This window comes from Pelmatolapia mariae, linkage group LG4 (genome assembly GCF_036321145.2).
Source record: "Pelmatolapia mariae isolate MD_Pm_ZW linkage group LG4, Pm_UMD_F_2, whole genome shotgun sequence".
Lineage (NCBI taxonomy): Eukaryota > Metazoa > Chordata > Actinopteri > Cichliformes > Cichlidae > Pelmatolapia > Pelmatolapia mariae.
The window spans coordinates 10,118,893-10,363,863 of record NC_086230.1 but is presented as its reverse complement, the minus strand read 5'-3'; the positions used below and the strand labels follow the sequence as shown (position 1 = coordinate 10,363,863).

The following is a 244,971-nucleotide window of genomic DNA, read 5'->3' as shown; positions in this document are numbered from 1 at the left end:
CCCCGAGGCTGCATTACTTTAAGTTTATGTAAAGGAAGGTAGCTGCATCACAGTCTCATTTATCGCCCTCCACATGCATGTCACTATCAGCCGTGTCCAGCTTACCTCTACCAATGGCCAGATCGAGCATCAGCCAGCCAAAGTGAATTATCCAGTAGCTGAAGAGATTATGTTGGGAATGTGAGCAGCATGGGCTGAGTCATTAGATGCCCCAAAGACATGCGCTTTTGTTTTTTGTCACTGCAGTTTGTAGCCAGAAGAGAAGAGTTTTTGTGGTCTTCACAACCAAAAGGAACCTTTTTTCATCATTTGTAGTATTTATGACTTTTTAAGAGGCAAGCTTGTATTCAAGCAGAAATAACAGAGCTTTATTTCACGTGAGAATACAAAGTCATCAGTCATCATCATCATGTTCAGGCTTTCACACCTGCTGTTATTCAGACGCAGTTACACAAGAAATGTGAAATGAGAAATTGAGAGAAAGGGTGTGCACGCAAACATGAAACCAAATTATAAATAAATGTGGAATTAAAAACATTACCCATAGCTAACACACACACATATATAGTAGCAATGAGAATGTAAGCTTAACTCTTATGCTGGAGGTAATTGGTTAAAGTAAAACTGACTTTGAGCTCTGACTGAACTGTGGTGCATGCATATGGTCCACATGTGTGCAGTACTGATATACATTATGCATAAAACAAAGAAATTCAGTTTAGCTCTTTTGCAGATATAGGTTAAGATATTTAAAATGCAGATATATTTGAGAAGCAGTGAAGAAGAATGCGGGATGTAGGGAAGAGAAATAACAGGTATAACGTGTAAATAAAGATGGTAAGTAATCATCAAAAGGTAAGTACTGATACAAAAACTGTTAGTAGTAAGTCATAATAAGGACAAGGCACATTTTCTATTTGACATCAGGCTGCGTTAAAACATTCAGTGCCTGGAAATTGTTTCTCAGTATTGGCATTATTTACAATGTAACCTTTTAAACTATAATCAAAAGATAAATTTGTCTCACACTCAACCAAAAAAAACAACAGACAAAGGCAGTGCTGTAGACTTTCAGTGGATAACAATGGCAAAAAGTCATTTTAAACAGTACAGTAAACACAGCACGTTGTTAAAACAACAAGTAAGTTTCTGTTAAGGATTTTGTCATGAAACACGGAGTGAAAATGGATTATCAGCAGATGAATAGAATTGCCTTTCATCGTGAGTCCGTGTCAGTGCCTTTGTGCTACAAACTTAAAGGAAGTTTTTGACACGATTGCATTTTGAATTGAGTCAAAGCTACGAAAAAAAAAAAAAACACTAATTGGCCACAAAATGTAAGGTAGCTTTGAATGTTATGTTGGGAGAAACTTTCTTTTAAAAGAAAAGTTTCTTCTTTATAAAAAGTACAGGTTTTGGTCTCAAAACTTTGGTCATGTTTGTGTGTATCGACATAAGTACATTTGCAACTTCAAGTACACCCAATAAGCTAAATATACACTTCAGTTAACAAAAGCACAGCATGGATTTATGGCATTTTTTCCCCTCCATGCCCATTTGTCGAGTGTACAAAGGCATTTTAAGTGAACACAGCATAAACAAATTGAATTCAAAAAGGGACGACTGTGGCTCTGAGAGGACAGTATGTCATGAGTATTTGTTGTGTTGACTTTCGAAAGGAATACAAGGCTAACGTTTGTTTGACAAAAGGTCAGTCAAGCCTGAGAAGTGAAAGGCCGGCAAATAGTTTGGCACTCCGTTCTCCTGGCGTTAAAACAAACATCCCGTGTAAAATGAATTTGTCTCCTTTGTCGCGCTCACAGATTGAAGTCTTGCTTTTTTCTCGCTGTGTCCCTGTCACCTCTGACCCCTCCGTTGGCCCGTGGCGTTGTGGACTGCTGTGATACACGCTGACAAGTATGTGATCTCATACCACCCATGAACACAGCCAGAAGTGCCAAAGGCTTTGCTGTGGTGCTGCTGGTGGCGTTGGGTGGGTGATTTTTATTTCATTTTACTTATTTGCATTATCGATGTATTGCACTCTGACTCCTCCACCGAGTGCCGCAAATGATCGACTGCTCCTCAAAAGCACCACGCTCCAAGCTCATCCTCAGGCTGTGACAGCATGTTTTCATCTGGGCAAGAGCAGAAAGGTGTTTCCCCCCTTCTGCCTCCCCAGACGCATCCCCCAGTGCCTGCCCACTCCCCCCAGACCAGACCTCGTTCGACTCTGACACCACCAGCGCGACTCTTGCTGCTGCTGCTGCTGCCTCTGCTCCTCTGGTCTGACGTTGGGGCTGAACCTGCACCGGCACGCTCTGGTCTCGTTATCTGTCATGGCCGCGACAGCGTTGTGTAGACAGGCTGTTCCCAGTGTGTGGGGCTGTGCGACTGCGATACGGCTGGGTCAGTGATGGCAGTGTACAAAGGCCTCTGGGAAGGCCCCATGTAAGAAAAGGCGGAGTACAACCCCGGAGCCTGGCTCGAATGGGCGTAGTATGACCCCGAGCCCTGGTGGTCGGCGTATTCTGCAAACTGAGCTCTTGAGGCCAACGAGGGGAAGGCAGAGCTGTAGTGAGGAAGGCTGAGGGGGGTGTAGGTGACGTGGGAACCTGCTGAAGCTGCTTCCACAAAGTGACCCGCAGCACCTCCGGCCTCACTCTTAATCTGGGCTTTGGAGGGATCTGAGCTCAGAGGGGAGCCATGGTGTTGCTGTGGCGGCTGCTGCTGCTGCTGCTTGGAGAGCCAGGCTGCTGAGTGTCCACTGGCCGCTGCCAGAGCTGAGGAGATCCCATAGGCGTACGGAGAGGCCGGAGAAGCTGTTGTGGTTCCTGCAGCCCCCGCACTCGGCCCAACCCCTGGGTGCCCGTTAGGGGGAAGGTACTGATCAAACTCATTGACATCAAACGGCTCCATATTAGCCATCACCTCATGACTCATCTCACCAATGTCCACGTTACCAAAGTCGATATGAGGTTTCCCAGACCCCGGAGCACCTGAGCTTCCTTCTGCTCCCATTGTACCACGAGAAGCCCCGTTCCCGGCTCCCTCCCTCTTACCATCTCCTGCCTTTGCAGACTGAGGCTCGGTCTTGGGAGTAGTGGGAGGTGTTGGAGGACTGTGGCTCTGACCTGTGGAAAAAGAGAAAGCAGTTACAGCTCGTTTGCCCTGCAGATTCACAGACAATTACCTAAGCGTGTGTCATCGTGTTCAGTGGACTCAGGCTTAACAGTGGAGTAGTGGGCGGGAGCCGGCAGCCCACCTGCAGCATAAGGGTGATGCCCATCTGCCAGAGGGGACCCGGCTCCCCCACTGTAGGCCACTTCCAGGTGGGTGCCTTTGTAGTGGTACTGGCTGTAGATGACCTCACCCTCCAAATGGCCTTCAGCCTCGCTTCCTGACCCAGAACCAATCTTCCCATTCTTGCGGCGTCGCGGCTGATACTTGTAGTCAGGGTAGTCCTTTTTGTGCTGCTTCCTCAGCCTCTCTGCCTCCTCAATGAAGGGTCGCTTGTCACTCTCATTAAGAAGCCTCGGGGGGGAAAAATGGTAAATTTGATTGTTTAAGTAACGAAGATCCATAGTCACTTTTTTTCTGTTGAATACAGTACATATTCTACAGGATGGTGCAAAAAAGATCATAGAATAAAAAAGAATAAACCTTTATGACTGGCAATGATTTGCAAATGATTAAAGCCTTAGATTTATTTGAAATGTGTAAAAAGACAGTATGATAAATGCTGAAAGGGTAAAATATTTGGATTTTGAAGAAATCAGTTCATGTTTCACTGTGAACTGATTTAAGGTTGATTAAGAGTTAAAGGAATGAATATGATCCCAGAGTAGGAAGAAGTGATTCCAAATGCCTGTCTTTACTCCTCTGGAATGTTCTTTAACATACAATAATGTTACCACTTTCTGTGTTATAAAAACATTAACAATACTTTTTTTTTGTTTGTGTTTTTTGGTTTGCTTTTTTGGTTTTTTTGGGTTTTTTTTTTTTTGGTTTGTTTGTTTGTTTGGTTGGTTTTTTTTGGGGGGGGGGGGGGGGGCGCATGTTGTCTTTCCCCTTTCTTCAGTTAAAATGTGTTTAAATGATTTGCTAATCCTTCATATCATATTTCTATCAACCCTGCCAGGATGACATTTTCCTTTGTTAGCAGCGATAGTTTCATTTGCTACATCTCCACAGCTGCATCTAATGTCACTCCTGCCAGCGGCTTCTGACTGCCAAACTGTAATGAAATAACACAGGCCAAAGTTGCATCCTGTCTACAACATGGGACTGAGCTCCTACTATTACACCCCTGTACACCCCTGACAGGAGTGGCATGAGAAAACCCTGACCCTCCTCAGCCTCCCTGTTCATCGTGTTTGTGGGTCAATTAACTACTACTGACTGAGCCCAAGGTCAAGTCTTTATCAAATTAATATGATCCCTGCAAGGTAATGCATTTAACCTTTTCTGTCCTTCTTGGTAAGAAATAATGAGTAATCTGAAGAAGTCAGCAACCAAGAAGGAAAGACTCTCCAGTGCCTGCCTGACAGAAGGTTGAAATGAAAGAAGTGCAGGTTTTCTGTAAGCAAATGAAGCAATGAAAGACTCGGAATTTTAGGAAACTGTAAGTTTATTAACTATTTAAAAAAAAGGCTAGATCATTCTTCTTCTTCTTCTTAAACTTTGAATGTACTTTAAATGAACTTTGCCAGGGGGGAACTCCTTCCAGCTAATTTTTCCCAGGAATTAAAACAGTGAATTGAATTAGCCAGGATTCAGAAACATGTGACCAGGGCACACTCACTGCACCAAAAAACAAGAGCTGCTCAACTGGTGAACTGTGGCCTAAAGCGGGAAAGAAGACTGAGCTGCCTCCTAATAGTCTAAAAAAATTTTTTTTTCAGGAAACATATCACAGATAATATCACAAAACAGAGCGAGGCATTTTTTTCAAACACGTTATAACTGTGTTGGTTTTCATGACAAAATAACAAAATAGTGGTTGCGTTAGGCTAAACTAATAGCATTCGACTTTAAGAACATTAAGTGGAGGGTGTGCACTAAATCACACGAGTCAAAGTGGTGAATGTACAGTGGTCTCACTGTGAGCCTGCAGAAGCTTACTGAAGCTGAAATAGAAACGTTAAACACGTTTTGATGTGTTTGAGCTGATATGTTTCAGTTTATTGAGATGATGCCTCTGTAACTATAACTGTAACGTGTGTGTGCGCGCGCTCGTGTGTGTTCATTTTTGATAAAAAGTCTTTAGTGTCTGATTCATTTATTCCTGGAGTAGCTACTTAAGCTGTGACCCTTGAGCGGTGGTGTTCATGTGATTGTTTATTCGGGACATTTTAATCTGTCAAAGCTTAAACGTCTCTTTCTTGTTTGGTGGAACGAGAATTCACCTAAATGTATTATTATTCAATTTACTGTGTGTGTGAGCCAGACGTTTTCGGGATTTTAAAGTGGGCCTTAAGACGGACTACTGCAACCGGCCTGCTCACCTCCAGAGCTTCCCCAGGGTCTTGCTGAGCTCCGCGTTGTGCAGGTGCGGGTGTTGGTCGGCCAGTTTCCTCCGAGCCGCCTGCGCCCACACCATGAAGGCGTTCATTGGCCTCTTCACGTGCTGTTTGTTCTTGCTTCCGCTGCTCACGCGAACGGGCATGGGCACGAGGGTCCAGTCGTAGCACTTGAGCACCTGGCTCACAGCGTCTCGGATTCCCGCGGGGAAGCGGTCATCCTCGTCGTCGGATTTGACGGAGGAGCAACCCGCCGACTCGTCGTCCAGCCCGGCCAGCTGCGGCTGATGCTGCTGTCCGTGGAGAGGCGAGTCCCCAGCACCAGCGGCCCCGGAGGAATGACCCGGTGACAGGGAGCGGCTGTCGTCAGACATCCCTGGGCTGAGCTCAACCTCTGAAAAGCTCTGCTCCTCTCTGGACATCGTCCTTCACACAAGCCTCCAGGCGCGCAGAGGATGTAAAAAGCTGTTCTTAAATGCTCAGCTCTACCTGTCTGGTTCTTGTTTCTGTGTAGCTCTGCAGTTTACGCACGGAGGGTCGGCTGTCTCTCTGGCCTCATCTAAGTTATAATATAAACTGCCAGTCTGTCTCTACTCTCAGCCTCCGTTGCAAAACTCTGTGAGGATTCCACATTAAAGTTCTTTCCATCCGTGTTGTTGGTATCATAGGCGGCTCGATGCGCACCTTGGACCCCAGTTTACCTGCTATTGCGCAACTCTCTCCGCCAAACTCACCCGCTCTTACTTCCCTCCTGACTACAACTTCCTTCTCTCCTCCGTTTATCCCGCGATCGAGATCCAACAGCGAGGACCTGAAACAGCAGAGGGATGAGGAGCATCAGCTTAATAAATCAGAGGTAGAGCGACAGCGGATTTGGGTACGGTTGTGCACGATTTAGCAAAACTTTCTGTTTTTTTCGAACCCAGCATTAAGATGCTAAAAGGCCTGGATCTGAAAGCATTAACTCCACATAAATATTTCTCAACACGATATCACGAAATGTGTAACCATGCCTATATGTGTATATTTGTGGCCCTCTACAGCGCACATCCCCCCTGCAGGTCTGGGCCTCGGCTCCCAAAACAAGCTACTGTTTAAGGTTTTGCAGTTATTGCAAGCTCCCCGGAGAAAATGTGTTGGAATGATAGGAGACCACAGCAGCACAAAAGTCGGATTTATACCGCGTGGTTCTTGAATAAACACATCATGCCGCTGGAAACGTAACCCCCCTTGTGTGTGTGTATGTGTGTGTGTGTGTGTGTATGGGTACTTCTGTAAATTAGACAGCTTGTTAAACAGGGGCAGGTCTAAAGTTGTCCTCGTTTTGTCCATTAAGTCAACAAGTTTGCGTCCGAAACTTCATGGAAAAGAGCAACAAGCAGTCCGATTATTTGTTTTCTATTTAGAAAATCGATCTGGTCGTTTTTTGTTTTTTTTGTTTGTTTGTTTTTTGTTTTTGTTTTTGTTTTTGTTTTTGTTTTTTTTAAAAAGGTTGGCCACTCAACGCCCCGCTTCCCTCACATTTCTTTTTTAATACGTTTACAGTTTTTCGTAATCATGCAGCACACTAAACATGTCCGAATCAGTGTTCTGCATTTCCTGGCGGTTCGTTTGCTGTGCGCAATTATAATTAATTAACCAAATCTATAATTTAACAAACGGCACAGGAGTTCAAATTACATTTGTGAGCGCTGTGACTCTAAATACATGTTTCCAACACCAGCTTTTAATTAGCCTAACATCTAATTGGATGTTAGGAATTGTATTCGTTTCCAGCAGAGCGGCTGGTGCAGCTTCCCCATCTGTCCGAAGCGTATTTTGATGCTCGGTTGCCACCTGGTCTGCAAGGACACTTCGCGGGCTGTCATCGCGTCTCTAAAAGGCTGTGTGCGTAAACTGTCGGGGAAAGCGCATTTACGCGCGCGTCTCTTGTGTTTGTAGTACATGCTGCTTGTTTCATTCTTACGAAACAACGAAAAGGCACCGATGGAGCGTCACCTGACCGAGCGGGGATCATTTCCTTTCGCCACCGAGCAATTGGTTAAGTATGTTTTCTCTTTAGCAGATCAAACCAAGATCAAATCAGTGGAAAAGCCAATAAAAAAAATCAACTGAGCCCATCTACCGATGTGCAGCAGAACAACAGATATGGCTGAATTTATTTGATAACAGCTTAACTGCGTTCGACCCACCCTTTAGATAACGCGTGTTATTACATTACTGAGGATATTTACTGTGGGCTACCGAGTGAACTAATTCTCACCACCGACTTGCCAGAAATCTGGCTTTAATTTGGTTTTGAAAAAATGCGTCTGTTGTTCATAATTTAAAGATTAAAAAGGCTTAAAGTTAAACGACAATGTCTGCTAGATACCGAAATATAACTCAATTGAATAAGAGAGAAAATTGGACTTTTTAATACTGTCATAAATGGCCTTTAGTTCTGTCAGTCTCCTTTGTTGCGCTTGTTGTGCACTTTTCTCTAATTAATGATGAAGTCCTGATGGAAATAAAGGGGGGAAACACTTGAAGACCAAATAAATGATGATGATCGGCACATGAAACTTTAACCACAACACAAATCGTCTGGAAAACTTCCCAGCACTTGTTGAACAGAGGAGAGGTGATATTACTGTAGCCCTACCACATCGTTAACTTTTGGCAGCAGGACTATTCTCACATGGTTTAACAGAATCATTGTGGTGGCTAAAACAACAAACAAAAACAAACAAAACCCCCCATAAATAAATAAACAATGATCCATGTTTATAAAAGGTAAGAGTGCATTATAAGTCTGAGTTTCGGACTCTGACGAGAAGAAATAATCAAACGGCAGAGTGAGAGCAGCCAGCAGCTGTAGAGAGGAAAGAGTTGGAAATGCTAAGCGCCTTACTTCAGTAATGAGGAAAAGGAGGTCGTCGGTTTAGCACGAGAATCCGTGAGTTCCCGTCCGAGTTTCCAAAGTGACGCTCGCTCCCCAGCCCCCTCGCTCGCGCCGCCCGAGTATGAATGCTTGCTCTGTGTGTCTGTACCAGGGCTTAAAGAGCTCCTTGTACGCGCCTGAGAGAAAAAAATGAAAAAGATGCGGAGGAGAGATCTTAAAGGAGCAGCGCACATATACGGGCGCAGACTCTGAGCTCTCTGATTGGCCGGGGACTCTCTCTCTAGCTCCTTAACATCCTCTCCCTCTATCTGCCTATCTATCGCACCATTTATATTTTTTATTACGTTAAACAGAGTAATTTGGTACATGAGCACCCATTTCTAATTATTTTACTTTGGGAGATGCATAGTTTCATCACACCAATAATGATAAGACGATAATGAATATTCTTTATAATGAAATTCAATTATTTTTTATCGCAGGTGAAATTGGGCTATCTGTGTTTGGGTATTAATTTGGCAGGGAAACCAGCTGTATTTTTATTATTATTATTATTATTATTATTATTATTATTATTATTATTATTATTATTATTATTATTATTATCTAAAAAATAATCTTTAATTTACTGTCTGAAACATCTACACTTCACATTGAAACCGTAAAAAGCCTCAATCCTGTACATTGCTTTATTCGGGGAAAAAGAGTGAGAGAAAATTTCCTCTTGTATATAACATAGTGGCTATGGGGAAGGGGTTTTTCATTTTAGAACATGCTCACAGACAGCACTGACAGATCCGAGTCCGGATTATTTACTAAGAGAAGAAATGGGCGTCAGTCTTGGCCTTGTGAGCAGAAAGAGACCCGGTATTTAAACGCGCTCTGCGATGCAGGCCTCAAATAAGTTTGGAAATGGCAGGTTTTACGCACCAGTTGCGCACTTGGTTTAGAAAGAAAGAAATATAGCAATTTTCTCTGACTTTTACTTCCACGCATGGTGTTAGGTAGCTTACGTTTACAAACACAAATTAACCCACAACACAATCAGGCATGTCTTATGAAACGGATATAAAATGGGCACCTTTTTGGCCTATAGTATAAAACGATCCAAACCGCTTAACGTGTTTAATTTTAGCCAGATTGAGTCACAGGTGTGAGCTCCAATCTCAGAGCCCGTGCAGTTTGTGCTGCATCTCGTGTGGATTTCATAATTGCATCAGCGCCTCTAACTGAGAGAGAGCGCGCGTTTCAAACCAAACAGTGCTGGTAAGCAGAAAGGAGAGACGGCGAGGGGACGTAACTGGCCGCACGGATACAAACACCAGCGCTGTTCCTCGCAACAATGACCCCTTGTATCCCCGCCATGCGACACACCGGCCCCCAGTCCAAAAATCACCACTTTTTTTTTCATTATCCATGAATGCTGACTGTGATAAGGGAATCCTAACCACGAGTGCATCTCTGTGTTGCCTCTTTCATTCCCCCAGTTCCCCTCCTTTCTTTGCCCCCTTTGTTTTCTTCTTCTTCTTCTTCTTTTTTCTATCTCAGGTGAATTGTAATCATGTGATCAAAACGAGCACCCTCTTCCCCCTTAAATAAAAAAAAAGAACTGTGGGACAAAAAGCAGTTCTGTGTCTATAAAAAAAAGAAAAGAAAATTGGGGAAAACGCTTGTGTCTCCCCCATCTACCGCCACTCTTTGTCCGAGTCTCAGTCTGTGGCATATAAGGGAAAAAATGCTCCAGGAGCGCCGAGGACACAACCCGGGGAGCTGTGCTGGGACTTCCCGGCTCCTGAAGCTGTAAACCGAGGAACTGAGGAGAGAGACACTCCGGGGATTCCCCCCTCCTGTGCAGCTGAGGATTTGCGGCCCGGCCTCGGGTTGACGTGAGTGCTTTGGCTTGTGTTTGTGAAATGATGCTAATGGGGGAGAAGAGCCCTAAAATATAGCCCCTTTCTCTGCAAGAGCTAAATACTTCTGTGTGAGACCATAAACGTCAATTTATGTAACATGAATATTTCTGGAAGAGAGATGGTTGTGAAAATGCGCTGGTTTCTGAAATTTGCGTCATTTTTTAATGTTTAAACCACAATTTAGATTCTGAAGCAGTAAAGAACAAAAGGGAGGGTAATAATTTTGCTATACACATTTTTTAAAAACTAGTTTGTGTTGGCGTCTTTCTGGGAAAAAATTATACTAGTTATATTTTCTCGTACGAAAATGTTGCCCTTCCAGCCCTTCGGATAGCCTGGTGATGGATGGCTTGACATTATGCGCACTTCGTTTAGAGAGAAATTAAATTAAGCAAAGAAATAGATTAAGCATTCAGAAAAACAAGACATTCATTGTGCGATACACATATGCACCGAGTCTTTCTAAACAGACTGCCTTGGGAGAGTTCACTGTGACGTTTTCATAACCATCATGTATTTACTGTCCAAGGCTTCGTCTTGGAGCCGGTTAATATTTTCTTATTGGAAAATGTCAAAGGTTAAATAATTAAAATAACATTTTAAAATGAAAGAATTATTTGTATCACAATAATTTTAATACTTTATTTGTATTATTTAAATTGTTTTTGTAAGTAATATATTTTATTAAAGTAGTTAAAAAGTAAGTCATATTAGATTTAAAAACTTTATTAGGGCAATTTTTGCTGAATAACATCCTGAAATCTGTTAGAAAAATATTTTAAAAGCTTTTTAGTGAACTGAAACGATTCCCTATATAATGTCGAGATTCTTACACCGAAAACGCCAACACTGTTGTTTCTGGAATGTACATTTCATGATGGCTCATCTTTTATTCTTATTCTTAGGGATGTCGTTTTACTGCATTAAAGCAGTTTCTTGTACTTTCCTGCACTGAAGCAGTCAGTGGGCGATTAATATTTCCCAACATAGACTCAGATATGAATGTACACCCAAACAGGCCCAAATGACACAAAGTCCTTTTGTCATGTGAAGATGTTTTTCGAAGTCAAATTTGGAGATATGAAAACAGACATGAAAACAGCTCTTAGGGTGACAGCTAAAGGTCGGCAGTTAGTGGGTTGGCAGTGTCAAAGGAGAAGTCTCGGTGCAGTCCTGTGACCATGGCAGTGTGTGTGTGTGTGTGTGTGTGTGTGTGTGTGTGTGTGTGTGTGTGTGTGTGTGTGTGTGTGTGTGTGTGTGTGTGTGTGTGTGTTGGTGGGGGCTCATCCCCATCAGAGCTCTAAGACTCAACTTGGCTTTGTACAGCGGTGTTAAACATACTTTAGAGGACAAAGCAAAGCAAATGATAAATGGAGAAAGTACATTTTAGAATTTTTAAAGTAGTAGGAACTAAATTATTAAGCTTTGTTATCACACAGAGATGTTTCATATCATGCTGTGTCTCGTCTTTGGTGTCAGGTTATGTCTATATCTCTATAACCTAGTATATCACTGTGCAGAAATAGCACAAAAGTTAAAATATATAAGGTTTTAAAAAATTATATGAAGACACATTCAAACCTTCAGAATCGTCTATATATCTGCAGTTTTTCATTTCGCAATCAATGAGGTCAATAAAATGTAAAATAATAATAAAGAGACTAATGCTGTCAGTCATATGCATATGAATGCTTATTCATTTTGGTGTAACATTAAAGCTCCCGTTCGAAAACATATCAGGAGAGCAAATACACAATTATACACATTATTATCATATATACATGTGTTTTTTTAATTATTAAATTCGAAATTAAAATTTATTTTGGTGTAACGTTAAAGCTCCCGTTCAAAAACATATCAGGAGAGCAAATACACAATTATACACATTATTATCATATATACAAAAATGACACAATAATCATAGTTCATGCTTAAATATCAATGTTGTGATGATAACCCCACTGAATGAATATGACATAAAACATCCTAAAAGTCATTAAATGTTGATACAAATGAAACTAAAATTTAAATCAAGCCAGATTTACTTACATTCAGAGGTTCATAGGGATATCAAATGTTAGATCATTTTCAATAATAAATAAGTTCACCATATCTATTTTTGGGGATTTGTGTGAACTGAACTGACTTTGCACCAGGTTATTTGCACCAGTTAATAAAGGCTTTATTAGCTGTATTAAGGTAGTCAACTAAAACACAAAGATTACATATTTAACATATTTAAATATTTATTTACGTATTTAAACATCTTTTTTCATGCATGTTACTTGGTGCACTTTTCCTTTATCTAAAACTATATTACTGTTTCTTTTGTTTTCCAAAAGGCTCATTTAAACAAAAAACAATGCAAAAATCTGGTTGTTTAGATTTATTTAACATGTCCTGAGGTCTCTGAAAGATGTTACAGCCACTGTTGGAGAAGAGTAACACACTCAGTAAGTCTCCAGGTCTCCGTGATGCTCAGAACATTGCCTAACCCTAATCACGTTTTCTCTTTATTTTGTGCACCTGTGCAGCAAACAGCAGGTGTTTCAGTATCCCCCTGTTGAAGTAGGTCAGTGAACCTTGCAAAAGGATCCGGTGCAAAGTTAATAGTGCAGTTATTAAGTCATTACAAATGTAATCAGCTCGTTTTTTTTAATATTTTTTTTGACAAATTCACTCAAGTCTGAGTAATAGAGAGTATAATACCAAGATACTGATGGATTCCTCTTTAATTTCCCTAAAGAGGTCAGGGTCAGGCAGATAGTGGCGCAGCTGGAATCGGTAAGGATTCAGAGGCTTTCCCAAGAACTTTGTGGGAGTTTATCCTGATTTCATTATTATTATTCATTCTGCACATTAGATCGTTTCTCCAAATTAAAACTAGCCTGCAGTAATCCCACATCAAAGCCAAACACTGTAAATAATGGAACTTTTACAATTTATGTTTATTTTATAGGAGTGATACATATCAGCGACATCCAATTTATACTATCAAGAGACCTTCAAATAGATAATAAAAAATAATTTAATCTATCATTCTTCCTCATGTTTTCCTTTCATCCATCATTCTTAAATTCCTGCAGCTGTGTTTCGTTTAAATCGTCTCCCTTTGGCCACCAGTGAATCCAATCTTTGTGCCTATACCACCAAAGCGCCTGTTCTCTTTACCAGTTTGTAAGTCTGGGTGGGTTGGGGGGACTTTTACTGCAGCTGGGGAGTGAGGTGGGATGCTGTGTGAGTGTGTTATATGTGGGTACAATGTGTTTACATGAAAGTCTATGTGCTTAAAGTTTGTGTGTGTTTGTGTGTGTTGTTACCTAAATGAATAGGCCATTGTGTGTTCTGCTTCATCTCTCCACGGCCCGCCAAAAGGAAAGACTCTAGTTACTTCAATTGTGTGAGGGGGAACATCTAAAGGAAATTGATATATGGGGGTTGAGGTGGGGGGTGTGGGTCGAAATGCAGTGCTGGTGTTGGAGTGGGTGGGGGTAATGGGCTAAGGGCCCCAGGTGAGATGGAGAGAGGGACCGTTTAGTTATCTGTGGCTGTTCTTTGTTGGGATTCTTTAATCCTCATTCCACTTGTTTGTGAACCAGGACATATTTTAGATTTTCACTTGCAAAAGGCGAGTGGGATCGATGCAGTGGCAGGCCACCACACTGGTCCAAATTCCCACATCTAAACATTTTTTAGGCACAGTCGTGATCCAGCCACTCACTCCTTAAAGCAAGTTCAAACAACAAATGTAATTCAGCTGTCACATGACTCTCAGAGGGGAAATGTTGTGTTAACTGAGGCACAGAAAGTAGCACTCTTCTTATCTAACAGAGTCAGGCTAATGGCGAGAAGCTGCTGTGCAGTAAACTGCACCAACTGCAAAAATGAGAGATATTCAGAGGTGGCCGCATGCTTTACAAACAAATGTCTTCACAGCGATCTGATCATGTTTCACAAAACTACTGCACATGCTGACAAAGTGCATATACAGTTCTATGAAAAACTAAGTGCACCCCAGTAGAGCTTAGAAACACATTTAGCAGCAATAACTTGAAGTAATAAATTTCTGCATGATGTTTGGGCCCACTCTTCTGTACAGGTTGGCAGGTCATTTGTCTACAGCTCTCTAAGGTGCAACTGCAGCTTTTTAATTCGGTTGAGGCCTGGACTTTGACTGGGTCATTGCAACACTTTGACTCTTTTCTTTTTCAGCCATTCTGTTGTAGTATTGCTGCTGTGCTTAGGATCATTCTCCTGTTATGCCAAGTGTTAGCTGTCAGACAGATGGCTGCACATTTGACTCAAGAGTACTTTGTTATACAGAAGAATTTGTAGTTGACTCTGACTGCAAGGTGCTCAGGTCCTGTGGCTGCAAAAAAGCCCAAATCATCATGCCTCCACAGTATGACAGTATAAGAGGGGTTTGTGCTGAAATACTGTTGTCACCAAACATGGTGCTGTGCATTATGGACAAACATTTTGATTGATGCTCTAAGATAGATTTGTTTTGCAGTTGATTGAGCAGGCATCCATTCTCTTCAGATACCAAAAACAGAGACTGGAGAATACTCACAGAGACATGGTAAACATGACAAGAAAAGAAAAAGGAGATCAGAGAGAATGCTACAGGCGTCACTAAAACAGCAGCGTTAAAAACATAATAAATTAACAGATTAACTGTGAAAAAGTATTTGTCCTCTTCCTGATTTCTTATTTTTTTGCATATTTGTCTCACTTACATATTAGACAAAGATAACCCATGAAAATACAAAATGCTGTTTTTGAATGATGATGTTATTAAGGGAAGAATAAAAAGCTATCCAAGTCTATCTGACCATCTGTGCAAAAGTAACTGCCTTTTAAACCTAACAAGAGGTTGTGCCGCCCTTGGCAGCAAGAACTGCAATGAAGTGTTTGTGATAACTGCCAATGACTCTTTCACATCACTGTGGAGGAATTTTGGCCCACTCTTCTTTGCAGAATTGTTGTAATTCAGCCACATTGGCGTGTTTACCAGCATAAACAGGCTATTTAAGATCATGCCAAAACTTCTCAATCAGATTTAAGTACAGACTTTTGACTATGCTACTCCATAACGTTAAACATGTTTCCTTTAAACCATTCAGAGGTGGGCCAGCTGGTGTCTGGATCATTGCCCTGCAGCATAACCTGCTGTGCTTGAACTTTACAGCAGAAACTAATGGATGGGCATTCTCCTTCAGCGTTTTCTGGTACAAAGCAGAATCAACTACAGCAAGTCATCCAGGTCCTGAAGCAGTAAACAGCCCCAGACCATCACACCACCATCACCGTGTTTGACTGTTAGGATGACGTTCTTTTATGAAATATTGTTAGTTTTACACCAGATGTAATGGGACTCAAACTTTCCAAAAAATTCAGCTTTTGCCTCATCTGTCCACAGAATATTTTCCCAGAAGTCTTGGGAATCATCAACATGTTTTTTGGCAAATGTGAGATGAGCCTTTGTGTTCTTGTTGGTCATCAGTTTTCATCTTGGAAATTTCCCATGGATGCCATTTTTGTCCAGTCTCTTTCTTATTGTTGAATCATGAACTCTGGGAAGGGAGGTCTGCAGTTCTTTGGATGCTGTTCTGGGTTATTTTATGACCTCCTGGATGAGTTGTTGGTGCGTTCTTGGACACTTATCACCACAGTTCACTCAAATCCCAAAGCCTAAAAATGGCTTTGTAACCCTTTCCAGACTGATAGATGTGATGTGGTAGATGTGGCCTGGGTGTAACTGGTAAAACTGAGTTCAGCTTTCTAAAAAACAGTTTTAGTCAGGTCAGGTCATGATTTAACAAGAGGACGCAATTACTTTCCTCCCTTAATAAATAAAAATAAATAATGCAAATTTAAACTCTACATTTTATATTTACTAAGATTATCGTTATCTAACATTAAAATCTGATGGATGATCTGAAACATTTAAATTGAACAAACATTCAAAAGCCTAAGAAATCAGGAAAAGGGCAAATGGTGTTTATTACATGAAGGCACCAGGAAATTAAACCCCATCTCAATCTTAATGAACTGGAAACAGGTCAGCAATGTATGGAAGCCCGTTTCCGCCACTAAAAAAACAAAAAAAAAAACAATCCATAACTCAAAATTTCGACTTATTTTCTCGAAATTTTGACTTATTAACTCGAAATTTCGACTTATTAACTCTAAATTTTGAGAAAAGTAACTCAAAATTTAGAGTTAGCGCTGCCAATCAGTAATCTACGTGAATGACGTAATTTCCTTGTTACCCGGAAGCTCAAGCCCTCAACTACAAACGCTACAGCTAAGCTACCAGTATTACATCCAGCCATGAATGCACAGATTGCTGAGTATTTTCAGCGTGGCTTCAAAAATGATGTAATCCTTGTGTTATTAGCTGAATCACATGTCGTTACTATCAGTCAATGTACTCGCGAAAGAGCTAATTTGTTGCGATCCGGTTTTGAGTGGGCGTTACTCTGCACCATATGTTTCCATAACAAGAAAGTGACCTCATTCACGTAGATTACTGATTGGCAGAGCTAACTCGAAATTTCGAGTTGAAATTTCAAGAAAATAACTCGAAAATTTGAGTTATGGATACTTGTTTTTTTTTCAGTGGCAGAAATGGGCTTCCATAGAAATGTGATTGGTTTAAAAAAGACAAAAGCCTCCCAGTCAGGCTGAGTCTTTTGAAAAGATGAGGAGGAGTTCACTCCTCTGGAACACTGTGGGGCAAATAGTTCAACAATTTAAAAATAAGATGAAATTGCAGAAACTAGTCTATGGTACATAATATTAAAAGACTCAAAGAAATCACTGTAAGAAAAGCAGAAAACTGGTTATTGCCATGATAGATTAATTAAACCATCTGTTTATTGACATTAGTTTAACCCCTTATGCAGCTGCATTTTGTTTTTACTAAAATAGGCTGTTAGCTCAGAAGCTTTTACCTCTTCCACTTACAGTAAAACAGTATGCAGCACATAGTGATTCACCAAACAGATGCCTGTATATTAAATGATAAGAAAATATATTTTTACTGTGTACACATTGATTGGAAATAAATGCATTCTGTGGCTGCAGTTTGCTGCATCGCATGATCCTTTTGTATCCACCAAGAGAAGCCCATAAATCCATGGCCTGCTGAGCCCAGCTGCAGCTGTGACTGCAAAAAGAGACACAAAAAGAGGGATGATGCAGAAGGAGTAAGAGAAAGATTAACCTCAATGGTGCCTTGTATCATTTGCATCTGTCTCTTCTGTTAGAAAACCCAGTCATATTATTATGATTTTTTAAAAATATCTACCAGTTTCTGCATATACCAGACAATATAATGTGTATCTACCTATATATACATATATGTGTGTGTTAAATTTTTGAAGGCCCTGTTACACATCCCCACATATACACATGGTAATATCTGGAAACTCCCAAACAACCCATCTCTGTAGGACGAGGGGACACACTTGAAAAATGATAATTGGGCAGAATGAGAGGCGAGGGATGTGGAGATTGAGTCATTTGCAGGAAAATGTAGAAAATGATGTTCAAGAATTCAGCGGGGAACAAGGGTCCCCTTTGTTCGGATGTCTCTGCTGCATTTCTGGCTGGTTGCTGTTTGGGACATCATCGCACAGCAATGATGTTTCTTCCTGAAATGTTCATTTTTTAATGATTCTCTCAGACTGTTTTACCCTTGGTCACCAAACAAAAGTCTTAATAAATAACTTATTTGGCTTGACATTTTAGTGGCTGAGGACAACAACATGCTTTTCAGATACGTGCAAACACAAGTGATGGAAAGTAATGGAGTGTATTTACTCAGTAACTGCAGCGAGTTTGATACTGTAGAATTTACAGTTAATCATTCTGTATAGTTCCGCTCATTCGGCACCATGCAAAAGGTACTTAACGTACCTTTTGCATGTAATCAGACATGTATGTAAATATAGCACATGAGGCAAAAACAAAAAGAGTTTGTATAATTCTAACAAACCTTTGGGTTGATATCTGACATGACCACCTTTATTCCTCAACACACTCTGATCTCTCTTAGGCAGCTTTCTTTAAGCCGTTTTCAGGAATAGTTTTCCAGGTTTCCTTCTCTTTGGTTGTTGGATGTTTTTCATCCATTTTCTGTCACTGCTTTAATAATGTTGAGGTCTGGGCTCTGGGGCCAGTCCATGACTGGTTTCTTTTATTTGTATTGTATTGACAGTGTGTTTGTCATCATTGTCATGCTGGAAAATGAAGCTGTTGCCAATCAGATGGTTGCACGGTGGATCAAAGTCTGATGATATTTTTCTGTGTTCATAATTCAATCAATTTTGACAACATCCCTAACACCACAGGCTGAAATGCAGCCCCAAAGCATGATAGTGCCTCTGCCGTGTTTTACAGATGGCATTTTATATCAATTGAAGATATTCTACTTACCTTAGTTGGTTGTACACATACTAAATAAATGTAAACTGGGAGATTACCTGGTAGCATGTAAAATTAGAGCTAGCACTGATAAACTACAGCCTCTAAAATGATCATAACATTGGATTAACTCCAGTGCAACTCTAATGAAAGGTGGTGTTATTGCAGGACTGGTGCAGCCTGTGTTAGTTATTTTGTACAGAACCCATTCATAGTGTTTTCTAAAAGTGAACACATTCAGAGATTCGCTCATTGATGTCAGGGTTTGATAACGTCCTATTCACCAAACACTGCTCAACATACTCTAGGATATGTTTTGACATTTTATGACAGGTTCACATTTATAGCATCTTTTTTAAGTCATACAGCTTTAGAGGAGGTTCTGTAGGGCGTATGCAATGAAGACGTCGTCACATCTTTATTGTTCAGTGTTCAAACTTTCATATTAGTTGCCTCTTCTTTTCTGATCAGCTGCATTCAAAAGCACTACAGTAAACATGGTAACATTATTTGTGTGATCGTAATGTAATGTTCATGCATCTTAACCGAATCAGTCAGTGAAAGCTCACGGGAAGTGCTTTGAACCATCACTGTGTAGTCCAGCGCTGGGAGAGGGCTGACCTGGGTTTTACTTCTTTTGTGTTTACAGGACATGAGTTGTTTTGATGATAGACAGAAAACCAGAGTCAGGGAGAAGAGGAAGAGGGCTGATGCTTCTTAAGAAGAGATATGGAAAGAAGAAGGATAAAAAAAAAGAAGTCATTTTCCAATCATGAGTTTTTCTCGGAACATTGAATTAAGCAGCGTGAAAGGGTGGGGGCCTCGAGGGTCTGGGGGTGGCTGCTGCAAAGTTGCCTGAATGAAAGAGTCCGTTGTTTAATGCTGGGAGAGGGAGATGAAAGGGGAGAGGGAGATGGCGAGTTTGTCGAGCATCAGTCCCCTCTCCTATCGGCTTCTCACCCTGCAGCCCTCCCTCACTCTGCCCATGTGAGCTAGAGTTCAAACGCAGGGCCCACAGCTGCTCATATATATATATATATACACACACACACACACACACACACATCCATACACTGAAATGCACATACTTGTCCACATGCATGTAAAAAAAAAACCCGCCTAACTTCAACATTTAGGTAGATGTGCAAATTACAATCCTTAGTTTGCTGTGTAAATGTAAATAAAAATAGAATGAAATTATCTTACAGATCATTTAAATCTGCTCAATACGTTAAAAAAAAACACATAGCAAGAAAAATACTGCAATTGCTAAATAAAGAGATAGAGAAACCAAGGGTGGACACATCTAAGCAAAAAGCATCTGGGTCAACTGAAAAAATAATGTCACCGATCGTACATCACTTCATTTGAAACAGACATGATCCTTTAGTGGAAATAACTGTAGAGGCTCAGGAACTTCATTCTTTGTCCACAAATGCAGATTAAAAATGATCCATGCAAAGAAAAAATCCACAAATGCCGGCACCTTTTCTTGGCTTTAGCTGGTTTGTGATGGAGCATTTTTTCATGGCTCACCTCTTTTCACATCTGTGTTTTTATACATCTCAATTTTATTAACTGTCTTTTATCCCGTCTCTGGCCCCACAACTCAAATCCGTCACAGAGGATGGCAGCCTCTCCCTGAGCCTGGTTCTGCCAGAGGTTTCTTCCTGTTAAAAGGGAGTTTTTTCTTCCCACTGTTGCCAAGTGCTTGCTCAGAGGGTCGTCTGATTGTTGGGGTTTCTTTCTGATATTGTAGGGTCTGTATCTTACAATATAAGGTGTCTTGAGGTGACTGCTATTGCAAATTAGAAATATATATAAACTGAATTGAACTGTGTCCTCACCAAACAATATTTCTTTACTGATTTTTTACTGATTTTTTTCACAGTATCCTAAAGTGAAGAGGGAGTTTACAAGCACACAAGCATTTGTGGTGTGCACTAGTGCATTAAGTCTGTATAAGTTTTGAAGGCACCATTAATGCTGAAAAGATGTATGGAAGAAAAAGCATTGCATGTTTCAGCAACCCAATCCCAAACCTTATCCTGTGTGTATTACAGCAGCATGGCTGCAAACTAAGAGCCGAGCTGCTAAAATGGCTCGGTGTCGTCACCCACTGAAAAATATTTGTTCCATTATGAAGTGAAAAATACAACAAAGCTTTCCCTGATCTGCTGATAAGCTGAAAATTGGACATTAAGCAACAATGCGTAAAATGATTCACTTTCAAAACTGTAGCAGATGATCGCCCCAGTCCCCAAATGCCGCCAGAGCGCTGTTAAAAGAAGAGATGATGCATCATGGGTAATCAAACCACTGCCTCAGCTTTTTTTTTTTTTTAATATGCGTTGCTGCCATCAAATTCAAAATGTGCATATAAGAAAATAAACATCAGATTTGTCAGGTTTAAAATTTGAATGCTATTTTTGAAGGCTCAGGAATAAAATACATAAAATAAAACACACCATACAGCAGACATGATGGATATTATTGAACTAGTTATCATTTATTTTATTGTGCAAGCTTGATTTGTTAACATTTTTTAAGTAAATGTTTTGTAGCCACAGTGTTACAAAAGTTTTTGAACTCAAATTGCAAATTCATTTTTGCAAATTAATTATTTCTTAAATTTTCTTTTTCTTTATTTTCTTTCATGGCCGCAGTCTTTCCTACAAAGGTCACTCAAAAACTAAGATCAGTGCATGGTTTTAGTTCGTTTGGTTTGAAGGGTGCACATGAAAAACTGGAACTATTGTGGAGAGCTGCACCAATAAGCTTATAAAGAGATAAAAAATAATAATACTGAGCAGAACTGAGTCCACTCCTCCACAGAGGTGGCCCCACAGGAAAAAATTAATTGACCTCTTCTTTAGATGAAGCTCCCTATTTCCATGATGTTTCTGCAAATATCCCAGCACAGCAGTTAGCCTCAGTACTTGTCTCCTGGCTTGAGTAATGGACATTATTGAAGTTCGGCATCTGTAACTTCATTACTCACAGTATAAAGCATTCAGATGACAAACGACATCAAAGTAATGGTTCGAGTTATCAGGTCCAACAAAGCTGCCCTTGTTGTGTAAACAGTGAGTGACATTTCTCATTGATTCTGTCGCGCTTTTTCAATTTCTTCCGAATCATCTGACATAATGCTGTTTAACTGACATCAGCTCACTGTACACTGAAGACACACTCAACCCTGTGAATGCCACACATATGAGGGATCTGTTGTGGAAATGGATTGTAGACAGTCATTTAAATGTAGCATTCAAAAAAGTAAAGAGAAAATTAAAATGGCCTGTTTCAACCAGTGAAAACCATTAATTTTGCATCCTACAGTAAAGTTAGCAGCAGTGAGACTCAGTTTCTGAATTTGCCTCCCATGACGAGTAAAAGAACCAACACAACAACAAAAATGAGATAAAAAGATATTAAACTGAATTTAGTCCATTTCTTCCACTGATCCAGTACAGGGTTGCAGGAGCCTATCGTCCAGGAATTTATAGCAACATTTAGAATCACTGATTCTAAATGTTGCTATAAATTCAGGTCCAAAAACCTATGGACCTGATTCTGAATCAGGTCCATAGGTTTTTGGATAGTGATTTTTTGGGGTGTGTTTTTGGTACTGCCTCTGCATGGTCCGTAAATCACCTGCGGCAGTGAAGCGTCCCGCCGCCCCATAAGCAGGAGATTTGGCGTAATGGGGTCAGGATCAGCAATATCTGAGGATGCGTAGCCAAGAGGTTTCGCATTAAGGATCCCTTCTACTTCAAGGAGAGCCGTGCAGAGGACTTCTTCCGTCACAATCTGATTCTTCAGGATGACCTGGAGTGCCCCCTTAACCGACCTTATCTCCCGTTCCCATGCTCCCCCAAAATGGGGGGCATGCGGTGGATTACAATGAAAGGTTATCCTCTGCTTTGCCAGCTGTGCCTGAAGAATGGGCGTCATCATAGAGAAAGCTTCCTGTAACTCTCAAGCACCCCCTCGGAAATTAGTGCCCTGATCTGACCATATCTCGAATGGGGTACCCCGTCGCGAGACGAATCTTCGCACAGCCATGAGGAAAGCGTCTGAGTCCAGGCTTGGCAGCAAATCCAGGTGTACACATCGGGTGGTTAAGCAGTTAAAGATTATGCCCCAGCGCTTCTCATGCCTCCGGCCTATCTTGATGGTGTAGGGACCGAAGCAATCAACTCCCGTTGACCAGAAAGCAGGTTTGTGCATCCGGAGTCTCGCTGCCGGCAAATCAGCCATTTTGGTGGGAGCAGGCCTCCCCCGCCATTTCTGGCACTCTGCACATTGTCTTTGATGTCTCCGGATTACTTGTTGCCCTCTAATGATCCAATAAGCGCGCCGTATCTCTGCAAAGACGCGCTCTGGACCAGGGTGCAACAGAATCGTGTCAAAGTGTTGGACAAGGAGCTTAGTTACCGGGTGTTCGGGAGGTAGCACAATAGGGTGTATGGTGTCTGAGTCCAGACCTTCGGCACGTCTCAGGCGTCCTCCAACCCTTATCGGGCCAGTAACCTGATCGTACTCAGGGCAGAGCGAACAAAGTCGACTATTCAGGGCCAGAGTCCGTCCCTTCATCAGAGCTACCACCTCCTCCGGAAAACTGTCATACTGAGCTGACTTCAAAATGGCTATCTCGGCCTCCACACGATCAGGGGCGGTCATTGGAGGAGAAGCCGCCCCATGGCGCGCATAGTAAGTAGCTTCCACAAGCTCCTCCCAAGATGTGAAGTTTCCAGGGTCTGGAGTAGGAGTCTGGGCCACTGTGACAAGCCCACATAACATCCCCTTGCGCAGCTCATCTGTAGTCTCAGCCCTACCAGTAGGTTGGGAGGGCCAGTGTGCCAAACTTTGTTGCAAGAACTCGGGGCCCTGCGCCCAACGGCTGTCTGCCGAAAGACTACAGAGTTCCTTCCCCCTGGTGATGTCATCAGCCGGGTTTTCTGCTGACGTGACATACCTCCACTGATGAGAACTGGTGAGCTCCTGGATTTCAGCAATTCGAGTCCCGACAAAGACCTTGTACCGGCAGGAATCTGACTGCAACCAACTCAGCACGGTAGTAGAGTCAGTCCACAAGATGGTATTCCGCAGGGGTATGGTAAGCTCAGTTTGGAGAGTCTTGGCAAGCTGCGCTCCAGTGAGAGCAGCACTGAGCTCGAGCCGAGGCATGGACAATCTCTTCCGAGGAGCGACTCGGGATCTGGCCAACAGGAATGAAGTGCTGGCATGTCCGTGGCAATCTGTGGTCCTCAGATAAGCTACAGATCCATACGCTTTCTCGGAGGCATCACAGAACACGTGCAGCTCAAAGGTGCAACTCGGAGAGTCTGTAGCAGGTGGCACATAACACCTCGGTAAGGTAATGTTCTGCAGGTACGGCAGCTCCTTTTCCCATTCTGCCCAGGTGGCACGAAGAACACCGGTGATAGGTTCATCCCAGCCCATCTCCTTCTGCCACATCGATTGTACAAGAATCTTCCCTCTAGTGGTATAGGGAATGATAAACCCTAGAGGGTCATAGTGGCTGGCAAGCACCTTGTACACATTGCGAAGAGTTGGTGTTGCGTAGGAGACTGGGCGATGCTTGTACCCCAAGGTATCGGTGGGGCAGTGCCAACGTAACCCAAGCATCGACTCTGGTGGATCAGCTTGGTTAAAGGTCAGCCAGAGCTCACAGCTGTCAGAACGGGCAGCAGTAGGCAGGTGGGACAGCACCTCTGGCACATTACTAGCCCACTGCCGTATCTCAAATCCTCCCCTGGCCAGTAGCTGTCTCATTTGGTCCAGTAGCTGTTTAGCCTGGCAGGGAGTCGGAAGAGACTGCAGACAATTGTCGACATAAAAAGCTGGATGGACGGACTCATACACATCCTCATTCCCCTCACGGTGGTCTCGCACATGCCGCTGTAAAGCGTAAGTGGCACAGCAGGGGCTGCAGGTTGTACCAAATGGTAACACTCGCCATTCATACACATCAGGTGGGCGCTCCGGCTGTCCATCCCTCCACAGAAAGCGAAGCAGAGGCTGATCTTCGGGAAGCAGGCGCACCTGATGAAACATGGCCTTTATGTCACCGCTTATGGCCACAGAATGCTGGCGGAATCGGATTAACACACCAAGGAGTGAGGGGCTAAGCGTGGGGCCTGGCAGCAGGAGGTCATTAAGGGCAGTTTGCTGGTACAGGAAGGAGCAGTTGAAGACTAGGCGGGCTTTGTTGTTGTGATGCACAAGATGGTGTGGAATGTACCAGGATTCAGTGGAACCATGCACCTCCTCCGGAGTCAGCTTTACCACATAGCCTGCCTTCTCCAGCTTTTTGATCTCTTCGTTGTATGTCTGTGCTCTGCTGGGGTCCTTGCGTAGCCGACGCTCATTGGCTCTCAGAAGAGCCATGACAGCCCCTTCAGGTGCCTTCACCTGAGGAAACCCTGTGCGGCGCAGCAAGGGAGTAGCATATCGGTGGACTCCCTCTACCTGTACTCGGACTGTCCTGGATTCAAGAATGTCGATTGCCTGCTGGTCCTCCTTGGACCTGGTAACCTCCTTTTCATTCCTAAAAGGGAGGACGTCAAGCTGCCATAGCCTCTCAACATCTTTGGAGAGCTCTGATGTCTGTGGGATGAATGATGAGTGCAAGCATGCCTGTCCAGCCGCTGGATGTGGAAGACTCTTGGCGGGTCCCTGCAGCGCCCACCCCAGCTCCGTGCAGACTGGTACTGGCCCTCCAGGTGGTCCACGAATCACTGGGCATACCGGAGTGATAAGGTGCGGGTGATCTGATCCAATCAGGATCATAGGTTTCACCTTGCTGAAACCTGTGAGGGGAAGTCGTTGCAGGTGACTGTACTTCCTTTTGAGTGTTTCCACCGGGCAAGATTGCTCTGCCAGAGCCAGTTGTTCTGCTGTGAATGCATTTAGTATTTGATGCCTCACCTTCGGCTTAGCTTTAGTGGACACCTCCAATGATATGCTTCCCCCATGCAGCTGCAGGACATCCTGCCTGATGGTTCGGAGGGCCAGAACCTCGTCTGTTGGGGCTAGGCCGAGGAACTTCACAGCAGCAGGCAATATTATGGTTCTCTCTGAACCATCATCCAGCACAGCATAGGTGTCCATGGTTTTTTTCCCATTGTGGAGTTGAACTCTTACCACCTTCAACATCACTCTCCCAGAGTGACTGGAATGGTCAACATAGATGACACTGGATGCTGTGCACATGGTCAGGATACTGGGGTTCTGCTCTTTAGCCTTGGCGAGGCCATGTAATACAAGGAGGTGTTGCTCACCACAGGTGCTGCAGGGTTTCTTGAGCGTGCAGTTGTCAGCAGAATGGTTCCTGCCACACCTCCAACATTTATTCTTGTCTCTGATCCAGTCCACAACCGCAGCCACATCCAGCCGGGAGAACTCATTACATCCACTCAAGTAATGCTCTGTCCCTTCACAGAAAGGGCAGTAAGGCTTGAAACGTTCTCTTTTCTTCTGCATTGCCACATTCTTGGGACCTGGATGGGCCACAGCAGGTGGTTTGGTGGCCGTGGTTTCAGGGTCCATAATACACAGAGGCCAACTTGGGTTTGGGTTTTGTTTCCAAGTGCCTACTGACTTTCCCCTCCAACCAGGGCTTCTCTGAGGCATACAGCTCCGTGGCCCGTCGGGAGACCTGCATTGCTTGGGTCTTGCGCTCCAACCACTCGGCTAGATCGTAGAGGGTATAAGTGCGATTTGATCCAGGCCGCAGGATCCCTCGGTTAAGGCAGTACTCTGCAAAGTTATCCCGATAACTCAGAGGGAGTTTGGTGAGTAATCGGTCTACGTGGGATCCACAGTGGAGTTCACTCTCTGCCACCCCGTCCATCGTGGTAAGCATCCCCACTAGACTGGCAACTGACAGGGAGAAAGCTTCAAAGGCTTGTGAGTCACCTGGTTTTATGTGTGGTGTGCACAGGATGGCGCTGAGTTCACTCTGTACCAGTTGTCTTGGCTGGCCGTACTTCTGCTCAAGAGCCCTCATTGCACTAGTATATGGAGTTGGGTCATGGATGTAGCGTTTAGCCACTTGGAATGCACTTGGGAACTTCAAGTGATCTAGCAAGATCTGATACTTGTAATCCTCGGACAAGTGCTTGTGAGGCCCAAGAACACTATCCAGTCCTTTCTTCAGTAAGGCAAAGTCACTCTCCTTCCCAGAACTGAAAACAGTGAGCTTGGGCTTAGGGAGGCCATAGGAAGATGCAATCACCATTTCCAACATACTGGGTTCTGAACCCGCGTGGTTTGCTGCTGGGGGCATACCTGGCTGAGGTCTAAGCTACTGTGCAGGTGGCACAGGTTGGAATGAAGCATGTCGAGGCTGTTGAGGCTGAGGGCGAAGTGGTGGGATCCATGGCTGGAACCCCAGAGTGAAGTCCTCCTTTGCAATAGAAGGTTGCATAGTGGCCGGCCGAGCCAATAAGGGAGGGTCTGGTTGAGGTGTCTGCGATGGCCCGGGAGGCCCAGACATCTGTACTGCCTGTGTAGCTACAGCGCTGGCTACAGCAGGTGAAGCAGGAGTCGCTGGATGCACCGGTCTGAGAAGATAGTCAGGGCATGGTGAAGTGAATCTCGGGGCAGACGCTGATCTATCCATCGAGAGCACTGTGGGTGGCCCAACGTGTGCGGTGGAAGTGCCAGGGACTGGGCCTAAAGGAGCTGACATCACACGGACGGGCTCTGTAATTCTCTCCCCTTCCTGAATAGATTTGGGCTCCCTCTCTGTAGGATTTGGTGTGGGGACAGCTGAAGCCATTGGTTCCACCTCTATTAATGTCCCCTTTGGTATCGGAGAGGTGAGCTGCTCAAGTCGCTGCACCCGTTTGTTAAGGTCGCGGGACTCTGCTACAGTCACTTGCAGAGATCGCATCTGATGCTGGATATTAATCAGACAATCCTCCATTCTTCGCCATCTTATCTCCTCCACATCCGGCCTCCTTGTGTAGTGGGAGTCTGACGGTGCCATCATAACCTCCTCTGTTGGATTGGGTGACAGCCTTGGCCCACGGGTATGGTAGGACAACTCATAGTCCTCCAGATGTCCAGGGATTCGATGGATCCTGCTAGGACGGGGACTTCGTGCATCATCCTGATCTCTGGAGGCAGCCATGTCATGCAAGTGCAGCGGATCCGGCTCGAAGGACCACTTTGTACAGAATGGTGTACGTCAGTTTAATGCTGGGGAGTGCTGCAATAGTAACTATCCTCGGTCAGAAGGAGAGGCTGACATCCAGGGATTAGATTGCCACAGGTGGAGTTTATTGGCGGTCAGATGGATGGTACAGGGAGGTATGGCATACAGTAGGAGGATGTGGAGGGGTGATATGGTGTGGTTTCTATGATTAAGAACAGGGCATAGGAAACAGAACAATAATAGAACAGGCATGAATACGGATCAAAGATTAAGAAAACTGGTAACAAATCCCTCCACCACAAATCAGTCTGATATCACTTACGGTTTCACATTTACCGAGGCACTACCCAAAAGGCGCCACAAGAGGGCACTCCAACACAAGAGACGACCCACTTATGATGATGCACCTAAACAGTCAGCCCCCTACTTAGCCACTACGTAATGCAGCGCTGTTACAGTGTACAAATTCACATCAATTGGCAGGTGGACCAGACAAAGCAGGAACAAGCCCAAAACAATCAAATAACTGGGCTGTCATAGCTATCGCTAACTAGCACATATGCTAACGGCCACTAAACCCAATACACACAAGTAGCAGGGTAAACTTCTTGAGCATGGAACATTAACTCACTTTTAATTGACGCACACCATCCCCAACAAATACAGGATGGGCTATTTGCTTCCCTTCCCAGCAGCTCTCTCCTCAATCGCCAGCCCAGGAACGAACGAACACCATCCAGCTCCGAAATCCCATGAATCCCATCACTGCCCAGAGGCTGCTGGGTAATGTAGTTCACCCTAACACAGGCTTTTCTACACATTGTTAACAGAAAACCATAAGAAGTCCGGTTTGCAGTTTGCCACAAGCCATGTGGGGGGACACAGCAAACATGTGGAAGAAGGTGCTCTGGTCAGATGAGACCAAAATGGAACTTTTTGGCCAAAATGCAAAACGCTATGTGTGGCGGAAAACTAACACTGCACATCACTCTGAACACACCATCCCCACTGTCAAATATGGTGGTGGCAGCATCATGCTCTGGGGGTGCTTCTCTTCAGCAGGGACAGGGAAGCTGGTCAGAGTTGATGGGAAGATGGATGGAGCCAAATACAGGGCAATCTTGGAAGAAAACCTCTTGGAGTCTGCAAAAGACTTGAGACTGGGGCGGAGGTTCACCTTCCAGCAGGACAACGACCCTAAACATAAAGCCAGGGCAACAATGGAATGGTTTAAAACAAAACATATGCATGTGTTAGAATGGCCCAGTCAAAGTCCAGATCTAAATCCAATCGACAATCTGTGGCAAGATCTGAAAACTGCTGTTCACAAACGCTGTCCATCTAATCTGACTGAGCTGGAGCTGTTTTGCAAAGAAGAATGGGCAAGAATTTCAGTCTCTAGATGTGCAAAGCTGGTAGAGACATACCCTAAAAGACTGGCAGCTGTAATTGCAGCAAAAGGTGGTTCTACAAAGTATTGACTCAGGGGGCTGAATAATTATGCACACCCCACTTTGCAGCTATTTATTTGTAAAAAATGTTTGGAATCATGTATGATTTTTGTTCCACTTCTCACGTGTACACCACTTTGTATTGGTCTTTCACGTGGAATCCCAATAAAATTGATTCATGTTTGTGGCTGTAATGTGACAAAATGTGGAAAAGTTCAAGGGCGCCGAATACTTTTGCAAGCCACTGTAAGGATTGTGTTTAATAGGCCTAGAATGCGTGGATATCATGAAATGCTGTGTTACTGAAGCCACCTTCAGTTGGTGCTTGTTTGTGGCTCTCCCACCCTTCAGTTTTGTCTTTAATAACAGAACAGCATGCTCTACTGGCATTTAGTGGCTGAGATCCAGTGACTGACTTGGCCAATGAAGAATATCCTATTTCTTTGCCTTGAAAAAAGCTCGGGGTGCTTTTGCAGCACACTTTGGGTCATTGTCAATTTGCACTGCGAAGAGCTGCCCGATCAGTTTTGCAGCATTTGAATGTGAATCTGAGCAGAGAGTACAGCCCTGTACACTTCACAGTTTATCCTGCTGCTTCTGTCAGCGGCCACATCATCAATAAACCAATGGAAACCCTGTTCCATTGGCAGCCATGCATGCCCATGCCATAACTATCTCTGCTATGTTTGACAGATGATCAGATGACAGGTCACGCTATAGATCAGGGTGTTGTAATATTTAAAGAAATTAGGTCACTGCTGAACTGTATATAACCATCATCCTTAACATTACATTAATTATCATTTCATCAAAGCATTTATTGAAGCTGTTGGCATTATGTTATAATTAGTATTACAGGGGTTATCATAATCAAATATTAACATGTTTATTACAGGTGCAGTTATAACTACTTTAAAATGATTGAGTTAATATATATATATCATAACCCATAGCCTGAGTATATTGTTACAGTAAAATAGTAGCTGAGCAAAGGCCTGAATGTATTCAGCTTCTTGTGGTATTTGAGTTTGCTTAGTTACAGGTGACGAAAGGATGTCCAGTCCACGGGGACCTCAAAGGCCTGAGATCTTTACCATATTTGGATGGATGGGGAACTTCTGTGTCTGCAGTTATCTCTTAAAATACATGGATGTTCTCTACATGCAAATTATGTGCTTGTAAACGCATGAGGGGGCGTTACAATACCCTGATGTTATAAAAGCAATCTAGAGTGTATTTTGGGTAGAGATGTACAACTGATGTTTTGCAGTTTGCACCTCTCCACGCTGCGTGCATTCATTAAAATCAATTGTTTGAACGACCTCTTCTGGACCATCATTGTTTTACTCTCGTCCTCAATTTCGAACCCGTAACAGTGTCCTACAGGTTTTAGATGCGTCCTTGATCCAACACAGCTGATTTAAATGCTAAAATTGCCTCCTCAACATGTCTTGAAGTTCCCCAGAGGCCTGGTAATGAACTAATCATCATAATTAAGTTGTGTTGACACAGCATGAGATCTAAAACCTGCAGGACACCGGCCCTTGAGGCCTGGAGTTCCCCACCCCTGCTATAGATCATGAACTGTTGGTCTCAATTAGACGTTTCGTTTCCTGTCATTCTGGTACGATTCAAACCCTTTAAGGCGTTTCTTGATTGTAGACTTTAACAGTGTTACTCCTCCCTCCCTAAGAGTGTTCTTCACATGGTTAGATGCTGTGAAGTTGTTTTTCTTAACCATCATCCTGCACCTCAGTTGTCTTCTATGGTCTTTCAGGCCTTTTGGTGTTGATGAGCTGGTCAGAATGGTAAGAATGAGCTAAATTGTTGTGTTGGCCACTCCTAAAGTTGTTGCTATCTCTCTGATAGGTCTAGTTTGGTTTTTCGATCTAATGGTGACCTCCTTCATTTACATCGACATTTCTTTGGACCTCATATTTAAAAATTTCAGTGACCCTAATGAAAGTTCATAACTTGGAATCCAGCACTTTAAGCAGCGTAATTTATCACTGAATAAAATGAGCGCCTGACCTGATCATGAAACTGTTTGTCAGTCAATTGTTCAGTTATGTTTGAGTCTCTGAAAATGTGGGAACATGTATAAAAATGGCTGTCATTCCTAAACAGTTTAGGCGATACTTTTGTTAAACTTTTGCTAATAATTTATGATCCTGATATAAACAATTAGAGCTTCATTTACAAAATAAACATAATCTTGTCTTGAGTGTGACTTACAGGTAGCGATTGAGACTGAAAAGTGTTTACTAAAGTCATAAATCAAGTAAGAAGTAGGGACATCTTCTCATAGATTTCTATAGAATCAGACAGCTTTGTGTAGCCACATGTGTCGCCCACTTCTGGGCATTAGAAAGAATGCAGATTCCACATTTTCGGACCCGGAAGCTACGTCCATCATACATAATATTATTAAAATGCAAGCCTTACTGAAATGCTGAAATCCAATGGTTAAGATTTTGATTGGATTTTCATGTGTTTAAAAGAAAAAATATATCTTGAAAATGTGTTTGTCATCCTCATTCTTGGAATTCTTAGGCCAAAATAATTTGGGAATCTGGAGTCATACACCCATAATGCATAAAAAGAAATACAGAGGAAGCGCAGGCTAAACTTTTCAGAAGGAGTCGTCAAAGAAGGGCATGTCTGAAGATGAAATTTTCCGTGGCTAAATGTGAGGATAATGTCCTATACAGACTTTAAGAGAGGCTTAATGTTTGAACGATCGAGTGAAAGCGAAACGAATCCAAGCATGGCATAATCAGAAACAGCTGATAAGTAAAAAATAAATAGCACTGAAGGGAAAAAAGAAGAGGATTAGGAATGAAGAGAGAAAATGAGGAAGACGGACACAACAGGAAAGGAGCTTCAACCAGGGTCAGGCAGTGACTCTGAGATCAGTGGGGCTTGGTGCCTTGGGGAAAGATAGAAAACGGAGACAGAGAGGAGCTGGAAGAGTGTAAATCCCAGGAGAAAGATGGAAGAGACCAGAACATGATGGATACTTGCTGGCACACAGAGAAACACACATTTCCCATAATTAGCATGCTAAACGGCAGTTAAATGTCCCACACAAAGGCTTACTGTTGGGCCTCATTTGCTCACTCTGGAGACAATGCACAATGGGAGTCAGTGGGAGCCCCCAAATCACCCTTATAGCCGACGTGGCCCAGCACGGCTTCTCCTGTTTTACCATTCCAACGATTGCACTCATTCACTCACTCACTGACTCGCTAATGAAAAGCCGATAGCCTCGAGGCCCGAGGTTACTGAGCAGCTTGCCCCTTCATCCTCCTGTCCCTCTTTTCATCCCCCCTGACAGAAATGCTTCTCCACTTCTCCTGAGGCTCAGAGGTCGCCTGTTTTTGCTGTCAGGATTCTTGTGCATGGGAAATGCTTTAGACTGACAGACAGAGATGGCATATAATTAAGAAGTCGGCAATATCTGGATGGTGAGAAGACAGGAAAGTTGAGAGAAATTATTTAATCAGAAACCCACAAAATGCATTTTGGATATTAGTATATTAATATCAGCTGTAAGGTCTCACAATTCTTAATGCTGTAAGCAGCCCATCAGTCTGACCCCTTTTATTAAGCACCTATATTTGCAGAAATAACTTATGCACTGAGAAGCTGGATTCCCTTTATAGTTACTCATCAAATGTGTAACGTTAGGAGGTCTGCTCTGTATTTAGACCTGAAAGACACTACACCCTGCTGAATTGCAAATCAGTGGATTAGTTTTACACCATTAAGACTCCAAAAAGGATATATTTATCTCTCTATGTGATTCTAAATTGGCCATAGTCAGTGTGTAGGCTGTAGTCGACCTCTCTCCCAATGCCACCTGGGTCAGGGCTCCGGGATCTTTGACTGTGACTTAAAATCAACTTCCATTGATTGTCCAAATGACATCAACATACCATTGCTTGTTTGTGTCATGTTGGATTTTCTGCATTTTTACATTATCAGAAGCAGTAATTTTGCATAGTTGGATAAGATTCATAGAGAGTTCGCATCTAGACACGCTTGACTAGAAGTGTAAAAGATTGCTGGTACTGTTGTCCATGAAGTTATTAGAAGCCAGTCAGTTTTCTTCCCTCTTTGCACACAATCTTTTCCATCAAACTAGAGTTAGAACGTCACCGATGAAAAAGGTCCAGTCAAGAACAAATTTCTAGTACTTGTCCAGCAGAGGGCGCTGGCTTCCATTGCACAAGAAGTTCCAGTACCTGCATTAATTTTGCAAACTTTCTTGGCTAAATTATCATGAAGTCATCAGATCTGGATAGTGTGGAAGTCTCCGAGACTAGAATATTTCAAAAAGTGTTATGTCTCCATCCTACAATGTTGTTTTGAATTGATCCGATGCCAAAATAGTTTTAAAACAATTTCAAAGCTTTATAAATACATCTGAGAAAACACAGCATATTTATGTTTCCTAAATATGTAAGTGACTGAATTTCTGCAGTTTAATCTTCATTTTGACAGCAGACGAATGCCTTGCTTCCCAAATCAATCCTTATCCCCTCTTTCCTACATACAGGAATAGGTTGTTATTCCTGCACTATTATTATGTTATTTCTGCCACACAAATGAAATATGACAGATTAAAATGAATAAACAGTAAATACTTTTTTATATAAATGAAAATACTATCTAAAAAAAAATACTTTAAGTGTCATCAGTTGAGGTTGTTTCACTGCTTCCTCTCATCCGTCTGTTACTTTTTTGTTCATCACAATGCATGATGGTATAGTGATCCTGGACATTGAACAGAGAACTTCAAGTATAACCTAGGATCATTTCTTTTAGTCACTAAATACTACAGATATTTGAATTGTCAGAGTTCAGGATTGCACAGGTTTATTGATAATAGCTGAAGTCCACTTAGTGAAAGCCCTGCTTTTGTGCATCCCATATTTCTGTCATAGCTTTACGGGATACTTAAGAGAATCCAGCTATCACTAACTCCACCCGTGCTTTGCATACAGAAACAAAATGTGTGCTTTATATGTGTAAATGACCTATTTTGGATAACAAATTGCCCTTAGGGGGCTTCATTTGTCAATCTGTTCCTTTGATTCAAACAAATATGCATTTAAAGATAATGATCAGTCTGGTTTGACGTGCTTGCTTTCATTCCGAGTTTCTGCCGATATTCCTTTGATTCTCTTTTGTCTGTTCAAACCATCCATCTCAGAGGCAAACACAACAGACATGTGACTCTGGATGGATGCACACTTTAGAGCCCTTTGAACATTTATCAGTCACTAGGATTGTGCTTTGTAGCACTGAAAGCTAATCATGTGATATGTACCATGGCCTGCTGTGATTACTGTCATTTGAAAATATAGCTGCTTTTTTTTGGGGGGGGGGGGGGTCAGATATCTTTAATGCAGCAGGAAATGCTGCCGTAAGTTTAAAACGTGTACCTTTTGAATCATTCAAACATAATTTGTGTCTTCTCATCAGTAAAACCTTTAATGAGGTTCATAAAAGTTTTCCTGTTAATAAAAAACAATCCTATAAAAAGAACCTCACATTTCCAGGACATAAGTTTAAAAAAAGACCAAAACCCATCAAAATCTGAGTCACATTTTCTCTCTGTTTATCAAGTGATATGTTATAATGATGATGCCTTCAGCTCTCTGGCACCATTGTGGTGTCCCTTGTGAGATGCCACACCCAGGGCAATGCCCTCTAGTGCAAAAAGGCAGACATTTGAAAAAAACAATCGCCTGCCATATCAAATATCTGAGGCCAAAACTCTTGTTTGTCCAGTGATATATATATATATTTTTTTTATAGTTTTGCCTTTAAGAAAAACAAAATTCTAAATTTAGGTTGCAGTTCCTGAGCCAACTTTAAAACAGCAATACACTTCTCATGTGATGGAAATGGCTGCAGAGGCATCTAGTGGCTGCGGAGAGGAATGGCAAACAGTGCAGAGGAGTTCAGTGCATACACTAGAAAGGAGTGTGTGTGTGTGTGTGTGTGTGTGTGTGTGTGTGTGTGTGTGTGTGTGTGTGTGTGTGTGTGTGTGAGCAGAGAACAGCATTACAGAGATAATTACAGAAATATTTATTTGCAACATCAAAAATTGTACAAGAAAGAATAAAGTGCTTTGTACTTCAGGGTTTTTTTTTGTTTGTTTTTTAAATCTTTTCAGCTTATTTCAGTCTGACAGTAGTTTGCTCAGTGCGTGTTAATCCCCAAGGAAGGAATGGAAAATCATTTGATTTCTACAAAGCAGGAAGACTTTATAGCAAAGGATACAAAACACTTACTTGTTAAGTTAACACCCATTCTTGTCAAGTATTACACAATCCAGAACTGACATTACATAAAGACTTTTATACACTGCCAGTCAAAACCTTTTGAAAAATGTGTTTTCACTTTTTTTTTAAGTTTCAGAGTAACTTAAATTTTTTTTTTTTTTTTGCCCATGTTCATGTCAAAACAATCTGTACACAAGCATAGAAATTTAACAACATTTTAATCAGAATCTGATAACATTTAAATATGGAGACCCAAAACCGACAATGTATATGTCTCAATAAATACATATGAAGTAAAATTTCAGAAAATACACGAACAACCACATTAAAAAAAGTCAGAGTCAGAAGTCCAGAACTCCAATTTTACCTGTTTATTGCATCTCGGTGGCTCACCTGCTTTTCGTCAGATCAGTAACTAAATGAATATGCCACCAAATGTGCCAAATCAGGCACATTTGCATTTAATATGTTAATTTAATTAAATCATTATTCAAGCATTTATATTTTTGGCTGTTTTGGTCCTCCGTATTTTAAGGTGTCATTGTCAAATCAAACTCACACAATTGTAAAATTTGAATTTAAACATGTTAAATATGCATTTCATATGAATGTTTAAGAAAATTATTATGCATACAGTGATTTCAGTCTTTTTTACAAGATGTACTCGGGCAACCAAAACCATTAACACCAAAACTTGCACTGTACTGTCAAAAACATTTATAAATATGAATAAACATGATGATAAACGTGAAACTGATATGCATATCAAAGTGTAAGTTATTTAAAAATCAGTTATGTTTGTATTTTTTATTTTGTCATCCTGCAGTGATGAATGCATTAAACCATAGTAAGTATTTTACTTTGGCTGGCAGTGTATGTTTGTCAGTTGAGTTGCTTTACATATGCTTTGTATAATCCTAGTTATCTGGATTGAGAATTTTGACAATAAAACTAAAACTATTTACTGTTTGTTGCTCAGATGCACATCGTTTCTACATCCAGTCTCTCTCCCACACATTCACATTAATACAAAACAAACACGCCTGCTAACAGTCAGCAAAAAAAAAAAAAAAAAAAAACTCATAAAAGTCTCAATAAACAAAACAAAACAATAAGATAAAATAAAAACCATCAGACTGAATATTGTAGTATCATTAGGTACAGTCTGTATACTGCATGTAAAAGCCACAGGGTAAATATATTATAAATATTTGTTCAGGCCTCAGTCTGAAACTAATTGATGGGAAATATTTGACAATACAATCAGTAAAGTAAATAATGTTTATTTACAGGTATTTTAGTATTTTCCATGATAAACCTTTATCATCTATCATATCATTTGGCTCTCTCAGCGTGCTTTCCCAGTAAATATTGGAAACTTATTTCTCATGTCATCTATCATACAATCATCATGTCGACTTTGTCTGCAACAATTCATAAGACATCAGTAATAATCCCCTCCACCCACATCCAAATACTTATTGCACTTCCTGAGACTGCACAAACAGCCTCCGTCCCTTTGTTTCCTGTTGTGCTTCCTACTATCATAGACACAAGTACTGTACACGGGCCACTGTCATCCAACACCACACCTTTCTTTGGCGAACAGTAACAGAGCAAATGTGTTTTGAAGCCGATTCTCAGTATTGATTCTGTAATCACAGCCTGCAACCTCCACAAGAAACAAACCAAGAAAAAAATCGTCAGAAGGGAGCGATCAAGAAATCTGCACAGTAAAAAAAAATCTGTAAAAATACAGTGAAATGTGCTGGTTTAAAATGAAATAATTTTCCATATGAACTTTTTAAGGATTTTTTCCTGTATTTTTTAATCACACAATAGTTTTACCAGTTACCAAATACGCAAACCTCCATTAAAAATGTAATGGCAGAAAATTACCAGGACATTTTCCCCTTTTTTTTTTTTTTTTACACAATTTCTTTATAGTGTACTCTGCTTTTTAATCATTATGCTAACTTGATAAAGTTATTTTAGTCTTGATACACTAATAAAAATTAAGCATTTTAACAAATCAACTTTAAGCTAAAAACTATGTTTCAAACATTAGATTTTAAATCCAGTGACATCCCTCTAAGTTTATCTTAAGGAAACTTTATCACGTTCTTCAGAAAACATCTTCTGTTACACTTAGTGATTGCACTTAGAATTTTTTTTGCTACTGTACAAAATCAAAAAGTTTATCAATAATGTATGCTAAATAACTTATTATAGGGCAGTTTTAGGAAATATATTTGAATGAACGTTTGTATAGAAGATTCTCTCCTCTAAATTTCAACATTTGCAGCGCACGAATATTTTCCATTTCAATGTACATTTGTAAGTCAAAAATTCTGACTTCTTTCAGCAGTAGAAACAAGCTTCAATACAAATGGGAATATAAAAGACAATGTGGGAAACTATTGCCAGCATGATGACCATGGAAATCCACGAACCGGCTGAAGTTTATCAAGCATAAAACTTGAAGAACTTCAGTTCTTTTCATAAAAAAAGAGAATTCAAATCAGAATTACTATTTCTTTCATAAAATACATTGTTTATGTTCACATAGAAATTAAATTAAGATAAAGAACATTTTAATTATGCAAAATATACATTTCTTAGTCCAAGTTTGTGGGCTTTTCTGCCACTGTGCTTTCCTTTGTCAAATCATAATAAAAGAGCCAAAATCCTGTCAGGAGCCAAAATAAAAAGCCAGACTTATTCTGTACAAAGAACCTTTAACAAAAGCTCTAAGAAATTCCATCACAAAACTATTTAGGAAACATTTCTTACTTTTGAGCCACTGAATGTGAATATAAAATAACACTGGAAAGGCAAAAGGGGTATGGGACATGCAGAAAACAGGTCCAGAAACAGGAGGAGCATGGGAGACCATACCCTCCCTCTTCTCACTGAATCTCTTGCTCGCTCTTATAGGTCACTGGATCAAGAGGAATTGCAGTCTGTAAGATATCAAACTCCATCTGGTTATTGTCCATGTCAAGAACACACATGACATTGTGACTGCCTGAAGTCACAGTCGAGTTGTCGTGGAACATATTTTGGAAGTCAACAGAAACTGAAGTCCTTCTTTCCTCTGACCTCTCCTTCCCTACAATCTGAGAAGAGTCAAATATATCATCCTCTTCCTCCCCACAGCTCAATGCCACCTCGTTCTCATAGCAGAAAGCGCTAAGCGACATGGGGATCAAGTCTTTTGTGGCTCTGCATGCAGACGCAGGAGAAGCAGCGGAAGAAGCCCTGCTCGCAGCTTCATCCAGCTCTTTGGCGCTGAGATGGGGCGTTAACGGCACCTCATATGTCTTGTGAAAGCGTGCGTAGTCTACCTTGTAGCGGTCGCGGTCCTCGTAGATCACAGGCTCAAACCTGTGGCCCCAGAAGATCTCTCTGGAAAGGTAGGAGCTACGGAACTGGGTGGTCATGGCTGTGGCCTCCACCATTCCCTCCAGGATCACAACGACCTCAAAGTCATCTGCCTCCAGATCAGCTCGGCTCAGAGTATACAAGGGGCTGTCTTTGTCTATCTCGTGGACTATAACCAGTGGAGATACTAGAAACAGCCTGTCTGTGCCCTCATCATAGCCCACATTGAGGTCCATCTGCTCTAAAGGGATGAATTCGCCCTCAGCTGTGACATACGAACGTATGAGCTGGGCACGGACGTGAGCCTCCACAATGTGGCTCTTCCGCAGGTTCCCCACCCTCCACATGAGGCACAGCTTGCCATCACGCAGTGCAATGACAGCGTTTTTGGAGAACATGAGGGTCTGGTTCCTCTTCTTTGGCCGAGCCATCTTGGCCATAATGGTGCCAATCATGAAAGAATCAATGATGCAGCCTACTATGGACTGTATCACCACTGTTATCACAGCAACAGGGCACTCCTCGGTAACACAGCGCCATCCGTAACCAATAGTAGTTTGGGTCTCCATGGAGAACAGGAGCGCCCCAATAAACCCCTGAACATGAAGTATGCAGGGCATCCTTTGTGCTGGCTCTCCAGTTGTATGTCCAGATGTGGCTCCGTGCAGACCTCCAGGTGCCAGTCCATCACCCTTCAGTGTAGGGTGCTCTTCAAAGTCCCCATGTGCCAGGGCAACAGTGTAAAAAATTAAACCAAAAAACAGCCAGGAGACAAGAAAGCTGGTGCAGAATACAGCCAACAGGTATCTCCAGCGGATGTCCACACAGGTGGTGAAGATGTCAGCTAGATAGCGCTGCCCCTTTTCTTCCATGTTGGTGAACACAACGTTACATTGTCCATTTTTCTTCACAAACCGGCTCCGTACTTGGTTGGAGCCCCTTGTCAGAACCTTTCCATTGTAGTTGTTCATCACTCCTTGCTCCGTCGTGCTGGGCACGATAGCGGAGGTTCCTGACCTCCTCCTGTCTTCTCCTTCTGAGGTGCAGGCCAAGTGCAGTCTGAATCTGGGTGAACTGTGGCCGTTATGGAGTCCTAAGCTAGAAATCTTTTGCCTTTCTTCTTCTGGTAAAGTATCAGACACAATGCTGTACCTGTCAGGAAAAAAAGGGACTTGGATTAAAAATTGTATTTTTTTTAAATTATTATTCTTAGTTGATTGTGGCGTACTGAGAAAAAACTCTTTTCGTTATCTGTTGCTTCCAATTAGCTTTCTTCTAATTTTTGAAGGGGTGTTGAGAAATAGTTCTCTGGGTTTCTGAAGCTCTTTTCAAAGTTTGTCCTTAGACATTGGCTGCTTTTTTACTCATTCTCAGTCCAATCAGATTAGAAGGTCAGCATCAAGTAACATAAACTATATACTGAACTCAGAGTTACAAATGGTCTACTTAAATTGACCAAACTCCTCTTCACCTGAGTGTATCAGCATCTCCTTTACATAGAGGATTACCTGCTAGGAAGGTGAGTTCAATTTAGCTGCGTGAGAAGGATCGCTGTCATCACAGATTATAGGATTATACGTGACTCAGTGTCAGTCAGACAAATCATTTTGGGATGGACATGCCTGTACTGTGGTGGCACTTCATCATATGTAAATGAGTCTTAACACTCTCTATTAATCATTCATTGACCCACTGACACTTGAGAGCTCTGTTTGAGAGATGCTAAGTTTATGGCGACAATGACAAATGGATGTTATCTGTGTTGTTTTTCTTAGGTGGGGATGTGAGCGGTTGTGGTGCTGGGGGTAAACATCATGCTGATTCGCAAGACACAAAACTGTAAGACAAAATGAAATCTGTAAGAACTGCCTTGGTACATTTAAATCACAACAAGCAGTTAAAGAAGAAAGAAATTAGGTGTTGTGTGTTCAAAACATAAGGTGTCCGACTATTGATTTACACACAGAATGGGGAAAAAAATGAACATAGTGCATAGTACATCAAGGCAACCTCCTTCTTTGCTGTGCGAGACCTGCTGCAGCTACCTGAAGGCGAGAGCTCTTCGTGTGCAGCTAGTCAGGACAGCGTAGGACGGCCTTGGCCTTTTCTAAGGATCTGCTTACTGTAAATATCCCTGAGCTGGTCCTGAGTCACCCTGCCAACCCAAATTAACAAGCCCATTCTCACCGGACGGTTGGACACTTCTAAACCAACCAATGTTCAAATTAAAAAAGGATGAAATTGTTTCAGTGAACGCAACAGTCTTTGATCCTCTACAAATTAGTCAGGAAATAATGAGATGAAGCTGAGAATTCAAAGATAGCTGCCCAAACAGAGCTGATACAGTAATAATGAGATGCTACAATTCCAGCAATACCAAGTAAAATGAGTTCAAAGACCAATGGTCCACATCAGTAAATTCACATCAGGCTGATATTACTGGGCTCACCTGTTGGCTCTACTTGTTCCCATGGCACCAGTGATCACAGGTAGAGGGCCACAGTGGGAGGCCAAACTGTGTCCTACTCCCAAACATCTGGTCTCTTCACAGCAGGTGTTGTTCAGGCCACTGAAGAGACCCCTAGAAGAAACATAAAATTCAACAGAAACTGTCATGTGATGGTTGTTGTCTTGCTTTTTTAAACCAACCTCACCACATTTAATATTTTGCATAATAGCAATGCATGAGTGGAAAATCTGAGGAATAGTAGTGTGTGTATTGTTTGGTTTTGTGAGTTAAAATGTGGTTCCCATGAGGATGCATAAGTGTAACAGACAAAGCAAAAAGAAGTCATCTGAAGTTTTAAAGTCTTCTCACTGACAAAGATATCAACCACAGCCTGGCATCGCACACTGAAGAAGGCAGTATATTTTTTTAATTTAAGGAGAGTTTTCTTTCTTTTTAATTGCAGAAAACGGACTGAAACTGAAAACCTGTGCCTTTTTTTCCCCAAGACATCCCAGGCTCTTTGTCATTTGCTTTGTTATCAAATGCTAATGCTGATAAAATGCACCTCTACTTCTTTACAATTAAAAAAAAAATAGATTTTTTTTTTCTTTTTTTAAAAGTTGTAGCCCACTTGCAATCACATGAAGGCATCTGTGGCCTATGAACTAAAATGAGTTTGACAGATACTTTGGCAAGCTAGCAAAATTACATGTTACAAACCTGATTGCAGCCAGTGTGTTATATTATTACTACGCCCAGACCAAGAGATCAAGGATAGTAGCATGAACTTACCCCTCCAAGACTCACATACCTTACTATGACACAGCTTATTTACATTTTGTGATCACCATTATGCTTTTATTTTCTCAGAAGCTTTTCAGACTTAATGAAATCCAGTCAGACAAGTCATCTGAAATTTTTTTGAACAATGCGTTTACTATTAAACTCTTTCTTTGTATCTATTTAGCACATCTGCAATGTCAGAGAGCTGTTTGTGAGACTATTCGTATCTTATGCGTCTTTAATTGAAAATAAAAGTTTATGCAGTTATTTGTTTAAGACATATGGGGCCCGATCTAAAGGTGCAAGACTGTCTATATCTGTCTATAGTGTAGCTTATATCGATAATATAACACTATATCGGGCATCAAAATCAAATGCATGCGTTGAACTGCTTATTTTTTACATGATTTCTAGTTCAAAATATTGTAAAATAAGAGAATAAATTAGCAAAATGACACTGGCTTTTCTTGAATTTTCAGGTGTCACATGAAACTGTATTTTTGTTTGTCTGTAAGACGGGGTCGGAGGCTTTAATCATTTCTCCTTATCAACCAGAGAGTTCACTGGAAACCACATACACAGAGAAATATCTATAAGTGCTGATTGCAGGGATTCGATTTTTAATAAGTAGCGTGTGTCTGCCTCCACTCAGGCTAACTTCCAGCTAACAGCATGATTTTGCAGACCTCCTAGCTTGTGTCTGTTTTAGTGAGCCAGTAGTGTATAAGCTCTAAGGTTTCCCTTTGAGTGCAAAAGGTTTCTAATCTGTAATGAACAGGAGGGCTGGCAGAGGCAGAGTGCAGGTACCAAAGTGTTGAAGCAGTGATGAGAAACACACAATACAAACCAGTTAATGGTCACCACCTAAAACTGGGGACTTTTTTCTGAAGTCAGTTTCCATAGGAACACATCTCCTCTGGCATTTAGGGGATGGAGGGAAGTGGAGAGAGTCACCAGCTGTGTGTGTGCGTGGAGGGGGGCAGTATACAGTATTAAGTGCTCTTATAAAATGACTCAGAGAGAGAGGGAGGGGTGGAATGAGAGAAAGGGTGCAAGGGCAGGAACACAACAGCTACGTGTGGCTTTAAATATGTTTAAATGGGCGCTAAGAGGTGACACTCAGTGCAGGCTTTTGATCTGCATCACTGAGTGAAAACACAAATGAGGATGAGAGGAGCCCTGCAGAGTTTGGATGTTTTACTTTCGCCTGCCTATTTCCCAAATAATTTCATACTGCACTGAGGGCAATGGAACCACACTGATCACAAAAATATGAATGATAAAATTTACATTTTTAGCATATGTCTGGAAAATAATCCAGATTAAAACGTTATAAGAAGGAAGAGTCTCTGTTAAAGCTTGTGTATGAGTTGTGCAAATATAGGGTATGTTTATGGTTTCATTTTCTCACATATGAGGATTTAGTTCTTCTTTTTTTTTTGCCTTTTTTTAAACATGCAAAATCAAACGTACCTTTTGAATTTAGATTTTTGGTCTAATTACTGTATTGATTTGTAGATTAAAGGTGCCATTATCTGACTAATTCATATTGAAGTAATTTTTGGTTGGAACCCTGCTGTAATTATGAATTGTAGTTTGTATATAGCACATTTTGCACATGCAAATGCAGACATGTTGCTTCGCAACTTGGGGACTTTCTGGCTATTAGAATCAGCAAAGATTAAAAAAAGAGGTAAGTGAGCTGGGTGATAAGAAGGAAATTAGGATGCTCAAGTGTTCATTTCCCCGAAAGCTTTTGATAATGGCCTCTGATGAGATAAACGACATTGTCAGCCACTAAGAAAAGTAATATTTCCAGTGCGAATGCCAGAGCTTTATATCAGATGTCAGACATGCTTTATATCAGATACAGCTTCAGATGAAGCAGTCATGCACAAGGATCTTGATTGCTGGTCATCATACATTGATTGTTGAAAACAGGAAAGTGGCTTTAGTGTCCTTAAAAGACTTTGTGAACAAATGCAAATGACATTGCATATAAATGTTTTCTGCTGAAGACAAAATTAGAAGTAAACTGAAAACTACTCAAATACAGCAAGCTAACCTTCAAACTCTGTATATACAGGAACTATTTTTCAATTGTTGCCTTAAACTATCATTTGTTTTCACTGTCGTGGAATTTGATTATTCAGGTTTTGATCAATAACTTTGATAATCTTATCAAAAAGACTGTTTTTAGTTAAGTCATTCCACTTCTCTTTGCTTCTCTTTCTTCTGTGAAAGCTAATCAATACATACCCTGGTTTCACCTCAGTACCTACAGAGCATCAGCAGTAGCCATGAAGAGAATTATTCCCACGCTATCTTCACATCCCAGACATCCTCCATCTTGGCTTCAATTCAGATTTGTTTGGGTTTTTTTCCTATTTTGTCCTATTTTAATTTTTGCATAACATATTGTATTTTCTGGTTCACGATTCAGGCTGGTTATACAAACTGACCACATGATCATTTTGCAACACATCGGGTTGAAAGTGATGACAAAGTTTTAAAAGCAGTAATGACACTTAGTCACAATTCACATTTACCTTGATCCCGGCTAACTTCTCTTTATTCTCATGAGCAGATAGAGAAAGGTCACTATGGCGACTGCTCATCTGCAGCAGCTCAAGTCTATTGACCATTTAAAGTTAGTTGTCTGATATCTAAGTCATGTCTCTGAACAATGTAGTCAGTTTTTTTTGGAATAAAATGTCTCACTACAGTTTATTCAATTTAACTGACCTAAAGGATTACCAGCGTTTATTAGCCTGACGAGACTAGGTCACAGTGATGTAATTGAGGATAATTAATCAATTTGTCCTTCATACAAAATAAGAAGTTTTATTTTATATTAAAGTCCCTGCACACTGTTGTCCACATGTTTAGCATTTTCTGCAAATGAAAATGTGTTTGCATCATTATGAAGATTGTGTCAGAGGATTCCTTCAACTTCTTCCATCTTTGTGGAGCCATCAGTGGATAATTTGTCCCCTTTTCCTTCACTTTACTCTGCAGATGTGGAAGATACAATGAGGCTGTATCTCTCCTTTTTCTGAAGGCTCCAGAAACAATGATTCCCTTCTGATGAGATTGCATAAAAACATAAGACAGGTGCGTAAGAAGATCAACAGGTGGACAACATCACTGTCTTTGGGCATATTTATACCTGATGATTCTTGATATGTCTTCATGTGATGCATTTAAGCTTCGCCAGGGTTGTAGAGATTTGCAGTGTGTGAATGACTAGTGTGACCTAACCCTACACAGCAGTTTCCATGATGCCCGAGCTTTGAGTACGTCTGACGCAGTGCTTATTCTGGGTTGATCTCTGCGAAACAGTGCGCTGTCCACATGCAAAACTAAAAGCTGCTCTTCATGTTTGTCATCAGAGGTTACCAAAGTTCTAAAATACAAGCAAAGTTATCACATAAATGTATTCAAAGTTCGGTTTATCAAACTGTTTTTCAGCAAGTATTTCTGATACTTAAATATTGACATTTGAACATGAGTTACTCTCACCTTGCGAATGATCAGTTGTTTCCTTTCTTTTGCTTGTACTTTTAGTTCGCTCTCACTTTGCAGGGCAAAGCTCCAACGTCCTTAAGTTCATGAGGTGTGTGACAACTTCTTTAATTCTTCCTTTCTTTGAATAGTTTCCTCTAGTTACTCCTTCATCGCTTATTCATCGTTTCATCCCCACCGTGTCTCTCCTTTAATCCTTTGCTGTCCTCCGCTGCCTCCTTCGCTGATGGTAATCCTGTCTGTGCGCACTCTCCTCTGCTACTGTACTCATACGCCACGGCCTGAAAACGCTGTGTCAATCTCCCCTCTGCTGTGCATGAGGGGAGGGAGGGGGAGGTGGATGAAGAGGAGAGGAGAGGAGAGGAGAGGAGAGGAGAGGAGAGGAGAGGAGAGGAGAGGAGAGAAAAAAGCAAAAGAAAGTAAGAGAGGAAGGAGAGGAAATGACACTAAATGGATATCCACTTGGTGTGCTCTCAGCTTGTGTAGGTGTTGAGTAATGCCTGATGTGCCCATGTAAGCAAGCAGGAACTCATTTGAGTCATGATTTCTGAAGTAACTCTATTCAAGGAACAAAAATGGCAACAGGTGGGAGACAAAAATATGGGGTCTTGGAGATGGAGCAAGTTGCCAACACAGTTTAAAACTGTGCATCACCCTGATGATTACAGGGCTGTTGCCGCAAATTGCACTTTGACGGTAAATGCTTTACATTTACTCCCGAACAGCTGTGCTACAGATGTTTTCCAGCTTGTTGTTAACACCTGACAAAGGTTATAACAACACTGAGCTACGAAAGGCAGAGAATGCTGGATTTAAGCTTTGAAACTTTGTCCATGTTCCTGTGTTTAGTTTAACTTTAACTGTGATAAAGCAGCAGGCTTCCTTTAACATACTGTGGTCATTCCAGAAGGAGTGCAAATTTGTTACCTAAGTGCTGTAAGTGTTGTTTGACCTGAATCTGAGCAGAATGTGTGATTAATCTCTGTAATTGTTATTGAAAATTCTAATTTTTAAATCAAAATTATAATAATAATCATATTTTACTGCAGATTTTTATTTTGATATTCCTGAACTTCCAACTTAATGATGCAGTATGACTGAGCATGTGGTGTGTTCACTATTGGACTGTTATTTCAAAGTAACAATGATCAGCGAGTTAATACAGATACGTCTATACATTTTGTAGCTTTGCCTCTGTACACTATCACAGTGATTGCAGATCAAATAGTCAACACAGACTTTCAGCTTTAATTCAAAGGGTTTAACAAAATGACTGCATTAACTCATTACTAATAATCGCAGTATCTTAGTTGTTCCTAGGACTGCGCTCTTCTGGAAAGAGATCTTGGGTGTTGTTCCTGGGATCTGCTGGAGCCACTCGCCTAGCTTGGGGGTCACTGCACTGAGTGCTCTGATTACCACTGGGGCCACTGTTACATTTACCCTCGACATCTTCTTAAACTCTTCTCTGAGCCCTTGGTACTTCTCCAGCTTCTTGTGTTACCTCTTCCTGATGTTGCTGTCATTCAGTATCGCCACGTTTATCACTACAGCCAACTTCCTTTGTTTGTCTACCACCACTATGTCCGATTGGTTAGCTATCACCATTTTGTCCGTCTGTATGTCCACCCTTGGGGGCATCTCCCATTTTGACCTCGGGACTTCCAGGCCGTACTCGACACAGATGTTCCTGTACACTATGCCAGCCATTCATTATGGCGTTCCATGTATGCCTTGCCTGCTAGCATCTTGCACCCTGCTGTTATGTGCTGGATTGTCTCAGCGGCATCTTTACACAGCCTACACCTGGGGTCTTGCCTGGTGTGATATACCCCAGCCTCTATGGATCTTGTGCTCAGAGCTTGTTCCTGTGCTTCCATAATTAGTGCCTCTGTGCTGTCTTTAAGCCCAGCTTTGTCCAGCCACTGGTTGGATTTCTGGATGTCAGCCACTTCCTCGATCTGCCAGTGATACATACCATGCAGGGCCCTGTCCTTCCATGAAGGTTCCCCTTCTTCCTCCTTTTTCTTGGGTTTCTGCTGCTTGAAGTATTCCCTGCACACACAGTGAGTCGTGGCCATCTTCCTGATGTATTCATGGATGTTCGATGTCTCATCCTGGACTGTGGTTCTAGCACTCATTAGTCCCTGGCCTCCTAACTTCAGCTTAGTGTACAGCCTCAGGGTCCTGGACTATAAACCATCCATGCATGGTCAGGAGCTTCCTTGGCTCCTGATAGAGATAGTGGCTTCTATCTCCTCCTTTGGCCAACTTATTATCCCTGCAGGGTACCTGATCATGGGCAGGGCGTAGGTGTTGATTGCCCGGATCTTGTCCTTTCCATTCAACTGACTCCTCAGGACTTGCCTGATCCTCTTCAGGTACTTGGTAGTTGCAGCTTTCCTAGTGACCTCTTCTTGGTTCCCATTTCCCTTAACAGCACGGTCACTTTGTTGGCCCACCACTGTGGTCCAGACAGGAACAATTTAAAATCACATTTCTATTCACATTTGTACAAATATTAATGATCCTCCAAAAATAAATCCGACTTGCCTTTCTGAAATGTTATGACTTTTTATAACCAGAACTTCAGTTGTTTTGTTTTTTTCTGCTTCTCAGTGAAATTCTCGATGTCTACTCAGCGGAGTGACTCCTAATTTTCTTCAGACGTTCATGATTTCGAAACAGTGAATCATGGTGAATTACAGTCATTATGATTCACTGACTGGACACCATAAATGTCTGTACAAAATTACATTCTTCCTTTTCTCTAGCATGATAATAGGCTATTTATGTTTTTGAGTTGAAAGTCCTAATATTGAACCGACTGTCATGAAATTACAGACAACTACAGGATACTTTGGGATACTTCTGTTTGTGACTACACCTGTAAAACCACTGTTGCTGCAGAGCCTCTGCACCCCTTCAGGAATAAATATAGAGGAGTAAACAGAATATATTTCCTGAAACACAGCAGAGTGGAGTTTCCAAAAATGAAAATGGAAACTAGTATAGTTTCAGTCTGAGGGAAGCAGCAGACCTCAAACTCACCTCAACAGTTTCAACGTACTTTTCAGACCTTCTTTTGACTGATTGCACGATTTAAAAGAAAAATCTCAGGAGACGTTTGCTAGTTTAGCTGCCTTCATCCAGAATCCACATCACTATATCAGATATTAAACTGAGCAAAGCTGTTTCTATGGAAACCTTCTTCCTCCCAGTCCACCTTCACCCTTAGCTCCTCTTTAGGCCCCTCACTCCTCCGTGCTTTTCTCTAAGTCTTGCTCTCCTCCTCTTCTACCTAAATTATAGAGCAGGAGTGGAGTGGAGGGGTGCTTCCTTTCAAAATCTCCTCCTTTGAATACAGATGTGGGTGTTGCATTTGCTCAGATAAGAAACAAGGAGGAGGATGGAGACATGTTGCTATTAGGAGCAGCGACATAGAGATAAACAGAAGCTGGAGTCAAGTTTTCTAAAGTTAATAGACACAGTGAAAACAATGAAACATTTCAAAGGCCAGTCTAAGAGGACAAAGACTAAAACAAAAGAAATCAAAAACAGGAAAAAAGAAAGTCCAATACACATAACATACACAAAAGCTTCACCAAAGGATTATTGCCACACAAGAGCAGGAAAAAGCACCAAGAAACTTGAATGCATTAGCACTAAATGGCAGGCACACATTAACATTCATAATTAGTTTGAATTAGATCACTGTGTAGGTCTGTTCCTTTAAGTATAATGTACTGAAATGGTAATACACACAATATAAATCTAAACCACAAATAAACAAAATAGACTGGTTCAAACAAGGGGTGTCAATCTAACTTTATACAGTATGCTCCAGTTTGGTTAATTTAAGGAGGCCAGACCAGTAAACTGTTACATAATGGCCTACCTTTCTTTTAATGTAAAGGAACACAAGTAAGCATTCACATTTGGTAAGCTCACTATGTACAGCACAAGTGACAAGGAGATAAAAACTGTTTTATTCCATCCATTATAAATATCAGTGGCTTTACAAATACGCTAAACAGCTGTTTATCTTACACTTTATGATCTTTCAATCGTATTTTTTTTTTAACTTTCCATGTGCAGTACTGTACAAAACTCTTGAGCCAAATCTCTTTTTTATATATATTTTGGGAAATAGCTGCAGGCAAAACAGAGTTTGCACAAATTTAACAAGCTTGAAAGTCAATATTTGGTGTGACCACCTTTATTAGCCAACACAGTTTGGACTCTCTTAGGCAGCTTTCTTGTCATTTCTTTAAGAAGTCTTCAGGAATAGTTCTCCGGGTTACTTGAAGGACATTCAATTCTATTCTTTGGATGTTGGCTGCATTTTTTTTTTTTGATTACTACATGATCCCACACTGCATCAATAATTTTGAAGTCCGGGCTCTGGGGAGGCCAATCCATGACTGATGGTGTTCAAGTTTGTGTTTTTCTATCCATGTATGTTTTTACTGCATTGGCAGTCTGTTTGAGATCATTGTCACATTGAAATATAAAGCCACTACCAATTAATGCCAGTGCTAATAAATTTAGCGGTATTTTGTGACAGGATATTGCTTGTTTAAGTGCCTACAATTTAAAGGTTATTTATTGGTTTATAGGGTATTTGCTAAGTTGTCTGTTATGTGTAGACACAACATGGCTTCATCTCTTGAGTTAGGAGCTATTTTACGATTTAACAAACAAAAAAGCATATCTCTAAATTGTCAGATACACGAACTGGAGGTTGAGTGAAAACCAGTGTCCGAAGAAGAACTTTGAAAGACCTTCTGTCTATGTAGCAAAAAAAACATTTAAACATTTAAGACATTAAAATATCTCTGTAAAATCTCTAGCCTTTGGAGGGCCAGTTCTAGTCCACTACCCACATGTTTAACAACTCAACTTTAAACCATTCAGTTGGTCTGATCCTTATAAGGTTTAAATACACTGCTGTAAATATTTTTTTTCCTATATTTCAGATAAAAACAAACCTCTAGTGGACTGCTGAAACTTATATACAGTTAATTTTTAATTTCTAAAGACAATAACAGCCCTTAGTCACAGCTGCTGTCATTTCTACTAGCTGACAGGAGCCATTGTCATGGAGCATTGGTGGTTTTGAACTGGATGCAGTTCTAGTGCAGTAGCTATGTGTGGCGAGAGAAAGAGAGGAGACAGAGGCTTGCAGACAGGATGATCCGACATTCACACCGTCCAGCAGAAGATGACCAGGCAGACAGACTCTCTGGGGCAGACCAGGCTGTGTGTATGTATAAATAGCTATTAATCGGGCCTGGGTGTCAGATTAGTTCCCATAACCTTTTGCTCAGCACACACTTGTTATGGGAGTATGGGTCAGCTCTGTCCAGGGGATGTCCTTTGTGGTACATTTGCTTCTATCATTCAGCCGACGAACGTTCATCAATGTGTTTATAAGACTGGAACTAATGGACTAATATAGCATACATTAAGTTTTCTTTCATTTCTCCTTTAATTTGCTCATTGAGAACTTTTACTTTCTCGTGTTTCAGATTTTTAAATATGTGCGTGCCTCTGCTTGAGGATAACTCTGACAACATAGCATCAGAAAAAGCAACCAGTGCCTCTGTGCTGGATGCTTCAGGGGTATATAAAGAAGCTATGTACTTTTCGTTGGTGTCCGTCGCCCCCTCATTTCTCTGCACCACCACTGATGTACTCTAAGTAGGCTGGAAGCATTTCCTGAGTAATCTAAGCAGCTCTATATCACATGAAAATGAGAGGAGGATGTTGGGTAGCGTGATGTACGCAAGGCCAGAATTCAGCTTCAGTTTGTAGGTTACGGTCAGAGGGAGGAGGTGGAGATTTTGTGGGATCATGTGGGATCAGAAAGACGGGATGGTGAGAAACAGTGTGTCAGTGATTCAGTGATACAGCTTTCCTCAGAATTAGGAGGAAAGGGGGCCAGGGTGAGGAACTGTCAGAAAGCAGTGAACACACAAAGAGGGTGGAGATTATTTTAAAAAACTGATAAGTAAGAGTAAAATGCTTCAGGTCACTTTACAATCTAGTCCGGTTCTTTAGCCAAATTTAAAAAAAAAAGCACAACCATTGCTTCTTGGTGAACAGCCTAAAGCCCGGTGTCAAAGCTGTCGGCTGCCTACTCATCTTCACTTCATGTTCATGAGACATATACTGTTCTGAAGCAGACAGACTCCTCATCTGCAAAAGGATGAACACCGTTGGCACAGACTTAAACAGCCCTGAAGTGCTTTACGCATTTCAGCGTTTCATAAGTTGGTAATTATTTGTTTTGCGTTCCATTGTGTGCCAATCTGAGCTGACATTTAGTTATGAGGCATTAGCCTTTTTCTTTTGTATCTGAATTTCTTTAGAAAACACAAAGAGAAAAACACAGTGCGACTCTAGAAGACCAAAAAATACATTTTTCATGTTTCCAAATTATTTGTTGCCAACTGTGGAACAGAAGTGGGAATCAGAGCTATTTTTCTCCAGGGTACATTTGCTCACTCATTTTTTTATTGTTAAAAAATATCATATAGTAGTTTAGTCATCTTTTTTTTCATCTTGAGTTTCATTGTAAGCTTTTATGGGGTTTTTGTGATAATATTTATGGGGTTTTTGTGCCACGGTTGCCCCTGAGCCGTGGCACATTGGGATTGGGATTGGGAAGCTCATCTGTAACCGGAAGGTTGCCGGTTCGATCCCCCTGCTCTTTCTGTCCTGGTCGTTGTGTCCTTGGGCAAGACACTTTACCCTACCGCCTACTGGTGTTGGCCAGAGGGGCCGATGGCGCGATATGGCAGCCTCGCTTCTGTCAGTCTGCCCCAGGGCGGCTGTGGCTACAACACCAGTGTCTGAATGTGATAGTGAATGAATAGTGGAATTGTAAAGCGCTTTGGGTGCTTAGAAAAGCGCTATATAAATGCAATCCATTATTATTATATCAGTGGTACAGTCATGTGAAAACAAAAGCTTTCACATGACTAAGTGAAAAAAAGTAGGTGAAAAACTACTAAGTGTACACTTGCTGCTTCTATAGGAATTAAGAGGTTAAGCAGCAGCCAGGAGGTGCTAATCAAATCCACTTGATTCACTGATCATCCAAAAGTGGGAGTACCTCTACAAAAGCAGAGGTTTTGGCAGTTTGCTGAGCATTCAGGTGTGTTAACCTGCAACTATGCAACTATCTTTGCAGGAGTGGACACTCAACACAAAGTCAGACAATACAAGGCTCAGAGATGCTGCAGAAACCCATGAGCACCTCGAACTCCACAGCCCTCAGTTAGCATGTTAAATGTTAAAGTTCATCACAATGCAAAACACTAAAAAACGTGCTGCAAGGAGAAAGCTTCTTCTCTCTAAAAAGAACATGTCAGTACAGCTCAGGTTTGCACAGCAGCATCTAAATGAGCCATGAGACTTCTGGAACAATGTCTTTTGGACAGACAACACCGAATTGGAGATGCTTTCCCACAATGAACAGCACCATGTTTAATTAATATCAGCACAGACACCTCAAACCATCAAACACTGTGGTGGTGGTGGTGACAGAGAGGTGTTCATTTGGGCTTGTTTTTCATTCGTAGCATCTGGGCGCCCTGGAGTCATGGAGTTGACCATAAACTTCTCAGAATATGTAATAAATATTGTCTAATGTGAAGCCATCTGTCCAATGCATGTATTTGTACACTAGCTTTTAAATGGGTAAATTATATGATTTATTATTATAGATCCACTGGTGAAGTTAATAAAAGGCAACAAGCAAGATAATGCCGTTTGTTTGGAAAACACATTTCAGACAACCAGGAAATTCATTCAAACAAATTAAAAGGAAAACCATTTTAAATAGCACCATTAAATACATTTAATTATCCTATAGAGAAGGCGTGGCTCATTAATTTTCCCCAAGGAAACACAATTATGGCCTAATTGGAGCATCTACTCTTACCAGCAGCACTTTATAAAGAGACAAAATTAGTCCTGAGCAACTAAACAGTGCCAATTTCTCATTTGGGAATTTTAATTCCCCACCTATGCTTTAGAGCAGGAATATCAGAATGATTTTACAGTGGGCTACATGCAGCCCGGTTTGATCTTAAGTGGGCCAGATCAGCGAAACTCCCTTTCCTGCAAGTGTAAAGAAGTTTAACCAAAACATGAGATATCCTAATATAAGAAATGAAAGCTAAATTTTAACAATGCATCTCAGTTTTTCCCAGTGATAAAGAAATGCTGCTGAACTCACTACCCAAAAGAACAAAAAACAAAAAACAAAATCTCTGGAAAGTTGTACAGTAGATAATGAAAAAAAAAAACATGTACTTTTTCATATAATTGTTTATGTATTACTTAATTAATTACTGTGTTTTAGTATGAATGACCATGAAGGAGGTTATTCGGTAGGAAAAGCTGTAACAGTTAAGTCCAAAATTTGCCCTCCTTCACATTTTCCAAAGCTGGGCACCAGTGTCTGACACTCCTGTTCTCGAGGGACCATTTCCAATAACGAAACACCATATAGATAGGTAGATAAATAGTTTGTCGCCATCTGCTGTGAAATCAGTGCATTGCATGATGTCTTCTGTCAAGTTCGCCATAGAAAGTCAGTCATTACCGGGAACAACCTTCAAAATAAAAATAGTTATGGATAGTAAAAGAGCTAATAATCCCCCAGAAGTCAGTGTGTTGAACTTAGTATTGAAAAGAAAAAAATCAGTAAATGTACTAAAGAGTGTTTTCTACAGTCATTGGGCTAAACTCTCAACGAGCATGCGCTTTAACCAGCACAAGGTTTTACTTTGAAAGTCCTAAGCCGGAAACAGATATATTTAGCTCTATATTGAATCCATGACGGCGAAGAGCTGAGCTATCAGCCACGTCACCTCCTCGGAAGCAGTTTCCCCGTCTGTCCACGGCACACACACACGGATCTGTGAGCGGAATCCACGGAGTCTGTGTCTAGCGTCACGCGCACAGAGAGTGAGCCGTCCGACCGTGACCGCGCAGCTTGTCGCCTCTCTGTCCACGCCAGCACAGCCCCCCTTTTGCGTTTTATGGGTGTGCGAGTGACTGTCTCCTGAGGACGTGTAAGGCCCGTGAGGAGTTGCATTAAGTTTGTTTTGCTGGAGCATAAACACCATGAATATCTTTCGTCTGGCCGGTGACGTGTCACACTTGGTGGCTATCATCATCCTGTTGCTGAAGATATGGAGGTCCAAGTCGTGTGCTGGTAGGTTGACACTAGCAACACAGTGTGGGTGCTGTGCGATCATATCAGTGCATTTGGGCTGTTATGATTTTTCATCCGCGCTAAAGATGTATGCGCGTGGCTGTGGTGTACAACAACAGCTGTGACACAATGAAACTTCTCTTATCTGCTGTGTGCATTAAGGATGGCATTTGCATGACGCTGATTGTCCTGCGCCAGTGGAAGCTACGTGGCAATGATAACAAAGTTAAGAGCAGCCTGCTCGACCAATCATACAGCTTTGTTTAAAGTGAGAGAGCTGCACAGCAGAGTTGCAGAAGAAAGAAGAAAAAAAAGGAAACGTTTAACTTCTCTGTTTCATCCTCTCACTTTTAATTTCTCTCATTTTATTTCCCTTACAGGCATCTCTGGGAAGTCTCAGGTGCTGTTTGCGATTGTCTTCACCACCAGGTATCTCGACCTGTTCACAGTCTACATTTCTGCTTACAACACGGTCATGAAGGTAAGTTTGTAGGTCACACCCACATTTCCCTGTCAGATTACCTTTAAGCTGAATGACCGCTATAAATTAGTCATTCATTTCTTGTACCAGCTGTGATCTCTGTGTGTTCACTAACACGCATATATAGATAGATAGATAGATAGATAGATAGATAATAAACGCAAAGCAGGGCTGTCAGCAAAATAAGCAAAAGCATCTTGTAGTGTTTCACAGTGTTTTCAATTAAGTTCACTTTTCCTGATCAGTGTTTGGCTCCGCCCTCAGGTGGTGTTCCTGGCTTTGTCCTATGCTACGGTGTACTTGATCTACATGCGCTTCAGGAACACGTACGACTCTGAGAACGACACTTTCCGCGTGGAGTTCCTGCTGGTCCCAGTCATCGGGTTGTCCTTCCTGGAGAACTATGCTTTCACCCCAATGGAGGTAAAGGTTTCTGTCAGAAATGTAGAGCCCCCTCTGTTGAAAACTGCTTTTAAAATTAACACGCGCCCCTTTGCCTCCAGATCATGTGGACCTTCTCCATTTTTCTGGAAGCAGTGGCCATAATGCCACAGCTCTTCATGATCACCAAGACCGGCGAGGCGGAGTCCATCACCACCCACTACCTGTTCTTCCTCGGCCTCTACAGAGCCCTCTACATCGCCAACTGGGTGTGGCGCTATCACACAGAGGGCTTCTTCGACCAGATCGCGGTGGTGTCCGGCGTCGTGCAGACCATCTTCTACTGCGATTTCTTCTACCTTTACGTCACAAAAGGTGAGTAAGAACACGATCACTCGCTGGGCCGAGTCTAGGTGTGATCCATTTACGTTGGCAGAACGCCACGCCAGAATTATGTTTGAGTAATCATCCAATATTTGCAGCGTTATTATTAGGTTTATCGGCCTTGCCTGTTTTACTGCACTTTCTGTTCTGCTGATATAAAACAGCATGCAGAAGTAATTTGCAATGAAATCTAGCACACAGCTATGCTCTGTGACTGAAAGAGAGCTTCTGCTCTGATTGTTTTTCCTGTCGAGGGAGGATATGTATCCTTAATGCCAGCTGCTGTAGGTTGCTCTAAAGTGTTTGCTCACCTGCTAAACAAAGGAGTGGGGGAAGCTGAAAAACACTCCCTCACTTTTTCTCACTTTTTTCTTTCTCGTACGCCTTCCTTCAGTGCTTCGGGGAAAAGGAAAGATGACCCTGCCGATGCCAGTTTAAAACGGACCCCTCCACCACAACCCTCCACCCTTCTGTGCCTGCCACGTATCGGCATCTGAAAGTAGATCCTTCAGCTGTATTTGTACTTAATGATATAACTAATGGTCTGTGATTGTAGTTTAGACCATTTTTTCTTTTCTTTTTTTTTGTCTGATCGGTTCCTTGGGTGTAAGTCTGTACGTTTGCAGGAGTTTACATGGTTTTTTTTATTAGTTCATAAGATGCAGGTGCGACACTGGAAGTGTGTCCCTAATATACACAAGGCAAGTGAGCAACAGCAGTACAGAAACAGTATTTGTGCACGCTTGTGGGTTGTTTTTTTTTTTTGGAAGCTGAGGGTGACTGTGACTCTGGAGGTGCTTACATTTACATCCTGAACAATCAAGAGTATTTTGAGCACAAAAATGTAGCTGCAATGTTTTTTTGTACAGCACTCAGGTGGACTACACATAGTTCCCTTTCAGTATAAATCCTTCACATTTCACAAAGTCTTTAAAAATATGGTAGTGTTTGTACATTTGTGCTTCCCGATCTTTTTACGGCGTGTTGTCCTCTTTCACTCTGTGCTGTTAGACACTCCCTGAATAGGTCACTGCGTTGTATGCAAACCATTTCCTTTCCTCACTGCCAGCTGCAATCTGATGAATTCCTTTGTCATCTTTTGTGTGTCAGTGCATTTGTACAGAGGAGAATAAAGGGCTAAAATATGTTGTCACTTGTTATATGAAGCCAAAGACGGATAAGGTAACTGCTGCAATGTTTTAAACAGTTCTTCTTTTTTTAAAATCTTCCTGTGTTGTTACCTTAACCAAATCACGCCATTGTGTCGGGGGTGGAAATGATGGGAAAATTGTTTTTTTTTAATGTATTGTATCTGTGTAGCGAACTAACCTATTTTTGACAAATACAAATGTGTGAAGTCATAATAAGATGAACTGGACTTTTTTTTTGTGTGACTTTATTGTGCCATTAGTTCCTATTTCACAGTATAGTCTAAGAGTGCGTGTGTGGTGCGATTGTGGTGTTGAACAATGGAAACACAATCATAGTTAAGTGATACATCTGTGTAGGTTCTCATTCATCCAGGTCATGGTGGTCTTGGGAGCTTGAGAAAATGGCAGCTGGGCTTTTTTAGGTCTTTGAAGATGTTTCACCTCTTATCCAGGAGGCTTTTTCATTCCTAGAGCAGGTCTCAGGTTATAAACCCCTAGTAGGGATTTGACCCCTTCTCTAGAGAAGCATCTTGGATGAGAAGCGAAACGTCTTCAAAACCTAAAGAAGTCCAGCTGGCCTTACATCAAGTGACTTGTCCTCACCACGCAGGCTTCATTGTGTCCTGTCTCTTTGATTTACCTTTCAGCGCAGTAAAGTTTTTCTGTGTTTGTATAGCACCTTGCTTCCTTCTCTCACGGCCCCTCCCACTGCTTTCGCAGCCGACCTGACAGAGAGCGGAGACGCAGCCAGAGCTGCCACTTTCTCCACCACCTTCGCCTTTTTCACAGCTTTCCCTTTCCCCTTGTCCTTTCCCATGATCCCTGCCCCCTCCGCGGCACCTTTCCCCAGGGCGGTCACCAGCTCGCACCAGAAAAGCCTCTCCGCTCTCTTCCGGGCCTCCTCTTCCTCCCTTCTCCTCTCTTCATCCTCCCACTTCTTTTCCAGTCTTGGCAGCCGCCCCTCTGTGACCTCAGCCTCTGTCTGAATAGACTCCACCACGTGCCCAGCTTCACCCAGAATCCTCTCATGTGCCTCCCTTATGGCACCTTCAGCCTCCTTCAGGATCTCATCGCCATAGCAACCGCCTCCATTCTTAGCCACAATTTGGTCCACCTTCTCCAAAAGTTGCATGACTTGTTGTGAGCATTCATCTGTTTCCTCCTGCCTGCTGTTATCAAAGACGTGATATCCTCCATGGCAGCTGCCGACAAACTCTGACAGCTCCTGGCTCTCCTCTAGAAACTCCTCGATGCGTTTCCCCTTCAGCTGGTCACCACAGGTGAACAGCACCATCGTAAACCTCATTACTCCAGGCCCAAATCTAGCTTTGATCCACTCAAAGGCCTCCCTCTCCTCATGGGTGAACCTGCCAAGCTGCAGTGTCACCAAGAAGGCGTGGGGTCCCGGAGAAGACAATCCAACACACTGTCCCACCTCTGCCATAACCTCCTGAGAAGACAGGTGTGTGTGGAAGAGCCCTGGAGTGTCAATGACGGAGATACTCCGCCTTCCCACTATCCCGCTCTGTTTCTTGCATCGTGTGGTTACAGAACAGGGGGACACGTCCACCAGGAACGTAGACCTTCCCAGGATGGTGTTGCCAGAGGAGCTTCTGCCTGTCCCGGTCCGGCCCAGCAGAACAATCCTCAGAGATTCAGCCTCTGATGTGGGGGCTGATGCTTCACTGACTGCCAAACAGAGAGTCATGTGTGTGTCATAATTACCTTTGACATTAATATAATGCATGCACATCCAGGCAACACATATAATATTAAATCATGTAGGCACATTTACATTTCAAAGGGTAAGTAATTTGACCGTTAACAGCTTGCTAATCCAAAGTAATGCAACACAAGTGTAATGGGCATACCTTCATGTGACGCAGCACTTTCAGATGACGACATCCTGATGGAGAAACTGTAGTGAAGCCTTCAGTATTTTCTGAAAATGATTTTTAAAAAAATGCTGAAATCCTGGAGAGAGAGAGACACTTGCTTTGTCTGAGATACGCTCGTGTTTCTAGATCAATTGACCGCAAAGTGCTTCAGTGCAGCTGCAATCTGTGGTGGAGCAGAGAGGCGCTGCTTGCACACTGCCACCCTGACGCACAGTGTAACCAAACCCACAAAAATGATAACACGAGGGATACCTGTTAGCTTGCAGTGAAAACCGATTGCAGAAATGTGTTATTAACGGAGCTCTTTGACAACACGAGTGAGAAATAATAATTCGATCTTTTAATATAAATTTTATGCTGTTGTTCCAAACTGTGACCACTAGATGGCAGTGAATTCTCACATAATGAACGCATCAACGTCAACTTCACCAAAAAGACAGAAATAATATTTTCGGATATTAACAATCCTAACATAATGAAACTAACAAAAAGAAGATACCTTTACCCAAATGTTTCTTCTGTGTTCACGCTAGTTAAACATTCCCAGCAGAGTTGAGGATAAATCATGAAGAGCAATGGCTGGAGGCTGGATCGGCCTGGCCTAGAGCTGCCTTCAGTTCTTCAGTTCAGGGCTAATGGTGTTTTAAGTTATCCTCACCAGTTTCCAGACCAAAGTCACACTCTTGGCAGACTCCAAACAGTTTTATTAATAATAGAAACATTAAAGAAAAATGTTTAAACTGGGAAAATTAACCATATTAAGAAAAAATCTTAGCTCATTTTGAGTTTGGTGGCAGCAACATGTCTCAAAAAAATTGGGACAGGGCCATGTTCCTTATCATGTAGCATCCCTCTTTCTTTCAGCACTAGTCTGTAAACATCTGGAAAGTGAGGAGACCAGCTGTTTCCCCCTTATTGTCTGATATGTGATTCTAGCTGTTCTGCAGTCCTGGGTCTTCTTTGTCATACGTTTTGTTTCATCTGCATGTTCAGCACCCGGAGTCTTCTTTTACAAAGATGTTATAATAGATGCAGTATGTAGTTTAAGATTGTCAATATGCAAGGCCTTCCCAACAAAACATGTCATCTGGATGGGACCATATGGTGCTTTTACAGATGTGCAAGCTGATGTACCATGATACAATCAGAGACGCAGGCTTTGAACTGAGTGCTGATGACAAGTAGGATGGTCCTTTCTTTTCAGTCCAGATGTGGTAGTCCATGTTCACCAAAAGAAAATTACAATTTTGATTTATCTGACTGCAGAACAGTTTTTTCACTTTGCCTCAGTCTATTTTAGATCTTTGGCCCCAAGAAGACAGCGTTTCTGAATCATGTTCACATATGGCTTCTTCTTTGAATAAAGTAACCTGCATTAGTGGATGCCATGATGAACTATGTTCACAGACAGTGACTTCTGGACACGTCTCTGAGCTCATGCAGTGATTTCGATGACAGAAACATCCCTGTTTCTAATGCAGTCCTGCCTGAGGGCCCAAAGATCACAGAGATCTTCTACTGATTTTCAGCCTTGTCCCTTGAGCAGAGATTTCTCCGGATTCTCTGAAACTTTGATTTTATGTGCTGTTATTATGAGAACATTCAGAGTTTTCACAGTTTTACATTGAGGAACATTATTCTGAAATTATTCGAACCTCTGCCCCCTAAAGATGCTCTTAGATGCGAAATGCTCCTCCAGCTGTTTCTTACAATGACTTCATTTTCCAGTCTTTTGTTGCCTCCGCCCAACTTTTTGCTATGTATTGCTGCCACCAAATTCAAAAGTGCTACACTTTTTTCTGAAAATGCTAAGTTTAAACACTTATATGTGTTTAATAGCATTTCTCCATTTAACTGTGAGTGAAATATGGGCCAGGAAGTTGCAAATCTTTGCATTGTTTTTATTTACATTTTAAACTACTTTTTTGGACATGGAGCTTTGGAAAAGATCTGAAACTCTGAACATTTTGATTTATTTGAAATGGACTGTGCTTATTCACAAACAGCAAAAACAACCTAATTAAGCCAGAGTTAGCCCTGTGGTGTAAAATTTCCTCCCTTGTCTTTTGCCACTTAGAGAAGATAAACCTAAACTGCAGGCCACAGATTGCACAGTAAATACATGATACCAAAACAGTAGCAATGAAGTCATTTAGATGAGCTAATACCAGTAGTTAATACCAACACTGATGCCAGTGTTATTATTTGTAAAGCACACTAAAATTAAAAGCAGCCTATTTATTGAAATGAAAGATATTTCAGTAACTACTGTGAGCCCTGCTGTGATAAACACAACAAACTGCAGATCTGACAAACTGTGCATGAAGAAAAATGGAGTGTGACAGGATAAATAGCTTTGACTGTTTTCACTTTATTTAATATTTCTCTTATTATTCATTATTGCATTGCATCTATGTGCCAGCCAGTTGTAAACAGCATGAATCAAATGCCAAAACTCGCATATTAGCCACAAATTGAACAGTTTTAATAATTTTGACCACTAGATGTCAGTAAACAGCCATCTATGCTCCATCATTTTCAGAAAAAATACCAGTTCACTCTTCTCAGTCTTTCATCTAAAAATGTATCAAGTTAGCAAAGGGGGCCGATTTTCTATTCCCTCTGTATGGTCAGGTCGACCTGATATGACTTTTCACCATCCCAACACTTTTCACCTCCTCACACACACAGACTGAGCATTTAAAGCACAAGATCAATGATGTCCTCTAACTGATGTATGGTGACCAAGTTTCCTCTGATACACATATTAAATACCATAAATGCTTTCCCATTATATTACACAGGGGGAAAAAACTTCTGCTTTGATCCCACCTGTAACTATTCAAAGTTTGTCAGAGCCGGCTCTATCTTAATAAGAATTTGAACATCACGCTGCTGTAGTCCTTTATCTGCTCTTTTAAGACGAATGATTTCGACACATCAGTGGGGGGACATTCTCAGCAGATCGCTCCACTAGATTGTATTGTTAAACCAAATACGGTTCAAAGCTGATGTTTCTACGCCTTCGTTTTATCATAAAGGGATGGGGGTGCGATTAAAATACCAAGCTGCTTATCTCAAGTCAAACTCTGCGCTCCTCTTTGTTTAATTAATAATCTGTGTAAGTGCACCATCTTCCAGCGTCAAATGGGCGCTTGAAGTCATTCCGACTGATTTGAAATTGCATTAAACCATGATGGATTTCCAGCCTTAACAAGTACAGAGTGAGATAGCATGTCAAACAAGCACGAGTGCATTAGCAGCTGTCAGAGTGTGCAGGGGCTTTTGAAATCAGACATGCAGGTATTGATTTTCTCCTAGAAGTGAGGACATGTAGGAGATACAAACGGCCTCTAAATTCAGTTATCTGGATATTTGGGATGTTTAGATCTCATTTCATGAATAGTACATTCATTACTACAGCTCGTTTATGAGGTCGCACGCCGATTCAGCCTCTCAAGGCTGGCTAACCGACTCAAGCATTTGTATTTTATTCCTAACATATTGCACTTCCATAATTGTATTAACTGTGGCAACGCACAATGAAGTTTAATTTGAAAAAGCGTCCCATTAAAATGGCCATATACTGACTTTCGTTGAAAGGCACCGAGCTGAAAGGCAAGTCCATTATATCCTATTGTGTTCTTACATTCTAATATGCTTTCAACGCTCTCGTTCAGTTTGCCTCTCTGTGGTAAATAAACCAGAGAAACCGCCTCGAACCAAACCAAACGCAGCCGTAATTATTCAGTTACACATGCAAGTATGACAGCTTCTCGTAATCTGCCAAGCAAATGCTTCCATTTGACTGAATTGTGGGAATTTAATGGGTTTGTTTACAGCTCCGACAAGCAGTAGCGTGGATGTTTTTGTGCTGTAGTGAGTAATGGTTTTTCAAGTCATAACAGCAACGATATAGCTTAATTTTTCCACCTAACAAGGTTAAATGGACTCGATATTAGAAAAGATAAACTAAAGCCAAAGAAATGTGCAAAAAAAAAAAGGGGGAAGAAATCCACACAGTCTCCTTTTCATTTCCCATATTTTCCATTATCTTGGGTGTGACAAGTGTGCGATATGAGCTTGTATCTGCCTGTCATTTAAAACACTGATTTAAGATCAGGAAACAAGGGGAATGTCTAAGTCACGGGGTCTAGTTTGGATTTTCTGTATGTAAATTCACACTAAAGTCTGAAGGTTCCAGGTGTTTAAGCTGATATCAGGATGGGCTGTTAGAGGGTCTCTCCCATTCCACTTGATTCCTTACTGGAAGACACATCCCCTTACTGGGAAGCTTCTGAGTCTCTGCTTTGTCTTGAGGAACGTCTGTGGAAACAGGCGCACCGCCATCTGCGCCATTCACCGTGCCGTAAGAGGCTGGCGTGTATTGTTCTTGTGACAACTGGCAGCTGCTTCCATCCACTGGGTCTGAATTCCCAAACTCAAAGATGGAGTTTCTTTCACCAATCTCCAGTCCAAAGCTCTCTAGCATGTCCATTACTGATGGTGTGGATGGGCACGAGGGGTTCTCCTCCTCAATGAGACTCAGCGTTGGCAAGATGTCCACCAACTCTGCCATCTCCATCGGCCGGATTACTTCAGTGATGCTGGAAGGGAAGTCCTGTTCTCTGCTGTAGGACTCCTGTGTGTCCAAAGTTGGATAGTCCACTTCCAGCTGTGCAGCAGCAGCAGGCTTCAATCCAGACTCCATTAAAGCACTTGCAGATCCCAAATCTGACTGGCCAGAACTTGCCAAGTCTGCAGGCAACTGAGTGGTGATGTCTACAGGGTACCCTCCCTTCACGACACCCTCCATCAACACCAGCGCAGCCTCTTCAGGGACAGCTGGAACTGAGACCTCAGCGGTGACGATGTTTGGTGGAGTCGCGCTACCCGAATTCTCTGAAAGGGAAGCATGAAGATAAAATAAGGTCGAGAAAGAGAAAGTATTTATCTTTGTTTTAAAGCATCATTTGTTCTACAAATTACACTTAATTCTTGTAACAGCAGTTATTATGACAGAGCAATGGTAACAATTTCCTGTGTTAATGCTGTTTTCCAAATAATCATTCAATTTTCCCTCAAGTGTTTTGACTAGCAGACATATTTTCTGTTTTGCCAAGTATAAATATCCCCAACTGCTTTCTGCTGCTGCTTGATTTCAGATTGATCAAATAAGATTTAAACATATAATTAATCTTATAAATAAAATGATCTGGATCAGGTGACCCTGAATCCTCCCTTAGTTACGTTGCAATCGGTCTAGGCTGCTGGGGCTTCCCGTGATGCTCTGAATTTTTCTTCTTCACTCACATTTTTTCACTCACTATGTGTTTATACACCACTCTACATACAATCATTAGTTATCATCAATCTCTGGCTCTCTTCCACAGCAGGTCTTTGAAGGCAGTTGATCCATCCAGTCATTTGTTTTACATTTAACATGCAACTTTAAAGGCCATTATAGGGGCAGGTCAACAGATTTTAAAATTATGTAAATAAGTAATTAAGTTCATGTTAAATAATATTTTCATGTATTCAGTGCTACATGTGTACACTAGCATGACTGCAGTACCTGTAATGGCTCTCTGTGCTAATCGATGGGGCCATGACAATCGGGCAGCCAGACTCTCCTCTTCCTCACCATCAGGACATGGTGGTGGGTCTCCTCCCATCACCAGGCCTAAAGGCACTGCCCCCACCCACTGCTTGGACCGAACACACTGTAGACAGTCCATAATCCAGCGGGCATCCCTCCAGACCACATCCAGACGCTAATGAAACATGAAAAACAGGCAGTAGAGACAGTAATGCGTTTGTCTCTAATTCACTTTCATTATGAAATCTTTATTAACTAACTTTTTTTAATATAATTAAGTCAACTGAAATGTGGATCTGGCAACAGTGGAAGCAAATATAAACCACATGTCACAAGTTTTCCTGTAAAGAAGTGCACTCTGCTTTTGTTGCTCAGGATCTCACCTGTGAAAGCCCACTGATGTGGTTCAGCCGCTCCCGGGCTTCCTGCACCTCTTTGGTCTCCAGCGCTTCCCGTAGAGCCTGCTGGGCAAGGTGAGTGTCCAGCTCCAGCCTTACCCAGGCCTGACAGTACTGCGAGAGGAAGTCCCGTTCATATGTCCAGAAGTGAACTGGGTGACAAGCCAGAGAGGAGAGGAAAGACAAATGACTTCATCAAAGTTAGGAGGAAAAAGCCACAGAATTTATCCGTGCACTCTACTCTACCTTTAATGAGAGGAGAACAGTGAACTGCATTAGACATTGTGCCTTGGTGTGCTTTCTGCATATCTTTGCAGGGATTTATTTAAGATTTAAAACTGTAGTCTCATTTAGACGGTATGTGTCAGTCTAGCTCGCCGTTTCTGGGTCCCTTTTCTCATCACTGAAACACTCTGCGCTACCATTGTTAAATAGATCCACTGGATATATAGTTTTCCACTTACCCAGCTCAAAGATCTGCAGAGGCATGGTGAGGCCGGCCTCCTTGGTCCCCACCAGAGGCCAGTAACTGGAGCTGAAGTCCTCACTGGGAGGCAGCAGCAGCAGCATTGACAGGTTATCCCCAAACTGAAGCAACTCCCGGGTGTACACGCCGTACTGATACGCCTGTCAGAAACACAATTATTCAAATACAGATGAGAAACAGAAAATCTTTCCGCTGGATCAAGAGCTAGTGCTGATAAAACAACATAAACCGGACAAAGAAAGTCAGTTTAAAAGATTATTTCTCTTCATAATAGTCTGACAGAGAATTTCAGGTGTTTCAGGTGAATATGAGGTGGCTGGAAAGTAGTGTTTACCCTGTAGAGGGGGATATTGAGCTTCGTCAGGAGATGTGTGACTGCTGCTCTCAGAGACCTGACGAATTCCTCCATACTGCTGCTCTCCATCGTGCTCTCGTCCTCAGCGTCCAACAGACTCTGAACACCGCCATTGGCTGCAGTGTAAACATGACTCTGAAGCCACGTCCACTCCTCTCTGCCACACAGTAAAAACACAGTCAACAAAAAGGGCATATTAAGTAAGGAGAGAGGTCCAAAAACAATCCAGTATCACTGCCTGTTGAAGCCCTAACATTTGTATAGACACTGCACTTGTTTGTGCAGATCATTTGAAAGAGTATATCTTTTTCGACAGTTGTTTTCCAGATAACGTTGTAAAAATAGTGAGCTACTGCAATAACCTGATGAACGTCAACATAGTCTATCAAGGGACCGACACATATCACCTGGTCAAGTTACGTTACCTGGTCACGTGCGCGTTGTGCCGAACCCGTGTGTGGCAGAGTAAACTAGGCAACCTCTGAGGCACCAGCACCCTGATCTGTTCCACCGAGCTACACAGTTTCAGGATGCCCACATACAGACCCGGCTGAGCCCACTGGAGGCTGTGCCTGTGAAAGGACAGCTTCTCCTGGAGAACAGAGACAAAGAGATACGGTGCAAAAGAGAGAGAAATGTTAAGATCTGTTAATAGGATGTAAAGCTTATGAGACTTATTTCCCCCTGCCTCATTATGTGTTGTTAGCTAATTCAGTTTGGGCATCCCAAATTAATTTCAGTGCTTTTTCAGGGTTAGCAGCACAGGAGGTAAACTCGTGCCTCAGTAAAACTCAGCGCCCAATGCACTATTGTTGAAAGCCGCTGCTGGGTGCGACTGTTTTCCTCTCCTCACCTTGAGCTGCTCAGAGAGCATGTCCATGGCGGTGGGCTCAGGCAGCAGAGGCGTTCTGCTGCGGTTCTTTTCCAGGCGTGCCAGAGGCATCCAGTGGAGCGGGGGGTCGGGGGGGCTAGAGCAGACAAGCCAGGGAAAAATGAAATGCAACCACATGGAACCACCAAAGAAAAGGTCGATTCATCAAGAATAGCAAAGCCAGTACCCCACCAACAACCAGCTGACAGGCAGTATAACCCAAAGATATTGTACAGCATGACTTCCAAACACGCCCAGCTTGACACCTAATTAGTCTACCACCGACTGCAAGCAAAGGTAATTTTTATTTGTGTGATAGAAGTTTTTTTTCCTGGTAAATTCTGAAACTATGATTTCATGACGTGCCAGATGTTTTCAGCAGGTGAAAAGCCTGGACAGCAGACAGGATAGTTAGGCACTTCTACTATGAAGCCTTGCTGTTATAATAAATGCAGTATGTGGTTTAACCTTTACCCGAAAAAGACATAATCTGGACCAGAGCACACTGCACATTCCTCTAAAACCTATATATATGGTGCAAACTGGCAATTCCATCAGCACTGATGCAAACTAACACCATCAGACATGCAGGCTTTTGATCTGAGAACGGATGGTGCCTCTGCTCTTTAGTCCAGAGGATGTTGTGTCCACGTTCTCCAAAAAAGATTTTTAAATTTCACCTCATCTGACTGCAGAACAGTTTTTTCCGCGTTGTCTCTATTTTAAATGAGCTTTGTGCCAGAGTAGACAGAGGCATTTCAGAATCATTTTCAGATATGGCTTTTTTGCATGATAGAGCTTTAACCTGAATTGTGTGGACGCCAAGTGCGTTGACAGACAGTGATTTATGGAAGTGCTCCTGAGCTTATGCAGTGATTTCCATGACGAATCACATCTGTTTCTCATGCAGTGTTGCCTGAGGGCAGATTTTCAGTCTTGTCCCTTACACACAGAGATTTCTCCATATTCTCTGATAATATACAGAACGTAATATGAGATCATCAAAGTCTTTGCATTTTAATTTCAGAACATTATTCAGATTGTTTTTCATAATTTCCAGATACAGTTTTTTACAGAATGCTGACTACATTCCCATCTTTACTGAGAAACCCTGCCTCTTTAAGATGCTCTTTTTATACCCAGTCGTGTTACTGACCTGTTACTATTTAACCTAATTAATTGCAAAATGTTCCTCCAACCGTTTCTTTTTACTTTCCCACCCCTGTCAAAATGTCTCAGTTTAAACATTAGATATGTTTCCTGTGTCTTCTCACGTATTCAGTATGGGTTTATGGGATTTTCATATTGTTGCCTTCTGCCCTTATTTACATTTTCCAGGGTTCTAACTTTTCCAAATTGTGTTTGCCCAATTAGTTTAAAGCCCTTTTGGTGCTCTCTGCTCTTTTTCTTTGACCTTTTCTTACCTGGGAGTGTTTGAAAATTCCTTCAGAGTGACTAGCAGTACGTTGCCCTGCCGATCCTTCAGGGGTTCATAGTAGATCTGGCCCAGGTCCACTGTTCCCAGAGAAGACTGACATCAGAGAGGTGGACAAGAGAAACCAAGGATTAAAATTTATAAGTGTAGTGGAGATTAATTCAGCCAAACAGGGGTTCTGTGGGCGAAGTTGTGTAGCCAGACAGAGGAAAGCATGGCAAAAATAAGGAAAGGAAGAGGAGGAAGAGATGTAAAGAAGTAATTAAAATAGCAATTAACCCATTTTGGTGCTTCTTATCTTAACAATAAGCTGCTTAACTTCCTACCTGCAGCTGGGAAACAGCTCTTAAAATGTTGTGTCTGTTCTGAAGGAGGGAGGAGGGAGATGAGTGAGCGGAGGAAAGCCCTTGCTGTAGCCAGGGCACTTGCTGCCATGCACAGGACAGCTACAAGAAAAACAGAACACCCAATTTAAGCAGAAAAATCACACTGAGATTCATTTTCTGTAAATATATTTTATATTTATGAATTGTGATAATTCAATTACTTGTACAGTCAACAAGCTTGTAATTGTCAGTACACACATATACGTAACAGTTCACCTTGGCAAGCCAAAGGAAGTCTTGGGTGATGGAGGTGGAGCAGCACTGGATCTCCACCAGTGGGATCTGATCTTCGGCTGTGACCAGGATGTTATCCTTGTGGTAGAACACAGTCGCCAAGTACACCCCCCTGACCGGATCAATTTGAGAAAACGCAGATAACGTCAGAAAAAGTGCACACGCTGCTTTCAATTTCACAAGTCACCGCAGACCGCAAAATTACAAGAAACAATAAAAAGCATTGCCTCCGGAGGAAAAGTTTATAGCTGAAAGAGATCAATTTTGTGGCTTGACAGCAATTTATTTTTTGAATCACCCAGTGGATTTTCAAACACTTATAACTGTCAAAGCAGCTTATAATCCCTCAAGTAAAGCAAAAGCACAGAAGCTGGTTTCATAGACCAACATGACAGTCCAGTAGGAAACATGGTCACTCTTTTTTTTTTAATTACTCAGGGGTCCAAACACAGTCAACTTCTCTCTGTTCACTACCAAAGTTTTCTTCTTTTTTTAACCTTCACTGTGGTTCATATTCATGAACATAATCATGCAGCACAATCTTTTGTACTTTGGTAGCTTCTGATTCTGGTGAGTGTGGTCGGCGGATCGCTTGTGGGAGGATGAAGGATTTATCAGTCACCTGCCACTTGCCACAGTCCAGTGATTACAGCCATCGTTCTGTTCAAAAGACCTCTTTACTAACAGCTACAGTGGCTCTAATGTGACTACTGTTCTCTGCAATAACAGTAAGAGATAAGGCTTTTCAACTTTGCAGCCTATGCTGCTCTAATGGGATTGCATTTAATCCATTACTTGTGATACCCTCAGGGCACAGTGAGATAGGTAAGAGAGACTGAGCGCTACCTCTGTAGGAAACGAACAAACTTGGTGGCGGACTGGAACAGTTGTTTGATGCCTCGAGACACTGACAGACGCTTGCTGGGACTCTGGGGCTTCGAGCTCTCTGTGGAGAGGAGGCGAGGAGGATCAGACTGGATGAAATTCATTTTATCTCCCAAAATACATTCACTGTGCACGCACGACACTTGACTGGGTGAAGGCAGGGAAAAGACTTTTCTCTCTGTATTTAAAGGAGCTGACATCTATGGTGATATAAATGGTGAGAAGTAGAAATAAAATGTTGTCGAGTGTGTACATTAAAGGCTTGTGAAAACACAACAAATAATCTGATTTTCTGACTGTTTGCACACATCTTGAACGGAAAAGACAGCTACTTTGAACACGTTAACCACAACAGATCAGGTCTGTCATAATGGGACACCATTTAAAGAACACCATGCATTCATAATTGAATGCATTTTCTTTAGATATTAAATACTGGCATGGGACAAAATGTAAGAAAGTCCCTGAACAGGTAGAAACAATAAGCCTAACAACCCCTCAGATCCACTGACGGCTCCTTAAACACATCACAAAACTCCTACATGCAAACTACCCCATCAGTATATAAACAAAATTCAGGGGTATATGAAGGTAAAGATGTTTATCTGACAAAACTGACTTCTTGAAATCAATTCTTTTGAGTTCTGGGAGAAAATATGAAAATGTCTATGCTGTCAGGCTAGTAGGGAGCTCTTTCCATTCATTCATAGCGTTAACCTCCTAGGACCTGGCATCCACATATGTGGACACATTTTGGGTTGTCTAGACCAAAATAGTAAATTTTGCTCTACAAGGGCCTGATATCCACTTACGAGGACATTGTACTGCCACTGTTCTATCGAAATTTAAAATGAATGTCCTCATATGTGGATCTCATTTTTCTCAGCAACAAAAATCAGGTTAAAAAAAAAAAAAAAAATCAGGTAATTCTTTGTTTTTACATTCATCAGGTCCCAATCAGCCCAAATAGCAAAGAGAAATTAAAAATGCATGCCATGAAAGAGTTCGGGTCTTAGTGGGTTAAATGAAAAAGCAGATTGTGCAAACAACTTTAAGAACAACTTTGCATTCCCCTTTACTATAATTTCAAGATGTGTTTCAAATTATTTTTAAAACAACATGAACATCTGAATACAAAATGAGATTCTTAAGGCAAGGCTGAAAATACAACACATAAGAATTTCAATAAAAGCAAAATTTTGCACAAGTATAATTACACACACAACGACAACAACATGTGTACTTGGACCCAATGCACCAAAGCATAAAATCACCAGAGGTTTCACGTTACCTATGCAATATCCTCTAAGATGCGACTCCTTGGCATCTTCCAGCAGCTTCCTCACGAGGGCCTCATGATTTCTGAGCTGTGACTTTACACCAGCGCACTCTCTCCAACCTGCACAGGACAGGCAGAGAGAAGCAGATTGTGGCTTTCACTTCTATGCAATTAGGAAAATCAGCTAAGACAGCAAGAAATAATTTGCAAGCGACTCCTGAGTGCCGCTTTTTTTTTTTTAATCTTTTGGTGATTAGGAAGCGACAGCGTCTCCATGAGAGACCGTCTGTATGCTGTGAAAGTTGAAATTGAAGTTGATTCATTGTGACTCGCTCTAATCATGTATGCATTTAAGCTGGGGATCTTTTGCGTGTGTGTGTTTTTAAAGTGAATCTTTATTTATTTATTTAATTTCTGCTCACTTCCATCTCAAGGTTCACAGAATAATTCCTACTGATCTTATACTGGGTCTTAGTGAAGCCCCTCAATCTCAAGGTATTAACAGCAGGCGGATGGGGATTCTGCACCCACCTGTGTGTGTGTGTGAGTGTGCATGTTGACATTATATAGTAACGTATAGAAAGAAACTGCCTGAAGCCTGAGCTTCTGGTTCACAGGGATTTCTTAACACACACTGACCTCATGATTTGAGGCTTTTGTCATGATTGATATGATATACTGTCTACTGTAACAGCATATGTGACAGAAAATAAGGAAAAGCACAACAAATCTCCTTTACGATAAATTGGGCAATCTATTACACTCTGGCTGTGATTGTTTACTGACCAGTGTTTGCTTTGACATCAATATTTTCAGCCTTTATTCCCCATTACAAATCCTTGCTTGGCAGCTCTGGCTTTTGTTAGAAGTAGAAAGTAACAGCAAGTAAGCCCAGCGATAGGGGTGGGTGGCGTGCAAGAAAGATTACGAGCCAAAAATTCGAAGTCAAAGCGGCACGGCTGCAAGGCCCATTGACTCGTGTTGCCGTCTTTAAGTCTCCACGTTTTAATAACTCATTAATCTACAAGCCGCGAGAGGATTGGACTTCTTTCACATCGAGCTTAATGTCAGCTAAGTAATTCTATTACACTGGGACAAAGAGGGAAAGAATGGAGCTCTTTCGAAGCTTCAAAATCCACATTCATCAAAGTTGTGTAGTTCTGCACACTCACTGGAGGGGGCAGCGCTGGCTGGAGTGGAGCACTGAGGCGGGCCCCATCCTTTCACGTTGTAGGCGCTCACTCTCACGAAGTAATGCACTCCCTGTGTTTGGAGAAACAGCAGACCTGCCAAATTATCACCGAGCATTAACCAAGAAGCCATACGGCGCTCTCATTATTAATTCATCTGGTTAAAGTGAGCCTGCTGATAAGTGTACTCTTATGAGAGGTGGTTCAGTGCAGAAGATAGTGATGGAGGAGCAATAAACACAGTGTGTGTGGGTGCAGAGCTGCAGCACGTGTTTTATACCCGTCTGCTTGATTATGTGCCTCTGAGAAATTACAGGTGTCAGTTTCTGTGCGTATCTGCAGCATCTGTGCATTTGCAGCTGTTATCTGTGGTTGTGAATACGTGTGACTGAGGGCGACTTACTGCCGTCAGCCCCTTGATAACGTAGGAGGGGTTCTTGGTCTCTGCAACTTGGGCCGTGCCGAGGATGCGTTTGAAGCTGGCCGAGGTGCTCCATTCGACTGTGAATGCAAAACAATCCCACAGACAGATTATTCTCTGGCTTTGCTCAAAACCCCTCGTGAGGGATAACTTAAGGACGTGAGTGTTTACAGGTTTGGGGACTTGCTGCACCTGGGCTTAATCTATTCTTGGCCGCGAAGCATGACATTTATACGTCTATAAAACCGAGCAGCAAAAACAGCCTAAACTAGATACTGTGTCAGCCAGCTTAAATTACGTTCAAGACTTTGATTAAATTGCACCAGTAAGGTCTATACTCCATTAATTTCCTTATCTATCCATCATGAATTGATCCATTTTCTGCCCCACATCTAACTGACCCTTTTATCTACCCATCCATTCAACCAATCCTCCATGAAAGTCTTCTTGCCTGGTTCTCTCCCTACCTCTGTAGCGGGTGATGAGCCCCACCATGTCCCCCTCTGGCTCTTTGATTGTCACAAACAGAGATGATGTGCTCGTCACCAGGATGGACACATGACTGGGGGAGCCCGGGAGCTCTACGTGGAACATTGAAAAGATAAAAATCATGTTAAAATGAGCACGAGTAAATAACAGAACAAATGCAGACAACCAAAGTACTGCACTGCTGAGTTTTACAGAATATTACACTGCAGTAAACTTGATGACAAAAAACACACACAAATAAACTCCGGAAAATTTATCACATCAAACAGATATCACTGATAACCACTAATATATTTGTCCTCTATCTTAGAAAGACTACATATTTTTTTACACTAGCTCAGCTAAAGTTTTCTTAAATAGGTGATCATGGCAACCACAGACTGATGTCTGACCTCGGCCTATGGTAAAGTCAACTGGTGGCAGGGCACACACTAACAGAAAAGGAGATAGATACAGTAACTGCTATTTTTCTCTTAAACATAAAAGACATTTCTCCACGGCTTTTATTCCCACACTGGTGCTTTTTAGCGCCACAACCAAGCATTTATTCTTTAACCATCTGACTGGGTTTGCCAACAGTTAAAGAAAGGTTAAAAACATGAGCACTGCATTAGCAGCTGGCTACTGAAAAATGATATGCAATCAGTCTGTTCCAGACTGATGTCAACCCTGTAGGGCCAACTGTATCATAGACAGACTTTATTAATCCCACACTGGGGAAATTCACATGTTACAGCAGCACAAGGGCCAACAAGACAAAGTGAATTAAACTGTATTAAAAACAGAAAAATAAATAGATTAGAAAAAAAACTATATGCTTCTACTATCTACAAATGGTTGCTGTATGCAGTAAATACACTTACAAAGTTTGTGTATTTGTGTGCATATTTAATATGCTATTTATTTACATCATCAGTGGGATTCTTTCTCCTGAAAAACCTAAATAAATTGCACAAAAATACCAGATTTTGTGAAAAATGATGCTTGAATAAACACTCCAGTTTCAGAAACTTTGAATTTTGGGGCAATTATTTCATGGCTCAGGCTTTACAGGGTTAAAAATTGTATTCCCTGCGAACTCTGTGTTGTTTCAAGACAATTTTGGAGCTTTTTATTATCACAATTGTACCTTAAAACGCTGCCAGAGTTTGATGATTAAATCTAACTGTGTTTCAGTTTCTTCAGCCTAAGATGTAATCTTGAGTGAAAACATTACCATAAGTAAGTCACAGTCGTCAGACAAAAACACATCCATATTTTATATTTAAAGATGCCATCCGGCTCTCCTACCCAGCGAGATTTACAATAAGAGTGAGTTTAATTTCACTGCACACGAAAACAAGCGCCGGGGCCTCGCTGCCCTTACAATAACGCTGCGATAATAAAACAGTCAGAGAGAGAATTGGCTGTGCTTGAAAGAGAAATGAAACGAGAGCTAAGGAGAGACGTTTATAAAGAGCTGTTAAAGTTGGTACAGCAGGGAACATTGCAATATAAATCTGAAAAAAATAAGACAAAAAAAATTAGCCCAACAGAGAGCCAAGAGGAAAAGGCTTGAGCAGGTGGTGCAGAGGATGGTAAGTTGCCCAATGCGTCGACGCGTGATTCCGAAGTCTTGAAGGTTTTTGCACATGTGAATTTCTACTGAAATCTACAGCTGCGAGGGTTTATTTGATACAGGCAGCCAGTGGAGGGAGTGCAGGGAAGGAGAGGATTTGAAAGGCTGATGACATGGCAGTCTGCTGAATGTTGGATGAGATGAAAGAGGCTAGAGGGAGAGTTTTAGTAAAACTTAAGCAAGATGTTGAGCTGAAAACTTGATCACTGCGGTCTTGTCAGCAGTGGCAGGTGGCTTTGTAGAGTTAAATTGCCAGGAAAGTACTGCGCTGGCTGCAGAAAAAGTTTTATTATGAGAGCAGAAATAAAGAAAGAGGGGGAAAAACGAGCGAGAGTTCACTGAAAACAGAAAGAAAACTGATCTGAGTTTGAGTGCTAAGCAGCGAAACAGTGAAATACCACAAGCTGACCGCTGACCTGTGTTCTGGAAGTTCTCTCTCATCCGATAGTACAGCTGCTGCCGCAGCCTCCAGAGCTGGATGTGCCTCTGAAGATCAGCCTGTGCCTGAGGGCCTGCCCCGGCCTTTTTCGCTAACTCCGTCTTCCTCTCTTCTATCCGTTTATCTGCCAAGGCCACCAGAGCGTCCAACTTGAGTGCCCACTCCGCTGGTCGGCACACTGAGAGGCAGAGGACGAGCACACAAAGCAAGACAAAGGGCATAATCTGAATTAAATAAAGCCGTACAGAATCTGATTTTACACCATTACTTTTGACATTTTACATGAAAAGACTTACAAACAGGGTTGTGTCTGGCTCCTGCCTTTGTCAGTACATGAAGCAGAGGGGAATTGTGGGTAAGGGCAGCCACATCCAGGGGGACCAGCCCCTGTTCACTCACTCTGTTCACTCCTTTCTCCCGGTCCCTCTCCCAGTCCCTCTCTTTCTTCTCTCCTTTCTCCCATACGCCTCCGCCTCCTCCACCGCTGCTGCGGTCTCTGGACAGAAGGCTTTGTACAGCCAGTGTATCCTCATTTTCCACTGCCTCCCACAGGGTCTTGTACTAATGGGGAGCAGGAGAAAGGGTGCAGGGCCACGGGAGGGTAGGCAGGTGGAGGAACGAGATAGAGAAAGAGAAAGAGGGTTAAGAAGGATAGAGAGATTTATTTCCCGCAGTAAAGAGAAGGGAGCGTTAAAAAGGAGAATGATATCAGACACAAATCAAATCATAAACCAAAGGTGCCTCGACTGATGCTTTATACAGGAGCCTCCTGAGACCAGGAAAGTTTGTGAATTGCTCTTATTATTATTATTATTATATGAAGCAGCAGCAGGAGCAGCTCTATATAACAGAGAGTGCTTGAGAGTGATTTCCTTTTCTGAAAGCATTTTTTCCCAGTGTAATGTAATGACCTGTGTAGTGGACGTTAGGGAATTTCTCAATAAAATAAAAGAAGACTGGAAAATATTAATGCTGAACGTCAAGGATTGCGTTTTTTTGTTTTGTTTTAGGTTTTTTTTTTAAAGCAGATGTTAAAACTATAAAATCTTACCTGAACACACAGTGTTTTTGACACATACTCAACAAGCTCAAAAAATATTTGAAAGGGACCTGGGAGATCAAACTATGAGCAACTGCCAGTGTGTGTCAGAGCTGTGAGCCAATCAAGAAAATCAATTAACCAATCCCTAAATAAACTAATCACAAGCTTCAGATAGCTGCCCATGCACTGCGTACATGACAACGCATGCACAGTTCACAGTTCAAAGTAATCAGTCGTTACTATATATTTAGCCTTTGTGCAGCCGCTCGGTTCGTAAATAGAAGGGATGAAGAGCAGACGTTGTGGGCTTCTACGCTCACAGCTAAAGCTGTGTGTCTCTCTTTGTGCCGCCACACAGAGCCAGTAACAGAAAAAGAAATGTGTTTTAAAATACCCAACCAGAGGCTATTTCTGCAAGAGGTTTCCTCCTGTTAAAAGGGAGTTTTTCCTTTCCACTGTCGCCAAGTGTTTGCTCATAGTCGTTTCATTGTTAGGGTATTTTCTGTATTGTTGTTACGTCACAATGTAAAGCACCTTAAAGCACCTGTTGTTGCGATTTGGAGCTATGTAAATAAAATTGAATTGAACTGAATTAAAAAGAGGGTATTTGCAGAGCTTTGGGTTCACAGGGATTACTTACACATATGCTGACCACAACCACGTTTAGTATGTGAATCTACCATTTAATATATGAATAACATATATGACAGAATATATGACAGGAAATAAGGTCAACCGAATAGGTCAGCTTTAAAGCTTAATGCTTTGTCACAGAGGACTGATTTATTTTCTGAAACTAGCTTTGATTTTTTTTTTTTTTTGATCTCTTGCTCCCATAAAATGTGGCTGTCAAACTACAGTAGAAGTCACTTTGACGATGGTGACAGCCTCACACGTGAGACATCTAACAATGAGGCTGCTCGCCTATTGGAATACCCTTGAGAGACACGTGTCCACAGAATGTATTGTCAGGTCTCAGGAGGTTAGTGACACAGAGATAGCGCGTAATGTCAAGTAGAGATCTCATAGTTTTTAACCATAACAGAAACCAAGGCAAATGACATTTCAGTTAACGTGACCAAAGCTCCCTTTCAGAATGACACCTGGATATCTTACAGCATCTGCAGACTTGCTGGGGCGTTTAGGCGCATCCAAGTCGGCGGCAACAGATGACTCTCCACCCCCCCTGAGTCTGAAGGACAGGTTTCTGTAGATGCGTTTGGGCGAGACGGGACCTAGAGAGCGCCGGCGCTGCGGTGGGTTCCTCATGGATACAGACATGACAAGAGAAGAAAGTAAAGGTCTGAAAGAGGACAGGCGAGAGCAGGAGAGGATGTGAGCTACGTGGGAACAGGGGATGGTTGAAGAAAAAGTTGGAGAGATTGTGTGAAAGGCTGGGGGAAAAAAGAGTTTAAGAGTCCAGCTTTAGAGCCAGATAGAGAGGAGAGAGTAGTAAAAGATAAAAGTCAGTGGAAACCTTGATTAAAGAATAAGGTGAGAAATACAAAGAGGGAAACAAAAGAAGAACACACAGTCAGACTTTTTCAACGTTAGAGAAAAAAAATTTCTGCTGACTTGAAGTACTGAGCAAAAGTACTTGTGTTGTGTGGGTGGATAAATGGATAAGAGTTACTATGCCTGTACAGACTAGATGAAAATGCCTCGAAGCATTTATTTTTGTGCCTTGCACTATTCTCCCCTTTGTTCATCTTTTTACCCGCGATTATGTGACACGGGTTTTATTCACTCTGAATGGAGTTTTCCAGCACGCGAGGCAACAGACCCATCAATCTAATTAGTGGAAGAAAGGAAGGCAGGATCGCATGGAAGAGCCAGGATTCTTTCCTGCTAATAAACTCGAATCCGCTCCCATCATCGGCATGAAGATGAAAATCCATCACCACGGCGGTAATGATGGTTCATTATCAATTCCATTGGCTTTGCATCATTACAGTCAGTCACTTTTTTGTGCATGAAAATCTGTCTTGCAGTTTTTTTTACTTTGGGCACCGTCTGAAATTCCCCCTCCTCTTCAGTCAGCAGGTCGTTTTCAGTGCCACTTTCTGTCTATCCTCTCTTTTCACCGCCCTCCAGGTTAAAACTGATCTCAGTGCCATTTCAATTTGCATCACTGTCCAGAGCTTATGATATCAAAAGCATCTTTGTGAAAGTGAGACACTCAGACCCAGGGCTGAGCATTGGTGGCTGTCCTTGTCTGAAAGCAAATACTCCCCTGGTTGGTGCTACCTGAGGACAACACCTGGGGCCTTTGACCACGATGACATCTGAGTTACACGTCACGTCGCACATCACAGCTCGCACAGTGCCTGCACTGTCTATATACGTGGATGCGGGACTATAGGGGTAAAAGCAGCCACTGTTGTTGGTACAGTTTCCCCAGTTTGTTTACTGTGCCTTACATCAGCTGTGGAAAGTGCTGATGAGTCATTTAGAGAGGAGATAAGCCGTAGTGTTTGTTTGCTTTTTTTTCTTCTACTTTTTTCTTGAGTCTGCCTGAAGATAAGGCAAAACAAGAAAAAGTGTTTGCACATGTTCAACCTGCAGTCTAGCAAACAGCGGTTATGTAAGCAGGCTAGAGAGTAAGATGCTCCAGTCTGACCCATAAACAGAAAGTATACAGTACCTTCACTGTGGTTTTATTTCATGTCTCAAACTGGGGGTTTTTTCTTACCTCTCTGTACTGTGGCCAAGAGAGCAGAGTGTGCTGCATATTTTGCAAAAGTCTTTCCGGTTTGTGAGTTTGCTGTGGCTCTATGGAAACATTTGATGACTAACATTTCAGATCCCCCAGGAAGTAATGCAACACATTTGCCTGGGTCTAGATCCTTCAGTCCTTCCACTCCACCAGTCAACCTGGTGGAGTGGAAGGACTTCACAACTAGGGGATCAGACCAGGACACATGAATTTGTACGAATTTGTACGAATGAGACACAAATGAGACACAAAATGACTCATCAGCACTTTCCACAGCTGATGTTTTAAGGGCTGTTGTTAAAACATGACTTCACTTTGTGTCTGCACACTGAAGTTATATGTGCTTCTCTGATTATTCAGCAGCAGGACAAATTAAAATGAACATAAACGATCTTACAGGCTATGTTTCAGAGTAAAAGTTTCAATTGAAAACAGTAACAGAAGGCAAGCCTATTTTGGTCTATTTTGAGAAATTTTATAGGTCTTATTAAAATAAAACTTTAAATATATGTATAAAAAAACTTTGGTACTATATCATATTTAACCAACAGGTGACGCAATGTATGCCACATTATAGCCACAAAAACAGCACAAATGATCAAACATCCAAAGTTTAAGTTCCCGTTTCACCGAGTTAAAAACTGTCTGAGAGTTTTCGGTCTCTTACCGTCACAGAGGACTTTAATGGCTTTAATCGGGCTTTCCTCCGACGCTGCCGCGATGCTTCAACATATTTCACTGTATTTTCATAAATGACTGCCTGCTGATATCTTATAATCCATGGTAGCGGTTTCGGAAAGTTTTCACCTCTGAGTGAGGATGAAGCGCACCTGAGCGCTACAGACGAGCGACAGACCGGCGAGCCTCCCACAGCCGACTCACACGCACATTTTCCCCGTTCCGCCCACTTCCTATCTGCGATCATTTCTCTGAACCAAACTTTTTTTTTCCTTTTTTTTGAGAACATATTTAGAAGCAGTGCTGCGTCATAAAAACACTGCTAGGTTTACACGAAGTGGCCTGTTTGTTTATTTGAATATTTATTTGTAGTAAATGAGTTCAGCAACAATATAATGATCCAGTGCTGTGGTTTAAACACTCTGTTTAGGTTTACCGGGTGGTGAGGTAGCGCAGATCCCTCAGTAGATAATCCTAGCCAGTGTATTGCTGTGAGCAGTCAGTCAATTGATGATGCCAGCCACTACTGAAAATAAAAATAATTTTTTTAAAAAATTGTTACTCTAAAAGTTGTTGCCTCTGTGTAACAGCGTGTTGCAGTGCAAGGAAGCTGGTGATGTGATCAAGCGTGGGCTGAAGATCCTGGACAAATTTATAGAGTTATTTTTTGACTACCACAACACCCCCATTAATGGCTTTCGCAGGGGCAGAGGAAGTGGTTCGAGACAAGGGAAAGAAAGGCCAGGCAACGGTGTGAAAACTGTTTGCACGCTAAGCCCCCCCACTTGTGCTCAGAAAGGAGAAAGGAGTTGTATCCAACCCATTTGTCTTCGCCCTGAACCGGCCCCCTTGCAGTAAATGTGAAGCAGTTGTCAAATACAGTTGACAGATTATGCATCCTGTTTACCTGAGCAGCGAGAAAGGCTCTCCGTCTCTTTGTGTTATATTTGCCTCTCTCAGGGGGGCGAATAAAAAGCCACAGACTGATGGATTTAGCTCCTGTCCTGGCACAAATTTATAAACCGATATCTTGTCTGACTCTTCTCAGTCAACCAGAAGAAACAAAAGCCTCTGACCACTTCCTGCACACACACAGTCCCAGCACAGTAGCTACACTTCGCCTAAAATATGTTTGCTGGAGCGCAGCACATTTGTCAGAGGTTACAGATATTGAACTCCGAGAGGGTTTATCTCTCTGCACACACTTGTGCGCACTCATTTACACCGTCACTGAGAGACAGAAGCGCGGAGTGCTGAGCTGGCCACACGTGTGATGCTTTGATGCGCACTGAACTCTGCTTAAAGAGAAGCAGAGGGAGATTATAAATCGACATGTCGGTAGTAGCTGATACTCGCCCCCACACACCTATCATCACACAGTGGCTCAGTTGCCCAGAGGCTTTTGTTGTCATGGTGATAACCAAATTGTGGCCTTCACAGCTAAATGATACTCAGACACACGTCTCAGCATAACGATCAGCTAAGATATTCCTTGGAGGGTAAATTGGTGTTGATATATAATTGTGAGGCTAATTGTGCATGACTTTTGCTCAAACATACACCATCAGGCTTCCTCTGAATGTTAGAGACTGTTGATTTAATTGGACTTTTAATAGCAGAGCAATACAAAGTACTGAGCTCCACTGTTCATCAGCAAGAAATATGGGACCTAAGCAGCTGTTTCATGTGAATTTATGTTTAAAAAAAACAAAACAAAACAAGCATGAATGTAATGATGAGGCAAGCATTTCCCATAAGTACACGAAATTGAAAAGTTCCAATAACTGCAGCAAAAATGATCATAGCATTTCAGATAATTATCATTATTTGCCAGAACATTATCTTCATGCACTATTGTTCAACACATGGATCTTTCTGGTAAAAAGAGTGAAATGACAACCAGAAAAATTGCTTGTATCTTTGTATCTTATCTTTTTTTTCATACATTTACATTAAGTTATTCATATATAACCAGTTTACAACTATGATCATGTACTTGCACTATTCCAGAGTTGTTTCAGTTGCATTTTTATAATCATACACATTTAAAGATAACAGATAAATCCATTAGCGTCATCTGCAGATATGTGGGTGTGTACAGCTCCAGCTCTTTTTGTGGTTTTTAAATAAGGTAGGTTACCTTTCAACATAACACTTGCTAATATGAGTAAAACCACTCTTAAAGATATTAATATGTTGTCCTGTGTTACCTTTTTGTCAGAATTTGGCCCTTTTTTTGTTTATTTTAAAACCAACACTTAAGGAGGCTTCACAGGGGAATTTAGTTATTTAATAAATATACATCTTAAGTTTTTGTATCATATATTTGTTTATAAATATACATATACATTTTATAGTATCATTATAATATTAAAATGTTTTACATCATAAATGCAGTTTTTATTAGTACAACAGTGTTTGGAATTATTTTGGTAACCTACTGTACTGTAATGTTCAATAAAGTTTGGGGTTTTGACTTTAGCCATCATTTCTGCACAGTTCTCGTCTGATATATATTGTTAGCAAAGGTTAGTTTACGGTTTATTACACATATTTTGTGGTTATTAGAGTTTGTCAATAGCATTTGTTTTAATAGAAATCTTCAAAAACATCTGTTTTTAAGGAAAATCATGGCTAGTTAAGTTATAAATTAACTCTAGCTAGTGCTAACATTATAGTTAGCATGTAGCGCTAGGTAATTTATAACTTAGCTAGCCATAATTTTCCTTAAAAACAGATGTTTTTGAAGGTTTTAATAGAAATCTTCAAAAACATCTGTTTTTAAGGAAAATTATGGCTAGCTATGTCATAAATTAACTTTAGCTAGTGCTAACATTACAGTTAGCATGTAGCGCTAGGTAATACAATAGCTTGCTAGCACTCTTGCTCACCTGCAGTTTTGTATAAAAAGCTGTTGTGGTCTTTCTGTCTGAACAGGCGAAACAAACAGAATGACAAGCAGCGATATAGTTTGCAACAAGATCCACTTCAGACATGACCCAAAGTGGAGTAGGCGCCTTGGGCCTGTGGAGGGAGGCGGGCTGCTGCTCTGTGTGGCCTGCCTCATTGAAATGATTGACGATGAAGACATAGCAGTGAGAAGAAATATATTTATATACATCTCCATGTTGTAGCTGTTTGCTGTGGCTTTACATTCTCTTACACAACCTTTAGGAGGGCTTGGGAAATGTGTATGAAAATTGCATTATGCTGTTAATTTCCCTTGATGCTCAGCTCGAGCTTTATTTACCCTCCTATATCTCTCCTCCTACACGCTTGTCTGTGGGATGCAGTCTGTGAGGAAGTCTTTTGCCTTGTCCAGTGTAAGTGGAGTGCTGAAGTGTTCTCCGGGGGCTTTGAGAGAGCTGCTCCAACAGGACCACAGAGTCTGTCTGCATTTTACAGCCAAACTATTGGGTGAGAAATAGTAACACATGCAGCAGATTAGAAACAGAAGGAATGTCTAGCAAGGGCGATTGTGAAGAGCTGGACTTTCACCTCTCACTTGCTATCTCTCTAAAGGTGCAAACAGTTTTATGCTAGGTAGGCAAAATCAGATTGGAATGCACTTAGAAAACAAGGAGCATCAACAGTACTATTGCAGTGCACAGACCTTCAGTCAGTACTGACAGTCGCTAACCATCACTGGCTGTTTTCTCACTAGCTCGAGCTTGATTGTTTAACATTTGCACTCCTTGAAGCTAATCACCACTGTGTTAGTCCACTGTTGTATTAGTGGTGCAGTCGCATTACAGCTTTTCTGCAAGGTCAGGCTGAACAGAGGGAACAATTGATCTTAGCAATCAACCAGAACAGCACGATACAGAAATATTCACACTACTGAACATAATAGTTTTTGAGTTGATTTCATTAAAAAAAAAAAGATCCACGCTGATAATGCAGTTAACCTTGAGTTTACTACTTTTCCTTTCTTTGGAGAGGTGTGCTTGTCATCGGTAGTGTGATTAAACCATTATACTGATTTGTGACTTTGATGTGATGCAGACATTTGGGCCTTAATTAAGTGCCGTATATCACGCTGTGTTGATTCATGTAACCGATTTTCATTTTTAATGACAGCCACATTAAATCTCATTTCATAGATGGAATCATCAAACTAAGTAGCCATCAAAAAAAAAAATCATTAGCATGGGCTGCAGGCTAGTGGACAGCTTTGCTTTTAACTATGGCAGGGTTTCTGAAATTATTTCTGAAATGTTTGATTTAAAGACACAAGATACCAGCTATTAACAAAAGTATATAACATATAAAACTATCAAGACTTTCATTATTTGTGATTTCTTGTTTGCATTTAAGTTCTAGCGTAAGTTATTTCGACTTCTGTACTGTGAATAATTCTTTGTGTCAACATATCGGATGACATGACAGCAATAATTTTTGAGGATCTTTAAATATGGAATGAGTTAGTCCTTAAGTTTTATGCTGGTTATATGTAAAGTCGCCAGTGCCGTGAAAATCCCAGTGGAGCCAGTAACACTGTTAATATATAGACCTGCATTGTGTTTCATTATCCTCACAACACTAAATTACAGACTCCTCTATTGCAAATGTTACACTGCTATAATTAAACCTCTGTATGTTTTTTTAATGCTAGATCATCCGAGGGTTTTATTGATAACTTCCTCATTGGAGGATTATTAGGTTGCCGCATTAAGTGCTATGTTGAAACCATTTAAGCTCTAATCAAATTAGCACAATAAGAGGATGTGTGGCAAAATGCTAAGCCATAAAAGCTCTGACCAATCTGACAAGACGTTAAAAGAGCTATTAGAGTTCTTGTGGGATTGTCTGCGTGAATTGTGCTTCTCCATCTGAGCATAATCCAATAAAAAATATGCCTTACATTCATCACTACACTGAGTTGGGTTTTTTTAACATGCTTTTAAGATAGTACTTTATCTTGGATGTCCAGCAAAGCTAATGCAAGGTAGAGTACCCTGTACAGTATGATCAAATAGATCTTTATTAGCATGAAGCCCCATCTAATGTCTCTGTAATTTGTATTTTCTGTTTTGTCCTATTTCGTCCTTTTTTTGTATAATGACATTAAATTTCTTCCTCCTGTACTTCTGTGCAGAAGCAAGAGTGCATGTGGTTTTTGAAGTATGCCTTTTAAAATCTGCTCTGTCATATCTTCTCTGTCCCCAGGGATGCTTCAAACTGCAGAGGACCCTGTCACTCTGGAGAAGGTTGACCAAGGTGAAGAGATGCCTCTTTCTGGTTTGGTGATGTATGCTTGTGCGTCTGTGTGTGCTCAGGAAAACACACATACACACTGTACAGACCCGTGCTCACATTGCACTCACGCAAACATAGATGGAGGCCTTCTATGCAGTTGTTTTTGTGAACACATACACACACACACAGTCAGTGTTTTTTTTTTTTTGGAGGATACACATAAGCCTTCTTGCTGATAATGGTCAGTGCTGGTGGCTAAGGCGATCTTTGACTCCACATGGAGGCTTTGACGTCATTCCACGAGTAGATAATCTTTCACTGCTACTTCTTCATAGCTGAAATGCGAATTTCTCTTTGTACTTAATGAGTTTATTTGGGCAGCCAAATGCAGATTATTCTGTATCCTCAATCTTGGCCTTGTGGCAAGGTCTCACTTTCAAACACTCAGATTATCCCATTGCAGCCTTTGAAAAATGCAAAAACTTTTTAGTAAGTCCAAATTAATAAAGTGCAATTCACTTTTATTTTATTTATATAGCACCATATCACAACAGCAGTTGCCTCAAGTTGCAAGGTAAAGAACCTACAATAATACATGAGAAAACCCAAACAATCATATGAACCCCCTATGAGCAAGTGCTTTTGCAACAGTGGGAAGGAAAAACTCCCATTAAACAGGAAGAAACCTCCAGCAGAACCAGAGTCAGGGAGGGGCGGTCATCTGCCGCGACCGGTTGGGGGTGAGCAGATGAAGACAGGACAGAGACATACTGTGAAAGAGAGACAGAGATGAATAATAGCTAATTAAATGCAGGTGTATAAATGCATCATGAGTGAAAAAGGTAACTGAAGAAGAAACTCAGTGCATCATGGGAATCCCCCAGCAGCCTGGACCTACGGCTGCGAATCAAATGACAGAATGATTTTACGGGAGCTGTCTTAAAAAATGCCCAAGGGACTGCTTTTCTGTAACAGTTAGAAGAGTACTTAAAATGTGACACTGCATTTGGTTTCTGCACAGACAGTGTGTAAAGCACACGTTTTGTAAATCATTTGAGTGCTATAAATAATACAGTCATAGTGTGAGGAGGTAAGAAAGAAGGAGAAAGAAAGCCTACAACCTTCACAGAATTGTTCAGCTTAGCAGTTACAGCTTAATGAGAACTTGCGTTGTAACTGAGAGGTAAACCGATGCATTAAACACCCTGAGATGTTGCATCTATTGCAGTTTATTTATTTGGTACACTGCCTTTTTGATATGACAGGGTTTAATATATGTCACTACTGTTTGGATAACGCTTGTATAACACCCAATAATGGAAATATACCACAACTCATAGCCTGTTGCACACCAGTGCACATCCTTTAATGGAAACAGGTTCTACCTGCAAACGTATCATTATGTCTTGCACAGTTTTCAAATTGAACTTGCCCCAAATGTTATGTTTAGTTTGCAGTATGGGACTTTTGCCTTTCCCTTTTGGCAGGGAGAAAAGTAGCACAAACATTCTCCATATGTACTCATGACAATGCTAATCCCTGTTTGTCCATCACTTTTTTTAGACCTTAAAAAAAGTTTCCTTAACCTTCCACCTAACATGATTTTGTTTTCTAGCACTACTTATGCCCTGAGCTCACTCTTCATCATGTGACACATGAACCATGGAGCCACTGGAGCTCCAGGGCGCTAATGTCACATTAGACGACAGCTCTAAAATTTCAGTATGCTGTAAAATAATGGCACATTTATCTGATACTGATTAGCACTGATCGGTAGAAATGTTTGGTAAGGGCTGTAAGAAATTGCAGGAGGTTGCTGACAGTTGCTGTGAAACTAATTGCTAAAGCTACCTTCATACAGACCCAGAGACTGGTCTGTGAACGCTGGCAACTGTATTCTCTGACAGGTAGCAAGTGGTTTGCTGGAGGTTCCTGGCAGTCAGCAGGGTGTAATTGAGGGTGTATAGTGCTGCACCAAAAATCTCCTTGCAGTTCCTTTGGTTGCTAGCAGATTGCTGCAGTTAGCATGTAAGAAGCTGTCTTCTCTGCAGACTTGCACCTTTTGAACTGTGTTGGTTGCAGGCAGCATTAAGGCACAACCTTTACTTTCTCCATTCCCAGCTTGCATTGCACTTCTTCAGGTTTCACTACTGCTCGGAATAAACGGTGACTGCACCGTAATGAGCAACCACACCAATCTGCTGCCAACCATGGCAAAGTTTTCAGTGCACAGCCCTCCCCCCAGTCAAGGAATGCACATTTTTCACTAGCGACTTGTGGTTGTCAGGCTTGTGTGACATGTAACGAAAATTCCTTAACTACCATTATTTAAAGGCACTTCATATTTAAGTAAATTCCTGTTTGAATCATTTAATCGCATACAAATTTCTAAAGCAGTGGTAGAAGATTCTGAAGGATAATTTAAAACTTCAAAAATTATACACCTGGATTTTTCATTAACAATGACTGTTTTGATTTTCTCTGTCTCGTAATTGCAGTGACTGTGCGAAAGTGTGAAACTGCACTTATCTGTGATGTTTATTTAATGAATACACCTCTCTGTTTTTTTTTTTATCTGCCTGTGTAAATGCATACATTTGTGTGTGTGTTTACTTGTGTCAGTGCTGGTTCAGCTACTCCTGGAGCTCCAGAGCGAGCTGTCATTTCGCTTCGTTTTGGATGAGATACACAAACAGGTAAGACAAATAGAGAAACGCTCCTACTCATGTGCACGTGCAGGCAGAAGAACATGCCCAACATCTTAAAAATTTTAATAGCACTTGTGTAACTAGCGTCATACTCTCCCAAGGCTGTTTAGTAAACAGACAGTGTGCTTGTCTCCCTCTTGCTGCTGTTGTGTCACCTCAGGGGGAGACAGTAATGGAGAAGGCTCATTCTGCTGCAGGTGGAAAACAGTATAGCTGTGTATACTGATGATGACAGAAAAATATAACACCAGCCACAGCAGACAAGTCTCATTTATGCTACAAGAACAGAGCTTGATTAGAAGTTTTGACACAAACTGTTAGTGGAAGAATTTTTTTATTTTTATTTATTTTTTTCAGTTTAAACACGCAAGCACTTGGCTCAGATTAACCCTTCTTCTGTGTATCGCTATGTATGGAAGTGGCGTAGCGTTATTATGCTTCGTTTTTCTTGCATCAGATTTGGTAGAGTTGCAGTTGTAGGATTTTTTTGACAGGATCATTAACAACAGTGTTTACTGACCCATTATTAATTCTCCAATTTGCAGTTGTTATTTGGTGGAAATAAAAATGTCAGCTTTTGATAGAGTGTTTCCTACCTCACTCAAAGCTGGTGATGGGGGACAAGGAGGCGAAAATCTCTCGAGTGTCTCTAATCCTCTGAGCCCATGGTCGTGTGTGTTTGGCCTTACTGTTGTGGAGCTCTCGCTGAATGAATTCTGAGATTTTTTATCGAGTGGAAATAAAAAACTTAAGCGGTTAATAACATATATGTAGTAGGATATTTAGGTTGTTGTAGTAGTTTTAAAATATATTTTGGTCATTTTGAAGAATTTTTTTAACCTACCATTAAAATAAAGGTTTAGCTTTAAGACACCTGTGCAAACCGATGTTGTAGAGCTTTATGATCTAATGCATTAAGATTTCCTTTATATTACTGTGTGTGTGTGTGTGTAAGTTTACTGATGATTTTTGTGTGTGTTCTCTTTCTAGCTTAGTGAGCAGCTCAGTGTGAAGCATTTCCTGCCTACATTCAGCTTCTTGGGTAACCTAATAAAAGCTGCTCCTACTGTGTCCCAGAGCCTTGTGACTCATTATGGTGAGACCCTGGAAATGACACTCAGTGAGACCTCAGAGTAATACAGGGACACGTAGCCCCTAGTAGTAGTAGTCTGTTTTCATCCTTGTTTATATTTTCTTTACAGTCCATTATCAAGAAAGGTACATCAGTAAGCTCGTCTCTCAACATGAGCATGAACTTTATCTCGTCATGTGGCAAGTGATAAACAGTTCTTGGAAATGTTGTAAGCAACGCATAATTTTTCCCCTTTGTTTTTACCAGCACTGGACACGGGTGGAAAGGTGATGCGTGGACTTATTTACAAAGTTCATGCTTCATGAATTCCTCTCATTGAGATTTATAATCCGGAGCTAAATACTTTTTAAACTGTAAACATACTGCTGTGTAGCAGGCCACAGCCACTGACCCCGTTGTATAGCAAACACATTCATTTGCCTTTCGGGGAATGTATAGAGTATCTGCAAAAAATTGATGACGTGCGTTGATTCAGGTCAGTTTTTAAAAATGCAGTTGAGACAGGATCGGTCAGGTTTCAGGTGGCTTACTGTGCAGTCTCTATGTCACTCTTCACTGTGGCACTGGAGAGGCAGAAACTGAATTAAAAATTTATTATTTTCAGGGGCTAAGATCCAAGAATGTGTTTGAAATGTAGAGTTCACCTGAAATGGAAGAGGAAGATATGAAGGAATACATAATTTTCCTGATCTCTTTTGTCTTAGAGAGACATATCTACATTTCAGTCACCGTAGCATATATTGATCTTCTTAAACTGTATCCAAGATGCATGGAAAGCATTGTCTGCAATGGATTGGCGACATGTCCAGGACGCTCTATACCAGCTCAGACAGGCTACAGCCTCCTGAGTCCCCTAGTTGGATAAGAAAATTGGCTGATGGAAATAGCTGTACTATGTCCACTTTTGAAACCAGCTTTCTCATGCTGTGCCCTATTCCACCTCCTCTGCCTCTAAGAAATTAGAAAAAAATCACACAACTCTATCTTCCATATCCTTTCCCCTGAACTCTCTCAATTCAATCTCTCTAGCTGTTATGACCTTTTCAATTGCTCTCCAGCTGCACCGAGATAACCAACCTTAAAATTCCATCTGCATAGCCAATCCCATACCAGCACCTGCTGAAAGTAAAATAGCAAAAATTACAAATACTGCAAATGTTCATCCGAACCTTTTCCCTGAATCTCCCCGTCTATATAAGTGTATTTATCTAGGTACAAAGCTGTAGTATAGCAAGCTGAAAAGATACTCCTCCCCCAACGCACAGTTGTTGATTTAATCTCTTTTACAACCACCTGTATGATATCTTTGTACTCCCCAAATCATTTTTCCACAGTGCTTATTAGGCTTTGTCAATCAGCTTTGTGTTCGTGTGTGCATTGTACTGTGTTTGTGTCACGCCTGACTGCTTGTCTTTACGATCGAGCGCGAATGTGATCCTTATGCCAAAAAGGCAGCCACCGTAGTTATTTTATTATGCTATGTGTGTCCACCTCTCATGTATTTTCATGAGTTTTTCAAGCTCCCTCCAGCAGCTGCAGGTAGTGGTGAGTTGTTACGATGTTGATGCAAGATGTGGGCTGCCACTATTGACTGTGTGTGCCTGTCTGTGGCCTGTCACTCAGCAAGTCTCTGTGGGGCTGTTTGGACTAACGACAACAGCACGGCAATGACAACACATGCCCAGAGCACCCAGGAGATTTCCCTCTGTCTCTGACTCACTGGCTGCCTGTCTTTCTGACTGATTAACCCCTCTTTTTGTCCTCACTCGTTTACTTTTCTCTTCCAGAATTTTCTCTTCGATTTCTGTATTGCTGATACTGATTGAGGAGCGGATACAGATAAAACAGGGAAGATGAAACAGATAAGAAAAGTGGAAGGCAAACAGAGATAACAAGAGGGATGAAAGAAGGAAAGGACAATAGTGCAAGTTAAAAATGTTTTTCACAAGCTGATATGTAAAATATCAGCCATCTAAAATTAAACAGTTAAATGGCAAGTTTCATCATTTCTTTAGCTAGACTTTGAATCATCTCAGCATTCAGCATTTCTGCTTTGTTTTTCTTGCAAGCACTTTTTTATGCAAAGACTTTTCATAAGACATTTTTTTAGAAAGTGCTTGCAAAAATACAGAGAGACTAAAATGTTTTTTAATAGACCAAGAAAGAGGAAGCAGGGTGAAGCAACAAGTGCAAAGCGATGGTTAAATACTCTCGAAAGCGGATCAGAAGATGAACAGAGAGGTAGTTCAAAGCATCAGAGTAGGGCAGCAAAACACTAAGCAAGGTAAACAGAAATCAACTTTTGCTCTTTTCTTTAAGGAAAGCACAAGAAGACCTTTTTGTCTGTTTGCCGTGCCTCCCCCCGTGTTTGTGTTTCTTTCTCATTGAGTGGCATTAAACAGCAGCACGTCGTTTTATTTCTCATCTGTTCTTTTGCAGCTCATATTTTGTTCCCTACACTTTTTTTATCCTCTGTCTGTGGAGGAGTTACCACCCCCTCTACCTCTTTTCCCTTCTTCTCCCCCACCCCCACCGCTTCTCTCTTTATGCTTTGCTGTCATCTTGGCCGCCTCATATATTTCGGTTTAATCAAACATGTCTGGGAGCTTCTTCTGCATCACATGGGTTTTGATCTGCTCCAGAGAGCAGCTGGCTTGGATTTGGCTCTCCTGCTCTGTCATCTCTGTCTCTTTCTCTCCATGTTCGACACTCGCTGAGTCCCGTGTTGCTTTGTGCTCTTATCCGCTGTGCAACTATTCTCATTGTCGCTGTTTTAGACATATTTGACTCTTTCAGCTCTCTTTAGCCACTTCTGTCTCCTGCCTGTGTCTCGCTTGCCATCGGGTATACTGGTGTGTTCACACTAAATCCTTTATTTTTTGCCCTTTTATTTACATTGATATATAAATGAGAAAATCATTAGTAATTAAGTTCTCCTAGCAACAAACTAATGTTAGGGTTCAAATTATTTTGTGAAAATAATTATAAAAGTACTCGTGTCTTTATATTTTTATGCTCCAATCTACGCCTACATAGTTTTTAATCTAGTCTGCTCACACTCTCATCTGCCGTTTAACTCCGCTCTCTCCCGCAATTGCCAATCTTCAATCCTTTCATCTTCAAGGCAATTTTCCCTCCGACGCTGGGTCCACCGTTGTCTGTCATAGCTAAAGTTGAAACTCTCCACCTTGTTCCCAGCAGTTTGCACTTTTTCCATTTTGTAATCTCACTGTCCTTTTGTGGTGTCTGTTGAGCTTCTTTCACAGTAATACAATTACTTCACCTCTGGGCATCTTTCTCTTATTTTCCTGCATTTCTGTACATACTCGCAGACGTCTTTCTGGGTAATTGAAATGTACAATATCTTGAAATGTCACATGATGTTGCAATTATACGTCTATTTATGCACTTATCAGCAGCTTTATTAGGTACACCTCGATAGTACTGAGTACTTGGACCCCCTTTTGCTTCCAAAACGTCCTTAAATCTTCATAGATTCAACAATGTCCTTGAAACATAACTCAGAGATTTGGTTCTTACTGACGTGATAGCATCACACAGCTGCTGTGGATTTGTTGGTCCACATCTGTGATGTTAATGACCTGTTCCACCACATCCCAAAGGTGCTCCATTGGATTAAGATCTGGTGACTGTGGGGCCATTTGAGTACAGTGATCTCATTCTCATGTTCAAGAAACCGGTTTGAGATGATCTGTATCTCTTTATGAGATATTGTCTAATCCTGCTCTAAGCAGCCATTAGAAGATGTTACATGGAGGTCATAAATGAATAGACAGTACAGCAACAATACTCAGGGACGCTGTGGTGTTTAAATGAGGCTCACTTGGTACTTAAGGGCCTAAAGTGTGCCAAGAAAATATCCTCCATCCTCCACCACTGCCTGCCTGAGCCCATGAGAGAAGGTAAACAACATGATTTTATGTTGTTTATGCCAAATTCTGACCCAACATGTAAATGTTGCAGCCAATATTCGCCCAATTTTCTGTTGTCCAGTTTTGGTGAGTCACTATAAATTTTAAGCTCAGTTTCTTGGTCTTAGCTGACAGGAGTGGCACCCGGTGTGGTCTTCTGCTGCTGTAACCCATCTGCTTCAAGGTTCAACATGTTGTGAATTCAGAGATGATTTTCTGCATACCTTGGCTGGAACGTGGTTATTTGAGTTCCTGTTGTCTTCCTATCAGCTCAAAGCTTTCTTGTTATTCTAAATGCATTGAGTTTCTGCTCTCCAATTAGATAATGGTGTTAACAAGCAATTAAACAGGTGTACCTAATAAAGTAGCTGCTTCACAACAACATATAGACACTTAACAACTATACCACATGATTATGCCTGTGTCTTACGTGTGCTCTAACTACTTACCTGTTTCCATTTCTCTCCACCAGTGCCCCTGTTAGACCGCCTGTGCTCAGCGCTGCTTTTCCCAGACGAAGCACTGAAGGGTGCAGTGGTGTATGTGTGGCTCCAACTGCTTGGAGCTCCTGGGGGCTCAGCAGCCCAGTCCTTGCCTTCTGCTGTTAGGGACAGAGTGTGTAATGTGTTGCTGAAAACATTAGCCAATGCCAGCTCCCCACAGCTCCTCAGATATTGTGTCGGTGAGAAAAATATTTTGGTTGAATACATTTTATGAGTTTTGTTTTTTGGGGTGTTTTTTTTTTTTTTTTTACAAATCCTTTTATAACATAGTATATTTCACAAGATGGATAAACTAATGTCGATGAAATTTGATACAGCATGTTGAGAAAATGAGAATTGATGATCATAAAGTAATCTCAAGGCATTCAGTTTCAGATTTTTAAAAGTATAATTGACTACATCAGTAGCTGCTTAAATGAAAAATTGCATATATTTGCGTTTTTGAAGTGCAAATTAAACTGATACCTAACTAGAGTGAAATTGGTTTTCTACCATCTAAAAGTCTGATCGTGTAGATTTTTGTTATTCAAGCCTTAGAAACAAGGATCTTGGTGAGAGTAAAAGAGAACGGTTGTGAATTTGTAGCAATGTATGAAACAAAATTTCACTCCCTGCTGGCTGAGAGAAGACGGCTGAGGACTTATTTGAATGGCAATGTGGTCATTTGACATCTGCCTTTCGAACTGGAAAAAAAAATGTAATTTAAGAAATTTCCCTTACTTTGTGAGGCTTAATAATAACAAAAAGGAGTTGTTTTCTTCCCTAAATCCCCCAAATCTCCTTAAGAGCGAAGCTAGATGGAGAAAGAGGGAGGATTATGTGGAGATGAAAGAGTCCTGCTATCTGGAGGAGCTTTGACTTATAAGGACAATAAGCTTGCAGTGTGCGCTTTAGTGATAACCAGAACTGAGGTCTACATTAGGTACAGACATTTACGAAAAATAAGACAGAGTCATTATCTCCCAGAAATTTAAAGTTGGAATGTATGCCACTGTAATAACTTGGGAGAAAAATGTGTTGCACAGCAGGTTTGAAATAGAGGTTGGTTTGCAATTGCAAAGTAAACATGGCTGAACTGTTGTTATTAGTTTAATACCAGCAAGCTTACCTATGATAGCAGCAACATGATGGAAGAAGCAGGAGGTATTATTAATTTTCTTTAGCATTTGGAAATGGCTACAATATATAAGTAAGATTATTATATTTTAATAATGTTGCACTTTGGGAAGTTGCATTTTTGCATTTTTATGATTACAAATCGGTGCTGAGTCTGAAGAAATCCCTCACCGTGAGAACTTTTATTATTATAGGAGGTGTTTAATATTTATAAATGATTATCTAATATAAAACTTCCCTTTGTGATATTTGAAATAGCCCAGTTTATTATCAAATTAATGGTGGAGATTTTCAATGGTGACACTGACGCTGTAGGTAATATTTGTGCACCTTTTATTTTAAATTAAAGGAAAAAAAAACCAGACAAAACATGAATGTATTTATAAGCACATGCATGTGTAGATCTCAGCCATGTTTAGGCCTTTGTATAAACTTTGCATCGTGTTTAAAACTTCTGATCTGTGTCATTAGTATCTGTAACAGCTTGTCTTTCATCTGTTAGGCCTGCTGTCACAGCTTGTGCATCTGGCTGATGCTGTGTCAGTTCTGATGAACAGCCTGAGCTGTCAGGTCATGTGCGATGAGAACGAGGACATCCTCGCCAACAACAGCCAGAGCCTCAGCCAAAACCAAGACCAACAGCCCCCTGACCACTGCCTTCTGCCTCTCATACTGAAAAAGGTCTCTGTCCAAACATCCTGCTCTCATCCCCAAGACCTGCATTCTGGCTCTGACGATAATCATAACAAGAAGTTCTAATCCTGGATTATTGTGCCTTTGAATAGGGATTCAGTGGGGTTTTACCCTGGACAAATATTTGTGGTTCATGTCTGGGAAATCATTGTGTAGTTTACATCTCGTTAGATTTTCTCAGTGATGACTCACATTACAGAAGAGCTAATGACGTTGGGAGGTTTTATGGAGGGCTCTGTTCTCTAATGTGTTGCTTCTAAATGAAACTCTTAACTAAATAATCAACGCTGTGACGTCAGACCAGCACTGTTTTGGGATTGGTTGTCGGTGAAACGACTACACCCTCAGCCGTATATAATCTGCACCTAATCCATTTCTGTGTGGAATTTACAAAAGTATAAATCCCCCCTCGGTACACGAGTCAATATGTTGTAGCTCCAGACTAACATATTCAAACGAAAACAAGAAGCACTCCGCCAAGGCACTTCACTCTGAGGCCTGAATTTACTTTTAGGGGAATAGTATTATATTATTTATTTATTCATTTCTTTTCTTTGTTCTTTTTAAACCTACTTTATGAAGTTTTTAGTGCGGTAAGAATCAGATAAAGGTAGCATGACAGATGTTTACTTTGATTACGCAAACATTATGTAGGAGTAGGTAATGGATGATAAGTACTGATTTGTAAATAAATGAACATGAATAATTTGAGCTTATTATATAAGATTATACTACAGTATATTTCTAGCTATCTAGGCAGCTTGTTCTCTTTCTCTTGACAGTATTTAACACATTCTAGGGTCAACTTGAATGAAAGAGGGTCAAAGGTGACATGTTATTTAGATACAAACTGTACACCAATATCATTGCCTGATTGGTGCCAATGCAAACAGGCAGCATAATTTTAAGCAGAGTTTTAAAGAGAAAGTTTGACCTTAAAGAAGAGGTCAGAGGTCAAACAAACATAATATTTAGAATACCAAAATATACCTCCCTGTATATCGACAATGGCACCAAGAAACATAAATAAATCTGTATAGCATTATTATCTCTTTGAACTTCAGATCAGTCTCTTGGCCTTGAAGGAGAGGTCAAAGGTTAAATGTGACACGATACTTTAAAACTTTAAATGGTGTTTTCTGTATGTTGATAAAGTTTTAAGGCTGTTTGTCAGTTTGCAGCCAATAAATCATTACGTTTACCTTGAAAACCTTGGTGGATGTAAGCCAAATTTGAATGGATTGTTAACATGACCCCACTCGACACCCCTAGAAACTTTTAATAGAATTCATTGAAAACTTTTTGAGCTTTACAGACTCAGAGAATAAACATGCACACACACACACGCACACAAATGCTGCCAAGAACATGACCTTCTTGGCAGAGGTAACTAACACACTAAACTGCAATGCCACACAGTGCATGGAAGATGGGAGCCAGTTGTTGCTTCAGTCTATCATGAGCCGTTGGTAGAATCGAAGAAACATTTATAGTGTAAACACTGTAATACTATGGAAGTCTTGCACACTGTTTGATTAACACGCATCTTTATTTAAGTCAAGGATTCTAAAAAAAAAACCCCATAAATTGTGTCTTTCAGTTGCTTCTGAGTGGCGATGAGAACTTGCAGGTGACCAGTGCAAAGTGTATTGCATCTGTTCTCGTTCATTCCCCCAGTCAGTACAGTGCTCCCTTCATCAACGCTGACGTACCTGGTAACACGCACGCACAGGCACACAAACACAGTCGCTGCGATGAGTTAATGCCTTCTTTGAATTGTTCTATTAATGATTTCCTCTGTGTTCCCTTTGGATCCTTCTCTTTGTCCAGAGCCCTGTTATTATGTTATCTGCCGCTTTGTATTTCTTATGCTGTTTGTCTGCGATTATTATTGTCATTACTTTTAATGAGGCTTTGGCTAACATTGTCATAATTTTTGCCGTACTGTTTTACGTGGCCCTGTTATATTTTTCCTTGTTACATACCTGTATATGTACTGTTACAATGATCTATCTGTATAATGTCAGCAGCCCCTGCTCAGACCTTTTATTGTTCAAGGGGGAGCCAATCAGAAGAAAGAGGGAAGTAAAACCAACTTGTTTCAGACAGAAGATGTGCTAATGGGCTACAAAAAGACCCGATGGAATAATCTAAATAAATATTATTTTGAACTTTGAATCATGTGAAGCTTCTCTAGTAGGGTCCAAGAATAAAAATATGGAGCTGGGAATGAGCATAATAGGTCCCCTTTAATGTGCAAGAAAACATTGCCCTACTTTCAGAAGAGTGTTGTAGTAATTCTTCCCTGTCCTCTCTTTTTCTTTCAATTTTGTTTAAAAGAACAAAACAAAGTTTTAAAGTTGTCTTTTTGTCACTGTTTTCAAAGAGTTTCTGTTTGACCGTCTGGCCTGTAGTAGCAACGAGGTGCTGCTGTGGTCTGCCTACAGCTGCTTGCTGCTACTAACTGAGGAGCCCCTCTTTTTCTCCCAGTGTCACTCCGTTTACGGTGAGAACACAGGCTGTAGGAGCACGACCACTTTATCTCTCTGTGTGAATGCAAAGACAAAATATGTCACTACTGCAGAGGCTCCGGTTGCGAATGGCATAAACAAGGTAAGATGGAAGCATTTGTTTCTGAAATGTTTTGGCTTCACTTTTGTGCAGCTGTCTCTACATCCATCTTTTAAATCTATGGGCGAGAGAGCCGAGACAGCAGATCAGAAACCATTCCTGAGTGAATTACGACGATGCCATCTCTGTTTTTTGTCTTCAGCCCTGGGTTTCGTTGTATATCGGTTAACATATCTGAAAATAGCTGCTGCTGGATAATTGATGGAAAGACAGGTCCTTGACAGCTTAGATGGAATGACGCTGCACTCTGTAATTTTTCTGACAGCGACTGGAAATTTTAATAAACCCTCCAAAGTGGAAGTTTCTCGACATCTGCATCTGCTCCATCTGCTCCCAGTCGCATTAAAATTGAAATGAGACCAATAGAATTTGCTACTGTATTCTGGGTTATTTCATCTAGACAGCTGGTGCTTTTGTAATATAACAAGAATCAGGCAAAATGGCCAAATATTAGGAAAATGGTTACAGAAGCGAGCAGTAATTGCTGATTGGGAAACAAATGTCACAATATTGCATTTCTTAGCATTGTTCAGACACATGCATGTGTATGTGTCACTCTGTGTGTGTGTGTGTGTTTGTATGCCTTTGATGTGAGCCATTACAATGGATTATGCATGTGAGGCCCCACAGTAATTGCAGCACTTCAGCACCACCCCAGAGAAATAGTTTGAGAAACACTTGCTATGCAGACTTAATTTACCAGTACACAGGATATCTGCTCTAACCACTCCTTGTTGCTGTTAGGTTCTTGCTCTAGGTCAGTATGAACACAGGCAGCAGACTCTGTGTAGCAGTAAATTAGAAAGATGTACCGCTGTCACTGTTTGTTTAACATGCAAGGCTGCGAGTGCTGTTGTGTGTGCATCCTTTGTGATACATTTATGAGCATGTCACTCATTTTAATATGCGAACTTGCTGTAGGCTGTAGTCTCTCAACAACTCTTAAGAACTTTGGCACCGAGCAAGGTTAGAGAGTGTTTTTTTGTTGTTGTTTTTGTGTCTGCTCATTTGAGAGTTTGAGTATTTCTTTGAAGCAGTAAGCATGTTTGTGTTGCAAGCTAGGTATGGAGTCCTTGGTGCGCAGTCTGAAGGAGTCTTTGCAGCTGACCAACCTGGAAGTGCCAAAACAAGGGTTGCTGCTCCTCAGAGAAATACTGGAGAGGTGAGATGGATATTTATTTTCTTCAGTTACTCTATTTATTGACTAGCTCCATAGTGTAGTAGTTAACACATTTGGCTAACAAAACGAAACAAAAAGGTCACCAGGAGGGCAAACAAATCTCTGGGAGGCATGCCTCAAATGGGGCATTGGCATGACAAATCTGTGGCAAATCAAATATGCAGATCCATCTGCTACGACAACCCCTGGCAAATAAGGGAGCAACTGAAGAAGAAGAAATGATAATCACTGGGATCTCAAAGTAAATAGATTAATATTTAAAATGTTATTATACTGGAGAAACAGTTTACAATATGGCTCCCTCAGAAAATACGCTGGTGATTTGCCAAATGATATTAATGTACTATATTGCCAAAAGTATTCACTCACCCATCCAAATCATTGAATTCAGGTGTTCCAATCACTTTCATGTGTATAAAATCAAAATCATGATAGCCCAGTCGTGAAACTTCCTCGTTACTAAATAATCCACAGTCAGCTGTTAGTGGTATTATAACAAGGGGGAAGCAATTGGGATCGACAGCAGCACAGCTCGGAAGTGATAGGACATTTAAAATCACAGAGTGGGGTCGGGTCATTTAGGCAGACCTCCAAACTTGCCTTGGCCTTCAGATTAGCTCAAGAACAGTGCAGAGAGAGCTTCATGGAACGGCTTTCCATGGCTGAGCAGCGCAATGCTTTAGGTCAGATGCAGTGGTATAAAGCACGCACTGGACTCTAGAGCACTGGAGATGTGTTTTAAGGAGTGATGAAGCACACTTCTCCATTTGGTAATCCGATGGACAAGACCAGGTTTGTTAGGAGAACGGTACTTATCTGACTGCATTGTGCCAAGTGTAAAGTTTGGTGGAGGGGGAATTATGGTGTGGGGTTGTTTTTCAGGAGTTTGGCTCGGTGCCTTAGTACCATTGAAAGGAACTCTTAATGCTTCAACATACCAGGACATACTCGCAACTTTGTGGGAACAGTTTGGGGATGGCCCCTTCCTGTTCCAACATGACTGTGCACCAGTGTAAAAAGCAAGGTCTACAAAGACATGAGCGTGTTCAGTGTGGAAGTACTTGACTGTCATGCACAGAGTCTTAATCTCAACCTGATGTAACACCTTTGTGATTAAGTAGAGCTGAGCCAGGGCTTCTCGTCCAACATCATTGTTTAATCTCACAAATGCAATTCTGAAAGAATAATCAAAAATTTCCATAAACGTTGAAAAGACTTCCTAGAAGAGTTGAAGCTGTTATAGCTGCAAATGGTAGGACGGCATCACATGTTTGTAAAGGAAGACGAGCAAATACTTTTGGCAATATAGTGTTCAAATGTTTGTTAAACCACTGATTCAATACCCAATACTTATATACGTTTGTAAAATGTTTCTTGTGGCTAGATATGCGTGTGTTTTGTAACGTTTTTAAAAGTTATTCCATTATTATAAAACCATCAGCACATCTGTCTGTTTGCGGTAAGTTGTGGTTGTAAAGTTTAGATAGTGTATGTCATTTCACCAAAACCACACAGCCAATTATGCTGAAGATGTTTTACTCCACCACACATTTGCTCGTTTACTGAACATCGCGCGCAGCTCCATCTGCTCCGACAAGGAGAAGCTACCTCCTGTAAAACATGTTAAATACGGTGGACTGGCAACTTTAATTAGATTTGAATTAACTGTCTGCTGTCTCGGAGATGAAAATATATCCCAAGCCAGTAAAAACAGGAGTCTTGTTTCTGCAAGGTTGACATAATTTTAATGGAACGTTTCCCCTGTCACATGGCAGTGATACAGAGGATAAGAGATTTTATAATCTTAGGGGGAAATTTGTCCTTTACGCTGAGTAGAAGTGTAAAAAGTAGCACGGCCGGTGCTCTTAAAGTGCTGAACAAGCTAAAGTGTGTGTGTGCACCTGTGTGTCTGTGTGTGTTGTCTGGGTGTATACTTTTATATCTATCTTTATGAAAAACAGTTTGAGTTTGAGACCCAAAATTTTAGGAGGTTGAGGACATTCTAGTAAGCACCTTTTTTTTTTAGACTAGGTTTAGGTTAATGTTACGGGTAAGGCTTTGAGTAAAGCATTGAATTGTAATGGTAAAGCTATAAAAGCTATATTTTTATATAGAATCACCCGACATGACTCAGTTATTATTAAGGTCGGGGTTCAGGTTGGATCGTCCACAGCGAATAAAAATCAATACAGTACTCTAACAAGACTAACAAGAACCATTATCACACATGCTCTGCAGGCTTGAACTTTTCCAGACAGCAACCAGCTGAGGTACAAATCTCTCCCTTAGTCTGCTTTCAACCCTCTAGCCCCCCAATACAAAGTTAGTTTGATTACAGATTGTGCCATTGTGCACATAATGTAACTAATAGCACAGTTAGGAAGTTTAATTAGATTTGAATATAGTGCCTGCTGTCTCGGTGCATTCACTGCTAAGTGTAAGTGAGTGTGCTGCCTCCTGCACGCAGCTACCTCGCTTAAATGACGCAAGGGTGGTACGACAATTGTGATATTTAAAAATGAATGTTTTTTTGTGTTAATCATGAAATGAAAATTTGATATCCTGACAGCCCTAGTTTCCTGTAGAGCACAGACCAATCCCTGCTGTTTGCTGTCGAGAAAGTAAAATTCTGGAAAATGCTTGTTTTCTTTGTTCTTTTTGATATTTGTGGCTCTTTTTATGATTGAAGGCTTTTGGAGCTGATTACCACTTTGTGTGTTTGTGTACACTTCAGTGTGCATGCATGTGTTATTTAGGATGTTCTGTGTAACTAATGTTGTGGCAACAGTGAGCCAGTGCACAGCTGTGATGCTGCAGCTTGAAGATGTACTCTGGTGATCTTTCTAAGGCCGATAGGTCAGCACTATTTGTTTATTGTGTGTGCCTGCCCTTAAAGAGAGTCTGTGTGAGTGAGGGAGGCAGGGACTCAGCAAACAGTCACTGCTGCTATTGGCACAGCAGGACAAAGAATTATAGATAAGGTCAGGCAAAAAGAAAAGTAGACGGTCAGCTTTTTCATGGTTTCTTATTGACTTTCATGTCAAAAATTTCCTATCAGTGAAAAATTCCTTGATTTCTTTTAGCACAGTTCTCTGCAGCTTTCAGATCCACTGTGATGTGTCATTTTTAAATGTCTTCCTTTTTCATTCTTTGCTTCAAGAAGCAAACCCTATTAGGTTTCCTGGTAATGCTTTACATGTCTGTTTGTGTGCATGTGCAGACAACCTGCAAGTGTGCGTCTGTTCCCCAGTGGCGCAGGGTTTGTGGCAGTTTCAGAGGTCCTGGTTGGTGGAGTCTCCTCCTCCTGCCTGCTGGTAGCCACACAGGCAGCCAGCGTTACCTCTGCCTTGTTCAGGTACACACAAACATGTATGCTGCAAATATGTAAAAGAGTTACTTCTTGCCAAAGGGTGGTTGTGCAACTACATCCTGAGGAAACAGGCAACCTTTTAGAGTCTTTTAAAGCAAATTCTCTGTATAATTTTTTCTGACCTCTTAGTGATAAAGTGACAAAACAGACAGAAACATTGCCTAAGACCTTTATGCACACAGTAAACACATTGACAGCAGACATGTACAACAACACAGCATGACACAAAAAAGTAAAAACATACTTACACACTTAATTGATCATTTGATCTGTTTTAACTTCTGTGTAGGTCACACATGCGTGTACATACGGAACTACTTGATATCCACACCATGCCCTTCTGCATCGCTTGCTTGTTCTTCCCTGCACCATCCACCTACTCCACCTCTGATTATATCAAGTGTTTACTTTTGTATTTGAATTCTTTAGACTCGACCACCAGTCCAGACCAGTCCAGTACGAGGCAATAATCAAGTTGATAGAGGCCATCACCAACAGATTTGTCAACCTAACGCTGCCCTCCCCCGCTCATCTGCGAAGCTCTGTGAGATTTTGTTTTATCTGCAAATGGAAAAATACGGTCACATGATACAAAGACTGCAAAGAGATCTGTCTCGTCTGTCAATCTGTGCCAGGTTTTACAGTGAGTGGTCACCACCACCCCACCACCCTCTGTGGTTATCAGTGCTTTTAAAAGTCACACTGACACACAGAGCTCTCTTTGATGCCGTTTTTTTGTCTGTCACTGCTGTTTTTTAAAGAGTCCTGATTCCTGCCTGAAAATGAACATTGTTGCAACAATGGTATTTAATGTGACTATCAACAAGTTTGCATGCATTCATATTCCAGCTGAAACATTAAAAGTAACAACCAGAGATATACAAGTGAGTGGGTGATTCTTGTATAACAGAGGGGTCTGTTTTTATGAAGAGGTTCCATTATTTTAGATAGTACTTGTAAAGGATGATGGCTTTCTGTTTGATGTGACTGGATTTCCTGACTTTTGCATCATTTCTTCTCTCTTTTCTGCACTCCCTTTTTAACATCTCCCTCTGTTAATTTTCAGGGGAGAATGAAGAGGTCAGATCCCAGCAGCCAGGCTTTGAGGTCTGAAAGATTTCTGCTCCAGGCCCTGGTCTGTTTTCAGTCTGCCTGCAGGTCAGAACGTTGTTAAGTCAGTGGCATCACTGAATAAACGCATTTACAAAGTTTTATGGGTTTCTTACAGTATGTCTGTCAGATTTTCTCATATGGATGAAAAAAGTGTTGTTTGAAAAAGTATAAGACCAAATCAATAACTGTCGTAGAAGTCATTGAATTACATCTTTTCTGTTAAACTGCAGATGGAAGAGCTTAATGAAATCCTTGGTATGAGTGTTTACAGATATATTTTTTGCATCTGTCTCTGTGTATTTTTTATAGGTGGGTTATTGTGTGTGTTTGATATCTGTTCAAGGTTGGCTGAGGAGTGTGCATCAGACCCTGTTTTGAAGGAGAACACATTTACAGCTCCATACAAGCACAGCGGTGCTCAGGACTCTCTAGAGTCTCTGTGTCAATGCCTGCTCCGCTGCTGTGACGCTGTCTGGATACCCACTGTTATAGTGAGAGCTGAAAACCATCACACACACACGTACACATACACATTCACACGTACACCCAGATGTACATTAATCATCTTCTCATCTTAACCCTGTGTCTCTCTTTCATAGTCGTAACCAAACACTTGAGGAAATGATCAATTGCCGGCTCCTGTTTTCTGAGAAATAGGTCATGCTGATTATAATTCACCGTCTGGCGGCTCCTCTAAATGACTATATTAATAAGCACAGCCACACAGCCTCTGTCTACATTAGCTTTGCGTACACATGGACACGCGTGCCTATTGATCAGTGCCTCTGCTGTAGTGTTCGTAATTGTTTTTATGTTATATTTCGTTGGTTCTCTTCAGGCTAAAAAAATCAATCACACGGGAAAAAATTGTTTACAGTTTGTGGTTTGTTTTTGTCTGTAAATTCCTATGTGTGTAGAGGATGTGTGAGCGTGCACCCAGTGCCCCCATACTGCAGAACTTCTACTCTATCCTATCTTCCCAGTTCATCCTGCTTCCAACTCTCATGCCTGCTTTTGCAAATAAACTCGGTGAGTTCTGAATAAACTCAAAACAGCAGTGGGTGTTTCATGATAGGAAATGATATGATAGAATGATGCACGGTATCATTCTTTTTTTGTCTGTGGTAATGCATAGTCATGAATAAGAACGTTTTCACAGGACTGTATGCAGTACTTTGAAATACTAAGTACACTCATAGCTGCTTCCATTTGAATTATAAGCAGCAACTAGCTGATGCTAATCAACTGAGCTTTATTAACTGATCACCAGCAAGTCCAAGTATCTATATAAAAGCAGAGCTTTTGCCAGTTTGCTGGGCTGGAACATTCAGGTATGAATGGCACAATCTTCCCGGCAGTGGATATCTGAGCAATTTTGCCTGAGGTCAAACTGTGCAACGCTCAAGAGCTTGCAAATAAAACCAAGAGCCACATCTCAGGCTCTACAAAAAAACCAAAATAGCATATCAGCACGAACACCTCACACTTAATGTGAAGCACGGTGGTGGAGGGGTGATGATTTAGGTTTGTTTTGCAGCCACAGGACCTGAGCACATTGCAGATACTGAGTCAAAAATGAACTCCTGTGTATGTCAAAGTAGTCTAGTGTCAAATGTGTCAAAGTTTGTCTGAAACAACAGATGACTGCATGTTGTCTAGGCTGCAAGGTTGTGTGTTGCAGCAGCTATAAGAATTATTCCTAAACTGTTGTTCTTGTAATGGTTTATTGTATTGATAACAAATGGTATATAGGACAGATTATTCACAAATTATAAAGCTGTTAGCAGAGAAATGTAAGTTACTTTGGTATATTTAAAAAACACATTGTTATTGACACGGACACAATAAAATATTTTACTATGTATGCTACTGTAAGATCACCAAAAGACTTGTTCTAAATTATAAAGCTACTTTCCTGGATTATAAAGATTATAAAGAATGGTCCTTTAATGAAAACTTCCTAGTATAGCCAATAATATACTTTATATTAGATTTGTGGGGGGTTTTAATGCTCACAGAAAAGGGTTTCACTTCAGGTTTTCTACACATTTAGATTTTAGCTTTATTATACCGGTAATACGATAATCTGTTGATTTATGAACACTTTGATCCTGGCCAAAGTGAATTTACAGATGTTAACTGATAATGTAAACAAAGCATTTTGACAATTAAACAAACAATTTTTGATTGACACACAAGTGAACAGGAACTACAGTGGTTTACCACAAAGTTCAGTGGAGCAGTTCATGTGAATGTCTTCACCTTGCTGTGCACATAGACTTTATATAAAAGCTTCCACATCTGAAAAGGGAGACCAGTGCGAATATTAGATATGCCTGCATTCTTTCTAATCACCAGCAGGAGGTGACTGCTCTAGTTGGAAAGTGTTTTTTAATACATAGTGGCGTTCATTTTGTAATGAATATGGTCAATATTGGAGTCAAAAAGTACAATGAAGAAGATTTCGCCCTTGCTTACCACATCCATGTCCAAAAAAACACCGTGATGGTCAACAACGTCAGCTTGATGCTTTAAAAATGGCTGGCAATACAGTGGCTACAGCCATCTTTTACATACAGTTTATGGCTTTACAGTGCAATGGGAAAGCACACTTAATTTTCACACCATGGCAGCACTAACTACACCACAATGTAAATACCATATTTGTTTGTCTGGAGGCTGATAGAACTCATTTACAGTGTAGTGAGATTCATGATATCAGTAGCTGAAATGGCTTGTAGAGCCCTCACAGCTCATGTTTCTAAATTAGCCGCTCCTTTGAGTCTTGTTATCGTTGGCTCTGCAGATATCATGGGTGGTATTGCTAGAAACATACAGCCAGCCCACATCACCACGAGTCTTGAGGCCTCCGTGTGTCTGATCTTCACAGGAATACAAAATACAAACTAAATATATTTCCAAACAAGCCTGTTCGTTTAATCCAAGTTGGCCAATTAAACACTTTGCTTAAATGTTGTTTAAAGTCTTAAATTGTTTTACTAAATGAAATAAGCAGAAACAGAAGCAGTTTCATCACAAAGCTTTATTCCCAGCTAATCATATAAAAAGAAATTAAGCTCATTTTATTTCATCATCACCAACATATTGTGTTCACCACCGAGCCACTGAACCTTTGATATGGTTAGATAACGTTTACAAAATGAAAATAGGGCTTTTGCACTGTTTGATGCCAGAAACAGTAATATCAACAGTTTATTCTACATTTATCAAAAGTGAGGCTAAATGCCTTAATTAAATTTGATATCGCTGTAGTGGGAAAACTATGCAGACTCTTAAAAATTGGCTGTCAGCACGATGAGACTCAGTAATTGACAGAGAACTTGTTGCCTCTGGCGTCCAGACAAGCCAATGTGGTGACATTATAAACAAACCTAAGCTCGGTATTTGTCCTGGAAGCGCTTATCAAAGCAGAGCAGTTTCCTGCAGATGTGGCATAGGTCCACATGGACAAAGAAGAAAGCAATTTAGTTCCCTTATGGGATTAAAACATCTCTCTAATAAGTCTGAGGTGCTTTCTCTCACTGAAGCACTGGAACGGCCAAGATATTAAGTACAGCTTTACATTATAGCCTTTTTTTCCTTTACTGAAGGCAAATTTGTCATAAGTCTTCAGTGATTCATTAAATTAAATTTAAAAGTTATTTTGTGTTGCTTGGAAACTAAGATAAAAAAAAATACAAAGGTTTGGGGATCATGAACTGATGGCACCTGTCTTTTACCAGCGCTTTTTCATCCCGGTGTTTCATAAAATGCATTTTTTTTAGAGCCAGCTTGTGTCTAAACGTTTCACATGAGGTCTCCGTGGCTCGCTGGTGTGAGACCTGCAGCATCTGTGTTAGAAAGCTGAATGTGTTTTTCACTTTGTTTTGCTTTTTAAACTCACTGATTCCCTTCATTTTTACTCACTGTCACTAGTTACATTTAGGCACTGAAAACTACTTAGGCAGGGCTGAGAGAAAATTGTGTGCGAGTGGAAAAAAAATGTCGCTTTAAAACAGTAATCCTGCATGTTGGAAAATGACCAGTTATAACCTGTCAGTCACACATTATACCTAAAAGAAACCTTTTTTTGTCAGGACTCCCTGCAGTCCTGTGAAAAACCACCCCGTGATTCAGAAGCTTGTAGAACTTGCAGCAATATCTTGAAATGTTTTTCTGTGACTTTATCAGTGTCTCGCATCAGTGTGGTTCTCTCTTCTTTAGACCATTGCTTCAGTTCATGCAGGTTTGTGGGCATTTGCTTATGCACAGCTCCCTTCCAACCGCAGGATTTCAGTCTGATTGAGGTCTGGATTTGACATTCTGCTGCAGACTCTGCTGTGCGTGGGATCATTGTCCTGTTGCGTGACTCACTTTTGGCCAAACTTTAGATGTCAGCCCGACAGACAGAGAACTTCAGATTTTGAATCTAGAATAATTTGGTATACAGAGGAGCTGATGGTCGACTCAATGGTCCCATGGTTACAAACAAACCCAAATGATCACCCTTCCACTGTGCTTGATAGTGTTGGTATGAGGTGTTGTCATTGTAGCTGAAGTCTTGTTCTTTGTTCAGATCAGTCTTTGCAAAACCTTTCCAAACAAGTCATACTTGTTCAGTCTTTTTCTAATTGTTCTGTAATAAACTGTAACATTTAAGATGGTAACAGAGGCCTGTAGAATCTGAGATGTATTACCAACACTTGATCCTAATCAGCTACTACTACTATGATAGGGTGGACATAGCAGTAAGGTGACATGACTTTAAATATAACACATGAGATGTTTTGAAAAAACTTTTTTTGACAGCCTAGAAATAAAAAGGAGCTGCTATTGCTCTTGCTCTTCCTTTTTCTCATCATTTAAATTAATTGCTCAACTCGTCATTACAACACTGAGCTTTGGGTCGGTGTTTTCCTTAGAATTAGGCTGAAGATTAAAGCGTGCGCTTTCTGCAGAAGCCATTTGAATACTTTTTTTGTGTGTTTACACTAACTGTCACGTTTTTGTTAGTGGCTTTGATGTACCTCAGTGTTTGCATTATATAAATAGTGTTTTTGCTATCATCCTCATCTTCTTCCTCATTTCTCACTGTGTCATAGTTTGTTTATTCTGCTCTTCACCTCTTCTTCCCTCCAGCGTCCTCTGGTTTCTACAGACTGGCTGTGGAACACAAAGGCCTCCTCTGTGCAGGAAACAGGTACATTGTAAGAGGATAACCTGAGGACACACACACACAGAGACACACACGACAATTAAAACTGCAGCGGCGCACGCGTGTTTCTGTACGCTGTGTGTATCCAGCCGCGGTGGCTCTGTGAGCCGAGCTGCTATTATCATTCTCTGTCGAAGCACATTTAGCAATGAGACAGATAACACCGACTGAGGTATCTGTCATTTTTGAGTCAGTCTACTTTTTTTTTCCAATAAGCCAGTCTTCTCAGCAGTGTGTCTGTCTCTAAGCGATGGATCTACAACTTCAAAGTCCACAGTGTGCTTTTGCATTGTGTGTGCTTTGTTTTTCACATGTAAGCATATGCGCTTTTGTGGGTCTTTGTGTTAGAGTGTGCCTGTTTTTGTGTTCGTATACTAGTGTGGTCATAAATGTGGTTTACTTGATAGGCTTAAGCCCACCCCGCGTGCTCTGAGCTGTAATGAAACTAAACACTGTGCATTTCATCTTTGAGAGAAGTTTGTCAAAGCACATCCTGTCCTCGGTTTTACAGTTAGCTCTTAGCTGTATTGACCGCGCATTGAGCGGTAATTGTTCACTGTTTGTCTCTGGTGCCCTCATTCTCTCTTTTTTTTAATCTTTTTTTTCTTTGGTGTGTTTGTTTGTGTGTGTGTTCAAGCTCCTTTTGCATTTCTCCCTCTCACTCACTCTTTCAGGAGCCCAAATCTGAATGCATCTTGCTGTGGTTTTCTACAGAAACTCAGTATGTGTCTTCTCTCCCAGTCAGACCTTCCTTCTGGCTCCCACCAGCACGGTATGCAAATACATGCACGTTTGCACCACACACGGAGACATGCAGTCAGGGTAAAATCCCTGTTGTTGCTCTCAGCCTCTGAGCAGTGATGTCATGCTGCCAGTTTTCTGAGAAATATTGAACTGTCATTGCAGTTTATCCGAATAGGCTAGGTCAGTGTGTCACCAAAGCACATCTTAGCTGTAGCTGAGGTTTTCAACTGTTTTTTCCCCATTCACAGCTTAATCAAATATTTACCGCCTGTCTGTATTAAAGTGATACATGTAGGTATAGTTCATACTCAGCAAACTAAATCAAACTGACTTCATGTTACATTCAGCAGGTGCTTCTTCATCAAATCTGGCATTATACATTTTTTTTCCCCAGAACCGCTGCCATGAACTGACAAAATTATGCTGGATTTAAAAAGTAAATAAGGTTCTTTTGCAGTTTTGCTTTAGTTTTTCTTTGTCGCATGCCTGCTTCCTCGCCCACTCAGGCTCACGCTCTCTCTCTTTCGTCTTTATGTTGACTTTAAACATCAAAAACTCGAGCGAGAGTCTCATTTCCATCTGACTCACCTGTTCTTTTGAGTTAAGTTAACTCTGTTCTTAAGGAGGGTCTCAAAGCCAGCTTGGCTGACAGTCAACAGGCAAGCTTATGATAGCATTTCGGAAAGAAAAAAAAAAGAAAGTGTTTGCACGTTGACTAACAAGAGCTCCGGTTTCTGTTAAGGATGAAAGGAAGGGAACCAGGTGTGCGGACTATAAACATGGTGATTGTGTTAACTGGCTTTGAATTGTATTTCCTATGTGAGAGAGCTCATGCCAAGGCTTTTAAATGTCAGCGCGCTTTATGACACATAGGTACGCACAGGTAACATTTCCAATTCCAAGTGCTGGTTGCTTTTAATTCCGTTACACGGAAGCAAATGCACAAACTCCATGCACTTCCTTATCTCACATCACTGCAGCATCCACTAAAATAAAGAGCAAAGAATAGCAGCTCATTGGTAACTGCAGCTGTCCCCCGGAGATGTGTCTGTGTGACACTGACACCAGAGTGGAGTAAAATATTTCTTTGAGGTAATGAGATGTAAGAGTTGTACGAGCAAGTAAGCGTGTGTGTGTGTCTCTGTGTGTCTGTGTGTGTGTGTGTCTGTCTGTGTGTGTGTGTGATGGTGAATAATGAGTTTGGCAGAGCGAGAGTCCTGTTTGTTTCTTTTCCTGCCTGTCACCATCTTCCTCCCTTTTATCATCCTTATCTGGTTCCATTTCATTTTCAGCCTCTTGCTTTCCCTCATTTTTCTTCCCTCTCATCTTGAAATTTTCCTATCACATTTTACAGTGTATGTTTTTCTTGTGCAAAAACTCCCGTTTTTCAGGTTTTTAGCAGATTTTTTTCCCCTGTCTGTCATATCCTGCTTTGTGTACAGTCTCATTAGTGCTTTTAAGATTTAATATTACTGATTACTCCTGTGATACATCACAGCGTGTCATCGGTATTGTGCTTTAAAGATATCTGCTAATCTCATGTGAATGTTTAAGAAAAGGCTCTTGTCCTCTCGTCTCGGATTACTTTTCTGTTCTTTAGGACCTGAACAGGAGGCAGTGTGTCACTGCTGCCTGCTGTGTGGGTCTATTTCTTTTTTCTTTCCCATCTGTTGTCCCCTTTCTCATCTTCTTCATCTGTCTACCCTTTGGTGTATTCCTCTCTGTCCCAGTCCTCCCTCTTAAACTCAGTACAACCCCCTATTCTTCTTCACTCCTCACTCTTTGACTCTTTCCCTGGAGGTGATGGCTGCATTGGTGACTGGAGCCCTTCTTACTTTCCTCTGGTTTCAAAACAGTATATTTTCTTACTTACAGTTACCCTCCAGACCATAGAGCTCACTGTTGCCACCCTCTCTCTCTCTCCTTTTCCTGTGCTTTTTGTGTTTTTTTCCTAATTTCATTCTTTATTTTCTTTGTTGCACTTCCCGCAGACGCTGTTGGAGCTTTACTGTATATCCACTGTGTAGTCATGGATCAGGGTTTGTGCCTTCCCTGTGCCATCTTTCTCCTTCTCTTCTCCTTTCTCTAACACTGCTTTCCTGCTTGAGCCCTTATGTCTTTCATCTTCATCTGACTCCTTTTTTCATGTTTTACGTTTTCATGTTCCCTCTTATGTTCCCTTTCATTTCACACCCATCATTCTATCTGCTTTTTAATCCATCCTCAAGAGACTTTTTTTCTAATTTTTCTACATTATGTAACAGAATGTGTTTTTTCAGATAATATTATAAGACATTAATTAAAGCTTTTCCATGTTTCCTTAATGATGAATTTTGGCGTTATAGTTGGATTTGTTTGGATATCAGTCAAGCCTCACTCGTTTTTGCCTGTAAAAGAGTGTTTTTTCATAAACATCAGCTTTGGCATGTCTTCAGTTGTATAAAAAAATTTAAAAAAAATTAGTGAGTAATACCTGTTTGGAAAATTGGCCTCAGGGCCTCTTCTGCTGTGTTCTGTTTTATTTCCACCACCTCTCGCCTTCATTCATATCCTCTCATTCTCTCCACCTTCTCTTGTTGCTTTCTCGCTCTCTGTCTCAAACCTTCTGCTCTTCCCATTTCTAGCATTGATTGCATTTCTCCTTTCTGTTTCATCACCTTGCTTGTCCCTCAGATCTGAAGGAGGTGGAAAATCTACTGCTGCACAACCTTCCCTCTTTGTGTTATCGCCTGTCAGAGTGGCCCTCTGTGCTGTGTGAATATCAAGGACCACAGGCTCCGAAATACTGCCTGGTGATAATGCTGCACCTCGCCCTGCAGCAAGGAGACAGGTAATAACGCACACAAGCTGCAAGGATATATTTAGATATATACAAGCACTCTTGGGATATATTATGATATACTTCAGTGTTGAACATCACAAACAGTTTGTTCAATTTAAGTGCCCGGCAATCTTGTGATATGAGCTGTTATTTTATTTATTTATTTTGTGGAAATAAAAATAACCAATGCATATTTTAGCATCAGCATCATTTTTCTTATGTATCTAAGCACTTGTGCAGAGTAAACATTTCTCTCTATCGTATATTGACATGGACCTTATTGAATATTACATTTCTCCGACTATTTGGAAATAATTGTACATTTTTGCAATTAAAGTAGTTTTGGAAAATTTTGGTTCATGTGGATATGACCAAACATCTGGCACTTTGAGAGCAGAAAAGGCAACATTTGAGCTATATTACTGTGTTTACATAACCAAAATCTCAAGATGATGAATGCAGTCGTGCTATATCGAATATATCAGACTTGTATGAATATAAATTCGGCTGGTTTCACACGTCATTGTAGCTCTCTCCTTGTTCTCCTTGTTCTTCTGCCGTGGCCCGTCGAGGGTGGTCTCAAATGCATTTTTTATAACCTGAGAAAAACAGCGTGTCGGCTTCTTTGGAAAGTTTAATTTTTCTTTCTGCGAATCCTCGGCTATGCATTAACCTCCTGGGAAGGCGATGAAAGCCTCTCCCTGCCACTGCGCGGACTCATCAAGATTATGAGAGATGTGGCCAGAGATTTACATAGCGTGGGAGGGCTGAGGGTGCGTGTCGTTTGTATACTCAGGGATAGGATCTCTGAATGTGTGTGTTGATCTTTTGTATATGTTTTTGTGCATTTGTGTTGATTTCCGTGCGAGAAAGAGAGATATCAAGTTTCTTTCGTCAGCGTGTCCCTGGGGGCACTTTGTCTTTATGTGAACTTTGAATACTGCAATTAATGCCGTTAATATGTGTGTGTTTGTTTGTGTGTGTGTGTGTAATCCAGGCTCCTCCCTGACCAGATAGTCTTCTCCAATGTTGTGTGGCTGTTGCGTTCTGTGCAGGAGCAGGGCTGTGTCCTGCCTCACTCTGTGCTCCGCTCTGCCCTCTACCTGCTGGCACTGACACAGGACAAGAGCCCCTCACTCGATGGGGTAACTCTGAGCCAAAATCAAAACACACACAGTAACTTTGAAAACTTTTAAAGCAGTCACTACTTACGGTACAGCGTCACCGTGGAAGTAAAGTTTAAACTTTACCTAGATTTCAGGCTTCTCTGCTATTATGGTGCCTTAAGGCTCCAGTATTTTTAACTTTTCTTTTCCTTTTTTTTAACCTTTATCACTTTGTAATGCCAAAACACGCTGACAGCGAAGGCACGTCTACCTCGGTTTGAAAAAAATATTTTTTTTAAATTTTGTGTTCAGTAAATCAGTCTAACAATATGAAACAGATTGAAGGTTGAGATAGGTGTACTGACAAGCAATGCCATATTAATGTGTCAGGATCTCATCAGTTTGAGCGTGTTCAGAATTTTTTTCCCCCCGTGCACAGACGAAAGAGCGGCGCGTACGGAGCCGATGCTTCTTTTTTTCTTTTTCATGATTGAATATGGAAACCATTTTTGAGCAGGCTTATAAGTACTTAGAGTCAGAGCTTGACTGCTCGTGTTCATCTCTTGATACAAAATCTATATTGTGCTGTAGAGAATTCACCAGCAAAGAATATTAACTATAGTTGAGCATCACAGAAGAAAAAAACATGAAAAATGCGCCCTTCTTTATTTCAAAGAGTATTACACGGCCTCTCTGAGACTACTCAATATTATATACCTTACATTGACTGTGAATAAAAATAGATCACAGAAGAGTTGCTCCTCTGTCTAAGGGCTCTGCCTCAGTAGGGTTTCAAAAGAGATCCTCCTCCGGATTGTGAAGAAAATTATTTTCAAAACTGCACGTTTTTAACTTGGATGTGTACACTCTACTCAAAGAGAGTACTTTGACTTCATCAATCTTTCTTCACCATGTTATTCAAGGCTTCTTTGAATTGCATCAGCAAGGCACTCTCCTCCTGCCAAAGCTTCTCTTCGCTCTACTTTCACCATCCTGCGCTGATCCACTTCATGTGTCGATACCCAGAGCTGGCAGAGAAATTTGCTGCCCTGGTCTTGGAGCTGTGGTTGACCAAGGAACAGGACACAAACACAGGGCCTACCCCGGTAATGAGACATCTGCTTAAACTGTATCCCAGCAAGTATTTCTGAATAATTCAGTGATTTTACTGAACTCAATTTGCTTGTTTCACTCCGGCAACTTTCACTAATTAGTTTCACTCTGACAGAGCAAGTCTTAGAGACACATTGGGGTGTGTTTTCCTGAATTCCCTTCAACTCTGGTAAGTCAGAGTTGATGAAAAGGTGGCTGGGTTTCATCTGTGCTTACAGCCAGACACACAGGAGGAGAAAGAAAGCCGTGCAGATGAGAGGTCGGATCAGAAGACAGACACAGAAACCATGGAGCTGCTGTCTGTGATGGAGAAGTACCCAGCTGTCATACTGACCCTCCTGGTGAGAGCCAGAGACCTTGAATAAGAGTTCAGAGTTAATAACTTTGCTATATTCAAACGAACACATTTTTATGCAGCTGAATGCTGCATTGTAAAGGGAGCTGTTTGGAATAAAAATTTGAATCGAGCATGGAGTAAATTCTCCGTGCCAGCCCCACGTCATACCCTCCTAAATATCCAGCTTGCAGATCTCATATAGGACATGCTGTTTAAGCTTCTTTAACCTGCCCACAGTTGCTGCCCAAACAAGCCACTGTACCAGTCACCTCCACCACAGATCCTCCTTTTCATGCTGTGCCTGACTTAATCAGTTTCATATTTGTAGTCACCGATGTCTGCTATGTTCTGTATCGGGGTCTCGCTGCTGCTCTCATGTATGCACATGAAAGGGTGGGGAGGTCCCAGAAAGAGCCATGCTGCCATATGTAATTCCTCTTTAGGCTACAGTTGTCTTCATTGAACTGATTCGCTTTACTGCTTTGAGATAATACTGTTACCAAGAGATATTCTAAATGGATGTGCCTTCTTTGCTGTGACTTTTTTAATTGACCACAGGACATGGTTTGCACCAGAGAGGCTCCTCTAGCTGAGCGAGTGTTGGGTGTACTAGAAGTTCTTCTGGGAGGTCAAAGAGACTACAACATAAACCTGTGTACAAAGCTAAGACCAGCCTTGCTCCAGGCCCTACAGCGGGTCAGCGTGGTGAACACAGACCATGGGTTTGAACAGGAATACTCTGCACAGGGTAAGAAACACAGAGCTTATAGTGTAACACCTCTAGCATCTTCAAAGCAAAATAATCTGTACAGGAATCAGCGTAACTGTGGCTCTATTGTATTTAAATTAATGAGAATAGATGCACCAGAATAGAAAAGATGAAACAAATTTCACTTTAATTTCTTTCTTTTTCTTGTTTTTCCAAAATGTACCAGGTGACATTTTTATCAGCTTCATAGAGAGCTGATTAAAAAAAAATTGAGAGAGCAGTTTTAATTCAAACTTCTGCAAGCTCTCTCTGGGAAATACAGAGATAAACCGCACAGCATAAAACCTCTGGCGGCAGCTTCGCGCACTCGCCGTGCAGCGATGAAGCGGTAATGGAGTCTTTCATTTAAAGTTAATGTGCCTCAATCAGGGAAAGCATTTAGCATAATATGTGTGATTCCAATTGTTTTTATAGCACAACAGTTTTTAAGTAGGCTCTGCTGTGAATGGCGTCCTGTCTGTTGGAAAAGCTGATTGTATCTTTGTGCAGAGACATTTATTAATTTTATTAATACATGTTTAAAGGTGTATTTGCACAAACAGCTGGCGTGTAGTGTGCTGTGCAAAAGTCTCAAACCACTCCTCATTTCTTTATGTGTTGCCTCTGACGAGCCAGACTACCTGAACATTTTCAGGGATGCTTGTTTGTTTGTCATTCATCATTCAAGCAGAAAACGGGATGAACCAGTGGTCTGTCTGTACATAACAGACAACCTAGCAAAGAGCCACTTCTCAGTTGCATCTTTTGGCACTTCATTATTAGAAGCCTGCTCTAAAGCCACAGTGTTTGCATTTCTTTAGTTGACTATGAAAAATGCCAAAGCTAACACAGTTAGCATAAAATAGTGTTTTTCTGCCACCAAGTTGATTACCAAAGAGCTGCTAGCTAAAAACTTGGTGTATCTGGTATGGTGTTGCAATTACTAGACACTGGGAGCAGACGTAGACCAACAATAAAAGGCTTATAAGGTTTATTTAGAGACTGAATTAAGTTAACAACATGCAGATGAGCAATTAGGCAGCTAGTGTTTCTGTCAGATGAGCCCAGAGAGGGTCTGCAGAGAGGGAGACTGGTAGTTAGTGAAGGTATCAGCAATAGAGATGTGCAAGGGTTATTCAACTCTGAGATCTCACTTGTTAGATTCTGTATTTGAGTTGTGGAGGAGTAGCAGGTGGGCAGACTGAAATCCAGGGTAGGCGAAGAAAGCTTAATGGAGAGTGGGTAGGTAGGGGCTGACTGACTCTTAGAGTGGAAGAGGAAAATGGCCAGCTGTGATCTTTAGACTCCTCAAGAGAGCACAAGTAGCTTCACCAGGAAACGAACAGCGAACTCCAGGCAGACGAAGAAAGAGAATTACTGAGCAGAAAACACAACGGCAAAAACTAAACTGGAAGATCCAATTTTGAGAGAACAACTACCTCAGCCGGTCCTTAAGTACCCTAATGAGGCAATGGCGCAAGTGCGTGAGTGGCAGCTTCGCCTATGGGTGGAGACACAGGTAAAGCCCACCTCTCTGTCTGAGAGAACAGAGAGAGACAGAAGGAGAAAACGGAGGAAAAAAAACAGCCTGCCCAGACCCTAACAATATCTCAGCATAGTGTGCAGTGTGTCCTAGAGAAAAATGAGGAAAATGGACAAATGGAGGAAAGGAAGAAGTGGCAGACCTAAAAAACTATCTGCAGTAGGTAAGCAGTATCTGAAAGTCATGTCCTTTAGGAGGAAAAAATCCAGCAAAGTCCTGGCACAGCACCTGAGAGATTTATCTGATCCTTCAGATGATTCATCTACTTAAACAGAGCTAATATAAAATCAAGTTAAGGCACAAAATAAAATAAAAGTAAACAGGTAATTTTAAGAAAATCTGTTATAGCGATAAGAATTTAAAGAGAAAGCCTCGTTGAATAGAAAAGGTTTTGAAAAGAGTCCACAGAATCGGCTAAATGTAGTTTAGTGGGAGACTGTTCTAAAGCCTTGGTGCCACAGACTGAAAGGCTCTGTCCTCACTAGTGTTTAATCTTGTCTGACGAACAGCTAACAAATCCTGAGCCTGGTGGGTATCAAGAAGCTATTCTTAGTGAAGGTAAACAGGCACAAAAGCTGAGATATACCCATGTACACAAGAACTGGACTGAAAATCAGTGGCAACTGGTCTGATGGAGTGATGAATCCAAAGTAAAATTTATGGTTCAAATCATCATCCGTCTGTACAGAGGTTACAAGAGAAGTGCAATGGTGAGTGTCTACAGCCATCTGTAAAACAGGGTGAAGGGTCTGACGTGATTTGGGGCTGCATTTCATTCAGTGTTGTTGGGGATCTGGTCAAAATTGATAGAATTATGAATGCAGAATAGTGCAGTACCATCTGGAAAGCATCTGATTGGCAACGGCTTCGTTTTTCAGCGATAATAAATGATCCCAAACATACTGCCAATGCAGTAAAAGCATACCTGGATAGGATAAAAACCACACAGTGGAACACTATCAGTTATGGATTTTCCTTCCCAGAGCCCAGACCGCAACATTATTGAAGCAGAGAACAGAACAAAAGGCAGCCAACATCCAAGGAGATGAACTGCTTAAAGAAATGACAAGAAAGCTGCCTAAGAGACTCCAGACTGTGTCGAAGAATAAAGGTGCTCATGCCAAACATAGACTTTATTATATTCCGTATTTCCATGTATGTTTGCACATTTCAATAAATCCTTGTGTCTATTTCCTGTTTTCCAAAAATGGCAAAATAAAAAAAAATTAGAGGTTTTTAAGTACTATGTGATAGATTTGTGATAGATAAGATTTTTAATACAAGTATAATTTCTAATATATATGTACTTATTTAGAAATGAGGGGTGGATCAAGACTTTTGCACATTACTGTCTTTTTTTTAAACTCAAAGTATGTTGATAAATTAATTTTCACTTTACAACGTGACCTCTCAGACAACTTTCAGACTCTGTGTTTACTTCCACCGAAAATGTGTCCTCAGCTCTGTATTTTAAACCTTGATCCCAAATTTAGGGATGAACACTAATGCCTTAATAACTGTGTTAATAATTATGACTCTGTGGTTACAAAACACAGCACTATACTAATAGATTAATTTTCTCACACATAAAGTGATTCACCATTCTGAATGAACGAATTCACCACTCAGCGTCGCGCATCGACATTAATGCCAGCTGATTTGGCTTCATGCTCACTTATGTCTCATTAAATCACGGATACGGTTAATTACAGTCGATCTATAGAGGTAAACGTTGCAGCTCTGCCCCCAGAGTTTACGTTTCATCGTGTGGGACACTGTTTTGTTCGTCGTTCTTTGTCATCTAAATGAAAACATTTTGTAGCAAATAAAAGTTTCAGCTGTTTCAATCCCGCTCAGCACAAGCTCATCCATACAGTACACAGGAACACATCCACCTGCAGGGTGAGGTAGTGGGCTCCCACACAGTGAGACATAATAGATCAAATGCATGTCGGGGTTTTTTCTCCCCACACAGCAGACACTGAAAGATTTATCCAGCTGAAGCAGCAGCAGCCACACCTGAGCTGTTTGGGTTGAGATGCCCTTCTCACCATTTTGACTTGAAAAGAAGAAAGATTTTCGATTAAAAAGAGCTATTTTTGATTTATTGTCTCTCCACAGTTATTAACACAGTTTATTACTCAGGCTTTTCACCACAGCTCTAAAGAAGAAAGATTACATGCTGTTGATTGGTGAGCTTTTCTGTATCTAGGATACCAAATTTAATTTAATTAAATTAGGGAAATTTAGCAAGTTTATGCGTCTTGATGTTTGCAGATGTTGTTAGTTCTTCTGGCATAAATAATCAAAAACTAATGGAAGCTAGTAGATTAGTAATATATTAAAAATTTATTTGTATTTTGTTTAAAGAAAAACAACTTCACAACCAATTCATCTTTTGCTCCATAACCGTGACATGAGCGTGCCAAGATGTTTTACTGGGGGTTAAAAATAACAGTTGGCATATACCATAATAAAACATCTATTAAGTAATGTACACGGATTAATTGGAGCATTTGGCACAATGTCTTGTGCGATATAATGGAAAGCACTTAGGCTAATTATTCTCAAATATGGAAAGCAACTTTTGAAAGGATACCTGCGCTGATTTATGTTTGTGAGTCCATTTTCTCTGGCAGCATTTTCTTTCTGCTTTAAAGGATGGTTATAGTGACATTCAGAGATAGCGGAAGAGCTGTTTAATGATAATTGTGTTTTTTCTTCTTTTTCAAATTAGTACATTTGCAGAAAAACTCAACTGTTCAGATAAGAACATTTATTGCAGAGCAAACATGGGCACAAAGATTATATTGACTTGAATTTATTTAAATTAAAGAAAAATTCGGGGCAATCGAATGAGGCTTGGTATATCCTAAAATATGACTTAACAGCAGCTGGACACGGTGTTCAGTTTAAGTGCAGTGCTATTTCTTATAACCATCCTGCCATATAAATCTCATTTTAAGTGAACTGGAATAACAAAGCCTCCTAAAATATGGTTGGTTTTGAATTGGATTAAAATGGCAAGAAAAAGTTTCCGGCACCTCTGATTAATGCTGGAAGGAAAAAACCTTTAAACCTCTCGTAAAATGAATTCCTCGACCAGGCAGTGGAAGGTGAGATACCATAAACTGGGGTGTAGCTGGACACAGTCAGATTAGGTCAGACAATTTCACTTCACTTGTTTTGCTCATAAACTGTATTTAGTAGATGGACGTAGCCATCATGATGCCACCCGTCAGTTTGTGCACTCTTCAGGTTGAAGTCTTATGGTGGGAGCCACCTTAACTCTCTGGAATGCTAAGTTATCAGATAATGCTAGCATAGCCACAGATACCAGATTATTTAAAACTACAAATCACTCACCAAAACACCCCATATAAACCTCTTGGATGAACTGTAACTGGCTTCAGTTCAAATTATTTGTCAGATTATTGTATTAAAAATACTCCAAAATGAACCAAAAACAGGGTGGAGAGGTCCACTTCACTGACTACAGTTTGTGGAGTTAAAGGACAGTAGACAGTGACTGGCTAAAGCTGGCAATGTCTGAACATTCATTAGCTATACCAGCTACAACATTTTGTTTACCAGGCTGTAAACATGTTTATTTCATCTCTGAATTTGTGCATTTTATGATGGATGTGTACAGCCATTCGTTTGCTTTTGGATTCGCTTGTGGAGCCGACAAAGGCAATTTAGGAAAAACGTGTTTTTGGCTCTTCTCTGTTGACTTAATTTACATTAAACAGTTACTTGGAAGCAGATATATGTAGAATTGGTCGTTATTACCATTTCACTCAATCAGTTCACATTTGAATTTTTAATATAGCTACATGTCGGACTCTGCGCTGGGAGCTCATCACGGCCCTCAAAAGCGTTGAGCGTTTGTTGCATATTTTGATATGTTATGAGCTTGTATGGCTGCTGCCTTGGTTAGATCTCTGGTGAAAGAGATTTGATCTCTGTGGGAGTTCCTAGTGAAACACAGTAAACAGTTAAAAAAATCTCCTGCTGGAACCTGCAGGTGGATGCAGGGGTGGTGGAGGGGTCAAACTGCAGGCAGCAGTGCAGACACTGAGATGTTGGAGGGAGAGATGAGACATTTATGTCTTAAACAGAATTTGAGGAGAGTGTAGCATGTCACACGGGTATAAAGCAGCTTGAGTGGACTGCCTAAACTAGCGCCCGGGCCTCACTTTGTTTTCAGAAGGCTGCTGTATCTTTATTAGAACCATAAAACCATGACATAAATGCTGAAATTGAAGGTTTGTAACAATGAAAAAAAGAACAAAAAATGTAAATGTGCAAATAATGTATTTTTTTGTTATAGGTGTCTGCCGTATGGTGTTATTACGTCTGTGTACTTGCCCAGGTTAATGAGCACAGCTGAAGGGCACAACAGCAGCGTGCCAGCTGGGGATTCAGAAACTGTTGCTGTGGTTAGCCTCTGCCTGCTTTCTGCTCATCCCGGGCCCTGAGGGAATTACAGCCTGTTATCCCTCCACATGTTCCAATTCAGCCCACTGTAATTTGCATTAATATATACTTTATATTAGCTTCAGTGCGGCGGCATCCCAAAGGGGAGATATTTTAATGTTATGCAATACAGCAGTGAAAGGGGAATGTAGATGACTGTTCAGCCTGAAGTTTCTTTCCAGTTAAAGTACCCCTACCCTTTGTCTCCTGTCCCCTCCAGTCCTTTTCCTCCACCCTCTTACGCCACCATTTATCCTAGCTATATCTAGATGCCTAATATTGGTTTCTAAAGTGTGTGTGTGGTCATTTTTTATCATTCTGAGTAAGGTGTGGTCATTTCCTCCCGGTTCCTTTCTCTTCACGATGATGCGTGTTAGCTCCAGAAATCCCTCTTAGGGAAACCAAACCTCATAAAAACCACAAGTGAATGCAAGAAATCCTTCATCCTATAGAGTGCATGTTTGGACCACATCCTCTGTTTTGGCTTTGTTGACAAATGATGTGCACAACAGGTTCCAGACTAAAGTAATGACTTGAGAGAAAATGCTAATTCATTGTCATTCTCATCTTTCGCTCTGTCACACTCCATCCTCTGTCTTACCTTCTTTTTCACTTTTTTCTGGTTTGTTTTTGTTTGTGTCTGTTTTTATGGAGCAGTGAACTCACTCCCTCTGGTGCTGAAGCTGCTTTGTGTGACGCAGGCCAGTGATCCACCTTCATCTCCCCATTACAATAATATGGAAGGAGTGCACTTCAAACTGCTATACCATGGTGAGGCCCCAAGGTGCTGCTGACATGTCACGCTGAGCACAGCTCTCGCTCCCCTGCATTTATCTAAAATATCCGAATAACCGCTCAAGCCCGCTATATTAAGAGGCAGATTTAGCAACATGATAGCTACAGCAAACAGTTTCTCTTACAGTGATACCAAGAAATGCTCTGACAGCAGGCAAACAAGTCAGCTCGCTCTCTCAGTCATCTACAGAAACTGCATCTCCCTTTCTTACAGCGTCGCCGGCATGCCATCTTACTACACAGCAACACAATTATCTAGCGAGAGAGACAATGTTGTCCTGTTTGTTTCCTCTTCTGCATTCATCTGTATTTCAATTACTCCTCACTCACCTTTGATTTAATACCATCCTCACAAACATACTCAGAGGAGCGTTTTCTGCTGATCTGCTGATCTGCAGATCAAAATGCTGCACTGAACTTTACTAGACGGTAACTCATAACTCTATGCCTGTTACAATCAGGGTCTAATTTGCTTTGCTTTTCGCCTTGATGTCAGCAACACTCATCCCTCTGTGACTTACCACTTTTTGTCTTTTTTACTGCATATTTGGAGCCTCATCCTCTGTTGTAAGTTGTATATTTCAGCCCACTGTCTTTTGCAGCGTTTCTCAAATAAGGGTGCTAGTAACCCTATGGTTTCTTTAGAGTATTGCAAGCACACTTTCTTTTTTTATTTAAAAAATATCCTATCATGGTCTTTAAGATAACTGTTACTCTTGGATCTTGTCTTGTTGTTCTTTAATGAAGACAATGCTATACTGAACCCCTTTAAATTGCAATGTTTTTGGCATCATGAATGTTTTGATCAGGCATTTTCACTGTTATTGACGCACCATGACATGCAATAAATGACAAAGCCCACAATGTTACATTTTATCTGCTACATCACATCTGAATGCCCCTGTATAAAATCCTTGAGAGCACCACAGATAAAATCATAGATGAAAGAGTGAGAAAATTGTTGGATACTCGACTATATTTTACATTACATTTAGGGTCAGCTGTGCAGTAAAGGTATATTTCCCAGAAATAATGCCCGTGTGTTCATGTGTGTGTGTGTGTGAGTCAGTGAGTAACATAGCAGGGAGGTTGAAGCCTACAAAAACAGAGAGCCTGCTGCCTGCCATCAGCTACCTGTACTGCTGCCTGAGCCTGTCCCCTGCACACTGCACTGACAGAGGTTAGACACATGTTCTTACTGCCACTTTTAGTTACACTCTGCATGGTCTCTGTGCCTTTTATTCACTCCTTCTCTTAACGTCACACCTTTCACACATGCAGCCTCTTCACCCTCTGTCTCAGTATGTTTCTCTCACCTCTTGCTGTCTTTTTATTTCGCTCCCCACTCGCTTGTTTGAGAGAAGCGAGAGGCTGACCTTGATGCACGTCGTACTGAGGCACAAAGCAAATGATAACCGTAAAAGCTCACACCTGCACTACAAATGGTACACAGGTTTTGGCTCGGTCGTGGACATTGTCTTTGGTTCTTGTCTTTTGTTACGGTGTCAAGTCTGTGAGCTTCTCGCACATTTGCACAAAAGCAATGACTGGCAGACTCGTGTTGTCGCCTTGCTACAGCTAAATATCTGTAACACACAGACTAAACCACACGTCCAAACACAAATAGCACTTACCGCCATGGCAACATGTAGGTTTCTAAGGTAAGAAATCTCACATAAATCCATATATAGACGAACAAAATCACTAATTAGGTGCAGCTGGTAGATGTATGATAACATAAAGGTTTTTCAGATGAGTTTCACTAAAGCTTTTATTATTAGAAATCTCTCTTTAAAACCAAAGTCGCTCAATCAGTCAATGAGCCAGAACACAAAAGTATCAGGTACTAAAGAGCTTGAGAAATTAATACTTGAATATTTTTCACAACAGACAAAAGTATGCCTTCAGACCTGTTATTCTGCACTTATCACAGACATTTATTTGATCAATTACAGGGTTGGCTTTTCTAGTCATGCTGAGTGCTCAAAGTGTTTATTCTATATTTTACTCAAACATTGCTCTATTCTTTACAATTAAAGCACTTTATCCACCTCACATCTATGGCCAATTTAGGATGGCAAATTAACTTAGCATGCATACTGTATGTGTGGACTGTGGGAGGAAACCGGAGTGGCTGGAGAGAACCCACGCAGGAACACAGAAAGACTCCAACTGTGGTTTGTACCCAGAAATATGCCTACTGTGAGGCAACAGTGCTAACCACTACACCAACTTCTCTGGTTAACTTGGAGGTCAGACAGAAGGGTTACCATTGGGAAGCAAAGCTAATAATGTCAGTGGTATTAATTTGCAGTAAGGCTCCGTGATTATGGACAACAATTATTTTTATCAGTATGGAGATCAAGATTATTTGTCCGATTATTCATTGATTTTAGTGATGAATGTGTTTTTATTGGACTTTCACGTAAACAGAACACTGATATTACATTTCCATATATGTACAGATCTTTGCATCAAAATAAAATTTGTCCTCATTCACCTAAATACAGTGCACCTCTTTGAAAAAAGTAAAATAGATTTAAAAAGAAAATGCCCTGCAGAGCAAGAGGGCACCTTTATTTTGTGTTATGTTCCTGTTAATTAATCCGTAAATTCATCTTTGCAGACAAATAAGGTGTTTGTTCACCTGGTCTAAGTGCATCTCTTGAAGCAAAATAAAAAGGTTGTCAATAAAACCTGTACCAAAGTACTCGACGGCTGTGAGATCTCTATTTTCCCTCCAAGGTTTGCATACAGCACAGGTGTTGCCACTTTGGAATAATTGTGCGAGGGGGTAACATATCTTTTGTCCGGTGTGTTGACCATTTTCCTGAAGTGTTTGTAACTCACTGTGTTTACTGCACGTGGAGTGCGACTGCATTTGTGATTTCAGTGCGTCTTTGTGAGCTGGATGGATACGCAGCTGCACTTTTATGGATGCCTGAGTTCATGTTGGATGACTCACGTTAGCAACCACGATGTAGCTTTCTTGGGTTTCATGCCTCAATATATTGCAGTTTTTTTGCAGTAGATGACTGCCCTTCCCTTTATCTGGTTCTGTTGGAGGTTTCTTCCTGTTAAAAGGGAGTTTTTCCTTCCCACTATCGCCAAGTGCTTGCTCATAAGGGGTTTCTGATTGCTGGGTTTTCTCCTTCTTATTCTAGAGTCCTTACCTTACAATATAAAGTGCTTTAAGGTGACTGTTGTTGTGATTTGGTGCTATACAAATAAAAATCAAAACGATTTGAGTCTGTAGTATGTTTTCGGACAGTTCAGTTGAATAAGTTCTGTCCTGCAGGTTTTAGACATCACCCTGGGTCAACACACCTGAATCACATGATTAGTTCTAAAGAACTTCAAGACATGTTGAGGAGGTAATTTAGCCATTTAAATCAATGTGTTGGATCAAGTACACATCTAAAACCTGCAGCACTCCGGCCCTTGAGGCCTGGAGTTCCCCCACACCTGATCTAGAGATTCTAGAGACAAGCCCTTCACCCTCTGCTCTGCCAGACATTTGAGTTTTGTTGTATATTCATGTGTATCTTTAGGTGTAGTGTTACTCGCCCAAAGTATTCCAGGAAACTGGCACATGCAGGCACGTGGTCAGGCAGTGATTTAGGGAGCGCTTGATTTTGCTTTGCATTCTATTGGCGAAGTGCGCTTTTTCAGTATCGCTCGATCATGCTCATTTAATTATGGGAAGACAAAATTGGGATTAAAGTTCGATTAATTGTGGCGCTCTACTTTGCAGCTTCTCCTGCAGCCTCTCTATGTATTCAGCCTTCTTTATCACTAGTGATCAGTTTACAGCTACCTGTTTCAGCCTCAGGCTAGACACTATTTCAGTGATGGTGCAAAGGAGAAGGAACACATTACTCTGTTTCAAAGCGAAAAGAACATATGATTACTTTAAGATTGTGTTTGGGGGGATTCTTTTTAGCACTTGGAGGTGATGCTTTGTTTGCAAGTTGTTGCCCTTGTGTCATATTGTTCTATTATCACATTGTTTAAATTATTCAGCCTGCCCACATGTATATGGTAAAACAGCAATATCAGTGTTTATGAATAGAGAACAGTACAGTTTAACATATTTTTCACTTAGTAATGTTACAAAGACCTCACAGGTGTTTGCATTGTTGTGGGTCTGTTGCTGCAGCACGTCACTCTGCAGTCATAAGGACCAGCTGCTGTCAAAACCCACGTACAGCGCAGTGAAACAGAAGCACACGTCCCATTAAAGTGTGATGACACTGTTCCTTTTCTTTCCCAGCTGTCTCCATGCTGCTCTCCAACAGCGGGCTGATGGACCAGCTGCAGACAGTCTTCTCCTCCTCCTCCTCTTCTTCCTCTGCCCCATCCCTCTCTCCATCAGCCTGTCCTCCTTTGGCCCTGCTGTGCTGCTGCCATCTACTCCTGTCCTCCCTCATTACCTTGCAGCATGTTCACTCCACTGAGGTACACACAACAGCTCAGCTCTGCTCTTATCACAACTTCACGATACAACTTCATACAGTCAAGGGCAAGACACAGCATAATGTAAAGGAGGGTATAGATTGAGATATAGGGGCAGAATGCAAAACAGAAATTGGATTTGCTTGATGCATATCTCAGTGAGGCCGTGGTACAAAATAACACACTTTCTTCTTTGCTTTCAGCCGGCACTGCAGGGATAATAATGCATTTTAACTCACAAAGATTTCAGTCCTAATCTTGTTATATTCTTGATTCCTCCCCTCTCTCTCTTATTTTCTACCCTCTCTCTCTCATTTTCTATTATTTAAGGTCCGTAAGAGCATCACTTGGAGTCTGGACACAGCTGTGCAGCGACTCCTTACTCAGAAGAGAAACACAGACAGTCTCCTGCTGAGTAAGAGACACCAGATTTTACTGTTAGATTGTTTTTATAAGTTTCATCCCATGCAGACAGCCGATGGCAAAACAGTTCATTAGCGCTGAAATTATAGCAACAGTGTGTGACCCAAGAATACAAAAGAAACTTGGCTGAATGTTCTGCATTTGTGGTTGGCTGGTGTTTTTCTATTTTCCTCAGTTTGCTTTTATTCTTCCAGATTTGTCTCTTGAGTCTTCTGTTCCAGAATTTTGTGCTACTCAGTTTGTCCCTGTCCAACACAATTATGGAAACATCAGGAGGTCCATAAGACCAAGATACCTGTGTTCATATGAGTAGCATTAGGCATCCCTGATTAATGTAACATCTGTCCATATACTGTGCAAACCAGAGGGTACTAATGGGGTCCACCTTTGCTTGGTTTACATGTACATACGTAAAGTCAGTGTGTTATCCTCAGTGGAGCTAACCAAACCATGCATTTCACACACTTTCATTATATTAAGTGGCCCCAATCCCACTGCTGCACTGGGAGACAGATCATCCCTGCTGCTCCTGCATCTCTGTCTGTCAGCTGGATAAGTGGCCTGTCAGAGTTGCTGTGATGTATTGGCTCCCTCCCTCTGCCTGCCTCTCTCTCTCTCACTCTTTCTAGTCACTCAGCGTCCTTTCTCTGTCTTTCTCTCAATTTTTATCTCCCCTATGCTCTTCCCAGCCTGCCCGTATATTTCCAACTCTTCCCATTTCTCTCTCTATCTCTTTGCCCTGTCTCTCCTCCCTCTTTTCTTCTGCCACTAATTGAGTCCTCTCTCCCTCAGAGGGCTCTAATCTCAGTGTACATGGCATTAAGTGCGATTCAGATGGCTGGCAGCACTCAGTTTGGATTCCACTGTATTTTAGGAGTCTTTTTACCCCTGTTGTTCGCTTTTTCTCCATCACTACTTGGGTCTCGCTGAACTTCCTTCAGCTTCCTTCACGTCGTTCTGCCTCGCACTCTCTCTGTGTACTTGGCACTGACATCTTTAACTTCTTGCCCTCTCTTTCTCTCACATGTCTCTTACAAAAAAATGCTCTCAGTTCCTTTCAGCTGTGCTCCTGCACCCTCTGCTCCATGATTGTTACCATCTTTTTCAGTTTTTACTCACACACTTGCTGCTTTCTGTTGTGCTGTGGACGTCTTTCTTCTGTGGCCTTGCCTTCTACATTTATTTTCCTTCTCTCTTTCTTTCACCCTCCTTTGCTTAGACATTCCATCATTCTCCTTATTTGCTCTGCTTTTCAGACATTTACAATTTTCCTCTATCTTCCTCTTCCCAGTCAGCTACCTCAGGCTGCTGCAGGCTCTGCTTGATACTGACCTGGCATCGGAAGTTGTGTGTCTGACTTCTGGTCCTGGCTTGGTTGGGCTCAGACCTCTTGGGGTTGAAGATGGTGCTTTGTACCCACTTGGCTCCAGAGGGGCGCAGTGCCTTTCAATTGCTCTCAGTGGACTCCTTCTGCAGGTATTAGCATGTTTGAGTATGAGTATGTTTGTATTGATATGGTGATTTGAGTGTGTGGGTACAAAAAGCTATCTGGATCTGGTTCAGTTTGTAACATTTTCTTGAGAACATTACGACGGTGATTCACTGGTTTTTGCCATTGTTAAAAAATTCCTCCCAAAATTCCTGGATCTGGATCCAGAGTGTAAATCATTTTAATCCCTTTAGCCTAGACACACTTGTGGTAAAATTTGGCTGCAAATGTGTCGCAACTTTTTGAGCAAACCTGCTAACAAAGAGACAAACAAACAGACCAAAGCAAACCAATCACATAGCCTTCTTGATGGAAGTAATCCAATCAGTTTCCAGAATTAACAGCTTTCTACTAGTTTAAAAATTTCACTATATAGTTAGATATATTTACTATGTCTTCTGTATCACGGCCCCTTGTGGTTCAGCGGTTTGGAGTTGTGGCTTTCTCCTGGGTTTGACTCCATGGATTATATTCTGCATTTTAAATCAACTGGGAAAACATGTCATATGCCATCTTGCTTGATTGCAGGGATTGAATAATATCTGCCTGTTATAAGCTGTCCTCTGTCTGTCTGTACATCCAGTTTGCCTGTTATCAGCCTGCAGAATGGCTATTATCAGGCTCATGCATATTGCCTTTAGGCAGTTACCCTCCACTACCTGCTGGCACGCTCTAAAGGCTGTTATCATCTGTTGTAATCAGTGATAACAAGAGACCAACACCGGCCCCCTTCTTATTGCTTGCCTTGTACATCCTTGTTTCCTTTCCTTACTAAACCTGCACAGACCAGCTCAGTGTGTCAGTAACGTGCAGATGTCAGACTTTTTTTCACGTAGTTTAGCATGAAGGTGTACTTATCTGTGGAATCCTCCTCCCCCGTGTTCCTGCTGCCTGTCACACCTCCCTGCATCGAGCATAAACAAACTTCCACATAGGACACACATGTCATATCCTGGATCATAACTTCTCCAGCAAAGCTTCTTCTCTCCTCATTACTTTCTCCTGCTGATTCATTTTAGGTGTTGAGACATCCTTCATGATGGCACACAGAGATTGATTTTCAGGTCACGGGAAAGAAGGCAGAGGAGACAAGAAGGCACAAATTAGAGAAAATGACAAAAGCCCCATATAGTGCAGGGGACGTGTGATGAAGCACATGTAAAATCTGCAGTGGTAAAAGATTACTATATTACTCATGTTGTGTGGGCGTAAATCTGCCTCGCTTCTGGAGTCTGGATAATTCTTGATGATGTAAGTCATACATTTCAGGGTAGGTTTGCATTTAGGGTAAATTTGAAGTAATGGTTGAAAAAGTAGTAATTATGTTGTGTGTGTGTGTGTGCGAGAGAGAGAGAGACTTTCACTGCAGCGTTGCATTTCCCAGTTCTTGCTTATGGAGGGTATGAATTAATATAACAAGCTAGTTCAGTAAATCCCTGTGTTATAATGAAAGCTCGAGCGCTGCAGTACCCAGTGTGCTGTCTCAGTTGTTACTAAGCTAGCTGGTCTAGGAATTTAATTGTAAAACTGTGTCTTTAATGGTGGCTTTGTGAGCAAGAGGTACATAATGAAAAACTGGAGAAAGCTGCACGCCTTCTATAAATCGCATGCACATATGCAGCTAATGGAATAAGAACACCAGTGTGCACACACATGGTTTCACAAATGCGTTAATGGTGTCGATCTATCGCCGGATACAATAAAGAATATATGAATGACAACTTAAATGCTCATATTATGAAACCCCCTCCCCCCCATTGTTCCTTTCACACTTCCCCTTGCCCTTTATCCCACAGCAGAAGTAACACAAAGGTAATCTTTAAAATCTTTACATAATGACAGTGGACCTGCCTTTCACAAACGCAGTTGTGTGGGGGAAATGAGATGCCGATTGATTTAACAGTTATCACAGTGGCACTGCACACGGATCCAGTGCATTTACGTCCGTCTCTACATTGTTATTACATGTTGGTGGTGTAACAAACGGTCTAAAGTATGACTAACCCAAAAGAGTAGCAAATGATTTCTTTGTCAAAGAAATCATGAAGAATATTTTCTATAGGCTTTTCTTGTAGGATGAGAGTTATAGGAGGCCTCTAGCTAGTAAAAAGGTATATAAGGGATCATTTGTGCCATAAAGTAATTAATATACTGAATAAGATGATGTGATGTATTTTGAATTGAATTGAATGTTTACATGTTCATATGTATGAATGTGTGCTTGATTTTAATCGATTGACGATCCAAAGACAATTTTTCCACTAATGTGGACAATAAAGTAATTTTATTCTGTTCTATTGTATATGTGGAACTATTGGGTGGTTTCTGTGTCATGCCTGTACTTGTTTTTTTTTTTTCTGTGCTGCAGTATACCAGCCTCTGGTTCCACACTAGCAGCATTTCCTCTCTCTGTAAGAAGCTGTAGTGCTGAACTGAGTTTCAGTTGTATGGTTCAGTGCTCTGTAGTCTGCTGTTCAGCTGATATGAGTTCCCCACTCTCCTCCTCTCTTTTTGCTGTCTTTCCTCTCGATGCTCCGATTCAGCAGCAGCAGGACTCACTGCAGCTCCAGAGTCCCTCTCCCACACATACTTTTTTCGACTCTTGCCTGCTCTCCCTTTCTCCTCGCTTGTTCTTTGCTCTCATTTTAACCTCTCCTTTTATCTTCATGTCCTCATTTGCCCTCCTCTCATCTAAGCGTTCTCGTACCTCTGCACACTTCAGCTCCCTCGCGCTCACTCCAGCTCATCCTCTTGACTCCTTTCTTCAGCTTTCTCCTCCTCGCTGCTTATGGATTATAGTGCAACGTTCCACTGTCATCTATATATCTCCGTGGCCTACTTCAGTATTTTTGGACACTACATAGTGCTCAGTGTAAGCCCTGACACTGTGGGAGAGACATGCATTATTAAAACATCACTCAGTCACTCTCTCTGGTGTTCCCTTCTTACCCCCCTTCTTTTGCTGACTGCATCTCCGTCTGTTGGAGAGCAGATATCTGTGTTCCCCCTATTCATCTGTTGCTGCCATCGCGCCCATTTCTGCCGAGCGAGAGCACACAGGCACACGTTTCACATTCTGCTCTTTCCCTGGCTTGCAGCGATTTGACATTTTAAAGCTGAGAGATATTTTTTCTTTTTCTTTTTTTTTTCTTCTGCAAATCTCATGTTTTACCTTAATGTGTCTCTTTCTCCTCAGAAGCACGAGTTGCTGTTGCGAGCCTCAGTCAACTGTCTGAGCTCCCTGCTGGGCTTCCTTCAGAGAAAGAGTCCCGCTACAGGTATCAAACAGAGAGACGGGGAAAGAGGGAGTGAGTGAGGATAATGTGCACATGTCCACAGAGAAAGAGATGAAAAACTGCAAATGTATATATTTGAAGGAGATTTGAGAAACAGCAGTGTTTTATGAGTATGACATGTACAGCTGTGGAAAGCAACTGTAAGTGAATTTACAGCAAGTCTTGAGTTGGGTTTTTTTACTTGGTAACTTAAACTTGAAATAGCTTATGTGAAGGTTACGTGCCTTTGTTTATTCGGACAATATCTCTGCAGCAACAACGGGTTTGTCTTGATGATGTAGGGTTCTTTTTACATTTTCAGACTTCATCTAGTTCCAGTAAATACACCATGAGAAAGAGAATAAAATAAAACTGAGTGGATCTAAGTAAGGCGTGTGTGTGTGTGCGTGTGTGTGTGTGTGTGTGTGTGTGTGTGTGTGTGTGTGTGTGTGTGTGTGTGTATGTGTGTGTGTGTGTGTGTGTGTGGAGTAGCCAAGCATGTGGTGTGTCAGCCATGGAGTCGATTCCTCCTCCACAGCCTGCTCAGCTCAGGAAAGAGCTGCCTTCTGCACCCTGCCATTCTCAGATTCATCATACTTGTAAGACGCTTTACAAACACACACACAAATACAAATCCAGGTAATAAATATTTGATAGCAGAAGTATTCAAAGAAGCATTTAGATCACATCAAAGTGAATACAGTGCAGTTGATCCTGACACAATACAGCGAATCAAAATAAAAGAAAAGTCATTACCATCTCTGTGAGCTCACTTTATTTATTATTCATTCAGCTCGGGGTTGGAACTGTGGGATTACTTGGAACTACTGGTCAGCTGGAGCCCTGTGAGCCTCCCGCTGCATTAAAAATGTCTGACTTAAAGCATTTTGTGAAAAATCTGGGACAGCGTGTGACTTTGTCCTTCCAACACAAATAAACAAAATGGAAGCAGATTTGATGGAGTTAGCCAGCACTGTGACACAAGTTTAAACACTTTAAATATTTAGCTTTTTTTCACTTGGTCTCAAATTCACTGTCCACAAAACTAAACATACAGTGGCTGTTAAGAAGGAAAAGAAACAGTGTTGCTCACATTTTTCCAGACATCACTGGATTACATGGAAAGGTAGAAGCAACCGAAAAAGTCCCAAACTACGAGCCAACCAATCAGTCATGAGGAGAACTTATTTTCAATGCAAAGTCAATGCAAATACTTATTTGGTGTGTTTGAATGATAATTAAAAAAAATATTCATGGCATTATTTTTGAAAGACTCTTAATTTTTACAAAAGCGGAACAAAATAAAAATCAGTCAGGAGGGACAAAGACAGAGGAACAGCCTGTGGCCACCACCACCTATTGGAGGTTGTCTTTTTGCTGCCTCTCCAGTGCACTTGTTGACACTGATGTCCCCGAGGTTTAATATGGTAATCAAGTTAATGGTTTTAGAGCAGCGGGTTTTTTTTACTGCACAGTAATGTACATCTGTGCAGGATCGTGCATGCGTACGTGTACATGTGTTTCTGCATCTGTGCTTGTGTTCTCCGCAGCTGCTGCAGGACAGCGGGACACCAGTGCTGCGGGAGCCTGACCTGCTCCAGGTGATGGAGGCAGTGGAGAGGAGGGGGGTGAAGGAGCTCAGCAAGGAAGCAGAACAGGCCCTGAGGCTGCTGCTGACACAGGTAAACCTTTGCACACACACACATATACTCACACAGATAAAATAGGAGATAATCACACAACAACAGGCCTTCAGTTACCTGTGGATATGTCCATTCCTCAAATGAATTAATTAGAAAAGGAATCATACAAAGTTCAGTTTTAGCTGGAATCAGTTTGTATTTATATGTTGTGAAAATCAAAACAAGCAGACTATACTGAGGGGAAATGTGCTCATGGAAGACCAGGTAGGTTTGTGCAGTTGAAACAGTTATTTCACATATTTCAACATGTCAAAAAGTAATCGAGTATAAATCTGGATCATGACCAATATAGTGTTTGACTTAGATTAGAACATGTACAATACATAAAAGCAGCAAATGGCAAATAATAAATCGAGCCCGCCCCATATGAGCATGAATCACAATACACTCCACCTCAAGTCAAGGTGAAAATCAGTTTTTCATTAGAAATGCAAAAGCGATTAATCACGACTCCCAGCAGGAAAAAGATTGAAGAAAAGTAACAAACAAGCCTACTGAATTATTCAAATAATTATAATATTCATCACGCATTGTGATGTTGATTTTGCCTTTGCGCACTTTTCATCACTCAGCCGTTCTGTGGTAAGCAAGTGTGTGTTGCTGAATTTTTCTCCCGATGTGTAGTTTATGTTGTTATGAAGTTCGCAACCCGGGTAACCACCTAAGCAAACATTTAGGCCGTCAATGTGTAAATGTTTAAGTGCAGTTTGAGCTGACAAGCCAGGGTGCGATTTAAAATTATCACTGTCTCACTACCTCCTGAAAGCCAAACTCTAAAGAATTAACTTGCCATCTCTTTATCTCCAAGTATTAAATCTTATCACTGCGAAGCATTAAATTACAATAAAATCAGTTTGCCTCTAAGTAGACATTTCTTTTTTCCCCTCCTGGTCGTTATTTTAAAGACGACTTTGCAGAGTCTCCTGCTGCAAAGACAAACGCTGAGCATCCTGCTCCACTCGTCTTTTCACAGCCAAACCCAGCCATAAATGCTATAAAGCCTAAATGCATCTTCAGTGGCTAATTAAAACTTAGGTTTATATTTTCAGTAAGTGTTGTGTGTGTAAAACTGATTACTGAACTGTGAGCTAACAATATGATTGCAGTTCGTGTCAGTCTGGGCCTCTCCTCTCCATCCCTGAGCACAGCAGACCAATCAATCAATCAATCAAACTTCCCAACATGGCAAAAGACTTATTGAAAAAATGACTGGTTGACTTGGATGATTGGTAGATCTGTCTGAAAAGTGAGAGGTTAAAAGTCATCTTTTCAAGTTGCTGAAAAGACTTTTAGATAAAAATGTCCTTTTATGTCTTAATTTGCTTGAGAAGTAAAAGGACATCTCTTCAGTTCCCTTTTTCTTACACAGATAGGCTCAGGAGCATCTCAGTGGGTACTGGACCAGTGCATGGCCTCTGACACATAGAGAGACAACCATTTACACTCATATCAACACCTTCACAATCTCCTCAGACGACCAGCAGCTTTTAACTGAGATCCTTCTTGCTTTGAGTCATGCTTTCTTTGGCCACAGGCTTGCAGGAAGAAGGTCGCCATGCAACACAAACAGTGTGACAGAATCAAACTTTAGATATTCATAAATGAAATAGACGCTTAATCCAGTGTAGAATGTGATTGAAAACGTGGATGATTTCAAGTGTTTGTAACAGCCTGTTACATTTTAACCAAATATCAAAGCTGTTGGGCCGTATAGCAAGAGTGTTTTAAAACACTGGGTTTCATGGCTGTATTCTGTTTATTCCAGGAAAGATGGACTAAATTTGGACCGGATCAGACAGACACGTGACATTAAAAAAAGAGCGAGCTGGTGGAGTTATGTTAATTTGACAGGCACAGAAATATTTGTGGTTTATTTGCAGAGCTTTTCTACCCATCATATTGTTGTGTTGCAGCTCGCCAGCATAATTTTTTTGCCAGCCAAACAGATGTTAGCGGTATTTCAAAATTGAAATTACTCAGTTTTTCCCCCACAGATCACAGAGGTGAACTGAGTTTAAAAAAGAAGTTGATGGAAACAACTGTGCTCTCTCTCTCCTCAACTGTGATCACAGCACTGGCACAAGCTCTTTGTATCGTTAGTATCATTGGCCAAATCACTCTTATTATGTCTGAACTGGTTTCAAGCTGGTGTGTTCTCTGCGGGGGTGGGGGGGGGGGGGGGGGGGGGGGGGGGGGGTTCGCGTGAGGTGAATATTGCTGTTACCCTAGTTAGCTTTGCTGCAAATGCAGAAAGCCCAGTTGGGTTCGCCTCAAGATTAGGGGCCACATCAGATTGCATAGCTCTAATATGGCATCGTGTGCAGGACCAGAAATGCTTTTGGTATTCTGAAAGTAGCTCAGAGTCGGAGGAGTGACAGAATGATGGCACACACTGCAGCTCCCAGTGCACTGTGTTCCAGGCAATCATGAAGTGTGTGAATACATGCGTCTGTGGCTTGTGTAGGTGTGTGTGAGTGTGTGTCTGTGTGTGAGTGTGTCTGTATATCTATATGTGTGTTTTTTTAAGTCAGTGACACAGGTTAGGGTAGGCAGGGTTCAATGTGACGCATTTCTCTTAACGGTCTCACAAACAGTGTGATTTTTGTCCCCTGGCATCTCTGCTGCTCGTCTCTCACACACATTTTCACAGATGAGCTTCACAGTTTTCAGAGGTTTTGTTCATCTAGCTTTGGACTAAAGTGAAGTTTCAGTTCACAAAGGAAGTGTATATTTATAAATGATCTATTCTCAGATCACTGGTTTTGCTTCTTGTTTCCTCCCCATGAAAGCTGACATAACGAGCACCGGTGTGCCTGCATGCACATACAGTCAGCAGATATCACCTTTTCTGTTTGCAAGCTTGCATTTCCCGGTTTGTTGTTTCCAGTCAAAATTTTTCAGTCTACCTGGTTCCCAAGTAGTCCTAAATACAGATTTCTAATGAATAGGTTTTCAAAATAAAGGAGTGCACCGAAATCTTGAGCCACCTGATTTCTTTGTATTTCGCTTTCTCTAATGTTTCAAAGTGCTCTAGAGCAATAGTCTCCAGGCTTTCTGAAGGTCTTTCGAGTTTTTCTTTGGACATTGGCTACTTTTTCACTCATTTTAAGTCCAGTCCTTGTACTTGACCATTTTCAGAGAACTGTTTTTAATTGTGTTTTTTTTTATATCTTAACACTCTGATCTATGAATCATTCAAGCACCAAACTCAAGGGATGAACCAGTGTTGTGTCTGCACATAAAAGACAACTTTGCAAAGAACCTATTTAAATTGTATCTTTAGGCCATTTGTTAGTAGCAGCCTGTTGCAAAAACAGATAACTTGTTCCATTTGTTTAGTTGAATCTATGAACAATGCCAAAGATAAGACAGTTTGACAGGAATAAAATAGTATTTTTTTCATCAACAAGATGATTCCCAAAGAGGCATTAGCTGAAAACTTATCTCCACAATGTGTGCAGTAAGTCCTTGAAAAAGTTGTGAAAGTAGAGGACAAAAGAACAAGTTTCCGGTTTAAAAACTAACAGCAGATGAGCAGTGTCTGAAAGTCATGTTTTTAAGAAACAAGAGGAATAAAATCCAGCAAAGACCCTGGCACAGGACTGCAGAGATGCATCTGTACCTTGAGTTGATTCATCTGCAGTTCACTGAAGCCTTATCAGACATAGTCTCAGTGGAAGGGTGGCTGTCAGCCATTCTTAATGAAGAGAAACAGAAAGAAAAGGCTGAAGAAATTGGACTGAGCAGCAATCCTATAAAGTGAGTGTCTACAACCGCCTGTTAAGTACAGTGGAGGCGCTGTCATGGTTTGGGGTAGCATTTTGGCCAGTGGTGTTGGAGATCTTGTCAAAATTGATGGAATTATGAACGCAGAAAAAACACCATCAAATTTTGATCCACCGTGCAATGCCATCTGACTGCCAACGGCTTAATTTTGCATCATAACAAAGATCCCAAATACACTGCTAATGCAGTAAAAGCGTACCTGGATAGAAGAACACACAGTGGAACTCTATCAGTCATGGACTGGCCTCCCCAGAGTCTGGACCTCAGCATTATTAAGCAGAGAACAAAACTAAAAGGCAGAAACATCCAAAGAAGAGCTTTGAATGTCCTTCAAGAAGCCTGGAGAACTATTAATGAAGACTACTTAAAGAAATGACAAGAAAGCTGCCTAAGAGAGATCAGGTTTTGTTAAAGAATGAAGGTCGTACCAAATATTGACTTTCAAGCTCACTAGACTCATACAGACTCTGTTTTTACCTTATATACTGTATTTACATAAATGTTTTCACGTGTTTCAATGAATCACTGCATCTATTTCCCATTTTTGTACCAAAATAAAAAAGAAATGAGGAGTTTCTCAAAACTTATGCACAGTATAAAGTTGTCCTATTTTCAGTTTGTATAGGTCTTAAATGTTTCAGTGCAAGTCTTTGAAGCACACAAATGCTTTGGTTCTTGCAAAGGTGCTGCATCATTCAGGTTGTGCTTCACAGTGCACCAAACTCTTTGAGGTTGTTTTCCTTTGTAAAAACAGTTAATGGAAACAATCGCCTGATAGAATACATTAAGTAACTGTTAGCGAACACAAAATTACAAAAACCTTTGGGTTGGGTGGGAATCGGTTCATTTCCATCCCAAGTTTGGTTTCAAGTTTAATTTAAAGTGGTCATTAAGAAATCTGAACTTTACCTTGGTTGTGGACATGTTTGGAGAGTGTTAGGAGTGAGCAAGAATACATACAGGAACAGTATTTACTTGCTAGCTTTTTCCATTTCTCGGTGAATTTATTTGTTTCCTCCTTTCCTTTTTTAATGCTCCCAATTGTATTGATCCTATTAACTCCACCTCTGCCTCGCCTGTTGCTTTTATCAGTTTTCAGCCCTTGTTTTAAGCTGCCTTCCATCTCATCCTGAACACACCATCGTCTTAAGTAATTTAAAGGCAGCTGCTGCCAAATAAAACTGATTTGACTTTGACTTTAAAAAACCCCACTCACATATGTGTTGGGGTTCCCTCACACACTTTGAAATGATCTTTAGAGAGGTCTCTGAACCTTGGCTTCAGCAGAGAGCTGATCAGTTATAGCTCAGGCCGGGTTCTGGCTGTATCTGCATGAACAACAATGAATAGTAAATCTTGCATCGTGAGTCTGTTTCTGTGTTGGGGTTGCTCATAACTGCAGGAGAAACTCTGCAAACTTTGAACGTTTAGAAAGTTTTCTGTTGATTGTGAATATTTTTCTCCCAGATTTCTGTTCTTGTTGCTGCTTGTGGCAAACGTTCACTGTTCCCTGTTGCCTACAGTACACATCTGCATCTTCACTGAAGTCCTGTTTGCTGCTTTATACACATTTTCTGCTTGTGCATATGCTTATGACAGCTGAAATACAGATTTTCAAACTTAATATGCTTTTCATTATCATCTGTCATACATATTTATATATTTTTACAATGCTGGAGGTGTAACATGGGCAAAGTTTCAAATAATGAGTTCCTGTTTATGTGAAAGTAATCCCTGTGAGGCAAAAATTCAAAAACTTTTCATCCAAAGCAATTTTAGTGGAGTCCACTAATAATAATAATAATTTAAAAAAGGAAATAATTATAATGGAGTGCCTGTAAAATCTATATTATGTCGTTTTCAGAAGTTTTCAGGTTTTCTGTGGATTTCGAAGAGGCATTCAACCGCATCTCTTGGGGTATCCTGTGGGGAGTGCTTTGGGAGCATGGGGTGTTTGGCCTGTTGTTACAGGGCATTTGGTCCCTGTACACCTACAGAGACAACTTGGTTCATATTTCTGGCAATAAGTGGGACTCATTTCCATTTGGTACTGGACTTCTCCATTCATAGTTTTTATGGACAGAATATCTAGCCATAACCAATGAGTTTTCCAAAATGAGTTTCCCTTGAAGGTTGGCTGAGCTGTCCCTTAGAAATAGGATGAGGAGCTTGGTCATTCAAGAGGGACTCAGAGTAGAACCCCTGCTCCTCCACATCAAAAGGAGCTAGTTAGGTTGGATATCTGACTAGGATGCCTCCTGAGCACCTCTGTGGCAAGGTATTGTGAACATGTCCTACGAGGAGGAGGCCTGGGACTCGCTGGAAAGAGTCCTGGGTCTCAGCTGGCTTGGGAACGACTCATTGTTAAATGATAGAAATTAATGGATGGACTAATGGATTGCAAAATTCAAGATCTTAAGGTTCTTGTGTTAGGTCCCTCTAACCCTAGGATGCTTTTTGTTTTTCTTCTTTTGTTCATTCAGATCCAGAGCAGAGACCTTCTACCCAGAGAGGAACACAAGCAGAAAGTGAAGAACATGATAGAGGAACTCGGAGAGCCCGATGAGAGCTGCAGACGCAGTCAGTCCCACAATGTCCTGTATCCTTTACGTGAAGTGAAACACATGCACACCATTGAACTTTGCTAACACAAACAGCCTCTGAACATGCCTCTGTAAGCAGGAAGTGCTGCAGAAAGCAGTAACCCACACAGTAAAGCACATTAGGAAACTCATACTTTAACATCAGCATCTTCATTGATTTTTCACTGGCAGTTTAATAGATGCCTGTGTTGAACAACACACGCTCTACTGTACATTCATAGTCAGCATGTCATTTGTCATGCTGGCTGGCTCCCTCTCTCTCTCTCTCTCTCTCGCTTATTCTTCTTGTGACCCACCCACACACTCTCATACAGTATAACTATTATATGCGTGTTCGTTTTAATATCAGCTTTGTCTGTAAATATTACATTTTTCTGCTAATATTAATAATAACCAAATACACAACATATACGTGGAAATAGTAGTTCATTAAAAACACAGTGCATTTAGGCTCAGTAAAGCTGGTAGCAGTTTCAATTTGTTTCTTAATTTAAATGTTCTATCTTTCATCTTCACGCCCACTGCCCCCTCTCACTTTGCTCATTGCTCCTTGACGCTTATCTTCAGACATGTTGGAGACGTGCCCCTCTGCCTGTCTGACTTTGTGCTTTAGACAGGACATCGATTTTGAAAGTTCTTCACCTTGCTCATTTGTTGCTCCCGTTTGTTTGACTGTTTCTGTTGTGCTCCTAAAACAATACAACCTGTAGTTTCACAGCATCCTAGCAATCTGACTGACTGCATGCATTTGTTCATAGAAGGTAGTTCATATTTGCAGCAGTGTTAAAGAAAACGAACATCTTGAATTATAAGTGCATCAATAAATCACTTGTTTTTGTTACAGGCCAACGTTGGTGCTTTTTTATCCGATGTGGTAGCACTGGTGATCCAATCAACCTTTCCTCTTAAGAAAAATGTCCTCTGAAAGGGGACCTATGATATTGTACTTTAACATATTTCCATCATATATACAACGTTACAAAAGTAGTTATTGTTGTTATTAAGCATGGCCAAAGTTTAAAATAATTAAGCATATATACAATAACCCCTTTGAACCAGGTGCTCACATTTAAAAAAGTACTCAGGATATGCCTAATATGGTCATCTCAGGCACAAAGCTCTGACTGTGAACAAAGAAGCCTGGTAGAGCAGGTCATCTAATAATGGAAAGGTTGATGGTTTGATGCCATGCTGCTCTAGTCTCTAGTCTGCATTCCTAAGTGTCCTTGGACAACATATTGAACCCCAAGTCGCTCTCTGATGCGTTCATCGGATATGAATGTGTGAATGTTAGGTAGAAAGCACCGGGTGTAGACAAAAGTACATGTATGAAAGGGGGTGAATGGCTGAATGAAGCATGTTGTATCAAGCCCTTTGAGTGCTAAAGTAGACTCGAAAAGCATTATATAAGAACAAGTCCATTTAGCATTTATCTAGACCTTCTGTTTGCCGGGGGCAGCCAATTAGAAGGCGTTAAAGGAGAAATGTTAAAACAGCTTATTACAGGCAGAGAGTGAAACTGCTAATAAAAAAACACTGTCTAAGCTGCAGGTGAGCAGCTCTGCTCGGGGAATTAACTCTCTCACTTTCCCACCTAGAGTTTCTTCTGCCAGTTCCAGGATTTAACCAGATTAATGTGAATTTCTCTACCCCATCCACACCTTCTCAAAGCTGTCAGGTGATGGGAGTACGACTCCCTGTAGACCACTGGTGTGTATGGCAGTGGTTGTGAGGTGGACAAGCTGCCAGAGAGCAGCTGTCGGCGAAGTGCTTGAGAGCCATGTGGGATATAATTGCAGGGTAAAACGTCTCATGTGGTCTATTTTTGAACTGTATGGCCACTGATGAGCTCTCAGGCTTTAGGCTACTGCAAGAAAATCAATCGTTCATTGTACCATCGGGTAGCTCCAGTGTGTTTCTATACTTCTCACTGGCAGCTCATTAAGTGGCAAGGTGGGGTTCTTATATGATCGCACAAGTCCCTTTTGACGTCCAGTTGACTTTTAAATTGCTGTCACAGCCAGCTTCCAGAAAGGCAACTTTTCATTAGCATAGCCAACCCTAGCTGCAAATAAACTACCTAACATGCTCGCCTACTCCGCCCTGCTGCCATCTTTATAAAATACCTCGGGAGTTTATAGCGTGGCTGGACGGCATCATAATCCCGGGGGAAACTGAGCATAAACGGAACGCAGCCCCTCGTCCCCACGCTCTGGCGGTGTCTCCCTCTAACTCCTCCGTGTGGAAACCGCACTCCTCCTCCTTCGTGTTTAGCGCCCGCTCGCTGTCATTCGTCCAAGACGAGCCAGCCGGTGCGATCGTGGCACTGGCAGAGTGGAGCAGCGAGAGCCGCATGTAAATGAACGCCTCCACCTCCGTTGTTGTCACCTGAGGATCCAGAGGAGGGCAAACTCACTGTCCCGTCTACCTCATCGGCGAGCCGAGCTCTTTTTCTGTCTTTGTTCACGCTCGGAGCGGAGATAAAGAAGGTTCAACTGCACTCTTTACTTTGGAGCAAACGCCGCTCGCTAATCGCTGCCTTGTGGCGCTGTCGTTTCTCGCTACAACACGGTGAGTGGACCTCGAGTTTGGTGGCTGTAGTGTCCAGCAGAGCTCTATCTGCCGGGGGATCTGCTGTGCTGGCCGCTGGCTGGCTGGCGGATCCGCCGGAGCGTAGAGCTGCGATGACAGGAGGCATCGATTTGTCGACTTTAAATACTTCATTTCCAAAAGTGAGCCCCTAGTTGGGAAGTCTTCTATAAATAGTTATATATCATTGAGATGTTGGTGTATAATACCACTGTATGTAGCCGTGCATCCAAGATATAAAAAGCGTGTAATTCTCCGTTTAGAATATAAATAGTTACTCAGTAGTTGGGTACGGACAGCCGTGCAGCTGTAGGAAGCCAGGTCAGGTAGGGGACATGCAATCAATTAAACAATCTGTAGCTGATGGTCCATGTGACAGTCTTTATCCACCACCATCATCACCATTACGCATGTCCGTCCCTCTGTATGAATGATGACAGAAGGAGAGCCTCTAGGATGGAAGCAGAGAGAGAGAGAGATGATGTGTCAGTCCTTGAACCTCAAGACTCCCACAGCAGGCTGGCAGCCTGAGGGGAACCGGGCTCCACTCCTGCTGCACATCCAGCTGTCTGAAAGGCATCTTGCTTTTTTCCATCCTCTCTGGAGCGCTGTTCACCTCAAGGGTCAGCTGTGGCTCTTGAAATGAATGCTGCAGAGCAGGCTTGTTCGCGGGTCGGACTTCTTTCTCATCCTTGATTGAAGATTATCATCTTTCATCACACTGGTGAAAATTGGATGCATGTTTTCAACAATACAGACAATTCCCAGTCAGAGCGGTTCTTCTTCACGGGTTCCGTGTGATTAGATAATGTAACCTACTTTACTGACAAAGCTGGAACCTAGATCTCCCACACAGGAAATCAAACTTCAGCCTCTTTGCCCTAAGAGGTTGTTGCTAGCAGCTCCAAGCCAAGAGATTTACGTGGGCTCACACGACTTCAGCAAGAACCACTCTGCCTCCAGACCTCCTCGACACATCTCGCCAGCTCGAGTGCCAGAGGGACAGACGGCTTCTGAACCGAGCCTCCCACCTTGGATGCTGAACATCTCCCCTGAAGTTTCTTCATTCCAGGACTCAGCAGGGGAGAATATGAAAGAAAGCCTTTTGCAGATCAGCTGGGTTGTCCTAACAGTGTTCTAGTGCATGTGCTGCTTTGAGATCAATTTTGTTTTTATGTGCACCAAAAAAAGAAAAGTATTGGTTAAAGACCAATGAGAACCCCTGCAGGGATCTGACGATCCCCTTTGAGCAGCACATGATGGCGATGGCCAGGTGAACTCCCTCCCTCAGCTGGTTTTACTCCTGTAGTAAGACAGGCTGGGGGTGCAGGAATGCAGGCAATGACTGTTGTGTAAGTTCTCTCTCACAGAGCAGCATCATTTTTAAGGGGAGCTTGAAGTTAACATTAATGTCAGCAGATGATGATTTTTGCATAGTTTTGTGCTTCACACTCCTTTCAGTTCCACTCAGGACCGAGCCGAGTGCCCTGGAATTAGTGACATGCTCATCCTGTGTAATCAGGGTTGCTTGTTTACAGTTAATGGATGCACTTCTGCACTGCCCGTGCCACATTAGAAATGATTGATCCTGCCTTAATGCCCTTCCTACATCACTTCTTACGGCCTCAGCACTTTGCCCCTCTGTGCGGAAACATCAGCAGCTCCTGGTTATGCGTATTGACGGTGATGACCTTTTCCCTCATAAATATCTGTCAGAGCTACATGGCTGCCTGCTAGGAGGCACACAGGAACATCAAATAACCCGACGAGCTGCTGCTACTACCAGAAAGACAACCCCCACCCGTCTCTGGCTGTTATCGAGAAATATTGAGGCTTTCGACCAGCACTTAAGGATATTTAGTGCAGCATTTCTCAGAAAGCTGGGAAGCTACCCAAAAGATGTTCTCAGAATGCACAAATTGGCCTTAATCGAACATTGTCTTCACTCAGCTGTCTGCAGGAACGCCGGTTTCTGCTGACTCCGTATGAACAAAGTTGTTTTTGAGTTTTATTTTTAAAATAAATTACCCCAGAGACTGGCAGGGAAAGGGGGAAAAAATCCGCTTTCATTTTTCCGGAAATAATACACCAACGCTGCCGTTAAACAGAAGAATGATTCAGTATGAAATGCTCGTTGTTTGTCTGCGTTATCAGCGTGCCGTAGATGTACAGGCAACGTCGAGAAGCAGATGGGTTTCTTTTTTTCCTGTTCTGATTGGAGTAAGTTCTCTTAAGGGTGCTCACTTTAGTCTAAATTAATATTCACGCCCTGAAACATTTGCTCCCTTTCCCGCTCCTTGAGATTCGAGAACAGGCACCCCGGGTTTGTAAAGATTAATCCAGTCAGCGCAGAAATCCAGTCTCCCGTGCTCATTATCTGTCATTCCACAGCCGCCTCCTCTATCTTGCACTAGTTCTCCCATCTGTGTGTCTTTGGGTTTCACCGCTGTGCCTTAGCAAAAGGTAGATGAAATATTCACCAGGAAAGCTGTTGTTTCCCTCAGGGTCTCCAACTCCTCTACCCCACCCCCTTCTTCCAAACGCTCCAACGCCCCTCTCTCCTCTCCTCCTCTTCCCCCCGCTGCTTCTCCTAATATTACTCTCCCTCCATCCCATCTGTACCCCACTGCATCCCTCTGATAGTATCATTGATGGAGCCCCTGCTAAATTATGCATGGATTATATGAATTATATCTTGTAGCTTTTCATCTACATTGTCCTCTCCCTGCCTCCAGTTACTTCTGTTTTCTGCTAATGTTTTCTTTAAAAAAAAATTGGTATTTTTTGGCTCGCATCGAATCCTCCTTTGATGAGGTCCTATATTTAGCTGTTGTATTTATCTTCTCACTTTCATGCCTCCCTTTGAAACGTACCAAAAAAAGAAAAAAGCCTTGGAGGACGGGGAAAGTTGCGACAGGATCAGAATGCTATAGAAGACCGCCGCTTTTGAATAGAGAGGGCAGAGGACGGGCAAGAGCAGACCGGGCGCCTGCTACAGAGACTGTAAAAGTTCCTCTGGGGATTATGCAAGTGCCAGACATCAGATGTGTCTTAAAAGGAACATACGGAGGCCCTCTTCAAATGCCGGCTACCCTCTGGTGTTCCATATTGACCACTTATCCCCAACATGTCTCCGTATTTCACATATTCCACAAGTATCACACGAGAGAGCACAAGCCCCTCTACTAGCTCTGGAAGGAGAAAAATGAATGAATGGAGAAGAAAGCTGTGTTTGCTGGCTCTATGTGAAAGCATAGCGAGTCAGGCAAGCTGAAAGAATCTAATCAGGCGACTATGTGACAATATTCTGCTGTGGAACAATGTCTCATGGCTCATCATCCCTGTTTTTAGAAGAGTGCCTCTCTGCCACCCCCTGCTGACCATGCGGAGTGTGGGTGCAGTGGTCCTGGCGCTCGCCGCTGCCGCACTCAGCTCGGCAGAGTCCGACACGCACCGACCGAGACACGACTCCAACCTGGAGATCTGTATCCTTCTGCTGATGGCGTGTGTGTGTGTGTGTGTGCGTGCGCGCAAGTCACTAAGTATTGAACTTAAGCATCTTCACGGGTGTGTCTCTCCTGATGTGAGTTATGTCCATGTAGAGAGCGTTTGTCCTCCTGACCTCCTCCTGTCAGACAAGCGGCTGTTTGAGACCAAGAGGAAAGATCAGCTGAATGCACTCAAGAATCTAGTAGAGCTGAACGACATCAACCAGCAGTACAAGATCATAGACATCATGCTCAAAGGGCTCTTCAAGGTACAGTGTGTGTGTGTGTGTGTGTGTGTGTGTGTGTGTGAGACATCATATAGTGCGTGGGAAGCAGCAAGTCAAGCACAGACAAGGCCACTAGCATCAGAGAGCGGGCGCTCTGAAGCTCGACCTGCCTGGTGTTTCCAGCAAATTGAAGGATAAGAACATTTGCAGCCCGATAGAGAATCAAAAGCCCTAAAATCCACTGCATTCAGCAGCGCGTGAGCTCGCTTTTCATTTGAATCTGAATTCATGCTGCTTACAGGTGCCATTCACTTGCACCAGACTGGGAGCTGTGATTTTTACTGTAGGCCTCCATTTCCCAGCGGGCAGCTATGCGTGTATCTGCATCGCTCTCAAGGAGAACGAGCAGAGTCGACCTTCGGGGGCTGCAAAACACTGTCAGCACTTCTATACGTCTGCGTGTGTGTGAGCCAGCGTATCTATTCTGTGCAGTGTCCACACAGATCACGCATTGACTGTAACGCCTGTGGGAGGTGGTGTGTAAAATGTCATAAGAATAACAATTGTAGCACGTAGATGGGAGTACATAACCCTGGAGACTGAGCTCTCTTTCTCTCTTAAGGTGTTGGAGGACTCCCGGCAGGTCTTGGTTGCGGCCAACATGCAGCCCGATGACCCCTTCCCCATGGACGATAAGATCAAAGAAGGTCTGATTCGCTTTTAAATCTCATCTGTTGCCTTCTCTCTCGCTCTCGAGTGTTTTTCACACACTGATTCTGTCTCCAACACCTCTGCCTGGGTTGTCTTACGCTCTGTTACCCATCTCAAAAAAACCCCCACTTCTGCCTGGTGTTCATCATCCCATCTTTATCCCCTTCAGTGCGGTCTGAGTGTGCTCCCCCAGTAAAATCATGAGCTGCTTTCCTCCCTTTGTTCTGTTAAGCATCATTTTTCACAATGTGTTATATACATGTGCATATTCATATTCTGTTTCTGTCCTGCAGCTTATTCCCACGTAGTGGAGAATACGGCGTTCTTTGGCGACGTGGCGTTGCGTTTCCCCCGTATCGTCCACCACTACTACGACCGGAACACCGACTGGAGCGGCCTGCTGCGCTGGGGGCTGAACTTCTGTAACCAGACGGGGGTTTTCACAGGAGGAGCCCACCAGCACGTCCTCACACTTGTAAGACCTTCTGCAGCCTTTTTATTAAGGGTGTCAAAAAAAATGTTTCTGGTTTCACTTTTTCTCATTTCGATTGTGTGGATTTAGAAGAGATTTGTCGACGTCGTTCTGAAGACTGAGAGTTGTTGCAAAAGCTGAAAGAAAATGATTCAGATCAAAATCTAACTACCTAATTCTTCCTTTGCCAGTGCTCCACTAAGTTTCATGAGATTCAGCGTGATTGATCTTGCAGTGATTGCATACCGCAGCTTCAGCTCACGCCTTGGATTAGAAAAGAAAACATCTCTCTGCAGGAGGATATAATGGAAATATTCAAAACACAGCGAGAAAACAGCGCATTACAAACCAAAGCACAGTGATGTAAATGTGTCTGGTAAATAGATGGCACAGAGCAAAAGAATAGTTGAGGTTTACAGTGATTCTTCGGCTCCTAATATCCAGCCTTATCCCTGGCAGCGTGTTTAAGGCTCAGCGAATTCTAAAATCTATAGGAGATTCTTGCAAAAGCACCAATATTGGTTCGATGGTGGTAGATTAATATCTCCAGAAGCGAAAAAGCTGCACTGGCTAAAAGAAGGAGTTAAATATCTCAGGGTCTTGCCCACGAGTGGGAGCAAAAGGCAAGCTTGATGGACAAATCGGTGCAGCATCACCAGTGATGTAGACTCTGCACGGGCCCGCTGTGGTGAAACGAGAGATGAGCATAAAAGCGAAGCTGCCGATTTATCGGAGCACCTACATTCCTGCGCTCACCTGTGCCCGCAAGCTCCGTGTGGCGACTGAAAGAATGAGACTGCAGATAGAAGGGGTGGAAATGAACTTTCTCTCAAAAGGTGTCAGGGCTCATGCTTACAGACTGGATAAAGAGAGCGGTCGTTCAGGAGGGGCTCAGAATAGAGGTACTACTACTCCACATTAAAAAGGAGCCAGTTGCTTGGAAACGCCTCGGTGTCACCCCAGAAGAGCTGGAGGAAGTGGCCGGTGAGAGGGAGGTGGGCCGGGGTAAATGGCAAGGGATGGATGGGTGGAAAAAAACTTTTATTTTAGAAAACAATAGTCAAATATTGAGGGGGTTTTTTTCCCCCAGATTTGTTTTGTTCTATAAATACAGTTCTTATCTCCCACTCGCTATTGAAATTTAAATGAATTTAGATAATGCTTCCCAATAACTGCCCAAACTACCCACATGCATTTCAAAGTGGCTGCTCAGTGGCTTCTAGATCAGTGTTAGCCACACGTTAAACAGAAGGCACATTCTCATAAACCACAAGATGTTATCTTTTCAGCAGAAGTGCCATCCGTGCATCATTAGCTATACCAAACAGGAAAAAATGACTTTTAAAAACAAGGGTGACAGTTCTCTGGAAACCTGGTGGGTTTGAAGAGTGATGCAATCTCATGTCATGTAAGTGTGGAGTTAGCAGTCATCAGTGTCAGCCAGTGTGTCAGATATTTCTGTAGAAATTGAATTTTGGCCTTTTAAACTTTAAAGACCAAAGGTGTCTAACCGGTCTTTCCTTGTTTAATGTGCGGGTTAATGAACTATACTCCTGCAGGATTAATCTGTGACCTTAGCAATGTGCCAAGAGGATTATGAGGTGGATTAATTCTGAGGCTCGAAGCAGCAGCAGCAGTTTTGCGTCCTAAAAGTGTGCGTTCGGCCCTCGCTTAACCCCACGCTTGGTTTCCGACTCCCTCGTCTCTATTTCATCCACCTCCGTGAGCGGTAAATAATGAAGAATGAGCTCTAATACTCGCAAGGAATGTGGTTTAAATTGCATCAGAACGCTTCTTAGCTGTAGCATAAGTGATGTGACGTTTCTTAGCTCTTTTTGAAGCAAGCATTATGTATCATCTCCCCCTCTTTTCTTTCCTCTGCTATCTTTCCTATTCTGCTCACCTCGCAGATGTCACAGGAGCTGGGAATAACAGAGAAATCCCCAGACTTTATAAACCCGTATCGCACAGAGAGAGATGATGTGAGTACGCTGCGTACATGCTGTTCTACACTTTGCCTCTCTTGATGACTTTGCCATCATCCATTATTATTCTAGCCTGATACCTGGTAACAGCTTTCTTAATACCCCAGAGACTCTCTGGGTACACCTTTGCAACCAGCAGGAATAGAAACACATGCAGATCTTTGCTTTGTTTTTTGTAGAAATTCTCTAAGAAAACACAGCCTCTCTCACATCGCGACTTTGATCTCCCCGCGCCCTTTCTTATCTGCCGCAGGTGCTTCACACAGCCGAGGCTTTCCAGAAGATCCTGAGGGAGGAGGAGAAGAGGAGGAGGAAGGAGGAGAAGAGGAAAGAGATCAGGAAAGGCCCTCGCATATCCCGCTCTCGCAACGAGCTATAGCGCTACACCTCACCGAGCGCGAAGAGCAGAGGAGAGGGAGGAAGAGGAGGAGGAGGAGATGAGAAGGCGCGTACACTCGCAGTCCACAAGGGGTGGCTTGACTTGTAGACTCTGGTGACAGTGAAGAAAAACAAAAAGCTGCCGTCACTTGTACAAAAGCCAGGTGCTCGAGAAAGAGAGAGAGAGAGAAAACCTCAATGTGACACAAAAATGTAAAGTGGAGGAGGGGGTTAGTCCAGATCTGAGAAAAGCCTGAGCTGCTGTACGTCAGCAGTTCTTTAGAATTTGGGGGGGAAGGAAAAAATAACAAGATAAATAACTCTCTGGAGATGAAGTTAAGGCAAACTCATTTTTGATAACTTGAAGATTATGTAACTAAACTTTGGGATATTAATTCATTTTAGTCTAATCGTTTTTCTTCAAAACTTTGCAAAGCCCCCGCTGTACTGTGTCTGGTCTCGGTTTAATGTATCTAAAATCCCATACGCTTCAAGTAGGTGCGATTGCCAAATTTGACCTTTTGAAAATGTGGCGTGTTTATGGTTGGGTTAGGCTCGACTGCTGATTGAATATTATCTTTCATTATTTCTAAGAGCTGTTGAATTTCTCAAAGGATGTTTGTGAATAGGCAGATTTACATTCCCACTGCTGCTCAGAATTAATAAGGAGACATCATTATGTTGCGTTTGCCTGAAGGATGGCGTAATGATAAAGATTACCATGGGTTCATTTTTATGTCTGCTATTTTTTTCCATCTGAGGGACTCATTTGAGATTTTTTTTTTTTTTTAATTGACCATATAGTTTTTTCTGCCTTAATGAGCCTTCACATTATTTTTATCCTGTCAACCGGAAATACAACATGTGACCATTCATCTAGCAGTCCCTCGTCTTTAACCTTTTTTCCCCTTTTTAAATTGACACGTTTTGTGGATTCAGAGCTACACAATTGAGACTGATGTAATTTTCATATAGTAATAATGACTGTTATGAAAACTATATGTATATTCAGAGAAAAATATCATTGCTGCAGAATGAACAAGCCATTTTGTTAACACGTGTAATGAAATAAAGTGACTCTGATACATAAGGAAGAAAATTATATATATATATATATATATATATATATATATATATATATATATTTGTACTTCATGTGGCTTCATACTGTAGGGATGTCAATCTCATTTTACATTGTGGGCCACGCACAGCCCTCTTTGACCTTAAACGGGCCGGACCAGTGAAAGTACAAAATAAATAATAAAAATAAAATTACAGAAAAAGCTCTGGTAGTTCATTATACAGACTGTCCCTGTACTTAATATACAGGTTTTGTTAATTCACAAAAAATGTCTCTTTTTTTTTTACTGTGTCATTTACCTGTCATTTAATTTTTTATCTGTTAATTAATTGCTTTTAGTATGAATGGCAACGGGGCTGGGCAGTCTTTATCAATAGGAAAAACTGTAACACAAACTCTATACACAGATTCAGGGCTTTATATGTGACAACTCTACACTTTGGCGTTTACACATTTGCATAATAACAAACAAAAGGTTACCGGTTCGAGCCCGGGAAGACACACAAATCTGTTGCTATTGTGTCAGGATGGAGGTAAAAAAAAAAAGAAGAAAAAAATAAAATTCCAAATCAAGCGTGAACATGAGAGCGGCTGAAAGCAGCCCCCTCTGTGCTCCACAGACCTGCTACATTTGTTTTGTTGAGCAGATGAACCGACAGAGGGCAGGAAACCATCAAAGACACAAAGTCCAGTGTTTGCATTTCATATGCGGGCTGAACAGTTTGACTTCAGCCCATCTGTGGCCGCATGTAGAGGATGAAGGGAAAGCTGGCATGCAGAGAAGAAACGGCTTTTTAGTCCCTCTGCGAAATGTTTCATCATTTGGACTGTGGTAAGATCATACTTTGATGTTTCTGTCAAAAGTTAGCGACTTGCTAACGAAAGCTAAGCTAAAGCTGTTAACGTGCTAAAGCCGAATTATTAGCAGGCAGTCTAATTAACGAGATTAAAGCTTGAGCTCTTCATTCGACATTTGATGTTTAGTTTCAGGGTATGTTGTCACTGGGTGGTGTTAAAGTTAGACACTTAATTTAACCACCTAGTGGATGTTGCTAGTTTCGCGTCCCTCTTGCTCGTAGCTAACCTATTGATGTTTTGTTTATGTGCAAGAAGCTTCCTGATGCTCTCACTTTACAAAGCTCATTACATAGCTGTTATCCTTCCCAACGACACAAAGTGGAGATAATACAAGCCTTGGTTGCTGTCTGCTTTTTCATTGGTCATTACATTTGCAGTGAACATTTCAAAAAAACAGGTGGAGTCTGAGCGTTAACGCCAAACGTTTTCTGCTCCTAATGTTCTGTTAGAAGACGAGGAGGGGAACAAGGAACCAGTACACATGGAGGGTGAGAATGAAGGAGTCGACTCTGAGACCATGTGGAGCGAAGACCTCAGACTGGTCCTTGTTGGAAAGACCGGATCTGGCAAGAGTGCATCTGGGAACACCATCCTGGGCCGCAGGCAGTTCCTGTCACAGGTCAGCGCCAGCTCTGTCACTCAGATTTGCGAGATGGGAAACACTGAGCTCGCTGAAGAAGATGGCCGGGCCGTCCCACAGAGGAGAGTGAGGCGACTCATGGTTGTTGACATGCCAGGCTTTGGAGACACTCACCTCAGTGTGGAGCAGATTCACGCAGAGATTGCCAAATGCGTGTCTCTCTCTGCCCCTGGCCCCCACGCTTTCCTCCTTGTGGTGCCAATAGGACGATACACAGACAACGAGAACCAGGCTGTTTGTGAGCTGGCCAAGATATTTGGGGAGGATGCTGTATTTCACCATACAGTGGTTCTTTTTACAAGGGGGGATGACCTAGAGGGCATGGGGATAGAAGAATATCTGAACATGACTGCACCTCCTGGGCTGAGGGCTCTGATAGACAAGTGTGGGGGTAGGTACCATGTGCTCAACAACAAAGACCCCAGTAACACAGCACAGGTTAAAGAGCTCTTGGTGAAGGTAGACAGTATGGTGAGGCAGAGTAACGGAGGGTTTTATACTAACACTATGTTTTTAGAGGCAGAGGCTGCAATCAGGGAGGAGCAGAATAGGATGTTGCGAGAGCGAGGGCAAGCAGAGGGTGAAGACCAAGAAGGAAGTAACTGCAGAACTGAAGAGGGGGCTAAACTTGCAAAAAGAAGAAAATGTGTTTTAGAGTCTGACATAGCAGGAAGCAGCGAGAGAGGATTACAAGAGCTCCAGAGGAAAGGGGTAGAAAGAGGAAGTGAAGATGATCTTAGGGTGGAGAGATGGGCAAAGGAGAGCAGAAGCAGTCCTTTCAGCCTGCTGAGAGACCAGATCAGAGGCCGACATCGGGGCCATGGCAGAGCTGTCAGCTGGCGGCCATCTGTCCGGTCGTCACTAATTCGTTTCAGGAGGGAAGCCGCACTCTCTCCCAAGGTGCTGGAGAGAGTTAAGGTCCTGGTGGCTGCTGGAGCCACTGGCATGGCAGTTGGGGCAGTTTTTGGAGCGGCTGCTCCTTTGGCAGCCGCAGCTGGGGCATCTCTTGTTGGGAACTCAGTTGGTTTTGCTGCAGCTCAGTTAGCTGGGATGTCTGTGGCGGGAGGCTCAGGTGTGGGGAACGCCGTGGGCGCCATAGTGGCAGCAGCCTCGGGGAAAACTGCAGTGGCTCTGGGCGCAGCAACAGGTGGAGTTCTGGGTAGTTCTGTTGGAGCCATTGCTAGCGCTGAGGCTTCCAGTCCTGCAGAAGGTGCTTTAGATGCCCTCAGCCAGGTTAGTATCATAGGGGCCACTGCAGTCGGGGTGGCGGCCGGTGTGGGATGCACCATGGCAGGTGGGGCTGCTTTAGGAGCAGCTCTGGAGGGAGCAGCTGCCCTCGGTGGAGCTGAAACTGCAGCAGCAGCAGGAGTAGCTCAGGGTAGTTTAGCGTCAGCAGCCACTGGGACTCCTCAGTGTGCTGCCGCCTTAGCTCAGGAAGTGGCCGCTGGTGCTGCGTTTGGGGTAACAGGGCCCACTGTGGCAACAGCAGCCAGCAGGGTTGCATCAGACCCGTGGGGCACCATGTCGGCAACAGCGCGCATCCTGAGCGCGGTGGCCGAAATCGGAAAAGCTGCAGCCGGCATTGCCCTCGCTGGTGGTCTGGTGGTGAAAGTGGTGAAGGAAAAAGTGAGAAGCGGCACAGGAACGACGGAGGCTTCCTACTCAGAGAAGAAGTCTTATGAAATCTACTGGAACAAATAAATACAGGCTGAGTGTAGAGTCCAAATCCAGGATGTAAGAGATTTATTTTTCCACCTTCACAAGTAAACGCCACACAACACAGTAGCTTACTGCAGTGAGGGATATTTTTACATGGATGTAAATGATTAAAGATGCACTGCTAGCAACAACATGTGTGTAATAAAGTTGTATGCGGTATTAATATGAAGCCTTTTTTTGAAAGAAAAGGTAGAATTTCTCACTCTAAATGTTGGTTCAAGCCGAAGCTGAATAATCCATGACATTTGCACTTGTGCGGGATGACTGAAAGGCATATTAGATTGGTGTTGATTCTGTTGTTTCTTATTTTTAAACATGTTAGAAGGTTGTGATTCATTTCATTGCTGGTTGGTATTAAAACACACCTTAGTCCTTGAGCACACATCATACTTAAAAAAAATAAAATAAAATTACAGTGAGTATTATAAACAGAAAAAAGTCATCTTAAGCACCTCATCAGTGTTTGCTCATCAGTTTCCACCATGAATGATATGCAACGATTGGCTGGGTTTATTGCACTGTTTAACGTCATGTAATATGTAAACCAGGAGAGTTATACAGTTATGTATTAACACGGGTTAATACAGGTAACACATCTGCTGGAAATGAGTCAGCAGTTCATTGATGTGTTCATGTTTTTGCTGTGAAATAAAAAAAAATACAAATATTGTTGCAAGAACTAACGTTTTGGCCTTCTTTTTTCCTTTTCTTGTGGTATTATATTTGTGTTATCTTTTTATAATGTCATATGTGTGGTGTTGTATTTTTTAACCAATAAATCAACTGTGGTTCTCCATTTGAAGAATTCTGCAAACACATTAGGTAAAAATGTGATAGTGCTTAGAATTAAGATCTGTGCCATTTTAAATGTGTAGATTTGATGACTTTGTTAGGTACACTAATACCTGGTTGGACGCCCTTTTGCCGTCTGAGCTGACTTAATTTTTCCTGGCATGGATTCAACAACAACGTCCCAAAGATGCTCTGTTGGACTGACGTCTTGTGACCGTGGTGGCCGTTTGAGTACAATGAACTCATGTTCAAGAAACAAGTTTGAGATGATGTCAGCTTTATGGTTGTGTTATCCTGTGAAAAGCAACCATCAGAAGATAGGTACACTGTAGTTATAACTGGATGGGCATGATCAGCAACAATACTCAGGTACGCTGTGGTGTGATGGTTAGTTGGTACTAAGGGGACTGAACTGTACCAAGAAAATGTCCCCCATATCATTAAACCACCACCACATTAATACAGGGGAGGACAGATCCGTGTTTTCATGTTGTTCACACCAACTTTGAACCCTACCATCTGAACGTGGCAGCAGAAAGACCCATCAGACTACATAAACATTTTCAAGTTTTCTGTTGAGCAGTTTGGGAGAGCCCACGTAAAGTGTTGCCACAGTTTCTCTCTTTTTTTTTTTCTTTTTTTTTTTAAATTATTTTAGCTGACAGGACCGGCACCCAGTCTGGTCTTCTGCTGCCAATCTGCTTCAATGTTCGACATATATTTACCAATGCTCTTCTACATACCTTGGCTTATTTTGTCTTCCTTTCTAAAGAACTCTGGCCATTGTCCTCTGACTTCTGACATGAAAAAGTTATTTTTACTCACAGAACCTCCGCTCACTTTTCTGTTTTTCAGAGTATTCTCTCTAGAGATGGTTGTCTGGGGGAAATCCCTGTAGATCAGCAGTTGCTAAAACACGCAGCGCAGCCCATCTGCCACCAACACCTACGCCAATAAACTTAAAGCCACTTAAACTCCCATATTTCTCCATGTTTCTGATGCTCAGTTTGAACTTTAGCAGGTCATTTCGACCTTATCTACATGCCTAAATGTGATTGTTTACCTACCTAATAAAGTCGCAGGTGACTATAGATGGGTAGCTCAGCTGTAGTTCTTTCATGTTTATTAACACAATATCATACAATTTTTATGCTTAAAAAGTAAAACTTGGAGTATATGCCATTAACCTTTTTTCTATAACACAACTTGTAATCTTTGATGCGTTAAAAGGTTAATAATAAATAAGATAGTATTAATCTGTACGCTGGAAAACATGCTTATCACATTAGCTGTGGCAAAATAGAAGAAACGAGTGAAACTGTTAAAACGTGTGTTTTGCGAATGACTGCAGAATGACTGTGTGTCTTTATCGCCGTCATCTTTTCCAAGGAGCTGCATTTGTCCACCGAGGTCGAGTTCTTTTCATGAAGGTAGGGGGAGCGGTTTATTCAAATGACACCCAAGCTTCTGATGGTTGACGTACTATCAGACCACGGCGAATACGGGCCTGTCATTGGACGATGATGACTGGTCTCATGACAAGAACGGACAGGTCTCAGCCAATCAGATCCCGCTATGGGCCACGGAGTCTGTTTGTGAATGACGTAATAAGCGTGAAACAAGATGGCGTCGCCTCAAACATAAATTGATGCCAATGAGTTTATCGGTGTAGAAGTGCTCCTCTCTTGGGGCTTCTGTGTTGTTTTGGGGTTGTTCAGGTGAAAGGACATATTCCGCGGTCAGTTAGGTGTGTGGTAGGCGTTGCCGAACGCCCACGGAGGAGCTCGTGGACCTTGTTTGTTTTGTCCCTCCGATGACAACCGGAGAGGAGAGCTGCTGACAGATAGGATGGACAGCGGGGAGTATATCTCCACCATGGAGAACATGGACCCGACTTTAGCGGAATTAGGGGACGAATTCACCTTGGGAGACATTGACGGTGAGTGTCCGTGTCGCTGTTAAAAATATAGGAAGGTTAAGCTGTGTTTCACGAGTGTTGGCCTGTTTCCGTTTAGCCCGACAGCTGTTCTTCCTGCCGAGCGGAAGGAGATGAGCAGCTCTGGCTCTTAATTCTTGCGACAATATTTAAGTATTCAAGATACCACCCAGGAAAATAGAGACCACTTATATTTAGTAGTCCTCGAATGCTCTGTTATTTTGGCATTATCGTTGTGTGTTTTCTTGTATTTGTTTCTCTAATACCCCCCCCCCCCCCCAAAAAATAAATAAATAAATAAATAAATAAATAAATAAATAAATAAAAAAAAAACAACAACAAAACAATAAACTAAACAAACACACAAACAATAAACCTAAACTAAAAGGTGAAGAAGTGATACTGTTGTGTTGTCTTGACTCCTCCATAAGAAGTATCAGTTACTTTCTGACCTTCTTGTTTTTGAAGGAAGCTTTTCCTCCTACTTGAGCATCTTTTTGCTTCTGCAGACCTAATTGAGCATCATCTGTGGGACAACATCTCTGTCAAAAATAAGTAAATAAATAAAAAAGATTGCATTTTGCACTCTGTGGGCCTGTACCCTGTGAACAAACAGCATCCTTGTTCCAACTTCCATGTTATCAAAACATGTTTCACCCTTTGGCACACAGTGAAAGGATGGGGGCTTTTGGTGTGAGGCTGGCCAACGCAGAGTCACCAGATTTTTATTAGGGTGGAATTTTACTGAATGCTAACCCACCAGACCGGATTGATACACTGGTGAGTTTGTGTGTGTGTGTGTGTGTGTGACGCACAGTATGGGGTGAATTGGTTGTGTTGGGTTTAAATTACTCATCAGCATATAACCAAAGTGCTCTAACGGAGATCATGCAAAGCCCAATAAAGATTACTATGCATGGGTTTGAAAACCTACCTGCCTGTGGCATCTGGTGTTAATTCTCTCTGGTGAACAGCCCAGTCACAGCTATTTAATCTCACTTAATCACTGTGTCAAAAGAAGAATGTGCAGATTGTGTGAAAGTCAAATGACTGTTGAGGTTTGACTGATCCTAACTTGACTTTTGCTGCACTCAGTGCATTTTGACTGCAGCTGTGTGGGGGAAAAATGCAGGTTTCCCATGAGGAAAAGCATTTAACTGCTGCAAATTCAGATTAGTCACGAGCATTTGACTCCGTATTAATGTCGAACATTCTTGCTTTTCCAATTATTCACTTAACAACTGCTGCTCTGCTTATGTAACTTATTTTCTTTGCTCTCAGCAGCCCACAAAATTGTCCCCCACTGCACCCTCACCCTCGCCCTACACCCCCATTTAATGGATTTACCCTTTGTGTCGGAGTCTCTGTCTGGAGCTCCATGGGCTCAGAGGTGCTTTGTTCTGTCAGCCACTGTAACCCCCTACCCTCGAGGTATTGAAGTGTGCGAGTGCCCTACTGTAAGTGTAAATTCGACTGGATGGTTGGTAGAAACGGTTCTGAGAGGAAGCCCATTTAGTGTTCCTGTGATGCGGCTTATTTGAAATCACGTCCTGCACTCCTCTGGGCTCACTTTTCAAAGCAAGCCTCACAGTGTTTCCCTTTTATTGGTTTCGAAAGTGGTCATCACCGTTTCTTTTACCTCTGAGTGTCAACACAGGTCACATGCAGACTTCAGTCATGGCTATCAGTGCGTGAATTACTGGCCTTGACCTCTCTGCTGCTAGTGTTGGACTGTTGATCTCAGTTGTTTTTTTTTTTTGTTTTTTTTTACAGCTTGAGATTTTGCAGCAGTAGAAATGCAGATATGATATATTATCCAAGATGAGATCTAAACACACATGAGTTTGTTTTAAAGACTTGTTGGATTTCAATTCATGTCTGGAGTCGGCAACCCGGCACACTGATGAGAACGAACGCCTTTTATTGTTTTTGTATGCTGTGCTGAAATGCAGCGGGTGATCAAAGACAAAGCTGACAGGATGTTGGCTTCTTTTCCAAACATATCTGAGAACCTTTTGGTGTTTTAAAAAGTTTGTGAGTTTTCCTTCTTCGCTTTCCAGCTTCAAGCATCTGTTCTTGTACCCCAGTGCTTTTTATGCTGCGTTTGTTTCGAACATTACACCATTAAAGTAGAAATACAAAATGTCCTGCAGCGATATTGTGCTAAAAAAATGTAGGAACCTTATCTAGAAGTCAAATCACCAAAAAAGGAAGCATTAATTTTATTGCAGGTGTAAAAGATGCAGAACATGTTTCACTGCAGTGTGATTGATAACTATGTATGTCTTTAAAAAAGGGTGTTATAGTACTGTATTACACAGTGGCCTTGTATTTTCCTGATGCCTAAAAAATCACTCATTAATGCAGGAAAAATTCACTCACTTTGAGGCTGCAAAGTAGTGACTGTAGTTAACTTTAACATGTGGCTTGCAGGGCTTCTTAGGTGTATTGATATGTGGTGTCCAAGGGTTGTGCGCTTAGTGATTTAACACTTACACTTGACAAAAAGTTCTTTGTGTCTTTTGTATTGTCTGATTTCTCCGCCTCACATTAACACAAAGTTCAAGGTTACAGGCTCAGCTTATTGACGCTGCGCTGACCCTGGGAGCTAAGGGCATAGGCACTATCAGTGACATAAGCAGACAAGCTTCAACCACATGGGATTCTATATGTCAAAAGTGTTTTCAGTTCCAAAGTCCTGTGAGAAATTCTGGGGATTCATTTTAGAAACTTTAACTTTCAAATTACTAAAGTAAATAATACTTAGCAAGACAATCATTTGGACCAACACAGTGATTCTGAAAGAGTCAATAGCAACAGCAGTACCATCAGATTTGTTCCACCATACAGTAACATCTGGGAAGTATCTTATTGGCAGAAACTTCATTTTCCAGCATCCAGACAGTGGTCCCAAACACACTGTCAACCCATTAAAAGCATGCCTGGATAGAAAAACACACAATGGAGCACAGTCAGTGATGGATTGGCCTCCCCAGATCCCAGAACCCAACATTATTGAAGCGGCATGGGATCATCCTGACAGAGGACATAACAAAAGGCAGCCAACATCCGAACAAAAGGCAGCCAACATCCAAACAAGAGCTTTGAATGTCCTTCAAGAAGCCTGGAGAAGTATTCTTGAAGACTACCTAAATAAATTGCTTGATAGGTGCCTAAGAGAGATCAGGCTGCCAGTCATACCAAATATTGACTCTCAGGCTTGTTACAAGTGTAAAAAAGCTCACTTTGCCCTAAATACTGTATTTGTGTGCATGTTTGCCCAAGTTTTGATAAATAGCTGCACATATTACCCATTTTTCTAGCAAAATATAAAGAAATGAGTGGTGGTTCAAGACTTTGGCACAATACTGCATTTGGCAAGAATGTGCTGGGAACATATTGAAAGAGGCTGTGATATGATTATATAAGTGTATTGATATTTTGTCTCAACACTATTTCTATCAGTGATTTTTTTCAAACTAAATTTTAAAAAATGCTTAATATTTTACCCTATACTTAAACCTCATATACAAAAAAACATTCCCAAAAATAATCAAGACATTAAGTTGATCATTGTTTCCTAATAAAACTTCTCCTCACGAAGAGGCAGTTTGTTTTAGATTTAGTACGATGGGTCTAATGAACTGGCAACTGAGTGCATATTGTCATGTTGCCAAACCACGAGGACCAGCATACACACTGTCAGTGAGTGGGTGGGTGGGTGAGTAAGTGAGTGAGTGGGTGGGGGGGGCATGTATCTGTCTATCATGCCTTTCAGAGCTGCTCGATTCTTCATCTAAGTGTTCTTTACTCTTTCTGCCAATCTCTTTTGTGGCATCAATTGAGATTACATCAAACCTCTTCAAGGCCTTCTGTTTGAAGGTTTCTTTATACTGATTTATGACCAGAACAGTAGCTGTGCTTGTGTGGATATCTGTCAATTCAAGGTCAGGTCTTGAAGATTCTATTCATATCTTTGCAATAAATAGTGTTCATATCTTTGGCTGATCTACACTGGAGCAACCTCAATATCCTGCACGAGGCCTCACAGAGACTTGCGGAGATGTTCAGATACACCTCAGATGATGTTTTTGACTTCTTGTCTGTTTACTTTCTCCCTATTTTCAGAGATGCTGCAGTTTGTCAGCAATCAGGTGGGGGACTTCCCAGACTTGTTTGAGGATCAGATGAACTCAGCAGGCTCTCTACAGAGTGGTGGAGTCGCCTCCACCCCACGGCCTCAACCTCAAATTGCTCAGACTCCCCAGACACCGCAGCCCTCAACCACTGCTGCCTACCAGAGCTCCAACGCTTGCTTCACCTCCTCCCAGACACTGTCCCCACATTCAGTACCCCTCACCCCTCCCCTCACTCCCGCACAAACCCCCTCCCCCCCAACCAACGCTTCAGTGCAGCAACAGGTGACCCGCAGCCCTCCACTCCTTCAGCCAAGGCCTCAGATGGTCCAACCCATCCAGCCTCAACCCCAACAGACAGCCCAGACAACCATCCAGGTACAGATTTACCTGACGCTTTCTCACACGCTACTCGTACAGTCCTAATAGGAGTCGAGAAAGCTGTAGTCTGACTGTTACAGTGATGGACTAGTGCTGTAGTGGTGCTTCTGCTGACGTAAAAACTTTTTCAGACTGCTTAAAAACTGTAACAGATAAACAAAAACAACAAAAATCTGTTTTTCTGTTTTTGAATGTAGATGCACACCCAGGGCATCCCCATGCAGACTCAAAGCTTTCCAGTTCACACCCTGGTTCAGACCCACAGCCAAACACCCATGCCCATACAGACACAAGCAGCACAGACGGTGATGATTGCCTCCAATGGTGGACAGTCCCGCTTCATTCAGAACCCTGTCATTTGCCAGCAGAGCCCTGCTCCTGGCTTCCAAGGTGAGTATAGAGCAGGGAATGCAATTTAATTTGGCTTTTCATTTTTCCTAAATATCTTTTTTGTTTTCTCTCTCATCACTCCAGTCCTCCAGCCACAAGTGCAGAGCATCATGACGTCACCTCAGCTTCAGCCAGTGGCCATTCAGCACCAGCGTGTTCTGACCCCAACAGGTCAAACCATCCAGACCATCTCCACAGCACCCACTGCAGTCCACACTGTGCAACAGCAGGTGCAGCAAGTACCTGTAAGTAATCCTCAGTTGTTAGCAGGACGAGTAAATAAAGTTTCTGCTATCAGAATATTTCACCAAAGCTTACCTAAATAACTTTACCCCAAGTTACTGCAAACGTAACCCGTAACATAATATTTAGTTTCACAGTGATAATCAAGCAAACATGAAAACCTTCAATTTATGGTTGTCTTCACTCAGGTTTTGGTCCAGCAGCCTCAGATTCTTAAGACGGACTCACTGGTTCTCACAACTCTCAAACCAGACGGGACACAGGTGCTGTCTACCATGCAGAGTCCTGCAGGCATCACCACCCTGACCACACCCATCCAAAACACAGCTCTGCAAGTCCCGGTATGGACTGTGCATGATTCAACACTGCTATTTACATGCAAACAGGTTATGATTAAGACTAAAAACTGTTTTTATGTTTGTTTTTGTTCGCCAGACACTTATGAGCAGCAACATCCTGACCACTGTCCCTGTTATGATGGGAGGAGGAGATAAGCTGCCAATCAAACAAATACAGCCAGGCTCTTGTCAAAGCGCAGCTAGGCCAAGCATGGATCAGTGCCAGGTGACAGCGGGAGGAGTCGGGCCAGGAGGGGTAGTGAAGGAGGGCGAGAGGAGGACAACTCACAACATCATCGAGAAGAGGTATAGATCCTCGATCAACGACAAGATCATCGAGCTCAGAGATCTGGTCATGGGCAGTGATGCGAAGGTTAGTAATTTATTTATTTATTTTAAAGGAGACAATAAAAAGGGTCTGGGTAATATCATATGCTTTCAGCATTTTAAATTCCATGTATTTCTTCTTAGATGCATAAGTCAGGAGTGCTTAGGAAGGCCATTGACTACATAAAGCACTTGCAACAGGTTAATCACAAACTACGCCAGGAGAACCTGGCTCTTAAGATGGCCAACCAGAAGAACAGTAAGTCTTCACTTTACTTAAAGCTGCGAGCGGATCAGAAGTCACAGCAGGTCCAGTGCATTGACACTTTCTCTCAATCCCAGAGCCCGTGACGCTGTCTGAAGATGTGGAGCTCAAAGAGGAAGTAGTGCTGATGTCACCACCAGCCTCAGATTCTGGTTCTGGTTCCCCTCACCAGTTCTCTCCTTACTGTGTTGACTCAGAACCAGGGAGCCCTTTATTGGATCATGAACAGGTGAGGACAGGAGACACACACACACACACACACACACACACACACACACACACACACACACACACACAGAGCATGGTTGTGGCTCAGTGGCTTAGCAGACTGCAGTGTTTCAGTGTCAGCAAACTGATTAGCTCAGTGTGTTTATGTAGGTCAAAGGAAGGACAGTGGCAGTTTTAAAAGACTTCCTATTCTTAGCTTCAAAGTGCCTCTTTGAAGATTAGAATGAGATTTTTTTTTTTTTTGGTTCTTCATACCTGAGGCGGTTGTAGTTCTTTCGCTCGACAAAAGCTTTGTTGCACATTACTCCCACTCGCTTTGCTTCACAGTAAAAGCTTTTAGCCGGTGAACGCCCATAAGCTAACACATTTATTGAAAATTTTTCCGAGACAGCTGATTTCTTGTTTGATAAAATTTGATTTACGTTGATATTTAGAAAGGTTTCTTTTTCCGCTTGCTTCACTAGACGTTTTTTGGGCAAAGCAAGGGTTTGTGATTATAAATCGAATGCTGCTTTCCTACATTTAAAGTATTATTTATCGTGCCTGTGAACCTGTTCTTTGTCTCTCTTACTGTCTCTTAGATAAAGAGTGAGCCAGACTCTCCCTCGGTTGGTGTGATGGATCGCTCTCGGCTGCTCCTCTGCGCCTTGACTTTCTTCTGCCTCTCCCTGAACCCTCTTCCATCTTTACTGGGATCGGAGACGTCGAGCAGCCCCGCCCTTTCTGGAGGCCACGGCCCATCTAGAACGCTTGTCTGGTTTCCAAGTCACACGCAGGAATTTGGTGAGGATTGATGATCTTTAATTTAAATTACCCCAGAAGTTGATGAATTGCTGATTCCTGTTCATACCACCTAGAAAATCCTTGTTAGAATCTTAAAAATACAGGTTTGTCCATCCTCTCATAGACTTGACATGTTTCATTTCTTCACATCCTCCAGCATCTTGGCTCCGTTGCCTGTTGCCATGGGTGATGGTGTGGGTGCTGAGTGGAGTGGGAGCAGTGTGGGGCTGTGTCAGGGTGCTGTACCTGTGGGAGCCAGTCACACCGCTTCACTCACCAAAATCTGTGTCCTTCTGGAGGCACCGCAAACAAGCAGACCTGCATCTCAACAGAGTGAGTGCAGATCAGATCAGATGGACTTGAGATGTTTTAAACAAACCATTATTCTGATGCTCTTGGATTAATAGAACTTCTTAGAGTTGGATCTGCTCTAAGATTTGTTTTTCTTTCTATTAAAGAGCACTTTGCAGATTTGTGCTTTAATTCTCACTGTTTTTGATGTCTCAATTGAGGCAACTTCCTCTGCACTTGGTTTTACTTTTAGCATCTTTCATAAGCCACAACCTTCTTGGTTTTTCTCTTCCTTCAGTCTACGCTGCCTACTTTACCATTTCTCATGTGATTCTCTCTCCTACAGGGAGATTACACAGCAGCAGTGGCCAGTTTAGAGACTTGCCTCTCTGTTTTGACGAGAGCTCTTCCCTCAACCAAGCTGGACCTCGTCTGCTCACTCTCCTGGAACGTGATTCGCTACTGCTTGCATCGCCCAACTCCTCTGGGCTGGCTTGTCCACCAGGTTGGAGGGAAGCACGAAGGGGAGGAGGCGAGGACCAGCGCGAGGGACGCGGCACTTGTGTACCACCAGCTCAGCCAGTTGCAACTCACGGGTAAGCGTTTAGGCTGCACAGACAGGAATCCAGCAGATGGTTTTGTACTTTTCACACGCGTTGACATGATGAGAAGATACATTATCTGCTTCCTCGGTGTCTCTACAGGAAAGCTGCCTCAGCGCAGCAACCTGTGGGCTCTGTCACTCTCTCTAAGCGCTGTGAACCTCAGCGTGAGCGCCCAAGGCAAGATGGCCCCCACACAGCTCGCCCAGATTTATGTCACTGCCGCCATAGCCTTGCGCACTGTGCTGGGCCACCATCTCTCCTGTCTCGCTGTAAGTGTGTCACCTTTGAAATCATCACTGTTGATGTTTGGCTTCAGTCGCACTTTATCATATTTTGAACCTCGTCTGTCACTCAGGGTTACCTGCTGGGCTGTGCTGAGAGTGTGGCCAACCAATCAGAAACCAAGACGATCCCCGACTGCCTGCGCTGGCTCTTCACTCCACTGGGAAGGCAGTTCTTCCTGAGCTGTGATTGGTCAGTGAAGTCAGAAAACGGCGATGGGGTGTACACTTCTCAGAGAGACCCAGGTATGTTGTGAATGTTCGGGCTACTCCTTAAGTTTCCTTTAATTTACTTCTTCGAATTCCAGAAGTTAATATTCCTGTTCCTCTCTGCTTTCCTGTTGATCTTTCCTCCCAGCTGACCCCATTGCCCAGCTGCACCGCTCTTTCTGCAGGAAGCTTTTGGAGAGAGCCGTTCACACCCTCATCCAGCCGCAGAGCGACTCTGAAGCAGAAAAACGCAAGAACGAGTCTGGGTAAGGCCTGAATAGCAGCAGCAACGCACTACCGAGAAACTCAGACACTTTACTGTTTATAGATTATGTTTTGTTTTGTTTTTTGTCACAGCTTGGTGTAAATTTGAGATTTAGATTTGTTTTTAGCTTATCTTTTCTTCTACCCTTTCAGAGAGTTTTCCAGCGCCCTGGAGTTCCTGCAGCTGTTGAACAGCTGCACAGAGGACTCTCCTTCCCCACCTCCCCCTTTCTCGACTCCTCCCAGTCACACCACCATTCCAGGTATGATTGATATGAAGAAGAACCGTGACAGTTTAATAAGAATCGCGAACAGATCTTTGCGTGGGGGGAAAAAAACGTTTTCTTCTGTGATGATTAAGCAGATAGCAATCTGAGTTATTACTGTCAGCCTGAATGGATTTACTTTCTTCTAGCAGCACACTGATAGTCAGTTACTAGACGCTTTCCACATGAATGTTTTGTGGTATTATCACAGCTAACAGTCATCTACAAATGAACCCAGTGGATAAGAACACAGTGACAATCTGGTCGCTGCCCTACACAAAAAAAGTGTTTTACAGTCACGCATGTAGCTTTTGATAACAGCAGGAAAGCTACAAAACCAAGAGGTCGCCCAACTACATTTGCTTTATGCATAATTTTTCTTCTTTTATGTACTTTTTTTTCCTTCCAGTGGGGGATCCAGTGAGTCGCTGGTGGGCTGTGGTCCTGAAGGCTGCCGTGTACTGGCTGCAGGGCGATGACGTCGCAGTGAGGTCACTTTTGGCAGAAGCTGAGCGAATGCCGAGAGCTCTGCACATCCTTGAGTAAGTGCATTGAAATATATTCTACCTTAATGGGAGTGGTCTATTCCAGGATGTCCAGCAACAGAGGTCACTGAATGGTCAGAGTATTAAAATAGACCGACTGACATGTTACACAGCATTTAGCCAATATCAAGGTAAATTAAAACTGTCCTGCAGACATTTGGCGGTATCTGTTTATCTATCTGCTTGGCTGTGTTTTTAATTAAATCAAAAACATGCAGCACATACAAGTGTATATTCTATATTCAGCACTGTTTGCAGTCTTCAAAAATGGCAATAAAGCTGACTCAATTAAGATGTTATGACTGAACAGTCGTAAGCCAACAGAGAAATCAGTTTTTTGCACTTTGCTATTAATTCTTTGTGCACCTTCGCACCTCCAGTAAACATGTTCGAGTTAATTTCTTCTCCTGTTATTGCATTTTAAGCCCTGGATCGGCCCCATCCACTTTAATCTTGTGCAGATTTGATGATTAAAAATCTGATTCACACTTGGTGGTTCTACAAACTGCTTATAGGTGCCGATTTTTCTAAAATAATTGTATCCAAAGTGGGAGGGGGGGAAAAAACAAAGCACAATAACCTGATAAATGTCCCTCTCTATTCCAGCCATCCTCTGCCCAAGGCTGTGCTGCTTCTCTGCAAGGCTGTACAGATGAGCCTGTCCCCTCTGAAGGGAGAAGGGGCAATAGCCTGCCTTTCTCACTGTGACAGAGGCAGCAGCTACCTGTGCTCCAGCATTTCAGTGCCGCTCGCCCAATCTGGGAACTGGCTGAACAAGGTAGGGTACCGACAGTTCCTGAAAGATGTACCAAACATGGCCCCTACATTCATACATGCAGTGCATGCAGACATCAAAGAGTCTTCCATATATTACAAGTTACTGTCTCATAGTGCAGCACTAACTGTAGTTAAAGCTTAATCATGCATAAACACTCACACACACACAGAGTTAGGGTCAGGTCAGGCTGTTGTGGGGCTGTGTGTGCGCGCAGTATGGGTGGCAGGAGGTGGCTGTGGTGCATTGTAGTTGCATTGCATGATCCTGAAGCCGAGTGCAATGTGTCTGCAGTGCAGTACAGAGGCCTCCCTGATCTGCACGCATCCACTACGCACCCCACCACTTAACACTGAGCAACAGTGAATATCTTTTCAGATTTGATCTCTGGCATGCACCTCGGCTAAGATTTACTGGTAATTGTGGGGTTTGGTTGTTTTTTTTTTTTTTTTCATCTATACCCAACAGCTGTGTTTTCATTTTTTTCTCTTTTGTTTTTTTCAAGGGGGTTGAGCTACTGGTTTGTGACCTCCTGCTGACTTTGAGGACCAGTTTATGGCAGCGGGGAAGCAGCAGTAATGGAGAACCTGGCCCGGCTCCTGGATCTCAGTTGGCTGGTTTCCAGAGGGACCTCAGCGCACTCAGAAAACTCACACAGTGCTACAGACAGGGACAACACAAGGTCGGGCTTTGGGAAGATTAATTCAGATATGTTAATAATAGTGCTGATAGCTGAAATATGTGAAGGATCATAAAAACAGAACTCTCTATGTTCAGGCTGCAATGAGGGGAAGAAGTGAAAGAGATTCGTCATTCTGAATTTCTTAGGCTGGCAGTTTGGCACCGCAGGAAATGTATTTGGGCGTATTTTTTTTTTTTTTAATGTAGCTTATTAAATTTCAAAAATATATAATAGAATTTGCAACAGCGATCAGCTTCCAAGTATTCGCAGTAGTGAAGCTGTAAATGGCTCCATCCTTCAAGTGAGAAATCGCCTCGGTACATTTCTGATACTCATCTTGTTCTTTATGAACATAATATATTTTTTAAATTTTTTATTATGAATCTTCATCACTTTTACCAGTTCCAGAACTTTCACTTCAGTTCACCATATCATCAGTCACGCTTCTGAGATTTACTAGAGGAGCCATTAAGGCTCCTCTAATAAATGTATTTGTTGTTTTTTTTTTGAGACTGCTAAGTTTTTCATATTTGGCCTATTAGATAGCACAGTGGAGGAAATCTGAGGAAAGAAGGTAGACAAAGGGTTAGAACAAGGGTGTCAAACATAAGGCCCGAGGATCAGAATCAAACCTTCAAAGACTCCAATCCGGCCCATTTTGGCTTTGGAAAATGTGAAGGAGGTCATAAATTTTGGAGTGTATTCTCACAGGTTTTACAAGCTTTCCCTGCTGATAACAACCTCCCCCATTCATTATACAACTAAGCCATTAAATTATAGAGTTCTGTAATTTTACACATTCAGTTATTACAATTTAGGTCCAAAAGTCATGCTGACTCTTTAATTTCTTTGTCATGTAGAAAATCTGAGACACACTGTTGAAATTGCAATTCTTTGTCTTTTATTAAGATATCTCATTGATTTAATGTGCAGTTAAATTTCTTACAATGACAGAAATTGGCGTTCAGAAAGTGTGTGATGTAAAATGAGTTTGCGTTGGTGTGGTACTGAAGAGGCTGAAGAAAGACAAATCAATGAATTTTTACAGGCCTGCTGTCAATCTCGAAAAACTAAACCTCCACATTTTTGTTGCTGCTTATTTAATTTAGTTGAATTGTAAATGTTATGCATACAGAGCTGTTTCAAAGAGTTTATGGCCAAAAACCCCCCAAAATGAGCACAGAGTGTTGGGGAATAGTTGTAGTAAAGCCGAGGAACTGGTTGGTAACTCGTGCATGGACATTGGTGCCTGCTGAGAGAATTTGAGGGCTGCTCAGATGTGTGTTCAGCCAAGTTGAAATGATAATACATACCTGATAATGACAGCTGTTTGTGTTATTTAGGTGTTCCTTCATGAGACCACAGTGAGGCTGATGGCTGGAGCCAGTCCCACAAGGACACACCAGCTGCTGGAGCACAACCTCCGACGCAGGATGCACAGCGCCTACACAGCTGGTAGGCAATACCGTCATAGTGTGCGACACGAGACACACCAAGAGAAACGACATTAATCCCGTTTCTTCTTCTTTTCCCCTCCTCCTCCCTGCCTGCTTTCAGATGGCGAGTGTGTTTTAGGCGAGAGGGAGAGAGCTCACGCCATTCTGCTGGCCTGCCGCCACCTCCCCATGCCCCTGCTAACCCCGCCCGGGCACAGAGCTCGTCTACTGGCTGAGGCCAAGCGAACCCTGGAGCGGGTGGGAGACCGCCGGTCGCTGCAGGACTGTCAGCAGATTCTGCTGCGCCTCAGCGGGGGCACCACCATCGCCGCTTCCTGAACACACATGACAAAACAAGGCTTTTCTGTGGTTTTGCTGTCACACACACACACACACACACACACACACACACACACACAGGGACATTAACCAGGCTTCTCCTCCGCCAACATGTAATTTTATAATTGTCAGCTATTCAGAAATATAGACTTTCTGCCACGTGGACACCGTAACACACACAGCTGTTTTTGTTTTGTTTTTTTTGCTGATGGATACAGGGCTGTATCCATCAGCACTGTATCCACACGCCTGGCTGAAACGTTTGCTCCTTTGATGCTTAAGATTAATTGTTGCTGCACAGTCACCCCACCTTCTGGTCATTACTGGTACTACGCTGGCTGGCTGCCTCTTTTCAAACAAAAGAAAATCAGGTTTAAAAGGCCCTAGAGGGAAAAGGGACCATTATCTAATAGCTATTTAAATGAATGAATGCAGCAGTGCATTGATTTGCTCTAGGACACCACGCCGTACAATCATTACTGGCACCCAGCAATGTGAGTGCTGCAGTAATAGTAATGTGTCGTTTCATTTGCAAGCTTCATTTAAGGGCTTCACAGTATTTAAGAGTAGACAGCTGAGGTCTGAGCACGGCTGTGCTTTTAGGATAGCCTTGCTTGCTTTAAACCGTACAGTGCTGAGTAGTGTCTCTCCTTATCTACCTCACAACTGTACAGTGCCAGCATTGTACTGTGGAGCAAAAAAAACAGATTTCTGTGACCATTAGAAGTGACTTGTGCTTCAGTCCAGTGCAGCATCATTCCAGTAACACACAGCTGATCTGCTTTCCTTGAACCGCAGGATGCAGCAGAAACAACACTTCAGGGTTTGGTTTGCTGCTGCAGGCATGCTGCAGGCATGCTCCACCCCGTCACATGAAGCAGAGAACAGGGGAACATTTAAATGACAGAGGGAGGCAGCAATGGGGCTACAAGTTTGAAAATGCCTAAATACACACACACAAGCACGCTGGTGCATTTACATGAGAAATGAATTGCATTCAAACTTATAATGTGATTGTATATAGGTTGTACATAGAAGAAGAAGAAGAAGTAGGTTTATTAGCAAGTTCTTAATTACAAAGAAAGAGAGCAAAAAAAGGAAGCTGCGTGACTTCACTGACCAGTCATCTTCATACTGGAACTCAAGGTGTACCCCACCCCCCAAATCTGTGTCACTTTTTTTGACACATAGCACAGTGACATCTTTGAGCTGTGATTTCCATCATGAAGAGCAGGGAGGCAGGTGGTGTAGCTTGGTCTGAAAAAGAAGACCAGAGAACCAGAGGATAAGAGTTCGGGACATGAACTTTAATGCCCGTGGCCCATCTCACCCCCCACCCCACCCCCACCCCCAGTGTCATTGTGTCTTTTTTAGACTTGGGGGATTCCTGTTGAGCTACTACGCTAAACTGCATTTCAGTGTGAGGCTGATTAGTATGTGGGAGTGAGAATAGGCTGTAAATGTCTGTAGAGGATCCTCTGATACAGAGAGCTCTGGGAACAGTCACCCATGAAAAACTGCTGGAGCCTTTTAGATTGTTTTGTTTGTTTTAAACAAAAAAACAAGAAAATATCCCTCGTGTAGAACAGGTATGGTCAGTTTGAATTCACAAGCTGTAGTGACATGTTTTCACTGCAGCAAAGAAAAGCATCGAATTGCAAACAAGTTTGTGCAGAATAACCCACGTCTCTGCTGCGTCTCTGTATATAAACCACCTTTAAATGCTACAGGTTTTAATGGGGGGGTCTCAAACGGTGTTTGGTGTTGTCATGCTCTGCAGACTGACAGAACTGACGCTGTACAGATTGCAAGCAAAAAGGCCTCGATGTTATGTAAAAAAGAAAAAAACAACTTATATTTCATCACATTGGATTGATGGAGGAGCTTTGTGCTTTGTGAAATTGTAGTCCAATTTGCTTTTTATTTGTAATGATGGTCTTATACATGATGCAGGATTTATAATATCATTTTCCTGTTTCTTTCTTATTTAATGGTTCTGTAATATTAATATAAATGCTTCTGGAGATGGGAGCAGTTTTGCAGTTATGTTATTGTTTTGTATGAGCAGCGTAAGGTCGGGAGCCGAGGAAATCTCTGTTTTATTAAAGAATCCTTTCATTTAAACTTTTTAGCTTGGTATGGTAAATTTGATCACTTTCTATGTTTTTTGTTTGTTTTTCTTTGGCGCACATTGTAATGTCTTGATTTTAGAATATGGGCAAACACACTAGAATACAATTAGAGGTTTCCAGTACCCTGTCTTCCAGGTCAACCCAAGCTGTAATCTAAGGAGTGCTGAAAGTGTTGCTATCAGTTTAGATTACGCTTCCCTGACTGGTAAACTACACAAAGAAATTTATGTTCAACAACATCTGCGAGCTGGAGTGTTTGTTTGTTTTTATTTTGTTTCTTTGTCTTTTTTCCCTTGGGGTGTTTTTATGGTCTGAATATATCTGTTCATTTGGATGTTTTCTAATAAAATGACACATGAAAGTGTGAGTGTGAGAGTGATTGGTCTCTACTAAATGCTGTATGTTACTCAGTGGTTGTCGATGAGTAATATGTGAAGGAGCAAATTAAAGAGGGGAAGGTGGGCGTTGGCTGGGTGTGAAGGCCAGTGAAATCTGATAACTGTGCTGAAGTTGAGTTTTCTCCTTCAAATGAAACACTTGTGCACTTTTTACAGAGATGAGACATTTCTGGTTGCACAGTAAGCCCCTACAATAGGAGGAGAGGGAAAGGAGCCATGCAATTATGATTCGAAGTTATGAGTGCTCAAAATGCTGGAGGAAAAAAAATAAGGCAACTTAAAAAGCACCAGATTTGGACACAGTGTTATGTGCTTTGATGATATTCACAATATGAAGGTAAAAAGTTTCCTTGATTTTTTTTTTTTTAGTAAAAGTTATCGTGCATAATGACAGCTGATGCATTCATAGGGGCTTAGGTGTAGGATGCTCCCTTAATTTTAATGGAGTGACTTGACTGCAGTACGTGGATTGTATATTTAAAATAAGTAGACACACGAAAAGATCATACAATTAGAGGGATTAACATGAGCTATAAATTTATGTATGAAATAAATATTTATTTTAGGGTAAAGTATTTTTATCTTCTTAATTTTGAGTTCTCTAAATGTTGTTCCGTGTTGGTGCCGTTTTGGGTTTGCTTTGGAGTCCACTCATCTCTTCTCATAACGAGGATTTTCCCTGAAAATAAAATTGATCAAAAGAAAGAAAATCTTTTGTCTTTCTCTTATTAAACAAAATGCACACTGGTGATGATTTTAATCCAAGGATATGACAAGAATATTCCACATCAAGACCAAAAACACTTCTGGGGCCAGAATTACGTCTGTACATCTTCTGTGATGTGTTTATAGTTAATACGTCAAAGATTATTTCCTACTGTACTGATATAACCGGTAAGCAATGTTTGTTGACAAGTTTATTGATTGATTGATTCCATCCATTAATTTTCTTCCATTTATCTGATTCAGGGTCGTGGGGGGCTGGAGGTTATCCCATCTATCGTTATAGGGCGAAAGGTGGGGTACAACTTGGACAGATCGAAACAGTTCAGTTCATTTTTAAATATGAAACTCACATTTATACCCACAACCAATTTAGAATCACCACCTAACCTAACCCCACTAACTACATGTCTTCGAACTGTGGGAAGCCAGAGTACCCGGAAACAACACAGAAAGACACGGGGAGAACACGCAAATTCAGGACCTTTTTGCTGTGAAGCAACAGTGCTAGCCACCACGCTAATTGTATTTTATTTTATTTTATTTCTAGTGTGTATGTAATTAAAAAAAACTAAAACACCGATGTCAAACTGTTGGAACTGTAGAGGGCATGTGGTATGTGTTCCCCCCCGGACAAAAATAAGAGACGTGCGGTATAGTAACTTAGCGAACTCACGTGCACAACATGAAAAACTTTAAAAACAAAGGGTCCAAAAAGGCTAAGTTCAAGCCAGGATCGAAGAAGAGGGAGAACAAATGCATCGTAACGTTTGACGAGAAAAACAGACAGTAAGTTTGAAAGCGCGTCGCTGAAAACACTGTTTCAACATGTTAGCTAGCATCCTAGTACTAGCGCTGATTAGCATAGACTAGTACCAGCTTTTAGCTTTTAGTAAATGTTTTTATTTGGGAAGCTTGTTGGAAATAAATGTGTAATTTGTTTAAGATTTTAACCAAATAAGTGGAGGCTTTCCCATCTTCCCACTCTCCTCGTCATATTTAAACATGCTGATGGTGTTCAAACTATCATATGCTTTTATAAATATTGTTAATTTCTAGAAATGTTATTATTTGACTAAAATTTTTGTTAGGTAATGTAAACCTCATAAATGAACTGTAGCCAGTCTTCCAGTTTGAGTTATAAAGGTTCCTCTTAATTAAGTACACCTTTCTAAGTCTGACTTAATAAATCTTGGTTTTGGACTTTTAATCTGCTTCTCTCTCAGGGAATATCTTACCGGCTTTCACAAGCGGAAGGTGGAGAGAAGGAAAGCGGCAGTAGAAGAAATTCGAAAGAAAATCAAAGAAGAGCAGATAAGAGTCAGAGAAGAAGTGAGTCCTCATGGAAAAGAGCCCCGATTTAAAGCCTGTTTTTGCTAAACGCCTGAGCATATTGAGAAAAGAGGCAATGGTATTAAATGTGTTTGTCTCCTCACAGAGACACAAGGAATACATAAAGATGCTGAAGGAGAGGACAGAAGCTCTCGGTGAGTTTACAGGAAAACTTGGGCTCTGGTTATTTTACTGATGTCTCATAATCTGTGCATGTAGCTTCATTGTCCTTTATGTGATCCTGTATTGCAGAGGATGCCGAAGATGATCTGGAAGATGCGATAACCAGCACAACAGAGTCTGTGCAGTACGATCACCCCAACCACACAGTAACCGTGACAACCATCAGTGATCTTGACCTCACAGGAGCTCGCCTTCTTGAAGCTGCAGCAAATCAGGTAAATATTAAGGTCTGTAATCATCTGAATAGGCTATATGTGTGTGATCTTCTAAGTTTGAAAGTAACACTGAAGGCAATAATACTGCATTAACACTGAGTATGCTTGTTTTGAAGGCTAATGAGGAGCGTGACGATGAGGTTGAGGGGGAGAAAGAGGAAGAGAAAATGGTTGGAATGCCAAAAAAAGCTGGGAATCCAATACTTAACAAAAAGTAAGCAGTTTGTTAATCACGTCTCTAATTGAGAGCAGCTTGTGATCAGTTGTGTCCTGCTTTTAAGATTAAAACGTTGGACGGTTTTTCTTTTGAGCTGATTTCATTTGCTCAGCTAATGTAACCTCAGGATGATGCTGGTGCATGAGATGAGTTGTTCTGTTTGTAGTATTCTCAGAGTACAATGTATTTAATAAAACATTGATATTTGGTGTCCCTGTATCAATACAATATCTACACGTGAAATATCTTAATACTATACTGCATTGCATTCCTCCACCTCCAGAGTACACACAGCTACCTTACCTGGCCCCTCTAACGCCAGCTGATTGGTTTATTTTTTTTTTTCTCTCGCTCTTTCATCACTCCAGGATCCGCTCCCTTACAACGCAGCTCAGCACTTACACCAGCAAGCGGAAGAGGAAAGGGAAGCAGGAAGGCCGAGGCGGACGGGGGCGTCTGACAGAGAAGAGACCTGGTGTCACAGAGGGTAGAAACAAAGGCGGCAGGACCAGCAAGCGTCAGAGACGTAGACAGACCGGGAAGAAAGCGCATCATCAGGACTGAAGGAGTGCATGAAGGGAGAAAGAAACTCCTGACAATGGACTTATGCTCTTGTTAGGCCAGCTCAACAAACTGGACTTGGTTGTGTTTATGCTCATGCGTCGAACAGAATACGTGTATGCATAAAGATGATGTTGGAGTTACCTGCCCTGTGAAATCTTGTGCTCAGTTTTGTACATTTTCCAACTTTTTTTTTGTTTCTTCCCATTATAGTTATTTGTTAATTGTGTACTGAGTGTGCTGTATTTACCTCAAATTTGATTAAAGTAAATTTGAATCATTTCTGATGATCTCATGTTGCAGTCATATGTCACATTATGTCAGCGTGCCCTGTGAGGAATTTTGTCCCACTGTGCTCTATTGTTTAATAGGAAACCTGATGCTGTTGTCAACATCCTCTGGAGAACATCAGGAAACCAACCCTTAGCTCTGTATTTCCTAGCTGAGTATCACCTGTGTTTGTGTGATCTAAAGGAGAACCAAGCAGTTTCATGTAGAACGATAAACAGCCAGCGGCTTTAATGTATGTTAAACACCCCCACCTCGCCGGTGTTTATTTATTTACGTTAACCTGAGCCAGCGTGTGCCAGCTGTCGCTAGCATGAGCGTTTCATTTCGCTTTCTAAAGCCCATGATATTTAATACAGCTGCTCAATAGGGGAACCAATAAGCCACTGGCTCCATCTTGGTCCTGGGATTTGTGTGCGCTTCAGGGTCTCAGCCGTGTTGGCTAAGAGCCGCCATGGACGGCACAGATGCTGCAGTTTCACTCATTGTCAGAGCAGCCAATCAGATTGATTTAAGTGTCTGGCAGGCCGGGAGGACAGAGAGCATGGGGAAGAGGAGGCATGTGCCTGATGGGGGTCTGATGGGCAGTTCATCCTTAATGATGACACGCTGAAGGCTGGAACCCCTCTTGTCAGGTAATTTTAAATCTTTTTCATAACAAAACCATTTTTATATATTTCTACCATCCTAATTTTTACCCTTTTAAAGGCCTAATTGACATGTTGACTATTACCACAGGCGCTGGTGCTTGTAGACGTTGCTTGGTTACAGTGCATGTGTCTTGTGGTGTGTAGTACTGTGGAACTGCTCTGACTGGACTGTATTTCATCAGCTGCGAGTGCGGTTAGTTATCAGTGATCTTAACAGTTCTCACGTCCTGAAACAAAACCCCCTGTTTGCAGCTGCTCTGTGCTTACACCACCTTACAGTAATGTGTCACAATCACGCCTTAGTGGCTCATGCTTGCTCTGTACGTTACCAAATTAGATTCAATGTGCAGAAACACTTCTGTAATTTGAAAGTCTTTTTTTAATAAATCTTCCTCAAGTGTTAGATAAATATTTCTGCATATTTCCTGCTGTTGTTTCCCAGTTTTCTCTGTGGGAGGCAATGAACATCCAGGTTCTCCCTCTGCGTTCACCATGGCCCTCTCCGGCGATGAGCCCATCTGCCCCAAGTTCCAGCCCAATATCTTCGACCCCTCCCGCTGCCACGACTGCCTGCGCCAGAGGCACCTGCACGCCGGTGCGGGGGAGAGCACCGAGGTCACGCAACACCAGATATCTGCTGCCGAGTCTGGAGACGGGGCTAAAACTGGGATTGGGTCAAGAAAGGGAGAAGCATTAACACCGATTCCTTCCCAAGCGGAGGAAAGAGACACCAGCAGCAAGGTGAGACAAGCAGGAGGGAGAATTGCACAGCAGCAGCAACAGCAGCAAGGTAACCAGGAAGAGATAATGAGAACTCAATGTGTGCTGAGTGATGGGATTAGCTGGACGTGAAGAGCAGCAGGAAGATGAGAGCATTAGAGGTCACAGGTCTAAGCAGTAAGGCAGTGCGGCACTGAGGTCAGATGTTCTGGTGCAGGAAGCAATAAGGCACTGCTGTACTGCTTTAACTGTACTTTAATGATCTACTGATTACTCTTAAACTTAAGTACACCTGACTTGACCCTAGAGTTCGATTCTCTGGTTAAAGAAAGGACCAATTAAGAAATTCCCATTCAACTTTACATGTAAACAAAGTAAATGCGATCATGTCTGAAACTTTACTGCTTGTGAGTAAATGAAAGAGAGATCAGAGACGGAGAATAAGAGCCAATGGCGCGGAGCAGGGTAGCAGTAGTGGCTTCTATTAAAAATGAACGAAGTTGGATCATTTACTGCCCTCTTGGGAATGACTTGTAATATTAGACGGGGGTGCAGCGTTCAGAGAGGATGGGCATGTTTCTGGACAGTTTCGAAACGGCAGAAACCTGTGCCCCAGCTTCTGTTTGATATGCCTCTATGAAACGTCTGCAATAATCTGTTTCTGTGCATATTTTACACCTGATTGTGTCTCTTTTAGATCCCGTAGTATATTACCTGTAGATTCCTAGAAGGTGTTGGGGATTGTCATTTTCTGGTATTTGCAGACAGTTTTCAATCATTCCTTGAGACGGCAAAGTTTGTGCAGAGGACGAGTTAAAAAAAAAAAGTGATGAAATATTAATGAGGAAAGCCACGAGCCAGGTCGGGTTACAGAGGTGTAACCCTAATCGAACAGCAGCACATGTGAGTGTCTGTCAGGGAGGACAGAGGGGACAGACGCTATTATCAAAACTGCCGTTCTAGGAGCCGGAGCCAGACGAAGAGGGTTTGTCATGTATGCACTCTGATGTGTACTTTCAGTGAACCTTCACGTGCCGGTGGAGGCGCATCACTTCCTCTCCTCTTTTTGTGACTTGGAGACATAGAGGGATGGAGTTTGCTGCGAAATTGTGATTGGTCCATGTCTTTCCCTCTCATCCTATCAGGAGGATTCTGATGGTCTGTCAGTGGTGAGCAGCTACTGCGATGTCAATGGAGGTCGTCTGGGTTATGGGGAGCCCTCTTTGTGCATCCTGAGCCCCGACTGTGAGCTTTATATCTGCGAGGCTGACGACGACAGCACAGACAGGTAAGAAAGAAGGCATCGTGATGATAAAAGGAGCTGCAATGGCAATTCAATGACTCTAAAGTGTAGTGTGAGAGTTCGTGGAGTTAGATTTAAAAAGTGCTGTAGTTTGTAGTGATCTTCCTGCATTCACCATGCTCTCTGACCTGAAAAATGGCTTAATTTTTATGACTTGTTTATTAAACTGATCAAATTTTCTCCTTTTCTCTGACTTCTTCTCTTGCTTTTCACTCCCCACTCCCGATCTCTCACCTCGTTCATCTCTGCTCTCGTCATTCTTCTTCCATCTCCTCTTCCACGTAGCTGTCGTGAGCAGAGCGACTACCAGGAGTTCAGTGGCTCTGCCAGTGCAGAGGACGAATACCCACCGATCCGTCGCCACCTGGTCAAACTCGATATGACCCGGCTTGACCCGCCGCCCCACCGACCCAACCCAAGGGCTTGGATGGATGACTCTCGGAGCAGAGACAGCTTCAGTAGACATTCGGGTAGTTGTAGGCTGACGTTGTGTGTTGCTGAATCAATTTCTTAGAACATTAGACTCATAAACCAAAGCAAAATTATAGGAAAGAGAAAAACAGAGGTAGCAGAATCGCCAAAGGTATTTTCAAATACTCGGTACAGCGATCGACTGAGTCTTTAGTAAACTTGTGACTTGCTGCAATTGATCAATCTATATCCAGTTACAGCCAGAGGTGTTCTTTACTTGGCAATACTATTTGCTGTCATCAGGTGAAGTGTCCAAGAGCAATTATCAGTAATACAATATAGCTCGGTTTGTGTCAGGAAACCTCTGGTAGTTGCTCAGAGGTTGAACTTTGACCTTTGCTTCTCTTATTTCTGTTACCGTTGCTTCTTTCTATTTCATCCTGTTTTAAAAAATATTTTTCTTCTCTTCCAGGGTTGAAAGACGAGCGAGAGAAGCGCGAAAGTGGCTATTACTCGCTGGGGAGGGCAGCAGGTGCCCGTTCGATCCATGACAGCAGCCCACCCGCTCCGTTCCGCCACTTCGAGCGAGGCCATCCCATCTTCAGCAACAGGAACGTCGAGCCCAAAGACATCGTTCCCTTCAGAAATCCTAATCTTGGTGTGGCTTCTCAAAGGCAGATACCAGAGGCTGTGGATGAGGACGTGGATGTTGAAATCCCTCCTCCTGACCCATATGAAATTGCAGTTGAGGTCGAGGCACAAGTCGGCCCTCGCTCTCCGAGCCCTACTCCCTTTAAAATAGCGGAGTCGCTGGCCTCTAGCAGACGAAAGGGTTTCGGCAGTTCATACGGCCGTGTAAGCCCTTCTTCTCCCGTCTCTTCCTATCAGCAGTCGGGGTCGTACAACTCCCCGAGGCAAAGCTCGGCTCTGCAGTCTCGCTCATCTTCTCCCTCACGTGGAAACCCGACATTCCGACACAGTGAATCCATCGCTTCCCTCAGCAGGACTAATTTTGACGGTGGAGGGAGGTCTCCAGGGAGGGAGCCGGGGTCCAGAAGCTCCTTGCAAGGCACACATGGGCGACGTATTGAGTCGGGAACCCTGCCAAGAAACTTCAAATCATTTGCCAGTTCAGTCAAATCCCAATCCAGCATGATTTCTGATTTTAGGAGTACCTTGCGAAAGACGGAAGCAAATGGGTCTTTAAGTGGTCGGGGTGGTGACTCCAGGAGCTCATCTCCGCAGAGGAAGGACTTTAACAGTTCAAGCCAAATGCCTCTTCACAAAACTGAAACCAGCACTAGTTTATCACGTGGACGTGCGTATAACAGTCGTACTTCATCTCCATCAAGAAGGACTTCTGACAGTCGCAGCTCCTCACCGCCAAGGAGGACCTACAGTTCATCTAGCCAATCACTACTTCATAAATCTGAGTCCATTATGTCTCTAAATGGGCGCAGTCACCACGGACGCTGTGGGTCCCCCATAAGAGAAGGTTATGATATTGAGAGCCAGGCTCTGTTGCGTAACCCATCTGTTAGAAATGGGCTGAAAGATCAAGAACAAGAAGTCCCCATCCATCCGTCTCCATCTAAAAGAGGTCATGATACACCAAGTCATTCCATACTGCGTAAGACTGAATCAAGCCCTGCCAGGAGCAGTCGAGGTCGGGACAGCCGTTCTTCCTCTCCTGGAAGGAGGGGTTATGACACCCCCAGCAGGTATCAGCTGAAGAAAACAGACACCGGTAGCTCATTACATGGCCGTAGTCGTGAAAGTCATAACTCTCCCCCTTTGAGGAAAAGTTACGAGACTCCTACTCAGCCTTTGCTGCACAAGTCTGAATTTAACAGCTCAGTCAGAAGTCATGATAGATACAGCTCGTCATCTTTAAGGAGAACTTTTGATGCTTCTGACCAACGTTTGGCACACAAAACAGAAACTAGCAGTTCCTTCAAAAGCAGGAATCAAAACAGCCGCAACTCCTCCCCCTCTAGGAAAGACAGCAGTCACCCCCCGGGGTACTCAGTCCTCAGAAGTGCCATTAATGGAGACTCTGGTCATTTCTTTCAGAGAAAAAACACCCACGCTGACACAAAATCCAACTCTGATCGCTCACCACGCTCATGGCGAGAATCAACTCATTCCCTCCGCAGCTCCTCGTTATCTCGGGCTGCTTCACCCTCTAGACATGGTGGAAGTGGCAACAGATCCACTGCTGTCACCTTGGAACGACCAAGGAGCCCAGGCAGCAACAGATCCAGTGTCGGTAGAAACATCCGTGAAGACCGCTGCCCTTCTCCTAATGACAAGAGGACCTCCCGTCATCCTGAGAGCCCTTCACTTCCCATTCAAATGCAGAGGCACACCTCCTCGCAAAGCTCCATGGAGTCCTCTGAGTCGGGCCGGCTCTCTGTGGGATCTACAGGGCGGAACAGGGAGGCGTATGCCATGATTGCTGATGTACCGAAGGTCAAAATGATCCATCACGGCGAAGCCTCGAGCCACGCGGGGAGGCTGCAGAACCAGCAGTCCGTCCGAAGACAGGAGCTCTTCAAGCCAGCCAGGTCAGGCTTATGACCAGGCTGCATATGTTAAACTGAGCATTTGTTGAGTGGTATGATTACTCGCCAACATTTTCTTGGAAGATGTTTTTTCTCTTGCCAGCTTTGCCTTTTCTACTCCATTCAACTGGATTAATTAGAGACACTAATAACCTGTCTGCTGTTTCAGCCACTCCTTGAGCAAGCTTCCCTCCAGAGAGTGGGAAGATACAGGAGACACTGAGAGAGAATGGCACAGTGGTGGCACTGGGTATCTATCTCGAGCTCACTCCTCCACCTCATTACAGGTAGGCTGGCTCAGGCCCATGCCAGTTTAATTAAAGGATGTAAGAAACCCACGTTTTTTTTTAGCTTCTTGATTTAGGTATCTGAAAGTAAGCAGCAGGGCAGACTGGGAACAGAGAGTGCAAATGGTATAGAAGGGTGTAGGAACTGATAAAACCTTGCAATGGCATTTATTGTTATATTAAATTATTAATATATTATATTACTTAATATGTTAATGCCTAACTTCATCTACCACATACCACACATCAGTTTTAAAAAACAAAACACCTCTATGGATGGGACATGTTTGCTCAGTCCCGTATTGATTTGGTTAATAACTACAAGCTGTTCTTTTCCAGAGATCGGGCAGTCCCACAGCAGATGAGGGCAGTTCTTGGAAAGGTTATTATCACAGATCAGAACAAATGCAGGTATGTTTACACAGCAAAAATATTTAGTCTTGCTCACTTGCACGCCTTGCATATGCCACATGTATTTTGTGATTCACCGTAATAAAACCACTGTTTTAATTTTACTGCAGTCCCGCCTATTTAAATATCCCTTTTTGTCACATATTTACCAGTGTTTGCACAGCTCCTGTCTGTAACTGCAAAAGCTTTTTATGTGCTCGGCACCTTAAGGTTAAGGTTGCTGGTGTGTCTGTTCCTACACTCTTTAAATTCTCCTTTTAACAGCTGACAGTCGCGTGTCTATCGGTTTTACCTACACCCTGCAGTCATTTCACAACACTGACTGAACTCTGTCAATTGTGGTCTGCTGGGGCATGTGTTGAAATTCCTGAACTGAAACCAATAGCTACAAGAGAGGCTTTTGGTAGAGGAGGGTGGGGGTGCCACTTTATGTGCAAGAGATTTTCAGACGGGAAAATGTGGCAAGTCTTTTTTGAGAGTTTAGAAGAGAAAGCTTGCCTATGCGAGGGAATGTCAGGATTTTGTATTTGCAGACTAGGACTTTAGATTGACAGACTTTTTTTCCCCTCCATATCTTATCTTGTTGGGAATACCTGTGTGGCTTCAGTCAATAAGGAGGGTAAAATTTCCCATGGGAGATTCCAGGAAGACTCAGATGGATCCCCACTTTCTCCCCCGCAGGAGCTCCCCGGACCCCGTTTTCATAGCCAAGCACTTTTTGGGGGGTGGTGGGGGCGAAGGAGGAGGTGGTAGGCTTGTTTTCTGAACAGATCTTCGCGGACCCGCCCAGGAAGTGGCAGACAGACAGACAGAGAGCGAGAGCAGCGAGCAAACAGGCAGCAGGGCAGAGGCGCTACATTAGCTCCGCTCCACTTGTCACAAAGTTGAAAAATTGTTTTTGCTGTTGTTTTTAAAACGCGAAAAACTCGTCCGCGTGCAGCGACATGGACGCACTCTCCCCTTAACGAGGCGGGGTACGTGCTCAGGACGCTGGCGGTTCGCTTGATTGGGTTAACATGAGTATGAATGGCGGGGTTTCATCTTAACTTTTCCTGCGATAAAGTAAGGTGTTTTTTTTAAATAGCTCATTAAGCTTGCGTGAGGTAACAGTACTTTTGTCTTTATCTCACACTGCCCGGATCCTGTTATCATGACGGTAAGCGGCACCCTCCTTCACTGTACGGCTGTACTTTGAAAACACTTTGTTTTTCCTGCTTGTCACGTCTTCCTGAACCTCATTACTTTTCAAACGAAGCCTTTCGACTAGCCGTTCACACGGCTCGGTTGGGTTAAAGTGTTTAGCCAGTTTATCATAGATGTTAACGTATATTAGCTTTACAAAGCTAGCTAGTTTTAATGTGGCGAGCGTTTGTTTGACTTCGAGGGGTGTGTACATGAAGTTACCGCTAGCTTAAAAGTGACTTTTATTCGTTTAGTTTTATTTGTGGTTCCTTGTTAACGTATGGAGAAAAACAAGTAAAGTAACTGCTGTCGAAACGAAATACTTGACACTGGTTTCAAAGCGTGGTGTAGTTTCCTCCCCTTTTACCCTACTGCTACTGTTTACAGTAACTGGCACTAGCTTGTAGCTTGAACTGTGTGTGCCATTTTTTTTTATAGCCAGCTGTGACACATGTCCTCTGGTTGCAAACAGGCAGACACTGCCAGGCAAAGCTGGCAGGTGTTTTTTAATAAGATAACCTAGAAGTACTGGCTGTCCAAACAATAGTAATTTAGGAGTTGGCCTTACAATGAGTGTACTGTATACCGGGACACTCTCATTCACAATAAGAAAAAAAAGGTGAAACCTGTTTAACCTTAAGGACAAAGCTCACCAGACAATACGTCTTTATAGTGACAGGAAACGGGAGATGAAAAGAAGTGATGTTGTCTGTTCAGTTGACTGTTTTCCCTTCTTCAGTTTATGACCTTTTCAAGCAAGGTCACGGTTCTGATAGTATAAGGGTTTACTACTTAACAGGTGCCCGTTTTTCCACGTTAACCATCTGCTTCCTGTTTCTGCTCATGGGCATGTTTTGACATGATGTGAATAATTTATAATTAGGTTTGACAGATAACTTTCTGTTGTATTTTAGACTTGTCTTTTTTTGTTTTTTCAAGGCATACAATCAGTGTTCATTATGGATTTAAAGCCATGTTTAGTGTGATTGTTTTGCTTAAACACAACCTATAACAACAGAGCTTAAATACAGTAGCTCAATAAAATAAACAGAATGTGACAGGAGAAAATAGCACAGTAAGGTGCAATTACACCTAAATGAGGAACAGAATTTAAAAAAACAAAATGCTCTCTGTGGGGAAAAAATAAGTCTGGGAAAAAAAAGTAAAATACATTAAAAGAGCTCAGTGAACAAAGGTCTAAATATGATGCTCGACTGTATGTGTGTGTGTGTGTGTGTGTCTACACCCAACAATGCTTCTCAGTTGAAGAGCTCAACATAATTTCATTAAGAATAAAAGGAAACTGAGTTGGATCTATCAAATACATCAAAGTCGTGTTAACCTGGGGTTTCTCCCTACATTATTCCTGTTATACTCTGTTGTTGGGAGTCATCAGACTGTATCATTGTTAGATTAAAGGAGATCAGTGGCATATATTAACTGTCTCAAACAGAGAGAAAGTGGGCGGTACCATGGCTTGCAAGAATGCAAGTACATAATGGAACATAAATACAGAAAAGGGGTAGTTAAAGATGACAGGACAGACGAGAGAAATTATATTAAGCGTACAGACTTGCAAACAGATGGGAGAAGAACAAAGTGTCCTAACAAAGAGTGGAAAGTCGTGGGGAGCGAGATGCCAGTTGGAGATGAGCTGACAAATGCAGAGAGATTTAAAAAGCGAGGAATGTACTTGTTGGTGAATGAGAGATAAGCCAAGTCAGGAATGCATTGCTTGGAAAAAGGAAGAAAAAAGAAGCTGCTGGCTAATCTTCTAATCTGGGATCACCTCATCTTGAGGTACCTAGCGCATGTTTTCCTCTTCCTGTCATCGTGTTTGAAGCTAAAGCAGACCTGCTGCAGTGCAATAGAGCAGCACCCTGTTACGTAAACACAGTGCTGTTGATGTATATAGATTGTTGAGTGAGCTCAATACTGTCTGCTTTACCATCTTGTTAAACGTAAAGCAGTAGAGTATGTAATATATGTAACATAAACACTGCTTTAACTGACTTGGCCTATCACTTCTTCACACTGGAAACCAAATTATGGCCTCTGTGGCAAAATAAGTCAGGAGTCTCTGGTCTTTAAGTACAATGATAACATAAACCTGTAGTGATGTAGTTGCTGCTCATAACATAAATTTTGTTGTAATTATACTACGCTACCCGCTCTTTAATATGGGGTTGTGTGGTTTGTCCACCCTAGTTCTTTCTTTCTGTTTCTGTTCACTTTCACTTTTTCTTCCTTCGTTAAAAAGCGTTGAACTTTTGTTGCATTTTCTTTGCCGACTTTGACTTTGTTCTGCTTCACAGCCCGACCTCCTGAACTTCAAAAAGGGATGGATGTCAAAACTGGACGAGAGGGGGGAGGTAAAGTGCAGCCAAGTCATATCCTCCTGTCACTCCTTCTCCTTTCCTAGCCTCTTCCCAGCATCACTTGTTCCTAATGAGAGAGGCTGTTTGTAAGGCGATAGCAGCAGATTATCTTTGTTATCATGTTAATAGCTTGGTGGCTTGAGGCATAACAGGTGTGTCCTCTGTTTGAATGAAACGCTTGGGTGGGTGAGAGAGCTTCTCGCTTCACACATGCAGGCTTCCTGTTCCCCTCGTGTTTGTCTCAGCTTTTTCAGACCAGGCTCGCTTGAAAAAAATAGAACATAATAATAATTCTGATACAGTCTTAGATGGCGTGTTATGTTGTTGTGTTTTCAAGCCGTGTGAAAAAAAGACTTTTCAAAGGAATATGCAGTCATGTGAAAAACTAAGTACACCCTGATTACTTCCATTCAAATGTTTGCCTTGATTCATTGATCATCAGCAAGTGTGAGCGTATCTAAAAATAGAAGTTTTGGTAGTTTTCTGCTCTAGGCGTAGGTTTACAAAGTTGGATCCTTTGTACAGTCGAGACCAAAGTGGAGATGTTTAGGCCTAATGTACACCGACATGTTTGAAGAAAACCAAACTCAGCGCATCAGCGCAAACACCTCAGACCAACTGTTAAGCACGATGGCGGAGGTGTGATGATTTGGTCATATTTTACAGCCACAGGACCTGGCCACCTGTGTCAACCATGAACTCTTATTGCATACCAAAGTATTCTACAGTCACTTATGAGACCACCTGTCTGACAGCTAAAGCTTGGATGTAATTGGGTCGTGCAACAGGACAATGATCCCAAGCACAGCAGCAAATGTACTACAGAGTGGCTGAAAAAGAAGGAATCAAGGTGCTGATATTGCCCAGTCAAAATTCAGAGCTCAGCCAGGACCTTCAGAAAGTTATGCATAAAAAAATGTGCACAAACCTTAGTGCACGGAAGCAATGTTGTAAAGAAGAGTGGGCCAAATTCCTCCACAAAGACGTAAGAGACTGATAAAGTGAAACAAAAAATGATTCGAATTGTTCCTGCTAAAGGTGGTTCTACAAGCTATCGAATAGGAAGTACTTAGTTTTCAACTGGACTGCATAGAGGACTGAAAATTTTATTTTTTACTTGTCTACATATTTGGCCTTTTACAGTTGCTGCTTCCAGTAATTCAGTCTTTGTTTCTTTAGTGGAAGAAGCATTGGTTTGTTCTGACTGATGCAGGACTCAAGTATTACAGGGACTCCACTGCAGAGGAGGTATATATTTATTTATTTCTTTTTTAAATTATTTCACACTTTTTTATGTCTGTTTAGTTCAATTTTTGTGGCTGTATTGAAGCAAACTAGACTGTATAAAAGATGGACAAAGCTTATTGGTCAGAAAAGAAAAGCTAATGTTAGAATTGCTTTAATCTTGCATTCTGCAGCAGTTGGGCGACTCATATGGCTGGAAATAGAAGTCTATAGAAATGACACTACTGCTCACTTGATTTATGACCTCATTAAATGGTTTTCTAAAGGGTTAATGGTCCTGCTCACTTGTTTTAAGTGTTATTAAATACAGTATAATGTCCTCTTTCTAAAATATGGTTCTATTAGACTCAAAAAGTGAAGCATGGTAATACCTTGTGGTCAACATGTCACTGCCATATGGGTGGGCCGTGGTTTTTCAGTCAGGTTCACCCCTGTAAGGTTGTGAAAATGCTCAGCTTCAGGCCTAAAAGTGGACTTGGTCAACCAGTGTGTGACATTATAGTGGTTATATCCATCTTTTATATACAGTCTAGTTTGCTTTTTGTTTTTTTAATGAGAATATGAAATTGTAAGAGAAGTATGCAAACCATGTTCCTGTGTTTTATGTACAGAAAGATGACTTGGATGGAGAGATTGACCTAAAATCCTGTGTCAATGTATCAGAGTTTGATGTGGAGAAGAACTATGGGTTTCAGATACAGGTGACTATTTTTGGCACCTTATGTAGACTGTGACTGTTTTTCATCTTTATATCCACCCATTCTCATCTTCCTTATCAGTTCCATACCCGCTCAACAGTTCCTGCTGTGTTTTCTTACTAATCACGTCTCTCATCTCTGTCAGTATGTCTTCCACCTTTCTCTCTGTATATCTCTTTCAGTTTTTCCTCATCCCAACCCTATTACATCATTTTTCTTTTTATTTTTTGTTTCCATAACCTATATTTCTTTTGTGTTTCAGACACGGGAGGCTGTATTCATACTGTCTGCCATGACAGCTGGGATCAGGCGGAACTGGATAGAGGTTTTAAAGAAGTGTATTCGGCCCAGCAGCTCTCCTGACATCACACAGTAATTATGAGCAGACATGTTAACATTAACATTAAAATAAAAAGAGTGTTTATTATCAGGTAAAAACATGCCATACAGTCTGGACAATATTGTTTTGAACTATAAGTTTGTGTGTAATTATGGCAAAATGTAGTTATGATTAGACACACAGGGGTGGCTCTTAGAATCAGAATAGTTACATAGTTTCAAAAAAGAGAATCTCTTATTCTCGAATCACACTTGCTGCTATAATGCTACGCTAATATGTTTATTATTATAGCAGCTGGTGCTATACTAAGAATATAATTGGCATTTAATGTTACACCTGTTAAAACAGAGGTGGTATTCTGGGAAATACATATGGCCAAACCACAGGACTGCATATACATATACCATACCTTGTCACTGTTCTGCTTGATCACAGGCAGATAGACTTACAAAGAAACTCCATAAACTCCCAAAATGTCTCCCACACACTGTCCAACATAAAGTATTTTGACATCTCAAAAACTACTTTGTTCTTGAGCAACTTGTGGGAGGTGTTTGTCATAGTAACCATTTAAAAATGGATTTATTTAAAAGCTAAACATCTAATAAACTCTTAGTGTTGCTTACAACCTCTTGCCTTGAAGGGCAACATCTAAGAAGGCTGCGCTGAAGTGCTAGCTTACACTAAATTCAAGAGTGGTTTGCGTCACATTCTTGGACATTTTCTGTTGACCACACAAGAGTCTGTACATGTACCAGCAACCTGACAAGTCACTTTCCGCTGTGATTGTTCAAAATGAGTCAAAGCTTAATTATTTGGATTATTAATGTTCTGCTTGTGTAATGACTCACCAGCAGCTGTGTTCATGTGAGTGTTCGTGCTGTAGAGCAATGTTCAGTCCTGATTAATCTGTGCTGATTTAAATTTGATTTATTGATTTTCTTTTTCCATTATGTATAATTTTGTTTATTTTCTTTTAAACTTCTCTAGATTACCCGACAGCGACAAGGAAAACTCCCATGATCGTGTTTTGCTGTCCTCTCGTCGACCGACATCGCGCCATGGCGAAGCTCAGTCAGAAGTCCCGGCCTCCACCCCATCTTCTCATCGTAGGTTTGACTACGTTGAGCTATCCCCTGTTCCCGCCTCTTCTAGCCTTCGTCTTGCCAGTCAGAGAGAAGCAGGAGAGGGGCAGGGGAGAGAGCACAGCCAAAGGCAGGAGGAGAGGAGCACAAGCAGCCAGTGGGATGCCGTGCTGTCCAGGAAGGGCACCGGATCAAACCAAAAGCTACGCATGGAGGAGGAAATCGAGAAGAAGTGGGCCGAGTTTGAACAGATGCCCTTAAAGGAGATGAGCTCCTTACCGTCAGTGGGATCACGTGCTTCCGGCCAGACAGCCAATGAGGCGCTGCAGAGGGAGGTAGTGCGTGGAGATGATTTTCCAATTTGCACATGACATAAAATGCAAATTAACTCTTCATCGCTATGGATGAAGTAAACACTTCTTATTGTTTTCCACTGCTTTCGGATGCTTTTCAGCAGTGTTTTCCATCTTAAATAAGATGAAGCACATGATTCAAACGGATGGTGTGGGATTGAGAAGGACCCAGATAGTAAACTGGAAAAATACTGCTGAAACTCATGCCTGCTTTTGGTCTGTGTGTGATGTGGACTTTGTTTTAAATGCGTTTGCATTTCCAAATCCTAAGGCTGTCTATACCTGACACACCTTACTATGATTTATAAGCACAGAGAATCCCAGCATATTTAATCTTGAATTACAGTTTTGTTTATATATAAAGAGAGTTGAATGGTTTTTCTTAAACTTAAACCCTGTTAGACCAACTTCATAAATTCAGCAGTGAATGGGGTTAAAGGTCAAGCCCAAGGTAGCTCTGGAGTAAGTGTTGGTGTCATTGGACTGCCTGTAGGAAAGAAATGACTCAAATGTGTGTTGCAGTAAAATGGCACATTGGTCAGCTTTCTCCACCAGCTTTCAGTAGGCTTTACCTCCGCCTTTTTCTTCTCTCAGGTGGCGTCACTGAGGCAGCAGGTCGAGCAACTACAGCGGAAGGGAGGGGAAGGTGGCGGCGGAGGTGTGCGGGGTGGCTGTGGCCCTGAGGCACCCTGCAGCCGCAGCCTGTTGGCCATGGAGCGTGCTCATCGGCAGGCCCTGGAAGAGCTGCAGAAGCAACACGACCGCCAAGTCAAGGACCTGGAGGCCCAGAAGGACAGGCTGCTGCTGCAGGAGGCCCAGGACACAGCGCGAGGTCAGTCAAAAAGCACATCAGCCACATATTAACTGCTAAATTCTGAAACAATAGCCGCTGTTAAACTAAACTTTTACAGGTTTAATTTAAACTTTTACTGACATTACTATAAATGACCATGATTTTCTGTAGTAAAAGACATAATGTGCAGTGCCTGCCTGTGAATGTTTTTATTAGAATAGATTTCTACTGTATTATGCCACGTCTACCTATATACATCCTTCCGTTTTAATGCAGTTGAAGGCTGTGAAACATGTTTTCACCGTGCTTTCAACATGCTTTCAGTCTTTCTTGATAACTTTCCCCTTCTCAGTTAAGTTATGGTGTGATAATGTCACTTACAACAGAAAACGTTGTGTAACACTTAAGTTTGTGTTTCAGTGATGGAGGCTTTGAAGACGAAACACAAAGAGGAGCTGGAAAGAGAAGTTGAGAAAGTGAAGAGGCTGAGCAGCGGCGCGGTGGACTCACAGACTCTGCGAGCTCTGCATCAGTACGTAACTTTAGATCCGTTTTTGCCAGTGACATAAAGATGTACTGGGGTCACACTGATACTTATGGAGACAATGATGATATGACAGATGATTACATAACCTGTTTACTTGTTAAATGGTCAGAAAGCGGCCTAAACTCTTCCACTGCACCCTTCCTTTTAGCTCGGCCTTCATTGGTAATTTATGTGAACATGTCTTTTTGCTTTTGAGTGGGAGCTACGTGGCCATAAAAGGGTATTCTGTTAAATAAAAGTTTGAATTTGCAGACTCGTTGAAGTAAGGCCATTACCACAGCCGCCTCTTGGTCCTGTCAGGAGCTTAAGGAATGCGGAAGAATTTGGTCATGGATTAGTTTTCTTTTGTAAGCTCCGCAGGCCTTTGACACAGACTGTCTCAGTGGCTGCAGCTGGAACCTGCATTTTAGGGCTTAACTATGTTGCCTACACTGCATTTTTTAACTCTGCATGCTCTTCCTTATTTTTGTGGTCATTGGTTATAAGTAGCAAAGAGGTTTTAAAACCACAGGAGGAAATACTCAAGTCATGAAGAAAAAAAAGCACCACGAAGGAAACCTACTATAATCTAGTTATATTTTCATAATGTGAAAAAAGGGGTTGTCCAACTCTATTTTTTATATTAAATATATATTGTTTTGTGTAACTGCTGCTGATGTATAATACATTAGAGAGAAACTTGATGTGAAACGGCAGCACTGAAGTTGTTGTTTCAGTGGTTTGGTTCACTGAAGCCCCGACGTGAACACAGTTTTCTTTGTGTTGCTGCAGGGCAGAAGCTCAGGCCTCGCAGAGAGAGCTGGCCGGACTGTCTGAGCGCTACTCTCAGAAGTGTCTGGAGCTAAACAGAGCTGAACAGAACAACGCAGAGAGGGAACGGGAAATCAGCCGCAAGGAGAGAGACATGGAGCAACTGAGGAAAGAGAACCAGGTGGGTCAGCTGCAGTATACTCAGCTGGGAAGAATGATGCATTCACTTTACAGCCCCCAACTAAATATGTGTATGCAGATTTCTACAAACAAACGGCCATTACTTGAAATCACGAAGGCCAAATTTTTTCATCTTTAGGACTTAAAGGCCCGTTTGACAGAGGAGATGAAACGAATACAATCTGCCATCAGAGATCACGGCTCAGAGGACAACAAAAACAGGATGCCCTGCGAGCTAGAGGTAACAACTCTTTAATGTATACCTGAAACTGAAAGCATACCAGGCACTTCTGTATCTGCTAGGACTTTTTTTTTTAAGCAATACCAGCGTGAAACAGTTGTGAAAATCTGCAAGTTGCACTGAGAGCTGCAGCATTAGTTTAGAAGAACAACAATAACTGTCAGCAAGCCTAAGAAATGGCCTGCTGTATGGGTGTGTTGTGCTCAGCTAAATAAAGATACCTGTTTGTAGTCAATCTGATGCAGTACATGAGGCATTCAAATGAGTACGTGTTATACTTATTATTTTCTCTCATATCTATACTGTTAAAATTGTGGATGCTTACAATGAACATTGCCAAAGATTAGACTTTGCAAAAAGTACTTTAGTAAAGTCCAGAGAGCTGGAAATTCCACTACAATCTATTTCTCTGTCGTCAGTACATTTGGCCTTGGGTGAAAAATAAATCTCTGTGAATATAGTTCACTGTAACAGCTGCAGATTATCTAGCATGATTTATGCATTCAGGTCACAGCAAACATGTCAGCAGTAAAAACCTCTCCAAATTCAACTGGAGAATGCAGAGTTTGAGTTGGACTCTACGGTAATCTGTCAGTGTTTGCAGAAATATTCAAGAATATGCTTCAGCCTGACCGTTTGGCCTCTCAAGTAAATGACAGTGGTGTTTCAGCCCTTATCTAGAACTACATAAATTACAGTGCAGGCTGTTTTGTCATTTAAAGGAAACACCCACAATAAGTGTTTTTTATTTTTTTGTTTTTTTTCCCCAGGTTCTACTCAGGATGAAAGACAACGAGATACAGTACTTGCAGAAAGAGATCAGCTGTCTAAGAAATGAGCTGCAGTTCCTTAACATGGTACTGTGTGTGTGTGTGTGTGTGTGTGTGTTTGTGTTTGAGGGGTGGATTTTTTTTTCATGAATTTACCAATAGGCTGTAAATAAAAGATGGAAGTAGTTATTGTGACCTTCCATTGTCTTGTGCTCAACATTAACCCCCAGGTTTTGGATTTTCTCTGTTGCCTTTTTGGTGTTTTGAAACAAGGTGTGTTCAGATGAGACGGTAGAGCTTTTAATCAAATGCTAGCTGGGTTAGCAGGGCGCATCAGTAATTCAAATACAAATTTGGTTGCTAAAGAAAAACAGGCTGAAATGCTCTTACTGGGAAAAACTGAACAGCCACTCATTCTAGTGTCTTTGATAACTGCGAAATACTCAAAAGCTCCAGTCACACAGGCTTAGAGACTGTTCACCGATCCCTGTCATCCTTCAGTCTCTGGGGAAAAATATTTATCCCCTGACATGTAGAGGTTGCTTGATGTCACTAGGTGAAATTGGTCGCAAAGAGATGTACGATGCTGCAAGAAAAATGCGATTGCTTTGGTTGGTAGCAGATTGCTGCGATCACTCACAGTTTGTATGGAAGAAGCCAACTCATCTGCAAACACTTGCCAACTACTCTCTGAGCAGCAGTGATATCAAAAATAGAGATTTTTCACCTTCACAATAAAAGTAGCTCCTTTTGACATGTCATGGCATCGCTATTATAGCACACGTTTTAGTTTGAAGGCAAATAATCTCTGTTGGTGATTCAAGTTTCACTGCTGCTCCATGACTTGTCTACAAATACAAGTCAAAAACTGACTTGTATTTGTAGACAAGTCAGTTTTTGGTGACTGCGGCAGTCTGCTGTCATTCAGAACAATCTCAGTGAGGTTTTTGGCAGCACCCTCTTTGTGACCAGTTTCACCTAGCAACAGCTACCAACCACTTTGGTTGGTTTTCTGGGGAGTACAAGTCTTTCCCCCTCAACGACAGGTTTCCAACCAGTATCTAGGCCTTTGTGAGTGAGGTCTAAAGCCATTTTTCCATTAGTACCTACTCAGATCAGCTTGTACCAAGGTGGGGTTTTTTTCTTTACTCAAATGAGGACCAAAATTTACTAAAAGAATCACCATGCTCTGTAGAAGACGTGTTGACTTTATAGATCTGAAGAGCACTGCCATCTTTGATGTACAGTCTATAGGTGAACACCAACATTGTCATAGAAAATGCAGATCATGAGTAATTTAGCTAGTTTAAAACATGCAAAGATGTTTTTTTTCCTTCACAGTGGATGTGATGTCACTGAGATAGCCTGAGAGCTTTTCTGTCACTCTGCTCCACAGGAAAAACAGCTGGCCTGTAAGCGATACGGAGAGCTGCAAGAGGAACTGAGCGGGATGAAGGGCCGAAATGAGCGAGAGATTCAGAGTCTAAAGGAGCACTTGAAGCTGGCTATGGCTGCTCTGCAGGAGGGGCAAAAGCTGGGGAACAGCCTGGACCACTGAGAGATTACTTCTGGTACTAAAGCTCTGTCAGACATAGTGACCAGTGCGGACTGATATGGAACAGATGTTTTCTCGTTTGTTTGTTGTTTAGGAGAAAGAAAGGATGGTTACTGGTTTTGCTGGACAGTCCCTGCTGTGTGGAGACTTTGATAATGCCTTAAATTTTAATCACTCTGCCAATAAGAGCACAGGAGAGAAGTTTGCCTTCATTGCTTTCTGTTAGAAAGGCTTTCTATTGTGTGGTTATAGTTGTAAAAGAGTGTATTTAAACCTGAAGTATGACCTTTTTCCAAGTAGTTTTGTTCCATTAAGTAACCAAGTACTTTCAATGCATAAAACTGTGACTCAAATCTGAAAATAATATTTAAAAACTAAACAAAATCTGCAGTAAAATCACATCTGGCTTTGAAGCCCAGTCTCCTGGGGAAAAACCTTGTTTCATCTATCAGTTTAGCACAACCTGCTACCTCTTTGGACGTTGTTACTGCTTAAACCATGTCACCAGGCTTCATAAAGGTCAGAAAGCTTTGAAGGCAACCTTCTCTCTCTAGCCTAATGAGCAGCATAGAGTAGCCATTAGCTGGTTACGTTACACTGGGCCATATATAATGTACAAAATTGCACTTTTAATTTTTTTTTTTTTTTCTAAGTTTGGCTTTTGTTGGTTTTGAGTGGAAGCGGTGTGTATGAGTGCGCACTTGGTCTGAAAACTGGAAAGCTTTATTGAGTATCTTTTTTTTTTGTGTTGTTTTTTTAAATGTGGTATTGTAGATAAAGACTTCATACTGTATCAGCTTTTTTAAAAATTTTTGGATGAATAAACTTCTCATTGGCCCTGTGTGCTGCCTGAGATGGCAAAGGTCGGAAGAGCTGCTGTCATCTCAGTTTTCTGTATTACAGCTTTTGAGGCATGTTTACTTTGTGAAAATGGCACACAGTACTTAAGAAACGTATTTGCTGTATTTTTTTTTCTTTTGAACTGGGAAACTTGCTTGATGTTCTGTCGGGTTTGAGAATATTAAATTCAAAAAGCTCTATTGGGATGAAAACAGGACAAGACAGCAAAAAATGTTTAATTCCTTGGAGGTTTAAGGGGGGTGGGGCTGGATTGGAAGTTGATCTGTGATTGTACAGAAGCAGATTCAGCTCAGCTTTCTTTGGTTGCTTTTAAAGGCTGTTGAATGAATGTTGTCCCGTATCACAGATGTCCTCAGTTTTAAGCCATGGCTGAGAACTCTCAAGCCTCCAGTCTCTCCTGATCATTATTGGCATACTGTGTGCCACCATCACAGCAAATGACAGGTGTTGCATCAATGAGCCAGTTTTTTTTTTTGTATTGACGGTATGTATTACGATAAAAAGAATGATCTAACTTTTAAAAACGTGTTCATATTTAATGTACAGTAGAGCCTTTTTGTCATCTTTGTAAATACACATTTTTGCAATCAATAAAAGACGTTCAACAGCACATAATGTACGTTTCATTTCTGCGATATTGTATCCGCCCAAAACCTGCAGACGTTTGTGTTTTTCAGTTCTGTGCTTAATCTAATGTAAAGATACATTTCATAAAGTCTGCAAGAGCGTGACATTTTCTAGAGATGTGAAAACAAAAGTGCTGGGTGTTTAAGAGTTGAATATCTTGTTAAAAAGTGATGTCAGATTCTAAGAAATACGTTTTTTAAAGTTAAAAACGAGGGAAAAAAAACCCTGCATGGTGTTGGAGATGTGAGTACAGGTCCCACTAAAGGTTGTCAGGCCTTCATGCCACCCTCAGTCTGTTTCTCACAATTTGGTCAGAAATATGGACACGAGTTGTCAGCTGTAGGTCATTTTATAGAGCAATGGTAGTCGTCCTGATGCTGGTGTGATGCCTTTCTTTGGGTATCACACCAGTAGCAGGCCTGGTCCTGGTTCTTGGGCCTGTTACCTAATATCTCGCATGAGAACTGAACAAGCTTCTCGGATGAGAGGTGAAATGTCTTCAAGCAACTTAAAGAAGTCCAGACGCTTTTCTTTCCAAGCTCCTTAGACTACCTAATATCTCCTTCATGTCCCATCCTGAATGAAATGGACTCTCTGGACTGCAGGTCTCACAACATAATACTAGCATGAGAAAAATCAGGGGTTTTTTTTTGGGGGGGGGGGGGACAGCAAGAGCCTCTGGGAATGACCTGTAAAACCATCTTTTAGGAGGTTGTCTTGCTGTTGGCAGTCCAGTTTGACCTGTTGTTACTTTTCTTTCCACCAAAGCAGGTGAAACGGATCCACAGTGGTTTCTGCTTCTTAACTGGACAGGTTGATATCCCTGAAGTTTAACAAATTTTGTGTTATTCTGTAATGAAGCGTTCCCTTCATTTTGTGAACGGTGCCTTGAACCAGCCGTACCTCTAGGTGGCAGCAGAGCGCTTTCAGCACTAATTTAATGAAACCGGAAAACAGCAGCAGTAGCAGTTATGGCGTCCACAGCGGCGACCCGGACGGCAGCTGGTGCTGCTAAAGTCGTTAAACCGATTTTTAGCCGTGATTTGGACGAGGCTAAGCGCCGAGTCCGGGAGTTATACCGAGCATGGTACCGGGAGGTCCCCAACACAGGTACGTGTGCCCCCTGTTGCGAGTAAACGGTGTGGAAGAAGCGAGGCGAGCGTCAAGGTCGCGTCTATGGAGCGGTGCAGAATAATTAACATTAGCTGCTAGCACAGAGGAACCTGAATATGACAACAATGTTTTAAAGACTCCGTCCTCTCTTGTGTCAGATAGAGATGGTGATGTTTCCGTTTAATCTAAACTGTAAAGGGAAGTTCATGACTTCAAAGCAACCTTTAAATACTGACTCTAGCTAGCGTTCATTTTGGGCTCCAGGCAGATGAGGCTGCATCGAAGATTATGTACTCTGTACTTTATGTCCACACATTTTAACTTAAAATCATACAAAAATAAAGAATCGATTAAAAAGAAAAGAGGTGCATATATTCGTGTTACATTGTTGTGTGGGTTCATGCTTACAGAAGACCTGTTATTTTATTGAATATAATATGTAAAGCAGCCTCGTAACACCCGTAGTTAGCAAGAATTCCATGTTCAGAATTCACTTTGTTTTGGCTCCTAGCAGGTGGTTACTTACACGGTTACCCCTCAGATCCTTTAAGAGGTTTATTTAAGGGGTACATTAAATCTTCGGATTTTTAAAAGAACAATTTTCCTATATCCATATGCGGAGTAAAAATGCGGAACAGTACAAGTTTGGAATTAAAACAATGGTTGGGGAAATATATATTGTTTTATGTGCAGACTAGTACATAGTTAATCATGTATATTGTCTGATTACATGTTATATCGAGGAACACTGATGAGTAAATTATTAAATAGCATTAAGGGAGTAGGGTTAAATAAATGTGTACTTCATCCTAGACCTTTTCGAACATGTAAATTGTTCGGTGTATAGATTTATTCCTTGCAACATGTTTTTTTTTTTTCTATTTTGCTTTCTGTTTACAGTGCATTTTATTACGTTATTATTACTATTTACCTCTTCAAAATCAATTAATCAATTAAAAACCGACAGTGATTTCCTTATGTTTAACACCCAAATGCTGATGGGTCCTTTTCTTTCTGACTGTGCTGTAGACCTCCGATCTGATGTACCAAAACAAATATGGCATAATGATGATAATGAGTGGCAACTTTGCAGGACAATTTTTTTCAAATAGCCGCTGTAGATTGATTTAATTCACGCAGCTGTAATAGTAACATTTAGGAATGATGTTCTGGATAAAGTGTGTGTAGCAGAACCAAAATGGCTCTCGGTTTGTGTCTGTTTCTCTGCAGTCGCAATGTTTCAGCTGGACATCACAACACGCCAAGGAAGAGACAAAGTTAGGGAGATTTTTGACAAGAACAAGCACGTCACCGACCCCCGTGTGATCGACATGTTGGTCATTAAGGTAAAAGCAGCACCTGTGACAAGAAACAGGAAATATGATTTTTCTCGAGGCGGTGTCTCTTAGGGCTCTGATTGCTGATTAAATCTAACTTAGAGCCACACTGAGTTGTTTACTTCACGGTGTGTTGAGGTATTCTCCGCTTTCGTGTGTGTGTGCTATTTAAAGGGGAAAATGGAACTTCAGGAAACGATCCACGTCTGGAAGCAGAAGACCCACATAATGCGTTATTTCTACGAGTCTGAAGAACCTCGCCCCACCGACTTCCTGTCCAAATTCTACCGGGGACACGACCAATGAACTGTACAGCTCTCGGCCTGCCCTGTGACCTGTTTTTTGGTTGTGTCCAATTTGACAGATGTTCCTCTTTATTGTAAATATACACTTAACAATCACCTATCTATAGTCCAGTCTCTTTTTTTATTATTGATATTGTCACTTGGATCAATTGCAGCCATCAGCACACCATGACTGAACGTGCAGATGCTGTTGTGAGCGGGTTGTTTCAAACAACAGAAAGCTTTTTCACTGCAGACAGTAGGAAAAGCATGTGTGTATAAAGGGAGCTGAATCTTCATCATTATTATTGATTCCATCAGTTTTATTTATTTATTTTTATTTATCCTGCTGCTATGAAAAGCTTTAATCTTGTATTTGGAAAATTGACATCTCCAGACCAAAACTGAGCTGAAAGCTCTAACAGTAAGAGGGACAAATAACATTTTACAGTCTGGATTTTGTCCTCCTTAAGAAGGTATAATCCATAAAACTGGACATGAAAAAGCTCCTGGGAATAACTTAACAGCTTTGTTCCAAACAAGTTTCATGTTTCATGCAATGAAGTGTTTTAAACAGTTGATAGAAAATTAAATTTTATTGAAATCAATGTGTGTTCTGGTATCGCACAGCTCCACTGATTCTGCGCTGCATTTTACAAGCAGTAAGACGTGAGTAGTGAATGACAAATACAGTACAATACGATCAGCCCGGGGCAGCAAAAACCCTGAATCTAGTGCACAAAGACGCAACTCCGGGAAGGTGTTAATCTGCTGAGATGCTCACTGACGCTTGGCGGTGGTCATCGTCACACAATACACAATCTGTGAGGGACAGAAAAAGTGTGGTGATTTATTTTACACTATAAAGGCCTGCAAACGGTTACGTCTTATATAAGAAGTTTAAGAACTGCTGCAAAAGCCTGAAGAAGAATAAAGCAGACAGAAGTGGTAAAAAAAACCTCCTGCAGTCAAGCTGCTAATGTGAGCGTAATGTTTTTGTTATTACAGAGCTGAAGCTCTGAGCAAGAATCTTAAAGCCTGGCCAGCAACATCAAAGGGGACCTGTTGTACTGATTGGTGGCCCCTCACAAAGATTGTAAAATGACTATGTATCGATGTTCCTTCTTTTTGACTCACATGGATTACTCACAGTGTTTTTCATAAAAGCATCCATCACTATTATAGTACACATATATATGATAGAAAACAAAGAATCTTAATAGGTACCTTTTAATGAAGCATGTTATTTTTTTAATTGCAATGGTAACTCCCACATTTCAGTCTGTACTGAACAACACTGTACAACACAGACGGAGGAGGGAGCGTGCACTCTGCCACACGGTGACAGCCAGCCATACCTGTTAACCTGAAGCTTTCCAGACCCCTCAATCATCATCGTCGTCGTCCTCGGGGACGAAGATGTCGTGCTCCTCCAGGAGGGCGGCAAAGTTTTTGCTGATCTGCGTCCCCACATACAAGAAGGGCACCACTATCAGGGCGATCCGGATTAGGCCGAAGGGGGTCTGCTCCCCGGTGTCACACACCCCACCACAGAAACAACAACGTTATTTAACGTCGCTCGTGAGACTACACCTTCCGAGGATCTCCTGATTTCGTAACACTGCGTGCAAATGAGACTCACCTTTTTGGGTTTGGGGAGCATAGCACCGGACGACGAGCACACGGCCGTCCGGCACGCTGTCACGGTGTTCCCCGGCACACTGGAGGGGGTCAGCGGGGATCTGCGGGGGGCTCTGAGGATAGACAGCCTGACGAGGGGACCGAGGGCCGACGCCATGTTTACAGCGTTTGACCATACAGCGGCAATGCGGAAAACGAACCGGAGATGAATTGTGATGTGCAAGAAGAGGGTGGAAACGGCGCCCCCTGGTGGTGATTCAACAGCACAGCGTTTTCGTTTTTGTTTTTATTTTCCCAAAGTTGAAATAAAACACGGAGGCTATACATTGCGCTTTACTTTGTCTTGCAGCTTACATTTAAATATCATAATCCTTAGCAAACAGCGGTTCATTCATCTTAAAAAGTTCAGACGGCAAAAAGGCAAATCAATAAATTACTGTACAGCATTAAATATTTACAGAATTCTTATACTAACTAAAACATCAAGGAGCAGAAGAACAGTAATCATGACAAAATGCATTGAAATAGTGGACCGTACCACACAGTAGATACTGGAATTACGAGAGATGCATGCTAGACATGCACTGATCAAGTGTTAAGTTACTCTGCTGTTGTTAAGTGAAGAAACAGTCAGGTAAAGATCAGACTTCCTAAATGTGACTTAAATTATTTAAAGAAAAAGTTTCAATTTAAAAACAAAACAAAAACAGATGTCTTTCTCAAGTACCAGAAATGAAATTCGACTTTTGTTTGAATCAAACGTGATGTAAACAGCTTCGTGGATGAACTGTCATCATCGCCCCGGTGCAGAGTCATCCGCAGCTTTTCGTCCCTTTCATCCTTACTCAAGTCCTTGTGGCTGTACCGCGTACTTGTGAGGCAGGGTCGTGGTAGCAGTGCTGGCTCCTCACTACAGAGTTGAGAGAGATTCACTCGTCAAAATTAGCGACACTCCAGATCTGACTGTCCGCACCCCGCGATTCTCTTTCTCACCTGATGTCTGAAGGTCAGACGTCTGAAGAACTTGCTGACCTCACCGGGTTTAAGGGCTCCCGCAGTCTTGCTGCCATCTCCTATCCACACAATTTGCCCTTTGGTGATAGCAGCTCTGAGGCTCACACACTTGACTATGTAAGCGCTGGGGACAGAGTTGGGCATGGTACTGGAGGACACTGTGATGTAGGATGCGTCTTTCTGATGGTCTTGGTAGCGCACTATCAGTCAGGAAGAGTGGTCATTCATTAAAAAAAGTACAGAGTACAGTACAAAGAGATGCTCTGTTCTATGTTTCTTTTTAAAGGCACGGTGGCGATTACCTGCAGATGTGACTGCTGTGTCTGTGGTACTGGCGAGCTCCAGCAGGACTGTGGGATATGTAGGATGGAGCAGGTAGAGCTTTCGAATGAGAGGCTCTGCCACGGCAACACCCGGCGACACCTATAAACAGCCGGAGAGCACATTTAGCACAAAAGACTCCTTAACAGAGTCGAGCACAATGGAGTAAAATGATCTTGTGCACAGGACTCACAGAGGGCTGCTCTTCCTGGGTTCTCATTAACCTAGCAATTCTATCTGAGGAAGACTTACGGTTGTCTTGGTAACATTCTTCTGTGCTTTGATTGGATCGCTGGCCCAGAACAGGAAAGCGGATTGGCCTGTGGACGTGGAGATTGCAGATGTTTCTAAACGAAGATGGGGACACACGAACTCGGCGGCCCACAAACGGGTCCCGTTCGCCCCATCGATGATTAATGTCTGAGAGACAAAGAAAAAGAGGAAAAAACACCAGTAAGATCGGAGCAGATGTTACATGTCAGCAAAGTAATTTCAGCCCTGAGGGGGAAAAAAGCATGAAAGAACTTTTGGTTTGTTTCTTTTACCTTCATGACTCCATTTGATGAATGCTGAATGAAAAGATCGAGGATTCCATCGCTATTGAAGTGTCCCGCCACAGGTTGACTGTGACATACAAATAAGTATTTTAGGAACCCATATTTTTCTAGTTTTCAAAAGGATGGGACAGATGTTTTGGTGGAATGTGATTTAAAGAAAAAAACAACAACAACAAAGAACGGGGTATGCAGCTAAAATGAAGTCAGGGAGACCATATCTGACTGAGTGCTATTCTCTCTAATAATTTTGCAATAATTACGCGATTACCACACAGAAAGTTGCTAAAACAACAGTAACATGAAATATTGAAAACTTCAGACCACCTCATGGCAATAGTAAGGCGCCCCTCGTCAAAATATTATTTTCAAGCACATCAGTTTGTTCAAACCTCGCCACCCTCAAGTGGTTGCTGCAGGGGGGAAAAAACCAAACAGGACTGTACCTTTGACTGGAAGTTGTTTTGTAGGTCCATTTCTTTCGCAAATTCCTCTGCCGGAGCAGTAACTGTATGCTGCCTCCATACACCAGCACCCAGTCACTTCTGGTGGAGTTCAGGTTCGAAGTGGTGTCCAGGTTGTTGTGGTTTCTGCCAAAACCAGCCACAAGAGGGAGCAGGAACCTGGCCTGGTCATGGTCACGTGGGCTAGAAAGGACACAACAAAGATCTGATTTTGACTTATTTTAGACAAAAACATATATGATCTAGTAATCTGCTTTCTACTTTAGTGCCAGCTGGTTAAAGGTATTTGGTATTTAACAAACAAAGAAGAGTTTGTACATTGAAAACAGATCTATGCATCAGTAGCAGACACCCACCTGTAAATTTGTATGATGGAAGAGAAATTGTCCTTCTTCATGCCCTCCCACCCTGAATCCTTCTTTCGAAGCGCCTGAGTTTCGGGCAGTTTTCCAGTAGCCCGAAAGTAGATGTCTCTCAGGGAGACGGCCTTCACATTACCTAAGGAAACACACGATGACACAAGCTCCTGTGAAACCACCATTAAAATAACTTCAAGGGTCACTTCAATAGTTCTTAAATGAGCTCCTCAGAATCAGTTGTTGTTGTTGTTCAATAACTTTAAGTATATTTAATGAAAAATATGCTTCATTTTATCTGATTATTTTCCCAGTTAGAAAGCTGTGAATGTCCTTCAAGAAGCCTGGAGAACTATTCCTGACGACTACTTAATGAAATCATAAGAAATCTGCCTAAGACAGATCAGGCTGTGTTGTAGAATAAAGGTGGTCATACCAAATTTTGACTTTCAAGCTGGTTAGAATTGTACAAACTGTGTTTGTCTAATACAGGATTTCCATGTGTTTGCACCTGTTTCCCATTTTGCTTTTTTCACATTACATCTTTAAGTATTTAAGCAGTTAACTTCATGGTAGTGAAGCTAAAAGGAGGAATGAAAGAATAGGAAAGAAAAATATTCTGCTCTTCTCCCCTCTGCTCTTCTTCCCTTTTCTGGGAGGCAGTGGGGAGGTAGAGCATACAGCCCGATCCAGCGGAGAGGTGTTGGAAGCCAGATCGGGCCTCCCTTTCATCGCAAGGGGGGGCCCGATCTGTGTGCCGAAAGTTGAGGCACACAACAATGTGTGCCGCTAGTAAAGTTTCTGAGGTGCTTTTCCTCATAACAGCCATCCCCCAAGATTTTCTCCATTTAAAGCAGTGCATTGTCAGGGATTGTAACATCTAGTCCTTTTACTGAAACTTCACCTAGACCAAACAGGATGTAGTATACTCCTTGTTGTGTCTCATATAGCCAAGGACCAATCAGCGTCCCTTGGGCTGTGACGTTGAAAGGCACAGCATGTCCGAGCAACGCTCCCGTCTCTCCAGAGATCAAAGTCAGAGAGAGATCGAATTTCTGAAAATACACAAAGCAGCAAAAAAATAAATAAAAATACGAACAAACTGTAAATTCTTCAGCTCATGATGATTGTTAAATCCATGAATTAGAATGAATGAATTGTGCTTACGTGAACACTACAAAAAAATAATGCTTTGCAAACTCTAACATGCATCAATATAGCACATGAAGAAATAAGGGAGGCTGGCATACGTCATCCGCTGGCAGGGTGGCTACAAGCAGATCTGGGTGTGAGTCGCCCTGGAGGTCTGGAAGTAACACTGCCTGAGATTCAATGCTCTTAATTGATGATGACCACAGCTTCTTTCCTGTGGAGGGAAAGGAAATATCTTTGAATGCTTAGAAATGAATACTTGCAGTTGATTAATTGTATTTACTTCTGCACAGCTGGGACAGCACTGAGTCCAACCTGTGGTGCCGTTGACAGCCATGATGTAGGATTTGCAGATGAGGAGGCACACGGGCGACGGCACGGTGCTGTACTGCAGACCACACTGGATGTACATCACGGCCTCTGACATGACTTTTTTCCACAGCACCTGGCCGCTGACGGCAGAAAGGGCCACTGCACTGTAAACTGGGATGAAGCGCATACACCATGTATAAATATCAAAGAGGTTACAGAGAGAGAAAGCACACAGAGTCATCTTCAATGACTTTTTGCTGCCAGTGGTAGTGGAACACTGCACAAATTGTATGGAATAATGAAGGACTACATCCAAATTCTTCAACTTCACCTCAAATCAACAGCTAGATGGCTGAAACGCAAATGCAGTTCAGTGTTCTAAGAGGTCAATGATCCCAAACACACATCAAAACCAGTTTTGAAATGGATAAAACAGGTTAACATTAGGCTTCTGAAATGGCCTTCATGAAGTCCCAACCTCAAATCTACTGTCGACTACACTTAAAAACCCGGGTCCATGGTTGGACACCAACCAATTTAAAGGAACTCCACCAGTTCTGCAGAAGCCAATCAGAATTATGCCAGAAGCCAAAAATAAATATACACTTGTGCACACGTTTTTTTTAAAAAAGTAATTAAAGATGTGTGCTGTACAATTATTCCAGCCTGGAAAAAGCAGAGTTCAAAGAAACCACTGAACGCCCAAAATTACCATGACACTAATGCTCATGATGAGTGTAAGTAAACTTCTGACCACAACTGTGGATGGGTACAGGCATGAGGCTGCAAAGATATTTACATATCTCACATACTTTGTGTGGTGTGGGTCTCATTGGTCGATTCGGTAACACCCAAGAACACATCCTCCACTGAATCACCATCAACATCCCACAGTGCCAGCGCGGGTGGCGTGACACCTAAAAAAAAAAGAAGAAGAAAAAAACATGAACACCACCCACTAACAGAAGCAATGTTTCATGTGTAAACAGAGCATGTGATGGGTTAGAAAGATGTTTCACAAGCCTGTGTAATGACAGGTGGAAAATTACAGGGTTAGGCACTTTGTCTAGCCTCTACGACTCCTGAGTAAGCCTTATTATTGTGGCACCACTCACTTTAGATATCAGCAGAGGAGAGCGAGATCTTATCAAGCACTGGCTGTTTATTTTTCTAGTTTACTCTGGAGCTAACTACAGGCCTACTAATCTGTATGCTATGTTACATGATGGGCATTAATAAAGGAGTCCCTAAATGTGCATTAATGTTCTTACCTCCTGTCCCTCCCAGTGCTTTCTCCCACTGCAGCCTCTTTTCCAGGTCTCCCTTCTGGCATGGAATCAGGAACGCACAGAGCAACACAACCACTGTGGCACACACCAGAGGCACCAGAAAAAACGCACTTCGGATAGCGTTCTTCACCCTCAGCCTTTTTTGTTCATCAGAACTGTGAAGCCCTAGCCCAGCACCCCCCATTGCTCCAGGCCCCCCTCTGTCCTCCCTCTTCCTCTCGCCGCCCGAGTCCCTGTGGCTCCAGTACTGCACTCCCTTCATGTCATTCCTGTCTTGCCTGGATTTGCTGGGGAGTCGCTCCCTCCACTCGTCCTCCTCTTCGTCCTCGTCGTCGTCTTGCACCCCGTCTTCTGCGCCCACAAGTCTTCCAGATCGGCCGCCGCGCAGCTTGGAAGACCCAGTGCCCAGGCAGCTATCCCTCCCGAGACCATTTCGGGGGTAGTTGAGCACAAGGTCATCCTCTTCGCTCTCGTCATCACTATCTGCTTGGGTGAGAGGGTCATACTCCCCGAGCTCCGAGCCCTTCTTCCCTGCAAAGACACACAGAAACTGCTCATTAGGAGTACACTGGTTTGAACATGACTCGAACCAGAGGCTGTTGTGCTGCTTGCATATTAAATATTGATTAGGTCCAGTTTTTATGGATAAGACATCATCATCACTGGGCTATTGTTAGGCTGAAAAACCAAAACACCAGAGCTGATTGGCTCAGCAACACTAACCACAGAAGACAACTAAAGTGCATTACGACAGAATAATTTCCATGGTTATGAAAAACAACTTTATAACATCTAAAAAGGGTCCAGAGGTAGGAGTATCATTGTCAAAATGTACAATCAAGAAATGTCTTCATGAATGTAAATACAAAAGGTTTACAACAAGCTGCAAACTGCTGGTTACACTAAAGAGCAGGGAGGCTAGATGAGACATCTAAAAGAGCTTGCACAGTTCTGAAAAAGTATTCGGACAGATGAAGCCAAGATGATTTCATACCAGAATGATGGGAGGAGAAATATGTGGAGAAAGAGAGAAACAGCTCATGATCTGAAGCATATCGTCAAACATGTCTGTTAAACAGGATGGAAGCATTGTTATGGAATGAGCATATATAGACTAAGTGGGTCACTAGTGTTTATTGGTGATGTGACCACTGAAAGAAGCAGCAGGCTTAACTGTGAGGTGTACAGATTCAGACAAATGCTACAAAACTGAACAGACAGCTCTTCACAGTACAAAAGATAATGACCCAAAGCAAACTGCAAAAGCAACCCGAGTTTCTCAACGCAAAGAAATTAGATATTATTCAATAGCGGAGTCAGTCACCTGATCTAAACACAATGAAGCAACTATAGAGGAGCTAACAAAACTGAAATCAGAGACCCACAAAACGAGCAGCAACCAAAGGTGGCTGCAGTAAAGGCACGACAGAGCATCTCAAGGGAGAAAACACAGCATTTTGTGACGTCAATGGGTTTTAGACCTCAGGCAAATAGTGACTACAAAGGATTTTCATGCAAGTATTAAAAACTATGCTTATATTTAAACGTTAATTTAATATACAATATACAATAATTTTGAGCCTCTGATGTTTGATTACACCAATTTACTACCATACTGTAGAGGTGGGCAGAGGCAAAACTAGAAAAATAGTGGATCTAACTATATTCCTGTATTTTGAGGCATTTTTTTGACTGTAGCCCCCCTATTGCACAATAACACACTTAAAACAACAATAAAAAATAAAAATAGTAATAACACGATGACGTTAGCTTGGTTATTTTATTTCATCAATACTTGTCAGCATTTTTTTCACATTACAGATTTCTTTAATTAAATAGAAATACTATTAGAAGAAAGAATGGAAAGAAGAACAGAATAGAATAGAAATAGAATAGAAATACTATTACCGTAATACAGGCAATGATGGGCATCACTGTTTCCAGTAGGATATTGTCGCCAGGTCTGAGCTTGTATTATGTATTTGTCATGAAAAAATTTTTTTTTATGGTGAACTGTCTAACAGCAGGTTGTTAACATTAGCTAGCAGCTAGCCGTCGTTCAGCACCACCACACAGCGCCGTCAACGTGCCGCTCTGACGCTGCACTACACAAACAGAAAAACTGCGGCCATCTGATTTGACTAGGATTAAAAAATTGGCACGAGAAATTGGCAGAGATAAAACGGAAAACCTGACAACTGCGTATGACAAGCCAGTAAAATTAAATGACTTCGCTACATTCAGAAGGCTGAGAAGCGAGATAGGAGAGCACAGACTATCAATGAAGCTAAGCTCCGTTACGTCTGCACATTGGTCTGATAAATAATACAAATCAGTGCGGCATCTTACCGGGCAGTTTGAGGGCACGGGACAGCGCTGCAGCCATTTCTCCTCTAACAGAGCCGACGTGAGGCAGCAGTGATGTACGGACCCAGAGACCCACCGAACCAACGGTTTGGCTCTGCGCCAGACCGTTTGCATCATGGGACTTGTAGTTTATGAGGAACTCTTGTTTTGCGACGTCTGTAACTGTACCTATATATTTATAAACAGTGGAAAAACAACATGGACATTGACTACATGCTGAATTTGAAATCATCACATCATTTCTGAACAATATATTTACCCTATAGATAATACATGAAGTAAATATTTATGCGGAATATTGATTTGCTGTATTTCGCAATATCGTTGTGTTATTTTGCACTTTGGAACTTCATGCTCCTCCACGTTCTAATTACTATACCTAACACTCCTACTACAAGTTTATTACCTCTTAGGTAATTCGCAGGTATGTATGGTACTAGTAAGCAGTGGCTTTTTATTTTGACAATGTTTGGGACTCGGGGAAGGTCCTTGTCCCACGAGGCATCTCGCAAAGTAGGCGAGTCACCTCAGCAGGCAGACCTGTGCCCTTTCAAAAATTAATCTCGTTAAATGTACGAGGACACGGGCGTCACCCCGCGTCGTTATTTTCCTTACTCATCAGTTTAAGGCATGACCTAACTACAGTGGAGGACGGGCATAGACCACGTACACAGGCACTCTCTATTATGGTTTCAAATATAGTTTCCCCCATTATGTTTTTTTTAGTTTCTGTCGAATTGTCTTATTTCCGTGAGTAAAGAAACGATCGAATAGCCAGATTCTGACCCTTTTAATAGTTATATGCAATGTTTATGTCGTAAAATCGCTGCGCTATCCGGCGCAAAGGATCATGGGTATTCAGGTATGCGCGCTATTCGTATTTCGTCAAGACTAATCGATCACAGATGTATTACGGTAGCAGCACGGTCGTGTTTTAACTGTCTTTGTGTGTGTTTTGAAGACGACAACGTTAGCTATTCTGAATCTTCTATAAAATATCATAATTCTCAGTGTCAATAGTAATTTTGGATTTTGGCCCAAATCAGTTCCCGTAGTCATAGCCCCCAAGAAATCTCAGGCGCGCACGCGCTTTTGGAAAGTGTGTGAGAAAATGGCAGACGTCTCTCTGGATGAAGTTATACGACAGCGCCGTATTAACGTCAAGGCTGCAGCGAAAAGGTATTTTTTTAGTGTTAGGAGACTGGTGCATGTGTGTTTATTGAGGATTTCGAAACTTGTAGTAACATTTCTAAGCGCATATCGAAAACTTAGTGCTGCTTGTAGCTACTCGACAATCGTAAGCTAACGTTAGCATGTTACAGCTAGCAGCGATTACAGCCTGAACGCTAGGCTAATAGTGGCTTCCACAAACTGTAGGCCTTCACATTTGAAGCCATTCATATTGAAGACAAAGAAAACGCAGTTTAATCTCGGAACCACTCTCCGCTTAACTAAACAGATTTCTTTGTTTAAGTCTTTAAATTGCTCGTCTCTTTCAGCGTTTTGTTTGTAGCTTCACTCGTCAGGCTTGGCTAACTAGCACGCTAGTGTTTTTGTTGGCAACAAATCGTAGTTTTGTCCTCACTTAATGAACAAATGTGGTAGCTGGAATGGGTAAAATTAAATAATGTTTCTATAATCATCTGAGAAAAAATCCTATTCAGTGTGTTTCTAGAAGTGATTGTAACGTGGAAGGTATCGCTTAGTCCTAATGCATGTTGTTGAACCTAATGAAACGTTGTTTTTCTCAGGCCAGCGTTTGGACGAGGTTCAGGAGGAGATGGGAAAAGTTTTGATGCCAGACAGAAGATTGGAGTTAATGATGTGAGACAGAGGCTTGGAGGAGGCACAGGTAATGTCCAGCAAGCACTAAAGTCCAGCAGATCAGTGGGTGTAAATGTTACTTTGTAATGAGCAAAGTCATTGTCTTAAAACTCTCAATTTCTCCCCTTAGGTTTTCAAGTAAAAGATGCCAGAGAGAAGCTGGGGCAGAAAGATGCTCGTTTCAAAATCCGTGGCAGGGGAGGAGCAGGAGTGGTGCAAGATGCACGTCAGATGATCAACTCACGCAAGCAGGGACAGAGTCAGTTCACCGTCTCTGCATCGACCACACTAAAGACAGCAGTAACGCAACATTTACAGAGCCAAACGCTTGTGCCGCAGATACAGATACACACCAACAACAATCTTGCTGGTGTGAATACAAGGCAGTTTGGTTCAAATGCACAAGGACCAAGTCCAAAGGCCAGTGCAGTGCCACAGCTGAGCAATAATGCAAGAATGATGGATGCTCGTGATAGGCTGAGCCTCAAGAGGAGCATTGGAGGGACACAGACACAAGCAGCAGTTGCACCACCTTTAAAGATAACTAAGACCATCCAGGTGAGAATAAATAAATCAGGCTTGCCCATATGTATACTTGTAGAAATATACAGTCAGAACTTCCTTAAGTAATGTATTATGCTTCTTTTTCCAGCAACGTCCAGCAGGGATGTTAGGAGGAATACGTGCTGCTACACAGGTAGATTAGTTTCTCTTGACATATTTAAATGTCACAGGACACTTATGAGCCCATATCTAAAGGTTTAAGATATCGTACTAAATGGATTATTTTGTTTTTCCACAGCCTACTCTAAATGAGCATGATGGCGCCCCAAATAAACAGTTAAAGATCACAACTGCAAACAATTTGTTACAATCTCGGGTAAGATGTTTCTCTGTGACAAGGCTACACGTGGGCCTTTATACAGAAACTCCAGTGTGTCTGCTGTGCACCCCTACATGAACTAGAGTGTTATCTTTCTTTTCTCTTTTTTTTTCACACAGCCTGGTACGGCAGGCTCAGCTTTCTCCATGTCAGCCCCGATCACCAAGGTGGTTAAAAATGATGCTTACACGGCCCCACGGCCCGCTGTTCCTGTGGCTTCTACTCGGCCCACTACCAGCCTGGCTGCCACTCGATCTTCAGCTGCAGCCTTACAGCCAGTCTCTAGGACTCTTCAGCAAAGCACAGCAGAAACCAGTGCAACAGCTCCTACTCCTCCTCAGGTAAATCCTGTCATTTTTATCTGCAGCTCAGTGTGTGTTCTTTCAAATTGTGCTCATATAACTTGTGTTGTTATGGTTTTTATTATTATAATTTGTCTTTTGGCTTGGTGCAGCAAGTTGTTTCTAACATAACAACTGCATCATGCCCCAGACAAAGGAAAATAATTAATTTCCTTTAATTGCTTTATATATAGCTGGGACATGTGACATATAGGATCGTCACAACACTAGAATTTGAAAGTCGATACTGATACCTCCCATTTTCAATACAACATCAAATATTTTGGCCATTTGCCCATTGTGCTACAACAGCAGTCCTGGCAATAAGGTCATTTTTTTTTGCAGAGTTAACGTCTTAACAGCCGGCTCACAGCTGGCTACAAAAAAATAACAAACACGTTTTAATAAATTATTGTAAAAGTAGAAAAGCTAGTTTATCATCTTGTCCACATCTGCCACCTCTTCCCTGTTCACACTGCTCTGCCTCAGTCTGCAGCCCTTCTTCTCCTCAGTTCTGCTCTTCAGGCCTGAAACCCGTCTGATTCTGTTGCTCTGAATTTTACTCTTTATTTGCTCAGATTAGTTCTCCACACTCTGGACTGACAGCAAATTCGGAAATGGGAGCTTTACTGATCTCTGAAATTCCTCTTGAAATGTTATTCAGTGTTAACTACTTCAGCTGTTAGTGAAGGGAGGAGCTGTGTGTCTGTCTGCACCTGTGCTGTGGGACATTGTGCGTCAGCTGGAGGAGGCCAAAACGGCACTGTTGTATCAATACTGTTGCAAATCTTAATTTTGGTATTTTTAATATTGGTTAATACCCAAGTATCGATTTTTATTTGACAATCCTATTGAGGTGTATTAAAAATAATTGGCATAATTTTAAGATAAATAATTTAAATCTTCAAGATGACAAATAACTAATGTTGTAACAAAAATGTAGTGGAATATAGACTGTGGCCACTTTTAGAAACACTCCTGCATCCTGCAGAAATTATGCCGACAGTCAAAGGCAACAGCTGTTGTCAGTCTGCAGCTACATTTCTGCCACATTTCAAGGTCTGCCAGCAGCCTGTCTTCATACAGACCCTTCAATTTTTACTTGCTCTTAATTCAGTAAACAGCTGTCACTTTGTAAAACATAGTGGAGGTAAATCTTTTCTGTTTGTTTCATGCTTAAACTTAGACCACCATTTAATAAGTTTAAAGGACTTTGGTTGGCTTTTAACTGTTATGATTTTGATTGCAACTGCAGTAACAAACATACTTGGTAACTTTGGATAAATGCTGTCTGGAGCCTGTATTACTCTGTTGCGGACACAAGGTGTAGTTGGTGCATTGTAATGTCAGTGGATGAGTCCAAGCAATCAAAAAAAAACAAAAAAAACAGGCAGGGTCACAGATGTCTATGCACTCGCTGTCCGATGATGAAATCTTTGTCAAGCGGACCTGCAGACGTGGAAAGGATAAAATCCGCTTGAGTCCAGTGTTTGCCATAGAGGACAGGCTGCAGCTCCACCCTGTAATAAATCATCTCACTGCTTTTGCGGTGGTAACCGGTTTGTTTTTGTTGCCCACATGTTCCTTTATACGTATTACAATTTGCACACATCAGTTTTTAGTTGCAGTTGCAAATGAAACGCTCAAAATGTCTCAGCCTTCATACCATCCTTGCCTTTTTTGCCGTCCATGCCACACCACAGTGAACTCTTCTTACATCCGTAGATTTGCACATTTAAAGTGAAATTTCTTTTAGGCTAACAGGTGAAAATACTGAATGCAAGATTTTTTTTTTATTTTTTATTTATTATTTTTTTTAAAAAGAACTTTTTGTTTGGTTGTTTTTGTTTTTTAAACCTGTCGGCAGACTCTTTATCATATAGACCCCTGCAGTGATTCTGTTACATGTATCAGTTCGATTGATATTTAATGTGTTCACACAAGTCATTGCAACTACATTTACTTGACTGTTTGGTTTTGTCATTTTACATTTTAGCCTACTTTTAGCCCTTTGGAGGGGACAAAAATAACAGTGAACAACCTGCATCCCCGAGTCACTGAGGAGGACATAGTGGTGAGGAAATTGCTCTGTTTGCCTTTAACCTTTTCTTGTTTGAGATTAAAATGATGTGCAGAGTGCTGTGAGTACCGTGATGAGTCATTCAGTGTGTATTTGTAATGCCTGTCAATTTTTGTCCACAGGAACTGTTCTGTGTGTGCGGTGCCTTGAAGCGAGCACGGCTGGTGAAGGTAGGCGTAGCTGAAGTGGTGTTTGTCCGTAAAGAGGACGCCGTGAGCGCATACAGGAAGTACAACAATCGCTGCTTGGACGGTGAGTGCCAAGAACAAGGACGCACACATGAAAGTCTTCTGTTTAACATGCAGTTTAATGGTGGCTGTAGCAACGAGATGTTTTGCGAGCATGTTATACATTATATATAGTGTTGTGAAAACGTGTTAGACTCCTTTCTGATTTCTTAATATTTTGCACATTTGTGACACACAAATGTTTCAGAGCATCAATTAAATTTTAAGATTAAACAAGGATAACAAAGTGCAATTTTTAAATTATTATTGCCTTTATTTAGAAGAAAATGCTACCCAACCCTATCTGCCCTTGTGAAAAGTAATTATCTCTCTTGTTAAATCAAGAATTAAATGTGATTAACCACATTTTTGGAAAGATGAGTTCAATTTCACTATAAACACCCAGACTGGAATACTGCCAGATCTGCTGGATCAAGAAATCACTTAACTTGAGCCTGTCTGACTAAAAGGCTAAAAGATCTCAAAAAACATATCATGCCACGATCTGAAGAAACGGCTGAGAAACAAAAGTCATTGAGATCCGTCAGTCTGGAGACTGTTCCAAAGCCATTTCTAAGACTTTGGGTCTCCAGTGAGAGCTATTATCCACAAATGGAGAAAATTTGGTGAAGCTTCCCAGGACTGGCCAGCCTACCAAAATACTCCAAAGAGCGCATCATTGGCCCATCCAGGAGGTCACAAAATAAACCATCTCAAGAACTGCAGGCCGGTTCTAATGTTTGAGTCTAAGGTTTACTTTTTAGCACCTGATGGCTCCTTTTTGCTTCTCATCCATAAACTTTCTCAATACTCTTTCACGCGATTCTGGCATTGGTGGTTGAAGAGGTTTGCCGTGTTTGAGTGTGAGGTGGGGACCAGTTTCCTGCATAATTTGCATAGTACAGTTTTCTGGTTTATGTCAGACTTTTCATAACAAAACCATGTCCATGCTACAGAGGTAGCCCCTCGTTTAGAAATAAGGACCGCGATTTGTTTTGATTAGTCTTTATGTTTGGAGTTACCTGGTTCTGCCTCATCTTCACTGGCCATGCTGGTATTCTCTGTGCCTGCATCCATGTGGTGGCTGTAAGCGCCATTTATAGTTACTACATGTTTTTGAGGTAATTTGTTTGATGCATATTCTGAAATTTAATGTTTGAGAATAATGTATTTCGTCATCATCTCAGTTTATTTTGAAAAACCTCAACAGGATCTTCAGCTTTATTGTGAAAGGTTTATGTGGAAAATAAACAAGCGGACGGTGGAGCCACACGCTGGGTTTACCGTCGTTGTTGCTAACGAGAACGCATAAAAACAGTCGCTTATCCGTCTGTAGTGTGGTTATTTTAAATATAAGAGAAAGAGAGAACTTTAAGAAACGAATTTAGCCACTACAGTGACCATCAAAACACTGAAAAAATATTGCAGTAAACAGTTTATTTTGTGACACCAAGAAACAAACGATAGCGTAATATAAAAAGATAGACATTTTCATATCGGCATCCGATATATATCGAACAGCCCTAGGTGTTAGTGTGATGGTCTGGGGCTGCTTTGCTGCTTCGGGACCAGGATGATTTCTCGTAATTGATGGAGCCATTTATGCAGCAGGACAAATGATGGAAAATAAACCAGCAGGTCCATGTCTGAATGGCTCAAAGAAAAAATATTTAAGGTTTAGGAATGGCCTAAACCAAAGTCTGGACTCAAGTCAGATTGAGATGTTTTTCCATGACCTTAAACAGACAGTTCAAGCCAGTAAACATGCCAGTGTGGCTGAATGAAAAGAATTCAAAGGAGAGTGAGGCTAAACTTCCTTCACAGTGATGTGATAGACTCATTGCCAGTTATTCCAAATGCTTGATTGTAGTTCTTAATGCCAAGAGTGGCACAACCTGTTATTAGGTTTGCAGGGCAATAACATTTTCATACCAGGTCCCTTAGGATTGGGTAGCTTCTATGTTAGTAAATATAATCCTTATTTGAAAACTGCATTTTGTATTTACTCAAGTTTTCTTTGTGTGATATTAAAATTTGTTTGATCTGAAACATTCAAGTGTGGCAAACATGCATAAACCTAAGATATCAGGAAAGGGGCAAATAGTTTTTCACAGCTCTGTATGTGGTCAGGATCGTTGTGATTGGTTCATTTGTGTCATCTCTTCTTTTCCTTTTCTTGTCCACCCCCAGGCCAACCCATGAAGTGTAACCTTCATATTCAGGGAAATGTCATCACTTCTGATCAACCCATTCTATTGTGAGTGAGCCCTCGAGGTTTCTTTGGTTAATTTCAAATTAATCTGTACTCAATTTTGTTTGCATACTGTGTGAGACCAGGGTTGGCTCAGACAGAGAACTTGGGGACTGTATGTATAAGCGGTCCATGAAAAGGCAGTGAGTCACTGTATCCTTGTTATATGTGACCTTTTGTATAGACAAAGTATGTAGAGTGTTGGGTAAGTGAAAATCCAAATAACAGAACTGGTTAAAATGCATTACAGTGCTGATGAGCATCCTTCTTCCCTTCACAGACTTCCTCTGTATAGGAAGAATCCTAATTTAAAGAAATCATTGTTTTGCATATTTTCATTGTGCCATAATCTGACTTTTATCTACATACTAAAACCTATTACCTATCCATTTACTGCATTCCTAAAGTAAAAAGTATTTTATTGTGATCCTCTGTACAGCCTCTCACTTTATTTGCTGTCTAAAGTGAGCGACTCCATCCCCCTTAAGGAAACTTTCTTCTGATTGGCTGCCCATCATTAACAGAAGGGGTGAACATTGTGTGTGTGGGGCTTTTGTGCTCACAGCCAGAGCTGTGAGACTTAAATGACCGTGTTGTCCTCTTATCCTCTTTCACTGACTTCACACAGATCCAGGAATAGAAAGAATAGTCTGAAAACAAACATTTAAATCAGTCTGTAGCCTGAGTTTTTAGCTTTGGTGACCTTAGTGGGCATATTCAATATGAACTGAGACAAACTGTATATAAGGGAAAGCACCATAAGGCCATTTTGAGGTGGTTAGTAGCATTATTTCATTGCTTTTGGAAAAACAAGGTATTCGTATACAAAAAAAAATTGATGTTATCAAGTTTAACTTCACACTGAAACGTAAATACCAGGTGCTGTTGCTGTGTTCTCCACTAGAGGTCAGGCATGTAACCCTTTTGGCATAACAGCTGTCTCTTTAACTGAACTCAGTGGGAGGGATCCCTCTGTGTTGTTTGAACCATTAAAGGACTTAAAAAATAGTAACAACTGTTTGACTTGCCCACAGGCGACTCAGCGATACTCCGGGTACAGGCAGCAGCACAAAGAAAGAAGGTCTGCCCCCCTCCTTATCACGGCCCGCCGGTCAGCGTTCCTCCTCTCAGCCCACTCCAGAGGTGGACCCCCAGACCATCCTCAAAGCTCTCTTCAAGTCCACTACACAGTCGACCTCCACCACTGAGCCTCCCAGCTCACAGGCCACTGCCTTTCGCATCAAGATATAGCCCACGTCTAAAGTGAAAACATTGTCTGTTCATGTTAGTGCATTCTCAGTGTTCTCATTTTAAACTGTGGTGTTCACATTGACAGCAGCCAGCACACATTCTCATGAAACTAATTTTTACACATTTGATATACATGACTCATGTGAACGTGAAATTCATCATTCATGCATCCTGGTTTGGGTTTTATCAGAAGTCACCGGTTGGTTTTGGAAACGGGGGAAAGTTTCATATGATTTTTTTAATCCGATGTAGAGGTGGAGGAGGGGTAGTACCAAATTTAATTGCAATGGGTGTTTTTTCTTTCTTTTTTTTTTTTGGTATATTAAGTGACAGTTTGATTTAGTTTAATATATATCCCATCATCCCGTCATTGCCGCTTTCCTCCAACTTCCAAAAGAGGAGGAGTTAAAAAAACAAACCCAGCCAAAACCCTTTGACTAATTGACGACTGTGTGGTAGTGTTATTCTTGAGAGTTATGTAATATTTAAGGCTGAATATTCATGCAGGTGTGTTCATTTATCTTATCTGTGCTTCCCTTTGGGTTTAATGAGTGTGTATAATGCATTGGGGGGAAAAATATATACAGACAAAACAAAAAACCAAACCTCTGTCATGTCTGTTTTATTAGGAAGGACAGTTTGGTTAAAGTGTGGGAAGATGACTTAAATTGAGCCCAAAGTGATGCCAAAATAACGGAAAATACCTGCAAATTGGGGACCGGCGTAAACTACATAATACCATAATAACTTCAGTAAGCTAGCTCTCAAAGGGACATGTCAATTTATTTGGTTTTAACATTCTTGTGGCATCCAGACTCGTATGCTCTGTGACTGGTTTTTGCTTGATGGTCAACATGTTTAATTCTTTCTATTATTACTCTTGATTTGTGTTGAAAGACTGTAATTTACGTTCTACTGCATTCTTGGTATGTCATGCAAGACGAGACAAAGTGGTAGGATGTGTCTGAAATGTCACCATTAAATATTTAGCTTTGTAGGTGATGTTTGAGACTCTTCTTTGCTCTTCACATCATGATCTCTCTGTTGATTTATGTATCTGTGCTGTTAGGCTTTCTAAAAACAGTTCTGGGCTTGTGAATGATTTACAAGTCTGGTGCTGAACCTTTAGCCGTCTTTGTTTCAGTTTTACTTTACTTCATAAATACACATCTACAAGTAAAACCAACAACCAAAATATTAAAAAGGAGAGATTCACTCCAGTTGTTAAAATTGGTTTGAGCGAAGCAAAACCATGGAGGCTTGTTTCTTTAATCATTAAGTCAAGCTCAAATTTTCAACATACCAACTCAAACTTCTGAGAAAATAACTTAAGTAATTAGTTATTTTGTTGAAATTTTGATGTAAAAAATTTCAGCATCCATTTAAAAAACATATAATTTAAAACCGCGAAACAGGCTGGTGGAAAAAGTTATATGACAACATAAACGATAAATGATCCTCAGAGCATTTAGCCTCAAGGTCGAGGCTAAATTTGACCATTAAATTCATTTTTTAAGGTATGCTTTAATACAAACTAAAAACTAAATGTTTGGGTTTAAAACAAACACAGAACCTGCTTAGCAGAAAATCTGGGGAGGGGGACGGTACCAAACGGGAATTCAGTTGTACTTCCGGTGTGAAAGGTCACATCAAAATGGCGCCGTCCAAGAAGAAACACGCCAAGAATCAGGCTTCTGTTATTCCTGGAGGATTTACGGGTATTTCTGATTATTACGCCGTTTTTCTGTACCGCTTTGTCCTCGTAGACAAATGTTTGTGTTACCTAACCCGGCTGGTGTGTGTATGTCTGTGTGCTGATCTGTAGTCGCTGGGTGATAGCAGACGCTGATGTGTTGTTTTTTTCTCGGCTCTCCTCGCAGTGTTATCCTTACAGTTCAGCTCCGACAGCGCTGCCCGGCACTCGCTGTATGTGAAGGAGCACAGGGTGCGAGCGGAGAGGAGTTCCCACAGACCGCTGGACCGGACTTTATTCGTGCTAAACATCCCTCCATACTGCTCAGAGGTAGCGCGCCTGCCTGGCTGCTCTGTGTGGTTTGTTTGTTTGTCCTTCATGTAAACAGTAACTACTGCAGACTGCCTTTCCGCTCACTGTTTGTGTATGTGTGTGTTACAGGATGTTGTCAAAGATTTATTCTCGCAGTTTGGCAGCGTTCAGTCAGTGGAGCTGAGAGACCACCCGGGGTCCTCCCAGGAGGCTGGACCCAAACTGTCCAAGTTCTTCAAACCAGCTGAAAAACAGGTTGACCTGTGTTCCTGCGCAGTTTCTCGTTTGTTTATGTATGTTTTGTAGATTTCAGTTTCACGTAATGTGTCTCTGTCTGTTTCAGGGCTTCAAAGTCGGGTATGTTGTATTTCAAAACTCCTCCAGTTTACCAGCAGTTAAATCACACCCACATGATGCGCCTTTGGTGGTCTGCACAGAGCAGCGCCCAGTCAAAACAGGACTGCAGAGTAAGTAGGCTGTTGCTAAAGTGACACAGTTTAATGTATGAGGCTTAAATAAAACCAAACGAGACATAAAACCACCCCAAACACAGTGGATGGCTACAAGGAAATGCAAAATATAACCAAAGAAACAAAAGTATCTGCAAAAGATGTGTTCAAGAGTATCATAAAATACGCAGAGATTTAGCTACATGATGCAAAAACTTAAATAGCATAAATATACTGATAAATGCAACATTGAAAATGTACTTTACATGAGTCATTTGTATATTATAAAATGTGTATGACCAGGTATGTGCTGAGGGGTAGGATGTGGAAGAAGGATTTACAGCTTTTGGGAATAAGATGTGTTTTAGTGTGTGTGTACTTCTAAAGAGCATGTCTGGCGGAAGGATCTTGAAAGGATGTTGTCCAGGGTGTGTAAAGAGATAATAATAAAATGTGAAACAAATGACCATAATTAAGTGTGAATGAGCTCATGAGTGAAAAATCTGTTGTAAAGACGCCAAAAATCAAGCTTAACGTAAATACAGTGGCTACAAATCGATGCCAAATGGGACATAAAGTGCTCTAATAATGAGAAGAAATGATGCAGAACATCTGGAATCATCTGTAACAAATGAGGTGTATGACACGTGTGTTGTATTTTCTTTATGGCAGAGTGGATCCAGCAGTACACAGATTCCTTTATCCAACCGGAGCAGCTGCAACAAAAAGTCGACTCTTTTATGGAAGACTACGATAAGCGTAAAGAAGAGGTGAGAATTAAGTCGCTGTTCCTTCAGCATCGCTGACGCGTCCACTCCACGTGGCTTCAACATGGGTTTGATGTTTTGTCCACAGGAAGCGGAGCGGCAGAAGAAGGAGGCCGAGGAGGAGCAAGAAGATGAAGAGGGCTGGGTGAAAGTCACAAGAGGGCACAAGGGTGCCAAGGCGCGTCCTCACAGCGAAGCAGCCAATCGGAGGACTCTACAGAAGGAGATAACGAAGAAGAAGAGGAAGGAGCTCTTGAACTTCTACACCTGGCAGCACAGAAACACACAGAAAGAACGTAAGTCTCTGATATGTTAATGACATTGTTTACATTTGAGGTTGTGAAATGATTTTGGTTAAATACGTTTCCTTTTCTTTCTTTTTCCAGATATCGCTGAACTAAGGAAAAAGTTTGAGGAGGATAAACAGAGAATAGCTCTGCTGAGGGCACAGAGGAAGTTCAGACCTTACTGAGTCAGCTGCCCATTTTTTCTTCTCTCATTTCACTGCTTTTGTGTATTTCAGTTGCATTATAAAGGTTTTATGTTAATAAACTGCTATTCTGACTTAATTTTATGATGATTCAATTTCTTGCTCCTCACATTAATGATAGTAAATCTAGTGAAGCACAGTAAAGCTACAACATGAAGTACTGAAATTTTATAAAACGGCGGTTTAAGACTAATCTCTTTTGCTTGAAGTTTAAGATCACAATTTTATGATTTCTCTTCAAATATTTTTATTGTGCAGCACAAGTAGACAATTTTATGATTTCGTCAAATTATCAGAGCAGGCTCCAGGCCAGCAACTTTCTGTGATGACATCATAGGTTGATCTTGGTGTATTTCTGCGTATATATGTAAGTTGGCATGGGACAGTATAGTGGTGTTTCAACCAGATGCCAACAATTTCCTACTTGTGTGTCGTGTGCATAATGTAATATGACCACAGTGTACCCATCTTCAGTCAAATGTCACAAAGCTCATCTCAACATCTTAACAGATCTCAATCCTATAGAGCACCTTTGAGTTGTGGATGAAACAGGAGATCTACATTGTGGTTGAACATGTCAGTATAGATCAAAATGTTTGAAGCACAGTCATGTCATGCCTTATTTCTCGATATTTTTCAAGAAAAATGGAAAATGGGTTCAGTAATTTATTGAAGTGCAAACAAATACAGTATATGAAGCAATAACAGTTTGTTCACTTCTAACAAGCTTAAATTAGTATTTGGTGCGACTACCTTTATTCTCCAACACACTCGGAACTCTCTCAGGCAGCGTTCTTGTTAATTTTTTTAAGTAGTCTTTAGAAATAGTTCTCCAGACTTCCTGAAGGACATTCAAAGCTCTTTGTTGGAAGTTTGCTGCCTTTATTTCTGTTCTCTGTCAGGATGATCCCACACTGCTTTAATAATGTTGAGGCCCGGGCTCTGGGGAGGCCAATCCATGGCTGGTGGTTTCACTGTGTGTTTTTCTATCTAGCTACGCTTTTACGGCATTGGCAGTGTGTTTGGGCTCATTGTCATACTGTTGTTAATTAGTTGGTTTCACATGGAGTTGCATTGTGGATCAAAATGTGATGGTCTCACACCATTACAAAGCCTGCGCTGTGTTTTACAAATGGCTATAGACACTTGCATCCCATCAGATCTGCTGTTACTGATTTCCAGTCCAGTTTTTCTGCCATTTGGCTCTCAGCCTCATCTCAAAAAACCAAAACAAATGCACATATGGACAAGTTGACATTTATTGAGATGCTTCACTGCCATCTTGTTCGTCACGTGCTCGTTGCATGCCTCTGTTCTGACACCTCCTGATGCTTGAACACACAATGAACAGCAGGACTACAAGGAGGCCAGCACCAACACCAGACAGGATATATACAATCACCTGAAACACTAAGGAAGAGAGGGGGCGAGATTCTATTTAAAGAGTGTCATTCATACTCTTTCATGTAATGATTCCAGTGTGGTGCTTTGCTGGATTTACTTTTTTCCTGTTTCATGCAGGGGTCTTTCTCGGCTTCAGTGTTATTCTGGACCAGCTGCAGTGGCCCTAAAGAGACCAGTTGAAGCTGGTGGGGTTGAGATGCGGCCTCTCTTCTCGGTCTCTCCCCCTCAGATGCTTGTAGGAGGACACAGGACAGATTTTTTAAAAATTCCAAAAATAAACAACACATTGAGTGTACTGTGGTATACTCACAAATGAAGGTACAACGCTGCGCACAGTCAACGTCATTCGTGCAGATTTCCACCCAACAATAGAAGTACATCTGAGTGAGAGAAAACACATAGCCAGGTCTGTGGGAAAAAAATAAAACAAAACACTGCCTTGCTGAAATATGATAATCTGATGAAACATACTTCCTCTGGACTTGGATGGCCTGTGCTGGGGTCCAAGAAGGCAAAGGTCTTGACATCAAATCTCCTGACATGTGAGTGAGATGCGGTCTTCCCCTGTTTGTCCACAGGGACAGAGCTTCTCATATTATCCTGAGGATTTGGACATCTGTACAAAAGGGACAAAACTGTGCTGTGATATTTTTAATTTTTTTTTTTATTTAGGGGTGAGGGGTGGGGGTTAATAACGTACCCATCATAGAGAAGTGTCCACACAGAGTGTCTTGACCCAGGATAAGCAAAGCAGTCTCGCACTCGCAGGGAAAGTGTGGGATCTGGAGACGGCTGCACGATGGAAATCTCCACATTCACAGCTTCACGAAGGGGCAAAGTCAGCGGAAGCCGTTCCTCGGGAATAAAGGATGTAAAGGATGCATCTGCAGCAACAAACATATACACATCACCAGCTGTGATTTGCATACAAAGCGCCTTTTCATTCCATTTTAGTACCTGTGGCTATTCTCATTTGCACTCCAATGGACCCCAGTGCAATGACAGGTGGTGGATTAGTCACCGCATACAAAGACCGCAGTTCTGCTGCACGCTTCAGATCAGATGAGTCATATTCACACTGGACCTGAAGACTAAAAACCCCAAAACATTCATCACCACCAGTATTGTCTTCTAGAAGAAGATGTATCTATCTCCATACCTAAATTGAGAATTTTCCCCATCATTTCCTGTATGTAGCTCCACCACTTCCACTTCATAGATCACCACGTCTCCATTTGCCTAAAAGCCGGAGAGATTTAAAAAAAATTAAAAATTAAAAAAAAAGGTTTAAGAAAAGAAGATGTGAAAATTCATGGTGGACCACAGAAACATCTAAATGAAAGCTTGTGCTCAATGCTGTGACTGGCTTTGTGTAACTGTGCAAAAATATTAGGACGATACCCCAATCTAAATATTAGATGTAATATTTACCTTCCTCTTTGCACCGCAGTCTGAGACTCCTATCTTGAAGACAGCAGTACCTGGGGTTATGACAACAGGGCGACAGTGCGGCTGATCCTTTACAATGAGGCTGCTGGGATCAATGGGAGTGTGTGCATCTGCAGCGTTTACTGAGAACACAAAGTGTCCGTCCAGAGAGCAGGCTGGATGGAGTCACAAACAGGATAATGTTGCATAGTTTGTTTTTTTTGTTTGTTTTTTTGAGTAAAACACAAATTAAAAACCCCCAAAAACAAAACCCTGTTTTGTCCTCATCACTGCATAATTGTCTTTATAACTATATAATGTTGAATACTATATTAGCATGTATTGAAAGCTCTGCTGCTAACTATAGATGTCATTTTACTGCTCATCAGTGCCAAACATTATTGGTACTGCTTGGTACTCTGTAGTACCAAACATATTTACGGTGGTAACAAGACTGCATTTTGTTATGAAGGCCATGCATATACTGGCAGGAGGTCTGTCCACAGTCAAAATACATAAACCTCTGAATCATTAAATTTAAATTAATTTAAGATTTTTGTTATCCATTTCTGATTTCCCTTAAGCCCCCCCACACGACTGGTTATTAAGGGCTTAAGAGTCCTAGAAGCACCCCTGCTTGTTTAGAGGAAAGGTTGGAGGGGAAAATAAAAATCTTACCATTGAGTGTGTAGTAGCAGGCTGAATCACGAGCATCATAGCAGCAGCCCAGTTTGTAGCAGACATCACTGGAAACGCTTTGGTGGCCACAGTCCACTCGAAGAGCTCTTTCAATGTCACAGTTTCCAGGGAATGCTGGAGAAGAGTTCTGTTTTTAAATGTCTTAGATCGTCACTCTGAACTGTGCAGACTCCTACCCAGTATTGGTAATTACAAGAACAACAAGACAACACTCTAAACTTGGCTCCAGGGGGAAATTGTGCCAGGGTGACTTTTGACTGATGAAAAGGGAGGGCTGATTTTAGGTATACAGGACACAACTGGGTCAGTGAGTTTGTCAAGCTCAATCAGCTGTCTCCACTCACGTGTTGGGCGAGGCTGGGTCCTCTCACTTCTTGTCTTTATCAGGGGACAGCTGATATTGACCCTGATCCATCGATCCTCTCCTGCCAGCTGGACCTGCAGTGGGATGACGGCTTTGCTGCCCTGAGGATGAAAGGTTATTGCAGCGTGGCTGTCAAGAAGTGACATACATGCAGATTGTAAACTCATTTTTACCTTCATTGGTTTCAATAATTAAAACTTAATGGTAAATATACTATAATTGCATTATTTTTTTGGCCCTACTTGGCAATCCCATATATTTCCTTCATGTAAACTCTGCAGCAGGTTTCACACCTCAACATGAACAAAGCAGCTGTCATATCTGCTGAAAAACGAGAGGCTCTGGTTCTTCACTCTATCCACTCGCACTCCACAGGTCTTCTCATACTGAAGCACTGGGACTGTGGCCCCTGTCACGTCTAAGGAAACAAAGCACACACACACACATGGTCTGAGATCAATGCAAAAGATGAGGGTCAAATAAATGAACCAAGCATCTTCCTCACATCCCGCTGCCCTATACCTCACCTCTGGCGTACACATTGTTTTTCACCAGAGGACCAAACACAGCTCTGATGCCTCGGACAGAGCAGGTGACTCGCGGCATGGCGAGCTGTTTCCTCTGCTCGAGTGTTTTCTTCCTGTGATCGGGGGAAAGGCAGACGCAGCGCCGAGCCATGACGGTGAAAAGTAAAAGAATCGCGCAAATCTTTATAGAACGATAATTCATCTCGCTATAGTTTGCAAACTTTGTCTTTTAACAGCAGAAATATTCAGCCCTATCTAAGGCGCTGGAGACGGTCACGTGACACCTGTTAATTAGTGTTAATTAGTTTAAAGCTATGGCGTTCCTCGGGCTCGGGGACCAGTGCAGTGCAGACAGTTAAAGGGTGTCGCAGACCTGCTCAGCGTCACCCACCTGTGCGCACCGAGAGCTGCAGAAGCTGACGTGCACGCGGCTACAGAATAAAGCCGGTAATTAATAAAAAAAGGTCAACGTTTAAATATTAAATATCACACTGAGCGCATGCACGGCCAACTCTATCCCAAGGGGGCCATTAAATGAAAGCATTGCATAACTCGCTGGCCTCACCCCCCTCTCGCTCTCCCCATGGCAAAGCTTGTACCCACCCCAGTTATTATATAAGCAGTCTTAAACCTTTACTCACTGCCATCAGAACACCCACTCATCCTGTCAGGATTGCAAGGAAATGCCCATTTTGTTGCTCTATTCCAGCTGTGTTTGCTTTGAAAACGTTTTGCTTTGCAATAAATGACCTGATTTTCTGTGCAGGCTTAAATGAAGTTAGTTATCTTAATCCAGACCTAGCTGGACTCCAGCACAGTGCAGCTTTCAAGCTAATTTTAATTTAGCTAAACCTTAATTATCCCAAGTCAACATTCAAAGGCTACAGTATAGAAAATGTAGTACATAGAATCAGGGAGAGATCTCGGCAGTTGCTATAATGATGTTGCCTGCGTGGATATGGTTGTCGCTTTTTCTACTTTCCTTATTGTCAACAAGTTTATATACACAGGGAGAAACAGATACATAGCCAATACAAAAGGGGGAAATTAGAACAACAACAACAAAAAGAGAAACTGGGAAATAATCGGTTACACTCTATGCATAGTTTTGTATAAATAACCTAATTTTTAAAATTATTTTTTTAATCTCCATAAGGTGCAGGATAAATGCTGTAACTGTAACATTTACTATATTAAAGTAAAAATTTAAAATACCTGGTTAAAAAAACAGTACTTCTGATTGCTTTGCACTTCTACTTCATTGTATTTTGAATGGAAATATAACAGTACATAAAAGCTTGAATTACTTAACGCACATTGTGATGTTAAACTGCGTATTATTACAGAGGATTATGCCTTAAATAGCGCCTCCAAATACTTCTATTACTACTTTGGAAAAGTGCTATTCAATACAAAATGATGTTTCTTCTCTTGCGCCAGTACTTCATGTAGTAATACATCTATATGAGGGAGCAGGGCAGCTCACGAGTTTCTCCATCTGTGCTTTCCCACCTATAATATCCCGGAAACACCCCTTATAATATGTAACTATATTATTTCAAATTATCAATAAAATGATGAACAGTTGGCTTGATTCACTTTTTTGTATATGTAACATTCAAACAATAGCTAATTATTAACTCTGTAATATTATTCTATTTTATCTACAGAATTCCTACATTTAATTACACTAAAAAGTAAAAGGTGTGGAAAAACAGGAGAATTAAAAACTACACGTTAGCAATAAACCAAAAACCAAAACACCCCCCCTCCGATGAGCTAGCAAAGAATTAGTAAATGATAACGGATAGGAACAACAACAAAAAACAAACTAACAAAACAAAACAAATAAAAAACAAACAAACAAAAAAACCCCAGCGGATTTTCAGAGATAAAACTAAACGGATACGAACAAATCCAGTCTGGAAATTAACTGAAACTAAGTAAGTAAATAAATAAATAATTAAATAAATAAAGGAATTTCTTAGTAAAGGAATTAATAAATAAAATAAAATAAGATACGATAAAATAGAATATATTAAAACTTGACGGAAAAAGACTGTGATGACTTGGAATCAAATTATTCATTTCATCGTCAAATTTATTTTTATTATTTATAATTTACATTTTTTCAAAAAAATGTTACACCTATCCAAAACGGATGGGTGGCGGGGAAAATACGTTGGGAATAACAATCCACCGTAAACACACTTTTATTCAGAAACCATTCTGAATATTTCGAACTTTTACTGGGATCGTGTGAGACACTTCTTCTGTTTGATCGTGTGGATATTGTTTACCGTCCCACGGCAGGTCACGAGTTGTCAGACGGCGTGGTGACGTAAGGCTTGTGACGTTTCTGGGTGATTCTCGTCAGGCTGATAGACTGGCTTTAGCATTAAGCATAGGCAACAGGAGAGCGTAGGACGGCTCGTAAACATGGCTTTGAATCGAAATCATACGCATAACGGCAACGTGTTGATAAACAACGGAGAGAGGTGAGGGTATTACCTAGTGTCAGGGTGTTTAATTGTATTAACTAGCTAACTGTCGCCTCTGTTTTCGGCTTGTTTACCTTTTACTTTCCAATGCGTAGTCAACTCAATGCTATCCAACTGCTAGCCTCCAGCTAGCTGGCCTAGGTAATGTTAGCATTAGCTGTTTTATTGTTTACTGTATATTTTAGGGTGTTGTGTATTTTGTGTGTTCTTTTAACGACGAGACTTTTAATGGCCCTACTTTAAAATCGTTGCGTCATGTGGTTTAAGCAAAACGGCTCTAAGGTGCGTTAGCGGACTATCCAAACAGGAAGTTTTGGCAGCATTTTTTGTCAGGATGTTGAAATCTTGTAAAACACAAATGTCTTCCCATTGCATGTTTCGTAAAGCAATTTTTTCTAGCTGCTGCGAAATACAATTTCTACATGTTAGCATACTTTTTAGCTCCTTTATAGTTACTGTAAGCAGTAACCTAATTTTCATCTGCCTCATCTTTATCCAGTGTTTTAAGGGAGTGCAAGAATGTGGAGCTGTCATTCAGTGATGTCACCTGCAAGACAGATCTGCTGAAGGGGACCAAGAAGGGCACGGTGTACCTCACACCATACAGGGTACTACCCAAATTATCAATAAACAAAAACAGAAACAAAAGATTCCCGTGATGTTTACGGCTGCTTTTCATGTGCTCATGTATCCTTATGTAACTCATCTTTTTGCCTCATCTCTTGTTCACCGGCTCAGTTGGTGTTTGTGTCCAGTAACACCAAGGACTGCCTGGGTTCAGCCATGTTCCCCTATTACCTGATGAAGGGCTGCAGCATTGAGCAGCCAGTCTTTGCAGCCAACTACATTAAAGGGACAGTGTCTGCTGAGCCCGGTGGTAGGAAGCCTTTTGCTTTTACACTTAGTCACTATCATTTGATTGTCTGTCTCTAAAACGATCTCATATGAACCCATATTAGTGAAAACTGTGGTGTATTAGTTTCAGAACTTTACTTTGCTTAAAAAAGGTAGCTTTCTGTATTTGCTCTAAAGGGAATTGACTTTTTAATCAGGTGGCTGGGAGGGTCAGGCACATTTCAAGATGTCATTCCCCAGTGGAGGAGCCATAGAGTTGGGACAGCACCTCTTCAAACTGGCCACAAATGGTTCGTATGCCATTTTAATTCAGTACCTTTGCTTTATAACCAGGAAACACGTGTTAAGGTAGCTAAACCCTTTACCAAAGTAGCAGTCCTACTATATTAAAAACATGGTACAGTTGCAGTAAAAAAGACAAAAACTTTAAAGATTAAACACTTTATAGAAACAAAGTACATTATGATACAGATAACTCTGTGTCTTCTGGAGTCTTTGGAAAGTCACTTTTATTCTTTCTGTGCTCCAGCTTCTCGTGGCGCTCCGGTGCAGAATGGAGCTGCTGCCTACGGTTACCCTTCACCTGGTATGATGAATGGCTATGGCCCACCTCCACCTGCTCCTCAAGGCTATCCCTACCCACCACCTCCCCAGCAGAATGGCTTCTACCAGGGGCCTCCCCCTGCTGCTGGCAACATGCCCTACTCTTATCCACCACCTGCTGCTGCAGGTACACAGTCTCGCTGTCTGTAGATCTATTTTTAAATGTATGATTCAACTCAAGACCAGCGGCAACACAAGTAGTGATTTTTAAAATTTATCTTATAGTCAGTGCAGTTGTAACTCCAGGTTCTGCATTTTATTTTGTAGATTTCTTTCACTTTCTTTTTTTCCCTTTCTTCCTCATAATCAATAAAAGCGCTTATAGTTTGTAGCCTTGTTTTCTTGCATTTGTATGCAAGCACACTTTTTTTTTCCTCTTTGCACATAAGTTAAAAATGTGCACCCTCGAGGCACAAATCATGCTGTCCCTCTCTCTCTGTCAGTGTCCTGTTTTTTTTTCTTTATCTTTTTTGCTGTGTAAATAATTGTACAAACAGGCTGCAACCCCCTGTGACCTTCAAACTGCATCTTTAAAAAAAAGAAAAAATTCTGTTGGCCATCTGTGTTCCAGGAATGTACCCATCTGGTTTTGACTACATGGCCCCTCCTCCCCCGTACCCTGGGCCACCACAAAACTGGGCTGCACCCCCTCAGAACTGGACAGCACCACCACCACAACCACCTCCAGGTCTGTTTCTCTCACTCTCCCTTTTTCACTCGCTCCCTATTTTTTTTCTTCCTCTGTGCCACTGCACTTGTCAGATCGGATCTGTCTGCCTCAACATGAATCACTTCAAAGCAGGCCATTAAAAAAAAATAGAAAAAAAGGGGGGTGCTGATGTCTCATTCTCTACAGATAAAAATGTCAAGGAATAAAACAGTCTTCTCTCCCTCGTGTTGTTGTTTTTCTAGCAACTTTGGGGATTTTCGGTTAAAAACAGCATCACCTTCTGTGCACCAGTCTGTGCTTCATCACCTTGTGCCAATAGATTTTTCTAGGTTTGAGGATCTTAGAAGTTGTCAGTTGCGCTTCATGTGACTAATAAAGCATTCTCCTGTGCATCTTTTCTCATTACAGTGTTAGGAACTGTTCTAGAGTATGTTCTGCGGTCATCAGTCAGTCTTCATCTCCCTGTTTTTTGCCATTTTATGCACAGGTAACGCCAAGGCGGCTGAAGCAGCGGGCAGCGCATATTACAATCCCAGCAATCCACACAATGTCTACATGCCCATGGTAAGCTGCTTTCGATGTCTTTACCTCAGCAACATGTGACTTCTTCTTTAATGGCATTTTAATCATATTAAACCATCTTCTGGGTTTGCGTGCAGGAGCGACCTCCACCATACGCACCTTCTTCAAACTTCCCTGAAAAGAAAAACAACTGAAACGTGGGCAACGTCACTTCCAAGACACTCCTCTCTCGCATCCTCTGTATCCTAAATAAATTCTAAAGTGAAGTTTTTCTTTTTTCTTTTTGTAGACTGCAATAAGGTAATGCAATTAGTATAGGGGTTAAAAAGATGTCAATTAAAATTTCCCAATGATGGATTGGTTTTTATTTTTTTGGGAAGGAGTATAAATGGAACAGCTAATGACGTTTTAGTGTTTTCCATATTACATCAAGTCATTTAAATGGTGGACAACTTGTAAAGCAACAGTTGGGATTCATTTTTTTCTGTCTTATTCTTCAGCACCTACGCAGGGACTCGTGCAGTGTCCCAGCTGGAATGGGGGGGAGGATTTGGAGAATGTATTTTTAAAGACAGATTTGTTACCAAAACATTTTGTAGCAGTTTATTGATTGCAGTTCATGTAATTATTAATAATATCAGCTTCTACTAAGAACAGTTATGTATGATTGCAAGTGCATTGTGTTTCCCCATTATAGCTTTGTAGTCATTTCCCACATACAAAACCAGAACTGTGTTCATTAATGTTCAGCGACACAATAACTGACTGACTCCCATACTGTGGCTCGCACAGACACGCAGACTGGTGACCAGTATGATCCTGTACTCAGTCTAACTAACTTCATTCATGGTATGACCTTAAACTCACAGTTCTAATTGAGTATCTTTACAGGGTGGTTATCAAAAAGAGTTGCGTAATGTTCAAAAAGCTGTTCAGAAAGATTTCTTATGAAATGAGTCTGTGTATGTGCAATATTTCAGCCTTGCATAACGACGTTACAGGTCACCTGCGGGGTTATCTGAATGACCTTGTGCTGTACTCTGAGCTTCTGTTGTGTTGCTGTGTGCAGAGCCAAGCTGAAACCAGAACTCTTCTCCTTCAGTAATTAACCTAGTATGAGGTTACAGGTTACACTGATTTATTAAGGCTCACCAGTATTTTGCCTGCAGGTGAAGCTTCTGAGTGCAGACCGTTATCCCTGATTCTGCTCAGTGTGCATCATTTAGCACCCGTTTGAAGGTCTTTTTGCACATAGTTGTGGTGGTTAGAGGGTTTTTTTTCTTTTAGGTAGATTTAATCAAATGCCTGTATATTAACATCTCTTTTCTTATTCTTTTTGCTGAATTTGTCAAAAATCTAATAAATGTCAATTATTAAATTTCCCCTTTTTTGTCTTCAGTCATTTTTAAACCCTCAGTTATTTGTGCCATGTTTATGGCATAGGTCTTAATGAAATAGAGCCTCAGACAAAAAAAAATGATATTACACAGTATCATTATTTATTTAACATACAGTTAAGCCAGAATGCAGACGCAGTATGTAAAAACCTGCGTGTGAACACACCTTATTGCTTCCATATGTTAGCAGTAGTGCCGCTAATTAACTGGATTTGATTAACTTATAATCAGCAAGTTTGAGCACGTGTGTAAAAGCAGAAGTTTTGGTGGTCTGGAGCAGTCAGAGTTAACACAACGCTAAGGAGGAAACACATCAGGGTCATGTTTCCAAATGATCTGAAGTCCATCATTCTACAGTTGGAGAGATTTATTGACTCATGGTAAACATTCAAGACAGTTGGCAGTCTTAACAGGAGTGGATATCCCAGCAAATTCACTCCAAGGTCAGACTGTCCAGTGCTCAGATAAACTCCAAGAAAAAAAACAAAACACAAGAGCTACATCTCAGACTCTACAGGCCTCAGTTAACATGTTAAATGTTAAAGATCATGGCAGTACAAATAAAAAGATGAAACAAGTACGGCTTATTTGGAAGCAAAAGCCTCGTCTGTCTGAAAAGAACATACCAGCACAGCTTAGATTCGCAAAGTTGCATCTGAACAAATCAAAAGACGTCTGGAAAAATGTCCTTCAGACAAATGAGACCAAAGTGGAGCTTTTTGTCCAAATACACAGGAAAACGTTTGATAAAAAACCAAACGCAGCATATTAGCAAAAACACCTCATACCAACCGTCAAACGTGGTGGTGGTGGTGTCATGGTTTGGGCTTGTTTTACGGCCACAGACCTGGGCACCTTACAGTCACGGAGTCGACCACCAACTCTGTGAAGTATCCTAGACTCAACTGTGACTCCGTCTGTCCGACAGCTAAAGCTTGGCCCGAACCGGGTCATTCAACAGGATGATGATCTTTAAAGAAATTTAAACCGGGTCAAGTTGAACTACAAACACCACCAAGTGTGGTTCAATTTCTTACTCTTAAAACCCCCAAATTACTATCCAAAATATACAGAATGCTTTCTAAAATAGATGAATCAATATCACTTCCTATTGCAAAATGGGAAGCGGATTTATCAGTTAACTTAGACCAAAACTTCTGGTCTCAGATTTGCTTAAAAACCTTTCATCTAATTAGAAATCCCAGTCTTCAATTAATTCAATACAAAATACTACATAGAGTGCACTATACAGGTCATCGGATGTTCAAGATGGGCTTTACGTCTACCAACAACTGCTCACACTGCCAAACCAATTCACTGGACAATTATATCCACGCTCTTTGGTTCTGTCCACCAGTTCAGAAGTTTTGGCGTGAGATATGTGAAGACTTATCGAAGTGTCTGAAATGTAACATTCCAACTTCTCCTTTAGTGTGTTTGTTGGGCAGCTTAGATAATGTCACTTCAGAAAAGAATATAGCCCACATGGTTTTCACTGCCCTATGCATAGCCAAGAAAACAGTCCTCATGAACTGGAAAAATAAAAATAATCTTAATTCTAACCAGTATAGAAATTATCTATTAGATTACATTAGTCTTGATACAGCCTCTGCCACCACATCAGATCAATTGCTCTGGGCTCCTTTGATCAGCTCCATCACCTAGTGGGGGTGGGGGGTCATAGTTTGGTCCCACCTTCACTGTTGTGATTGGTGTGGGGGTAGGGACAGGCTTGGGGCGTCGGGGGGTTCCCCAGGAGCATCTTCCTTGGGGGGCTCAACCCGAGGTAGCGGTCATGGCCAATTAAGGGCTCTGTTGGCTCTTAGGTGACGGTTTCCTCGTGGCTGCGTGCAGCGGGGCTAGGGGAGGGTCTGTGCTGACGGACGTGGGTTACTGACCTGGTAGCCTGGCTGCCCCTGGGTGGGTCCGGGACGGGCGTGAGGTTCTGGGGGCGCTCCGTCTCTGGGCTGGGGCCCTGGCCGGGCCTCGGGGGCTCGGGTCCTGGTTGGTGTGTTGCTCGGGTTGTGGGCGGGTGAGTATATGGGGGCCCAGTCCTGGCGCAGGGCGCCGCCAGTGCATCGAACCACCTGGGGGACTCTTCAACTGGTGGGGGAGGTTGTCACATCTTGCAGGAGCTTTCCTCTCCTCAGGAATTCTCTCTGCAGGAGGGGGAGATATAGGAGAGGTGGAGGAAGATCTCAGCCTGGGCGTCTATTGTCTTGTGTAGTCTGGAAGATGAGTGGATGATGGGGTGGGTGCAGTTTTCTCTGTAGTGGGGTCGGGTGGGCTGTCCCGGGCTCTGTGGGGCCGGGCGGCGCTGCTGCACTGGGCCCTGGTCCGGATGGGCCTGGGCCCCCTTTCCCTGGCGGGTTGCAGAGCATGGGGGTGCCTACTGGGGTCAGCGGGGGAGCTGGCCCCAGGGAGGGGTCACTTGCCCCTCCCTTTCTTCCCTCCCCATCTCCAGCTGCCTCCCTCTTCCCGCTCCACCACAATCACCCACACATGCAGGGCCTTGGGGTAGGGGTGTGTCACCAGGGTGCAGAGGAGGCATCCCCCCCCCCTCTGTCCCCTTCTGACTGCCTCTGCCTCAATTTTATCTCACAACTTAGACATTCACATTACTCACACTCTCATTACACATACATATAGGATCTTGGGGGTGGGCTCACAACACGGACTCCAAATTACCATCAGGGTGTACACCTCACCCCTGGCGTCGTTGCCCACCTCTCAATTTTAAATACACGTAGACATTGAGGGCTATCAGGAGGGGCTATGCGCTTACCTGCTGCTCTCTGGCAGGTAGCTCCATGCCCTCCTGGGTTTTAATTGCACCTTAGAACACATATACATCAACACTACATATGAGCGGGTAGAGGGAGGTTTGGAGTCTTCTCACACCCCCGGTCTCTGCGGCCTGCTGGAGCGGGGGGGCTAGGAGGAGGAGTTGGCCGTCCGACTGGGGTCTGGTGTGTGGGCCTCCCTGCTGCTGCGGAGTCGGGGCAGTCTGCTTCTCCCCACTGCAGGGAAAAGGGTAACACCACCTGGGTCTGGGTGCAGTTTCCCCCTCCAGGGGCAAGGGTACCTAGACCCGGTTCTTAGAGTACGCTTGGGGAGTGTGATTGTGTGTACAGCGTCTCTTTATGTCTGTCTCCACGTTGGTTGAGTGTGGAGTAATTGCCTATGAGAGCATAAGGGTGGGAATGGATGTTTGTATTTGAGTGTGCCTGTATGTCTGTGTCTATATGTCAGGTTGGGTATCAGATGCCACCTCTCTGGGGACATCTCAGGCCCTCCAAGGTTTGGAGGCCTATCTCCCCCCACCACTTCCCCTGCCGGTGGCAGACGCCCTCAGACATCGATGCGTTGGTGGTTCTTTGTGTCCGGGGGTGGGCGTCCGGGTACACACCGGCTCACTCCTTGGTGGCTGCTTATCCGGGCCTGGAACCTGGGGCTCGCTCGGGCCACTTCGGGGGTGGGGTGCCCTCGGCCTCTCGGCCTGGGGCTCGGTCACTCAGGCACAGCTGGCTGCCGGCGGAGCTCACGGGCACGTCACTGCAACCCCCCCTGGCTTCTGCTCCGCGGCTGCTGAGTGATCCCTCATCTGGGACTCTCCTCAGCTCTTTCTGGGACAGTGGCGCGGCTGCCCCTCTGTTGGTCTTCCTTGGTCTCTTGTGTTCTGGGGGCCTCTGGATGTCTGGAGTTTTGATCTCCTCCATACCTGCTTCATGCCCTGGAGGATGGGACTGTGGCCCCCCACACCCTCTAGCAGATCATTACATTAAGGAACCTTTTAAATACAAGCGCGCTCATGCTCACAGGTGTACACACAGGTGATCACACACACAAACTACACCCTTTTTGGCTCCTACCTCAAAGCACACTGTGCGCTGTCGATCTTACGTGCTGCACAATAATGTTTAATATTAAGTATTTAGTGTTATATTCCCATATATCATTGTGATGTTGTTTATTCTATTACTCTCGTTTTCTTCTGCTTGTTTTCTTTTTTCTTTCTCAACAGGTGATCCAGGTGATCGATATATGTATTTTTTGTCTGCTTATTTTGTTGGTTTTTGTTTTTTGCCCTTTATCCCCGTCCCTCTTCTCCGCTGTTTTTTTTTTTGTTTTGTTTTGTTTTTTTCCCCCTCTTTCTTTCTCCCTTTTCTTTTCCCCTGTCCCGTATCTAGCAAGTAAAAAAAATAAAATAAAATAAACAATAAAAGGTAAATCAAATCCGTTGGGCATCTTTCTTCGCCTTTAGACAATAATTCTGATGGCAAAAGAACCAAACGGGACAGGTTTCAAAAAAAAAACAAAAAAACAAAACAGGATGATGATCCCAAGCACATCAGCAAATCTACAACAGAACGGCTGAAAAAGAAAAGCAGTGGCCGAGTCAAGGCTAGCCTTTATTGAAATGCTAGGTTGGGTCCTCAGTTGTGCATAAAGAAATGCCCACCAAGCAACATAGTGATGTGAGACTGATGAAGTCACACAGCACTGCTGGTTTTCTTAGGAAGTTGTTCACATACCCTTTGACTCTTACAAATAATGGAATGATGGGTAAAAAGACTAATCCACACTCTAATTAAATAATATATTTATTATATTATTAAACACTGTCAAATCTGAACAATATGGTCAGTTTTATCACAGAGAATCACATTGTACGCATAACACAGTTTAAATATCTTAATAAGTAATGATTGCATTATCATGCACTGCAATAAAACACAACATATCTACTACACACAAATGCTTTCAGGACCAATGCATAATCACAGTTTAGATCGACACCAGTGGCTATGTATCTAGGTTTCACTCACAGAGACGCACCCACTGATTATAAACACTAATTCTACTTTATGGCTCAACTCCTGTTTTTTCCAGTTCCTTACTCAGGAAAAGGATGTGTGGTTTTTACTACCGTGTACGTTAAATAATGCTATACATTTCTTTGTAGTCATCACTAAGTTGTAAACTAGCATGAACGTGTGGAGCGTGTGTACTCATGGAGACGGGAGCGCTACTGAGACTTTATATACCTTCAAGGACAAACACGTAAATCCAAAAGGAAATGACGAGACTGATTTGTTTGGATTTAGATTCACCCTCTGAGTCTTATGCCTATAAAAAATCCCAGTAACTTTCCAATTTAATTAACAGTAATTTCTTTTTAGATCTTTACTCACTGCTACGCCCGACTACCAGCTTATCTGATGATGGTGGAAGCCAATGGGGATGCACAATTCGTACTAAGGTTGCTCCCATGTGATTGGCTGATTAGATATTTGCACCAGCAATCGGTTGAACAGATCTGATAAAGTGGACAGTGAGTGTACCCTCCCCATCTTGGAGAAAATGTTTGGGGATCATTAGGAATTTTTTGTAAAGAAAAACACTTCAGTTTTATGTTTTCTGTCTATTTTCAATGTACTTAATGATTTTTAATGCAATATCTGTGTAGAGACACAGAGGCCCATTTTCAGCAGCCATCACTTTAAAAGATAAATTCATCATTAGAACTCCTCTTTGATTAGAGAATCGATGAAGATCAATAAAGTTGTTTTTAATTCATCTATTTAAAAAAAAAAAATCACTTAATGAAACTGTCCAGCTGAGGACTTTGGAGGCATCTGTTTGTCAGACTGCAGGCACCGCGGGCCTCTTTCTCAGCTGTTTACCAGAGCCTTCCACTTCTCTTTCTGCTCCAGTTAAAACCACATTGCTCTGTTCTGTTAAGGAAGTAGCACACACCTTTTATGAAATCTTTGGTTTTGTTGGTTTCCTGCTTAAAGAGCCTTTTTTTTTTTTTTTTTAAATGAGCACTCAAATGCTGTTGATTCTTGAATCAGCACTTGCAATTCAGCTGTGAAGCGAAATGAGCTTTTCCTGATTATCACTTAATGATTTAACACAATAAACTTGTATCAAGGAACAAAATGTTCTAATGGATGGTTGCTGAACACTGACCACCATAGGTCTAGATAGATGTTCCACTGAAAGTCATAAATAATGCACGATTTCATTAATCATTAATTGTCATATAGAACATTTTTGTTTGCTTGCATAGCGCCTTAGATGAATCCAAATCAACCCCAAACATGTGAGCAGCAGTGTGGATGCTGTTTGAACTCATGGAATTTATTTTATATTAAATTGTTGAATTTACTAAGCAGAACTCCAAATAGTTGCTCTGAGGCGTTCGGTCACTTTAGGCCAGTTTCACAAAATTACTACTCCACTGAATCCCAAGTTGTCCCTTTTTGTAAACACCCAAACTCAGTTTTAGGGTTACATGACTGTAAGTGAGGAGAATGAATAAAGAATTTAGCACGAGATCTGACCGTCTATGGCTCCTCCTGTAGGAACCAAACCTCATTTCTGCGTCCGTAAGGCCTGAGCGGGTCATAGCTACAGCAGAAGTACTGCTTGCGCTGAAAGGGGGCCGTCTCGCCCAGGGTACGTGTCAAACGCAGGGCCTCTGCTCTGTACTCGCTCTCCCCTGCGAAGCCTCCAAACTGCCTGCAAATTGAAAAAGATTTCAAAGCACTTTCTGTAATACACACATCAAATAGTAATAGTAATAATAGTAATAGAACCACTTTAAATGACACATACAGAGCGTAGACGGTCATGCCGGGCCTCTCTTCAATCCTGATGGCACTGTCGGTGGGAGTCGGGGGTTCTTGCTGGTAGCTGGTGGGAATGCGGATGGCCACCACCAAGCGGCGAGAGAAAACCCCATCGTTTCGCGGGTACACTGTCATTATGATGGGAGCTGCTGTACCCATGGCCTCACCTTATGATTTAAAGTGTGAGACAGAAAGGGAATTTCAAAAACAGGAGGAACATGGAAGAGACAGCAGAGAAGCTCTCTCCCTGAAGCGGCATTACCCAAATCTAAAGGGCAGGAACTGTGCACTTTTTGTGGACTATGTAACAAAATTATGCAAATGCAAACACTGATAGCAATAATGGAGACGCTGCAAAGCAGCACATGTAAATCACACCTCCAACAGTGAAATAAATGCCTATTTCACACTGCACTTCTATTTACCTTTTATTTGACTGCTTAACTACAGCAGGGAACCAGAGAACATCTGTATCTGTGAGTCACCTAAAGTCAACCCAGTTAAATTCTATGTAAAAATATCCTGTTTATTTAAGATAAGTTTGGCCCTAAAGTTTGAGCCATGTGTTGATTCCATTATGCTCATTTGTATTGCTTTAGGGTGCTTCAAAGTGCCCACTTTTTTTCTTTTGCCGAATGCATCCAAAGAATCCTGAATTGAAATCAACTGCAGAATTTAACAACAGCAATGATAGTGGCAGAAGTTTAACTTCCTGTAAAAAAACATATTTTGAGGCAAAGCTGGCAAACTTTTTAGATTTTACTTGTAATTCTATTCATGGATTTTTCTTTAAATATCTCAGTGATCATTAAAATTAAAGTTACTGTTGATAATGTTTGAAAGTAACTCCCAAAACAACTGCCTTTTTGATAAAGGTTATAGTTGGAGGTGGATCGGGTGGTCCTGAACCATGAGTTATTCTACTATAGGCTAAGGCTGCTGGAGAACTTCCCATGATGCACTGAGATCTTCTTTTCACTTCTAATGCCATTACCATTACTGCATGTCATTAACTTCTTGTCTTTGTCTCTTCAAGCTCTCCTTTTATCTCTTCTCTTTCCTCTCACCCCCAGCTGCTTCCCTTCCCTCACTCCGGTTCTGTTGGTGTTCTCTTCTTGTTCAGGGTTTTTCCTTCCCTCTGTTGCCAAATGCTTGTGTCTGATTTCTGTTGTTTCCTCTTTAACCTCGTAAGATCCCAACTCTTTCATGGCATGCATTTTTAATTTCTCTTTGCCATTTGGGCTGATTGGGACCTGATGAATGTAAAAACAAAGAATTACCTGATTTTTTTTACTTGATTTTTGTTTCTGAGAAAAATGAGATCCACACATGAGGACATTCGTTTAAAATTTCAATAGAACAGTGGCAGTATAACGCCCTCGTAAGTGGATATCAGGCTCTTGTAGAGCAAAATTTAGTATTTTGGTCTAGACAACCCAAAAAGTGATGTCCACATATGTGGACGCCAGGTCCTAGGAGGTTAACATTGTAAGGGTTTTACCTTCCAATGTTAGGCCCCTTGAGGGAGGCTGAATTATACTATATAAATAAAGTTTACTTGGCTCAAACTTGCTTCTGGAGATGCACAGATCTTAAAACAGAAAAAAATGTGATTAGCTATTTTTTTAGACAACTGAAAAAAAGCAGGTTTTTAAAATACTTTTTATTCTTTCATAAATTCCAGGATTGACCACCAACTCAACAAAAAATCATCGTGGTCTGTCACTTATGAAAACTACAACTTGGCAGCAGTTATTAGTCCAGTGAATTTGTGCTTCATGGCTGTTATTTATTGGCACTAAATATTTTTTGGAAGGTGACAGCAAAGCTGAAAGAAAGTATCTGAAGGTCTTGTTGGCTCAAACTTAATTTGGTATTCTCAGCGAACGTCACACGTGATCCACATGAAGGATTTATTCTCCACTTGGTTTACCTTGTTCATTGGTTCCGCCAATATACATGAGCAGCTTCCTCATTAGCTCTCCTGTTACTTGGTCGAAGGTTCGCCCCTCAGATGAAACAGCAGCAAACTTGGCAGCATCATACCGTCGCACCTCAAAGCTGACTCCATCCTAGGGAAGAAAAAGGAAATCGGAGGACGGCTTAAGGCAACGGCAGGCCAGTCACTGCTGCACGAATGCAGACCTCCTTTTCTGTACACACACACCCACACGCAAACACCACTGTTCTCATCCTGGGGATGGGAGGAGCAGAGGTCAAGCCCAGATATGATTCACCTCTGACACACTGATGCTGACAATCTGCTTCTAAGGACAGAAGCCCTGAACTAGCGAGATTTACACACAGAGAGTTCAGTGTCTGTGTGTGTGTGAGACCAAAGTGGGCACATACAGATGAAACATATTTATACTGATTTGATTTAATTTCTTCTTCTGCTCTGCAGGGCTCCGTCGGCTTACATAGAATAATGGGGAAGAGACACACGGTCTTACATAACGGAGCACATGCAAAAAGAAAACACACACACTCTGCGCACTCTCTTTCACAGCGTTAATATGATGCAACAGTTTTACATTAAATATGATTAAGTGGGGTTAATGTGGAGCACAGTCACTCAGCCATGCTGCGGAGCAAGAATTTGGATGGGTTTTGATGGAGTGATGCAGGTTTCAAACGCAGCTTCTCACTCACTGACACGGCCACACTGTGCACATGCTTCTGCGTTTGTAAGATTAGGTCCGTGCACTGAAATTTAACTGCATTATATCGTTGTCATCCACTTCTTTTGAATGATATGCAGTGACTTCAACCTGCTGGCCTCTGTGAAATATGTTGTTTATTTTGCAGATAAGGTGTTTATCTCAACGTGATAACAGCGACAAAGAAAAGCAACAATGGAAACAGGCTCGGGGCACAGTTTCCACTGCACAGTCTCAATCCTATGTGGGCTTCTTGAGCATGTTTTCACTACCCTGGAGGGACATTCAAATCTAAAAATATCATGCAAATACCTTCATCTTACAAATTGAATTAGTGATTCTTTGTCTACTATCAAATCCCCAGATGCTAAAAAACATTTCCTTTTGCTATACCTTCGTAACCGACACCTTTTCATCCTCATAATCTTATTTAAAACCCACAACAGAGGACCTGAAATCCTCTGGAGTGGCCTTTTGAGGACCCTATAGCCATATTTATTCCTCAACACATGCAAGATAACGCTGCGTTACTGTGAAGCTTTAACTTGTGACGAGTACCCGGGCTCCTGCATAGTAATTACAGGGGTTTTTGCCCTGTATAGCTTGTCAGTGGGACCACCATTAATGTTGCATATGGGTGACACACAAAGAAAGCAGAGCCTGACTTCAGTTAAGTAGTGCAATTAATTTGTCTGTCATGCATCTCTTCTTGTGTGCATGTGTGTGTTTACCGGCTGTCTGATGCCAGTTTATACAGTGATAATTATTCAGCGCCTGAACCGATCACATTGAAGGTATTATCAGCACTGACTGCTAAAGTGCCTCATCAGTTCATCTTATTTTGAAACAATACTCTATGTTCTGCTGTGTGTGTGTGTGTGTGTGCTTGTCTGTATTCTGTGTCAGATTTAATTAAGCGTGTTGGGTGTCAGAGTCACACAGGTGCTCCACAGATCATGTGACAAGCTCTGATTTCAGCACCTGCTTTTTAAACATCAATCAAGTCCAGAGATTTGATGAGCCTCCAGATTGTTTTCTAAGTGTAGTGATACACTGAACATTGTACAGTTAATACAAATGATCACTCACTAGCAAGAATCCCGTATTTCTGACAGGCCTCCATTAAAATAAACTTGTAATTCAAGATTAAATGTTAGTGGAAGTGCTTCCAATCTTTTTTTTTTAAAAAAAACCTGTTATTTGTACACATACTGCTGGCTTCAACTGTCTGTTTTTGAGTTTCTGATTCTGACAACAGATGTAAAGTATGCTGTCAGAACAGATCTGACTCTGCTTGTGTCCGTTTGGGTCATTTAATTCCCTGCCTGTCTGGTCAGTTGGGTTGGAAATCCTGTTTGTCCGCCTGCCTTTGTCTTTCTCCCAAAAGTTAGCTGCTATTTAGGAGATAAACACACAAAGATACTTTTAAAACATACGCGTCAAGAGACCAATAGTAGATGACTGCATGCACATTTATAGCAGTGGGCACACAGAGCCTGAGAAAATAACCTTGAAACAGCCGCGAGGCTTTAGTTATTAACACATCAGTGAGTTTTCTGTTATTTTTCCACGGTGTGGTTACAGTAAACATAAGAAAAACAAACACATAATGCATGGTGGAGCTGAGTCTTTGTTACTCTCCTCAGCAGGGATGGCTGGTGTATCAGAGCACCTACAATCCGTATCAGAGTTCATACAGGTCTGATCAGCATCCTCTTCCACCCCAGCGACAGTTACTGTGTCTCGTGGTTTTACACACACACACACACACACACACACACACACACACACACACACACACACGTGCGCGCGCATCCAGAGTGCCATAATGGAAAGAAACAGTGACCCACACCGAACACGAACCCTCAGTCTTTCCGATTTTAGTCCCCTGTGAATGTTCTTGTTTTAAGATTATACGTCACCATCTTCAATTATTTCTGCCTTGTTGGTTGGAGGAGAACCTGGGGCTACACTTTACCCCCCACACTGTGGATCAGCATGCATCCTCATAGGTCTCTGTCAGGCTGTTTGGCCTGCAGCAGCAGGCTAATCACCGTGGTAATTTTAAACGAAAGTCTAATAACACGACCTGTACAGAATTAAGTTAAAGGTGAAATATTCATGGAACCAGAGGGGGGAAACTCGCACTTTTATAATCTGACAGAATCGCTGTGCGTAATCGTAACTGCACACGCGCGTAAAGCCACGGATAAAGACTCAGAAGAAGGAAATCGCAGGAGCAAAGCATGTGAGAACGAGAAAGCTTTGTCTGAGCACACACACTGCTTACCTTCGTCTCGCTGCTGAGCAGCTTATATTCCGTCTCCTCGGTGTTTCCGAAGAGTGAATTCTTAAACATGCCAAACATGTCGTTTCGGCCAAGTCACCTCTCCTCTCTCCGCTCCTTTAATTCTGTTTCTCCTCCCTCTCGCCTTTCTGTTTGTTGCAAACAGCTTGCTCTCTAGTATGGCAGTTTTTTTTAAATGTAGTCCCTCAACTCCTGGAAAAATCTTGAACTGCAAGAGGTAACTCACAGCAATATCCAGATGCTCCTCTCCTCCAGCGAAGAGCGCGCACTACGCTCCAGTGAGCACAGACTCACAAATGATTCTTTCTTTCTTTATTTTTTCGGAGGCAGAAGTTGGAGATGCTTCCTCCTTTTCCAAACCAAGGAATGATTAAAAAAAAAAATCATCCTCCGCTCTGAGTAGTTGACTGTCCCCGCCCTCCTCTCTCTCTCTCTCACAGGTTTTCCTCTTACAAGCTTGACGCTCACTTGTATCACCGCCAGTTTTCATTTACCATCGTTAACTTCATTTAATTGGAGAATCAAGTTATCAATATGTCACCAATTTTCTCCCACCTATTACTCCACGAACTACCAGGTTTCCCCCGCATACATACATTAATGCATTTAATTGCATAACCGTGAGATGCTGCATTATTAATAAAGTCACCTCCTCAAAATCTCACCACAGAAAAGCAGAATGACCTGCAGTGCCAGGGTCTCCCTTATTCTGTCTGTTCCAGGACGCCTGAAACTGTGGGGTGCTTTCTGTGCAGTATAATTTTTGACACAAGCCTTTGGTTTGTCAGTACGCATTGGACCTTGATTGCTGGGCTGTGCGCGTGGGTTAGTTCGGGGCAGCACATGAGTGCACGTCTTATTCCATGTGTCAACTGTGAGTTTGAGCTTTGCTTTAGGGTTTGTCTATTTAAATTCAGACTGAAGGCAATGTTAGTCACGACTGGAGAGTAAGGGGAAGCAGGAAGGATAGGATTTATGAAAAAGTGGAACGGATAAAACTAGCCAGAAAAACGACGTACTGTATGAGGGAACTGTTGACAGAGGGGCAAAGATCTGATGTCACCCGGTTTGTGAGATCCTCTGTCTGAAACATTTGGCTTATAGATATTACTGACTTTAATATTGGAACATTGAGTACCTTGCAGGGCCAAATTTTAGTTCAGTTCTTGTGTAATTTGGCATACGCCAGCTTTGTCATTCAGTAAGCCTGGAGAACTATTCCTGAGAACTACTTAAGAAATGACAAGAAAACTGCAAGAGTGTTCAGGCTGTGTTGAAGAATAAAGGTCATACCAGATATTTCTGTTATATATACTGTATTTCTGTGTGTTTGCACTTGCTTCAATAAATTACTACTCCCATTTCCCATAAAGGCTGACTAAAGACTTTTGCATGCACTAACTCCCACCACCTTCTATTGAAATGAGGGTTCAGCCATCTTCACCATGCCTACATGCACTGATATGCTGCCATGTGATAGCCTGATTAGATATTTGCATTAACATCCAGTTCAACAAGTGTACCTAATGAAGTGTCCATGAGTGGCTATATGAGAAAAAATAAGGAAAAGCATAATAGGGGCACTTTCATTGGCTACAAAGCAGTGATTAGGAGATTTGAGCCTCTTAAAGATTTGTTAAAGCTGCAACATTCAGGATTCACTGCACACCTTGAAACCACCTAAGGCTGAGCCGTTGTTTCAAAATGAGGGGGGAGGTTAGTTAAAAAAAGTACATAATATGCACTCAGATTAAAACTAAAAAACTACGCATTTATATTACTTGTAAAATAACACACAGTCAGTAAAGCAAGTAGCAAAGTCTGTCCACTGCGTGCCATATTTAACAGTATGTGCTAAATATCCTGGCTGATCAGCTTCTGATGAAGTGTATTTACCGGCTCCTTAAGTACAT

At 41.9% G+C, this 244,971-nt stretch overlaps 19 protein-coding genes and 1 non-coding gene across 25 annotated transcripts; 11 read left to right on the top strand and 9 right to left on the bottom strand.

Annotated features, from left to right (window-relative positions):
- Nucleotides 1-354: 354 nt before the first annotated feature.
- On the bottom strand, nucleotides 355-8,527 carry sox10 (SRY-box transcription factor 10). Of its 2 annotated transcripts, none has more exons than XM_063471396.1 (4): nucleotides 8,416-8,527; nucleotides 5,508-6,333; nucleotides 3,266-3,534; nucleotides 355-3,134 (listed from the first exon to the last, which is right to left on the bottom strand). In XM_063471396.1, the coding sequence occupies exons 2-4, from the start codon at nucleotides 5,942-5,944 to the stop codon at nucleotides 2,338-2,340; spliced, it is 1,503 nt and encodes a 500-aa protein (XP_063327466.1). In that variant the 5' UTR covers nucleotides 5,945-6,333; nucleotides 8,416-8,527; the 3' UTR covers nucleotides 355-2,337. The 2 variants fall into 2 exon arrangements, with proteins under 2 accessions (XP_063327466.1, XP_063327467.1); XM_063471397.1 differs by having other exon boundaries at nucleotides 3,374-3,534.
- Nucleotides 8,528-35,474: 26,947 nt separating this feature from the next.
- Nucleotides 35,475-46,112, bottom strand: LOC134625968 (ATP-sensitive inward rectifier potassium channel 12-like). Of its 2 annotated transcripts, XM_063471392.1 has the most exons (4): nucleotides 45,825-46,112; nucleotides 45,472-45,708; nucleotides 41,520-41,651; nucleotides 35,475-40,222 (listed from the first exon to the last, which is right to left on the bottom strand). In XM_063471392.1, exons 3-4 carry the CDS (start codon nucleotides 41,540-41,542, stop codon nucleotides 38,596-38,598), a joined length of 1,650 nt encoding a protein of 549 aa, XP_063327462.1. In that variant the 5' UTR covers nucleotides 41,543-41,651; nucleotides 45,472-45,708; nucleotides 45,825-46,112; the 3' UTR covers nucleotides 35,475-38,595. The 2 variants fall into 2 exon arrangements, with proteins under 2 accessions (XP_063327462.1, XP_063327461.1); XM_063471391.1 differs by lacking the exon at nucleotides 45,472-45,708.
- Nucleotides 46,113-54,679: 8,567 nt separating this feature from the next.
- On the top strand, nucleotides 54,680-57,649 carry kdelr3 (KDEL endoplasmic reticulum protein retention receptor 3). The gene is made up of 5 exons (XM_063471395.1): nucleotides 54,680-55,059; nucleotides 55,440-55,540; nucleotides 55,805-55,963; nucleotides 56,044-56,296; nucleotides 56,700-57,649. Exons 1-5 carry the CDS (start codon nucleotides 54,969-54,971, stop codon nucleotides 56,741-56,743), a joined length of 648 nt encoding a protein of 215 aa, XP_063327465.1. The 5' UTR covers nucleotides 54,680-54,968; the 3' UTR covers nucleotides 56,744-57,649.
- A 154-nt stretch (nucleotides 57,650-57,803) lies between these two features.
- LOC134625969 (GTPase IMAP family member 7-like) lies at nucleotides 57,804-59,556 on the bottom strand. The gene is made up of 2 exons (XM_063471393.1): nucleotides 59,328-59,556; nucleotides 57,804-59,145 (listed from the first exon to the last, which is right to left on the bottom strand). Exons 1-2 carry the CDS (start codon nucleotides 59,359-59,361, stop codon nucleotides 58,100-58,102), a joined length of 1,080 nt encoding a protein of 359 aa, XP_063327463.1. The 5' UTR covers nucleotides 59,362-59,556; the 3' UTR covers nucleotides 57,804-58,099.
- Nucleotides 59,557-61,744: 2,188 nt separating this feature from the next.
- On the bottom strand, nucleotides 61,745-80,029 carry LOC134625296 (ankyrin repeat and fibronectin type-III domain-containing protein 1-like). Of its 2 annotated transcripts, none has more exons than XM_063470513.1 (19): nucleotides 79,866-80,029; nucleotides 77,599-77,959; nucleotides 75,737-76,001; nucleotides 75,418-75,618; nucleotides 73,362-73,475; nucleotides 72,877-72,974; nucleotides 72,456-72,546; nucleotides 71,296-71,403; nucleotides 69,966-70,065; nucleotides 69,102-69,231; nucleotides 68,826-68,945; nucleotides 68,489-68,595; nucleotides 67,047-67,161; nucleotides 66,619-66,785; nucleotides 66,173-66,350; nucleotides 65,816-65,978; nucleotides 65,337-65,503; nucleotides 64,930-65,128; nucleotides 61,745-64,256 (listed from the first exon to the last, which is right to left on the bottom strand). In XM_063470513.1, the coding sequence occupies exons 2-19, from the start codon at nucleotides 77,761-77,763 to the stop codon at nucleotides 63,574-63,576; spliced, it is 3,171 nt and encodes a 1,056-aa protein (XP_063326583.1). In that variant the 5' UTR covers nucleotides 77,764-77,959; nucleotides 79,866-80,029; the 3' UTR covers nucleotides 61,745-63,573. The 2 variants fall into 2 exon arrangements, with proteins under 2 accessions (XP_063326583.1, XP_063326584.1); XM_063470514.1 differs by having other exon boundaries at nucleotides 77,599-77,905.
- A 2,798-nt stretch (nucleotides 80,030-82,827) lies between these two features.
- On the top strand, nucleotides 82,828-140,838 carry LOC134625965 (meiosis inhibitor protein 1). Its single transcript, XM_063471387.1, has 33 exons — nucleotides 82,828-82,971; nucleotides 83,170-83,293; nucleotides 85,046-85,096; nucleotides 87,698-87,771; nucleotides 88,774-88,879; nucleotides 93,281-93,490; nucleotides 94,930-95,108; nucleotides 96,721-96,835; nucleotides 97,507-97,626; nucleotides 98,814-98,913; nucleotides 102,152-102,286; nucleotides 102,731-102,827; nucleotides 102,898-102,921; nucleotides 103,368-103,459; nucleotides 103,758-103,905; nucleotides 104,332-104,443; nucleotides 108,554-108,614; nucleotides 109,304-109,401; nucleotides 112,047-112,203; nucleotides 113,192-113,339; nucleotides 114,224-114,429; nucleotides 114,592-114,754; nucleotides 115,309-115,498; nucleotides 122,175-122,291; nucleotides 123,385-123,495; nucleotides 126,589-126,773; nucleotides 127,101-127,185; nucleotides 128,485-128,669; nucleotides 131,879-131,960; nucleotides 132,450-132,556; nucleotides 133,508-133,639; nucleotides 139,930-140,045; nucleotides 140,617-140,838. The coding sequence occupies exons 1-33, from the start codon at nucleotides 82,828-82,830 to the stop codon at nucleotides 140,660-140,662; spliced, it is 4,020 nt and encodes a 1,339-aa protein (XP_063327457.1). The 3' UTR covers nucleotides 140,663-140,838.
- Nucleotides 140,839-142,343: 1,505 nt separating this feature from the next.
- On the top strand, nucleotides 142,344-151,353 carry LOC134625967 (coiled-coil domain-containing protein 134-like). The gene is made up of 7 exons (XM_063471390.1): nucleotides 142,344-142,620; nucleotides 145,990-146,123; nucleotides 146,274-146,395; nucleotides 146,976-147,060; nucleotides 147,358-147,539; nucleotides 149,447-149,518; nucleotides 149,775-151,353. The coding sequence occupies exons 2-7, from the start codon at nucleotides 146,021-146,023 to the stop codon at nucleotides 149,898-149,900; spliced, it is 690 nt and encodes a 229-aa protein (XP_063327460.1). The 5' UTR covers nucleotides 142,344-142,620; nucleotides 145,990-146,020; the 3' UTR covers nucleotides 149,901-151,353.
- Nucleotides 151,354-151,645: 292 nt separating this feature from the next.
- Nucleotides 151,646-154,870, top strand: LOC134625966 (uncharacterized). 2 transcript variants are annotated; one of them, XM_063471389.1, is made up of 2 exons: nucleotides 151,646-151,812; nucleotides 152,291-154,870. In XM_063471389.1, exons 1-2 carry the CDS (start codon nucleotides 151,791-151,793, stop codon nucleotides 154,177-154,179), a joined length of 1,911 nt encoding a protein of 636 aa, XP_063327459.1. In that variant the 5' UTR covers nucleotides 151,646-151,790; the 3' UTR covers nucleotides 154,180-154,870. The 2 variants fall into 2 exon arrangements, with proteins under 2 accessions (XP_063327459.1, XP_063327458.1); XM_063471388.1 differs by having other exon boundaries at nucleotides 151,647-151,812; nucleotides 152,288-154,870.
- A 1,713-nt stretch (nucleotides 154,871-156,583) lies between these two features.
- srebf2 (sterol regulatory element binding transcription factor 2) lies at nucleotides 156,584-172,203 on the top strand. Its single transcript, XM_063471386.1, has 20 exons — nucleotides 156,584-156,928; nucleotides 161,054-161,439; nucleotides 161,640-161,832; nucleotides 161,917-162,077; nucleotides 162,264-162,416; nucleotides 162,511-162,786; nucleotides 162,885-162,999; nucleotides 163,083-163,234; nucleotides 163,815-164,016; nucleotides 164,174-164,349; nucleotides 164,654-164,903; nucleotides 165,012-165,181; nucleotides 165,268-165,439; nucleotides 165,552-165,669; nucleotides 165,821-165,930; nucleotides 166,343-166,475; nucleotides 167,085-167,256; nucleotides 167,759-167,935; nucleotides 169,279-169,390; nucleotides 169,493-172,203. Exons 1-20 carry the CDS (start codon nucleotides 156,838-156,840, stop codon nucleotides 169,708-169,710), a joined length of 3,537 nt encoding a protein of 1,178 aa, XP_063327456.1. The 5' UTR covers nucleotides 156,584-156,837; the 3' UTR covers nucleotides 169,711-172,203.
- A 1,400-nt stretch (nucleotides 172,204-173,603) lies between these two features.
- On the top strand, nucleotides 173,604-175,716 carry nol12 (nucleolar protein 12). The gene is made up of 6 exons (XM_063470512.1): nucleotides 173,604-173,752; nucleotides 174,190-174,295; nucleotides 174,402-174,450; nucleotides 174,548-174,693; nucleotides 174,810-174,907; nucleotides 175,279-175,716. Exons 1-6 carry the CDS (start codon nucleotides 173,649-173,651, stop codon nucleotides 175,472-175,474), a joined length of 699 nt encoding a protein of 232 aa, XP_063326582.1. The 5' UTR covers nucleotides 173,604-173,648; the 3' UTR covers nucleotides 175,475-175,716.
- Nucleotides 175,717-182,637: 6,921 nt separating this feature from the next.
- Nucleotides 182,638-195,710, top strand: triobpb (TRIO and F-actin binding protein b). Its single transcript, XM_063471384.1, has 12 exons — nucleotides 182,638-183,261; nucleotides 185,603-185,659; nucleotides 186,845-186,913; nucleotides 187,522-187,611; nucleotides 187,871-187,980; nucleotides 188,939-189,368; nucleotides 189,981-190,218; nucleotides 190,600-190,711; nucleotides 191,498-191,657; nucleotides 191,796-191,897; nucleotides 192,668-192,754; nucleotides 194,064-195,710. The coding sequence occupies exons 1-12, from the start codon at nucleotides 183,256-183,258 to the stop codon at nucleotides 194,223-194,225; spliced, it is 1,623 nt and encodes a 540-aa protein (XP_063327454.1). The 5' UTR covers nucleotides 182,638-183,255; the 3' UTR covers nucleotides 194,226-195,710.
- Nucleotides 195,711-196,659: 949 nt separating this feature from the next.
- On the top strand, nucleotides 196,660-198,561 carry ndufa6 (NADH:ubiquinone oxidoreductase subunit A6). Its single transcript, XM_063471382.1, has 3 exons — nucleotides 196,660-196,820; nucleotides 198,054-198,169; nucleotides 198,335-198,561. Exons 1-3 carry the CDS (start codon nucleotides 196,682-196,684, stop codon nucleotides 198,464-198,466), a joined length of 387 nt encoding a protein of 128 aa, XP_063327452.1. The 5' UTR covers nucleotides 196,660-196,681; the 3' UTR covers nucleotides 198,467-198,561.
- Nucleotides 198,562-198,679: 118 nt separating this feature from the next.
- LOC134625962 (essential MCU regulator, mitochondrial-like) lies at nucleotides 198,680-200,290 on the bottom strand. The gene is made up of 3 exons (XM_063471383.1): nucleotides 200,087-200,290; nucleotides 199,803-199,967; nucleotides 198,680-199,266 (listed from the first exon to the last, which is right to left on the bottom strand). The coding sequence occupies exons 1-2, from the start codon at nucleotides 200,240-200,242 to the stop codon at nucleotides 199,830-199,832; spliced, it is 294 nt and encodes a 97-aa protein (XP_063327453.1). The 5' UTR covers nucleotides 200,243-200,290; the 3' UTR covers nucleotides 198,680-199,266; nucleotides 199,803-199,829.
- Nucleotides 200,291-200,357: 67 nt separating this feature from the next.
- fam234b (family with sequence similarity 234 member B) lies at nucleotides 200,358-208,026 on the bottom strand. Its single transcript, XM_063471381.1, has 13 exons — nucleotides 207,897-208,026; nucleotides 205,530-206,078; nucleotides 205,071-205,175; nucleotides 204,262-204,429; nucleotides 204,045-204,160; nucleotides 203,699-203,849; nucleotides 202,795-202,936; nucleotides 202,421-202,621; nucleotides 201,966-202,044; nucleotides 201,673-201,840; nucleotides 201,402-201,522; nucleotides 201,079-201,299; nucleotides 200,358-200,995 (listed from the first exon to the last, which is right to left on the bottom strand). Exons 1-13 carry the CDS (start codon nucleotides 207,931-207,933, stop codon nucleotides 200,993-200,995), a joined length of 2,061 nt encoding a protein of 686 aa, XP_063327451.1. The 5' UTR covers nucleotides 207,934-208,026; the 3' UTR covers nucleotides 200,358-200,992.
- Nucleotides 208,027-208,392: 366 nt separating this feature from the next.
- LOC134626827 (U12 minor spliceosomal RNA) lies at nucleotides 208,393-208,546 on the bottom strand. Its single transcript, XR_010093837.1, has one exon. It is a non-coding gene; the product is annotated as a U12 minor spliceosomal RNA (small nuclear RNA).
- Nucleotides 208,547-208,968: 422 nt separating this feature from the next.
- Nucleotides 208,969-217,768, top strand: poldip3 (polymerase (DNA-directed), delta interacting protein 3). Its single transcript, XM_063471380.1, has 10 exons — nucleotides 208,969-209,093; nucleotides 209,666-209,766; nucleotides 209,869-210,296; nucleotides 210,391-210,435; nucleotides 210,541-210,618; nucleotides 210,741-210,962; nucleotides 212,959-213,036; nucleotides 213,165-213,294; nucleotides 215,460-215,526; nucleotides 216,555-217,768. Exons 1-10 carry the CDS (start codon nucleotides 209,026-209,028, stop codon nucleotides 216,769-216,771), a joined length of 1,434 nt encoding a protein of 477 aa, XP_063327450.1. The 5' UTR covers nucleotides 208,969-209,025; the 3' UTR covers nucleotides 216,772-217,768.
- A 637-nt stretch (nucleotides 217,769-218,405) lies between these two features.
- rrp7a (ribosomal RNA processing 7 homolog A) lies at nucleotides 218,406-220,561 on the top strand. The gene is made up of 7 exons (XM_063470511.1): nucleotides 218,406-218,489; nucleotides 218,652-218,794; nucleotides 218,906-219,031; nucleotides 219,120-219,243; nucleotides 219,898-219,995; nucleotides 220,081-220,288; nucleotides 220,379-220,561. The coding sequence occupies exons 1-7, from the start codon at nucleotides 218,426-218,428 to the stop codon at nucleotides 220,462-220,464; spliced, it is 849 nt and encodes a 282-aa protein (XP_063326581.1). The 5' UTR covers nucleotides 218,406-218,425; the 3' UTR covers nucleotides 220,465-220,561.
- A 625-nt stretch (nucleotides 220,562-221,186) lies between these two features.
- On the bottom strand, nucleotides 221,187-225,326 carry LOC134625292 (zona pellucida sperm-binding protein 4-like). 2 transcript variants are annotated; one of them, XM_063470509.1, is made up of 12 exons: nucleotides 224,905-225,326; nucleotides 224,671-224,795; nucleotides 224,358-224,478; nucleotides 223,993-224,127; nucleotides 223,318-223,490; nucleotides 223,046-223,125; nucleotides 222,844-222,977; nucleotides 222,587-222,770; nucleotides 222,358-222,502; nucleotides 222,197-222,266; nucleotides 221,984-222,118; nucleotides 221,187-221,892 (listed from the first exon to the last, which is right to left on the bottom strand). In XM_063470509.1, exons 1-12 carry the CDS (start codon nucleotides 225,104-225,106, stop codon nucleotides 221,741-221,743), a joined length of 1,656 nt encoding a protein of 551 aa, XP_063326579.1. In that variant the 5' UTR covers nucleotides 225,107-225,326; the 3' UTR covers nucleotides 221,187-221,740. The 2 variants fall into 2 exon arrangements, with proteins under 2 accessions (XP_063326579.1, XP_063326580.1); XM_063470510.1 differs by having other exon boundaries at nucleotides 223,318-223,367.
- Nucleotides 225,327-227,260: 1,934 nt separating this feature from the next.
- On the top strand, nucleotides 227,261-231,437 carry wbp2nl (WBP2 N-terminal like). The gene is made up of 8 exons (XM_063471379.1): nucleotides 227,261-227,402; nucleotides 227,905-228,013; nucleotides 228,144-228,282; nucleotides 228,458-228,550; nucleotides 228,790-228,990; nucleotides 229,435-229,551; nucleotides 230,021-230,097; nucleotides 230,193-231,437. Exons 1-8 carry the CDS (start codon nucleotides 227,344-227,346, stop codon nucleotides 230,247-230,249), a joined length of 852 nt encoding a protein of 283 aa, XP_063327449.1. The 5' UTR covers nucleotides 227,261-227,343; the 3' UTR covers nucleotides 230,250-231,437.
- A 4,625-nt stretch (nucleotides 231,438-236,062) lies between these two features.
- On the bottom strand, nucleotides 236,063-243,448 carry LOC134625957 (heme-binding protein 1-like). Its single transcript, XM_063471377.1, has 4 exons — nucleotides 243,041-243,448; nucleotides 240,024-240,162; nucleotides 238,077-238,257; nucleotides 236,063-237,980 (listed from the first exon to the last, which is right to left on the bottom strand). The coding sequence occupies exons 1-4, from the start codon at nucleotides 243,116-243,118 to the stop codon at nucleotides 237,806-237,808; spliced, it is 573 nt and encodes a 190-aa protein (XP_063327447.1). The 5' UTR covers nucleotides 243,119-243,448; the 3' UTR covers nucleotides 236,063-237,805.
- Nucleotides 243,449-244,971: the final 1,523 nt, after the last annotated feature.

What these genes read in the sequence shown, in the direction of transcription:
- srebf2 (XM_063471386.1), top strand. Translation starts at nt 156,838, where the DNA reads ATGGACAGCGGGGAGTATATCTCCACCATGGAGAACATGGACCCGACT. An exon ending in CAGACCTGCATCTCAACAGA is followed by an intron (nt 164,350 to 164,653) that starts GTGAGTGCAGAT and finishes TCTCTCCTACAG; the next exon opens with GGAGATTACACAGCAGCAGT. An exon ending in CAGCCAGTTGCAACTCACGG is followed by an intron (nt 164,904 to 165,011) that starts GTAAGCGTTTAG and finishes GTGTCTCTACAG; the next exon opens with GAAAGCTGCCTCAGCGCAGC.
- LOC134625969 (XM_063471393.1), bottom strand. Translation starts at nt 59,361, where the DNA reads ATGTCGTCATCTGAAAGTGCTGCGTCACATGAAG. An exon ending in AAGTGCTGCGTCACATGAAG is followed by an intron (nt 59,146 to 59,327) that starts GTATGCCCATTA and finishes TCTGTTTGGCAG; the next exon opens with TCAGTGAAGCATCAGCCCCC.
- LOC134625962 (XM_063471383.1), bottom strand. Translation starts at nt 200,242, where the DNA reads ATGGCGTCGGCCCTCGGTCCCCTCGTCAGGCTGTCTATCCTCAGAGCC. An exon ending in TGCTCCCCAAACCCAAAAAG is followed by an intron (nt 199,968 to 200,086) that starts GTGAGTCTCATT and finishes ACCGGGGAGCAG; the next exon opens with ACCCCCTTCGGCCTAATCCG.
- sox10 (XM_063471396.1), bottom strand. Translation starts at nt 5,944, where the DNA reads ATGTCCAGAGAGGAGCAGAGCTTTTCAGAGGTTGAGCTCAGCCCAGGG. An exon ending in ACCCTGGGGAAGCTCTGGAG is followed by an intron (nt 3,535 to 5,507) that starts GTGAGCAGGCCG and finishes TTCCCCCCCGAG; the next exon opens with GCTTCTTAATGAGAGTGACA. An exon ending in GCATCACCCTTATGCTGCAG is followed by an intron (nt 3,135 to 3,265) that starts GTGGGCTGCCGG and finishes CTTTTTCCACAG; the next exon opens with GTCAGAGCCACAGTCCTCCA.
- ndufa6 (XM_063471382.1), top strand. Translation starts at nt 196,682, where the DNA reads ATGGCGTCCACAGCGGCGACCCGGACGGCAGCTGGTGCTGCTAAAGTC. An exon ending in CCGGGAGGTCCCCAACACAG is followed by an intron (nt 196,821 to 198,053) that starts GTACGTGTGCCC and finishes GTTTCTCTGCAG; the next exon opens with TCGCAATGTTTCAGCTGGAC. An exon ending in TCGACATGTTGGTCATTAAG is followed by an intron (nt 198,170 to 198,334) that starts GTAAAAGCAGCA and finishes TGCTATTTAAAG; the next exon opens with GGGAAAATGGAACTTCAGGA.
- LOC134625296 (XM_063470513.1), bottom strand. Translation starts at nt 77,763, where the DNA reads ATGTCTGTATCCATGAGGAACCCACCGCAGCGCCGGCGCTCTCTAGGT. An exon ending in TCTTAGAGGATATTGCATAG is followed by an intron (nt 70,066 to 71,295) that starts GTAACGTGAAAC and finishes TCCTCTCCACAG; the next exon opens with AGAGCTCGAAGCCCCAGAGT. An exon ending in ACATCAGTGGGCTTTCACAG is followed by an intron (nt 65,129 to 65,336) that starts GTGAGATCCTGA and finishes ATGTTTCATTAG; the next exon opens with CGTCTGGATGTGGTCTGGAG.
- kdelr3 (XM_063471395.1), top strand. Translation starts at nt 54,969, where the DNA reads ATGAATATCTTTCGTCTGGCCGGTGACGTGTCACACTTGGTGGCTATC. An exon ending in GAGGTCCAAGTCGTGTGCTG is followed by an intron (nt 55,060 to 55,439) that starts GTAGGTTGACAC and finishes TTTCCCTTACAG; the next exon opens with GCATCTCTGGGAAGTCTCAG. An exon ending in CTTACAACACGGTCATGAAG is followed by an intron (nt 55,541 to 55,804) that starts GTAAGTTTGTAG and finishes CTCCGCCCTCAG; the next exon opens with GTGGTGTTCCTGGCTTTGTC.
- LOC134625968 (XM_063471392.1), bottom strand. Translation starts at nt 41,542, where the DNA reads ATGGGAACAAGTAGAGCCAACAG. An exon ending in GGAACAAGTAGAGCCAACAG is followed by an intron (nt 40,223 to 41,519) that starts GTGAGCCCAGTA and finishes TTTTCCTGACAG; the next exon opens with GTACAGCATTGTGTCTGATA.
- rrp7a (XM_063470511.1), top strand. Translation starts at nt 218,426, where the DNA reads ATGGCGCCGTCCAAGAAGAAACACGCCAAGAATCAGGCTTCTGTTATT. An exon ending in TATTCCTGGAGGATTTACGG is followed by an intron (nt 218,490 to 218,651) that starts GTATTTCTGATT and finishes CTCTCCTCGCAG; the next exon opens with TGTTATCCTTACAGTTCAGC. An exon ending in TCAAACCAGCTGAAAAACAG is followed by an intron (nt 219,032 to 219,119) that starts GTTGACCTGTGT and finishes TGTCTGTTTCAG; the next exon opens with GGCTTCAAAGTCGGGTATGT.
- LOC134625292 (XM_063470509.1), bottom strand. Translation starts at nt 225,106, where the DNA reads ATGAATTATCGTTCTATAAAGATTTGCGCGATTCTTTTACTTTTCACC. An exon ending in ACTGCGGTGCAAAGAGGAAG is followed by an intron (nt 223,126 to 223,317) that starts GTAAATATTACA and finishes TCCGGCTTTTAG; the next exon opens with GCAAATGGAGACGTGGTGAT. An exon ending in CTGCATGAAACAGGAAAAAA is followed by an intron (nt 221,893 to 221,983) that starts GTAAATCCAGCA and finishes TCTCTTCCTTAG; the next exon opens with TGTTTCAGGTGATTGTATAT.
- LOC134625967 (XM_063471390.1), top strand. Translation starts at nt 146,021, where the DNA reads ATGCGGAGTGTGGGTGCAGTGGTCCTGGCGCTCGCCGCTGCCGCACTC. An exon ending in ACCAGCACGTCCTCACACTT is followed by an intron (nt 147,540 to 149,446) that starts GTAAGACCTTCT and finishes CTCACCTCGCAG; the next exon opens with ATGTCACAGGAGCTGGGAAT. An exon ending in ATCGCACAGAGAGAGATGAT is followed by an intron (nt 149,519 to 149,774) that starts GTGAGTACGCTG and finishes TATCTGCCGCAG; the next exon opens with GTGCTTCACACAGCCGAGGC.
- LOC134625966 (XM_063471388.1), top strand. Translation starts at nt 151,791, where the DNA reads ATGTTTCATCATTTGGACTGTG. An exon ending in GTTTCATCATTTGGACTGTG is followed by an intron (nt 151,813 to 152,287) that starts GTAAGATCATAC and finishes ATGTTCTGTTAG; the next exon opens with AAGACGAGGAGGGGAACAAG.
- nol12 (XM_063470512.1), top strand. Translation starts at nt 173,649, where the DNA reads ATGAAAAACTTTAAAAACAAAGGGTCCAAAAAGGCTAAGTTCAAGCCA. An exon ending in TTTGACGAGAAAAACAGACA is followed by an intron (nt 173,753 to 174,189) that starts GTAAGTTTGAAA and finishes CTTCTCTCTCAG; the next exon opens with GGAATATCTTACCGGCTTTC. An exon ending in TTGAAGCTGCAGCAAATCAG is followed by an intron (nt 174,694 to 174,809) that starts GTAAATATTAAG and finishes CTTGTTTTGAAG; the next exon opens with GCTAATGAGGAGCGTGACGA.
- LOC134625965 (XM_063471387.1), top strand. Translation starts at nt 82,828, where the DNA reads ATGACAAGCAGCGATATAGTTTGCAACAAGATCCACTTCAGACATGAC. An exon ending in GAGCCTTGTGACTCATTATG is followed by an intron (nt 88,880 to 93,280) that starts GTGAGACCCTGG and finishes TCTCTCCACCAG; the next exon opens with TGCCCCTGTTAGACCGCCTG. An exon ending in GCTCCTCAGATATTGTGTCG is followed by an intron (nt 93,491 to 94,929) that starts GTGAGAAAAATA and finishes TTCATCTGTTAG; the next exon opens with GCCTGCTGTCACAGCTTGTG.
- triobpb (XM_063471384.1), top strand. An exon ending in GGGACTCCACTGCAGAGGAG is followed by an intron (nt 186,914 to 187,521) that starts GTATATATTTAT and finishes TTTTATGTACAG; the next exon opens with AAAGATGACTTGGATGGAGA. An exon ending in ACTCTGCGAGCTCTGCATCA is followed by an intron (nt 190,712 to 191,497) that starts GTACGTAACTTT and finishes GTGTTGCTGCAG; the next exon opens with GGCAGAAGCTCAGGCCTCGC.
- fam234b (XM_063471381.1), bottom strand. Translation starts at nt 207,933, where the DNA reads ATGGCTGCAGCGCTGTCCCGTGCCCTCAAACTGCCCG. An exon ending in AGCACTGGGAGGGACAGGAG is followed by an intron (nt 205,176 to 205,529) that starts GTAAGAACATTA and finishes TTTTTTTTTTAG; the next exon opens with GTGTCACGCCACCCGCGCTG. An exon ending in CATCAAATGGAGTCATGAAG is followed by an intron (nt 201,841 to 201,965) that starts GTAAAAGAAACA and finishes TTTGTCTCTCAG; the next exon opens with ACATTAATCATCGATGGGGC.
- LOC134625957 (XM_063471377.1), bottom strand. Translation starts at nt 243,118, where the DNA reads ATGTTTGGCATGTTTAAGAATTCACTCTTCGGAAACACCGAGGAGACG. An exon ending in TGCTCAGCAGCGAGACGAAG is followed by an intron (nt 240,163 to 243,040) that starts GTAAGCAGTGTG and finishes TTTCTTCCCTAG; the next exon opens with GATGGAGTCAGCTTTGAGGT. An exon ending in TGGCGGAACCAATGAACAAG is followed by an intron (nt 238,258 to 240,023) that starts GTAAACCAAGTG and finishes TTAAATCATAAG; the next exon opens with GTGAGGCCATGGGTACAGCA.
- poldip3 (XM_063471380.1), top strand. Translation starts at nt 209,026, where the DNA reads ATGGCAGACGTCTCTCTGGATGAAGTTATACGACAGCGCCGTATTAAC. An exon ending in CAGCTCCTACTCCTCCTCAG is followed by an intron (nt 210,963 to 212,958) that starts GTAAATCCTGTC and finishes TTTACATTTTAG; the next exon opens with CCTACTTTTAGCCCTTTGGA. An exon ending in TCACTGAGGAGGACATAGTG is followed by an intron (nt 213,037 to 213,164) that starts GTGAGGAAATTG and finishes TTTTGTCCACAG; the next exon opens with GAACTGTTCTGTGTGTGCGG.
- wbp2nl (XM_063471379.1), top strand. Translation starts at nt 227,344, where the DNA reads ATGGCTTTGAATCGAAATCATACGCATAACGGCAACGTGTTGATAAAC. An exon ending in CTTCAAACTGGCCACAAATG is followed by an intron (nt 228,551 to 228,789) that starts GTTCGTATGCCA and finishes TCTGTGCTCCAG; the next exon opens with CTTCTCGTGGCGCTCCGGTG. An exon ending in ACCACCACAACCACCTCCAG is followed by an intron (nt 229,552 to 230,020) that starts GTCTGTTTCTCT and finishes TTTTATGCACAG; the next exon opens with GTAACGCCAAGGCGGCTGAA.